Consider the following 288,358-nt stretch of genomic DNA (forward strand, 5'->3'; position numbering starts at 1 on the left):
AATACTAAAGAGTCGTGGGCACAACCCCAAAAAATTCTCGAGGTACAGGGGGTGGAATGAGGTCCCGGGTCACTAAAGACCCGAGGTATGCGTTTAAGGGTTAAACAAATGTGTGTGTTTAAGTTGGTTTCTTTTTGCTTTAAAATATTGCTTGAAACTACAGTATGTGTATTTAAGAAAGTGAGCAGAAGACAAACAGAAAGTCAAGTAAAAACGTCTAGCATCTTTCATACTAAAACAGGAACCTGTCAGACACTGAATCACAAAATCTTCAAAACAAATTCTGGCTAGTGAGCAGGACCCATTCTGCTCCTAAAAGCTGGTCTGTGTACATGCATAAGGTTTTAAACAGATTCCTGAGGCAGCGGAGTACCCCCACCCCCCCCAACACCCTGTCTGCAAATCCCCAGGCAGGAATGGAGATCATCTAACCCTTCATGCTTTTAACCATCAAAGGCTGCAGTGTGTGCAGCAATATACTTAGATTTCACATCATGAGCAATTGCACCAGCCTTTTTTGGGGATGTCTTGGCGGTGTAATTGGATTATGCTCAACACTACTACTCAGATCAAGACTTGGGGCAGCTATAATGAAAGAAAAGGGAAACTCATATCCAGTGTATATTAAACACATGGGTCATACATATACATGACCAGTTACAAAGAGTTCCCCACTCTTGACTACAGCTGCTCTCCGTCATCCTGTTTTAATAATGTTCATAAATCAATATTTTTTAATGTAGACTGCTGGTTTCTGTTTGTGTATGTGTGTCTGTGTCTCTGTGTGTATTTGTAGACCCTGCTGTCAGAAAGTGGGTTTATTTGGATTGGATGTGGGTTGGTTATGATGGGATCTGTGATTAATTACAATAAAAACAAAAACCCCTCTGACAGTACTTTCATTTTCGTTTATGTATTAAGTTAAATGAGCCTAGAACAAACCCTAAAAAAGCAAGACAGTTGAATAGCAAAAGAAACAGTGTGTAATTTAGGGACATTGTGGTTTCATTGACAGCAACACTATTCCACTATTCCAGTCACTTTCACAGTTGAGAGGTTTTAACTGTGGGAAAAAGACCTTTCTTTTCATTCTTTTAAGCTTATGTTATTCATCCAAGATCGCACTGAGCTCTTCCTTCGTCTTTATAAGCATTACATCAGCTCGTAGGAGAGAAAAATCACAAAGGAGACATCTTTAACATCTAAGTTGTTTCTCATAGACAGCAATGAAATGAAATGGAGAGCAAATTTACACTTTTGTGTAAGTCTCCTGCTTCTTCTTCTATGATTTTTCTCTTGAGAAACAGACCCAATAAAGTTACCGGTCTCTCCTAGTTCATCTCAACAATGTCAAAAACTGTGCTCGGATTTGCTAAGATATCAAAGTCTGTGATTAAAAGTCATGTTTCACCCCCAAATCAAAAGAAAGATTTAAGAAATTACATTATGCATAAAAAAAAAGACGCTTGACTCCAAATTCTCAGCAAAAATAAAAATCTCATTCTCAGTACTGTAATGAGAGAGAGAGAGAGAGAGAGAGAAAAGCTATATTATTAAAATTGTAAAGTGTTTTACTTTATCTTCCACAATAATCTCATAAATCTCATTATCACGTGGGGCATTTGCTGAACTATTGGTTGAAAGAATGAGATAACAACTGTGGAGGGTTTACAAAAAGGAAGCACTTGAAATGAAATGTACCTATAAATGTAGCTCCAATGGGGAGAATATCCACAGGTAGAGAGTTTGAATCAGAGCATATTGCTATATTAATGTTGTTAAAGACATCATTTTGGAGACAATTTAGGAAGGGAGCTGCTTTGTCAAACATTATGTCTGTTAGCCTGCAGGTACCTTTTAAAGAGAGAAATCACTTCTAGGACTGATGAAAAGATCATTACATGGCAGCCTGCAGTGAGCAATTAAAGAGCCATGATGATGTCTGATGAAATTAAATGGATTGTAGAGGGAAAACTATCTGAAGTATTCTGTAAATTATTATTTATATAATTATATAATTGTAATTATAAATTATATACTTTGCTTTGTGCTTCTAAAGAAGAAGAGAGAGGGGGAAATGGTCTCACTGTCTAGCTGCATACCATACTCATCCCTGCACATGTAAATGTTGATTTTTCTAAACAAAAATGATAAGGATTGCCCAACCGCACATATTGTGGGTAGGCTAAGAAAGGAAAGGATTGACAGATTGATAGCTCTTTCTCGATTCTGTGGGTGGTGGTGCATGGCCGTTCTTAGTTGGTGGAGCGATTTGTCTGGTTAATTCCGATAACGAACGAGACTCCGGCATGCTAAATAGTTACGTGGCCTCGTGTGGTTGGCGTCCAATTTCTTAGAGGGACAAGCGGCGTTAAGCCACGTGGGATGGAGCAAGAACAGGTCTGTGATGCCCTTAGATGTCCGGGGCTGCACGCACACCACAATGGGTGGATCAGCGTGTGTCTACCCTGCGTTGAGAGGCGTGGGTAACCCGCTGAACCCCACTCGTGATCAGGACTGGGGATTGCAACTATTTCCCATCAGCGAGGAATTCCCAGTCATAATCTCGTGTTGATTAAGTCCCTGCCCTTTGTACACACCGCCCTTCGCTAGTACTGATTGCGTGGTTAATGAGGTCCTCGGATCGGCCCCGCTGAGGCTCCTCACGGGCCTTGGCGGAGTGCTGAGAAGATGATCAAATTTGACTATCTAGAGGCAAGGCTATAACCATGTCTTGAACATTGGGGGACACCAAAACATTTTGAAAAGTGGTGGGTCGAAGGTGTTAAGTCATATAAACAATGGTACTCTTTGGTCCTGACTAAAAACTTTAAATGCAATAAAGGCCCAAAATTTGTATCATTTTTGGTTTTAAAAGATAGGCTATGTTTTTTTAAGTTCACACAGTACAAGACAAACACTGTGTCTGCATTGCTAGCAATTCACCCGTTTCAGTCATCTTTTCTTTCTTTTTTGTGCTGTCTCAAAAAAAAAAAAAAAAGAATATAATTTGAATTTCTTTTCATCACTGATGTATCTGCAGGGTTGGGAGGGTTACTTTTGAAATGTATTCCACTACAGATTACAGAATACATGCTGTAAAATGTAATTTGTAATGTATTCCATTAGATTACTCAAGGTCAGTAATGTAATCTAAATACTTTGGATTACTTCTTCAGCACTGGTAGATTTTTTCACTTGTTTTGACTATAAAAACCTAAATATCTTATGCTGTGTTGTTTCTAAAACAAGATAAATCAAATTGATCTTGTTTTAATGATTTTTAGATATTTTTACAGGAAAACAATAACAAAAAATTATTATCAAGAATATGATTTTTGCTCTAATATCAAAGGTCTTACTAGAAAAAAAGAAATTATGATCTAATGTGAATTTTCTTGATAAAAATATATGATCGTGCCTGGTAACTTGTGCATGTAAAATGGCTAGAAATAGCATTTTAGCTTAGTGTAAAGCTAACAATTTACACAAGGTTTATTTCTATTTCTTCTGCCCCAAATTACTTCAAACTGCTCGTATGAATGTAACACTTGTAATATAGTGTTAGTAAGTAATCTGTTCAGTAATCAAAATACTTTTTGAATGTAACTGTATTCTAATTACCAATTATTTAAATTGTAACTGTAGTGGAATACAGTTACTTATATTTTGTGTTTTAAATACGTATTCCCGTTACATGTATTTCATTACTCCCCAACTCTGTGTATCTGTAAAATAACACGACTGTGTCAGCTGGCTAGCAAAAAGAAAATACACAAAATTATTTACTGCCCTCAAGTTGTCCCTCATTCCCCTCTTAACACAGTCTTCAAGAATCCTAACGCTGCTCTTTTCCATATAAAAACATATTGTATGGAAGTATTTAAAACATTTATATTGAAAAAGTAACAGCATATGGGTTTTGACCAATGAAAGGATGAGTAAATGTAAATTTTCCATTTGTAGATGAACTATACTCATTTAACTGGTGGCTCATTTTCTGAACACAGACCTGACAAGGACATACTTAATATAAAGTATCTTTTAAAAGAAGACTCTTAAGAGATGACGTACAAAATGTAGAATTATTTAAAGACATAAATAAATTATTTAGAAAGTGTATTGTAAATTATTACCTAATAATTTTTGCATTAAAAATATATGACAGTCTCTGCCACAACCTAAAATCTCAATTGAAGCCACAAATCACATGTCTTACCATGTTCTATTTCTAATCTGATGGTAATAATAATGCTCTACTTTGTGTTTTATAGATCATTATCTTAGACAATGTCAAGTGAATTTTCTAAAGAACTACTTTAAAGCCTGCCAGATTACCACATTCATTTAGTTCCTTTACAATATACACACATTCGCTCTTTGTCTTAAGCCTGATATGCTGAAAACTACTCCATTAATGTTTTCACAGTCACATTTATGAATGACATACGAATCACATACTGTAATGACATATTTTCAATTTAAAATGATGAATATAGTTTGCACCCTTTGAAATTACTGTCGGTTGGTACAACATTTCAATCATAAAACAGTGGTCAAATATTGACTTGCATCTCACATGACACTAACACTCTTAACCTGAACTGCTTGCAGATGCGTGGCGCTGGGATAATCCACAAGGTTCCCACTTAGCATCTTAAACTTGAGTGCCGCCTTCATCGATTTGACTGGCTATCTTAAATGACATTGACGGGCGGTGTTAGACCACTGAGCGTGGTAAAAATTAAACTTGTTTTAAACCATTATGTTATTCCTGCAACAACTTAATGACAATTACACAGAGGTGCATAATGGACTGCAGCAGAACAGCAACAAGGATATCAATTATTGGGGGAAACAATCTGGCCATATCTGATTATTGGAGGGGAATTGTCCCCCTCAATGTATATTGTTGTTACGGCCCTGTCTAGAGGAAGTAAAAGTCGTAAACTGGCAAAAGTTATCGCCTGGTAGGTTAATTGGGCATGCAAGTTCAATTAAAATGAGTTTGTTACAAAATATAAGACGGAAACATCAAGTTTTTCATTAAAATTGTAATGTAATAACTACTGCTAAATATGCAAATATGACTTGTGAGCCTGTTTTGTTCCAGCCAGTATAGTATTATTGACAAATCATGTTCAGCCTTTGTCATGCCTGTTTGGTCACTTATTTAATTTCTAGCTTGTCTGTTAACAGTTATTAACCAGTTAATACTGGCGGTTATTCGGTTAAAAGAATTTGCCAATATTTGCATCCCCATTACTTACATGATGAATACTTTACCGAAAAACCTTTTGTATGCAATGTACTAGATGTCTACTCAGTAGCATCTCTACATTAGGGGCAGGTGGGGTTGTGCCCTATCAGATGTGGCCCTATTGTGCAAAATGCGTGGCATAGTCTTTTGTTTTTATTAGTTTTGTATTGCGAGTTAGTGAGATAATATGCACAGCCTTTGATGGATTTGCCTATATCTGGTTTGCTTTCACAGTCTCTTGAGCTTCTTGATTTGGATGTGTATATTTTAGATGTGTTTTGTGCTAAAATGAAATTATTTTGGATGCTTGTGCCTGGCAGCATGTTCAAAGGTTGAGCTAGAAGAGGTGTGGAGTTGTAAATTTCCGCCATGAACTATTTTTATCTATCATACTTATTTTCATTTTACAAGTACTAGGGCAATATTCAGGGTTGTAGAATCCATTTGAACGGTATATATATATATATATGGCGGTGGATATGCCTATATGATAGATTTTGATGTCTGGTGAAACCAAGGAGTTCTAGGGTGAAAGTTCTGCGTCAGTCAACAGCTGCGCTGAAACAAGATTTTTAAAATTCGGTTACGTAAGGCTTTAAAAAGGAAATAACCGTCCGATCAGACAATTTATAAAAGCACATACATACATGCACAAGTTCACAGAACATTTTTAGTGTGCCTAATATCAACATAAAGTGTCACAGATGAGAAACACACATGTCTGAAGCTCAGTTAATACATTTACTCCACTAAAATAACCGAGAATTCTGCTCTAAATGTAATGTTTGCTTTTAGATTAAATGCAAGTATAACTGGCAAAAAAAGATGTGCCACTTTTTTCACTCTTTCTTTTTGTTATAATACTTTTTTGCGCTTTATTATCATGCATTAACACACTGATGTAATGATTGATGTATGCAGTCATGAAATCAGAGACCCTCTACTTGAAATTTGATCACAAATGGTCAAAAGAGATGCGTAATACAAGGTGTAAATGGCACTGGTGCCTGTTAATACACATCTTGACGCATTTTAATACCAGGGAATAAACAGGGCACACAGACAGAGGGAGTGTGTGTGTGAGAGAGACAGAAAGAGAGAGAGAGAGAGAGTAAAGTAAAAACTGATGCAGTAGGTAAAATTATTTTCTTGTTTCTTTCTTATCTGCCAAAATGAAGGACAGTATTTGTAATTATTCATCAATGTTTCAAAAATAGGTAAAATGACAGATACATTTTGATAAACGCAAACCCTGATCATGTTGGGTTATGTGATTGATTGTGCCCCACCAGGAACACTGTCTACTACCTCCTGGTGAAAGTGTCTGTGCTCTTCTGAAAGCAGAAGAATTATCATTTCCAAAATGGCCACCTTCATGCTGTGAAATATTTGCTGATTTAATAAACTTAAAGTAACAATAACACTTAAATATTTACTGATATTTCAAAATGAGTATTTGCTGTATTGAAGCAACTTGTGCTTGGTTAAAATGTTGTACATTATTTTATAGAAAAATCACGTTGAAATGTATGTATAAAATATGATAAAACGGGCTTTTGTTTTTGCTTTTGTGTTTTATTGTTGTCAAACACCAAAATTAAGGCACACAAATGGTTGTAATGTCAGTATCAGCTGCACTTATCACAGTATCATTTTTCCCACACAATCCCCCCATCTGGCAGTGAAAAATTCAAATGAGCTGGTTCTGCTTCAGACTGTGCAAATCAACAACAGGTTTTGTGCAATACATGACCTCTAATTTCCTCTCTGGGAGTATAAGTGTTCACGAGCATCTCAAAGCTTCCTGACTGTCCTGTATTACCACCTAATCATCACCATGGCACCAGCACAGCATGTTCTATCATGATGTTCCAGAGATTTAATCAAATGCAGTGTGATTTCTGGTTGAAACCAGGAGATGCTCACCAAATGGATCTGTTTCTACAGCTGAATCATTACTATAGCAGCAATTAATTCAATGTGTTCCCAGAGACGCTTATTCTTTCAGACCCTATTTAAAAATGTCTAAGTATATCAATCTGAATATTTATAGACCAATTTAATCCAAAAAATTAATAAAAAATAAAAATTAATAAAAAGAGAGAGAGAGAGAAAGAGAGATAAATATGTGCCTATAGCAGTGGCCCAGACTGTGTGTGCATGTGTGTCACTGAGTGGATGATAACAAGGGAGTGTGAGCAGTCTGTTACGCCTCCTCACAGCTCACTTGTGAAGTTTACACGCTGCAGTCTGAAGTACCAGGCCTCCTTAATCAGCACACTATGTGTTGTACTACACCACATCAATGTAAATACTGTCTTATGCACAGGATTACACTACTAAAATGCAAATATTCCATTATGTAGCTAGAAAGTATTCCCACTATGTATACAGAGCAGACCTGACAGTGTTTTCTAGAATGGTGTAGCTTCATCTTTCTTCCAAAAGATGTCACTTTAGCTCTGTAAAGCTCTACATTTAACACTGAGGGTTATTTCACAATGCCGCTTTCTCTCTCTATGTGCCACTTGGTCATCGATCATATCTCGCCTTCCAACCAGCTGTACTCTTTCACAGCTTTGAATGCTGAACCCAAGATAACTAGAATATTTGTAACTATTTCCTTTTGGTTTCTTTTAGTTTATTCATGCCGTTATTCACCTCTGGACAAAAAGGATAAGTGAATTAATTTACTACCCCTAGGTAAGTTTTTTTTTTCAAAAGTCAGAGATTTCAATATGAACTAATACATTTCTCGTTCAAAAAGGTTAAAATTTTATTTTGGTGAAAAAGATATACGCAAATGATATAAATGTGAACAAACAGTAAGAACATAGATAAAAAAAAAAGTTTTATGTCTGTGTTTTGTCTAATTTGTCTATAAAATTTTCCTCTGGGCTCCTCTTGTGAAAACACAAAGCAGTGGTGACAGATTTGATGTCTTTTCATACTACAATATAGCCTACATTGTACATTATAATCTGCCACCATAATGTATTTCATTAGTCACTTTGAGATATAGGTAACTAATTAGCATTATTATAATTACCTTCATTCTAAACGGGCAGTGTTGGGTAAGTTACTCAAAAAAGCAATCCACTACAAAGGACTAATTACTTTTCTCATGTTGTAATCAAATTACTTTACAAATTACTTTAGTAAAAAAGTAATCACATTACTAAATACTTTATAAGTTACTTTCTATTGTTTAATGTATGTGTATCTATTTACACATAGCAGTACTGTATCTATTTAATTTAGATTCTATTTACACCCCATTGCAAATAATGGCAGATACTATATACACTTCTAATGAAATACTAACATACAGTATGGTGGCATCATTGCAGCATGTTTATTGTGTTTATTTAGAGTTCCACAGACTCTCTACACCAACCCCTACCCCTAAACCTAACCCTAACCTTCCCTTACAAAAAATAACCATGGTTTTACTACAGTAACCATAGTATCACCATGGTGTTTTATGGTAAAATCATAGTAACCACAAAATTAAACATGGTTACTATATTAACAACATATTACTTTAGTAATACCATGGCTAATTGCATTAAAACTATGGTTTCCGCCAAAAAACATGGCTACTACAGTATTATTATAGTAAAACCATGGTTAACTGTACTCTTACCAAACCTTTCTCTCAACCACCTGATGTTCACTGTGACCAAATAACTGCGAGGAAATCAACCATTACAGTATATTAAAGGAATAATTCACTCAAAAATGAAAATTTGAAGATAGAATCGTGACAAAAAACACCCAGAACAACACGTGAATTAATCAGCTGGCCGTCGGATAGCACCGCGTGGCACTGCGATAAAGCTCTGCACGATAGTAACTACGTAACAGAAGATAAATCGAAAAATAATTGAAGGCTTTCGAGGAAACCATTACCTAAGTGCAGTCAGACACCAGCCACCGGATAGTACTGTGAAGCACAGGGTACTACCAACACTAACAATCAATATAAAATAATATACACTCACGTATAATGAAAGATGAAAAAATCCATCCAGATAATGGTGTAGAGCGCGCTGTCACAGCTTGAGAGGGCAAATCCTCGCTACTCAGTTAAGCTGCACTGGACAGCATGGAGAAAACAACAACCTATCATATAGCGGGAAAGCGAAAAAGGCTGTGTCACGACGTGAACTTGTTGTTATATTTTCTCGACCTATCTGGCTGGCGCTGCAATTATCCACCAGTGCTTAGTACCGCATCTGGCAATCAGGAGGAATGAAACAGAACCCAGGTTGTCCGCATAGAAAAAGCACATCCACACCATCTTAACACACTACACCATTACAGGGATACTTAGGGGTGTAGTTTACCTGTAATTTCTGTGTTTCCATCAGACTATTGGAGTTTAAATAACCACATTGTGTGGCAGGTGCTATTTACACCTAGTGCAAATAGTCACTCCGATTTAGAAATGTGTAACCTTCGTAATGTACTTAAAGGAGGAATATGTAACATTGACATCAAGCGTTAAAAATGGGTACTGCAGTCCAAATTCAAAATATTGGAGAGAGTTGTCTCCCCTGTCCCCTCCTCCCCAGACTCCCAGGTTGAGAACACGCAACAGGAACGAGCAAAATGTCAATGGCAAACAACGAGCCTTACGCTGTAAGTTGATCAGCTAATGTATACGTTTGCAGTGTTTTTATTGTTTGCAAAATTGTTTGTAAACCAGCTCATGTGGATTTTTTATAACTCTGTCAATGTTAGCTAGATGTATTGCTGGCTTCCGTGGCTGCAGCGTGCTGTGTTTGCCCACTAACTTGTATCAAATCTGGCAACCCGGGGTGTCAAAATACTATTGGGAAATGGGCAATGGGCGGGATCACACAGGCCAAAACACAAACAGAAATTCCGGCCCGGAATGGACATTTCAAAGTAGAATATACTGGCTGAAGCATTGTTTTCGGAGAAGCCAGTATTTCAATTTAGCATGTTTCCCAAATCTCTGATAACATATTATGATAATTTGATGCTTTAGTACAGTAAATATATAACATATTGCTCCTTTAATAGCAATTACCTCAATTGAAAGTCAGTAACTGTAATCTGAGTACAAGAATTTAAAATGTAAGGTATATTCTGCTTTTTGATTTAAGTAATCAGATTTCAGTAACTAATACTTTGCAATCAGATTATGCCCGAAAACATAAACTGGATCCATACACTTATAAACTGGTGGCCAAACACAGTTATGACTATTCTCATACTGCATGTAAACTGAACCATTATCAAATATTTATCTATAACATATCAAGTACACAGTATGTACATGTTATATTTCAACATCTTTGTAATGATACACAGCATACCAAGTGATAGTGATCTTAAGAGCTTCAAGTGCAATCTGATATCCTGAGCAACAGTTTGCCGAAGCCTGTCAAACCATACCATCCAGCTGAGACATGTGGAGTTACCTAAGAACATACAAAACTGGCACGAGAGTTAAAAAATAGCTAGGCAAGTTAGTGCTGCATACAGAAATAAACAAATCTCCAGTATGGACTTGCAGGATGCTTTTTGTGCACTGAGCTAACTCCACTGAGCCCAGAGAGAGCAAGCAGGGACTAACACGCTTCAAACCAGGATTAAGCCTTTCTGACAGCTGACTGATGGACAGAGTGACTGACAGCATACCCTTGGAGCGAAGGGGGCATCAATCTGTTCAGTTATGGGCTGGCTTCCACCAAAAAAAAAAAAAGAAAAAAAACATAAATAATAAACTTGACCCTTGAATTAATGCACTGGATTTCATCAAAATAGGGTGTAGAAAACTAGGGAATCCAAACTGCTGTCAAACTATCTCTAACTGATGATTCACAGTGCATTTACTTGTGTGCATGCATGAATGTACACACATACACCAGCAGACGCTCAGGAGAATTTAAATTCAGCACTCAGACAAATCTATTAAGCAAAGCATTCAAAAAAGAGGTGGCAAGAAATCCTTAGAATGCAAATATAATTGTGAAAACATACAGCCTGACTAAAATAAATTAGAGTTGGTACAAAGGTTAGCTTGCTTGAATTATTAATTCCTGTTGGCTTGCTGAGCCAAACTAAACCTGCCTCTGATCTCTGGTGATAAGAAAATTCATTCTGACTGAAATGTCCTTAGACTTTCCAAATATTGCTTTTTTTATACAGTTGCCTTTGAGCAAATACTTCAGATTTCACTTGGAATCCAGTTTCAGTAATTGTATTTTATTGCTCAGTATGATTTAGATGTTCATATATCTAGGATTATTTTGTTTAGAACAAATATTAAATGGTAAGACACCACCCCCCCCCCCCCAGTTTTTTGTTTTGTTGTTTTGTTGTTGACCTAACTTTTTAAATATGTAATTCTGGTTCTGTTCACTCTATCTCCATTTTTCCTCTATCTGGTTCTGTGATAGAGGGAAAATAATTTTTCCTCTATCACCTTCCATCACAAAATGCAGATCTGTAATGTAGGTGGCATTCTAACACATTTTTGCCCTCACAGATGTGCTCTTCCATAGACATTCAGTCTAACTATAAGTTCATGCACCACCCCCATTGTTTTCATAGAATATTTCAGCCTCTGAGTGGACTAGAAGCTCAATCTAGGTGTCATTCTGAATTTGAGGTTCTCCCCTTTGCAATGATATAAAACATTTTATTACCAATAGTTGATAACATTTTATTTATTTATTTGATGCTTTGTTTAGTATGCTTTTCATGCTGGACTGCATATTTTATTCTGGACATTTTAGATATAAATAACATTAGATTATTCAGCCAAGCAAGCTCACAGACAAGTAACAAATGGCTCATTTTGAAAAAAACTGCCTAAGGTAAAAGCAGATATAAAGTTTTGGGCTACTTGGGGCTTACATCTGCAATGATCACCGCATAAAAAAGACTTTCGTATTTGATGTCTTACAGAAATCATATTTTACTTTGTGATTCTTTTGAAAATCTTTCGAACTGTGGTATTAGAGAAACACAATAAACTATACAGTCACATTACTGAGAATGAGAGCTTTCAGTTGATATATGAGTTATCCATTTAAGTGCTATGTGAAAGAATTTATATTATACCCCATATGCCTGACTTATATATCCAGGGATTTTAACGTCTTAACCCCAAAGTATACTTCGATTTTTATGCAAATGCTCAGCGTCTGCATACAGTCGAACGCGAGTCTGTCAAAGTATACTCCATTTGACGGTGTGCGCATATACAGGCGTTTGAGCACATGCATGCTACGACTGCTATGAGATGCCGGACAATTTCTCTTCAGGAGTTTAGACCCATAAAGATGTCTTTATAGTCCTTTCGACTTGAATTATACAAATGCAGGTATCTCCTGACCTCCTCACACACACGCTCTTGAAGTTCAATGACTTAAATGTGAGTATTACTACCTTGTGGATCCACTAATTCGTGCATATAATTCCAGGTACATATGCAGTCTGCGCGTTCAAAGACGCACGATTAAAATAATCATATTTGTTGTTGTGGGTGGTTGCTATGGCATTGCTAGGCAGTTTCTAGGATGTTCTGGGTGATTGCTAGAGAGTTGTTATGCAGATCGTATGGTGTTCGATCTGGCTTATAGGAGATGGACGAATGGATGGCTCTCCTGTACAGATCTCTTCATATTGATTTACTTTGACCTTTGACTTACACCAACATGTAAATCTTGGACAATAAAAGTGGAGAAAGGCAGTTTTTAGATGTTATGTATTGTGCTGACGTAATAGCCTAATTATTATGCAAGCTTATCTCAAAGACATTTTATTCAGATTTTAATCACATTAAGTAAATTTCAATCAGAGTGGCTAACTTACTGAATGTGATATGCAAAATCAACATTTGTCCTCATGAAGCTGAAGCGTAAAGGTCACCGTTCATTCAAAGGTTCATGGTTAATTATGAGCAGTCTGTGTATACAGCAGAGTAAAGCACAGGGGCTTATTCTACAGAGCCAACACACCCGAGTAAATAAAGCACAACTCACATCTGACATCCCGTCTGACTTTTAAATGGCATGATGGTCAATAGTAGCTGTGTGCTGCGTTTTCTCAAGTGGTCTTCAAGGGCCGTCCTCAAGGGCCCTATCTGATATCGCATTCAACGTGGGAATCCATAACAGAGAAGACGTACCAGTGAGTGATTTACCTCAAATTTATTCATTGGTGTTATTATGATAAAACTGATTTGTGTACTGATCTCACAGTTAAACTGATTATATTGATGTAGGAAGAGCTGGACCACGGAACAAACTTTTACAAAACCAAATATCAAAGCACATTGTCTTAAAAGGTACGAGAAGTGAGGGGCTTTAATTTCTTTTTACATTTTTAATGGAAAACAACTGTCTAGACTGTGTCGTTCACAGAAACATGGTGTATATACAGTATCTTTTGTTTTTCACTTGGCATGTAGAAATAAACACAATAGCTTCCCAGGTGTCCATCCCTACATAGGCAGTTGCCGTCTAAGGCAGTCTCCAAACCCCAAAATAATCTGTAAAGTGAGTGATTTGTAATGACCCACGTAGGCAGCAACGATCATTGGTGTAACCTATAGTCAGGTTGATTTAGTCACATTAAAAAAATGTACACTTCTACATGAAGCACATTTTTTTGTTACCTAAAAAAATTCCCCAGTGTAGAAGTAACATAATGTTGCTGCCTTCACTTTAAGAGCATGTCTATGATGCTTTTAAATGCTGTCTAGGTAGGCAGGTCACTAGGTTTTAGAACAGAGCTATTGTTTCCATGTCAGTCTATCTGTCAGCTAATGAGACCAAAAGAGCACTTCATCTCTCCTGAAGCCTAGCTAGTCTCTGGCCCAGGTTTTCAGGTCTGTTAAAAGGACAAACAAGCTGATTTGTACTGCACTATCATACCGTCTCAAAACAGCAGGAGCATAATGAAGCCATTTGTCATATCCACTCTATGGGAACAACAGTACAATCTGAATCCCACACAACAGGCCAGTTTTTACCAGAACAATGTGAGGCGGGAAATAGAAGTGTTCTTCTGAATGTTATGAAATAAATTATTATTGCCTTCGGCCATTTCTCTCTTAGCTGCGTTATCGAGAACATTCAGACAAATAAATAGCTGGAACAAAGCTATTCTTTCAAGACAATTTTGGAATGCAAAGGCTCGTAAGATTTTTACTTCGTAGACACATTTAGTGAAGTCATGTTGTTCCAAACACTAAAGCAGCCTCAGCCACCATTCACTTTCAGTGTATGGGAAAATATTGCTCTGAAAGTGGTGACTGAGGCTAACATTCTGCTAAATATTTCCTTTGTGTTCCACAGAGAAAAGAAAGTCATATGAGTTTAAAAGAACAGTAAAAGATGACACAACTGTAATTTTTGGGTCAATTATCCCTTTAAGCTGACTAGTTAAAATAACTCTGTCCATACTGCTCTGTAATTTATGCACTACAAGTAAGAAATCCAAAGTTGATAGGGTGTTAATGAAACAGTGGTATTCTCTACAGCCAGTTAACCAGACAGCAGGTGTTTCCAAAGCCACACATCACATTTTGTCAAACACCTAACAGTGCTCTTACATGATAATGTGCAAATGAGTTTTGTTAAGCAGTCATTATAGTGCACTGAATAATGTTGCTCTGGGGAACCACCGATACAAAGGCAGTTAATTATCATAGCCTACAGTGACAATGAGGTTTATCATTCTATATGTAGTCTATTGGACAATATCACCTTGCATTACTGGCAATAGACACAACATAGAGGGCTATGCACGCAGACCTCAACACTTTGTGCACAATACACGATGACAGTAACAGTCAACAGATAATTTTTTTGATTAACTGTTAATTGTGAGTATAAAATTTACTTCACAAAGCAAGAAGATTCCAAATGTTACAACAAAATCAACAATAAAAACTGTGTAAATAAACTTGCAAACAGTGGAACCATGCAAGCACATTAATTATTCAAGCCCAGTGTGTGCTGGGAATACCAGCTGCGAAAAGTTATGCTGTCTTCATGTGCTATTGGAATAATCGTAAATACGAGTTTCCCACTCGGAAGTTGCACATGAATGTCCCCTCAATAATTACGCATGGGGAACTCTGAGATAATTTTGACACCCCTTTTTCCTAGTTGGGATGTGTCATCAGCTTTCAACATGGTGGAGGAGAGTACAATTTCTGTAGTGAATGATAGGTTTTATTCATTTTTCTAAACACAGCTAATTGTTAGCGATTGCCATTTCAGTCATATTCATTAATGTAAATCAGCAACCATTTGATGCATGTTGTACATTTTTACACCAGGTGTTTCTTAAATGCTAAGAACATGTTCTCGTTCTTGCGTTCTTGTGAACTACCTTGAAAGAGCGAACTCGGAAGACATGAGGATGTAAAACGCATCCATGCGAGTTTTGAGATGTGCTGCGACCAATTTTTTATTTTATTTTTTGGAGGTGGGTGATGACGTCAGACAAGCCCACAAGAACGTAAGAACACAAAAAGAAAGGACACTGAGAAACAGCCACCGTGAAAATAGCTTGTATTTGACCAAAATTTCATTATCGTCAGGAAGCTAACTAATATGCATTATGCTGTCAAAAAAAATTTTCCTCAAGAAATATGTCCATGTTTCCTGTTCTTTCCAACAACAAAATACTTGATAGTGACATACTCATAAATACCACTTCAGAAGTGGGAAGTAGGAAAATTCTGATAGCACATGATGACGAAGCATTGTAAAGATTACAAACAATCATAAATAATATTTACTTTTAAGCTGGAGCATTCATTTTTACATGCTTGAATTAAGTACAAAGGTAGAATTTATTTAATAATTTCAAGTTCATGCTTTAACTTATTCAGTGTAGAATGTACTTAATCTTTTCTACATTTCTTTCAGTGTAGAAGTGGATAGTTGCTTTACAGCTTAGAAAAAGCACTCAAAAATGTCATAAAAGTAGTCCACGTGTCTTTTAAAGTCATATAATCACTTTGTAAGATCAAAGTTTAAGTCGTTATTCTCTAACGAATCTTTGTAAACTCATGTAAACAGCGTTTAATCCAATATGACGACAAATCATTAAACTCATATTAAGTTTGGTCTCAAGATGTGCAAGAACCCATGAGGTTTGATGTTATGGGTATCCGTCAAACTCAAGTGCTACCTGACATTGGTTTCTGTGACCCATTCCTGGCCTCTTCTCCCTGAATACGAGTGGGAGTACCATTGTTGGGTTTACCGGTGCACTCTTGAACCGGCACATTTATGGATTCAGCCAATTGTTCCGGAAGTTTTTGCCGAACACCCTCAAATCCGGACGACGCGCCTCTGTAAAGGTGGTGTGAATCTCTTTATCCCTCGCCCGCTGTGTCGTGCATCACAGGCGGTAAGCGACTCAATTTTGATCAAATTGGCATTGGTTAATATGAGATCAGTATCAAATAAGACATTTATTTTGAATTACTTTTTTTACCTCAAGAGACTTTGATATCTTATTTGTGACTGCGACTTGGTTATCGACTGGCGATTTAAGCCCTTTTGCTGATCTTGTTCCCTTGGACTATACATTTTTTAGCTTGCCCCGAGCTACAGGTCGGGGTGGAGGGTTCGCCTCTATTTTTAAAAACACTATCAGTTCTTAAAGACAGATACTGTATTTTCCATAGTTTTGAATTGCAAGGGTTTCAGTTAGATTTGGTGGAGCCTGTGCTGTTTGTGGTAGTCTATCAGCCACCAAAATTTAATAAGGAGTTCATCCAAGACTTCTCTTATTTTTTAAGGGGGAATTTAACCGAATTATTAAGACTTTTAATCATGGGAGACTTTAATATCCATGTTTGTTGTCCATCAGACCCCTGGTTAAAGACTTTTTAAATCTGCTTGACTCTTTTAGTCTAATCTGTGTGTGGCCCTACACATGAACATGGACATACATTAGACTTATTTTATCTTATGGTATTTCAGTTTGTTATGTTGATATCTGCGACACAGTTTTCTCCGATCATAAGCCTGTTATTTTTTGTGCTTCTTTCCCATGTCAGAACGTCAAACCTCACCTTCCTGCTCGTCTGTCTAGCATAATGAATTCTACAACTATTAATTAGTTTTCAACAGCATATACAAGTGCCCCCCATTTTTCAATTCTGGAAAGTCCTCCATCGTATGTGAGCTCTGAGGCTCTGCTTTATTTAATTCAACCTGTTCTACCATCTTAGACTCTGTAGCTCCCCTGAAAGTGAAGCATGCAAAAAGTAAGCCAGATCCTTGGCTTAATGATGCCACACGAGCTCTTAGACAGACTTGCAGCAGAGCTGAGTGCAAATGGAAGAAGGATAAGCTCCAAGTTTCTTATGATATTCGAAGGGATTCCTTGCGTAATTATCAGAAGACATTTAAAGAAATGAAGATAAAGTATTTTTCAGATATTATTGAGAAAAACTTTCTTAGACTTACAGTACTATTTAGTATCATCAATTCTGTTATTAATCCTTCTAATGCAGTCGGCCCTGATGTATCAGTAGCTACATGCAAAAATGTTCAGATTTTTTGTTACAAAGGTTGCTAATATTAGATCTGAAATTCTACCTGTTGCTTATGACCCATCAACCCCTCTTGTATGCCCTGCTATGTTTGGTCACTTTGAACCTGTCTCTTTTCCCAGTCTGGCAAAAATTGTAGATCAATTAAAGCCATCTGATTTTACGCATTACATTTTTCAGTCAAGATTACTCAAACAGGTCTTTGATATTGTAAGGCCTAGTATTGTGTCTTTAATCATAGTTGCCTTGCATCAGGGTCTGTACTAGCTTGCTAAGAGCAGCCCCTTATTAAAAACACAAATCTGGATCCCTCAACTTTGAGTGAATATTCATCTTCCTCAGCCCCTCTTACTTGTGGGATCCCACAAGGTTCTATTTTGGGACCGATTTTGTTTTCATTAAATATGCTTCCAATTGGGTCAGTTTTTATCAAACGTGGAATATCTTTTCATTGTTACACAGATGATACTCAAATTTATTAGAACCTCCTTTAGCTTGCTTAAAGGATTTAAAATCATGGCTGTCTTTGAATTTTTTATATTTAAATGATTGTAAAACAGAAATTGTTGTTTTTGGGGACCCTGATGTTCTGGGGTCATCTACTTTCAATCTAGGTCCTCTAGCTAATTATTGTAAACCGATGGTGAATAACTTTGGGGTACTTTTTGATAGTTTGCTTAAATTTGACAAACAGATTAATTCTGTTGTCAAATCAAGTGTTTTTCACTTAAGAACATTGGCTAAGGGTCTTTTCTTTCATTTCATGATTTTGAGAAGGTGATGCATGCATTTGTTTAATCACCTCTGGACTATTGTAACTCACTGTACATAAGTGTTAGTCAGTCCTCCTTATCACGACTGCAAATTGTCACCAACGCTGCTGCTAGACTCTTGACCGGTACTCGCAAACAAGATCATTTTACCCCAATATTGGCCTCTCTGCACTGACTGCCAGTCCGTTACAGGACAGATTTTAAGATTTTATTGTTTGTTTTTAAATCCTTAAATGGTCTTGCACCTTCTTATCTTTCAGACATTTTGCACTTGCACATGCCATCTAGATCCCTCAGGTCCTCAGATCAGAAAATCTTGACTGTTCCAAGGGCCAGACTTAAGCTGAGGGGTGACCGCTTCTTTGCAGTGGTGGCCCCGAAGTTTGCCTCTGCACATACATTAGAACAGCTCCTACACTGGTATCTTTTAAATTTGGTTAAAACCTCATCTTTTCTCCCAGGCTTTTAGCTAAACCATGATTGGAGATATGTTGGAACCCATGTGTATTATGTTGATTTTAGTAGTGGTTTTTTATGTTTGTTGTTATGTATTTGTTTTAATAATGTACAGCACACTGGTCAACTACCTGTTGTTTTTAATTGTGCTTTATAAATAAATTGCCTTGCCTTGCCTTGCCAGTAGTGGTGAAACTGCAGCACTCTTTTGACAACAATGGACAATTTGCCACTACTCACAAACAGTTCTTTGGAAAACCTTTGGCATACATATAACATTAATTTATATTGTAATAAATATTGTTGCTCTGAAGAAGCATTAATTCAAAGACAGTTAATTATCACAGTAATCTCTGTGACAATGAGGCTGTGTAATACTTATGAGAACAGCCCACACCTTCTCCATTCATCCGTGTTGTTGTTGCACACACCACTGTTTTTTTTTTTTTCTTCTTGAAAATGAAGGATCTCTCTGAGGTGAGTCAGCAATGTTCTCAGAAGCTAATCGATTAGCGTTTCTCTGTTTCTCCAGAGGAAAGCAAGATGTTCCCTGTTTCCTACCGATTATATTTGTACCAGGGTTCAGGGCAACTGAAGCTGAACTAATCTACTGTATATCGGTTGGTCATTTTTCACCTTCAGTGGATTCCACACAAGTTATTTTTCTGGCACTGATACCTTCCCTGGCAATCTCTCTGCCACAATCTACTAAATAATTCCAATATTTCCCTATAAAGAACTCATAAAAATACCTTATTCTGCATAAGAACATGGTTAATAGACAGCTTCTTTGAAACAGTCACCATTAACATCACCCTCTACCATCAACTATTCTAATTTACCAGACACTGTCCTCCAATACAATTTAAAACAGAGACAATTTAGCCCGAGATGGAGCATTTGTATTAAAATGAATTGGAGAAATTGGAACACCCACTAGAGTGGATGTACAAAAAGAAGTCTCGCCTTACAGGTAAAAGAGCCAGTCACCTTTCAGATACAATTGCTACGAGAATGTGCATGGGCATTAGCTGGATCAGACCAGAAAACTAGCATTTATTTGTTTAGTTTTGTGTGATCTGAGCTAAAGAAGCACAATTTATGATACCATTGTTGTCAGATTTACTGTAACTGCTGATTTGAAATATGTTATTTGATTGTAATCTTGTCTAACCATTTCGGAGATTTCGATCATTCCCCATTCAAGCAGACAGGAGCTGTACTTTTATGCTACTTGTATCCATAGAAAACAACTACCCAAAAGCATTTCCAAGATGGCCACTGAGTGGACTGACCTGCCTTGAAAGGGACTTTGCTTAAAATACAACTGCAAGGACAGGACCCTTGGGCCAGCCTAGAGTGTTTTGCTAAAGGACACAGTGGTGGCACAGCAACAGTGTGATCGCAGTTATTCTTCAATGGACTAATGTTACGTTGGACTGGCCCTTTTGGACTTCAGTCAAGTTCCTTATGCATTTAGCTACCAACATATGGTTGCTTAATTAGTTTAATTATTGCACTCTGATTACACTCTAACATGTGGGTAGAGATTTTTACCATATCATTGTTGTATACCTTTGCTTGCCAGTGTTAAAGCTATGCTGTGTGAAAGAGCAGGCAGACAGACTACTTTCTCCTCCACGTGACCAACAGTCTATGCACAATTAATCATTCCCAGCTCCCTGATTAATAATGTCACACTCTCTTTGTGCACTCTTAACATGTGACCCTCACCTCAATGTTACTCATCAGGAATTTATCAGCACATTACAGCTCTGTAGAAGAGTCTGCTGTGTGTTTTAACAGGGCAGTCACATAAGGGAAACGTCACTCTAGTGAATTTTCTCCCGCACCAACAAAACGTTACTCTTTTGTCATTCTCACCTCGGTTCGTGGGTTTTTGTCAAAGCCTCAGCAATCCTCAGATATTATCACATGTTTGAAGTGTTTAACCGCAATATGTTTTACAATATTTATATTATAAATACAGTATATTAAGGCATGGTCACACATACCTTCGCACGGCGAAATCCTGCGGGCTAAATACAGTAATTTCAATGGGATCCATGCGAAGAATTGCCCCTCGCGGATTTCGTATGGAGTTCAAGTTTGGTGAACTTTGTCAGGTGAATTTCGCTGCGTTGAGTTGCTTGGTTTGGCAGTGACCTCTGTGTGGGGCAGTGCTTCGTACACAGCTAAACTGATTATTAACAATGGACAAAGATATCCTTTTCAGAATCAGAATCAGAATCAGAATGAGCTTTATTGCCAAGTATGCTAACAAACACAAGGAATTTGTCATGGTGACAGAAGCTTCCAGTGCAAGAGAATGCAACAAATATACAGTACATTCAAACATATACATTTAAACATATACACATATAGTGACATAAAAAATAAGATATAACAGACAAAAAAAGAGAAATATACAATAGCGCAATAATGCTGTTTTCATATACAGATATACAGTTATGTGCAGGTGATATAATGTATTGAAGAAGAGGTAGGATATGTTAAAGAATATAAATGAAATATGTATATAGGTAGGAATGGATGGTTTGAATATTGCACATGGTTGTACTGACCAAAGGAAAATATTTGGGGGCAATTTTAACTGTACATGAGGTGGATGGCCTGACGGAAAAAACTGTTCCCTATCTGTCACTCACTCGAAGTTGTGTCAATGTAGTGACACTAGGGGTCACTCTTGGGAGCCTGAAACACCTCTGGTCTTTGATAAAAGGCCAATGAAAATTTGAATACCACTCCTCCGGACATACGGGTATAAAAGGAGCTGGTATGCAACCACTCATTCAGATTTTCTCTTCGGAGCCGAACGGTCGATGTTCACTGAGCTGAATTCCACGACTGTTCATTCACCTCTGCTGGATCTGATGGCACATTTCAGTGGCTTCTCCCTCCTCTGCACTGGTGCACTGCAGAGAACGCCCCTGGGCACTTCGGCAGACATAAAAGTGTATATTTCTCTAAAAGAGAGGCACACACGGAACGTCTTTTTAAAGATGCCTTTCCGTTTGTGTGTTATTCCTGGTTGCGTCATTATCTCTCGCCTTCTGATGGTCACAATCGCTGTCTTTCGTGTCTGGGCGTGACCCATGCGGAGACAGCGTTCGTGGATGGATCATGTACTCATTGCGAGAACATGACCATGGCAACATTGCGGTCGCGGCTTGCCTTCGTAAGAAAGCAAGCCTCCCCGCCTCGGTCCTTCTACCTACGGGTATGAGGCCAGTGCAGCTAGCACTGGGGGCTATTTGGGGACCCCAATGGGACCACCTCCGCCGGGTATCCCCCCACGGATCTCCCATTCCCCAGCACGCTCGTCTGCCCCGATCGGGCTTCCGGATGAGTCCGCCAGCTCATGTCACGGCGAGTTCGACCTCTTGTTCGGAGCCCGCGAAGGTGATGAGCTCTCGAGCGCAGCATCGGAGAGCGGGCTCATCCAGTTGGACGCGGAAGCCTCAGCTGGGCCCCCCCCTCGGGTACGGTCGCCCAGTCACAGGCTGACGCAGAGATGACGGACATGCTTTCCCGGGCAGCCGCGAGCGTTGAACTAGAGTGGAACCCTCCTGGCATGGGTGCCCAAAGCTCCCGTCCAAGGCCTGTAGGTTTATGTTGTCCCTGACGGCCAAAGCCTACAGTGCCGCTGGACAAGCTGCCTCCGCCCTGCATGCCATGGCTCTCCTGCAAGTCCACCAAGCCAAGGCGCTAAAGGAACTGCACGAGGGTAGTTACACCCCGGGATTGATGCAGGAGCTGCGCTTGGCGACTGACCTCGCTCTCCGGGTGACAAAGGTCTCGGCGCGGTCTCTCGGGTGGGCGATGTCCACCTTTGTGGTCCAGGAGTGCCACCTTTGGCTCAACCTGGTCGAGATGGGAGAGGCCGACAAGGCACGGTTCCTTGGTGCCCCCATTTCCCAGGTTGGCCTGTTCAGCGCCACATCCTGCCTCGGCACGGCTCAAGATCCCGCACCCTGCCTGCTCATCGCCAAGGGCGTCCCCCTGCGGTGACTGCATCGGTGGAGCCCACCGCAGGAAGCAGACACCACCCGTCTCACAGCCGGCCGCCAAGAGCCTGCGAAAGGCTTCAAAGCGCCCCTGAGACGGGCGACTCAGGAACTCCTAAAGTCCACTATCATCTCCAATGTTTTAAGCATGTTCAGCTCCAGGTTGTTTTGATGGCACCAGACGGCCAGCTGTTCAACCTACCAGTAGAGTTTCTTTTTAACTTAAGTATCACAGAATATAATATGAAGCATTAAAAAGAGGCTGCTTGACAATTATATTTTTGCTGATTTCACACACACTAAACATCTGCCCACATCATCTTCGCCCCCAGAAGTTTGCCGTGCGAAGGTATGTGTGACCGTGCCTTTAAGCTCTGCTACATGTTTTGGTTACTGTCTGCAATTTTTCACACCCATATTTAAAAGCTCACCCTACACACAAGTAGACTAATTGCAACATATTGGTCTCATTTTACTGAACCCCCTCCTCCAAATTTCAAAAACCGATCCCAAGAATTCATAATTAATATCGTATATGTTTAAAATATTTAGATGAAGGTACATTATTTTTTATCCGATCTTTGCAAGCCTGTGATTCAGGCTCTATTTGCTCTGTCCCTGCAAAAAGTGTTCATTTCACTAGATGGCAGCAAGTACTAGGTATAGAAATTTTCCTGTCACACCTTCTATCACAAAATACAAATATGAAATGCAGGTGGTGCTCTAATGCAGCTGAGCATTCGCCATGTGCTTGTTCACAGGCATTCAGTCATATTTCACTCTGTGATTCTTTTGATAATCATTCAAACTGTGGTGTCATGGCAACAAATTAACTGCATAGTTGCATTCTTGAGAAAAATCACTTTCATTTGATATATGCCTTTCTTATTTTGAAAAACCTTTTTATTCATAACATTACCACGGGGTGGCGCTCATGTGCATCATTTTCCAAATCTTTTAAAGTCGTTATTCACTCGCAAATCATTGTAAACTCATGTATACAGAGCACAAATCCAATATGGAGAGCAGACTGTCCACGACTACAGAGGAAACCTTGTAGTGTATAGCAAATGTTCCATGACTCAAATCTGAAGGCATATTGTGAGCAGCCACTGGAAATCAAGCTTCTGGGGCCACGAAGCTCAAGAAATGGAGATGGCAAGCAAGCACTCAAAGCAGAGTTAAACTTTTAATGCAAGACATCAAACCCGCTCCTTCCCACCAAGACCGCACTCAAATGCATTCTCTGTGTCTTTCATGACACAGAACAAGGGCTGGCCAATATTGTAACAAAAATTATATAAAAATGATTTTCATCTTATTGATGATATTTGATATATATTTAGATAATTATGGATTTGCTCTGAAATGGCATTAAAAGGGATTTTATTTATTTATTTCTAAATCAGAGGAACCATCATTTCAACCAAACAGCCACTGTAGCCAAGTTAATTCAAAATGATTAATGCATGAAATAAAAATATAAAAATAATGAAAGCATGTTTTCCACAGATTTTCACTAAATTATCACATGAATGATATTTAATCATTTTCATTTAGATTCACTAATACAACAATACAGTAATAAAAAGCAATATTTAGCTAAATTTGTACTAAGCCATTTTTTGTGAACAAGTTCACTTACTTTTTGGAGCCCAGTGAAATGCTATTGCAATACAATATAACACTGAATTATTATTATATGTATTTATATGAAGATTATATATTTTTAACAACAATAACATGACACAATGATGCTCATTACAAATCTGGTGAAATGCTTTCACCTCCTCCTTTTCTGTGATATCGTGTTCCGTTTTCAAATGTGTACAATAACTTGTAGCGGTTACCGATGTTTGGAATTGCGCTTTTCTGTGAATCTACAGCACTTTGCTTGAACAATGCATGCAATCCACTTTTGAGAACTAAAAACAGCATATCATTACAAAACACGTCATCTGTTTCTTTGAAGCGCACACTCATTGCATTCATTGAATAAAACTGCAGCCTTTTGCAGTTTTATTATCACATATGACAATACCGAGATTTTTATGTTATTTTGATTAATTGTGCAGCCCAGAAGGATCGTAAAATTAGTCTCATGATGCGTTCTTGTGGAAACAGTGGCCAAATAAAAAGCACAATACAATCATCGCAATATTCATGATATTGCTTAATATTATGCTGTCGATTGAGCTTAACTTATATTGAACCTGGAATAGTCCTTTAAGTATAATCTTTTTAAAATATACATTCTGAATGGTATTATTTAATGCTGCAATCAGAAATTATATTAGTTATATATATATATATATATATATATATATATATATATATATATATATATATATATATTTTTTTTTTTTTTTTAAAGAATTTGTTTTTATGCCACATAAGTGAGCCTACTGTTCAGAATATTTGATTTTTATTTAACTGAGTCAAAAACACTGATAAACAGCAGAAATTAACGAACGGTTTAGCTTTAAAAATAAGACATGACTTATTTACACAAACCAATCAAATGAACTAATTTACCCGTTCATTTAAATAATCAGACTTCCTTGCTATTAGCAAGGATCAGTGAATTGTGTATTTGAGCTAGTTCATATACACAAAGCATTCAAACAAACTGATTCAATAAAATAAATGGGACTTCCAAAGCTAAATATAAGTGAATAGGTGAATCGTTTATTTTAACCATCCAAACAAACCTATTCACTTAAATGATTAAGACTTTCTGAGTTTCTTAGTTAGTTAGTGTCCACACACAAACAATCAATCAAAGTTTACTTCTTTTCATCTAATGTTAATACAGCACAAAGGCTTGCAAGAAGTTGACAGTTGAGACATGTTTCTGTGTGATTTCCCAAATGTCACTCTGCTGGAAGTCAGTTCAAATGGATCAGAAATGAGACTGTGCATTTCTCTTGTGCCCTTATATTTTGTCAGACGCCCACTGTGACAACTGCCTCTGATGACTGGACATGCAGGCACACTGTCTGGTAACACTTTACAATGAGGCTGCATTTGTTAACATGAACGTACAACAAATAATACTTTTACTGCATTTATTAATCTTGGTTCACCAGCCACAACATTAAAACCACTTACCTAATATTGTGTAGGTCTCCCTCGTGCCGCCAAAACAGCACCAACCCGCATCTCAGAATATCATTCTGAGATTATATTCTTCTCACCACAATTGTACAGAGTGGTTATCTGAGTTACCGTAGACTTTGTCAGTTCGAACTAGTCTGGCCATTCTCTGTTGACCTCTCTCATCAACAAGTCATTTCCATCCATGTTTTTTGTTTTTGGCACCATTCTGAGTAAACTCTAGAGACTGTTGTGTGTGAAAATCCCAGGAGATCAGCAGTTTCAGAAATACTCATACCAGCCCGTCTGGCACCAACAATGATGCCACGGTCCAAATCGCTGAGATCATTCTGACCTTTTTCCACACTCTGATGGTTGATGTGAGCATTAACTGAAGCTCCTGACCTGTATCTGCATGATTTTATGCACTGCACTGCTGCCACATGATTGGCTGATTAGATAATCGCATGGATGATTGTTGGTGGCAGACGGGCTGGTTTGAGTATTTCTGTAACTGCTGATCTCCTGGGATTTTCACACACAACAGCCTCTAGAATGGTGCCAAAAACAAAAATCATCCAGTGAGCAGCAGTTCTGTGGATGGAAACACCTTGTTGATGAGAGACGTCAACAGAGAATGGCCAGATTTGTTTGAACTGACAAAGTCTACGGTAACTCAGATAACCACTCTGTACAATTGTGGTGAGAAGAATATCATCTCAGAATGCTATAGGCGGCACGAGGGGGAGCTACACAATATTAAGCAGGTGGTTTAATGTTGTGGCTCATCGGTATATATATATATATATATATATATATATATATATATATATATATATATATATATATATATATATATATAATTTTCTGCTAATTCTGCTAATTTTATGGATTGTCATCAGTATCCTCCAAACTCAACTAAATTAATCACAGCATCCACTTTGCACTGTGATTTTTCTCTTATTTCCTTTATCTTTTTACTCCTCTTTTGAAAAATAGTGTCCCGTTTCTTTCAGTATGAGGACTAAGCCGATTCCTCTGCAGAGAGCAGCTTTTGCCTCAGGCCAAAGAAATAACTCTCTCTCCCCACCTCCCCACCCCTCCACCCCCCTCTCAGTGCATACTGCTATGTGTACATGAGCCGTTGTGCAAGTAGGGAAGCCTGCAACAAAATTTGAGCTTTCTCATGCCTGAAAAAAATCATTATGTGTGCTGTTTATGTGAAAGCCAGAGAGTCATGGTCAGATGTAAAAGTGGCCAGAGAGATGAAAGCTGTGGCATTCAAATGACTTCCACTGTAACAGAAATAAAGTCACTAAATGAATGAAAGACATGGTTTGAGGTCAAGTTTTTTAGAATGCTGCATATTGTGCTGTACTGACAATAATTTGGAAATAACTCTAGTAATGTATTTTGGCATATAGGATGACATTTGATTAGATCATCCTGAAAAATCAGTGATATATTTTCAAAAGCAAATTGTCAAGCAAATTTTCAAGTCATGTCAGAATGTTATATGAGATCACTGCACATGTACACCACAACAATGTTGTAATAACCAGTTGGAAACCCCAAAGTTGGGGTCGTCAATTAAAGGGTCATTGCATCATTTTTTCATTATTTTCATTTCTAGTGATAAAAAAGATTCCTGTGATTGTCTGGCAGTGAAAAAGAGAGAAAGAAATATTAAGTTGTGCAACAGATCTATTTACCAAACCACTTCGGTGGTATCACATTGCCATCGTTATTCCAAACTCATAAGTAAGAACTTCCCAGGAGGACTTAAAGGCAGCAAAGCGCAACAGTGCCAACTTTTCAGCAGTCTTGGTTCCGGAAGTATATTTCCCATTAATTTGTTCCATTGGGTTTTCATAAAATACTTCATAAAAAGAGTTTTAAGCCTTGAACCAAACCAACCAGTCATTCACATTGCTTCCTGGAAGTGGGTGGTTGTTGCTGAGCACTTTTTTTGCTCTTTGTTGGCTGCAATTCTCTAATTGGTGGATCTTTCTCTGCAGGATCAAGGTTGATGTAGTTCTTTAGCCGGGATCGAGCTGTTTGTCAGTTGAGTTGAAACAGTTCGGACTAATGTCTTCAACAGAAGCATTTACTTTTGATTAACAGTCTCAGAGCTTACGGTAGGTCTCTCTTTAAATGTTTATAAGTTGTCGTTAAAAATAAATTCCCTTATGGAATAAAATGTCTTGTGTGAGTGTACATAATTTTTAACATATCTGTGAACTGTAGCTGCTATTCATTTCTTTACCTATACATCTTTTTTTAAGTAAAAAAATAATAATAAATTGCACCCATAAGCACTGCAAAAATGATTTAAGTTTACTCTGGAGGGGAATTAGCATCTCCATTACTCAAAATCAACAGCAGAGCATGAACGATCTTTTAAGATCTTCACTCTGGCCACATTCCCAAACAGACAGGGCAAGTTAATTGATTGGCTGCAGACCATTGTTTAAATTGTTTGGCACTTTAATCTGGAAGAAAAATTCTCTTAAGAAAGTAAAAAAAAAAAAAAAAAAAGCAAAAAAAATATGAGACACAAAAATGGAAACATTTTGAGCCGCTCTGCGCCACACTTTCCTTGAAGGCATTAAGCCTGTTCTTATTGCATTTTTTTTTTTTTTTCAGTGATTTAAGGTCGATGGGCCATGATGAAAGGTTTCTGGACTCCTTCTCTCCAGTGGCTTGCCTTTACTTTTTTACTCACCTTTGTGCAGTCACTGTATAATTTCATTTCGCTGTCTCTTTTCTCCAGGAAATAATTAACAGCCAATTAGGCCTTTTCTCTTAAATAGTGAAACATCCCCTGAGTCATTATTAAATCCATCACAACAGAGGAGGCATGCAAATGTTAACACGTGTTTGTGTAATAGGGTATAAAAAAGTGCTACACTTAAAAGAACTTAATGCATGATGAAATCTTGGCCCATCTACATCAATTTGTGTTTAATGAGTGCTGCATCTAGAGGCATTGTTGAATGTCGCATGCTTGATATTCACAGAAGATTGACAGTCCTACGTATTAAGGAATATTTTGGTTTCATACCATGCATACGCATGTATTTGTGTGTATAACGTGTGAATGTTTTCACAGAAAAAAATAATAATACATCAAAAACTTGCTCTTATGTTTTCTATATATAGAGGATACAATTTAGAACCAACCGAAACAACTTGTATGCAAAAATGCTGTATCATCCTTGCGGCCTTAGAAACATGTAATGTGTTAAATAAATATTTCAGGTTTAATACAAGTTAAGCTCAATCGACAGCATTTGTGGCACAATGTTGATTACAACAAAAATGAATTTCAACTCACCCCTATTTTTCTTTAACCCTTAAAGGACCTCCCAAGTAAATAGACTACTTGCATGGTCGCTTCCGCATTTAGCCTCAGTAGCCACCACAACTTCTGGTGCAGTGCAAGAGGCGATCTTTGCCTACCATTTCAATGAGCGCTGTCAACATGACTTTTTACACTCGCTGTTTGCAAGATCTTCCACGGATTACTGTGAATGATGTCAATTGCATTGTGAGGCTGGCATCTGGATTTAAAGCTTCTGGAACTCATCACCAAAATGTTATGTTTTAATATAATATACTAAAATATTATGTATACTATAGTTAGTAATTAGACTATAATATAATATTAGTTGTGATCGATAGTTAATCGAAATATGAAAGAGTTTGTTACTACCACAGCTTGCTATCGGAGAATATTATACCGGAAGTTTGCGTAGCCACTGAGATTTTAGCAGAAATACATAGGCAATACGCCGTGCATAGAGTCCATTTGACCCCTTTTAGATTTGAACACTGATTTACATCAACTGAACTTCAACTTTTCGGCCTGAAACTTCATGACATCCTCCATGGAGGTGATCTGAACCTGATGATGTAAAAATGATTAATTTTATGTTTTTTAAAAGTAAGAAACAAAAAGTTCCTTTGTAGTCCCTCCAGGTCAGTTTGACCCAGTAAATATAAAGTAGGGATGTCATAAAATATCGATATATCGATTATTGATCAGCACTATATTAAACTGATATATTAAAATGAGCCGACATTTAAATTAGAAGCCCAATTGGCATGCTTTCCAATTCACTCAGTTGGCCTCTGTTTAACAGTCTGGCGTTAATGAGAGTTCTTATGAGAGAAAGAATATTAGACTATTGTTTTTGATTGCATAAAAATACAGTATTTGAATTACTATACCAAAAATGACTGAAATATGCACTAGGAAATTAGTAATAAGTAGTTTAATGATTTCTGATCAATTGTTGGGGGAATCCATTTGCTATCCTGAAAGCCAGAGTCAAAGCTTTGAATTTTATGCGGGCAGCTACAGGTAGCCAGTGGAGTGAAATCAAGAGTGGGGTGACATGAGCCCTTTTTGGCTGATTGAAGACCAGATGCCCTGCTGCATTCTGGACCATCTGCAGTGGCTTAATTGTGTTAGCTGGTAGGCCAGCCAACAGAGCATTACAGTAGTACAGTCTTGAAATGACCAGAGCTTGGACCAGGAGCTGTGTAGCATATTCAGACAGGAAAGGTCTGATTTTCCTGATGTTGTAAAGCACAAATCTGCAAGACCGGGCAGTTGATGAGATGTATGCTGGTCATCTACCACCACTCCCAGGTTCCGGGCTGTTCTGGTTGGTGTTGGTGTAGTTGAACCAAGATGAAAAGTGAGGTTGTGGTCAACAGATGGGTTGGCTGGGATCACGAGGTGTTCTGTCTTGGCAAGGTTGAGGTTTAAGGTGTCGTCCCTTCATCCAGGCCAAAATGTCAGAGAGGCAGGCAGAGATACGAGCTGAGACAGTAGGGTCATCAGGCTGGAACGACAGGTAGAGCTTCATATCATCTGCGTAACAGTGGCAGGAAAAGTCATGTGCCTCAATGACCAGTCCCAGTGATGTTGTGTACATCGAGAAGAGGAGGGGGCCAAGCACTGACCTTGAGGAACCCAAGTGGTCAGCTGGTGTGTCTTGGACACCTCTCCAGGAGACCTTTTTAAAAGAAAAGGAGGGACAAGTCGAAATTATTTTTTTGTGGTAATCAACATTATGCCAAAAAAAAAATTGTCAATTGAGCTTAACTTGTATTGAACCTGGAATATTCCTTTAAGCTGAATTATAATTTATAAATTCTAATTTTTTTTTAATATATAATTTAATAATACTACTCAATAGACATCTATGGGTTACATGTTTGATTGTTGGTTAACGGTTTATCGAGTAATAATGATTGGTGATTGGTCAAAAAAATATACATATATCAAAATGTGCTTCCCTAGTGTGTCTACAAATGCTGTGATGTACACAGAAGTACACATTTTCAGAAGTCTTTGAAAATCCTCTACACATGGTGTGCCACTCACACTGTTAAAAATGGCATGCATGTCACTGAATTGACACTTCAGATTGAGCCTAATTCCAAGGCTGTTTCTTTTCTTCCATGTGCTTTGATATCATAGACAGCTCCAGACAGACAGAAAGAGTGGGAGGCCTGCATGAGACCCCCTGTGGGAGCTCTGACTGTCTCCAGAAATACAGACAGTACAGGAGAGCAAGGCCAACGATGCCAATCAAAACCTCGAATTCTACAACACTGCCAGAGGCGTTTCCAAGAAAAAACACAAAAGAAAATAAAAAAGGTGCAAACATCAAGGCTCAATAGTAAGCTTTTTTTTTTTTTTTACTGGCCTGGTTGGTTTTTACTTGCCCTGCCCAGATTTACACTCATTCCACCACAAAAAATTATATGTATTATTTTTAGTAATATATATTTTATATGTGTCATATATACACACTGTTGTAGCCCATCCAACTCAAGGTTTAATGTGTTGTGCATTCAGAGGTGCTATTCTGCTCAATACAATTGTACAGAGTGGTTATCTGAGTTACCGTAGCCTTTCTGACCTCTCTCATCAACAAGGCATTTCTCTCTGCAGAACTGCCGCTCACTGGGTGTTTTTTTTTTTTTTTTTTTTGGCCCCATTCTGAGAAAACTCTTCAGACTGTTGTGCGTGAAAATCCCAGGAGATCAGCAGTTAATGAAATACTCAAACCAGCTCTCTCACACTTGCACCGGGCCAGCGAGCCATCCTTATCGTTGATCCCTTCATGTATACTACATTTTTACAAATATACAATGTAAATTTATATGATTATATACAGTATACAATGATTTCATTGTATCACATTGACTTCCTCTGCACTTCCGACATATATGATAAGCACATCAGATGGACTCGGCATCTGCCACAGCTCTTCTTAAGGGCATCTGAGACTAGCCTTAATATCTGATGCTATTTGGGTCAGTCCAATGTTTTTTCTCAGCAGTGCAAGGTGGCATGACAGATTTTGGAGAGAGATGAGAGGGTAGTTGACATCTTGGAAGAGCTTGCACTTTTTATGGGTGATACTGCCAACTGTGAAAATGTTTGCACAGGTGCTGGCCTTCTTTTTGTTGCTTTGCCCAAGGGCACTGGGCAAACCTAAAAGGCCCCAGCCACATCTGCAGCTCACATTCTTGTGGGACAAAGTTCTAATTTAACTAGATTTCTACATTTTCTAAAGTAAAACATGAGTGATACTTCATGTGCAAAAGTCGCCACCACAATGCCAGGGTGTTGCTATGTGGTTGGTAAGGTGTTTAAGTGTTTTAGCGCATTGTTATGAAGTTGCTAAATTTTTCTGGATGGTTTCTAGGGCATTACTAAGTGATTGCTATGGTGTTATTGGTGGTTGCTTACGGGTTACGTCAAAGGCTCTGTGATATTCTGGTCCTTAGATGTGGCTTGGGTCCCTCCTCCCTCCGTCTAAGGCTGCGTCCCAATTTGCCTACTTATACCATGCCCTTAAAGTGTGCACTAAAAGTGTCTACTTTTTAATGTGTAGCAAAAATGCTTTGTAAGGCCGATGCCAAGGTGTCTGATAGCCCAACACACATCAATTCATGGAATAACAAAGAACTTTCGACTTCAGACAACATCTGAACTCTCTCACAAAAGCTGAAATCTACACCTTAATATCACCAAGTGTGATAAATTGCAAATCGCCTTTGCATTGTTTTACAAAGCTGAAATCTTCACCTGAATATCACCACAGTGTGATAGATTCATTTGGTACACAATGTTTTCTGTCTGGATATTTAAGGAAGGTTGGCAAGGAACTTGGGGAGTCTGTAGCCAGATATCCCACGCTTATCACTGCATGTCATTTTCTATTGCCAGGTATGTTACTTTGACTTGTCTTTTATTTTTAGGAATGTTTGTTTATTCTGATCATGTGTGAAATTGGCCTTGATTGATTTTGTAACTTTTGTAACATTTTAAATCTTACCTGGCAAATAAATAGTTACTTTTTGATTTAATCGGTATTCCTCCGAAATCATTTATCACCGGTAGATTCGAGGGACGCCTTTTGTTACCGCAAACTTATGTCCAGGATAATGATCGTTACTGGAGCTTATGAATAGGAGAAAACCACATAAGACTACCAGTCACTGCTTATCGCCATCTTAGCAAGTTGTATAAAACTATCATCTGGTTATGAGCAAGCAGTAGGCGGCCAAACCAGATGATATAAGTAAACACTGCAACTGCTGACTATGAACGGAACTGCCGTTTTTGTGTCCGTGAGATCTATGTAATTAATCGGCCAGCATATGACTCTGAGCGACAATCGGGACCCAAATGAAAGGATAATGAAAGTTAGGACGATTCAGAGTAATCAATAACTTAAAAAGATAAAATTAAAATAATGATCAGAAATCAATTAGAGCTTAAATCTACATTAGAGGTTCAACTTAAATTGGAGTCAGATTAATATAAAATTGTAGTCAGATAAAATTAATAACTAGTCAATTGATAAAGTGCAAATTAATAATAAGTGTTTTTGTTTCAGCACTCAGAAAAGACAGAACAATGCAGAAACCTTCAGCCATTTTATTGGAATCCGACATCAGATAGTTTAATAGTATAATAGTTTGGCCCTTCTTACAGTGTGCAAGTATCATAAAAGTGTAATAAAATTGCGTCTTGAAACCAAAGACCCTTCAGTTGCATTGTTACGTGTCACCGTACACTGACCTGTGAATCATCCTGTTACAGTTATCATGACCTGCATGTTCCTCATTTAATTTTTACTATCATTCATTCATTAATCTTCATTGCATTTTATTTATGATACCCTACAATGATTCCTACCGTACTGAAGAAGAAACAGCATGCCATTGAAGATCTCTCGTGGGATGTTTCATGTGATGTTTTGATGTAATGATGGGATTGTTTTTGCCTACTTTATCATCCATAGCGAAAACAGTAAATCTGGTCTCTTAAAAAAATAATAGCACACCTCTTCTCAACAAAATGTACGATTTGAAGAACAGTATCAAGTGGTGCTGGACAAGTTATATGCCAAAGTTTGTTCATGGGTTTGTTTATATTCCTAACCTTAAGTATGAGCAATAGTAATAGTGATAGTGATGCTTGCCGTAGCAAACACCAATTTTAAATCTAATGCCTTTTATGATACACTACTGCCATAATTAGAGCAGTAAATAATATCCAAATCAACATACCTTTAATCTGCTCAAGATTTTATTAATCACAGTATACAGTGTTTCCAAAATCTGCAATGAGGAATAATGGCATGTTAGAAACATTTATAAAAAAATAAATAAAATAAAATCACATGCACAGAGGGAGGAAAAAGCTGTGGAATAAACATACAAGAACCATAATTCCGGTAACACTTTACAATAAGGTTCCATTTGTTAACATTAGTTAATGCATTATTTATCATGAACTAACAATGAACAATATATATTTTTTTGGCATTTATTAATATTTGTTAATGCTAGTTAATAAAAATACAATTATTCATTGTTAGTTCATGTTAGTTCATAGTGCATTAACTAATGTTGTTAACATATAAAACTTTTAATTTTAAAAATGTATTACTATATGTTGAAATTAACAATAACCAAGATTAATAAATGCTGTAAAAGTATTGTTCATTGTTAGTTCATGTTAACTAATGTTGTTAACTAATGTTCACGAATTGAACCTTATTTTAAAGTGTTAACATGATTCCTTTAAATATCCTTTGCATACTGTATATGTGTGTTGGTGTGTGAATGAGAGTGTTGTGTGGGAGAATGTGCTGTTGGCTTGCTTGGAAAGTGAGCTGAAACAATAAGCCAAAGCAGAGATTTGCCTTTGGAGGAATCCCAATCATTGTTACAGCTTCTACAGGAAGACCATGTGCTTGGCCTGAGATGCTCATTCTAATTCTGTATGTGTCATACAGACATCGCGCATTTTACTAGTATTGCGGATTAACTAACTAAAAGTAGTGACGCACTATATTTTTCAGTAGTGTGAAAGTAGCTCGATGCTGTTTTCAATAAGCTACTTTTTCAACAGGTTGCGATTTAGCGTGACAAAATGCTACATCACTCTACACGTTCTCCTAAACTGTCCTCTCTCTCGTACTGTTCTGAGCGTTGGAAAGTCATATTTGCTTTATGAAATAAACCAATTATTAATTTGTTCGAATCTCTGCACAAATGAGCTCTGCATGTCCCTGTGTGTCATTATTTTTATTAATTATTATTATTTTTTATTTTTGTATTTTTTTTAATGAAATATGAAATATTGTGATTTCGGCTAAGTTATATATTTCCCTATCTGTCACTCACTCGACGTTGTCACTAGGGGTCACTCTTGGGAGCACCTCTGAAACACCTCTGGTCTTTGAAAAAAGGCCAGTGAGAATTGGCGAGTGGTATTTGCATACCTCCTCTGGAGTCAGCAGCACCTCAAGTCTCTGCGAGCCACTCACATCCCGGGCAACCTCAACACTCATGACAGGTTACCCTCAGGGGAGAGTGGAGACTCCACCCTCAGGTGGTCCAGCTGATTTGGAGTCGATTCGGTTGAGCGCAGGTAGACCTGTTTGTTTCAGGGAATCCTCCCACTGCCCTGACCGAGGCACCCCTCGGTATAGACACGCTGGCACACAGCTGGCCCCCTGGACTACGCAAATATGCGTTTCCCCCAGCGAGCCTACTTGCACAGACCCTGTGCAAGGTCAGGGAGGATGAGGAGCAGGTCATCCTAGTAGCACCCTACTGGCCCACCCAGACGTGGTTCTCGGACCTCACGCTCCTTGTGACAGCCCCCCCCCCCGGTGAATTCCCCGGAAGGACCTTCTTTCTCAGGGACGGGGCACCATCTGGCAACCGCGACCAGACCTCTGGAATCTCCATGTCTGGCCCCTGGACGGGACATGGAAGACTTAAGTGGCCTACCACCCGCGGTGGTAGACACAATCACTCAGGCTAGGGCTCCCTCTATGAGGCGCCTGTATGCTTGAAGTGGCATCTGTTCGCTAAGTGGTGTTCTTCCCGATGCGAAGACCCCCAGGGATGCGCAGTCGGATCTGTACTTTCCTTCCTGCAGGAGAGGTTGGGGGGGGCGGCTGTCCCCCTCCACCTTGAAGGTGTATGTAGCCACTATAGTGGCACACCATGACACAGTGAACAGTAAGTCCTTAGGGAAGCACGACCTGATCATCAGGTTCCTGAGAGGTGCTAGGAGGTTGAATCCCTCCAGACCGTGCCTCATTCCCTCATGTGTCCTCTCTGTAGTTCTTCAGGGTCTACGGGGAGCCCCCTTTGAGCCCCTGGAGTCAGCTGAGCTTAAGGCACTCTCTTTAAAGACTGCCCTCCTGACTGCGCTCACTTCCATCAAGAGGGTAGGAGACCTGCAAGCGTTCTCTGTCAGCGAAACGTGCCTGGAGTTCGGTCCGGGTTACTCTCACGTGATCCTGAGACCCCAACCGGGCTATGTGCCCAAGGTTCCCACGACCCCATTTAGGGATCAGGTGTTGAAACTGCAAGCGCTGCCCCAGGAGGAGGCAGACCCAGCCCTGACATTGCTGTGTCCGGTGCGCACTTTACGCATCTATTTGGATTGCACACAGAGCTTTAGAGTCTCTGAGCAGCTCTTTGTCTGCTTTGGTGGACAGCGGAAAGGAAGCGCTGTCTCCAAGCAGAGGATCGCCCACTGGGTCATTGACGCCATAGCAATGGCATATCACTCTCAGGACGTGCCGCCCCCGGCAGGTCTACAAGCCCAATCTACCAGGAGTGTAGCGGCCTCCTGGGCCTTGACCAGTGGCTCCTCTTTAACAGACATTTGCAGAGCAGTGGGCTGGGCAACACCCAACACCTTTGCGAGGTTCTACAATCTCCGGATTGAGCCGGTTTCGTCCCGTTTAGTAGCAGGCACAAGCAGGTAAGTCCAGGAAAGCTGGCCGGGTGTATCGCTTGTGCATAGCACTTTTCACCTCCCCTGAGCTGAAGACGTGCGCTGTTGACTCCCAGTAGTGTTCATAAAGTGTGTTCCCTAGATGACTTCCTCCGAGCCCTGTGGCAGACGAGTTTGCGGAGAAATTCGCTGCCGGCTCATTACATGTGCTAACTAAGCGCTGTACTGGGGTAGGTGCTCTGCATGTGTTGGTTCCCCATAGGTGACCCCATGCGACGTATATCTTCTGCTAATTCGTTTCCCTGTTGGTAAACTGCATCTTCCTTGAGCAGAGGCCCCTCTGCCCCAGTCACCATGTTTGTAAAAACTCCTCCCCCATTGGGTAGGACCTACCATGGGACTTCTACACATGACATACTTCCGACAAGGCTCGGCAAGACCATGTGACGTATTTCCACTCAAAATACCCCCCCCGGGGTGTGGTCGCCGCAGTGTCTTCCCCTTGGGAGTGACACACCCCCCCCCCCGACGTAGAAACTGGTGACCCCAGTTGGTTAAATTTCACTCTTTTTTGGGGAGAGAAAAAAAAGAGGATAAGAGGCTACGACTGGGCTAGCCTGTCCCTATCTTTTGGGCAGTCGACTTTTCCCCGAAGGGCAGTTCGATGCTCATAACAGCGTTGGGGGAGGTTATGTGTCGGCCTAGTGCGCTGGCTACAAGGCACACAGTGGTCTGCCCATCACACACCGCCAGTTCACGTAACACAGTTCAGCTAGTTGTAGTGTTTCGTATAGGGACCCCAAGTGTCACTACATCAACACAACGTCGAGTGAGTGACAGATAGGGAACGTCCTGGTTACTTTCGTAACCTCTGTTCCCTGATGGAGGGAACGAGATGTTGTGTCCCTCCTGCCACAACGCTGGACTACCCGCTGAAATGGCCGGGACCTTGTCTCGGCTCCTCAGCACAAAACCTGAATGAGTGGTTGCATACCAGCTTCTTTTATACCCGTATGTTCGGGGGAGTGGTATGCAAATACCACTCACCAATTCTCATTGGCCTTTTTTCAAAGACCAGAGGTGTTTCGGGCTCCCAAGAGTGACCCCTAGTGTCACTACATCAACACAACGTCTCGTTCCCTCCATCAGGGAACGGAGGTTACGAAAGTAACCAGGACGGTATATATATATATATATATATATATATATATATATATATATATATATATATATTATTATTATTATTATTATTATTATTATTATTATTATTTTGCTGTTTTAAGTGTCACAATCGGCCAATCATGTGGCAGCAGTGCAATGCATAAATTCATGCAGATATGGGTCAGGAGCTCCAGTTAATGTTCAAATCAAAAATCAAATCACCTTATTGTCACTCAACCATATACACAAGTGCAACAGTGGGTGAAAGTCTTGGGTGCGGAGCAACATAGCAGTCATGACAGTGATGAGACAAATACCAATTTACAATAAACATCAGATTTACACAACACAATTTACATATCTAATATACACATAATTACACACAACACAATATACAAATAATAATATACATACAGTATACAATACATACAATATAGAATAAACACACACACAATATAGAATACACAGTGTACAATAAAAATAGTATATATAAAATATACAGTAGGTTGTATTGTGCTGTATTGACATTCAGGCTGTCGGCTGATAGTCAGCTGCCAGTGTGTTGTTAAGAGAGAATATAATTTGGGACAGTCCAGTGTAAGATTAATAAAGTGCAGTGCTGATGTATATTGATTGTGAGAGATCAAGAGTTCAAAAGTTAATTGCTTGAGGGAAGAAGCTGTCATGAAGTCAGCTGGTGCGTGTCCTGATGCTGCGATACCGCCTCCCTGATGGTAGCAGTGAGAGCAGCCCATGGCTAGGGTGGCTGAAATCTTTGATGATCCTCCGAGCTTTTTTCACACACCGCCTGGTATATATGTCCTGGAGGGAGGGAAGCTCACCTCCGATGATGTGTCTGGCAGTTAGCACCACACTTTGCAGGGCTTTGCGGTTGAGGGCAGTGCTGTTGCTGTACCAGGCAGTGATGCAGCCAGTCAGGATGCTCTTTACAGTTCTGGTGTAGAACCATGTGAAGATGTGGTGGTTCATTCCAAACTTCCTCAGCCGTCTCAGGAATGATGATGGCGCTGATGAGCCTTCTTCACAACGGCATGATGTGGACACCGAGGAACTTGAAGCTGCTTACTCTCTCCACCGGTGCTCCATTGATGGTGATGGGGCTGTGTTCTCTGTCTTTTCTCCTGAAGTCCACCACAAGCTCCTTGGTCTTACTGACGCTGAGGGAGAGGTTGTGCTCCTGACACCAGCATGTCAGAGTGTGCACCTCCTCTCTGTAGGCTGTTTCATCATAGTTGGTGATCAGACCTACCACCGTCGTATCATCAGCAAACTTAATGATGGCATTGGAGCTGTGTGTTGCCACACAGTCATGTGTGTACAGGGAATACAGGAGTGGGCTGAGAACACAGCCCTGTGGGGCTCCAGTGTTGGGGGTCAGTGATGAGGAGATGTTGCTGCCCATTCTAACCACCTGGCATCTCCTTGACAGGAAGTCCAGGATCCAGCTGCACAGCGAGCTGTTTAAGCCCAGAGCCCAGAGTTTCACATCAAGTTTGGAGGTGGATGGTCTACATCAACAAATGACCACTTCGTAAAGTGCTCAGTGAGTGTATGTGTTCAAGTTTAATGGAGTCACCAAAATCAATATTTAATAATTCAAATACTTTAATATTTTTGAGCCAGAGAAATTTTGCTTTGATTAAAGTATAAAGTACACATATATATAATTCAAAATAATGTCTATATTTTCTTCAAGTCATACATTCAGAGCCACATAAATATAATTCTAAATAAATATTATTTTATAAATATGTGTAAAGTACTTAAAATTAACTGAATTTAATGTCAGTAACTAACCTGACTGCAGTAATTGCTAGTACGTGATGCATTACTCAACTTTTTGCACTAAAACGACATTAAATTACTGTAATGAATTACTTTGTAATCAGATTAAAAACCAACACTGTATATATGAAAGTTATAAAAGATATTGCCCACTGTACATAGTTCACTACATTTTGTTAGTAGCTTGTATAGCCAACTGCTTTTTCAAAACAGAGTTTGAATGTAGTTTAGCTGCTTTAAATTCTGAGTAGCTTACTGGATGGCGAGCTACAGTTTTAAGAGCTATGATTCTCCAGCACTGCATATGGTGGGTGTTTTTGTCCACTCACATGTAACGGGACCATTTCTGTACATGTGTGTTGACAGATGAGAAAAGGTTATCAGAGAGAGCAATCCCATGCTGAGACACATCCGCAGACATTGTAACTCCTCCTAGTGCCCTGTCCAATCACAGGCAAGAGAATGATAAGGACTGCAATGCAGGGGCTAATATCATCAGGGAGCAATTGAGCTGATTCACAGTCAGCCCTACCAACATGGAAATGCACAGTGAACTTTCTCTTTCCCTCTCGTTCATTCTCATTCCGCTAATATTACAGAGGCGCATCAGTGAAAAGTACCAATGCCCAAATTACATTTCAGTCATTATGGTTCATTCTTAGGCTGGCAGGAAGTCCAGATGATTGCATAGCTGCCTTGGATTTCGGGAGAATTAAGATTCAATCAAACACACTACAATGCTAAAGCACCAGCTAGGGAGGTTAAATCTGCAGTGCTCCACTCTCCCTTCTATTAGCATGATCATGCTTTCATTTTTATAAAAGCTGACAAATGGTTCTGGACACTTTCCTCAATTTATACTGTACTCCAATTAGCCTTGGACCTAAACTTAGCAATTTAAGATGTACTGTGCTGTGTGTGACGGATATGAAGTATGACACTGAGATTTGTGAGTTGAAGTGTTTTTAAGTATCATGGAATAGTGCACAATAAGTCTGTAATTTCTGTGCCACTATAGAGTAAATTGGAATTGTGTTGGGGAAGCTCTTTTCGAACTGCAGCCAGGGCCGCGTTAACCCAGTGGGCAACATGGGCTGCAGCCCCCAGCCCCCGAGAGTATTCTCATTTGCATTTCAAAATCATGCATTTTGGTCCAGGTAATTGTCTGTAGGCCTATGTCACACAGCGGGGTCGTGATGGTACGTATGGGATAACCAATATTAACAGTTATGTCCTCTCAACAGCATGTCGCATGAGAATGTCAGAAAATATGACAGTGGTGCAAAAGAGAAAACAACAGCAACAGAAAAGACAGAGAAATTAAGAAACTTTCAGTAAAATATCCAAGCTCACAACTTTCTTTTAAAAAAATTCAGAAGAGTTGGAAGACATTGATAGTGTTGATACAAACAACAATGAGACTAATCCAACTGCATCTACAACAGCCGCAGTGCTTTCCAGAGACAGTGAGCCTTCCTCGGCCTCGCCCAATTTAGGTAGGCCTACGTGCCCTCCTTCACCTACTTTTGAATCGAATGCTTCAACTGAAGCTGGCCAACAACAACAAACCCCTATAGAAGAAAATACTTCATCCACTGATGTTGCTTATTGGGGCCATATCACAGAGGAGTTACGTTGTTACTGGGTTAGCAAGGGTATGAAACCATTCTTGTTATGTCAAAATAAAGACGTGCCATTCCAAGCATCAGAGCTAATCTACAAAAACTAGAAAAGATGTTTGTGCAAAACCTTGTTCACACATTCTAAGCGTAATGGAGAAAATGTGCCAAGAGAATGGCTTGTTTATTTACCTTTGACTGGAAATGGTATATTTCTTCTTTTGTCAGTTATTTGGGCAGTCTATGAGTTCTTTCTCTCAATCCGGTTTTTCCAGTTGGAAGCATGCGTGCGCACGTGTGGAGGAGCATGAATTAAGTCAGCCTCATAGAAATGCCATGCTTACCTGGTTTGCACTGACACAGACCCTTGGAATATACTCTGAACTCAAAGAGCAATGCGGAGAAGAGCAGAAATATTGGCAAGAAGTCCTAAAACAGGTGGTTGCAGTGATCCAGTTCCTGTCAGAGCGCGGTCTTGCATTCCGTGGAGACGTTGAGACCATCGGGTCACCCAACAATGCCAACTATTTTGGGATACTGGAACTTCTCAGTAAGTCTGACCCTTTCCTAGCAGAACATATGAGAAAATTTCAAAACAAGGGGAGAGGGACAATCTCTTATTTATCCAGCACCATATGCAAGGAATTTATTGCTCTCATGGGACAGCGAGTTCAAGCTGAAATAATTCTTCAAGTACAGAGCTCTAAATATTTCAACAGCTTAACCCATTGGCTGCTTGTATACCCTGCACTGCTCATTCCCTTAATCTCGTAGGAATTAACAGTGTTGATTGCTGCAGTGAGACAGTTTCATTTTTTTGGATTTATGCAGTCATGTTTTAATTTTTTTTGGCATCCCCTAAGCGATGGAAAGTTGCTATGGATGAACTTGAACCAAACGAAAACAGTCGCTTAGAGACATTAAAAGGACTTCCTGACACTCGATGGTCTGCTCATGCACAGGCCACTAAAGCCCTCTGCCTGCATTTCCAAAAGTTAATGGATGTCTTGCGTAACTTGTCAACACATGATAGCCAGAACGCAGCTACTCATAATGAAGCAGGATCTCTTGCAAAAAAAATGAGTAGACTCGAGACTGCATTTTTATGCATATTTTGGAACAAGATCCTGCAGAGGTTCCAGAAAACAAGCACAGTCCTTCAAAGAGTAGACTTGGATCTAATGACAGCTCCAGAAATGCTTCAACAACTTGCAGCTTTTGTAGAAGATTTACGCGAATAGTTTGGAGAGTTGGAAATGATGGCCAAACAAATCTCTGCTACACAGCAATACAGGACAGCAACCACTCGGCAAATAAAAATAAAAACAAGAGACAATGAATCTAACACCCCCGATCACATCCTCACAGGCAGTGAAAAATGTCATGTAGATGTATTTCTTGTTATTATTGACTGATCAGTATGCTGCGTAAAAGGTGTAATGCATACGCAGAGACATGTCACAACTGGGGTTTCTTAACCCATCTAAAGAACATGTCAACTGAACAGATGCGCAAGGCCTGCCGTAATCTGATACTTAAATACAATGAGGACCTACAGGACGAATTAGAAGATGAACTTGTTCAGTTTGTGACGTATTGCAGCACAGTGACCAGTGACCTCTCGCCCGGAAATCTAATGCTGACGCTCAAAGGAAAGTAGCTCCAGTGTGCTTTCCCTAATGTGGATATTGCATTGAGGATTTATGTCACCCTCCTGGTGTGAAATGCCACGGGAGAGAGGTCATAATCAAAACTGGCACTTATAAAAATAGACTGAGAACATCAGTGCATGAACAAAGACTGAACTGTCTGACAGTGATGTCAAGTGAGTACGACCTTCTGCGTCAACTAGATTTTAAGGATTTAATCGAGGATTTTTCTTTTAAGAAGAGCTGGAAGAGGGACTTTTAGTGGTGAGGGATATTAAAATAATTTTAAATATTTGCTGGACTCTTTCTTTGTTTGTAAAATGTTTACACGGTAAATATAGCCTAATTTATGTGGATTATTTTTGTTTGGATTATTATTATTTATTATTATCTATTACTACTTTATGTTGTTCTTTTTGTTTCTATGTGATCAGCATTCATATGCAAGGCCATGCAAGTGTTCACAGTGCGCTCTTTGGTTGCGCAGTTTGGCATGTTTGGCATTTTGCGAGTATGCTGTGCCTTTGTCTCTGCACAGTAGAGGTTCTTTGATTGCGCTATTGGTTTCGATATGATAGTAAAAAAGGACTGACAGAATGATCTGTTTCTCAACCACACCTATCATATCACTTCTGAAGACATGAATTTAACCACTGTCATGTAGGTTACTTTTATGCTGTATTTATGTGCTTTTTGGAGCTTCAAAGTTCTGGCCACCATTCATTTGCATTGTATGAACCTACAGAGAGGAGATATTCTTCTAAAAATCTTCATTTCTGTTTAGCAGAAGAAAGAAAGGCATACACATCTGGGATGGCATGAGGGTAAGTAAATGATAAGAGAATTTTTATTTTTGGGTAAACTATTCCTTTAATGTGGTCAAGTGCTATCCGATAGCGATCTGATTACTGAAAATGCATGTTACTGCATGTTACTGCAAGAAGCAAATGGGGCCTTAGGGACTAAGGTCTTTAGCCAGTCTTTAGTCTTTAGTTTACTTTTATTGCATTTATTTATTTATTTTTTCTATACAATAAAATTGCATTGTGACTGATGAATATTCTGCCTTTTGTGTTCCACAAAAGAAAGTGATACATATTTGGAACAACATGAGGGTGAGTAAATGATGACATAATTTATGTAAGGTTGAATTATCACTTTAATGTAAAATGCACTTACAGTGCCATATAGAGGTATGTGCAAGCACAATTTTACCTCATCCATCTAAATTATCCACACTTTCAGAAACGACCAATAAAAAAATAATAAAAATAAAAATAAAAAAACAAGTTAAGTAAAATTGTCTTCCTTGAGTAATTTTTGTTGTATTTTTATTTACAAGAAATTAAACCATACATTATTTTAAAGAGTAATCTCTTCTTAAGAAGTTACAAATGTTTTGTGTTGTTTTTAGGACTGGTGTGGTAGCAATATGATGGAAAAATCTGTGTTGTTGCTGTCTGTATGAATTCACCAGCTAGCTAGATCAGTGGAAATATAAAAGAATATACAGAGGACAACTGCTTATTTTAAAGTGTGGATGAGCGGTACATTTTAAATTACTGTTGCATTTTACATCTGTATTTCTGATCCATTTTTTAAAGTATACAGTATATTTGGAGTTTAAAGTTTATTAGAATATGTATTTTACATAACTTTGTCATGCTTGCTGTGTGTTTACATATAGTTAGATATTCATATTAAAGCCAGTCCTTCATAATCTGATGATGTGCTGAAGAGTTTGAGGTTGTGATGTGTATTGACTAATATTATGTATATATAAATTATTATAGAGCTTTTTTATTTGCTACATATTTTTACATACCATTATAAAGCTCATATAGGGTTAGGGTTTTATATAACATTGACCTTAATAAAATATACTTCGTTTAGTTGCATTCGACTAAATTTACAAATTTAATTGCCAAAATGTTATGATTGCTAATATAAAATTCAAAGGTTTGTGCCGAACATTTTGTTAATAAATGAGAAAAAAAAAAAAAAAAGTGTTACAGTTATCCCTGTTCTCCCCTTTGTCCTTTTGTACTCAAATACCAAATGCCAAAAGTTTGTATCTGTTAATTTGTGAGAGATTAATTAGGAGTTGTTTAGACTTGGTGTGAAACGGATAACAGACTTCACTTTTAGCTTGAAAACATGCACATGATAATTTTATAGTAATTTCTGCTGTTTACAAATGTTGCCTCATTGTGCCCAGGACAACGCTTGTGTCTCCAATATTAGGCCAAATAGCTGATGCTCAACTAGATAAAAAGATAAACAAGAGATGCTTGTGAAACAGCAAATGATTTTATTTTATTTTAATTTTCTATTTTTGGAAAAATATGTTAATTTAACTCATTACACAGCCCAGATGCCCACAACAAACAAAAACTTGAACAGAGCAAAACTTTCATTTAGTTATGGCACGTTAATGAGAGTGATACTGGTTTCTAATTTTAATCTGTAGAGAGAATTACTATTCCATAACAAAATTTAAATAATCTAGAACAATTATGCATTTGACAAGCAAAGTGAAGATGTTAAAAAGCTTCTAATTTTTATATAAATATTTAAAATATATATATAACTGTATATGTTTACACTGTATATTTTAAATACTTTTATAAACAACAACTAAGTTGACTGCTCAGTATTGTTTATCGACATGACCAGTCACTTTAATAGTTAAAACATGTTAAAAATCAAGTAGACCTTGTCACTGTCTCATGTTGCTTTATATTCGTACAATTATTCATGTGGTTTAAAACTTGTTGTCATTGATCTTTGACTGGCTATGTTTGTTAAAACTTTGTCCTTCATTCACAAAAAGAGCAATTCACAGTCTGAAGAGTGTTTGCCATAGCAACTCCATCTCTGTGCAAGATAAACTCCACTGATTGGGGAAATGCTGCTGAAAAGTCCTCTGTTGTCAGATTGAGGTGAGGATTTCTGAATTACTGAGGGAAAGTAAGATTAATGTGCCACTCAAGTTAAAATGTCTTACCTCTCTAGAGCACACCTGGGGAGACTGACCACTCAGGCCCAAACTTGTAATATGTTTTTAAATTGGAAGCTGATGATGATAATGAAGCTTGACAAGAATACTTCTATAATGACACAGATTAATGATGAAATAGGTGCTGTGGACACAAGTATAGGAACAGACTTCCTTTACAAATGGCAGTAATTGTCCGTGCCATGACCAAGCAGTTGTTACGTGTGTTCTAACAAGTTGTGGTTATCAACGTTGAAAATAATTTAGTATGAGAATTATGCTGAGGCTGATTTTCATTTAGAGTTATGAATCCGTGCAACTATCAGTTTTCTTTACAAAATACTATCCACTGTAAAAATGTCTCCAACGAGATATAAAACATTCTGAGATTACAATTATTTTGCTATACCATTTGGTGATTATAGTGGCGCAGAAATCACACACTTCCACCGTTTAAACTATTTTAAGTGAGTCTACACTGTTCCACACACATGTTACCCCCTGAAGATGAATGTAGAGATGAAGGACTTTCCCATGACTTACATTTGTGTGATAAATACAGTTGAGTGACTTATTCAGAGTGCTCTAATATTCTGGCTCAGATCTCTGGCTACTGATCATAATCTTACATTGTTGGTTTTAATAACACTCTATATTCACCCTGACTGAGTCTGTCATCTCGAAACCTCACAAATCTCTACAGCTACAGCAGCTTATTCTCTGACAGTGCAGAATAAATGTTAGCCTGAAAGAAAAAACTCTATATTTTTACCCCGTGGTTAATATTAACACACTGTTATTGGTGTAAAGAGAGTGACTGAGAACTCAGATTATCAGACTAACTAATAACCACCATGTCCCTGTGATTTAGTTAACTCGAGGAGTACTATCATAACTTATTCATAACCAAGCTTGACCATGTGAAAAATGCCAGTTAGACCATTTTGCAAGTGCTAGGCTCAGCAAATACATTTTTATTTTTTATGTTTTATTAATTATTTGAAGATTTCTACTTTTGTGCATGAAGTTAGTTTCCAGTCACCTGTCTATTCCCTTGTCAGTTTTACATGAATTTAGGTAGTTTATCTACAGTAAATGGTAATTAATACACTAACCAATCATTCTAATGGGCATGGAGGTGCAATATATACACAACATATCAAAATGATGAATAATTTATAGGCATATACCTAATGCATATTCATGGTTTATATTTATTGTTCGGCATTACAACAGAACGAGAAGGCAATAAATTACACTGTATACTTTACATAAGCAAGAATGGAAATGCAAATGAAGGCACATATATATTTATCAAGAATACTCCTTGAACACTCCAAAAGTATGGAAGTATAATATATATATATATATATTTTGCAGGTGGGAAAAGATAAAAGAGACAGGTACTAAAAGGTCAATACATTTATTCTTGCATGAGGGGAAAATTTGGTTTTAGCAGGCCTTCTGAAGATCTCTTGCATGAAACGATACTTTGGGAAATCTATCAATCTAATGCCAAAATCTAAGTAACCATGGGAACATGTGGTTATTCACTCTTTGAAAAAGGCAGAAAAGCAGGCTGTAAATTTGCAGTCTCAGGTGCGCTTGACTGCTCTGCACAACACCTCACCCTCCTGTAGCACCTGTAACATACCTGCAGAATGGAAAACAAAGAGAGTCTCTCTTCTGTCCCTGTGGCTGTTGATTCCACTGGGAATCATGCCCATTCTCAGCTCAGATTATACCCTCATTCTCTCCATATGCTAACCTGAGCCCTCTTATTCCCCACTGTCATACTGCACTCATTTTGTGCAAGGAACATCTCATTATTTGTTTTACTACTGCTGTATCAGGAGCAAGGCTGCTGTGTGTGTGTGTTTGATTACGGATGTCCACTGATTCATTGCCCCTTTCTCCAAAGAGAGATACCTGAATAATAGATATGGGCAAGGGCAGGAAACTGTCATGTACTCACAGGGGAGGGACAATTGCACTTCATCCTGCTTATTGCATCTGTGTCCCTCTGCAGATTCGAGGAAAAACCAGCATGCATGAATCCTGAAAGCAAAACCCACACACCATTTGAGAAATGCTAGCATACTGGACCTCCCATGAGTTGAGACAATATTAATACTTAATAATATCCACCCAACTTGACCCCCACCCACACACACAAAAATGGAAAAAAAAACTGCACTACCTTGATCACAGAGGCTTTAAAAACTTTTCATTCCTCCCCAGCATTGCATATTTTTTTATTTTTGTTCTCCCTTATTTGACACAGTTCAGGTCATGAAATATGCCACTCATGATGAGTTAATTCAGGTGTGTTAAATAACAGACATCCAAATGTGTGGTGCTGGGGAGGCTCCAGGAATGGTATGTGGTCTGATCTAGTCTTGCACAGCTATTTTCCATACAATGACAGTTGACCACATCTATCAAGCTTCAAAATGTATGTAGAGGTACCCAACTGCCTGTTGAAGCTGCTGCCATTTTGGTTGTTTTTTCACGTCTTCACATATGACAAGTGGGAGATGTTGAAGCTTTCATTAAATTCTAAGTTTCCAATTAGTCTGAGGTGTCATTAAGAGTTCAGCAAAGACATTAATGTGTTTACAAGTCGGAAACTTTACGTGAATGCAGGATTAGCTATTTTAGGCTGAACAACAGCCAGACTGACCATGACACTTCATCCAAATTTTCCAGTAATCATTGGAATAGCTCTGGAAATACTCCAGCAAATGTGGTCAATGATTAAATTGTTTGAACTTAAGCATCATGTTACAACAACTAAACTGTGTGCAATTTTGACACAAATCATGTGAAAGAAACTTTCGCTACTATAATAAGGAAAATTATATTGTAATCGCTGTAACAAAATCTCTTATTATAAACTGTAGTAGTTCTACCATTGAGTGTATAGTTCCTCTGAGTGGCTTTGCACAGAGAGGTTGAATTAACTTAATTGCATTTGTCCTAATGAAAAGAGGAAGGGCTTCTACTTTGATAATCTTTGGATGGGAGAAGGACAAAATCAGAATAGTGATCTGAGCAACTGTTGAAAATATTGAAAAGAGCAGACAGTTGACCTTGTGTGCCGTTGCCGTGTTTACAATGAAATTCGGCATCACAATTTTTCAAAGAATCTTTTTGGAAGGCCTCCTTTGCGGACACATATACACATGAAATAGCATTCTTGATTTTTGGCTGACAAAGGCGTAAAGAGGCACCCTTTTAAAAGCAAATGTGTGGTTTCCTGTACAGTTTGCTTTGCACTGTTAAGTTTTAAACCTTTTAATTTGTATTTTAACTGCATTCAGTTGCAAATGCAAATTTTTTGTGGCTTTTGTGGCAATGTGAGGGTGGCAGAAGCGGGTATGCATGTATATTTAATGGCAAACATCCCTCTGGCCCAGCAGGACTGTAGATGCTAATGAGGACTGGCAAGTTGAGAACAGAAAGTGCTACTCGTCTCCTCCCTTGATACACACTAGAGAGAGAGACAGAGTGAGCGAGCGCTTTCAAGAAAAACATCTATGCAATCAATGCACACAGCTCCATATGGATGATTTCAAACATCGAGAATAAAACCTTTTGACACATGAAAAGCAAAACTGTTTACCGTCATTTAGGGAACTATGGTGTCAAGTCTTACAGCGACAATTAAAATTCTATAATTGTTTATTCACCCTCATGTTTATGACTTGCCTTATTTGGTGGAACACAAAAGAAGAAATTTGAAAAATGTCCAAGATGCTCTTCTCCATACAATGAAAGCTTACAGTAATAATGGACTGCCAAGCTCAATAAAGGACAAAAAAAAAGCAACATAAAAATAGTCCATATGAATCATACACTATAGGTTTTCTGAAGCCATTTGGTAGTTATGTGTGAGGAACAGACTGAAATTTAAGTCTTTATTCACTGATAATTTTCAGAGTTTGCAAAGTCATCGAATACATTTGCATTGACGTCAATGATGAACATGACAGGCCAAGTTTAAATATAAGGAAGTGTTAATGAGATTAGAAAGTTACTCTAGGGCCCTATGATTTCAGTGATGCAGAAAACATGGATGGAACTGTGGGATTGAATTATAAAAATGGGAATTAAGTGTGAAACATGGAATTTCACAGAATTTGGAAAAACTTGGGATAAAATGACAAGTCAACAATTAATCAAATTCAAGTTGTGAAATAACCAAGTGTGATTAAAAGGTTGCTATTTAATTAAGTATATAGTCTGCATGTACTGCGTGCTCTTTAATAAACTGCATGCGTTAAATTGAAGATATTATGACATAAATATATTTCTGTACAGAAAAATTTAATATTTAATGCAGTAGCAATATAATAACTGCTGTGTAGCACTTTATTTGACCAAAAATGACTGCGATGCATTGTTAAAAAATTAACTAATATATTTTGATTTCATTAAAGTTCAGTCATGACAACTCTCTGAAAGATTTAGCATGTTAATGTGGGTATGGTATATTGATAGGACAATGAATGAATTAGTAAATAAAGAATGAATTTTCATGGGTGAACGATCCCTTTAAGCATGTGGACATGCTGCTGCACAATTAGAAGAAGATAAGATATGCTGCATCAAGCATGTATGACATGCACAATTAGACATAAATACAATCCCCCAACCAAGCAGGGAAAATGCACAAATGCAAAACAAAAAACACAACTAAACAAGCAGATCTACTGCCAAGACTTGTGTACTGCTGCTGCTGCTCCAAAGAGCCATGTGCACAAAGTGTATGCTAACTAGGTGTGCCTTGGCCAGCTTGGCCAAATGGCATAACGCTCATGATCTAAACCTCTATGTGTGGCCAGCTTGGCCAAAAGACTTAAACGGCTAGTGAACTGACTCATAATGTGTATCTGAATCAGAAACGCCCAGAGCTTATTTACTAATGAATTAGCCTAGCTACTGTATGTGTAGATTTATTTAAACTAATGACCTAAGATAGCGATGTGTGCCAGTGCCTGATTTGGATATGGCTTTCCTTGATAAAGACATGCTTCTATATGTCATGGCCAAAAGCAGACCTTACTGTGCAAGCTGAAAGAAGAAAAAGCCCAAGCAACCACCGAAGTAAATCTCTTGTTCAGAGAAAACTCACAGCAGTGAAACCAGCTTGCAAACCGAGCAAATTTAAATGTTAGACAAAAAAAGAGAATTGGGAAGTAGATTGGCTTCCCCATTACATGTCAAAGGACCTATCAGCTTACACCATGTGCTGATTGGCTTGACATATATCATGTGAGTGAGCTGACTGGCTAATACATAATCAGCTTGCACCATTCAGAGTTACCTGCCTGAACTTAGACATTTTTATGAAGTAATTTGATTAGACAGCTTTAATGATCAAATTTAATTAAAACATAAAATATTGAATTTAGAAAAATAAAAATGCATTTAGTAAAAATTCTCATAGGACCCTACATCTGCAGATAGGAAAATTTACAGTGAACAATGACTTATATTTTGGTCTGTTCTTTTCACAATGCATTCGTATGGCTGTTTTGAATAAAGTGCAAAAGTCATATGGACTGATTTTATGGGGGGGGGGGGTTATGTCCTTTTCTGGACTTTACAGCCTAATTTGTCTGCCTAACTTCTCCCTTTGCGTTCCACGAATGTACGAAATTCTTACATGTTTTGGATGATGAGTAAATGATGACAGAATTTTCATTTTTGGTTAAACTAACCTTTTAAACATCCCAACAACTACAGTCATGCAGTATGACATTTTTCTTTTTTCTTAGTGTACTCAAAGTAGCTTGTTTGATATGCCTGTAAAATACAGTGTGAAGGAATATTTTAGTGAACTTAGTAACCGTATGCCATTTACCTCAGAAACAAACAATGTCTTGAACTCTAGAGAAGGTTAGTCACAAATCTTCTTAGCATCTGTTCTTTTTACTGGAATAAATTATAAATACTGAGAATATTTACTATACATGTAGATAGAAAACAGTTGATTGTATCTAGATATGTTCCAACATACTGGCATGTCCCAAAAAATGTACAGTGTTATTTCAAAATAATCTTAACCTACAAACCTGAGAGACTAGAAGAAATACAGCAAGAACGTTGCCAAAGCGTTTGCTACATAGTAGCAATTAAAGCCCCAATACAAAACATGTGCTATGGAGCCAGTACAACCTTCAAGTCAAGACAAAACCAAGTATACCTTGCACAAAATAATTCTCATTACAGTGTAGAACCTCAAAATACACAATGCAATATCTGCCAAATGTGGCTGATCAAAATGCACAAGTACAGTAGCAAGGAAAAATGTTTAACATTTATCATATGATGTCAAGGTCAAACAGAGACATCCAGGTGCTTTGTGGTCTCCTCTTCTCAAGTATATTTCACCTCTGCAATACATCCAGAAATTCTTCAGTCTCAAGGGTACCATCATAAGGTGCTACCAGGCAACATACTGGTGATCGTCCATTTCTGGCCAGTGCATTTTTGGAGGGTCAGCTGAAATCCAAACTCATTGTCATTGTTCTCCACGAGTTCAAGGCATCGCTTTGACTTGATGTTCTGGATGGAGCCTGCCTGAAGGAAAGAAAGAGAAAATGGATACATTTCATTAAAGTCTTCTCCAGCTGTGACCTGTTCCTGTATAGATGGAGCTGCCAGTGATTCATCCATTAGAAGATTCATCTTCAGTCTGGAAAAACTTAATCTGGCATAACAAATAATACTCTTCACAGCATTGGATTCAACACCAATGCTGAGTTCAGTATGACATGCTAGCATACTACTCTTAATATTTCTGACTATTTCTTTCTAAAGGGTTATTCTTTTTAGATTCCCATTACTGTAATATCCAGTACAGTATTTATTTATTTATTTTGTTTACACTACTACAGTATTTATTTTTTTAATCAGCATAAATTAAAGCAATTTGAAAATACTATTAACTTTAATATTATACCATAAATTGTTGGCATTACAATAATGTATAAGGCTATTTTTTTGTAAATGGTGATTCTCATTAGACTCCCATTATTGTAATATACAATTTTTTTTGGTAACACTTTACAGTAAGATTTTATTAATTAACATTACTTAATGCATTAGGTAACATGAACTAACAATGTATGATATATATATATATTTTTTTTTTTTTTTTTTTTTACAGAATTTATTAATCTTTGTTGATTCAATTGTTCATTGTTAGTTCATAGTGCATTAACTAATGTTAACATGTTCAACTTTTGATTTTAAAAATGTATTACTATATCTTGAAATTAACATTAACCAAGATGAATAAATCTTGTTAAAGTATTGTTGTTTGTTAGTTCATGTTTACTAATGTTGTTAACTAATGATAACAAATAGAACCTTACTGTAAATTATGTATAAAGAAAATGAAGCCTATTTTCCAAATGGTGATCCTTTTCAGATTCCCATTACTGTAACATACAGTATTTTATTTTACTGTATTTCAGTGATTTTATTATTTAAATCAGTATAAATCAAAGCAGTTCAACAAATAATACAGATTTAAATAATATATAATTATTTTTTGACAACAAGGAAAATTAGTTATGTTTATTTTTACATTACAGTTATGTAGAATTGGAGGGGAAAATGTGCTTAATTGTCATGAAAATAATATCACAATGGAAATAATCACAATAGTCCTAAAAACAAGCTTCATTTTCTTTAAGCAAAATATAATATATTGTTTCTTTCTTTTGATTTTGGGGTGAAATATGACCCAGAAATGTTCTTGACAGGTTTTGTAAGATTCATCCATAAAAAGAACAATGACATGAGGAGTTTGAAAGTTTGGGTCAAAGTATTCAACACTAGAGACATCAGGCACATCTTCTGAAAGGCTTGATAGATTCACAGGTGGTGTATCTGTGAGGAAACACTGTACATTGCTGCAGGCTTAGACATGAGAGAGCAGGCTTAGAGCTACAAGGAAGAGTTGCATTGATCTCAAGCCGGAGAAGAAGGGACTGGAGGACTGAGATAGGATTGCTGATTTACTGCCAGCACTCAGTTGAGCCTCAGTGAGGAGATCGCCTGTGGCTTTAAGACCTGAGTTCATGTGAGCTCAGTACCGTGGACTCTCTCTCAGTCTCTTTTTCTCTTTGAGAGGTGTCATGGAGATCCCACTGCTGAGATCAGGAGGTCACCATTCTCTAACCGTTTCTTCAAAAAGAGTGTTATCTGAAGCATATAATGTGCAGCGTGCTGCCTTGAAGTTTATGAGAATGGAACATACAGCAACAAGCATTACAGTTTATCGGGCCAATGTTCCAGAAGAGCGCAAGGGCATTTTCCTGCGTATGCACCACAGTAGTTCCAAGCAACTGAGGCGTAGTACTAAAGGTTAAGCAAGTATTTTTTCCATTTTAAAGGGTTAATTCGCTCAAAATTTTGTCAACATTCTTACTCAGTCACCATTTCCTTTTTTTTGAATGGAGAAAAAATATTGCAATAAAAATATTGCAAATATTATGTTGCAAAGAAAGTGCAACCCAGTCTCATAATAATAGTGCGAGATGGCGAAATTGTATAAGTTGTCTCGTACAAAGACATACGACTTTTACTACCACAGAGAAAAATAAAATGAACAAATTAATCTTTTTTTTTCTACGTTTAACTGCTAACCCAAACCTAAACCTATGCAAAGTCAGTAACACTTTATAATAACTACACGGTATAAAGTATTTGTAAAGCATTAGTTTATAGTCAATTGATCATTTATAAACTATTGTTCCTACATTAATTAGCTACATACATATAGTTTGTTATTTGTTTATATTCACTGTAGCAAAATATTTATAATTGTTAAATACGTTCATTTGTAGGCAGGTTGATAATGTTTTTTAACATGAACAAGGCATGAATTCATAGTAAATAAAGAAATTATATATGTAATTAATTGGATTTACATTTAGAGAAACAGAATCAGAATGAGCTTTATTGCCAAGTATTCTCACGTACACAAGGAATCTTTTTTGGTGAAAGGAGAAACAAGTGCACACAGAACATTACAGTGAGACACAGAATATATAACAAGGTAAGAGTATAAACAGACATACAAATAATAGGACATATAACAGAATGGCGTATGTACATGTGCAAGAGGTAATGTATGTGCAAGGTAGGGGTATGTACATTTACTGAATTAAATATGTGAATTTACATATGACATGAGATATGTATTTACATTATTGCACTATGGGGGAGCCCTGAAGCAGTTTAATTGTTCATGTGGAAAATGGCCTGAGGGTAAAAACTGTTCTTGAGCCTGGATGTCCTAGAACTGAGTGCTCTGTAGCACCGGCCAGAGGGCAACAGTTCAAAGAGGGAGTGGGCAGGGTGTGTGGGGTCCAGAGTGATTCTACCTGCACGTTTCCTTATTCTGGAGACGTACAGGTCTCGGAGGGTGGGCAGGGGGAAACTAATAATCCTCTCAGCAGTCCTGACTATCCGTTGTAGTTTCCTTCTGTCTGATTTGGTGGCTGAACCAAACCAGATAGTTATAGATGTACACAGGACAGACTCAATGATGGATGAGTAGAACTGTGTCAGCAGTGCAGGGGGATTTCTCCTGAAGTCCACTATCATCTCCACTGTTTTGAGCGTGTTCAGCTCAAGGTTGTTGTGACCGCACCAACAGCCAGCTGATCAACCTCCCGTCTGTTTGCAGACTCGTCACCATCGCGGATGAGGCCGATGACCGTGGTGTTGTCTGCAAACTTCAGGAGTTTGACAGTGGGGTTTTTTGCAGTGCAGTCATTCGTGTACAGGGAGAAGAGCAGTGGTGAGAGAACGCATCCCTGAGGAGCACCAGTGCTAATTGTGAGGGTCCCGGATGTAAGTTTCCCCAGTCTCACTAGCTGCTGCCTATCTGTCAGAAAGCTGGTGATCCTTCGACAGACTGAGGTGGGCACGGAGATCTGGGTCAGTCTATTTGAGAAAAGATCAGGCATGATGGTATTGAAGGCTGAACAGAAGTCCACAAATAGGATCCTTGCATAATTGCGAAGTGTTGCAGGATATAATGCAGTCCCATACTGACAGCATCATCCACAGACCTGTTTGCTTGGTAAGCAAACTGAAGGGGGTCCAGCAGGGGTCCATTGATGTCCTTCAGGTAGGCCAAAACCAGTCTTTCAAACGACTTCATGACCACAGATGTGAGAGCGACAGGTCTGTAGTCATTAGGTCCTGTGATTTATTTTTTTATTTTTTTGTGGAACTGGAATGATGGTGGATTGTTTGAAACAGCAGGGAACTTCACACTGCTCCTGTGCTCACACTGCTCTATTGAAGATCTGTGTGAACAGTTGGTCAGCGCAGACTTACAGACAGGCAGGTGAAACACTGTCTGGGCCTGAAGCTTTCCTAGTCTTTTGTTTCCGAAATACCCAGCACACATCCTCCTCACAGATCATAAGTGCAGACTGAGTAGCAGGATGGGGGAGGAGGGGGGTTCCAGGAGGTGTTGGTGTGTGTGAAGTGAAGATCAGAGTGGGGGAGGGGTGTGAGACTGGGCTTTTAAAACCTGTAGTAAAACACATTCAGTTCATCAGCCATTAGTTGACTCTCTACAGAGCAAGGGGGAGGTGTCTTGTACTTGGTGATGCTTTTTAGGCCTTTCCACACAGATGCAGTATTGTTGCCAGAAAACTGTTTTTTCAGCTTTTCAGAGTAGCTTCTTTTAGCCACTAAGTTGTCTGAGTTTTCCTGTAAACCATGGTTTATTGTTATTGAATGATAAAAATGTTCTAGTAGGGATGCAAATATCCTCACAGAAACTGATATATGATATCACCGTATCTGTGAGCTTGTCCAGGTTGCAGCCTCAAAACACTCCAATCATTGCAATCAAAGCAGGCTTGTAGTTCCAGCTCTGCTTCATTGGCCCATCTCTTTACAGTCCTTACTACAGGCTTAGCTGATTTTAGTTTCTGCTTGCACATCAGGAGAAAATGAACCAGACAGTGATCAGAGAGTCCTAAAGCTGCACGTGGGACAGAGCGATATGCATCCTTTACAGTGGTGAAGCAATGATCCAGTATATTTCTGTCTCTGGTGGGGCATGTGATGTGTTGTTTGTTTTTTGGCAGTTCACGAGTGAGGTTAGCTTTATTAAAATCTCCCAGAATAATGATAAGAGAGTCCGGGAGTTGTTGCTCCGTGTCTGTGATGTGATCAGCCAGCTGTTGCACCACTGCGTTCTTGCATGCTTGTGGCGGGATATAAACACTCACCAGAATAAACGAGGAAAACTCCCGCGGTGAGTAAAAAGGTTTACAGTTGATGAAGAGTGCCTCTAAATTAGGACAGCACATCTTCAGTGCTGTTACATCTGTACAACAACTTTTGTTGATGTAAAAGCATGTTCCACCGCCTCTCATTTTCCGTGATACGATCCACTTTGAACAGCTGAAAGCCTGGCAAATTGACGTGCTGTGTGGGATGGCTTCATTCAGCCAGGTTTCCGTGAAACACAGAGCAGCGGAGTTAGATATGTCCTTATTTGTTTGAGTGATGTAATTAATGTATTTGTTACTGTTTTCGTAACGCTTACTATTAAAGCAATTATTACTTAAAGGGATAGTTTACCCAAAAATGAAAATTTGCTGATAATTTACTCACCCTCAGGCCATCCAAGATATATGGATGTAAGAGTTTCTTTCTTCATCAAAACAGAATTTAAGATTTTTAGGATTTCATTTCAGACCTCCTCCTTTAAACAATGCAAGTGAATGTCCTCCATTTTTTTGATGGTCCAAAATGCATATTTAGGGTGCATCAAAATAATCCACATGACTCCAGTCGACAAATAATTTCTTCTGAACCCAAACGACTGATTATTTTTAGAAACAAAACAATACTTATATACTTTTTAACTACAAATGTTCACTTCCGTACATCTCTGTGACACACGCTCATGAGAGGAATGACGAAAGCTCATTGGTAAGGTCACGCGTCATGTGGAGGAGGCAGGAAGTTTACAAGAGAAGGAGCGCTGTAGAAAAGTTTAATTGTCTTTGCTGTAGATTTGTATTTGTATAAGTGTATTGTTCAAAATGATTGTTTGGCATGTGTATCCTGGATGCTTCAACCTTCAGAAATCCCAAAGAAAATGCACACCGGGAAAAATATTAACTTTTCATCGATTGCCTATACATGATCATGAGCGATTGAAGCTCTGGCTTATCGCGCTGAACCTGGATATCAGTACATCCCCAACATTCTCTCAAATATTAGAGGGTGTGCAGTGAACATTTTACCCCTGAGGATTTCAGACCATCTAAAGAAACAAAGGGTCGATATCTGAATTCATTGGCTGTGCCCGTGCTGTTTTTCCAGCGAACTCAGGTATGTCATCACCCGATTTCTAATTCACCGCACCTGCACTCAATTCATTTGCTCATCACTGCCTGCATAAATAACTCACCATCACGCCACTTCACTGTCAAGTCTTACGCAAAGGACTCACAGTGTTTATTTACCTTTCTCTTTTTGCTCTTGATCTTCATCGATATCTGTTTAGCGCTTACTCTGCTGTTTTGCCTATTACCTCTTCTTCAGTTTGTGAAGCTTCTCTTCTGTGTGGTATCACCTGTACCATTGATCTCACCTTGTAAACACTGTAAATCCTGTGAATCTCAGTAAATGCTCTCGCACTTGGTTTCACTAATTACAACTTGTGTGGCTTGAATTCCTGACAGTCATATAGCCTATATATTTCTGCCAAAGAAAAAGCACAAGTAGATAACGCAACAGCATTGCTCCGAAATAACAGATGGATATTTACTGCAGTAATGTTTTTTTTATTATTATTTGGAAATCATTTTTTTATTTTATATTGTTTTGAAATTGTTTAAAAACAATATAAAATTGTTGGTCTGTGGTCTGTACAAGTTTCTCTTGTAAACAATGACGCGCTTCATGCCTCCTCCACGTGACGCGTGACCTTACCAACGAGCTTACGTCATCCCTCTCATGAGCGTGTGTCACAGAGATGTACGGAAGTGAACATTTGTAGTTAAAAAGTATATAAGTATTGTTTTGTTTCTAAAAATAATCAATCATTTGGGTTCAGAAGAACTTTATTTGTCGACTGGAGTCATGTGGATTATTTTGATGCACCCTAAATATGCATTTTGGACTGTCAAAAAACGGAGTACATTCACTTTCATTGTTTAAAGGAGGAGGCCTGGAATGAAATCCTAAAAATCTTAAATTCTGTTTTGATGAAGAAAGAAATTCATATACATCTTGGATGGCCTGAGGGTGAGTAAATTATCAGCAAATTTTCATTTTTGGGAGAACTATTCCTTTAATATATAGGTCGTAATAAAGCATTGACTAATTGCTAACTAAGCATTGTGCGTGACCTAATCAAAAGTGAGAACTATATATGTGTAATTAAACATTTATTAATGATCCATTACTCTGAAAACTTGGCCCTGAAATAACCATCTCCACAGCATCTCAGTCACAAAGGCTCAAAACAGACACTAAAGCTTAACAAAAACAAAAAACAGACACAACACAAAAGTACAGGAATAATAGTGAGAGAGGAAAATACAGTTTATTAAAATAGATCCTCTAAATGCTCAAATGCAACTTTAGCATGCTCCATCCAATTAAGCTTTATAAGCAGACTTGTTCTCATTATTGGCAATTAAAATTACTGTTTAATTCAGTTTCACCAGTGGACCTACTATAAATATTTCATTAAATTTAATCCGATTCCAGAAGGAAAGTCCACAAATCCCGCTACAGTCTGTGCGCGCGTTCTGGAAACAGGCAGCATGTCATCACGGTCACATGACAGTGATAAAATGGCAAAAAAAAAAAAAAAAAAAAAAAAAGAACTAGGAAAGAGCATGTAACGTTATATTATTGACTTTAAATTATATTTTGCCAATTCAGTGCCTATTAAACTTCATTAGTGAAAATGTCCTTACTATGCTGCTGAAGTGTACAAGCGACGTTGTCACACCGTACATGTTACTTTTCTCAGTGCTGGGCCAATTGGAACAATAACAGTAGTTTGTTGTTACTGAAAAGGGCATTTTAAGTAATAATTTTTCCAGAGATTGCAGGGGCAGATTTGTATCTCAGGTACCAATCCTTGTAGTAAAAAGACACAAGCACAGAATTTAAATGTACAAATTTCTGCAGTATGACAAAAATATCCCAAGACTTGAACGCTGATCAACGAAGAATTCAGCTTTCAGGATTCAGGCCAGGAGGCGGCCAATTCAGTAAGACATATTTGTCTCTCATAGAAAACAAAAATCCTGTTTTCCAATTTATTTTTCCTGAATTCCATGTTTAAAAGATTAATAATTGTTTTTAATAAAAAAATATGACTAATCAAATGAATTCATAAAGAGTTCATCAAATGAAATTATTTTAATCAAATAAAGTGCTTCAATAACATCTTCACAGCTGAATCTAAAACAGTTATTTTTTGTCAAATAATGTGAACACAACAGAGAATCACTGTATAAATTAAAAACTTACAGTACATTCAGTATAACAGCACACTTGACTGTGAAATTTGCTAAAATATAATTATTCCTGATATCATAGTAATAATAATAATATTATTATTAAAATATTAAAATATTAAATTTTTACTATGCAGTAGTACTATATTATTTGTCATAATTTCTTCAATTTCATGCATCCACTTAAAATGAACTTTTATTTTGATGGATCACTGTGTCAGTTTCTGTGTCTGTTTGACAGAAATTTCACACTTCTGAATAAGCAGTTCGCTACGTGGTCGTTTGATTGTTACACTTTAAGAGTCTGCAGTTTCATTAAATAAATAGTCTGGAATGTGCTGCACGCTTCACATTAAATGAGCGTTTCGCTTTCTGTAATCTAATACACAGATTACAGAAGTCATAATGTGATGTTTTTAGCAGGTCAACGCCTTCACACATCACTTTGAAGCGTGCAACACAAGAGAACTGGATATTTCTTAAATGAAATCGCAGGCTGCTGTGGTTTAATAATCAGACTAGGACACATGTACAACACATTTACAAGATCAACGGAAGATTTAGTGACAACGCAGTACTGGCCCGAAAGGGCGAAACTCTCACACTGGCCGTGGGCCAGCTGGCCATACTTACTGTTGAACCATGTTAATAAATGTTTAAAGCTACACTATGCAAGATTTTTTAAACTAAATTTAATTAATGAGCAAGTACACCAACAATCCGTCTTCCAAACCATGTATTTGCCTTACCCCCATTCACTACGTTGAGCCAATAATAGAGCTGTCGGGATGGATTTGGCAGAAAATTGCATACTTCCGTCATTAGTCCATGCGTGTTTACATCATGTCCGTAAAGAAAAGAAGATCCAGCTATTACAGTGCATATATATATGGGCGGTGATATGTGTCGTAGTAGTTTGAATCTGAAAACTTCTAGCCACAACAAATGAGTGACATCGACCATGGATCAATCAAAAAGACAACCCTCTGGTGAATCACACATTTTCAAAATAAAGAAACCTCAAACTGAAAAGACTGAGTCTGCAAGCAAAAAGGGAAAGCGACAGAGCCCGTAATAAAACACGAAACAACATCGTATTGGTTTTTCAGAGGTGGCGACAACTCAGAGATCTTAAAGGATTTAAAACTGACCCAAACATGGAGTTTTTCTTGCTGGACAGGTAAGTCATTTTACTGGACAGATAGTGAGCCAAGTAGCTCTCTTAGCGCGGTAGTATGTTAGATAGCGTTAGCCACTCTAATGGGACATTTTATTATGAATTGTGATACTGCAGGTCTTTCAATTTCATTTTTAAGGAAGGAAAGACAATGGAAAAAATTTAAGTTTTATGCTGGTAACAATGCCAATCTCTAAACAAGTTACTACCTTGGTCTATTTGCCTGGTAGCTAAATTATTCTAGCAGGTGCTCGGCGGGAAATTGCTTAATACAAAAATCAAGAAAGTCCACCACCTGTAGCTTCCTCGGGTAAGTGCCTCCTCCCACCCTTATCGGGATCAGGGAGACGCCTTGCCTAACTCGCTGGAAGGTCATGACGTGGTCGAGCGCTCGCTGCGAGGCACGCAGCAGCCTGCCCGTGTCTGCTCCTCCGTACCTCGCGACACGGTTCAGCACCTGCGGTGTTCTGTATAGGAACCCCTAGTGTCACTATGTCGACCCAACGTCGAGTGAGTGACAGACAGGGAACGTCTTGGTTACTGATGTAACCTCTGTTCCCTGATGGAGGGAATGAGACGTTGTGTCCCTCCTGCCGCGGCGCTGAACCAACCGCTGACATGGATGGGACTCTCTCTCGGCTCCTCAGCAAAACTCTGAATGAGTGGTGCACGCCATTTCCTTTTATACCCATATGTCCGGGGCGGAGTGTGGCATGCAAATTCCACTCGCCAATATTCATTGGCCTGAATAAAGCAAAGGTGATTGGGGCTCTCAAGAGCGAACCCCTAGTGTCACTACATCGACACAACATCTCGTTCCCTCCATCAGGGAACAGAGGTTACATCAGTAACCAAGACGTTATTCTTAAAAGTACTGTGCAAGACCCTTTTCAAGGAAAAAAATTGTTTTTGTGTAAATTTGCTATTGCTAAAGAAAACATCCTTGATAAATCAGTATGTGCAGTATAATTAAAAAGGTTGACATACAGTATATGTATGAACAAGAAAGAATACGATAAATAGTAAATGTCAGAGTACAGGCAAATTAAACTAGATTCAGTTTGAATAAGATTGTTATTTTACTTTTCTCAGTTCTTCTAACTTCTAATTTTAAGTCCTAAATTCTGTGGTAGAATTTCCCCTTAAAGTATTGAAGCAGTTTCCCTTTCACAGTTTGCCCTTTGAAGATGCCTTTGAAAAGTCATAGTCCTGCTTCTTACTTTTGGCCTATGATATTACTATTACCTGTAAGCTAAAAGATAAAACCAGAGAAACTTGGCATACAACCTCAGTATATTCAAACTCTGACTACAGTCTTTAAAGTCCCAGTGACTTTGATTAAAAATTTGCAAGAAAGACTGAGAATAATTCATGAAACTTGGCATGAAGCCTCAGACTATTATAAGTATGGCTGCTCGCTGTCAGTTTATTGATGTCACTGACAGAAAGTTTTCAAAGTTATTAATTTCAAAGTATTATGCTAATCATCAAACTTATCATGGAGAAAAAGTTCCTTTCAACATAGAATTTAAAAACATTAAATTGAGAAATTTTTTCTTGAAATACAAAGAAAACAAAAAAGATATCCATTGAAAATGTAAATAATAATAAAATAGTTTGTTTTGTTTGCCAAAGTTTGTTTCATGCTATGCTACTAATTAAAAAAAGAACAAAATGAGATAAAGCTTGTCTGTTTTAGATGCTGTTATCAAATGTAGTCAAAATTGCTCTTTGAAAATGATCAAAAGCTTGACTTTAACCTAATTTCAACCCTAATTTGTCATATGCATGTGACACTTCTCTGCATGTGGCTACAATTACCGCAAGCACGAGTTTCCACCTGGATTTATAATGGTGCATAAGAACTATGTAAAAGGTTAAAATATTCCAAAGTCATTGAAGCATGAGAATCTAACATGGCGTTGTGCATCCAACTGTGGACAAAGTTTAAACATAAAGGGCATGAATACATGTGTGTGCATAGTTTGGCTTAAAATATTCTGCATCACTGCCTGAAGTCTACCTGAATGGTCTCTCATATTGCCAGAGAATCAGGCATGTTTCCAGACCAGCGAATCAATTTGCTTTAAAGAATTAGTCAGCTGGCTGTTATGATAATGGCCTCTTACTTAAAATGTAAGAGGTGAACCAACTTGGGAATTTCTTTGAACATACTGATTCAATTTGATTGATTCACTGTTGATGCAAGTGTATTTGTGCGCATGCGTGCCTCTGATTATAATTTGACTGAAGCATAGCCTGCAGCTATAGCAAAGGTTCACACATTAACACAAAATGCTGTTAAGGAATGAAACAGAGATAAATAATAATTGGAGGAGTTGCAAATTGTAACCGATAGGACAGAAACTAATTAATAGAAGAAACTGACACACATATCAATTAGTAACATCATTGTCGGCCGTATAGAGAAAATAAAACTAAAATCCAATCAGCTGACACTAATGGAGGTCCACGCCGGACACGCTCTATTATGTATAGGATCAATATATTTGGATGTGAATCTATAAAAAAATTTAACTTATTAATCACACAGTTTTCTGTGATTAATCACAATTAATCTTGGTACAATAAAACAAATGTTAAAATATAATCATAATTATATTTACTTGATACTTTGTCTCAAAAAACATGCTAGAAATCGATTAATCATCATTTATTTTAATTATTTAAATATGTACATGTTAAAATGTATATTTTTCTATACATTTTTACAGGTATAAATCTTTGATATAAGTATATATGTACAGTATACATGCCATAAAATTAGTAGACAAGCAGTTATTAAAAATTGGGAAAAATCTTCTGGCATTTTCCAGTGGACTTTTTAAATAATATAATAAAATGGGTAGATTCAAATTATATCAAGCTTTATTGGCAAGACAACTTAAGTGTACATTGCCAATGCATTATTAGTCTATACATACAGATAAAAAACAAACTGAATGCAGAAATTTAATTTGCTGAAGTTTAAAATCTCAAACCTATTATTTTCTCTGGCAGCCATTCAGTCACTATTGCACATACTGGGTCTCTCTCGCATGGTTTCACTTTTGACAATTGTTCAGATGACAATGACTGAGTGTTTTCGGGCCATGTGAAGAGATATGGCTCAATGCTTGCGGGTAAAGTCTCCATTCTCCTTACAGGTAATCCGCTCCCGTTATTTATTATGCCCGGGACATGCATTGGGTGTAATAAAAAAAACGTGCACTGCTCCACACAATCAGTTTCTGTGCTAGGATGTGCAGACGAGTCGAGTGTGTACCTCCTGGAAATGTATATATGCCAATTTTAGCCACAATAATTTGTAGATAAACATTAGTCAAGTTTCAGAAAGTGAAAAAAAAAAAAAAAAAAAAACTGCATTCATTTTTTTATGCTTTAAACAGTCAACAATTAATCACAGAAATTAACGTGTTAAATTTCCTGTCTCTACTTTAATATTGATTGCAAAATATTTAGATACAAATATTCAAGTAGTTTGAGTGTATGGAAACAGACACAATTGCATTATTTTCAGTGTGTCAAGTGGGAGGTCGCTGCTGGGCTCTTTTGCCATGTTTTGTTTGCTGTGATTCTCTGATTGGTGGATCGTTTCCTTTCAGGATCTTGGGTAGTATAGTTCTTCACCAGGAATTCTGCTATTAAACATGATTTTAAATAAATTACTTTCAACTGTGGAGAAAATGAATAGGATTTTTACTTCTGGAACCAGACTGTTAAGTTTTATTGACCAATCAGCATTCAGGACCAGAACTATCCATTTTATAAAATAGTAAATGATGGTAGCAAAATGAAAATAATATTATTTACACTGGCGTGCAAATAGCATCTGCCATATTAAAACTTAAGTTTGTATTTTCTGTGCCACTAGCGTCATCAAATGTAATTGCAAAAAAAAAAAAAAAAAAAAAAAACACGATTGCAAAACAGTTTTAAATAGACTAAAGAACGCTTCCCTATTCTTCCATTGGTTGTACAAACAAGACAGTCCCGCCCCAAAATTACACATTGTTTGAAGCATTGTTGTTGTGTTGGGCTGGATGAGCCACTCAAACAAACAGAAAAAATATTTTTTATAGCACCACAGAATAACAGTGGTACAACTTTAAGTCTAAGCATATATAAACAGCCGCTATCCTCACCTCTTCCCACAATTCAGCCAGCATTCCCAGAAAGGAAAACCTGTTTACCCTTTCTCTCATGGGTTATTTACATTATATTGAACATGCAGTGATGGGTGGATTACTTGTGAATTGTAATCAGGTACTGATTAAAAATAACATGGCAAAAATTGCAATCAGTAACGTAATCTCATAGATTACATTTTTGGGGTAATCTAATCCGAATACTTTTGGATTACTTTCAACCTAATTCTATTTTATGTCACATGCATTTGAGTAGGATAATCATTTTAACATAAAAGTACAAAGAGGAAGAAACTGTATTCCATTCTTTATTACTAACAAAAAGAGCCTCACAAAAAGAGCTCCTTATTGCATTTTTAAAAAGTGCATTAAACACTACATGAATGAAATAAACAATAAATCTAACAGCAATGACAGTGCATGGCCAAAGTTTATAATTCAAAACACAGAGACATCAAGTTCATTTTAAGTGCATAAAACAATAGCAGCATTATGAACATTAATGACTAACAAATCTACATAAAACGATCATAAAATGAACGAAAATTAATGACCATGAAATCAACAGAACCAACGTTGCCTAGGTCAAAGCTTTCATCTAAACCCACTGAAACAGTTTAAACCCATTCTGCTTACTGATAGTCCATTGCTTATTCCAATGCTGAGGTGCATATCTACTGCGCTTGAACCGATCAATAAATATTTACAATTTAATGTAATCATGTAATCTATAAAAAGTAACTGTAGTCCCATTACGAGTATTTTAAAATGTAATTTAATCAAATTACAAGTACTTGATTTTTGTAATCTGATTACATAATCCAGATTACATGTAACCCATTACTAGCCAGCCCTGTGAACATGTAAACTAAAAAGAGTTTAGTGTAGACAGAAAGAGTCGTTGATGTGTTTGTGCTTCACGTATGACTGGAGCTGAGGAATGTATGAATCCATCTGACCTTTGTGTGCAAGTCTGGAAGAGAACAATTGACCAAATGCCCCTCTCCAAAGGCTCCACATAACTTGGTAAAAATAAATTATTTTACACTGTTCATTTATCCTTCTTTACCAATATCTCTTGAAAATTCTGTCATCTTTTACTCACCCTCATGTTGTTTTAAACCTGTATGAATTCTTTGTTCCATGGCACACTAAAGGAGAAAATTTGTAGTTGCTCTTATCCATGCAATTATAATGAACTGAGACTGGAGCTTTCGTGCATGAGAAAGGGTGTGAAAGCACCATAAAAGTATCAACAAAGTGGTCCTTATGCACTGATGCACTCATGCAAAGGTCATTCTGAGCCGTAGCTAGTGGGGTGAAAGGTGGTACCGATTCTAGGGGCACAAAGTTCCAGGGGGCCCAGTACAAATTTGAAACTGTATTGTTTTAATAGGTAAGGGGCCCAGAGCAATATATAGTCAAGGGGCCCTTGCTACAGCCCTAGGTTTGGAATGACATGAGGGTGAGTAAATTACATTATTTTCATTTTTGGGTGAACTATTCCTTTAAAGTTTGTGGTATGAATTCTCACTGATGAGAATGCATGCTATATGGCGAGTTGTGTCATGTATTTACCTGAGTAAAACGCCAGTGGAACTTCATGCGTTTTGCCACAGCGTAGCTGCATTCAATGAGCCGCGGCCGGCTGTTCACATCCACCAGGCACTTGTTATCATCGTCGTCAATTGTAGGGCTCAAGATGCCCACGAATAACTGTTGAGTGCTGGTGTAGTATACATTCTGCAATGACAGAACAGACTCATGTATAAAACCAGCAGAGGGAAAGAGCTGCTACACAGTAAAATAGAAAATATAGGACTGAACAAACTTCAGTATGTACAGCAGATAATGTGAAGGAAAATTTTAAAAGAGCTGGCATGGAAGCAGATAGTCACTAAGTTAGTAAGCTACTGTGGAAGATGATAAAGGAAAGGAAAACGAACCTTTCAAAGATAAATTTCTATGAATAATTGTAGAACTGTCACCGAGAGCCTTACAAAATCTGTGTGCACAGAATTCCACAGAAAACTGCAGACTGGGACACGCATCATTCACAAGTTTAACACATTTTGCCAGTTTTATTGAACCTCTTCAACTCAGCAGAAAGTCTCCAAATCCATAAGCCAGGCATAAGTGGTATAATTTGAAAGCTTAGAATCTGAACTTTTCAGAGATAAACATCACTTCTGCATTTATGTTACATAAAATAACATTCGCATCGCAAATCAGCGCCACCTAGAGGTCATGTGGTATGAATATAAAAGTCTTTCAAAAGGTCTTTTAGCACGTAAATAGACAAATCATAAATCAAATGAAAGCTCTCATTCTCATTCAGGAATGCAACTGTATAGTTTATTTTGTTGCTCTAATACCACAGTTTGAAAGATTTTCAAAAGAATCACAAAGTGAAATATGTCTTCTCTAAGACATAAAATACAAATGTCTCTTTTATGTGCTGATCATTGCTGCTGTAAACCCCAAATAGCTAAAAATTTTATATCTGCTTTTACCTTAGGCTGTTTTCTAAAAATATTAGCCATTATTTACTTGTGTGAGAGCTTGCATGTGTGAATAATCCAATGTTATATCTTAGATGTCCAGAACAAAATATACGGTCCAGCAGGAAAAGCATGCTAAGCAAATCATTGTAAATATATGTTATTGACTACTGATGATAAAATGTTATATATCATCGCAAAGGGGAGTATCTCAGCTTTCTAATGACACATAGATTGAGCTTCTAGTCCACTAGACAGAGGCTAAGATATTCAATGAAACAATGAGGGTGGTGCATGAACTGAAAATTAGACTGAATGTCTATGGACAAGCAGATCTGTGAGGGCTAAAATGTGTTAGAGTGCCACCTACATTTCAGATCGGCATTTTGTGTTGGAAGGTGATAGAGGAAAAATTATTTTTTCTAGTACTTGCTGCCATCTAGTGGAATAAAATAAGACTTTTTAGAGGGAGGTTGGGTTAACAGAACTAGAATTAAATGCTTACAAAAGTAAGACAAAACATTTTTTTTAATTAGGTTTTTATATATATATGAGGTTCTGAAAAAATTTGACACATTTTTGACAATTAGTCAACAGTATGTGCAAATGATGAGCTTTTACATTTGAGTGTGAAAAATTGCAGGGAGCAGCCCAAAAATGCTCCAGCGTTTAAGAGGTTAATTCCATTGTACAAATTTCAAGCAAAATGCCAAAAAACAAACAAAAAAATTCTGATTCTGTCTGGGCTTATCTAAACACTCTGATTCATCACTGCATTTATGTGCACAATGGCCATGTCTCTAATTTGTTAAAATTCTCAATTTTTAAAAAACACAAAAAACAACAACAAAAAAACACACAAATTATGAAAAATAAATAAATAAAAATAATTGTGCACCCCTACTTTAAGTAAATACATTTTAAAGTATGCAAACAAATATTATGATGACGTCATCACTGTATCTTAAATTTTTACTCATTTTGTCCTCATTTTATTCCTCATTAATGAAAGATTTTTAAATTTTAATCATACATTTCTTTAAAAGGATAGTCTACAAAAACCAGTGAATAATAGCACACCTTAGGTTGAAATTATTTACAAAGCAAAAGTTTGAATGGTGTCTGTATGTTACGTTTTTCGGGATGAATTAATTGCAGAAATGTAATACTTTGGTTTAGGATTTAAAACAAATCTAAACCAGAATGTTTGAGCAATATAAATACAGTGCTGCCTTATAAGCACTGTAATGAGGATTTTTATTCATTTTTTAAGAAAGAAAGAAAGATAGATCAATTTCAGCACTTGCGGCAGGACTTGATTTGACAGGAAATGACTGATGTGTCACAGAGGGTGCACCAGATGAATCAGAGATTCAAAAGGAAACTTGCTAATTGTGTTGTTGATGTAATTTCCTGTGATGTTCGGGGTGTCCATGTGTGAATGAACACACATGAGCCAGAAACACCAGTGGCATCTGTCTGAAGTGAGCACAATCCCCAACAAGCCTTGTTGACTGACATGAGGGATGCAGTTAGTGTGCATGTTTGTGAGTGTGACTGCACGTATGTAGAGGGAAGGTGAGCACAAGGAGCGCAGCCGAGGGACAAAAGAATATCTTGCAAACATGTCAAGCATGTTTCATCAGAGCCAATCCAGCCAGGGCAAATCACTGCTTAAATCACAAATTTAACATTGATTAATGCCTCATGCATAAAAAAAGAGTTCACCCATGGATGAATTCAAATGTGTCATGCCAATGAAAGCTCTGAAGCAAAAACTGAGTAGAAAAGTGTGGACAGCTCCTCGAATTGTTTGCAGAGAAAAGTGAACACTGGGTCAGGACACAGGTGTGGGCAGGGAAATAAATGTTGACCAATAGCCACATATCTATTTAGCCATTGTTTCATGCTATCGTTGTAGGTAATGCAGTCTTTTTTAAAAATCTTGTCAATAGATGATGCACCCCACGTCCAAGTCAAAAAGCATCCTCAAACAGACTGATCTCACAGTGAAACTTTGCCTGTACAGCACAAGGTCCAGTCTACATATTCCTTTGTCTATATGGTACAGCCCCAAGCTAAGGCTGTGCTGACTGACCACTGCTGACTGCAGAACACAAAAATATCAATGCTTGTTACAGAATTCATGTATGGATCAGGGGGCATGATTAATTGCATAATTTTTATTTAATGCTTTATTTTTCATAAAATTATTAGAACAAAAATGTACATGTTAAATCAACAGCCCTAATCACATTACAACAGTAAAATACATTGTGAATTCTAATTAATAAGTGAATGCTTACATTAAATAAGAAGAATGTTCCCTTTTGTATTAACACAGGCACACAACCATGATTCAAGAAGAAAATGACATGTACAACCAGGTAAATGAGCCTACAATTTGACACTCAATGTGAGGAAGTGTTCTGAAAATAAATGGGCAAATTACAGCATATGGTGAAGATTAATGAAGAACATTGTGATCTATGAAAAAGCCTTGTCCTGATCTAAAACATTCACAGTTCAACAAGGACAGCGAGTCATTGCATCGTCATTGCAATTAGTATGCTTGTCGGAACTGCTAACAGAAAAATGAAACCATGCTGACTACCTCACAGCCTAATGATGAGTCATATCCTTAACCTGTGCACATTGATGGTGGGTATTTTATGTGCAAAAGTACATATATTCAAAATCAAGTAGTCAGTGGGTTGCCTGAACGGCTAGCTAACTAATTGGTCTTAAAGTGATAGTTCACCCAAAAAATTATAATTTTCTAATCATTTACTCACCATCATACCTTCTCAAACTTGTATGACTTACTTTTTCTGTGAAATACAATCCAAGATAATTAGAATGATATATGAGATGTTTTTGTCTTTACAATGCAAGTCAATAGGTTCACCTAATACTGTTTAAATTTGTTTTGTTTTTGTGTTTCGCAGAAGCACGTCATGCGAGTTTAAGACGGCATGAGGGTGAGTAAATGATCAGAGAATTATACGTTTTGGGTGAACTATCCCTTTAAGGATGATTTGTATAATTAGGCTGGTTTGGGGTTCACCTGACCCTAATCTGACGTGTTTCTAAAGGGGTGTCCATATAAAACTTGTTCTTGTGTTCAAACACAGCTAGACCGTACTCAATGTAATGAAAAAGTATGTTGGGGCTTAACTTGATACTACACCATAATGTAAATAATGCAAAATTTTTGACAGGATGCTCAAAAAATGGTGCGAGATGCAACGCAGCAGCCAAAGACATCTGTCTGAATGTGTATGGCTGTATCAGCGGTGCTTAAAAGGGGATACATTTAAAGTAGAGCTGTCAGAATTAACACGTTAACATATTTATCATTAATATAGCATAAACACTGGTATGAAGTGCAGAACCTTTGTAATGTGTCCGCCCGGAGTCATTACAAGTTTTAGGATTTTGACAAATTTAAAACAGAAATTAAATCAAGGACAATTAAATCAAGAAATTAAGATTTTGCTCAATTTCTAGGTCACTAATTACAATAAAAGCTCATTTGTATTAACTAAAACACTTGGCAAACAAGATGAATTCTCAAATTTATGCAAATTTTTCAATGCAGCATTTTACTCTTTTTTTTTTTTTTTTAATCTGAAAAGGTCATTTATAATATGTTTTTTTTTTTTTTTGCATAATAATAATAAAAAAATAAACTAGATAAGATAAACTAGTCTGTAGTTGAAAACTATTTCTGTAGTTGCAATAAACTAGTCTGTGACAAGTCGATCACCATCACTCATGCCAAATAGATGAATTTCTGCAGTAATGTCAAGCAAACACTCCATAAAACTACAGCAAATCTCACTCCTGTAGCTGTCATCTAACACTGGCTGTTTCCCAAACCTGTTTTGAGCAGTGTGCTATTCCTGTATAGCTCAGAACGGAGGAAGCGACGATTCTGTGCTAATCTCTTTGGGAACAACTCTGTCTCGTTGTACTCTACACGCTTGGTATGTTCATGTGTGCATAGCTTTGACACTTGTTTGCCAAGAACGTCTCGTTTTTGCATGATTTAGAAAAACAACAACAACAACAACAACAACAAAAAAAAACACATTCTCATCCCTTCTGTTCCGAAGGAAAAAAAATCCTTGTGAAAAAGAAAAAAACCCTTTTCTGTCTGTACTGGATGGGGGTGCCCCTCAAAAGCACCCCCATGAGTAAAATCGACATTAACTCCAGAGAGGAACTTTGATGAGTGTGACAAAGTCTGGATGTAACAGGAGGAGAACAGAGAAAGAAAAAAATATGGGGGAGAGAGTGATTTTGAGTTTTTATGGAAAACTTCATTGCCTACAGCAGATAGCAGCATTTATAATGAACACACAAATTAAAACTTTTTCCCCTTCTCATTACCTCACTATGTTCCATCAACAATGTGTAATATGCTTTATTTCATCCTACACCATGTCCTCTTGACAATTCAGGCTCCTAATTTTATCATTTTTCATAAATTCATAAAAATGCTTATACAAGTCCCTCAAAATCTGTCACTGCATTATTTTCAAACCCTATATCAATTTATACTTTCTACCACAGTTGTTCTACTTTAAATTGTCATTTCTGCCTGTAATAGTTATTCTTTCTAGTATTGTTACAAATGGAACAAAAACAAATGCATAGGTCTCAGTCTTCACAATGAACAAAACAATGAAAACAGGTGTCCAATGTGGAAAAATGTATACTTATCTTGTACATTTGGACTTTACATTAAAACAAAATTACTGACTGACATTGTAGTCAACAGTGTTGGGTAGATTACTTCTGAAATGTGATCTGATACTGATTACAAATTACACAACAAAAATTGTAATCAGTAATGTAATCTTTTAGATTGCACTTTTAGGTAATCTTGTTGCATGTTTTGACGAAGATCTATGTTTTAAGTGTACTAAAGGAACAGTTCACCCAAAAATAAAAATTCTCTCATAATTTACTCACCCTCATGCCATCCCAGATGTGTATGACTTTCTTTCTTCTGCAGAACACAAATTAAGATTTTTAGAAGAATATGTCAGCTCTGTCGGTATATACAATGCAACTGAATGGGTGCCAAAATTTTGATGCGCCAAAAAGAATGTAAATGCAGCATAAAAGTAATCCATAAGACTGCAGTGGTTCAATCCATGTCTTCAGAAGTGATATGATAAGTGTGAGTGAGAAACAGATCAATACTTAAGTAAATTTTTGCTAGAAATTCACCAAAAACACAAGAAGAAGAATGTGAAAGTTTAAATGGAGATTGACTGAGCAGGGAAGAGAATTTATAGTAAAAATTTACTAAAATATTAATCTGTTTCTTACCCACACCTATCAGATTGCTTCTGAAGACATTGCTTTAACCCCTGGAGTCATATGGATTACTTTTAATCTGACCTACGAGATTTTTGGAGCTTAAAAATGTCGGCACCCATTCACTTGCATTGTATGGACCTACATAGCTGAAATATTCTTTTAAAAATCTTCATTTGCGGTCTGCTGAAAAATGAAAGTCATATATCGGGGATGGCATCCGGGATGGCATAAGGGTGAGTTATTGATAAGAGAATATTCATTTTTGGGTGAACTATTCCATTACTGCTGTATTCCATTCAAATCTGAAAGTCGGAATTTCAAACTTCCTACTAGGAAAAGAGCAATGGAATGCCACTTAAAGTTGGACTTCCAACTTGGAAACTTGTGCGGAAATCTTTAACTCCCATTTTGCCAAGATGCAGGTGCGTGACGTCACACAAACATGTCGGCAGCCAGGGAGATGTACAAAATTAGTGATGAACATTCACTTTGATCAAAAATCTAAATAACATTGATCAACGGGGGCCTGGGTAGCTCAGCGAGTAAAGACGCTGACTACCACCCCTGGAGTTGTTAGTTCGAATCCAGGGCGTGCTGAGTGACTTCAGCCAGGTCTCCTAAGCAACCAAATTGGCCCTGTTGCTAGGGAGGGTAGAGTCACATGGGGTAACCTCCTCGTGGTCACTATAATGTGGTTCTCACACTCGGTGGGGCGCGTGGTGAGTTGTGCGTGGATGTGGAGAATAGCGTGGGCCTCCACATGCGCTATGTCTCCGCTGTAACGCGCTCAACAAGCCAAGTGATAAGATGCGTGGACTGATGGTCTCAGACACGGAGGCAACTGAGATTCGTCCTCCGCCACCTGAATTAGGTGAGTCACTACGCCACCACGAGGACCTAGAGCGCATTGGGAATTGGGCATACCAAATTGGGGAGAAAAAGGGAGAAAAAAAATATTGATCAACGAGTCAAAGTTCCTACATTACATGATATTAAAGCTTTTTTAACAAACATTTGCAGAAACAGGTGCACAGAACATAATAAATTATACTCTCTTTTGATAATCATACACCTGTAGCCCAAATGCTAGCGTTGCAGCATTGTTTATCAGTTGGATTGCTAGGAGACATCTCTGGTCACAGTTGAACACCTGCTACGCTAACAGGAGTGTTGCAGTTTTGTTTCCTAACACGGCATTTTTGAGCATCTGGCAATGGAATGCCTTTATGGTCGGAGATCGGAGATATCAAACGGAATTTCCCACAACCGACTTTGAATGGAACACAGCATAAGTACCAATTTACACTCCTTTACACACTTTGATTAAATAGTAGTAAAAGCTTCAAAGTACAAATTTTTCTACCATAACCTGAAAGCTGTTTTACTTTCTTTGAAAGCGAAAAGTACTTTCTTTAGACACCGCAGGAGTTTGCCCCCACCCAAAATGAAAATTCTGCCATCAGTTACTTATGTCATTCCAAATTCATATGACTTATGGGACTTTCTTTCTTCAGTGAATGAATTACATTTCGGTCTATTTCTCACCCAAAGCTATTGTAAGGCTTCAAAAGACAGAGTGTATGGACCACTTTTATGGTGCTCTTGCATTGTTTTTAAAGATTAAAAACTTCAATCCATTTTCACATTCACTGCATGGAAAAGAGCTACCACAAAGAATGTCATACAGGTTTGGAATAACAGGAGGATGAGCAAATGTGACAGAATTGTCATGTTTGGGTGAACTAAAACAACTAACCTTTGCAGAAGGAGCCAAATTACTGCCACATTACTCAACTGACATCATCAGTATATGCAGACAGTTTAACAGGAGGGAAAATATGTGCATACCTGAACCCACTAAACCCTTAATCTTATTGAGCAGCTTTCTAAAGCTATTGAATAGAGCGTGCCTACAGCGAACAACCTTGTCTAAATCCTCTCCTAGTTTTAAAAAAGAGAACTCCAGTAACCATTACCCTTCAACACTTTCAATGTTCTTGTCGAGCAATGACTCCAAGTGGAGAACCAAACACCAGGTGGAGAACACAAAAAAGATGTGATTGATGTTACAAGCATTCAAAGGTTTTTTCTTGGTCCACAGAAATAAAACCAACTTTTGGGCAGGAAAGTAAAGACAATTTCAAAAGATATACATTTTCCACTATACATCTGTTCTATATACAGTATATATGACCTGCCAAATCACCTTCATCTTGTCCAAAGCTTTTGGTACAACTTTATAGTTGGCACAAACCTCCATTAGATCACCTTTATTAGAACTGTTCTTCTGCAGTCCTCTATCCAATTAAATGCTCGACCAGAATGTTCCAGTAAACCTTCACAGGAAGTCTGTTTCCAGGTTTTCAAGGCACTTTTCCATTTGTCATTGCTGTGAATAGCTCTTCTAAAGCAGAGCATTTGTAAAACCATAAAATTACCAACGCCATAAACAAATACTTTTATTTATAATAAATGAAAGGAGTATTGGGTAGATTACTTCTGAAATGTAATCTGGTACTGATTAAAAGTTACAAGTTTATTTTTGTATTACATATTACATTTTTTCATGGAAATCAAATTTTAAGTGTATTAATTACCAATTTGCACTCCATTCATTAAACATTAGTAGGGCTGTCAATGGATTAATTTGTTTATCAAATTAATTACATGGTATGCAGATTAATTAATCAAATCACAATTAATCACATATATAAATATTCGCTGAGAAATCCCCTCAAATAACAATAATGATTACATAATTATATATAGCTACATTTAATTAATTACAAATACAAATATATATATATATATATATAAACCCTAATAATTCAGATAATTAAAATGCATTACATTATTGTTGCAGACGGGCAAAGAATTGATAAGACAATACAAAAATTGGCTTTAGAATCCAATATATTGTTTATTTCATTATTATTGAACATAAGCCAATCATTACAGTTCACAGCAATCCATTTTGCAATTGAATTAGTCAATTAGTCCAAAATATATTATGAGAGCTAGTCCAAGAATGCGTCAGTGTACACCTGCATCAGACGGACTAATACATACTGCTTTTAAGTCGCTTAAACACAGTTTGAAACTTAGAAAAACACGTAAGAGATCCCTGCATTCGGATTTGCTGTACATAAAGCTGTTTGAAAGCAAGAACGTGTTCTCATCTTGTGCTGTCTCCTCTCAATAATGCCCGTTTCACATCGCAAGCTTGAGCAAGATGTGAACAAAATGTCAGCTTAACTACATCGTAACTACAGCTGCAGACTCGCGAGGGCTTTCACACTGGACGTATTTTCACAGCGTCACAGCAGTAACTCTACACAGAAAAATAAAGTGATTTCTATGTAACTTGTCAGTAGTTATACATAGTTAAATTCAGCCATTGAATGGCAATATGTTTTTGTTTAAACACCAGCAAAAATTTTTAAGTGTTAATAACTTTCCTCAAACCACAAAGATCACACTTACAAAATCATAATAATAATAATAATAACTTACCATCTGCAACGGCCGAAGCAACTGCATCCCAGGCTTTTTCCTTTGAGAATGAATCCTCATAAAAATTATTTTGAGGGTCATAAAGCACTTTGTGCTTCTCCACCTCCATAATCAGTCTTGTGTCGTCCACTGCTGTACACGAATGAGATAAGTTTTGAATTGACCCACCTCAGGGTCCGTCACGTGCAAGTGTTTACAAGTGAAAGCAAACTCTGCTGTGATTTGGGTAATGCTGAAGCCTATAGACCCGGTCTATGTTTTATAGTACAGAACAGACTATTAGACAGCTTTTATCTAATTTTTCTCATATTTTTTCATATCTCATATTTTCAGGCTCATAAGTTGTAGTTTACTATAGTTTTAAATTTTAAACCATACTTCTGCTTAAGCTCTATAATTCAAATATTTTAAATTGGTAAATCTTATGGAAATATATATCTTTTCATTTTTTTATAACGTGCTCTAATTCATATAAAAGCACACTAGACTACTAATACATGCTTATTCTGTGCATTATGCACTTTTGGTGTCAAATGACATTCATTTTGTCCATGAACAGTGTGCTGTCACTTTAATTGAACTTGAGCAGCGACGCTCTGACGCGCTGCTGACGCGCTGCTGACGCGCTGCTGACGCTTCTGCTCTAATCTGGTATTATGGACGGCGAAAAAAATATACTCTGTTCATGCCTCGCTCACGCTTGCGATGTGAAACAGGCATACGTTTTTTTTGTTTTTTTGTTTTTTGTTTCCTCTGTATAAGCTGCACGTTGCCTAAACAGCTGAAGTTTTGCTTACTGCTCCCTGGAGAAAACAGGTGGTACTTCAAGCTTAAATTGCTCCAATGGTAGGAATATTCCATATTGCGATCCGGGGACATTATTAATTGCATTAATTTTTTAACACGTTATTTTTTGTATAATTAATCACACTGATTTAGCGTGTTAAATCGACAGCCCTATAAACATTAGTAAACATGAAATCAGTAACTGTAAAAGTAACTCAAATCTGATTGTGCACAATTTTAAAATGTAACGGAATGTAATTGCAAGCACATGATTTTTGTCATTTAAATACTGCCATATTTTCATATTTTGCTGTGATGTTAAGCAGCTCTCCTACTACCTCCACAGATTTTAAGATATTGGCAGTAAAGCTTTAAAAAAGAAAACAAATAAAACAGCCAGCCCAGCACTAAAAACACTTTTGTGACTGAGAATTATCCCACTCTTTCCACCGCACTATTGTATTTAACTGTGTGTAATGTGTTTGTTGAATAATGGCAATGTCTTACAATGATCAAATTGTGCTCTAGCATTCAGTTCAAGGATTAGATTTTAAAATTACTCATTGTAAGGATACGATAGAGCAATAACCACCCAGAGGAAAATACTATTCCTCAGATGTTGCTCATTCATAGCTCAGAAGATTTATTGGAGTTCTGTTATGTTTCATTGAAGTATAAAAAAAAAGCGTTTCTCCTAAAAATTCCTCAGTAGCAATAAAAATAAAAACAAATGAGACAATTGCTGATATACTGTACAGTACAATAAGAGTATAGAGCTATAAAATGAGGATAGTATAACTCAAATACATTGGTCTTAGAAGCATTTGATGAGAAATGTTTGAGTTTATATTGAAATGTCAGACTAATGATTGCAGATTTTGGTATATTGGCAAATCTGAGCACAGTTTGAGATCTTTCTTGTGAAGATTATGGTCTTTTTCTTAGAAGAAGTAGAACACTCCATTAGAACACTCCATTTGCTCTCCATTTAATCTAATTGCTGTCTAGGTGAAACAATTGAGATTTGGAAGAGATCTCACTTGTGATTCGTCTTTCCTACAGGCTCCAGCACAAAATTAGGTCATTATTCTTGTGACTGGTCATTACACGTTTTCTGGAAACGTACTGTAACTATCTGGATTAGATTAGACTATTAGACTATTTTCCCCCATCTGCTTCAACAGAAAATGGCAAATCAATAAACAATGAACAGTAAACAAAACATTTCTCCATTCTTTAGTAAGCTGTAGAAAACATCTCACTTGTTCTAAACTATTCTGCACTGACGGACAGAAAATTCCCTGGTGATCTCAGAGCCAAACAATTCATCAGCATTGAACAACTCATCTTTTAAATGTGATTATTTGATGTAAAACTACTGTATTTCCGTCTATTATTTTTGACAGAAAGACTGGATTTTCTTTTAGTAGCTAGGATTTCAAATACAGTTTCATCTTCCCTGAGAATCTTACCTACTACTTCACCCAACCCTGTTTCTCGAGTTTTCCCTGTCAGGAGTCAATGTCTTCATTCATCATTCTTCTATTGCCTCATCCTACTGTTGTTCTGCTCCTTTTCTGCTGGGATCAGGTATCACAGCACCTTCTTTGTCTATTTTTGCACACATTTCCTGACCACCCTGAGTGACATTATCAGCAGTGACTCTCTCACTCTCACTCTCTCTCTCTCTCTCTCTCTCTCTCTCTCTCTCTCTCTCTCTCTCTCTCTCTCTCTCTCTCTCTCTCTCTCTCTCTCTCTCTCTCTCTCTCTCTCTCTCTCTCTCTCTCTCTCTCTCTCAGGACATCAGTGCACATGCCACAATTGGATCCTTTCAATCTTTCAAGAAATCACAAAATCAAACCCATCTATCCATCTGAATTTGAGAGCAATATTTAGCTAATCCTTCTAGGTCTTTTAAATAATATATTCTTGTCACCTGAAAGAATATACTGGAAACAAGTTGACCATGCTCTGTGTGCTCTAATGAACAGAGGACATTAGAGAACATCACCTTCCTCACCATTTTGACAAGTGGGAACACTGACAGATAACAGTCGTTATTACTGTACACAACTCTCTTGAATACTTGATTCTGATTGGTCAGTTGTGGCATTCTATGGTCAAATATGTGGGAAATTCTACAATCAGCCACTCATTATCGCAAAATAAACCCTGACAGTTATAAACCCTGAAGAATTTTTTACATGGCTACTTACCAAATAAATGGATAGATATGAAATAAGGATTTGAGTTGAAATTATGTTATTATTAGGGCTGTCAATCAATTAGAATTTTATTGAGTTAATTACATGACATGCAGATTAATTAATTGAATTAATTGCAATTAATCGCATATATCAAAATTAACTGAAAAAAGGCTCCCAAATAAAGAGAATAAAAATATATAATACAAAATATTTCAAAGAATTATGCATATAATATTTAATAAATGACGCAAGCTTATAGGTTCTTTGAACTTGTTATCTGTTAGCCAATTAGCTCAGTTTGCAAGTAAGCCAGTTTCCTGAACCCCTCCACCTCCCCAGCTCCACTTGTCTAGATCTGCTACATGGGGATTGTATGTATGTCTAATTGTGCAGTAGCATGTCATACATGGTGATGCAGCACGTCTTGTGTTTTTCTAAATGTGGAGCAGCAGTAGCAGCATGTCCACATGCTTAACTCACTATGTCTGTGTATGTTCTAACAGTAGTAAGTCTCCGTACTTGCTCTGCAGCAGCAGCGTAGCAGATCTAGTCCGCCAAGACCAATATCCTATAAATACATCATACCCACATTAACATTCTATATTTTTAACAAAGTTGTCAAGACTGAATTACAATAATTCAGATATTCAGGTTAAATGTGATGCATTATTGTGGCTGATGAGTAAAGCTTTGATAGAAAATACAAAAAGTGGCAATATATTGTTTGTTTTTTCTCATATCATTGAAGATAAGCCTACGGTCGACACCAATCCATTTTGCAATTGAGTTCATCTACCCTGTTCTCACTGGCCGCAATTTTTCGTCTTCACTATTTTTAAATTGTTGGTCCATGTACAAATGCATCAGATGGGTGCTTTTGGAACATCTCACTGTCTCCCACTCTCTTTTAGCTTCTTAAATGCTACTTTTTTAAGATGCTATGTAAGGTTAAAATTGGCTTAAATCAGTGGTTCTCAAAGTGTGGGGCACACACATTCAGCAAAAATAGTGACAATACACGCAAGAACCAATGTGTGCAATTTCTACACCTCTGCTTTTTCTCCTGCTTTGTTTACATTTAAATGCAAATGAATGAAATGACACGTAATGAATTTGGTTTGCAATGTGAAAATGTTTGTTGTTTCAAAATAAATTTAAACTTAAACTTTGAAAATCGCATCTTGAGATCTCTGCATTCTGTTGTGCTTCGTCCAGCTGTCAACAGCGCGTCTACGCTGCTTGTGAGGTTTACTGAGGCGTACTTACTGCCCCCTACTGACACGGCTCATAAAACACAAAGTTACATGCACTTTAAGCTTTAATTGCTCTGATGGTAGGAAAATACATACTTTTATTACAGAATTTACATAAGGGTCAGGAGGCATGATTAATCGTATTAAATTTTTTATGTAATTAATCACAATAAATTAATGCATTAAATTGACGGCCCGAGTTTTTATGCTATAACAAAAATACGAGTTTCCAGATAAAGCTAAATTCAACCCCTAGTTTGCGTCAAAATTCTGTTGGTGTTTATATTGCAAATATGACCTTCTGACTACTTGTTACTCCGCTTTGGATGTCTATTTGCTAAATAAATAAGTGGACATGAAATGTATATTTGAAATTATTATATTAGCTTACTTGTAGAGATTGCAGAGTGAAACGAGGAGTAGGATAGATGACTCGCAATTACCAAATGACCCGTCTGATATCTCTTTGTACCCGGATGTGCAGTCATTATTCAGAAATATCTCACTGACGGATGGTGTGATTAACCAATCAGAATTAAGCATCCCAGTGAGCCATGTAAAAACTATTGTTATTCGCTCCATGGGATATTTGATTCTGTTTGGTCAATCACGGCATTCTGTTTTAAAATATTTTTGCATAATGACCGCTTAACTGTACTTGACTGTTATCCCAGGCAACCGATTTCCTATATATTGTATAGTTTCATGTCCCTCTATGGTCTCTTTCCTCTCACTTAATAAACTAATTTAAACTCAAATCAATATTTCATGTCCTTTTAACTATTTATTTTTTAAGTAGCTATATATTAAGTGGGATAATGTACAGTCAGCCAGAGCAATGCAAATCCTCTCCGCTTTACACCGGGATCATGATCACCCTGTCGGGGTTTATTTTGCGAATAAAGACTGGCTGACTATACAGTATTTCTTACTTAAAAAGAACTACTTTACAATAGTGTTACATTTCTCAAACTCTTTGTAAAACCATTACAAGAGCTACCTATACAATGTAACTCTTTGAACCACATTCCATTGATGCATGTGTAGAAAAAAAAAAAAAAAAAGAGTGAGAGAGAGAAAGGTAACTCACCTGAGGTGTCATACCGTGACAGAGGTAAAGGATGGGAATGTTGTCAGTTTCTGGCCCTTGATCAAGACACAAGTCACTCTTCAGAGAGTTCCTTAGCTGAGAGAAACATGATGCATATCAGCTTAAGAGAATTAAGTAGACATCTTCAATCATGTGCATGATGACATATTTTTGCTTTTGCATAGATGAGAATTAAAATAATAATATTTTCAAACAGGTTTCCCGAACACCCCCTCCATTTTCCATTGATCACCCAAACAGATAGTCCCACTCCCAATCTCATGCCATTGGTTGAGACAATGTTGCTGTTTCGGACTGGTAAGAAAGCTCAAACAACCAGATGAATGTGTTGAAACTGCCACAGAGCCACAGTGTTCACACTTTTCGGAGAAATCAACCCAAAAATGGCTTATGTATAGTTGTCTCTGCATATTAAGCAGGGATATGAAAAAAATATATTAACATTGAAAACAATCACACAACTTAGCTGAAGCAGAATACACAGCAGGTAAAACCCAAGGCTGTTTCTCAAGTGCACCGTAATGTGGTTCAGCTCTCTTTTTCTAATAACAGCTTCTCATTAAAAACATCATTTTCATAAGTGTATGCACACACATGAATCATCTAAATTATATTTCAGACAAAGTCTGGTTACAAGAGGTTCATTGTCACATAGTATTTTCCACAAATGACTTGAACTCACTGTGGTAAGTTACCTGACTTTACCACTGAAGTGTTTATCGGTAATATCATTTTACGGCAGCCTGATCTCATAAAAATTTGCGTGACAATGGCAATGGCCATTGCCATAAATATTACGATAAATAAGAGGTGAACAAAACAGACATCCTTAACCTAAACCTAAACGATGCACATTTACTGAAGCAACCACATCATATCGTGTCGCATCTGTGACAGTTTCGCTTCGCTTCGCTTTCACTTTCGTTTCGAGCATCCTTGGCTGGGCTTGAGGTTCGGTCTCCGAGTCCAAAGTCCAACAATCTATCAGGTGAACTACCACGTAAGATAATCGCATTGGAATAAGTGTGTAAATGTAGGTGGGTCTGTAACGCAAGCGTTAAAATATATAGTTTTTCAAATGATGCGTTAGAGTAAAAGTGTTTTGGTATCATAACAAAGCAGGGTGTGAGTAATAAAGCGAAAAATAAGTGTTTATAAAGTCTTAAACAGCCATAGTACCCTTGATGTTTGTGAAAGTGAATAAAACACAGTTGTTGTAGTACCTCTAATATTGACTTCACCAAGAAACCGCAGCAATATGTAGAAAGCGGCACGTAAATCTCAGTTTGAAAAAATTTAACACTATAGTAACGTTCATTCTATGAGACTAGGCTGCTTTATGCAGAGCCTCAAAAAAAAAAAAAAAAAAGAGAAGAAAAAAAAAATTCTCAGTAGGTTTAGGGGTTTATTTTAACTGGGGTCGATGGACGCGCCGGCGCGTGCTGCTGGATTTTTTCCGCATAACAGCGGAAACAACTTAAAATACTCCGTCATTTTTGGGCATACAGATAAGTGTAAGACATCATTAGAAACTATAAAGTGTCTACTTTTATTTGTGTACACTCACAATAACAACAAAACCTTGTGCTTTTGTAAAATAAAGAAAATAAACAGGGTGCGCTTTCAGCAGTCTCTGTCTCCGCGAGCATCTTTCTGAAACACGTCACAAAAATGAACTGAAACTCCGTAAATACTTATCACAAAAACATGAAACATATGTCTAAAGAAAGCTTAAAATGTCTACTTTTAAATAAAACAATTCAAATTTAAAACAAATATTATCCTGCAATGTAATCTGTATGAAACTAAGCGATGTACAGTTTCTCCTGGCTCAGCTCATTATTGCTAATGTGATCAGACCCACCAACAGAGCATGCTATTCATACTGTAAAGTGCTGAGGTGGTCTATGCAAATATGCAAATATGCAAATGGATATCATCAGATTCATTCACTTTCCTGCGCGTTTGGAAGATGGCACGCTGCACATGTGAGGAAGCTCCACAGATGGTCCTGGATAGTGTCGAAGAGTTCACATTTTCCTCAGAAGAAGAGTGGGACTCTGACGATGAACGTTTACATTTTGAAGAGCGATTTGATCCAGCCGAGGATACAATTCTGGATGAGTAAGTCATTTAGTTTTACTTACATTAGTTGACATGCTATTATAAACATGTACATATTTTACTTCCCAGTCAGAGTATTCAGAGTATTGAAATTTGAAATATGTCCTAATAGGCAAGTTTTAGTTACATTTAAATGTTGTGTCGGCTAAAGCATGTATTTAAATTGTATGCTGTATGATATAAATATGATATGTAATATGTTAAAAAATAATATGAATGTTTAGATTATATATTAACTAGTGTTTATGCTGCCTCATTATCATCAACGAAGCTTGTGCTTGCAAATATCTGTTCGGGTGTAAATGTGTAAAATATGCTGTAAATATGCCCATATTAGAAAATCAGCATATTAGAATGACTTCTGAAGATCATGTGACACTGAAGACTGCAGTAATGATGCTGAAAATTCAGCTTTGATCACGGGAATAAATTGCATTTGACAATATATTCAAATAGAAAACAGTTATTTTAAAATGTAAAAATATTTCACAATATCACTGTTTTTGCTGTATTTTGGATCAAATAAATGCAGCCTTGGTGAGCAGAAGAGACTTCTTTTAAAAACATTAAAAAATCTTACAGATCTATACACTTTTAAATGGTAGTGTAGGTCTAAAGTTTTTAAGTCTTTATTTAAAGAAAATGTATAGTCAAATTAATTCTTTTAACTTAAACTTGATTTTGTGAATAAGCTACAAACAATACATTCAATAATTAAGTCTACTCACATTCATTCTCTCTCAGGGGAGGGGTCTTTGTCTCCTCAGGTGTGAATCACATCAATATTCATGATCATCCACGCCTCCTCGCATATGGCCTTTCTAACACTAAAAGTGTCTTACAAACGTTAAATGACTATATTGTTTTGTATGAATGAGTGATCAGGATGGTTTCACATCATTTGTATAGCAAAAACTCTAGGCTACAAGATCCAGTCCTCAAAAGTCTTGTGAACAAATGTTTAGTATGTGTTATATGGCCTTATTTCAGTGACTTACAATTTTTGTTTTTTCAAAAACCACGCATAAACGTTATTTTCTCAAATATACAAACATGTACATACATATTGCTCACATATTATTGTAGCCCAGTTTGTGCTGAAAACAGTGTTATCAGACTTTAGACATTAATATGTTTTTAAGCAACTGAAAAAAACAAAACAAATGTCAAGGCATGTCAAAACTTCTCCAGGGCCCAAAACACCCTCAGACCCCAGAGGGTTAAACTGAGCGAAAATAAAGTTTAAACACAAGGCTGTGTGTATCAGTGACAATAGAATTTCTTGCAGAGCACTTCCGTAGATCTAATCTCTGTTGTGGCATTTTCTGCTGGATTCGCCTGAACACTGCTGTGACTTTTATTACCGTGTGCTGAATATCTTGCAAAAGTGATTGAAAGGCTCATCAAATGCAGTCAGTCAGAATAAAGTAATGAGGACGAGAGCTATTTCTGAGCCCTTTACTCCCAGAATTCATTTCAATAAGGCTGACCTATTTTCCACAGTTTCTTCCTTTTTAAATTGTATCTCTGAAAACACATATACACAGGATGAGCACTGCACCTCCAGCAGACAGCTTGTTTCTACATCAATATTGAGTCAAGTGCATTATTATTTTGTCTAGTGGGAAATAAGGGAATGAATTGTTTGGACTTGACATGCATGGCTAATATAAACAGTACGGGTGTGCTACACTTCAAAGACTACCAGTGCAGGCATCACTTTGTCAAGCAATTTGGAAAATCCTTTTCAGATGCTTCAGACGGAACAGTGAGTGGGTTTTACACGTGGCAAGCTGCTGCTCTCAAATCCAGCCTCAATGGTAGAATATCTGGGCACTGACAACAGCCTGTCGCTTATTCAGCACTCACAGGAACAGCGGTTAAAGCATTAGCTGTGTGGAGAGAGAGAGAGACTGTCTTGCTACCACCACTGCTCTGGACTGGATTAGACTTTTCACAACATAATAGAGTTGTTCAGCCATAACGTTAATTTGTAGGCCAAACTGGAAGGCTAATTCACCGTGGGTTTCCTCAGGACTTTCCAATGGGTTTTAGAATAGCAGTTTTTGAAGTATAAGTAAACTAAGATCTGTTGTTAAAGGAATAGTTCACCCAAAATGAAAACTGTCATTCCAAACCAATATGACCGTTTTAATGAACATCACATATCATCCTTTCAAAATAATGGCAGTGGATAGTGCCTCATTTTAAAGCTTAAAAAAGGACTCAAAAAATATCATTAAAGTAGTCCAGTTCCAGAAATGTAAGTAATTTTATAGTGTACATATCGATGTTCATTGCACATTCATAAGTGCGATGAGAGAAGCTTGTTCACATTGGTTCACATGTTCACACGAGACCTTGCTAAAAACAATGCAAATTCTCACATGAACACTCTCTCATAGCACTCAATAACTCGGAATGGATGACAAGATTTTAACTGAAAAGACAAAAAGTTACATTTCAGGTTGTTCAATGGTTGTCCAATTTGCCAAACACTTAAACTCAGCCATTGTGGTAGTTGTATTCCTTATCTAGCAACTTATTAGCAATGCATGTTTTTAAAAAACACAGCTGCATTGCAATATATATATATATATATATTTATATATATATATATTTTTTACAGAGTAATTTTGTCTTATTTTTCAGTAAAAACATCTAAACATTTTTAAATGGGTCATGTCATGAGGAATAAAATTTTCCTTAATATTTTGACATATAAGAGGTCATTCTACTATGAAACAGTGTACATTTCAGAACATATACATATATAAAAAGAGTATGTCATGATCCCTTTAAAACAGGAAAAATTACTTTAGAAGTAGAATGTCAGAGAAATCGAACAAAATTTAGTTAAGTCTATGAATCAAGCTTTTTTTCTTAACCCAATGGCAAATAGTTTTTTCTTGTTATAAGCATAAATGTAGCTAAATTTTGTTCGATTTCTCTAAAATCACGACAAAATATCTTGTCATTTTGCTTCAAGTTAAATTATCTTGTTTTAAGAATGTTTGAATATTTTTACTGGAAACAAGAGAAAAATACTTAGTAAGAAAAGTATTTTCTGCAGTGTGCTTCAAATGTCACCTTTGAGGTACAGTATGACTGTGTGTAGTTTATATTGCACAACAAAACGTGAAGTCTCAAGTACCTTATTTTACTTATCCATCAAAAACAGCTATTCTAAAATTAAAGTGAAAACTCCCAAGGCAACCAATGCCTTGAAAATGCTAATTCTCTTTCCGTGTTTTAAGACTACAAACTGAAATTTTATTCCAGAAAGCACTGCTCTGTGAAATGAATCAATCTGACAAAATATACAGTTATTTGTGCTGTATTTGAGCTCTTTGTTTGTGGTTTAATATGTTGCTCTTGCATGTACAATCGCGTCTACTTCATAACAGTAAGACTTAACATTAATACTCACCACTCCATATGCGATGGTGTCTGTGTACATTCTCATCTCAGGGTAAATGTTAACTAGATACCAACGGAAGGTCTTGCACTGCAGTCTTTTCCTCAGCGCTTTCCTTTCCGTGATGTCACCAATGTCTATCCCTGAGTCCTAATGACACACAAAAACAAACCCGGTTTGTGCCTGGTTAAAACATCCATCTCTGGCGATTCGATCACAAGTGGTCAACAAAGACATACACCTGTTATTAACTTGTGTCTCAAATGCATCTCCTGTGACCACTTGTGTTCAGATTTCATAGGGAGGGTCTTTGAATTTGTGACTACATAGATCACTTGCCAGATTTCATTGTACGGTTTTATTACAGTACAGCAAAGACCTCCGTATACCACTGGAGGTGAAATATGAAAAAAACATCTTAAGTTCATGTTGTTCAAAGCACTAAAACCATGTCGTTTTTCATGCATCCTCAGTCATTTCCCTTTTCCTTTCAACATTCAGCTTAGTCCTGGGAATCACTGCAGTTTCACCACGCCTTCCGCTCTTACTAGGTCTCAATTGCTGTCTCACTGATAAATGCATGAGCAGGGCCAAAACTCTCTAAATAAATGGAGCACTGCAACATATGGTTGGAAGCCAGACTGAGGGCTGGAGAACTATAACTGTGGTAATGGACAATAACAGCTGTATTTCTCAGTATGCATTCTAATCACTTTTCTACAAGCTTTATAATCAGGTCTATTATAACATATTCATGACTTAAAAAATAAGAGCTGGAGAGACAAAACTGATCATAATTTTTATTCCCAACAACGAGTGCTTTTAGCATTTAACTGAATTTGAGATGTATGAATCTTGTTAGAACTTCCAACCTCAGTAAGTGTGTCATGGTATGAGTGGATTCAAGATTCAACACTAATTTTCCTTTCCACAATTTCCTATATTGTCATGTATTTGCACTCTATAACATCAAGAAGATCAGACTTTCCCTGTGTAAGCATGCTATTCAGCTCCTTTTCCAGACATTTGCCATCTCAAGACTGGACTACTGCAGTGCACCACTGGCTGGCCTTCATGAATGTGCAATAAACCCTTAAAGGAATGTTCAGGGTTCAATACAGGCTAAGCTCAGTCGACAGCATTTGTGGCATAATGTAATCTGGAGTGATAAAAATGAGCAATCTTTTAAAAATCTGCATGCCCCCCCACCCACCAGAACTGATGTCACGTTGCTTAAATTAGTTCACATATACTATATAGTCTAGTCAAAAAAGACTTAATAATGTTGACATATTATTAAGATGTATAATTTGTCAAAATTATGAACAATTTTGAACAGCACACTATATGGTAAATGTGAACTAATTTAAGCAAAGTAAAGTCAAACCCATGGGTGGGGTCAATGTAGTGAGCATGGATAGGGGCCATGGTTTTTATAGCCTCCTTGCTAGCACATCTGACTCCATGTGACGGGGATCGCTGGGTCGAGTAGGACAGGTGACACTGGTGCCGTGACCCAGATGGGAGTGAGATTTAGGCAGGGCGAGTGTAACAGTAGCCAGCTGGTACGTGATAGCTGTGCAATGTGTAAACCTCACTCTCCTGGCCTTAAGAGATGCACTAGCAACCGAGGATAGGCACCATGGCTTTTATAACCTCCTTGCTAGCGCGTCCAACTCCCATGCCGGGGATCGGTGGTTCAAATCCCTCTCGGGGTGGGTCGAGCAGGACCGGTGACACATAAACACAAACATAAACCACGTTTCAAAAGTATAGACACAAAACGTAAACACTATACATGTTAACTTGATTTTAGTGTGATCAAATCACTGTTCTACAAGATAATATTATGTATATTATTATGCCACAAATGGTGTTGCTTGATCTTGACTTGTATTAAACCCAGAACATTCCTTTTACATACTCCCTTCCAAATCGTTACTCAAAATAGCAAACTATCAAACTTGTCAATGTTGCTTTGTCAAACCATCTCTGGATTAGCATGTACTTTTCTTGTCAATTTTTGAACTATCTATAGCAGCTTTTCTTATGTTACTCATGTCACCTTAGGATGAATCACTTAAGCATTCCTCATTTGTAAGTTGCTTCAGATAAAAGTGTCCGCTAAATAAATATATGTAAATGTCAACATGATTTTGAGTGGTATGAAGCAGACAGTAGATCTCACCTCCTGTGGAATGTTCCATGCCATGTAGACGTGGCTTTTAAACTCATCCATCCATACTTCAGCCACTCTCAGAGCATTTCTGCGTACGTGGGTGGTTAGATCCTCTGTGTAGGGCTTGTGGGCACGCTCGATATGGGCGATACGAGCACAGGGCAACACCTCCACACTTCCCCCGCACTGCCACACCTATACATATGCACATACAAAGAACCATACAATCAAGAAGCATTTTCATGCTGAGAAATCAAAGAGTCACCATTCTAGGTAAGACACAGATGGATGAGGAGCAGAACTTTTGTATGATGACCTGGTTCACTGTGTCTCTAAGACTAAAACTCTACTCATCTGGAATAGTTAACCCAAAAATGAAACTTCTGGCATAAGTTTTTTCAATAAAATTGCAGTTGATAGTAACTCACTTTAAAGCGAAAAATAAAATAAAAAAGGACCTAAAAGTATTAATAAAGTAGTCTGTGACTCATGCATCATTTATATTTAGTCATTTAGCAGATGCTTTTATCCAAAGCGACTTACAAATGAAGAACATAAGCAATTTGTCATACAAAATTCAACATTCTCTTCAGAATTGCACTGCCAAGTTCTCACAGTGGCTGGAGTGGTAAAGATGCTAGCACATCATATTCCAAGTCTTCTGAAAGCATACAGTAGGTTTTGGTATGAAACAATCTGAAATTCAGTTCATTTTTTTAGTGATAATCTTGGTGTCTGTTATGGGTTGATCAAAACAATACAGATTGATAAATAATAATCAATATTAATGATAATGTTAAATGATATGAAGTACACACATCTTTGGTTTTGTGTCGATGAAGTGGTATTTCAGCCTTACTGATGGTGCTGTGGGGGCAAAAAAGTTTGGGAATCTGATCCATACGACACATGTAGTTTAACCCATGTCTTCTGAAGCATTATGATTGGTTTTGGGTGAGAACAGACAAAAATGTAACTCCTTTTTCACTATAAATCTTGACATCTGCAGTCTCCTAGGCACGGTCATGATTTGAAGCTCGATTACACTTCATCGCTCTAGCATTCTTGATACAGGCGCAAAGTGCTAGGTACGTGCTCTGCATATGCGTCAAGTGCGAGGAAATGTAATCGAGCTTCAAATAGTATATTTTGGTCCGTTCTCTCCCAAAGTGATCGTATTACTTTATAAGACATGGATTAAACCACTTGAGTCTTATGGATTATTTTCATGCAGCTTTTATGTCCTTTTTGGAGCTTGGAAGCATTGGACCTATGTTGTATGGATATAAACACATCATATATAATTCAAAATAGATTTGTTTGTGTTTCACAGAATAAAGAAAGTCGGCATAAGGGTGAGTAAATGATGAGAGTTAGAAAGGAATGTTCCGGGTTTAATACAAGTTCACCAAATTTAACAGTATCTGCGACAGTTTTGATTTTCACAAAATTGGTTTAGACTCATTCCTCCTTTATTAAAATAATAAATAAATTACAACATTACAGTAGGGCACTTTACAATGCAAGTAAATGGGGCTAGTCCATAAATGCTAAAATACACACCATTTCTAAAGTATTCCCACTAGACGCAAACATTATACATGTAAACCTGATTTTAGTAATTGCTTACAAACCTTATGTGTGTAAAACTGTCTTGACAACAAAACTCTGTAATCCTGGTTTTGGAAATAACTTTACACAGATAAGGTTAATAAGTGATTTTATCACACCAAAATCATATTAACATGTCTAACCTTTATGTCTTGTTGCTATACTTTTGAATCTGTATTTTAATGTTTATGGACTGGCCCCATTCACTTCCATTGCAAGTGCCTTACTGTAATATTATTATTATTATTTTTTTTTTATAAACAAGAGGCAAGTAACAATTATTTTTAATCAACACTTTACCACAAATGCTGTTGATTTAGCTTAACTTGTATTGAACCCGGAACATTCCTTTAATTAAATTTTCTCCTTTTGTGTTCTGCATAAGATAGAAAATCATAGAGGGTTGGAATGACATTTTCAATTTTGGGTTAACTATTCTTTTAAAAATGCCCAAACCACCATGAGACCCAAAAGTGTCTGAGAAGGGATTTAATATACTGTATAAAGGATGTTTCAAATATTGATTGGTCTCAAGGGAAAATTATAACATGATATTAAATATCCGCCTATAGGACAAAAAGCTCTTACAGCAACAATACAAAATACATAACTCAGTGTAAATTTATTAGGCCCTCTGGCCTCCAGGCCTTCTGATTAGTCTAAACCATAAACCACCTTACATACATTCACAGTAAAATAAATAAATAAATAAATAAATAAATAAAAAGCATGGTAAAACCATGGTACTTTTTGTTAGCCTCATAAAATGAGAGCTGCAATTTGAAGCCACATTTTTATTGTTTTAAGTTTGTCAGCCAAATTTCATATACCACAGTCTGTTGAACAGTATGACTTCAGCATATGAGATGTCAGGACTTCACTTTGAAGCCAGAGGAAGAGATGAAGAATGTGGTAAGTATATTATGAAGCTGAGCAGGAGTGGAAGTGATGAAAGACACCCGATCTCTGCTTCACTCCAGCAGCTGCACTCTGCTCTCACAATGAGAGCGAGATGAAGCTGTCATGATTCCCTCAACAAGAATCCTTATGAATGTATAGCTCATGACCTGCCATGTGTTCCATTAAAGGGCTCTATGAGGTGCTTGGATGGGCTTAGAGGGTTACAGATCTTCAGTTCAAATCCAAATCACACCAGGCCCCTGTTACATGCAGGAACACAGTTTGCTCGTTTTGAAGATGGGGAGTCAATTATGTGTACCCTCCTTTCAATGATATCAGCGGTTTCGACCAAGAAACAGAATGAGCCACACACACTCCCTTGGTGACGTCTGTAAGCAAAATGTGCAAATTAAAGGGATAGTTCACCCAAAAATCACAATTCTGTCATCATTTACTCACCCTGATGTCGCTCAAAACCCATACAACTCCCTTTCTTACATGGAACACGAAAGGAGATTACAGAATGTTAAACAAAATGTTAGCCCCAGTCACCATTTACTTTCATTGCATCATTTTTTATAGGCAGATACTATTTGCACCTTTAATTAAATACTAACATATAGTATTGGGGCATCACTGCAGCATGTTTTTTGTGTTTATTTAGACTCCCACAGACACCCTACACCATCTCCCACCCCTAAATCTAACCCTATCCTTACCTTACAAAAAATAACAATGGGTTTACCACAGTAACTATAGTATCACCATGGTATATTATAGTGAAATCATAACCACAAAATTAAACATGGTTCCTATATTAATGCCGTATTACTGTAGTAACACCATGGTTAATTGCATTAAAATTATGGCTTCTGCCAAAGAACCTGTTCACTAACAATATTACTACAGCAAAACCGTGGTTAATTTTACCTGGATCAAACCTTTCTCTCAACTCCCCGATCATCACCGTGACCAAATCACTGCGAGGAATTCAACCTTTATATTCATTCTTCTTATTATTATTATTATAAGTAGTATTAAAGAAAAATATTAAGAGTGGAGACAGAAAACAAGATGGGGAAAAGTGGGAATCGAACCCGGTATGTCACACATTTGTTTTTTTATTTCAGTAATAATTTTTGTTTTTGACAAAAATATCCTTTAAATTTTGTCAATATTTTGTCATGTCATATTCATTCTAGTCAGTTCCACTCTGAATAAAATGGCATATATTTTGTCAATAAAAATAACATTTTAGTTGACAATATGTGCAAAATAACAAAAAACTGTCAAATTTTATCAAAACATTTTTATCAGAAAATTTAGAAAAATTTACAGTATAAACATTTCATTTAACAAACATCGCTTCTAGAAAGATAAAAACATTATTAGCGCACTGTAATTATCTTACAGTCAATTTTTTCTCATCATATTTTCATCAACATTATGTTCTAATTCAAATTGGCTGGGTTTCCCGATAACGTTGCAACTTAGGCTTTTACGATCATCTTAACTAATGTCGCTCGTTATTTTACAATGGAGAAATGCCTGTTTCCCAAACCAGAACGTAGATTGCTTGTTATAAAGTCAAACTTAAATCCTTTGTTATGGGAGCTGTCCAGTCCAAAGGTGCAGATCACTTTGGCCGATATGTCGAGGAGTTTGTCTTCTAAACATGAAAATAATGTGGAAATACTAACAAACATGGAAGTTGTTTGTAACCTTGTTGAGGCTCCTAAATGTATTAACTATTACGGAATTTAATAAAAGAAATATTTACGGCTTTGGTAAGACAGGGTTTCAGATGTTTGCTCAGCTTATAGAGATGAATAAAAGTGACGCAAGGAGTGCATGTAACAGGTTAGAGTTAGGTGAATGTAGGCGATGAGCATCGCATTATAATAAGGGGCTCTCACGTAGCCTAAAGTGTTGTTTCTTTGGCTGGAAACTGAACAGATGCACACAGAACAGGATTAAAATGACGGATATCAGTACTGAACTACTTATAGACCTTTCTAAATATTAAGATCATCTACGTACAGTTCTAGGCAGTGTGCACGTGTAGCCAACTGCCATTATGAAAAATGCAATTTGTGACTGCCATATAAACAGACTACATGACTATGTAAACCAGCCATTGGAAGAAGGAAGATGAGGATGAAGAAGAAGAAGAAGAAGAAGAGAGAGAGAGAGAGAGAGAGAGAGGGGGAATCTTTCATGACATAATTATTTATTTAGGCCTATTCATTTAAGTTTTAAACTACAGGGTCACTTTACTCACATATGTCTTAAGAAATCCATTTAATAAGATCATCTTTCTATTGCTATCATGGTTATGATTATCAAATAAGGCGAATAAAACTTTATACTGCATTATGTGTCAAGTAAATTTAGATCTATCTTTAGACCTAATTTAGACCTATCACGTTGCACACGCAGACTGTACAATGGCTTTCCAAAGATCAGAATATATTTATATAATTTATTTAATGTCCACCCGTGACTCTACATAGGACAAGCTGCTATAGAAGATGGATGGATGGTGTTCAATGTCCCTTTGTCTCTGATAAACTGTGAAAGATGCGAGAAAGATACATTTAAGTTGCAATTAATGGACTTAAGAGTGGTTCAAAGCTCTCGTTAATTTACAAGCGCTTCTATGTACTACTTAGATAACGATGCTTTTGGGAAACGCACCGTAGAGATTAAGTACTACTTAAGTGCTACTATCCTTCTACTTAGTGCTTCGGGAAACCCAGCCATTGTTTGATTATCGTCATGGTGCCTCTTTTTCGTCTAGTCTTCGTTATCATTCACAAAATAAATAAATAAAAAAAACCTTCAACAACAATCATTTTCGGCAATAATTTCATGACGAGATTAACACTGGAAGTAAAAAAAAGTCATACTAGTATGTAACAACATGAGAGTGAGTAAATGATGACAGAATTTTCATTTTTGGGTGAATTGTCCCTTTAACATACGTCTGACTTGAATAGTTTCCCGGATCGTTGTAAGAACTGTGCAATTAAAAGCACTCACAGTACTAGCTACATCAAGAGAAAAGAAGAAAACAAAAATTCTCTGTGTGGGTGGAATTGCTGTTTGTCTTGGTATATTGTTGTTGTTGACCAAAGCACGCATTAGCAACCGCACTGCCCTGATATTTACTCCATTCTAATTTACCCTTGTCAGAATCCATGTTGGACAGACTTTGGACTACTGTGAGTAACATGAACAGTGAACTGAATAGGGGGCGTTTTTAAAATGTCTGTTTCTCTAGTACGTGTGTGTGTGTGTGTGGTAATATAAGTGTGAATGTGCGACCGCCTGCTTTTATCCCACCTATCTGCCTGCCAGTCCTCCTACGGACACTCACAGTCCTTATAAATAGAGAGCCGTTCTGCCATTTGTCAGAGTGCTAACTTTTGTCTAGCTCTCTAGTGTGCTAACATTGTGACTCCCAAATGATTATCTCCATGCTAGAATTTGTTCTGCCATGATGACACTGATTGGAGAGTGCACTGGCTCAAATGAATCAAAATGTCATTCATTTTCTGATGCAAACATTTGTTCAAGGGTGCTTCATTCCTGTGGAGTGCATTCATTTCACATCACAGAGAAAGAGAGAGAGCTGTTTGGGATAACAAGAGTGGCCGACTCAACTGCTAGTAAAACAGTGGCTTTTGTTCGAAATGAATATTGGAGCACTGCTTACTGTACACTACACACTGAATACTGCATAATTTTTTATTTTTTTTTTAAATAACCTGTGAAACAGTACACATTGGGTAAGGAATAATTTACAGTACAGTCAGCAAGATATCGCAAAATAAACCCAGACTTACCAAATAATTAAAACATGAACATAAAATAAATGTTTGAGTTAAAATTACTTTATGTGAGAAAAAAAGAGACAGCAGAGTGATGCGAGAGATATGAAACTAGCACAGCTATGTTAGAAATAGGTTGCCAATTAAACCGCTTAGTCATTAAACAGTTAGGTCACTATAAGAATCACTGCAGAATGACTGACTGATCAAAATGAAGTATTCCAAAAAGCCATGTTAAGGCCGATTTATATCATACGCTGTAACCTGACACACTCCTCTCCAAAAATGCCACAATGCATCGCATCTACGCAGACCACACAAAAGCTGTGATTGGTCAGCTTTGTAACCAGAGACCCTCAGTCAGGATGATTAAAAAGACATCTAAGGTACCTTCACATTTTCTTCGAGATCTGTGCATCATATCACACTTTTGGGCTCGTTTTAATCGGGAGCATCTGCTGCTTTTTTTATTCTGTGTTTCATTAAGTTCCAAGCGAAAAAGGGACAGAGAGCCCTATCTGTTTACAACTTTAAACTTGATGCTTTTACACAATATATACTTGGTCTGTGAGTGAAACAATATGTTTTTTGCATTCTACTTGAGACACTTTGCTTTTGTTTATTTATTAGATGTAGCGATGCAAAAACACCAACACAGAACTACAGATGCAAACCACCCCATAGAGGCTACTCCATAGGTTAGACACGGAAGTATAAATCGGCTTTAACATGCAACAATAAACAGTTGAAAAAGTAGTATGCTACACTTTTGTCATATGACCTCATTATGTGCATGCTTAATTCAGTGAGCAGCGCCCAGTTATCATCTCTGAAAATAAAAATGCTTATTAGGCACTTTTAACCACTCTTTCACAATTTGAGCCCAATGAATATTGGCACTGTCGTCCTGGAATATGCCCGTGCTGTCAGGGAAGAAAAAATCCATTGATGGGATAACCTGGTCATTCAGTACATTCAGGTAGTCAGCTGACTTCAGTTTATTGCCTAGACCTGACCAATTGAAGCAACCTCAGATCATAACACTGCCTCCAGAGGCTTTTACAGTGGGCACTATTCATGATGGGTGCATCGTTTCATGCGCTTCCCTTGTTACCCTGACGCGCCCATCTGGAATAGAGTAAATCTGGACTCATCAGACCACATGACCTTTTTCCATTGCTCCACAGTCCAATCTTTATGCTCCCTTGCAAACTGAAGTCGTTTTTCCCGATTAGCCTCACTAACAGGTGGCTTTCTTGTGGTCACACATTGTGCGTGTGGAAATGCTCTTCCTTTAACTACTGAACATAGCCATGAGTTCTACTGTCAATTTTTTACGATGTGACTTCAAGCGTTACAGTGATCTCCGATCACGATCATTCATTTATTCTGTGAAGCTGACGGTTCATCACTATACTTCCAGGTTTAAATAATGCATTGGACAGTTCTTAACCCAATTCCAGTGATTTCAGCAATCTCCTTAGTTATTTTCATTGCTTGATGCAGGCCAATAATTTGCCCCTTCTGAAACACAGTAACATCTTTTCCACAACCACGAGATATGTATTCCGACATGATTGTTTAAGAAATGAGAAGCTACACACTGCATCAGTTAGGGTTAAAGAATTGTTGCCATCTGAAACATATTAATCACTGCAATAATGATCCAATCATTGGCTCTTAAGTATCTGCTTATTTAAATTCAAATGGCGACTTTTTTTTGGCCAGGCAAGTGTATTCACTTCCTGTTCTTTCTGTGGTCACATACAGCACAGGAAAATAATCTATAGCATAAAAGCTAAATATGACAACAACACAATGTGGATTGTAAGTTTTGCAAGAGGTATTTTTATACCTAATTTGCAACACTAATGAAAAAGACTTGCCAGGACGATATCTCTATAAATACTTCATAGAAAATAGTTTCTGTCACCTCACTATGTTGAGTTTTCCACACTGAACTAACTGTGTTGAAAGACAACACTGCACATCTGAGAATCTGAGTCATTGTTCTCTGGGTGAAACCAGCTGGAAATGGCAATGTATGTGAAGTCACATTAATCAACTATGCTTCAGCAGTCCCAGCCCATCTCTGAGGACAGAGCGGTGTGCTTAGGTTACTTTTCATTGTAGCAAACAGTAGTGATGCTCTATTCCTGAGAAAATGCCATCTGTTTCAACACCCCCACCCACCTTCTTCGTCACAGAGGTTCTCAATCAGCAAAACCCTCATTCCCTTTGGATACAGAGAGAAAGAGCCCTCACACAATGCTGCTTGGTGTCCTTCAGACCCTGGTCTACAGCAAAAAGCGATTTGAATGAATAGAGTACAAAATAGGGCCTGAAACTATTAAAAACTATTAACTATTAAAAAAAGCTGTTTTTGTCAATGGTCAATAAAAGAATGTGCCTGAATTTCAGAAAATGTTGACTCAACCTCAGAAGGTAAAACTACATATTATATGAGCTTTTTCAATTTTCTATTACATTTTTTTTTATTTTTTTTTTTTATGGAAGCCCTGAACTGCAAGGTGAAAAAATAAATCAATGTCCAACAATTTATTTTGTTTTTTCCTTGTTTGTTTTTTTCTCTCCGTCTCAGACTTCCCCCCAAAAAATGCTTTTTACTTGCTGAAATTATTTTATTTATTTTTTTTCAGATTTTTTTTCTCTCTCTGAATGTAGGTAGCAGGATTGCAAATTTTGCCAAAATTAAGCTGTCATTCAGAGTTGCATGGGACCAAATGTTGGTTTTTATTTGATAAAATGTATAAATATTTCCCATAAATTAAAATATATGTGTGTATATATATATATACAGGTGCATCTCAATAAATTAGAATGTCGTGGAAAAGTTCATTTATTTCAGTAATTCAACTCAAATTGTGAAACTCATGTATTAAATAAATTCAATGCACACAGACTGAAGTAGTTAAGTCTTTGGTTCTTTTAATTGTGATGATTTTGGCTCACATTTAACAAAAACCCACCAATTCACTATCTCAAAAAATTAGAATATGGTGACATGCCAATCAGCTAATCAACTCAAAACATCTGCAAAGGTTTCCTGAGCCTTCAAAATGGTCTCTCAGTTTGGTTCACTAGGCTACACAGTCATGGGGAAGACTGCTGATCTGACAGTTGTCCAGAAGACAATCATTGACACCCTTCACAAGGAGGGTAAGCCACAAACATTCATTGCCAAAGAAGCTGGCTGTTCACAGAGTGCTGTATCCAAGCATGTTAACAGAAAGTTGAGTGGAAGGAAAAAGTGTGGAAGAAAAAGATGCACAACCAACCGAGAGAACCGCAGCCTTATGATTGTCAAGCAAAATCGATTCAAGAATTTGGGTGAAGTTCACAAGGAATGGACTGAGGCTGGGGTCAAGGCATCAAGAGCCACCACACACAGACGTGTCAAGGAATTTGGCTACAGTTGTCGTATTCCTCTTGTTAAGCCACTCCAGAACCACAGACAACGTCAGAGGCGTCTTACCTGGGCTAAGGAGAAGAAGAACTGGACTGTTGCCCAGTGGTCCAAAGTCCTCTTTTCAGATGAGAGCAAGTTTTGTATTTCATTTGGAAACCAAGTTCCTAGAGTCTGGAGGAAGGGTGGAGAAGCTCATAGCCCAAGTTGCTTGAAGTCCAGTGTTAAGTTTCCACAGTTTGTGATGATTTGGGGTGCAATGTCATCTGCTGGTGTTGGTCCATTGTGTTTTTTGAAAACCAAATTCACTGCACCCGTTTACCAAGAAATTTTGGTAAATTTTCATGCTTCCTTCGGCTGACCAGCTTTTTAAAGATGCTGATTTCATTTTCCAGCAGGATTTGGCACCTGCCCACACTGCCAAAAGCACCAAAAGTTGGTTAAATGACCATGGTGTTGGTGTGCTTGACTGGCCAGCAAACTCACCAGACCTGAACCCCATAGAGAATCTATGGGGTATTGTCAAAAGGAAAATGAGAAACGAGAGACCAAAAAATGCAGATGAGCTGAAGGCCACTGTCAAAGAAACCTGGGCTTCCATACCACCTCAGCAGTGCCACAAACTGATCACCTCCATGCCACGCCGAATTGAGGCAGTAATTAAAGCAAAAGGAGCCCCTACCAAGTATTGAGTACATATACAGTAAATTAACATACTTTCCAGAAGGCCAACAATTCACTAAAAATGTTTTTTTTTATTGGTCTTATGATGTATTCTAATTTTTTGAGATAGTGAATTGGTGGGTTTTTGTTAATGTGAGCCAAAATCATCACAATGAAAAGAACCAAAGACTTAAACTACTTCAGTCTGTGTGCATTGAATTTATTTAATACACGAGTTTCACAATTTGAGTTGTATTACTGAAATAAATGAACTTTTCCACGACATTCTAATTTATTGAGATGCACCTGTATATATTTGTTTGATCATTTTTCAACACTACAATTTGTGTAAACATGGAGAAAATAAAGTGAGATTATTTACTTATATTTTTACCATGCTGTAGAAAGGATCTAAATGATTTTGCTTCTTAAAAGTTGCAATTTTAAGAAATATAAAATTTTCTGTAATAAACATGCAGTAAAAATATTACTTATTATTTCGGTCATTAAAATTAGTTCATAATTAAATATAGTTTTTTACTATGATGAGTAAAAAACTGTTGAATATCAATTCAACATTGTAAAAATTATGACAATTATTTAAATGGTAAAGTTGAAAAGTTCAAGACCTCTGAAGTGGGACAGGTCTAAATGATCATTTAAAGAAAAGGGGAGGGTATACAGATATTTCATGTGTTTTAAACTAGATATTTTTCAAGTTTGGTTAATTTTGCTTAAGTAACATATCTAATAGTTCTCACAACCAAAAAAATAGATTTTTCCTCTAATGTTTAAAAACATTAATAAGACACCAAAGTGTGCCGTATTCGTGGAATGCAACACAAATAGTGGCACCAAGCTCTAATTTTCCTTCATCCTTTACCTCAACTCCCTCCCTAAAAGAATATACCAAAGCACTTGCGACACGTTTACATGGCAAAGAGTGCATAAATGCTGCTGTGAATTGATCAATGAGAGTTTGATTTATTTTAATGAGGAAAGGGGCTGCAAAGTGATTCATGAGCAGAACAGAAGATTACATGTTGGCTAATGTGAAGCAAGCTTTAATTGTGAGAATATATTAGGTTTGGAACAACCATTTTTAACTGAATTACCTTAGGCACAAAATCTCACTGGGTTATTCAAGCAGATGGGACAATCGCATGAAGAAATGTCCAGGTCATATTTCACCATAAAACATCCACATAAAAAAAAAGTAATAATAATAATAATAATAATAATAATAATAATAATAATAATAATAATTAAGCCTATTTTTCAGACCACAATTAAAAAAAATATCTTTCATAAAAATAATAATAATTTAAAAAAAACCTTTATGCCTAAAAAAACATTTTTTTTTTCTTTTGATATTAGGGTAAAATGCTTGAGCCATATTTGCCTAGTTTGTTTGTTTTATATTGAATTGTCAAACCGCATGACCCATTTATTTCTTATCTCTGGCACGCTATAATTCGCTTACATGTTCCACATAATGTCCTTTATATATTTTGTGATTCTGTTTGTGTGGAGATTTTTCATTTGCATATTACAAAAAAGCTTCATGTGTTTTATCACATTAGATGCTAATCTCCGTTTATCACCTCAGAAGGTTTCAGACTCCATGTGATTCATTTCCTTCTCACCCACTTTAAGTTTTCAAAACTGACTGAGGACACGGTGCCTCTACTTCTCCGAATCCAAATTCTGATTGGATGAGCCGTGTTCAAAGCCGTTGTAAAATGCTAAGCTGTGACCGCACATTTTATATTATTGCGGCAGGTTGATATTTTGCTAAGCAAGTCAGGCCACCTTCAAACCCAGTCTCAATGAGAAATCGTACAGATTCATAGAGTTGTCTAAATCGGATGAAATCATACGAGTTGGGTCAAACAAATTCATATGAGCTTTACAACAGCCAATCAGATGACTCTTCTTTGTCTCCTTCTAAAACACGACAATCACTTTCTACCGTCATACAAAACCTACTCTTTCTGCTTCAAATCATGCTTTGGGACTCTACTCTACAGTTTAGGTAAAAGCATAAAATTAAGAAGCATGTAAACAACATCTCACACACTGAACATTTGCTTACTTTTTCAATTACACATTCACGGATTTGCACGTCTACAATATGAACGAATTCATACACTTGTATGACTTCATACTAATTAGCCATCTTGTATAAATTCATACTACTTCTTATGAGATCGGGTTGCCACGTCCACACTAATACCATTTCTGTTGAAAACGCATAGATTTTTCTATGTTCATGCCTCTCATCCATACTGGAATGGCATTTTTCACGATCTCTAGTACCGCAAACTTGGGAAAATGATGATGTTAGGAAATGGACTGTGGACGTGGTGTTGTTCTAATGACTGTTGTACAACAGTTAACAATCCTCTAATCTGATTGGACAATATCACTCTGCTTGTCTGTGTTCTAGTTTATGCATTACAGATATTTTACCACAGCCTCTCATTGCTTATTGCGTTATTTTAGACTTGAAAAGTGTGGTCTTTGCTCTTTGTACTGTAGATTTGAAAATTGTCTTACTGTGTATCTGTATCTGACTTTGTGTGTGCAATCAGCATGATTCGCTTTCCATTTATCCATAAACCAGTGAAGGACAGTGAAAAAGTATGTCTCAGAGAACACTGTACATGCTTTCAGCAAAAAGCAATCAGTGGCCCATTATCAAGCATAACAATCTTAAAAGCATGTCATTCACTCTGGGAAAATTACCAGGGAGGGAAATGTAGTCCTACTCTTTCCTTTAGCTTGAGTGATTACATTTTACTGTGCTCGGAGAGAGTGGTCAAAGCATTAAAAAGTCAGGCTGTTCTAGGTCTGTGCTGACGCACATAGAGGACAGATGCAGGACAGTGAGATGGCCCTCTAGTCTCTGGCTGTTATTTATGGAGTTCTGACACATTTTATACTGTATACAGTGGCCCCAAAAAGTATTTGGCCACTTAAGCCACACTTTGAATAGTTCACCCAAAAACACAAAAAGCGATCTTGGGGAGAATGGCGAGCTGCTCTTTTCTACAAAGAATGTGGATGGTGATTAATTCTGCCATGCTCCAAAATGGACAAAGGCACCATAAATAATAATAAAAGTAGTCCATATGTTTGTATGGCAAGTCTTCGAAGCCATAGTGTATGAAAACTTTGTTTGAAGCACAGACTGAAAACTTCGATTTTCTGCAATTACTTGTTACCAACTGGTTAAGTTTTTTTTTTAAACTTAAGGATGATTCACTATTCACGATCAGATTTTTCAACTTTTAAATGCACTCAACTAAAAATGAACTCCAACATGATTCAAATAACATGCTCTTTATTAGAATGCAAGGCAACCTGGTTAGAGAAAAGTTCTATTTGACAAAGGTGTGAAAGGAAAATGCAACTTGGAATTTGTCAACATAGTGTAAATGTAAAATACATTTAAATCAAACTTATTTCAAATAACCAAGATGTTCAGAAATAATAGTATAAAATAAGAAAACTGCAAATACTTCTTAGCCAATGTTGGTATTAATGTTTATCTAAACCAAGTCTATCTAGTGTAGAATGTTCTCTAGAAGTTTATCTAGAAAGTACTCATTTTATATCAAACAATTTGTATGTATGATCATAAACCACTGCAGATAGAATGCTGACATCAGAAAATGTTCAGTCTACACAAGGTTTTTTTCCCTTCAGTTTAGCTTGTGAAAAAATGGACATGAAAACTCTAAAACGTGAAACCTGCAGACTTTGACCCCTAATACATTGGTATGGTATCCATTAAGGCTGCATGATTGATGAATTAAGACTGAAAATGCAATTTGGCCTTGCGTGATTACTAAACAGAAAAAGGCTGCGTTTTAAAATCTGATCTGTATTCACCGCTTCAGTCAGTGCTGCGTGAGCATGCGGCGCCCTCAAGTGGGTATGTGCATTACACGCTGAGCAGCATAGCAGTATGAAATGATTTATCATTACAATTCAACTTGCAAAATCTGTCAGAATTATCGCTTGCCAAATGTTGGCTATAGATGCAGTAAACTTGAAACATGTCACAGATCAAAGCAATAATTAGACATCTATCTGAATCATCATGGTAAAAGAATGAGCGGTGGATGTTTGATTCACCAATTTATATGATTTGATACGAAGCGCTCGTAACTGTCATGTAAATAATGTTTTATTATGGGTATTTAAAGGAAATAAACAAGACTAACTATAGCGTTTGGTAATATCTTTAAGCTAAACCTCGATTCCACGATAAAAAAAAAAAGAAAAAAAAAAGTGTCAAAACGTAAATTCGAAATAATCGATATATTCGGAAAATCGCCCAGTCCTATAGTTCCAAGGTATTTTTAGTTGATGTATGAAGTCATTGCCCTTCTATTTCACAGGTGTCTTTTCAGAATAACCACAGGTGTAGGTCTTCATATTCACTATAGATCTGTTCACTAGCCTTTAACTTCCAGAGTGTCCACATTTTTTGTCTTCAATTGGAACACTATCATTTCAAACCTAAAAAAAAAAAACTTCTTGCTGTGAAATGTTTAGCCTGAAGGTGTGCTTGTGCTACATTCAAATAAATGCCTCTTGATTTGATATTTTGTTCTCTAATCCAATCACATTCATACTTTTAAGCATCCATATACTTTTGGGGCCACTGTATGTTTATTAGCTTCCTTTATGATTTAATAAGATTTCACATGTGCTGGGATAGGAGCACAAACATATAATGGCTGGCAAAAAATCTGATGGAAAATAAAGCAAACAAGGGCTGGACTGTGACTGACACAGAGGTCATGGAATATTTGAGGTGTATTGAAAGCTATTTGGAAATATTCTCCTCAGTCTGCAGTGGATTTTATGAGAGTTTTACGATTCTTGTGGAAGGTTATGACGTGTGACCTGTTCTCTAAAGACTAATCAACTACATAATTTACTTAATTGCAAATTCTACATTGACATTTTGTTCTCTGCAATATGTTAATCTCTAGCACTGAAGCTCAAAATTAAAATGACATCACTATATTTCTAGCTGTTTCAAGATCCTCACAATTAAAGTGACAATATTAAGGTTACAAAATACTCTTTATGGAAATAAAAACTGAAATATGCAGTTTGCCTAAGCATTCAGTTTCTGTGTTCTGCAGATTAAAGTCCCGATAAAATTGTTTCACGTAATTTTTTTTCTTGCCTGTGTCAATGTATAATTAAAGCAGGTTGGGTGGGAAATAGGGCCTGTTCCTTCTATTAAATTGCCAACAGGTTTACATCAATGGCAAGAACCATGATTTGCTAATAGCTATTTTTAGTCAAAAGTATGTGGTACTTCAAGACAGCATTTTACTGGACAACATGAGTGAGTGCGGTATGAGTCATCAATATTTATTTTCCATTTTCCCTGAAGAGAAAACTGTAAACTTTAAATGCGTGTATCGGCTAAAAGTGAATTTTGTCAACATTTAGGAGTACACTAGCATTTAGATAATATCAAAACAAACTCACAAGGACTAAAATCCACAAAAATGTCTTTAAAACCAATTTTTTTAACATTGGCCTCTAACTGTCAATCAATAAAAACAACAACACATTTTCTGAATAAAACCCCAACCAGACATTTCAATATACAGTTCAACATGAATTGTTATTCAGGTTGTAATTTTGAAGAACAGTCGTGAAATGAATACAAAAGAGCATTTCAATGAAGTTGGTGGATATCCGTTTTTGTATGTCCAAGTGGGCACCGTTTGTTCAATTCTAAAGAAATAGAAGCTACATCAAACCACCCAGACATTACCTAGAAAAGTTTGTCCCTCAAAACTCTCTGCACGAACAGCAGGAGACTTTTGAGAACAGTCACAAACAGGACAATGTTCGTTTTGAAGGAGCTACAGAGTTTAGCCATTGAGAATGGAGTAAAGGTGCACCAGCCAACCATATAGGGAACTCTGAATAACGCTGGCTGGTATGGGAGGCTGACACAAAAGAAGCCATTACTCAAAAAATAAATATGTGAATTAATGTGAGGCGAATGTGTGGTGCAAATCTAACACTACTCAAATCCAACACCTCAAACACCATAACTGGAATGAGAGTGGTACTATGTATGCTGTGGGGATGCTTGTGATCAGCAGAAACGGGGCATCTTTTTAAGAAAATAGAAATACAAATGGATGGTGCTAAATGCAGGGCTATATTGAAAAAGGACTTGTTTCAGTCTGCTAAAAAACTGAAGCTTGAGAAAAATGTAATAGTGAACAAATTTTCAATCTGGGATTTGTAATTCAGTGAAATTTGAAAATTATTTTAGGGTCCAAGTATTTTTCCAAGGCACTATACACAACTACATAATTCACTAAATGCTTGTAAAAATCCATCCATCCATGTGAGATAAAATCTTGATGTTGAAAAAACAAAATTCCTGTACATGTTATCTGTCAACTATCCTCCATCTTACATAAATACATAACATTTACAAATGTATAAAAGAAAGCATTTTGACAAGGGATAATGTGATTGGTGCCAGACTATCCTGCCAAGAATGGAGTCATTACAGCCGTTAATCCTTTAAGAGTGCATTCATTTTCATCATTACCCCGTGCCCTGTACTGAATGATACTGTATCTCACCCTCACACCCAGCTCCACGTTCTCTCCTCCATAAATCTCCATGCCTTCATCCAACAGGCCAATCTCTGCAAAATACTGCCGGTCCACCACAAAACAGCCAATCAGGGCTGGACTCCTAGTGAAGCAAACACATTATAGGTCGACATCAATGGAATGCAAATAGACAAATTCAGGGGTAAATCAAAATTGACTATTTCCTTTCTAAGTACACATTTTTGGTCTTACTGAGCATGCTTCATCAGTTCACAATATTCCAAAGAAAAAAATGTTTTATCTTCGTAATCTCCCCTTCAAAATTGCTCTGATTTTTTAAACAAATTTATTTTGCTCTCACCTATGCTGAACAGGCAATTTTATGTTAAAAATAGCAATATATATATATATATATATATATATATATATATATATATATATATATATATTAGGGCTGTCAATCAATTAACATTTCTAATCCAATTAATTACATGGTATGCAGATTAATTCATTGAATTACAATAATTCAATATACTGTATAATGATTAAATAATTATAAATAGTTATATTTAAATAATTAAAAAATTATATATATTGTAATAAATAATGATACAGACAATTAAAATGCATTACATTATTTTGGCACACAACTAATTGTAATTTGTAAAAAAATACAACACAAAAAATTGGCTTTGGAATGCAATACATTGCTTATTTCCATATTATTGAACATAAGCCTATCATTGGCCTACAGTTCACAGCAATCCATTTTGCTAATGAACTCGTCAATGAGTCTGAGATAGATTTATTATGAGGGCTTTTCTAAGGACACGTCGATGTACACCTGCATCAAACGGACGATTTTAAAGAGTCTCGGTTGCGTTGCGTAATAAACATACAGTTTTTAGTTCGCTGTGTCAAGTTAAACGAAGTTTGAAACTTAGAAAAACACGTCTTGAGATCCCTGCCTTTGGTTTTGTGCTCCATCAAGCTGTGATTGTATGCAAGAACATGTTCTCATCTTGTGTTGTCTGCTCTTGGTAAGTGCGGTTTGTTCTCTGTCTGTATAACGTGCGCGTTGCCTATACAGCAATTTTCGCTTACTGCCCCCTGAAGAAAACAGGTGGTACTCCAAGCTTGGATTGCTCAAATGGTAGGAATATTCCTTATTACGGTTACGGGAACATGATTAATTGGGTTAATTTTTTAACGCATTATTTTGTATATAATTAATCGCACTGAATTAACGCATTAAATCGACAGCCCTAGTATGTATATATATATATATATATATATATATATATATATATATATATATATATATATATATATATATACACTATTATTATACAGTACTATAAATGTATATACTATAAAAAATTGGCCAACACAGTCAACAGTTTTTATTTATTATTAATTATTTTTTAACAAATAACTGATATGTTTATTTGGTATTTTTTTTTTTTTTTTTTTTACTTTTTATAATTTGTTATGACATTATAAATATATACTGTTTTGCCTGTTTTTTCACATGAAAGTTCCAAACTAGAATTGTATGTTTTAAATTAAATCTGGTATCAAACATTAACATGCACAGAAGAAAAACATGGATTGTTTTAGTACATTTGAAAATTGGCATTATCTGCTTCTAATAAGCCAAATTGATAATATTCATAATTAAAAAAGAAAGAAAAAAAAGAGAAGAAAGAAAAGCTTATATTGGCCCATAATCATATGGTTACAGATATTGTGCACCCCTTGTCACGATCCTGTCACCTGGGTTTTGTGTGACTGGATTGTGACATCATTGTTTTATGACTTTTTGTGAGTGCATGGCTTCGGTTTTGGTTTCCCTGCCGTGCGCTCTTCAGTAAGTCTTGTGTTTCATGTCCGGAGCATGGTGACTAGATCCTGACTTCCCTGTCTGGTTCGGTTTCGGTTTTGGTGTTTGGATCCAGACACTCATGCTCCATGTCTTGTCTTTTATTGGCGTGAGTGCATTGCGCTTATTACATCTTGGCAGCATGCACTCACGTCAATCATTTGTGTCTGTCTCTCGCGACTGCGGACGCGCTTCGCATTGTGCTCGCTTTGCGCTCGCTTTGCGTGCCCATGTCACGATCTGTCTTCAAGTTGTGCTGAGGTTCGGTCACTTTGGTCTGAGCTGTCGTGTTTATTTGTGGCCAAACTCTCGCACAGGTGTCTTGTCTCATGTTGTCGCCTATCGCGTGCATCGCGTGGTGTTTGACTCGCAATGTATGCTCAGGCTTTGTCTATTGTGAGAATGCATGGCATTGCTTTGTTGGCATTGCCATGCATTCTCTCGTCTTATCTGTCGGTAGGCATGAGTGCATATTGCCTTATTGTCTTGGCGATGTGTGCTCGTGCCATTAGGGTGTTTGTGTCTTGTGAGAGCACGTGGTTTTGTTTTGTCTCTGTTTTGCCTCGTGTCTCTCAGTCTTGCGTCATACCCCACCTTCTTGACTGCTCATTATTAGTTAAATAGCTTCACCTGCCCCTGGTTAACCTGTTTGATTTCTCTCCCTATTTTAGTCTCCTTGTGTGTGCTGTCCAGTGCCAGTTTATCTTGTTTCGTGTTTCATGTCGGTCTCGTTTCTGGTTCCTGTGCCTAGTCTCTCCTGTTGAATCCGGTCGGTCCTGGATACAGTTCATCTGCCCCCAGCCCAGCTTCAGTGGGCTTCCAGCGTTGGACTGTGTTTTCCCCTTCAGGGTAGTTTGTGTTTTTTCCCTTTGTTTATTTTTTGGATTAATAAAACCCTTTTGTTTGCACTCTGCATTTGGGTCCTGCCTCTACTTCAAACTGTGACACCTCTACTCTTTTTGCATTCCAAGCTGTTTCTAAAGCTGATTTAATGTTCAAAAGGTGGACAATAAGGTGATTATTGAAATAAATTGTGGTGAACAATCAGATCAGATGACATTCCAGGAGCCAGTTTATGGCAGAGCCCCTCCCTAACTGTCAAGGCAAAGAAGAGTGGCTCCATTTTTATTGGATAGTGGCAGGACCAACACAAACAAATGCCAAGCACAGTTATCAGATAAGCTGCTCGGATAACTACCAAATACTTCAGAAAGTAAGGTCCCGGATCTTCCAACACATTGGAAAAGACTTCTCATTGGTCCATGAGTGGTTTCTTAGCAACATCTTAAACCCCCATCCTAAGGTTTGACCTAAGACCAGAGGTAAGCTAAGGGCCATAAAATTCTTCAAGATCTCTCGAAGCAGCATTAACTTACCATGTGGCAAAAGCTGAAACAAAGAAGCCACAAAGACAAATCTTTACACACAAACTTTTACTCCTAACATGGACACCAACTGCAACACATCTGCTGCGTGTTTGTTCAGAGAACTGTTTATCTAAATTGCAGTTGTTCAGTTAGCACAATAGTTCACAAAAACTGAACTATGGTGGTACAAATTAATGCATGCGTAATATTTAATCTTTTAATATCATGTTTGGTCTCTATATCTTCAGAAAAATGCCAAGAGTATTTTTGAAGAGGTCTGGAAAAGGAACAATGCACAAATGAGACTTTAAAGACACTGGTCTAACTATGTACTTTAAAATATGCAAATGTTCCACACATAGAAGGGATGGTGAGCCATACTGTGTGGGCCCCCTCCGATCTCAGCAGCCAATCATAACCCTGAAACAAGAAGTGCCAAACTGAAATCTTCTCCTCATCAGGAAGGTATAAAACTGACCATACCTCTGTCCTGAGTCCCTGTCCAGAGGGTCATTAACAGGATACAATTCTAAAACACCTTTATCCTGAGTCCCCATCCAGAGAGTCGTTAACAGCATACACATCTATAACACTTCTATATTCTGAGTTCCTGGCTGTTCGATTTTGGGAGCAAAAACAGAATAATAATCAACATTCTGAATCTCTGGCCTGAGTGGTAGGAGATGTAACAGAATACAAACTGTCTAACGTGTTAAGTCTCTGCTTCACAGAGTGAGACAGGATAACACATCACCCAATGTTTTTAGTGTCCATCCGAGAGACAGTAGAAGATCGACCAAGTACCAAGTCTCACTACAAGAGACTATTGCAATGCCAGGTTCGGAATCCCTATACCAGGGAGATAACTACAGCGACAAGGTTTAGCTCTGGTGAGCAAACCCTCTCTTCAAGTTTAGTGCATCTGCATGTTCCAGATGATGAAACTTGCACCGACATAAGGGCTGTATATCTGTGCGTTCCTGATTGCAAGAACCCTCCCTGCTTCCAGGAGATCAGCATTCCTCAGCTCCTTCGTGTCCAGGCTGTTGAAACAGAACACAGCTCCTTCCCCACTGTAACGTGGCCCTGAGCCCCAGTGGAAGACACTGCCGTCACCAAACTCATCAACTGATCAAGAAGAATGTAAATATCACTACTAAACCTCTTTCCAGAGACCTTGGCATTAGTGTATACTATCAGATTATGATTATCTAATGTTCCATAGATTGCATAACATGTGTATCAAATGTCTAGCAAATATTCTTTGAGTTATTTGTTTAAATAGAAATAAGGTTTTCACCTTATTAATTAACAGAGAAACAGCAATTTATCTCTCTATAAGATAAGTCATACTTTGCCATTGCTACATCCAAATTTTACCACTTACATCTTTCCATTCTATGCACTTTATTTACCTATTCATTTATTTTATCTTTTAGCATATTAGTGCCATTTTGAAGTTCTTTTTTTGGGGGGGGGGGGGGGGGATTTTCTCCCCTTTTCTCCCCAATCTGGAATGCCCATTCCCAATGCACTCTAGGTCCTCGTGGTGGCATAGTGACTCGCCTCAATCCGGGTGGCGGAGGACAAATCTCAGTTGCCTCCGTGTCTGAGACAGTCAGTCCACGCATTTTATCACATGGCTTGTTGAGCGCGTTACTAAGGAGACCTAGCATGTGTGGAGGCTTCATGCTATTCTCCATGGCATCCACGCACAACTCACCACACGCCCCACCGAGAGCAAGAACCACATTATAGCGACCACGAGGAGGTTAACCCAATGTGACTCTACCCACCCTAGCAACCGGGCCAACTGGTTGCTTAGGAAGCCTGACTGGAGTCACTCAGCATTTTGTAGTTCTTGTTAGTTATTCTGGTTAATCTTTTTGAAAATAAAACTCATTTTATTATAACTGTGCATCCCTTGTGTTGATGATACAGAAAAAGGGTTAGGCTGCTCTCGAATCCTTCAGATTATTCAGATGACCAACTCCCTCCAATTTACATAATTTTAAGTTATTGAATGGTCCATTTGGATCATTCTTTTACTCTTAATTTAATCAACTAATTTAATGAAATACCTGATTGGAGCGGTGCTGTTTTTTAAATTCCACCAGGATTTTGGTGGGTTCAGATACCGACACCACAGTTCCCAGTCAAAGCCCTGAGCGGAGAGCGGGTACTCCTCAATCTCAAATGTGTCGTATTTTATGTTGTCAAAAGATGGAGATATAATCCTGGTTCTGTCTTCTTTGATCCTTTGGAGAATAGGCTCAGCCCTGTAAACATAAAAACAATAAAACCAGTTATCACCTAGAGCATGTTTTATTTAAAACCAAACAAATACATTTTTCACACTATGATATCTTAAATGTGAGACTCAATAGCATAAAGACATAAAGAAACATTGCACATGCAGTGCATTCTCAATACAACAATTAAATAACAAACAAAGCCTGTTTATTAATTAATTATAGTCTAGCTATGAAGTGCTAGAAATAGTTCTCATATCACCCACCAGCCAGTGTTGAACTCGACGTGGGCATCAAAAAGGGCCACCACAGGGGCAGAGGCAGCTCTCCAGCCACTCACTCTTGAACGGATCAGCCCCTCCTGCTTACTGTGCCGCACCATTTTAATGAAACCCGGCTGCTTGGAGTTGGTCTCCTTCACAAAGTCCTGTAATTTCTCCTTTAATTCATCTGGGATGTAGAGAGAGAGAGAGAGAGAAAGACAGAGGCAGAGACAAAGGGAATGTCCTTATTATCCCTGATCACAGAAAACAGGATGTTGTTGTTTCTGTGTGTGTCAATATGGACTCCTAGGTCTACCTATCTAGTCCAACAGGAAGGTATTGAACTGGGATGTAGAGCTGCATGAGGTGCTCAAGTCAGACATTGTGCTGTGAACAATACAACATTCATAAACTCCATTCATCACACCTGAGCTGGTTTTCTTCAGCAGCTAAACAGCATGAAAGATATATCCCCATTAATACTGTACACTACCATTCAATAGTGCTGAATTAGTGCATGATGTTAGAAACCTTTTGATCTCAAGGCTTATGCATTCAAAATTCAAGTAATGAAAAAAAATGCAACACTTCCAAAAATTTAGAATAACATGGTTTGAAAAGTGAGCGTAACCCTGGATTTAATACTTTGTAGAGCTACCTTTTCCTTTAATGACAGCCATCAGTCTGCTTGGATATGTTTCTACTAGCTTTACGCACCCATATTTGGGAATATTTGCCCATTCTTCCTTGCAGAATTGCTTGAGTTCTTTCAAATTGTGGGGTGAGCAGCAATGGACTGCTCTCTTCAATCCATTCACAGGGTTATTAGATTTAGGTCAGGTCTCTGAATTGGCCACTCAAGGACCTTCCGCTATATATTGTTATAGGGCAACGCAGCGGGGATAAGACCACAACAGTGACCGCCCACTTTTTCAACCGTCTGGGTTCCGGAAGTGTTTTCCCCATTCATTTCTTCCATAGACTTTTAATAAAATCCTTCATAAAATAGTTGTGAGCCATGAACCAAGCCAACCAGCTCCAAGGCGAATCACAGCATCACAAACTTTGTTTTGAGGCAAAAAAATTACTTGAAAATCAGACATAAAGACAAAGGTACAAGTCTGTGTACTTACTGTCTTTACTGAGGGCATGGACTACAATCCCATGAAGCATTGCGAATGATGTCACTGAACAAAAAACATTGGGAATATATACATCTATTTATTTTAGGTTGTTGATTATAAGTATAGAAACAATATATATTAAGTTTATTGCAAAATATCCAGACATGTACAAATATATGAGTAGTTTAAGGGTGAAGGGAGATTGACTCTATTACGTCATTCACAGTCGTTATGAGGCACATTTCACAGGTTTCGTTGGCCGCGGTTCTCTGATTGGTGGATCTTTCTCTGCTGTATCATGGGTAATGTAGTTGTTTACCATATATTCTGCTATCAAACACTATTTTTAAACAATGAAGTTGAGATAACGCAGATGGATGGCTTCAACGGAAGAATATCCTATCGATGAACAACCTCGTAGCTCATAGTAGATCTGTCTTAAAAGGTTTATAAGTTATTGTTGTAAATCAATTTGTCTATGGGATAAATGAATGGGATTTTAACTTCCGGAACCAGACTGTTGCGCTCTATTGGCCCGATGGTGCGAACACAGATTGATTTTAGTCAAGTGGCTCGAGGTCAGAGGCTATTGGCCCCGGCTGGCCAGTTGATAGCCCTGGCTCGCTAGTGGAAAAGCATTTGGGTGTACATGGCAGCGTAAATTTTCTCTTTAATCCTGACTAACTGCCAGTCCCTGCTAAAGAGAAACACCCCCTCAACATAATGTTGCCACCACCATACTTCACAGTAGGTATGGTATGTTCTGGGTGGTGTGCCGTGTTTGGTTTTCTCCAAATATAGCACTTGAAGATCAGTCCAATAAGTTAAATTTTTATCTCATCTAACAATAAAACCTTTTGCCACATGGCATCAGAATCCTCCATGGTCAGATGAGACAAACATTTAACTTTTGAGCAGGGACCGGGCAACTGGTCAGGATTGAAGTGAAAATGGATGCTGCCATGTACACCCAGATTCTTGAGGAAAATTTGTGGCCCTCTGCTTGACAACTGAAGATGGGCATTTGGTTCACCTTTGAGCATGACAATGACCCTAAATGCACCGCCAAAAATCAATGCATTGGTTAAGGATAGGAAGGTCTAAGTCCTTGGGTGGCCAAGTCAAAGCCCTGACATAAATCCAATAGGAGAGAGCAGTCCATCCCTGCTCACCCAGTAATTTACTGAACTCCAACAATTCTGCAAGGAAGAATGGGCAAATATCCCCCAATCTAGGTGCGCGAAGCTAGTAGAGAAATATATTCAAACAGACTGATGTCATTAAAGCAATAGGTGTCTTTACAATGTATGAAATCCAGGGGTATGATCACTTTTCAAACCCTGTTATTCTAGTTTTGCATCTTTTATACATTTTATGAACTGTTGCCCTTTTTTCGTTACTTGCATGTTGTAAGGCAAAATTTGTAATTTTTTTTTTTAAAGGGTTTTACTATCAGACTGTAAGACAAAAAAGTGACTATTCTAAAGTGGTATAATGATTTTCTATAGGCACTGTAATGCAAACCGAGAAGAAGAGTCATGAAGTTTTAATTTGGGTCCTCTCATGTGTTACGCTTCACTGTTAAATTGAAATCCTGTGATTTATCATTAATTTTCCCAGAAATTGGTGGGAGAAAGGATAAGATCTTTAAGAGACAGTGGATGCTAATGTGAAAAGCATAAAGAAAGACAGAACACCATTTCACATTCAATATAATGTTTTCATCACAGTATCCTGAATGGCACATTTATTCCTCTAGAACTCTCTTTAGATCTTCCATGAAAACATTTCAAAGACTCTAAATTTGCTATATACAGTAGTATGCAGATACAGTGGTGGCCAAAAATATTGGCACCCTTGCTAAATATGAGCAAAGAAGGCTGTGAAAAAAAAAAAAATCTGCATTGTTTATCCTTTTGATCTTTCATAAAAAAAATAAAAAAATAAAAAAAATCTAACATTTACTTGAAGTAAAACAATTGAAACATATTTCATTATTAAATATTTTTGTTCAAAATGCATTGGCCATAATTATTGGCAACCTTTTATTCAATACTTTTTGCAACCTCCCTTTGCCAAGATAGTCTTGTTTTATAATGCCTAATGGGGTTGAAGAACACCTGGCAAGGGATCTGAGACCATTCCTCCATACAGAATCTCTACAGATCCTTCAAATTCAGAGGTCCATGTTGGTGGACTCTCATCTTCAGTTCACCCCACACATTTTCTATGGGGTTCAGGTCAGGGGACTGGGATGGCCATGGCAGAATCTTGATTTTGTGGTTAGTGAACCATTTTTGTGTTGATTTTGATGTTTGTTTTGGATCATTGTCCTGCTGGAAGATCCAACCAGGGCCCATTGTAAGATTTCTGGCAGTGGCAGCCTGGTTTTGATTTTTTATCGGTTGGTATTTGATTGAGTCCGTGATGCCATGTATCCGAACAAGATGTCCAGGACCTCTGGCAGTAAAACATCCCCACAACATTAAAGATCCAGCACCACATTTAACTGTGAGCATTGGGTAAGTCTTCATCTCTGTGTGCACCAAACCCATCTCTACTATTTGCTGCCAAAAAGCTCATTTTTTGTTTCATCTGACCATAGAACCCGGTCGCATTTGAAGTTTCAATAGTGTCTGGCAAACTGAAGATGCTTGAGTTTGTTGTTGGATGAAAGCAGAGTCTTTTTTTCTTGAAACCCTCCCAAATAACTTGTGGTGATGTAGGTGATGTCTGATTCCCAAGACCCAACTAATTTCTGCAATTCTCCAGCTGTGATCCTTGGAGATTCTTTGGCCACTTGAACCGTCCTCCTCAGCATGCGTGGAGACAATATAGACACACATCCTTTTCCAGGCCGATTCTTAAGATCTCCAGTTGATTGGAACTTGTTAATTATTGCCCTGATGTTGGAAATGGGCATTTTCAATGCTTTGGCTATTTTCTTATAGCAACTTCCCATTTTGTGAATCTCAACAACCTTTTGCTGCACATCAGAACTATATTCTTTAGTCTAACCACTGTGATTGATGATTAAGGGAATTTGGCCTGTGTGTTACCTCATATTTATACCTCTTTGAAACAGGCAATTATGGTTGAACAATTTCATGTTCCTAGTCACCCAGGTGCACAAAAAATTTAAAATATGAATGGGAATATGCTTCAGATATATTTTACTCATAAGAATTTCTAGGGGTGCCAATAATTGTGGCCAACCTATTTTAGAGAATGTTTTGGATATTTCCCCTCTTCAATTGTTTTACTTCAATTAATGGTTAGATTTTTTTTAAAGGTTAGAAGGTTTTGAATGAAAGATCAAAAGGATAAACAATGCAGATTTTTTTTCACAGCCTTCTTTGTTCATATTTACGAAGGGTGCCAATATTTTTGACCACCACTGTACTTAGAGACAACAGTGTAATCACTGCTTACTTTTTATGCCATCATGCATGAGGAAACAAATTCCATTAACTAAAGAGTCCCAAAAATTAACACGGTATTATCATGTTTTTTGGACACGGTATCATAATAATGCCATTGTTTTTTAACATGGTTCTTATGATTCATCAGTACGCTGTGTCACGTGGGAGTACGCTGTGTGCGTTTGGCTGCCACTTCTCACTTCCGTTCTTGTGTTGTTCTGATTATTATACTGTTATCTCTGCCTTCTCCAGCTGATCAGCTTTATTGAACTCTGCTCTCTTTTGGATTCTACGCTGTCGTAGATTTATTTCTGGACAACATTGAACTTTTGATCACTGCTGACTGTATTTGGAACATTGCTCACTGCTCTCTTTTGGAGAGACCACTCTTTATCCCTGCTGGTTTAGCCGGTGAGTTAGTCTCCACTCTCTCATTGGCTGTGTTTGGGTGTCTTCTGTCTGGTCATGGCTACATGGTATGGCCTGGTGTAGGTTGTCTTTGTGTAGTCAGTTCTCGTTCTCCGCTGATCTCCGCCATGCCTTATATGAACTCTAAATGTATAGCGGTGAACTTTATTGGCCTCGCTCTGCTAGTTCTACTAGTAGATATCTCTGTGGATATGGCGCTTGAATGCTCCTCATTGCAGCTACGTGGTATTAACTGCTATTCCTGATTAGACTCTGTGGTTTATGATTATTGTAAACAGCCTGGGATTACTAGACGTCCACACTACTTTCACCGTTCTGTGAAACGTCATTGGAATTTACACTACTAATCTCCTACTTCGATTCTGTCTATCTGGACCTCATGCTCTAACCTCAGATTGTCTTCATCATGCACTTCTTATCGTGGAGTCAATGTTGGCTTGCTACTAACCCCAGTCAGACTTGAATCAGTCAGTTGGCCTGCTATGATCTATGTGTCCCCATGTAATACTGGTGCTGTTTTACATGTTTGCTCATTGACTGGTAAAGGCAATATGCTCAGAGATGTTATTATTGACAATAACTTGGACATACTCTTAACTGAAACTTGGCAAACAGCAAATGATTACATGGAACTCAACCTGATGACATCGGAGGGCTACAGCTTCCTTGCTAAGCTCTGACTCCAAGGCAGGGGTGGTTGCTTAGTGTTTGTCCACCGACATAGTATTAAATCAACTATTGTTTATTTTCATGAAACCTTATCATTTGAATATCTCTGTATTAGACTGTTAGGTAATACCCCATTGCTTGTAATTCTAATCTTTAGACCACCCAGTAGACACCCAAGCTTTGGATGTTTTTTCTGATCATAAGCTCATTAAGTTTAGTTTCAGCTGTTATCTCTTTAAGTCTTGTAGCAAATCAGATATCGTATCGTGATATAAAATCTATCAATCTGTCATCTTTCACTGATTCTATCTGCAATTCTGTACTCTTATCATCTTTAAACATTTCCTGCCCTGATGAAATTCTTTCTTTATACAATGCAACAATTACCTCCATCTTAGATGATTATGCACCTGTCAAGTGTAGACTGGTTCCTTCCTCTTATTCCTCTCCTTGGTATACTCCTGAATTGCAGGCTATGAAAGCAAAGGGTCGAAGTCTGGAACAGCTCCTCAAGAAAACTGGTTTGGCTGTTTATTCTGTGGCTCTCTCTAATCACCTTGTCCAATACAAGGCTTCTCTTATCACTGCATGGGCGAACTATTTTTCTTCCATTATCAATAACTCAAACTGTAAACCTAAAACTCCCTTTTCCACTGTGAAGAAACTTACACAGTCTCCATCACTGTCACCACCTGCATCCGTTGAGCTATGTGAATCATTTCTCCAGTTTTTCAAAAACAAAACTGACCCAGTCTGCGGCCACTTTAACCCTTCTGAGGCTACTGAGTATTTTGATTTTTTTCATATCCATCCTGTCACCTGACTTACTACTTTTTCCCATACCACCCCATCTTATGTTGCGGAGTTGATTAATAAATAACACTCTTCAATGTCCCATCTTGACCCTGCACCTACTTCTCTCCTTAAATGTTCTCTTCTTGCTACCACTACTCCTATCTCTCACCTGATTAATACATCACTTGATTCTGGTATTGTTCCAATAGCTTTAAAAACAGCCGTTGTCTCCCCTATACTCAAGAAACCTGGTGCTGACCCATTTGTATTGGAGAACCTTCCATTTGTGGCAAAGATCCTTGAGAGAGTGGTTGCTTCCCAAATTCAGGAACACCTGAAGTCTAACAATCTCTTTGAGCCCTTTAAGTCAGGTTTTCAGTCAGATTTTGATAATGGGCCCCAAATCATTGGTATCACGCTGTTCAGACCTTTGGATGTTGATGGCACTGCCATTAAGCCCTCTCTCGCTGTTCGTAACCTTGGGATGATTTCTGATACATCACTCACCTTCGAGGCTCATGTTAATAAAATTATAAAGATGTCATTTTTTTCATTTACGCAATATTGCCCGTCTCCGTCCCATACTCAATTCGACCGATGCAGAAACACTAGTCCATGCATTCATTTCCTCTAGATTGTATTATTGTAATACTCTTCTTTGGTTTACCCACTAAGACCCTAAATCACCTACAATACATACAAAATTTTGCAGCTAGAGTTCTTACTTCGAGTAAGAAGTCTGCACTCATGACTCGCATTCTGCGACAACTCCATTGGCTACCAATTGCCTATTGCATTCAATACAAGATATTGTTGATAACTTTCAAGGCTCTTCACACGCTTACTCTTCAGTACATCACTGAGTTGCTTCACCCTTATATTCCCGCTCGCACTCTACGGTCTACTGGTGCAAATTTCCTGTGTATGTGTTATCTGTCCATTTGCTGTATTTCATGTATTTGCTCTCATGTAAAGCAACCTTGGGTTCAAGAAAGGCACTATATAAAATAAACATATTATTATTATGTTGATGATGATGATGAGACCACAATATTCTTTAAAGTACATTGGAATATTATGTACTGTAAATACCATGGTATATGAATATGGTATTCATTTATCACTTTGTAACATAGCACAGTATACTGTATATCAAAGTACCATGGTATTACCATCCCATCACTGTATCATGGTACCGCCCTTTTACTTTTTTGTAAGAGCTTGTAGTTTACCAAATCAAAGCATTATTTTCTTGTTTGCTGGGACTATGTAGATGATTTTGTTGGACCCACTTTACATTAGGTGTCTTTACTACTATGTACTTAAGTATTTGAAACAATGTACTTATTATGTACATATGTGTTGTTGCACTGTACTTACATTTAAAGTACCTGCACTTAATTACATCTGTAGTTACACTGTTAACTTTACATGTAATCCTAAACCTAACCCTGCCCCAACCCTAACCTTAAACCTTATCACTAAACCTACTCATAACCTCAGTTGCAGCGAATGTGAATCTTGCAGAACAACAGGTAGTTACACAATAAGTAATTGTATTGTACGGATTTTAATGTTAGAATATAGTAAAGACACCGGTAACACTTTACAATAAGGTTCCATTCGTTAACATTAGTTAATGCATTAGGTATCATGAACTAGCAATGAACAATACTAATAGCTCATTGCGCAAGCCACCTCAGAGACAGTAAAATCCGGTGGAAACTAGGAAGTAATTGCGTTCACATAATCGATGAGCGTGATTCAGAGGTTGCATTTTACCTCTATGATTAAATGTTTACTCCACTAACATTTAGGTTTAGGGTTGGGGTTTGGGGGTAGAGTTAGTAAAATATGCATTCCTCTTCACTGTATTACATTATTTACAACTAAAAACAACTGGTGCCACTCTGCGGATAAAACACTTCCAGCTTCGGCCACAGGGGCAGTGATTCGAATTTTGGTAAGCACAGACCAATTTCAGCTGAAGAACTTTGGACCTACTGTTGATGAATTCACATTGAGATCAGTCTGTGAAAGAATTACATTTCTGAGAAATGACACTGTGTACTAAGTATACTTTACATACAGTGTCAAGAAAAGTATGTGAACCCTTTGGAATTACCTGCATTTGTCTTTACATTTGTTTTAAAATCTATACAATAATGAACATATACAATCTGTTTTAACTAATAACACACAAATGATTGTTTTGTTCTTGTACATACTGAATACATCACTCAAACATTCACAGTGTAGGTTGGAAAAAGTATGTGAACCTCTAGGCTAATGACATCAACAAAAGCCAATTAGAGTCAGGAGTTTGCAAACCTGGCATCCAATTAATGAAATGAGATTGGAGGTGTGGGTTAGAGCTACCGTGACTTTTAAAAAGCACTCAAATATTTTGAGTTTGCTATTCACAAGAAGCATCTGCTGACGTGGACCATGCCTCGCAAAAAAGAGATCTCAAAAGACCTATGATCAAGAATTGTTGATATACCTAAAGCTGGAAAGGGTTACAAAGCTATCACGAGGAGCTTAGAGATTCATCTGTTCACAGTTAGACAAACTGTCTATAAACTGAGACAATTTAGTACTGTGACTACTCTCCCTAAAAGTGTCCGTCCAGCCAAGATGACTCAAAGGGCACACCTCAGAATGCTCAATGAGGTAAAAAAGAACCCTAGATTGACAACTAAAGAAGGATTCATTGGAACTGGTTAACATCTCTGTTCATGAGTTTACTATACGGAAAACACTAAACAGGCATGGTGTCCATGACAGGGCACCATGAAAGAAGCCGCTGCTTTCCAACAAAAACATTGCTACATGGCTGAAGTTTGCCAAAGACCACCTTGACACTCCACAATGGTACATATGGTGTAAAAAGGGCAAAGCATACCAACATAACAAAATCATCCCAACGGTGATGTATGGTTAAGGGAGCATCATTATTTGGGGCTGCTTCTGGGCCTGGACTATAATTGGTCTATACTTGTGACTTTGATGAAGATGAGATCACTTTTTAAGACCAATTAATGATAAAAAATAAAACAGCCAATTCCAAAAGTTTCACATACTTTTTCTTGCCACTGGATTGTTCTGTCTGTAGATACAGTGTGGGTGGTGACTGGTCAGTATGGCAAGTTCACTCAGTCACAGTGATGGTTACCTAAGTTATTTTTCTCCACTTCTTAAACTCTAATGATCATGATACTGGCCACATACATGGCAGAAGGTACAGGTTCCTTTTTTCCTACCACGATGCAATTGACCTTGCCCTTGAGTGGGATGTTGAGTTAAGCATAGAGTTTATCCTTGAGCGAGCGGCGTCCCTTATCGATCACTGAAATTGTGGAATTACACAAGTAAACGTGAAGTGAATGTCTTTTTTAAAAGCCCTAGAACATTGGATTTGAACAGCTTGTGGCTCTACAATTTGCTCTAATGCTTTTCCCCCTCCTGCAAATATGAGTTTTATGATGTAGCAGATCGACAATGAAAATCTACCTTCTATAAGCCTATTGACCTGTTTCAGTGATGTCACTTTTTCCTCACAGTGGCCATATTTGAGGCCGTGAAAAAATAGAATTTTTAAAAACATAAACAAATTGTAAAAAAAGCTTTTGATCCATGCTAAGTCCAAGGAAAAGTGTATACAGGTCTGAAGTCAGCACAAATAGTGCCAAATTTGACTTTCGCAGACATTTAAATATATTATATCCATGATTCATCTCTGTATGCCGGTGAGTATGATGTGTGACGGGTGAGTAAGCACGCCTACCGGTACATCACCTTAAACATCTCTCATTCAGAAATTACAAGTTTTTTTCTGGTCTGATTTGGTCACAATTTTACAAAACATTTGCTATGATCCCATCTGTGTGAATGTAAGAGCTGATTTTAACTCACAAAGAATAAACAGAAAGCAACCGGGATGAACACACTATGTTTACATTGTAGTCTGGTGGTGTGATTGAATAAAGTCTGCAGTTCATAATCTTAGGATGTGTTTTTTATTGACTAACATTAGGTATATGGAGTTATGGTCACAAAGGTGGCAGCATGGTCATACAGTGTCACATCAAACAGGTCAATATGACAATGGAAATTCTCCACAAGCTCACAAAGTACATTAGAGCAGAACTTTCATCTGTCTAAATAAATAATTAAAATATCAGAACAAATAACAATTGATTGGTGGAAAAAGTTGTGATCTGTATTGTTTTATGATTAATTCTAATTTAAAAGAGAATAACAGGTCCATTATCTCAAAGCTCATGAATAAATGCATCAATCTATAATCACCACTTTAGTGCACTTTTAGTCGATACAAAGCAATAAGCTTGACTGAATATTCCACTGCTAGTTGTAGAGACACAGGATAATATTAGGAAGAAAGACAAGCCTAAGCTTTAAGTTCTACAACAACATAATTTGTCAAGAGGAAGAGCTGCAGAGCTGCACCTTTCATTTTTGGCTGAACTATTCCTTTAAGATCTTTAAAAGTGCTGTCTTTTATTTTTGCCGATCTACGTGCATCCATTATTTTAGCATATCTGAGGTTGGGAAATCATGTCATCTTCATTTAATCCATTTAATCCATATCTAGCTGTCCTTACTGTCAATCTCAGAAAGACTCAATGATACTGAATATTTCCTCAGGTTCTGTGAGGAAAAATAGGAAGCCTCCTGGATGACTTTCCTTTTTTTCCCTGTTCAAAGAAAGAGAATGTTAGGATCTTTATGTATGTCAATACGGACTCCACGAGCTGGGACAGCTAAGCTGTTTTGAACTAGGATGTGAAGCTCTCAACCAAGATAATACAGAATACATGAAATCAATGCATAACTCCTTCTTTTAACAGATTAAAAAACATAAAGCCAGCATACGCTTACAAAAGCACTGTGGCTTTACCATGTGTTACCTGTCAACGTCTAGGGGTCTAAATCATGGGCGGCGCTAGGGGTAGGATACCAGAGCATACGCCCTGAATGTTTTTATAGTCTTGAAGTGAAGTACAAGACGCAATTCAGTACCCAAATTCTGTCTTGTTATCAGCTGCTTTCAAGCGCTCATGCGTACGTGCATGTATGTAAGAAGAGCACTCGTGACTTGCGGTTGTGTGTGAATGGTCAAAATGCCTGTCTTTGTGAGATATTAAAAACTTTGTCGAGTTAGTCCATCCATTTTCAGGTTTTGAAAGGTCTGGTCACCATTCACTTGCATTGTATGAACCTACAGAGCTGAGATATTCTTCTAAAAATATTCATTTTTGTTCTTCAGAAGAAAGAAAGTCATACACATCTGGAATAGCATGAGGGTGAGTAAATGAGAATTGTCATTTTTGGGTGAACTATTACTTTAAAACTAAAATTTCATCATGATAATACTTTTACTATTACAAATTTTATCAAAGCTTAGTGTTTTTGGTTACTAAAGAGATAAAAGTGTCAGTGAAGAGCATGCTTGAGATTTAATAAGAGACATGCGATGTGTGAAGAAAATAAAGAAAAATCTAAGTAAATAACACTTTAATAATTTGAGATGTGGTGAAAATGTTCATGCTGTTTCTTAAAAAATGACAAAAAAAAAAAAAAAGTCCTCTCAGTTGAAAAAAATCAATTTACTGTACCATGGTACTGAGTGATTAACATATTCACATTATACCATGATATTTACATGGTACTCCAAGGCACCAACTGTCCCATAAACAAACATAGTAATCATGTCCAAAAACATGGTAATGCTATAGTATAGTACATGTTACACAGACTATAAACTTATAGTCTTATTTGATTACTATACTCTTAAAAACGTGTATTTAGGTCCTCATCTCTGATGATAAGCTGGTTATTCATCATAGTCCTCTGCTGAGGCAGAACAATTTTGTCAGCTTATTCTCAGGTTTTGAGGAGAGATTTCATTTTCTTTGCTATGACCCTGAAGGCTGACAGATTAGACGCTGGTCCCACAGTTGACATACGCTCTTATTTGACTTGTCACTTCACCACCCTCATCTTTGAATGTTAAAATAGAGCTGTCTGGACAGGGTGATCCACTGTGTGGTAGCTGAAAGAGTGGGCTGTTCTTCTCAAGATTGTGCAATTAGTGAGGAGTCATTTGGGTCAATTTACCCTCTTTCCCCTCATCTTGGTCACGGTGTCTACAACACTATAATAAAGTGCAATCTGAACCCAAGCTGACTTTCACATTAGGGAGCAATGTCTGTAGATAATGCTCACAATTGAAAGGACCTGGCAGGCTCCACAGAGCCATGTGGGTGACAACAGTTAGCGGTATCCTAGCCGTAATGATAAAGGTAAAGCTATGAGTGACAGCTGATTCAAGGCATGCAGTGACATTATCAAAATGTCAAAGATGTATTTTTTATTTTTAATGAAGAAAAATAAATGATAATCAACAGAACCTTTGTGGTGCAGTAATTTACCTGAAGGGAAGACAGGTTATTGAGTTGCTACAGAAATGTTAAAAGCAACAATTAAAAATAAAGGTTATTAAAAGGTTCTTTGCAACATCGTAGATACAACAAAGAACCTTCATAAAGAACCATGTTTGCTGGGGTTCTTGAACTGGCAATTGGCAGTCTTTTTTGTCATTTCTCAGCCAATAAACAATTATCGAGATAAATATAGAATATCATCAACATGCTGAAAAATACTGAGATATAGGGTCTGTTCCAAAACCTATTGAGCTTCCTTTGGAAGCAGCACTTTAAGTCATTACAGGCATGCTCCCGACATGAAGGCTGTTCCAAAAGGTAGATATCTTAAAATTATACTGCCTGCTAAGATATCTTGTTTTATATCTAGGTGATCCCAGAGTGCACAGTGATGAGCTCGGTGGAAAAATAAATCCAACATGGTGGAAAAAAATAGCAAATTTTGGTTAGAAATATACTTATAGTTCATTGAATACTGAAAAGTATCTATAAAAATTTGTTTAATATGATATAAAACTGACTATCATACGCAAATGTGTGTGTACTATGCGTATTTATGCTCATTAGAGTATTGCATCATTCTTCTCGCATCACCTGTACTGAAATCAGCAACGAGTCAAGTCTTTCGTGCATTGCGCGTGAGGAACACTATTTGAATTATGCATGGAGCGTCTATGTAGAGCATTCCAAATCGCTCTCTTATGAGGGTCCATTTCAGTAAGGATGCTGCCACAGAAGACAGCTGCCTATGTAGACAGCGAGGCAGCTCACAAAGTTTTGGAACAAACCCAACATTTTTGGAGCCATATTGCCCTGCCCTAGTTGGACGGCAAAACGCTCAAAAGGGAGTCTACAATATGTTTTCTATTTATGACCTGCAGACAAAACCACTAAATGCAAAGATAATTTAGAACCTGAGGCACACAGTGTCAGGGAAACAGAATAATTCATTACTCTTTTCTTAGGTTTACTCTTTATAGAGAAAATATTTCTTCCTTTTAAAGCTGATTAGTATTCTTTCACCAATCACTTTAATCCAATGATTGCAGCCGCTAATTAAGCACATAGAAGGGTGAGATTAAAGAAAGAATGTTGAGAAGTCATACAGGGGTAATTATGAACACTATGAGCCCCACACTGAGAGGAAGCTACAGTCCAATGAGAGAGAAGAAAAAAACCGAAATGCATGTTTTGTTCCATTTTCATAAGCAGTTACAGCATTAGAACGCTGTAAACAGTAAGGTTTCGGGACTAAAAATGTCTCAATAGATAAATTGATTTTTAATTTATGTTATGTTTATGTTATAACCTTGCAATGAGTTCTGAGGTTGTTAACCCTTTAAGCTCTGAAGGTGTTTTTTTTTTTTTTTCAGTTTGGAATGCCCAATTCCCAATATGCTCTAAGTCCTCGTGGTGGCATAGTGACTCGCCTCAATCCGGGTGGCGGAGGACAAATCTCAGTTGCCTCCGCTTCTGAGACCGTCAACCCGCGCATCTCATCATGTGGCTTGTGTGGAGCGTGACATAGCTTCACGCCATCCACCGCGGCATCCACACACAACTCACCACGTGCCCCACTGAGAGCGAACCACATTATAGCGACCACGAGGAGGTTACCCCGTGTGACTCTACCCTCCCTAGCAACCGGGACAATTTGGTTGCTTAGGAGACCTGGCTGGAGTCACTCATCATGCCCTGGGATTCAAACTCGTGACTCCTGGGGTGGTAGCCAGCGTCTTTACCACTGAGCTACCCAGGAACCTGAAGGTGTTTTTAAAGATTTCCTGTTTCAGTGGCATACCCAAAATTAGTGTTTGGTATCATTGTAAAGAAAACTTTTGACATTTTTTAATGATATAGATCAGGGGTCAGCAACCTTTTAGACATGGAGTGCCATTTTTTATTTTCCTGGTCAATGGCTTGTAATGGCAATAGCATTACAAAAATAATTTATCATAGTGTCCAAAAATGTCTCCGTGCATCCAAATCTACAGAAGACAGGTCCTGCCACGTAATAAAAAAAATAAAAGAGCTAATTCTGACTTTTCATTTCCCAATTGCGACTTTATATCTCGCAATTACGTGATATACACCGATCAGCCACAACATTAAAACCACTTGCCTAATATCGTGTAGGTTCCCCTCGTGCCGCCAAAACAGCTCTGACCTGTCAAGGCATGGACTCCACAAGATCTCTGAAGGTGTCCTGTGGTATCTGGCACAAAGACATTAGCAGCAGATCCTTTTGGTTCACTTTTGGTAGGTACTAACCACTGCATACCGGAAACACCCCACAAGACCTGCCGTTTTGGAGATGCTCTGACCCAGTCGTCTAGCCATCACAATTTGTCCCTTGTCAAAGTCGCGCAGATCCTTACGCTTGCCCATTTTTCCAGCTTCCAACACATGAAATTCAAGAACTGACTGTTCACTTGTTAACTAATATATCCCACCCCTTGAAAGGTGCCATTGAAATGATATAATCAATGTTATTCACTTTAATGTTGTGGCTGATCAGTGTAAACTCGCAATTCCGTGATAAAAATCACAACTGCAACATTATTTCTCATAATTGCGAGTTATAAAGTCAAAATTGTAAGAAATAAACTCAATTTTATTGATAAAAACTTGTGTAAGTGTATAAAAAAGTAAGTTCCAAGAGGATAGACTGACTTACTACAGGTCATATTATTACAATAAGATCAATTGTATGAATACAGTATTAAATTATTTTTGAAAAACATTCACCAAAATGTTATTTTCACAATCCAAGTGTTGTAGTAAGTTCCCAGTGGATAGACTGACTTACTACAGGTGAGATTATTTAAGTATTTCTAATTATATGAATACAGTATACAACTATTTTATAAAAAAAAAAAAAAAAACATTTTCACATTCCAAAAATTGTAGTAGACTCCTAGTGGAATGCTTGACTCACTACAGGTCTTATTTTTCCAATATAACTAAATATACGTATACAGTATTCAATTATTTTAAATAAAAATTCACTAAAAATCACCAAAATTATATTTCACATTCCAAAGGTTGTAGTAGGCTCCTAGTGGGGTGCATGACTTACTACAGGTTTTATTTGTCCAATATGTCTAAATATACTTATACAGTATTCAATTATTTAAGAAATCACTAAAATTCATCAAAATCATATTTTCACATTCCAAAGTTTGTTGTAGGTTCCCAGTGGATAGACTGACTTACTAGAGATGTTTGTCCAATATGTCTAAACTTATACACTATTCAGTTATTTAAAGGTGCTATATGTAAGATTGACAACAAGAGTTTGAAATGGGTACTGCAGTCCAAATTCAAAATATTGGAGAGTTGTCTGCCCCGCCCCAGACTCGAAGCTCATGCGGGTTGCCAGAATGTTGACACGCAAATTAGCCAAGTCAGCATCCATTTTAAAGGATTTCTGGGCTCTAAGCTGTCTCCATCTTCCAAAGGCATCTCCAGTATTTATCCTTGTTTTACTACGCCTCTGGTCATGGTGGTTTTTAGACGGATGGCGAGGCTTTTTAGGTCAGGTGGAATCCGTTATCTCTGATCCAGTTCATTTGCTGGCTTCCATGGCTGCAGCACGCAGTGTTGTTTGCCTGCAAACTTGTTCAAATCTGGCCACCCGGCGGTGTCAAAATACTATTGTTGAGTGGGCAGTGGGCGGGATCACACAGGCCTAAACATAATCAGAAATTCCGGCCCGGAATGGAAACTTCAAAGTTTCCTATATACTGGCTATAGCATTGTTATCGGAGAAGCCAGTATTTCAACTTAGCATGTTTCCTAATTCTCTAATGACATATTATGGTCATTTTATGATTTAGTACAGTAAAAATATTACATATAGCACCTTTATGAAAAAAAAAAAAAAAAATCACTAAGATTCACCAAAATCATACTTTCACATTCAATGGTTGTAGTAGGCTCTTGGGGTGGATGCATGACAGGTCATATTTGACATGTATGTATAATTATACAGATACAATCTTTACTTATTTTAGGAAAAAAATCACTAAAATTCACCAAAATTATATTTTCCCATTCTAAGCCACTCAAGTTGGAGTTAAGGTTGTTGTAGGCTCCCAGTGGGTAGAACTTACTACAGGTCAAATTTTGCCAGCATGTGCTATTTTACAGATGCAGTATTCAATTATTAAAAACAAAACTATCAAAATTCACCTAAATGACATTGACGCATTCTGAAGGCTGTAGGCTTCAAGTGCCCAGCTGTGTTATACATACTTTTTGAGTTGGGGTTAGGGTTGCCTTTGGGTTGATATAGGGAATCTAAATACACAATTTTTGTGAATTTTTGTAAATTATGATTTTAAAACTGTATATTTGGTATATATCCGTATGGACATACTGGCAAGTGATCCTACTGGGAACCTACTAAAATATTCAGAAATTGATAATAACATTTTGGTGAATTTTAGTGATTTATTTTCTAAAATAACTGAACACTGTATTAATTTAATTGGACTTATTGTAATAATTTTACCTGCAGTGAGTTAGTCTATCCACTAGGAACTTACTACAACCTTTGGAATGTGAAAATATGATTTAAGTGAATTTAAGTTATTTTTATTTTTTAGTAAATACTGTATACTTATAATCAGACATATTGGAAAAATAAGACCTGTAGTTGGTCATATAGCACACTGGAAACAACCTCTGGAATGTGAAAATAACATACTGGAGAATTTTAGTGATATTTTTCCTAAAATAATTGAAAACTTTATATATAATTGCACATATTGGGAAAATATGGCATGTAGTAAGTCAGTCTCCACTGGCAGCCTACTACAACCTTCAGAAACTTAAATTGTATTTTCACAATTTTATATATATATAACTTCTATATAATAGGCATAAGTCAGTTGATTGAATGCTTGGACACCGTCAATGTTTTAGCGCAGTGGGTAGAATTTTCAGACAGTCCCTTACGTACGCCAGATAATGAAAGCGCATCAGAGCATATGCAGGCTTTTATTCTGTAGCTACAACAAACGTTGACTGTTTTAAGACAAATGATTTATGCCCGTATAGTATGGTTATGTACTCTTTAACTTAATTGGGATAATGATATATTTGTTTCAAGAGAACCCAGATAGGAGAAGCCGAATATCCAACGAATAAATGCTCAGACACGCTGAGTGCATTCCATTCAGAAGTGATTATCCCTATGCCCTATTCCCTTTAAAGACTCTACCATGCACTGTGCGAGCTCTGGAGGGCTAGAAGGTGTGGGGCTTAACAATAAGGGTAATTCTGAACAAATTTTTTATTGGAAACTCTGTTTGAAGCAATCTTACAGCATGACTATCATGACTGTTCTCCCTTCAAAGTGCCCTTTGGAGGGTGATTTGTCCCGTTTGGAACGCAGGGAAAGATGAGAAATGTCACTTATAAAGTCACAAATGCAAAAATAAAGTTGCAGTTACACGATATAAACCCACAATTGCGAGTTATAAAGTCGTAATTGCGAGAAATAAAGTCACAATTCCGAGTTTTTATCACGCAATTGCGAGTTTATTCCACGCAATTGTGAGTTTATATCTCACATTTGTGGGTTTATATCGCATAACTGCAACTTTATGTCTTTGCCTAAAAAAAAGTCAGAATTAGCTCTTATATTTTTTTTATTGTGTGGCGGAATCCGTCTTCCATAAAAAGCCTCTCCAAACAAATAAATCTAAATAATTGTACATAAGAACTAATTACACATGCAAACACAACAATGACAAAAAGTAAGCAAAGCATGGAGACATGATTTTAGTAATGAGATTTCACAGATTTCAAGTGTCTTTTGACTCAATGAGTCTGCATCACTGAGTCATTTATTTAGCGGCATCTCCTGGTGGCCATATGTAACATTGTGCTTTGTGTGGATTATCTAATGATCTATGCAACAGATTACCTTGTGTGTGGGCTCGTTTGAAAGATAAACACCTCCTCTAAATAATGGTATGTGACATTTTATGTTACATCTATCTTTCATGAAGTTATAAGCAAACATAATTGTCCAAGACATATAATTAGCTATTACTCACTATAGTTTGTGAGTACAACAAGTAGGCTGGTTGTATTCTACTCTTTGAGAGCTTTCCAACAACATATGACACATGGCTATTTGATGAGTTTGATGTTTTCATTGATTGCAATAAAATGTACAGTGCATTTATTTATTTATTTTTTTAAATTTTTTTTTTATTTTTATAAATGATCAAAACAGAACACTTCTGATTTGTCTGCAAAGTTCAAAGCACTTGTTTAGTGTTGGTCATAATGCCTGCATGCATTGGAAAGTAGAGCTTATAAGCTTTCAAAAGGCCCATCCGAGCTTAAAGGGTTAAATAATGATATATGCTCCTGACAGCATTATTTTAACTTAATTAAAAAAAGCAGAATTCTCTGTGCAGACCTACAATTCCACAGATATTTGGTAGAATGTTAGGGATCGACATTCTAACATTCTGCATTACATCTCCTTTTGTGTTCCACAGAAGTAAGCCATACTGGTTTTAAACAACAATGATAATGAGTAAAAGACGACAGAATTTTCATTTTTGGGTGAACTATCCCTTTAAGTAGTTGCATTGTGTATCAACCTACCATTATTGCTGTTGTCGTCTACCAGTACGATCTCTTTGAGCAGGTGACGAGGGGTTCGGTTCATGGCTGAATGGATGGAGCGCAGAATTACCGAGAGGGCCTCGTTCACAAAGATGAACACTATACTGACCTGCGGCAGGTTGGACGGGTAAGAAATGTTTTTGCACCTGCAGGAACAGATGGGGAAAAATAATCACAAATGTTAATGTTCGGAAATATAGGGTCGAGATTGAGGACCCTTTTGCAAATGTGAGGGCCTTTCTCGATGACAAGGCAATGTTTTGATGTTCTCGGTAGACTGGAGTTTATGACAAGTGGGTTTATCAAGGCTTTCACAGACAGGTACTCATTCTGATTTCACTCCAATGAGAGAGAAAAGAACAGATGTGATCTAATGTGAAGAAGTTCTTTATGTTGCTGCCAGCAAGAATGTACCTACAGATTATGGAGTAATTATGTTTTTCACAAACACCTCTTTCCTAGCTTGTCAAAATAGAGTTGTTTGGTGTAAACTGTATGTTGTCGTGAGTTCAATCCATAAAAGATTGGGGAAATTCAGCAACATCTGAAGCTTTGCAGTATAGTGTACGCACATTATAATGAACAGGATCCACTCACAAAAATGTACCATGGTATTTTGGACATGGTACCATGGTTACATCACATTACATTACATTACAGACCTTATAAAATAAGGCTTGACTACTAGAAAATGAACACTCACCCCTCAGGTCTGTAGTCTGGGATGGGTCTGTCCATGGAGAGGCGGTCGCTGAGGTAACCGTTGTAGCCGTAATACTGAAACATCTTGAGGGCCACTCTGCGGCTCTCGGGCCCCAGGTCCTGGCCCCAGTGGTTGAACAAGGATGAGTCAGAAAAAGATCGATCTACCTGATTGTCATCTCCTTTCAGTGGGGACTCTGTGAGGGTCAGACAGAGAGACAGTTGTCATTCCCCTGATAATGGAACATGTCAGAGAACAGAGGATACTTAAAGTAAAGAGACAGTGATTGATAGCATGGCTGCTTGAACTATCCATTTATTATTCAGCCGGGATGATCAAATTTAAACATAACTACTATATATTTATAGATACTTGACATGAGAAGTAATATTTATTAAGTGTGTTAATCTAATGAAAAACAAACCATCCCAAGAGAAAAGACGACGACAGAGGACAAAACTAATATTTGAAGTCAAAAAATGATGTTATAGAACACTGATCTAAATTTGAGAGACATTTAAAGGGATAACAAGTAATCTATATGACTCAAGTGGTTTAATGTCTTCTGAAGAAATATGATCACTGTGGGTGAGAAACAGACCAAAATGTAAGTAATTCTTCACTAGAAATCTTAACATCCGCAGTCTTCTTGACGCGTTCGTGAGAGAAGCTCATTCACATTTAGTGAATAAGGATTAATAAGGACCCATAGTGATCGTTTTGCTTCAGAAGACTTGTATTAAACCACTTGAGTCATTTAGATTACCTTTATGTCCTTTTTGGAGCTTGAACCTCATAACTCTTTTAAAATATCTTTGTTTGTGTTACGCTAAGCAAGAAAGTCATACAAGTTTGAGACGGCATTAGAATTATCATTATTGGGTGAGCTATACCTTTTAAAGGGATAGTTCACCCAAAAATGAAAATTCTCTCATCATTTACTCACCCTCATGCTATCCCAGATGTATATGACTTTCTTTCTTCTGCTGAACACAAATGAATATGTATGGAAGAATATCTCAGCTCTGTAGGTCCATACAATGCAAGTGAATGGTGACCAAAATTTTAGCACAAAGGCAGCATGAAAGTAATCCATAAGACTATAGTGGTTAAATCTATATCTTCAAAAGCGATACGATGTGTGTATGTGAGAAACCGATCAATATTTAAGTAATTTTTTACTATAGATTCTCCTCCCTGTCCAGTAGGTGTCAATGTGCATGAAGAATGTGAATCACCAAAAACTAAAGAAGAAAAATGTGGAAGTGAAAGTGGAGACTTATAGTAAAAAAGACTTAAATATTGATCTGTTTCTCACCCACACCTATCATATCACTTCTGACGATATGGATTTAACATCGGAGCCTTATGGATTACTTTCATGCTGCCTTTATTTTCTTTTTTGAGCTTCAAAATTTTGGAACCCATTAAATTGCACTGTTTAGACCTACAGAGCAGAAATATTCTGTGTTCAGCAAAAGAAAGAGAGTCAAACATCTGGGATGGCATAAGGGTTAGTAAATGATGAGAGAACTTTCATTTTTGGGTGAACTATCCCTTTAAGTATTAAAAAAACAAAAATATTTTGCACAAGAGTATTTACCAAAGGAGACAATATTACATAATTCAACTATTGTGTATCAAGCTCTGATTTGCTGTTTACTCTGACAATGTCGCTTTTATAGATCTCCCTGTTTGACTGTCTGTTGTGACCTTTCCATGTCCAACAGCACTAACAGGCAGTTTGTAGATATAATATAGAAATCAGAGCTGCACTTATGTAATTTAACTAATTCCATGTACTTCCTTAATAGTAACTATATCAAAGATTAATGAACTATTTAATTAAACATTAAAGAATCCCCCCCAAAAAAAAGAAAAATATGCAAAGCATCATTATGGCTTTAGTCAGTCAGTCTCTTTACAGTGCTGATAAATTGCTTTCGACGTAAAACACAAGCATATATTTTCAAGCAGTGAAATACTTCTAAAGCAGAGCCAGTGTGTTGAAAGCTTTGGTCACACTTTACATTTGGTGTCTTTAACTACTATGTACTAACATTAAAATACACACAATACAATGTGCTTACTGCATTGTTCTGCAAAATTCTCACAAGATTCACATTTGCTGCTACTGAGGTTGAGGTTTAGGTTTAGATTAGTGTTAGGGTTGTTGTAGGGTTAGGATTAGGATTAAGGGTAAGGTTAACAGTGTAACTACAGATGTAAATAAATGCAGGTACTTTAAATGTAAGTACAATACAACAACACTTGTGTACATAAGAAGTACATTGTATCAAATGCTTAAGTACATAGTAGTTAAAGACACCTAATGTAAAGTGAGTCCGTGCTAGCCTATTAAAAATTGCAAACCACTATGACTGCAACAAAAAACAACAATATTTTATGTGACACTGACCCCATTTGAGTGCCATCAAAAAGTATTTGCATATCTCCATATCTCTGGACCTAGTCCTATTTAAAGTGAAATATAACTGAATAAAGTATGTAGCAAAAATACTACATTCGTTATTTTCAGCATCCCAAAATTCACACAGGCCTCTTATAACAATGTCCATATCTCAATTAATGGCAACAAAGCAACTAATCTCTCTCTTAAAAGACAGCCCTTATTCAAGATGTGTACTTGAGATCTAGAATATTGCAGGTTATGGGAACCAATACACCTGAAGATACACTGAATGAGGAAGCGCCATTGTTGCGAGCCACAGCACCGCAACCTGGACCTGTGTGAAAACATGCCTGCAGATTCCCCAGTCAGAAAACTGATACGGAGGGGGTCAGCCTGGGTCAGTGACTGAATCAAATACGGCTCTGTTGGATGCTGGCTAACGAGGGGGCGCACACCTAAACAGTAGTCCTGAATTAAACATTGGAGCCATGATGCTAACACACCAAGCTTTCAGGTCTAGACTGCCGCATGCTTTAGCATCGGTGCAGGAATGTGATTTATTGAGCCATCGGCACAAACAGGCAACATATAGACTGCTGAGATTAAATATCGATATATAAAGGTTTATGTCCTCTTGCTGGTAGAAAATGAATTCTGTGAGGCTCTGTGTGACTTCTTTATCTCGCTTTTTATGGTTTTAAATATGACTGCCTTTTAATAAGATTCTTTTCAAGTAGCCTGAAATTAAAGGGCTGGATACTGGCAGTCAAGACCTATTTACACCTAGTCATGCGTCTTGATTAATCGAATTGCTATCCGATTGGGCAGGCACATTGAATTTATACTAGGCAGCATAAATGTGTCTCTGCAAAATGGATATAAATCCAATCTAACACATCTTTAATGCATCTTGGATGGCATTTACACTTTGTTTTTTCATTAACGGCTATCCGATCAGTACAAACACATGAAGTAACCAAGAGTAAATACCCCCCTAAATACCAGTTCCAGAACATGACATCCAATCTGCTCAATAATCTGTGATGTATGTGTTAAGAGAACACATTGGAAGTCCATTTAAACATATGAAGGATATAATAGTATTATGGCTCACATTTACTGTAGGTGCCATACACACTAGCAGTTAAACATTTGGACACTCAGACAGAATTGGAGTTCCCGTGTATGCTGGTTGATTAAAGACTCATTGAAATCAAAATTAAAGTTTTGCTGCTTTTAGTCCATATCTATTAGCTTTAAGGTAATCTATATTCTAATGTGCTTCTTAATAATGACACAATTCATTTTCAGAAGACACAAGCATTTAAAATCTGCAGTCTCTCTCTTCCGGCTAAACTGACCCAGGCAAAGTCACGTCACATAGAGGTTGAGAAACTTAGTCCAATCAAACGCTTTTTAGAACGAGAATACACCCTCCCTGTGCAACTGATCAGCACACATGGCTGTGTTTTAACCCTTGCTGATGATGCCTTCGCAGGACACTTCAAAGGGAGCACAATCCATGCTGTAGGGACATTCCAAACAGAATTGGCAAGTGAGTTGTAAATGACCGTTATCAACTTTCAGCCCTCTAAAGCTCTAATAGTGGATGGTAATTGTCTTTGAAGGGTATAGGGATGATCACTTCTGAATGGAGTGCACATATTGGAGCTACATGCGAGGAAAGTTGCTGGAGTTTATTTATGTCTAATGCAAGCGTTTTTCAGGTTTTTTGGGATGTACAATACGAGTACGTTTTCTTTATTTGTACTGTATTGTAGGGGTGGGTGATTTGACCAAAATTCTATATCACGGAATAAGTAATTTTATATCACAATAACAGTTTTTTATCCTTTTTTTTTTTATCAATTTTTTTTTACATTAATATTCCATGTGATAGAGGTGGGCGGTAAGCAAAAAATTATACATCGATATTCTTTTTTTTTATTAATTTTTTATTTATTTCATATCCCCTTTTCTCCCCAATTTGGAATGCCCAATTGCCACTACTTAGTAGGTCCTCGTGGTGGCGTGGTTACTCATCTCAATCTGGGTGGTGGAGGACAAGTCTCAGTTGCCTCCACTTCTGAGACCATCAATCCATGCATCTTATCACGTGGCTCGTAGTGCATGACATTGCAGAGACTCCCAGCATGTGGAGACTCATGCTACTCTCCGCGATCCACGCACAACTTACCACGCGCCCCACTGAGAGCGAGAACCACTAATCATGACCATGACGAGGTTACCCCATGTGACTCTACCCTCCCTAGCAACCGGGCCAATTTGGTTGCTTAGGAGACCTGACTGGAGTCACTCAGCACACCCTGGATTTGAACTCGCGACTCCAGGGGTGGTAGTCAGCATCAATACTCGCTGAGCTACCCAGGCCCCCCATATATCGCTATTCTTAAAAGTTTTGGTTGATAAAGATCAACATGAAGTTTTAAGCCTATAGCTTTCTCATAGGGCTATAAAAACCTCTCTCAATCAATAAATAATTATTAAAATAATATTTGATCCATTTTACATTGTATGCATCATTTTTCAATCCAAGCAAAAAGAAGAAGAAGAAAAAATGAGGCTTCTCTATAATTGAACACCAGCATTTTTTTTTATTTTTTTTATTCTGGAGCAAACCCCTCCAATAGGTATTTGTTTTGAATTTAGCCTTCCACTGGACACTGCAAATATTTTTGGCAACTATATAGCCTACTAGATATAAATGCACGGTTGCCTGAGGTGTCATTTATTTGATAGTTTCTAAGGGAATTTACTCAAGCTTGACGGCGTCAGCAACACTTTAAAGAGCACCGGGGCTTTTAGCGGAGGGTCCATTTCACACCACGGAGAATGCGTATTATCAACAAGCTCTTCCTCATTTTCTCTCAGAATGTAAAGGGATAAGAACCTGAGGCACGCTCTCTCTCTCCCCCCGCGCACACATGAAAGACCGCTTTCATCCATGCATGTGAGAAAACGGCACCTTTAAATGCAAAAAATAAATTCCTTCTCCTGAGTTAGACTTGATTTGTCGTCCCGCATTCTGTGTTCATCTTTCTCTGTGTTTGTCTCTCACTGTCAATCTCACGTGCAGCCAGGAGAAGAGTCGCGCACACAGATATTTACATAACGCGATATAGACGGTATAGAAAAACCTTTACTGGTAGACGTTTTATTCCGTCTCCACGATATATCGCCATACCGCCCAGCCCCTATTGTGATTCAAAATATTTATTTGCTTGTTTCTCATACATCTGCATTTGACTTGCACAAGGCTCCAGACTCATCTTAAACAAAGACCGCAATGCACTTTGTTTGTTTGTGGTTTGGTTATAAAGTAACATGATCAGTTAGATCATCGTTTGGTTTCTCAAGTCAGTGGAAAAGCGGTCGGGCTCTTTATTGAGATCGCTTCTCAGACTCCCCGGATGAACATGCTCTGGCATGAGAAGCAGCTGGGGTATGTGTATGTGGCTTTGCTGAGCGCTGCGATATAAACAAAAGCCTATTGGCTGTTTAAAAAAAAGGCATGAGCCATTTAACAAGTCCCGACCCAACATCCTGTTACAGTAGGAAATACGTCAACAGGCCAAAGAAAACTACACTCGTCAAGACACTTTAGAAGGACTTTAAAAGAAAACTGTAGTTTTGTAAAGAAATGCACATTTAGGCACAATTTTTATTTTTATATCTAAAACTAATTTCAAGCTTAAGTATTCAGTTCAATTTTTTTTATTTTTTTTATTTTTTTTTTATTTTTTTTTTCCATCAAATTCAGTTACATGTGTCCCAACTTTTGACTGGTAATGTAGTCTTTATCAGTCTGAACTCTCAAATTGCAAGGTAACTACTGCAGTCAATGTCAATGGCAGTCAAATAAAACAAATAACAGTCAGATAGTGTCATTTGGTAAATGCACAATTTAATGGCTATTCATAAATTTTCTCAGAGCAGAGAACTTGCTTTGACAACCAAAATAATAGATGATTAGCCTTGTTCTGAGAAAAATGCTACGTGCCATGAAATCAGAAGTAGCATTAAGACGATGCCTTATTAAGATGCGTTTCACCTGCATTATATACTCAGTCTGGCAGTGTTTACTATGATAACACATTCAGAAAATATAAGGTTTGAGGGCATTATAAAAGACATAAAGGACATTCTTGTGGACTTATTTGATGTCATCATCCACTGCCGAAAAAAAGAAACAGATATGAGGTTGCTGAATCAACATACTATATATATATCAAAGCTCGTATGGATGCGTTCTACATCCTCTTGTCCTTTTGAGCTCATTCCTTCAAGGTAGCTCGGCAAGACTGGTCCTCACATAAATGCAAGTCCAATCTTTGCGTTCTTGACATTGAGAAACACCAATTGAGTTTCTTATTTATGGAAATAAATACATTATTGGACAAAATTTACTTTAAAGGAATATTCCGGGTTCAATACAAGTTAAGCTCAATCGACAGCATTCGTAGCATAATGTTGATTACCACAGAAAATATTTTTGACTCGTTCCTTGTTCATTTAAAAATAGTGGTTGCAGCACTTACAGTGGAAGCGAATGGGGCCAGTCTGTTAACATTAAAATACACACTGTTTCAAAAGTATAGCCAAAAGATTTAAACCCAGATTTTTGCTTCTTTTAAAGGAGGGGCAAATCAAAATTATTTTTTGTGATAATCAACCTTATGCCACAAATGCTGTCGATTGAGCTTAACTTGTATTGCACCCAGAATATTGCTTTAAGGCATGTTCACACAAACAGTGCAAAGGTGGCCGATATTTATGATAAACAAGAAGGGGGCATTCTCATTTAAGAGATGATTTTATTGGACAAAAACCTGTATATGCCCCTGTAACAGTGAAATCATGCTAGCCAGAGTCATTTCTAAAGTACAAAGAGAAGCAAGTGACCATATTTCAGTGAGAACATTTTAATTATTTAATTAATTATTTATACATAAGTATAAAAGTACTAAAATTGCCATCATCTAGTATACTAAAGTAGCAGTATGTCGCGCTACTAATTAAACCCTTCCCTGAGAGGCGAAAGGAAATCACACTGCTTCAGTCAGAGGTGGCTTTTGTGGACTTTGTAACCTAGGCAACATGTGGTGGCTCAGTCTGCTCAGCATGTTGTCCCAAAGGCTCTTTGTTAAAAGGAATTCAGTCCACAAGCATGTACAGTAGGTCAGCTATCAGAGACATACAGCTTCTAGTAATGTAAAGTCCTTTCACAGACATTTAACACATCTTTGAAAAACAAAAACATTTCAAATTTCAGATATCAGTGTGTGCCGAGTACCTCACAGCAAGTATACATGAAAAGGTCAAGAGCTCTTCCAACATCAATTCTGTATTAAACAGCTAGGAATTCTTGAGGTTAAAGCACTTCACTCAAACAGAAATGATGAAATCAGAGATAATAAACAACCTTAAATCATGTTTCACAGCAGCAAATCTCAGACATCACAGAGCTAAGACATAAATGAATAATGCTCCCATGACAACATAAGCAAAATATCAGTACATGAACACAATCATGCCAGCCAGTTGTTTAATCTTTGAAATGAGGACACAGATACAAAGAGCATCAACAAGTGATTTAGAACACTGTAAATGCTACAGTAGCAGAGGTAAATATCTTCTGGGGTGGCTATTTATTACATCAGTATTTGTGGATTAAGATTGCTTTCTGTTTTTGAATATTACTTGGTGTCTATGCAAATCCCTGGGATTACTGCTTCTTTTTTTTCTTCAAAGGACTAGTTCATCCATAAAGGAAATTCTATCATAATTTACTCACCCTTCTGTCATTCCAAACCTGTATGCTGTTATAACGACAAAAGTAGAACCTTTTGATTAATCCATCCTTGTGCCATAAAAATAACATTCTTAGTTAACAGAGACTGTTAAGCACTGCAAAAACACCATAAAATAACCACAAAAGTATCATAAAAATAGTCCATACAACTCTATATTAACATTTGGCACTATATTCCAAGCCATATAACAGCTTTTTGTGAGGAACAGACAGAATCGCAAATTGTTTTTTACTGATAATCTTTACCAAAGCTTACATCTATATTTAAAAAATGCAGCATCAAGGAGGTGTACAAACTACAGTTATGATATTTTTATGGTGCTTTTGGGCCCTATTTTAAAAGCGCTAGTGCCAAGCGCAGCATTATGCAATAAGTCATACAGGCAAAGTTAATTTCAGTATTTTCATGCAAGTATGCTCCAAATCTAGGCGCAAGTGGATTTGGTGAAATTGCGTCCTATTATATAGTCCATTCCCTGTCAAGCACCAGTGACATAAACAAAGATAGCACATTCATGAGAGAATAAAAATTGAATGAATTAGAAGAATAAAAAATAAGGATTTATGTTCTTTTGTGCATTAATTGCATCCCTGTTGAATGTCAGGCATTTTTCTATGACGGTGGCATGCTCCTTTTCACACATGGAAAACGTGGTTCTCATCAGGATTTTGAATTATGCTCTGTTAAATTATAGAGAATGTAAGTATTATTAATAATTTCCATCTACCGACACACAAATCATAGTATTAGTCAAACAGATTGTATCGGAATGTACTTCACTTGTACTTTGTATTTTGAAATATTAAATTCATTTATTGAAACACAAAAAAATAAACTAAAAATATTTATTGATTCAAATTACACTTTTAAATAAATGAAAATATAATCAAAATAATGAAGTGGTAAAAAAAAAAAAAATCATACCAAATCCAAACATTTTACTCTCTCCAACTTCTTCCACCGGCCCATATGCAGACTTAAAAATCACTCTACGACAACGGGTGGAAAAATACCAATACAAATTAGATAATAAATACAACTGTAAATATAAACATAATAATAATTATAACTGAAAAATAAACCATGACCTAAAGATAGTTTAACACAAATATCACAAATATTTGTTTCATAAAACGGCTACAACAGTGATCGTCATGAACAAAATTTGATGTTCCACTATATTTTAAGAGTTTGGACATAAACTTTATTACCATCTGCTGGTGAAATCTCCAAACTGCCAATGCAGGAAATTAGTTTTGACTTTGCACAGAGATTAGAAGTGTTTCTCAAACGTCTTAGCGCAATGACCTATTTCTCAGGAAAAAAGCAAATTGTGCTTTGCGCCACTACATTTACATAAATACACCCCCTGTTTGCACACATATACCCACAGATAGCGCAAACACTCAGGATTTGGTACAGATCCTCAAGATGGTGTCGAGTATGGCTGCTGCGTTGCGAGCTCCGACACAACATAGTAATGTTTTGTTTGTTTTGTTCACAATTCGTATGTTTTTTGTATTGGATGTTGTCTGCCGTATTCTCTACGTCAGACAAACACTTTTGGACATTGGTTCAGCAATTTCACACCGTCAACAGGACTTCAAATTCCTCAATGCCAACCCGCTGTTTACAAACATGCAAGCGGAGCCCTTTGTCTGGGCAGCATGGCCACGGAAACGCAGGAGATAAAGGGGAAACAGAGCCGGCGTTCTCATCAGAGTAAGACACCACGCAAATCGACCCCCGCTACCCACTATTCTACTGGCAAATGTTCAGTCTCTGGATAACAAGCTCTGCGAGCTGAAAGCACGGATCTCTTTCCAATGAGAGACGAGGGACTGCTGCATTATCTGCCTTACAGAAACTTGGATGTCTGCGGAGATTCCAGACTCAGCCATTGAACCCGCGGGGTTCTCTGTGCACCAAGCGGACAGAGCGAAAGACCTCTCAGGTAAAAGTAGAGGTGGTGGAGTATGTTTTATGATCAACAAATCCTGGTGTGATCAGAGGAATGTACATTCTATCAAGTCTTTCTGCTCTCCTGATCTGGAATTTCTCATGCTTCTGTGTCGACCATTCTGGCTACCGAGGGAATTCACAGCGGTCATTATCACTGCTGTGTACATCCCGCCACAAGCCGACACAGACCGGGCACTCAAGGAACTGTATGGGAGAATAAGTGAGCAGGAAACCGCACACCCTGAGGCTGCGTTCATTGTGACTGGGGACTTTAATAAAGCCAGTTTAAAATCAGTCGCACCAAAATACCAACAGCACATTAGTTTCAACACATGAGGGGACTGGGTTTTGGACCATTGCTACTCTCCCTTCCGGGATGGCTACAAATCCCTCCCCCGCCCACCATTTGGCAAATCGGACCACTCTTCCATTCTGCTTCTGCCCGCTTACAGGCAGAAACTGAAACAGGAAGCACCCACCCTCAGAACGATCCAGTGCTGGTCGGACCAATCAGACTCTATGCTACAACGGACTGGGAGATGTTCCAGTCCGCCTCTGATGACGACATCGAGCTTTACGCTGATAGCGTAATGTGTTTCATCAGAACGTGCGTAGAGGACGTGGTTCCGACCAGAACAATACGGATTTATCCGAATCAGAAACCATGGATAAATAGCGATGTTCGTGCGGCACTTAATGTGTGGACCTCCGCTTTTTATTCCGGGAAAGCGGAGGAGCATAAACACGGCAGTTGTGCCCTCCGCAAAACAGAACCGCAAAACGCCAGTAAAATCAGTCGCACCAAAATATCACCAGCACATTAGTTTCAACACACGAGGTGACCGGGTTTTGGACCATTGCTACTCTCCGTTCCGGGATGGCTACAAATCCCTCCCCCACTCACCATCAGAACCGTAAAACGCCAGTACAGGAGCAAGACTGAAGGACAGTTTAACACCACCAACTCTAGAAGCATGTGGCAGGGAATTAACATCATCACGGACTTTAAAGGGAATAAAAACTCCACCATGAACACCGCTGCCTCTCTCCCGGATGAACTAAATACTTTTTATGCTCGTTTTGAGGAAAATAACACCGCCCTCGCGGAGAGAGCTCTCGCGGCCGAAGCTACAGAGGTTACTCTCCGTCTCTGTAGCGGATGTAACCCGATCCTTCTGACGGGTGAATATCCGCAAAGCCGCGGGCCCAGACGGCATTCCGGGCCGCATCATCAGAGCGTGCGCGAACCAGCTGGCTGGTGTTTTTACGGACATTTTCAACCTTTCCCTCTCTTTGTCTGTAGTCCCCACATGCTTTAAAACATCTACCATTGTGCCTGTTCCAAAGCAATCAAAAATAATTTGCTTAAATGACTGGCATCCTGTTGCTCTGACCCCCATCATCAGCAAATGCTTTGAGAGACTAATCAGAGATTACATCTGCTCTGTGCTGCCTCTCTCTCTTGACCCATTGCAGTTTGCTTACCGCAACAACTGCTCCACTGATGATGCCATTGCATCTACAATACTGCTCTCTCCCACCTGGAAAAAAAGAACACTTATGTGAGAATGCTGTTTGTAGACTACAGCTCAGCATTCAACACCATAGTGCCCTCCAAGCTAGATGAGAAACTCCGGGCTCTGGGCTTAAACAGCTCGCTGCGCAGTTGGATCCTGGACTTCCTGTCAAGCAGACGCCAGGTGGTTAGAATAGGCAGCAACATCTCCTCATCACTGACCCTCAACACTGGAGCCCCACAGGGCTGTGTTCTCAGCCCACTCTTGTATTCCTTGTACACACATGACTGTGTGGCAACACACAGCTCCAATGCCATCATTAAGTTTGCTGATGACACGACGGTGGTAGGTCTGATCACTGACAATGATGAAACAGCCTACAGAGAGGAGGTGCACACTCTGACACACTGGTGTCAGGAGCACAACCTCTCCCTCAACATCAGTAAGATAAAGGAGCTTGTGGTGGACTTCAGAAGAAAAGACAGAGAACACAGTTCCATCACCATCAATGGAGCACCAGTGGAGAGAGTCAGCAGCTTCAAGTTCCTGGGTGTCCACATCACTGAGGAACTCACATGGTCCATCCACACTGAAGTCGTTGTGAAGAAGGCTCATCAGCGCCTCTTCTTCCTGAGACGGCTGAGGAAGTTTGGAATGAACCACCACATCCTCACACGGTTCTACACCTGCACTGTAGAGAGCATCCTGACTGGCTGCATCTCCGCCTGGTACGGCAATAGCACCACCCACAACCGCAAAGCACTGCAAAGGGTGGTGCGAACTGCCAGACACATCATCGGAGGTGAGCTTCCCTCCCTCCAGGAAATATATACAAGGCAGTGTGTGAAAAAAGCTCGGAGGATCATCAGGACCCGCACCAGCCAACTCCATGACAGCTTCTTCCCCCAAGCAATCAGACTTCTGAACTCTTGATCTCCCACAATAAAAATACATCAGCACTGCACTTTATTACTCTTACTCTTATATCTCACACCGGACTGTCATAAATTATATTATTATTATATTATATTCTCTCTTAACAACTGACTATCAACCGACAGCCTGAATGTCAATACAGTACAATACTGTACATTCTATATATATATACTTTTTTATATATTTTAATTTTTAATTTTTATTGAATAATGTGTATCTATATAGTGCGCATTGTATACTGTACAGTGTATGTTATTATTTGTATATTGTTGAGTGTAATTATGTGTATATCAGATGTTTAAATTGTGCTGTGTTAATTTGATGTTATCGTAAATTGGTATATGTCTCATCACTGTCATGACTGCTATGTTGATCGAAACTGCACCCAAGAATTTCACACACCATTGCACTTGTGTATATCTTTGTGCTGGCAAGAAAATTGCGCTTAGAATAAGTGCTCTCTGGATAAGATGTTTGCATGGTTGTAGCACTTTGCGCTGCACTTTGCACACTCACGAACATACAGCCTTTAGTGTTTTTGTCTGTTTTGTAGTTTGACAGTTGTGGACTGTGAACTACCACTGAATAGCAAGAACTGCTTTAAGATTCTTTCAAAATGGTCTCCTTTTGCTTCACAGAAAAATAATAATAAAAGCATACAGGTTTGAAAAAAACATGAGGGTGAGTAAACGATAACTTTTTTGGATGAACTATTCCTTTAAATCAGGGGTTGGCAACCTATTGCACGTGTGCCGGCATTGGCACGTGGAGGGGTAATCACTGGCACGCCAGCAACGGCGAGAGAGGAGTAGACTATTTCATTTATATAAATTCCACACCTGCATTCTTATCTACATCTTAATGTAATCCTTCCCCATGATCACATAGCGTGTTTTCATGAGCTGACTGGAAGGCTAAACAAAAAGTTAAAATGTGACGAGACTGCAGTAAACCCAACAGACTCGTGCAGCATGTGCACGCCATTCATGCATCACGAGCCAGCAGCGCTTCACGTTTGGTTAATCGCGAGTACACAAGCCCACTTTAATTCGGTCAGGCTGCGCAGATGACAGACTACGTTCCATGTTTCATTTGTTTCTTTTTGCTTTCAGAACAACACGTGATGTAATAAAGAAAACACCACTATTAATCCTTGAGATTTCCAATCTAGCATACAGGTACACCCTCCTTAAACCATGGTCACACTCAAAATTACATTAAACGATTAAAAGAGAGTCTATTCAAAATATACTAAACCTGGAAATAAAGTTTTAGGATTTTGCAGGTGCGATTCACCGAAAAGGGCTAAATAGTTGATCGGCTTGTGATGCACGAATGGCTTGCACACGCACCGCGAGTCTTGTCACACTTTAATGTGTTTATTCTCCCATTCAGCTGATGAAAACACACTCCGTGATCATGAGGATGGATTACATCAAGATATAGATTGTAATGCAGGTGTGAAAAACGTCATATAAAATAAATAATATAGCCTGCTCCTCTCTCGCTGTTGCTTGCATGCTAGTAATTACATGATTATGACATAATATAAGAAATATTTAAGAATGCACACAATTTCGTGATCAGTAATCAAATAAGCAAATTTGTGACATTAACTGTGTTAACTCATTTTGTACAAAAGGACAGGTTTTCTTTCGTTAAAGCACTTAAGATGCTCTGTGAAAATTCACATGCAGGATCATGATTATATCATAATCATCGGGTTTTGCACAAAATTTTCACTCAAACTGTTATGCTGATAATATCATTTGAAATGAAAAATAATCTTGCAAAATAGAAACATTTTCACAAGTGGACTCATACTTTTGTTTGCTTGTTTGTTTGTTTTGGGGGGGGCACAACCATTGACCAGGGAAATAAAAAAATGGCACTTCATGTCAAAAAGGTTGCCGACCTCTGCTTTAAAAACTAACGCACACACAAATACTGCCAGTCATATGATCAGAACCCAGCCCTTCCTGAAGATCAATCAATCAATGTTTAAATTTGGGTGTCGTCAGCACAGAGATGAAAGGACACTCCGTATCTGTTAAAAATGGAGCCCTAAGGAAGCATATACAGAGAAGACAATACAGGGCCAAGAACTGAGTCCTGTGGAACACCACAACATGATGAAAATTAGAGGAAGAATGATGTCCAAGACGAACAGCAAAACTCCTATTAGTTAGGTATGAACAAAATAACATCCTGAGGGCACATAGTAGGCTTTAAAAGTTCAACAATTTCATTAAGAGGATGCAGATTAATGAAGATGGTGTGCTAGGCAGTCACAAACATTGAAAGAGGCCCAGAGGAAGCTAATGAACGTGACTTCCTAAATTAGTGTAAACAAGAAGAACATTGCCATTTTCACCGGAGGAATAATGTGTGAGGCACATAATCAGAAAAAAAGGGAAAAGAGAAAATGAATAAGTAAACAGGGCTTATAGATAAATGTACATTTTGTATAACTGAATTTGCCACAGGATTAAATTGTTATGTAGGCTAATCGTACTATTTCTAGAGTATGTACGTAGTATGTATTCTGTTCTCATTATGCAAACGTATCCATGAAATACCCAGATGACCTACTTGCTTTGCCAAAATGCACAGCGTACAACATAGAATACCACAAGAACAATACTGTATTCCACAGCTAAATGTGCTCGACCTGACCTTCCATATCCAGTGTGGAAGTACAAAATGGAAGTAATATCCGCCGTGATTTTTAACATCTTTATATTGACTAATTATATGTTTGGACTGCCAAAAGTTTAGACAGTTAGTTACACAAATCTGAATTAAAAATGCAACATAACCGAAACAATTTCCAAAATAATACATAACTGGATGCCACTCACACGCAATGTTATGAAGTCATGTGACAACAATGTAGCATACTACTGTTTGAATCACTGTATTCACCTTATTCAGCCCTGCCCCTGTCATCTAACTTCCTGTTTGTATTGAAGCTACTAAGAAGAGTCGATCAAAATGGATTACGTGTGGGAGCACAGAAAGTATTTTTCACCAAGAGTTGATGGTGTAAGTCTACAGCACCCCTTAACTACGTGAAAATGTTCGTGAGGTTTTTTTTTCTTAAACTCTTAAATATTCATGTTTTCCCACACCCGTGGAGGTAAATTGGACCTGGCAGATCACATTCAGACAGCTATGACACACTGCACTTTTTCATAATACAAGCGTTTAATTGTTATACGTGTAATTATGCTTAATTTTTAGGTTTCAACTTGTTATTAATTTGTGTTAAAATGTGTAGTTGATATGAAATTTCAAACAGTGACAGCTCATATTACACATGCAACATTAAAGAAAATTACAATTGTACTTTATAAAATTTATTTTTAGAGGCTTAAATGTAATTAAAATTGTTGTAAAGGGGATATAAAATAAAACATACACTTTCACGTGTGTGTGTGTGTGTGTGTGTGTGTGTGTGTGTGTGTGTGTGTAAATATAGTAGCAACCCTTCCCCCGTCCAGGGTTAACACTCAAAAAATCTGCTTACCTTAAATATAACGCGATGGGTGGATGACATGAGAAGATGGCCAGAGGTGTCTTACAAAGATATTTTTTTGATTTTTTTGTTGTCTCTTGGAGTTTCATGAGCACAGAGACATATCAGTAGTCCACAGCTTGAAGGTAGGATCTTGTGTTTTATAAATGAAGTATTCTTGTTTTAAAATTTCCCCGCTCTGCTTCCAGTTGTTATGAAATCCCATGAACAATTTAAAATACTCATGATAGCTTTTGACAACTACAACCTGTAAATCCACTTCGCTAGCTAATTACACTTTGATATCAACACCATAGACATCTACATAGAATCGCTAGAATGGAAGTTCAGAGACAAAATTTTCAAGATGGCTGCACGCTAGTTTCTATGGTGCATAAGGTGAATAATGCCCACTGTTTCACTTACTATGTCTTATAAATTGTAGACAATATACTAAACAGTATACTGCCTTGCAAAGGCAAAATGCTGTAACTACATATTTTGTCAAAATTGGGCTACGATCAAAAACGCAATTAAAATCGAAATCGTAATATCCATAAAAAAAAAATCGGGATATTATTATTTTGGTCCATATTGCACAGCCCTTCTTTGTAGAGCAGTTATTGTAGTAAGTAGTAAGTAGTATTCCTTGTTAGAGCAGCTCATATTTAATCCTGTGATGCCTCTGTGGTGTAAATCAGATTTCCAACCTGATGACTTCTCTTGTCCTAGCAGGTTGTTAAGCCCCAGCATCTCTAATCAGATGCTCTCTAAGAGGCACATTATCAAACACAGTCAGGTGGGCTGAGACAGGATGGACTTCTACAAAGGGCCACCTGCATAAACAGACATGTTTGATGAATAGTGTGCCAGTATTGATTTGGCTACACATGACTAATGTACTGACATTAAAAAAAAAAAAAAAGAAAGAAAATTTTATATATATACTGTATATTAAGGTAACTACTTGTTAACCAATTAAAGTTTTTTTACTGTATTTTTTACATTGCACAATAACGCCTTCCAAAAAGGTCAGAAATCTAGGGGTTACCATCGATATCAAACTCAATTTCACAGACCACATCTCAAAGACAGCACGATCATGTAGAATTACACTCTACAATATCAGGAAAATAAGATCCTTCCTCTCTGAACATGCCACACAACTTCTTGTTTAGTCACTTGTCATAACTAGGCTGGACTACTGTAACGCTCTCATTGCAGGCCTCCCTGCGTGCGCAATTAGGCCCCTGCAAATGATCCAGAATACAACAGCATGTCTGGTTTTTAATGAACCAAAGAGAGCGCATGTTACACCACTCCTTGTCTCTCTTCACTGGCTGCCGGTTGATGCACGTATCAAATTCAAGGCTCTGATGCTGGCATCCAGAACAGTCACTGGGTCTGCTCCAGCGTACCTTGATATTGACTTTATTGTCAGACAAGGTCTAAAATCTTTCTAGCGTGACAGTATGTTCATTCACAATTATTACTACATAAATCAGTAGACTTTTACAAGCACATAAAAAAAAAAAGGTTCTTATTTTTTGTGTGCCTTATTCAGTTCAAGGACGGCTTGATGCACAAAAGACTTCTTTAGTCTCACTCGATTAAATCTCGGCACCTTGTACTGATGGTTAGATGTTAAAAGTACAAATTCGTTGTGCAGCACATGATTCGGGTCAGAAACAATATTATTGGCCAACCTTAAGAGGTTCTTATGATAGGACAGTTCATATACTTTTTCAAGAGGCTGACATACAATCTTTGAACAAATTTTATTTGGTTCAACAGCTTTGTTTTTAAACTAATAGACAAGCTGATGTACCATATGGAATTACAATACTGTAAAACACTCATGATCACAGACATAAAGAATAATAACAGAATCTGTTTTCTTGCTCCAAAGGACTTAAGACGTCGCAGGAAATAAATTCTCTGCCTACAGATACTGTCCGTATGATTTTTCCATGATAGCATATTATCTATCATTACTCCTAGGTATTTATATGTCCCTACCTGTCTGATAGTTTCATTATGACCTAAAATCGTTTCTGAGCAGTGCCTTGTTGTACCAATACAAAGAGGCACCAAAACACTTTCACTACAGTTTCACTGTATCACGTTGGTGGAATGACCTTCCCAACTCAATCCGTGAAGCAGACTCACTCTTTGTCTTCAAAAAATGGTTAAAAACACATCTTTTCCACTTAACCATGCACTCATTAAAAAAAAAAAAAGATATAAAAAAGATAAAATATATATATATATATATGCAAATTTTACGCCATTAAGTGATGTTGTAAAAAGAACTGTTGAATCTTCACTGAACCGAATCATTGGAAAGAAACGGTTTGCGGAAATGAGTCAGATTTTCTGTCACTAATAAAATAGGCACTTTTATGGGAGTATGTATTTGTAGTAAATAGTATGAGTAAATAGGGGAAGAAATCATACAAGTCTATCCTTTCTTGATCCTGTCAGTTTAAAAAAAAAAAAAAAAAAAAACAAAAGCTCAGTAAAATGTAAAAAATTAAATAGTTCCAGTAAACAGTCCAGGTTTGATTATATTAGATAAAATTAGTTCACTGAAATCAGTACTGCTTATTTCAACCATAACAATAGAGTTAACTTGTCTTAATACAAGACTTTTATGGCTTTTTTTGTTCTGCTCTGTACTGTAGCCTTAGGACTTAGCATTTATATAGCATATATACCTAAAATCATTCCTGCTACATTCCCACCAGAAACCTGTGGTCGGCTAATGAGTATCGCCTTGTTGTACCATCACAAAGAGGCACCAAATCACTTTCCCAGACTTTTATTTTCACTGTACCTCGTTGGTGGAATGACCTTCCCAACTCCATCCGTGAAGCAGACTCATTCTCTGTCTTCAAAAAACGGCTTTTCATACCGCTGTCTCCTTAAGATGAATCACTTATGATGTATTATTCCTCTTTTGTAAGTTGCTTTGGATGAAACCATCTACCAAATGAATACATTTAAATGTATTGCAAATGCATAATGTTGATTTCCACAAACATTTATTTCTAAAAAAATAAAACAAATCGCAGTTTACAGTTGCACTTACAATGGAAGTGAATGCAACCAGTCCACAAACACTAAAATACACATTAAATAAAAAAGAAATAGCAACAAGATGTTATCATTACAAATGTTTACATGATTTTAGTGTGATAAAATGGCTTACTAACCTTATCTGTGTGAAGTTATTGAATATAACAACTTTGTTGCCATGACGACAAAACCCTGTAATTCTGTTATTGGATATAACTTTACAAAGATAAGGTTAGTAAGCGATGTTATCACACTAAAATAATGTTAACATGTATAATGTTTAAGTCTTTTGGCTATACTTTTAAAGCTACTGTATGTGCATTTTAGCATTTATGGACTGGCCCCATTCACTTCCATTGTAAGTGCCTTGCTGTAACCGCGATTTTTTAATAAACGATAAAGCGTGTCCATTTTTTTTTTATTTTTTTTTTTGTGGTAAAGAACATTATGCCACAAATGCTGTTGATTAAGCTTAGCTTGTATTGAACCCGGAACATTTCTTTAACAATGTTGCTTAATTTTATATTGTCGGCAAAGTCATTGTGAATATATATGACAAGCTGCATGTACAGTAACCAAAAGTGATCACATAAAAAGCTTTGTTGCCAGATCACTGCCCACACACGCGTAATAATAACATCTGCTGTGCAAAGATTATGATGTACTGCAGCACAAAAATCTCAAAGGCAAACTCAACAAAGCATGTGTTAGTGTTACAACATGTTTATCATACCTGCTTACATGTGCATGAGAAGAATGCAAGCCCACGGCCAACACTTTCTCTCACTCTATCCCCCTTTCCATTTCTTTCTCTCGCTCTTTTGTTCTCTCACTTTCTTTCATCTTCTCCAACAGATGTTTGACTTCAAGCTACAATGCATGTGACGGCAAAAGCCGCAGTTTAGCTAGAATAAATCTGTCAGCATTGTGTTTCCAACAACAAACAGGCAAACTGGCGAAAGAAATCCCTTTCAAACATCAATTTTACCATTAATGGGTTAATTTGTCTCATTAAATGACAACTTAACGACTCAGTGAACTTCATAAAATCTTTAACAAGGCTGTGGTGAGCAGCGAGTATTAGAAAAACTAAGAACCTCAGTAAATTTGTCAGTCGCAGCATGTAAACAGGTTTTTAGAATAACAAGAGCAGTACTGGACAATACTCATCAGTAAGTCACTAGACCAATACTGCAAGACTTCACTCAGCATCATTACTTTTCATTCCTAAATAAGGGTTTGCTGTGTGCCTTCACACATATGCATGACAGCACAGGCCATGTAACAGTTAAGGGGCAAATAGCCTGTTTCGAGGATCTGAGGGTGTGCATTCGTCCACAGTGTACTGGCACGTTTTTTTAAAGGCACAGGAGCCCGATTCACAAAAAATCTTCTTAAAAAAAACAAAAACTCTTGGGATTAATAAAAAAGTAATAAATAAAAAGTAAAAAAATCGTAACTTTTTTCTTAAGTTAGGAAATAAGAAGAAAATAGTAGTTTAAAAGAATTTCACTCTTAAGAATGTTTTGTGAATTCAACCCCAGATCACCCAAAAATGCATATTCTGTCATTTACTATCATACCCTCACATCATTTCACACCCATGTTGTTATTTTTTTGTGAAACACAAAAGGAGAAATTTGAGTCTCCATGCATACTCTTTTCAGTCTTCTGAAGCCATACTATAGTTTTGTGTGAGGATCAGAAAGAAAGATAAATTGTTATTCACAATTTTGAAATGTGAAATCTCATTAGAGGTCATATAAAAAAATGGCATGTCAATGCATCGTGCCAGGTTCAACGTCAATGAGCACGTTTAAATGCATGATCTTACACCGAATATGCTTAATAAGCAAACGTACAGTCATGTAAGTAAACATCTTAAATGGTTTTCGTTTATCAGGGTAAGGTCGTAAACAGATAAAGCAAAAACTAACCGACACAACTTTTTGCCCATTTACCCAATTTTGCGTTGCATGTAATACACCTTTATCAGTGTTTACATGCAGAGAACAAGCCGATGATTTCAAATCTCTATTAAACATAGGTTACTTGCACTGTTGGATTTTTTGGACAGTCAGAATTTTGGTTGTTCCCTATCTGTCACTCACTCGACGTTGTGTCAATGTAGTGACACTAGGGGTCACTCTTGGGAGCCCCAGACACCTCTGCTTTTTGAAAAAAATGCCAATGGGAATTGGCGAGTGGAATTTGCATGCCACTCCCCCGGACATACGGGTATAAAAGGAGCTGATATGCAACCACTCATTCAGATTTTCTCTTCAGAACCGAGCGGTTGTGTTCAGCGAGCTGAATTACTCTGCCGATCCATTCACCTCGAAAAGCTGTTGGATTTATGGCACATTACAGCGGCTTCTCCCCCTCTTGCACTGGTGAAGTGCAGAGAATGCCCCTGGGCTTTATATTCGTCCTACTAAAAGAGTATATTTTCCCTTCTTAAAAGAGTGGCATTAACGGAGAGTGTCTTTTTATAGATGCCTCTCCGTTTGTGTGTATTTCCTGGTTGCGGTCGTTACCTCTTCGCTTCCGATGGCCACGATCGTGGTCTTACGTGCTAGGGCACTGCCCACGTGGAGACAGCGTTCGTGGACGGGTCATGTTCTCACTGCGAGAGCGTGACCATGGCAACACTGCGGTTGCGTTTTTTCTTTCGTTAGAGGGAAAGACCACCCCAGCGGCTCCCCGCCTCGGTCCTTCTACCTACGGGTTTGAGGCCATGTCGGTTAGCACTGGGGGTGATTTGGGGACCCCAATGGGAGCCACTCTGCCGGGTAGCTCCCCACGGACCTCCCATTCCCCAGTACGCTTGTTTGCCCCACTGGGATGAGACCGCCTGCTCGTCTCAGGGCGAGTTCGCAAACTCGTTTCGGCGCTCGCGAAGTGGATGAGCTCTCGATTGCAGCACCGGAGAGCGGGCTGTCAAGTCTGACACTGAGGACTCGACTGGGCTCCCACCTTCGGGTGTGGTCGCCCAGTCGCAGCCTGATGCGCAGCTGGCAGCCATGCTTGCCCGGGCGGCTGCATATGTCGGGCTGGAGTAGAACCCTCCACCCCCCCGAACCTTCACAGCCTGACGACTGGTTCCACGGAGGTGCATGAGGAGCTCACGAGGTCATGGTGGGCACCTTTCACTGCCTGGACCCGGTCTCTGAGCTCCTCCGCTCTCACTACCCTCGATGGTGGGGCTGCCAGGGGGTACTCGGCGATTCCCCAGGTGGATAAGGCGGTTGCGATGCACCTGTGCCCGCAAAGAGCCGCCACCTGGTGGGGCCGCCTGGAACCCCCGTCCAGCGCCTGTAGGGTTATGCCGTCTCTGGTGACCGAGGCCTGCAGTGCTGCTGGACAGGCTGCTTCCACCCTGCATTCCATTGCTCTCCTGCAAGTGCACAAAGCCAAGGCGCTAAGAGAACTGCACAAGGGTAGTTCTGACCCGGTATTGATGCAGGAGTGCGCCCCGCTCCCCATCTGCACGTCGCCAAGGGCGTCCTCCTGTAGCAACAGCACCGGCTCCGCCGCAGCCTGACCCCCGCAGCCGACCCCGGCGTGGAGCCCACCGCAGGAAGCAGTCACCACCCCTCTCACGGCCGGCCACCAAGAACCCAAGCAAGGCTTCAAAGTGCCCCTGAGACGGGCAACCCAGGGACGAGGAGACCCGCTTCTATGGAGCTGGTGGACAGACCATTCCATCCCCCGGTTGAGGGCCGGGAGGAGAATCTTTTGTTTCATTTTTCGCCACATGCCCAAGAGGCTGCGGTACCCAAAACTTCAACAAAAGAGTGGTTTTCTTGTTCCCTGGGTCACATGTCAGGTGCGCACGGCCTTCATCACGACCACCGTCCAATTTTGGTTTGGTGCTCCAGTGGTGGATCCCCCGCCCCTGCGCGCCCAGCTATGGCACAAACATGCCCACACCGGGTTGGTTCCGACGGACTGCAGGGACGATATTCCTCCTCCCCTCTCCTCGACCAATCTTATGGTGGCCGTCAGGAGCCAGGTAAGTGCTTCTTTGTCTCTGGACTCAGCACGGCCACGGGGTTCGAGGCCCAACCCGCTGGTACGTCCGACGTGATTGTCCACTTGGTCCCCCTCGCCCGGAGTTTGGACGCGTGGCTCGCGCTTTACAGCCCGTCGCAATGGCTGACCAGGACCGTCCGACTCGGCTACGCGATTCAGTTCGCCAGGCACCTGACCAGGTTCGGTGGCATCCGCTTCACCTTGGTGAAGGGCAAGAATGTCGCTACCTTGCGGTGGCCACACCGCTCGGGTTGATTTCCTTCCTGCAGGAGAGGCTGGAGGTGCGGCTGTCCCCCTCCACCTTGAAGGTGTATGTGGCCGCCATTTCGGCACATCACGATGCAATGGATGGTAAGTATTTGGGGAAGCATGACTTGATCATCCTGTCCTGAGGGGCGCTAGGAGGTTGAATCCCTCCAGACCGCACCTCATCCCCTCGTGGGACCTCTCTGTAGTCCTTCGGGGTCTACGGGGAACTCCCTTTGAGCCCCTGGAGTCAGTTGAGCTTAAGGCACTCTCTTTGAAGACTGCCCTCCTGACTGCACTCACTTCCATAAAGAGGGCAGGCATGCAGGCGTTCTTTGTCAGCGAATCGTGCCTGGAGTTCAGTCCGGGTTACTCTCACGTGATCCAGAGACCCCTACCAGGCTATGTGCCGAAGGTTCCCACGACCCCTTTTAGGGATCAGGTGGTGAACCTGCAAGCGCTGCCCCAGGAGGAGGCAGACCCAGCCTTGGCGCTGCTGTGTCCGGTGCGTGCTTTACGCATCTATTTGGATCACACGCAGAGCTTTAGAAGCTCCGAGCAGCTCTTTGTCTGCTTTAGTGGACAGCGGAAAGGAAGCGCCGTCTCCAAACAGAGGATCGCCCACTGGGTTGTTGATGCCATCGTGATGGCATATCACACTCAGGACGTTCCACCCCCTGTGCGGTTACGAGCCCACTCTACTAGGAGTGTAGTGGCCTCCTGTGCCCTGACCAGTGGTGCCTCTTTGGCAGACATCTGCAGAGCAGCGAGCTGGGCAACACCTTTGCGAGGTTCTACAATCTCTGGGTTGAGCCGGTTTCGTCCCGTGTATTGTCAGGTACGAGCAGGTAAGTTCCGGGACAGCTGGCCGGGTGTACCGCTTGCGCATAGCGCCTTTCCCCTCCCTTGAGGTGAAGACGTGCGCTTTTAACTCCCAGTCATGTTCACAAGCTGTGATCCCTGGATGACTTTCCTCCTTAGCCCTGTGGCAGACAAGTTTGCGGAGAAACTCCCTGCTGGCCCAGTACGTGTGCTAATTAGGCCCTGTACTGGGGTAGGTGCTCCACATATTCTGGTTCCCCATAGGTGACCCCATGTGATATCTTCCGCTAAATCGTTTCCCTGTTGGTAAACTGCGTCTTCCTTGGGCAGAGGCCCCTCTGCCCTGGTCACCATGTTTGTAGAAACTCCTCCCCCCTCGGGTAGGACCTACCATGCGACTTCTCCACATGACATACTTCCGACAAGACTCAGTAAGACCCTGTGAGGTATTTCCACTCAAACCCCCCCTTCTCTGGGCGGGGTGTGGTCTCCGCAGTGTTTTCCCCATGGGAGTGACACCCCCCCGACGTTGTCATTTATGGCCCCCAGTCGGTTAACAAATTCCACTCTTTTTGGGGAGAAAAAAAGAGGAAGAGAGACCACGGCTGGGCTAGCCTGTCCCTATTAGTACACTGAAGTGGACTTTTGAAAGTGCCATTTTTGAAGTCCAGTGTAAATTCGCATTTAGTTCCATTTGACATTTACATAGTTTTCAGGAGAAACCCATACAGAAATCTGAAATATCACAATATATGTAACTCAAATGAATTTATGTTCATGTATGGTTTTCTCTGATATAAAAAGTCACATACTTGTGCATGTGTGCATGTATGCAACAACATTTATTTCAAAATACAAAAACAATTTATTTTCATATATGTAATGTATATTTTCCCAAAACAAAGTGGAATTTTAATATGTATAACCAAATATATGAAATATAGTTTAAATTTGTATGGCCATATATCAGATTTCTGTATGGTAAGGTATATAGAATACCTTTTAACTTAATACATTAAAACATTAATAACAAGCATTCAGTACTATAATGTTTTGTATGCTCATATTAACACTTTTCATTAAACCAAGTGAAATAAAAAAAGTATGCTTATGCATTCTATTTTTCTCAGTTGTTTCAAAAATAATACTTATACATATCTTAGACTTATACGTACCTGTTACTATCAATTGTTGTCCGGCTATTATTTTTAAATGTCAACTTATTTTTGGATACACGGAGGGGCGCCTTAAAATGAACAGAAGCGCTCACAAAAACAGGCCCATTCACAGACCATTTCATGTTCTATTTCAAGTCATTTCAAGTTAATTTGAATTCTAACACAACCAAAAGTGGATTTGTCTGTGTCAGTAAGTTGTTTACTCCGTAATCGTCCGCCCGCTTGCTGGTGTCGTAATTTTTGAAATATGACCACCACTGGTGGTCACCACTGACTGTAGTTATATAAAAAATAACTATTTGGAGATTCTTCAGAAATTCTCCTTATTTGTTCTACTGAAAAATTAACATCATGCAGGTTTGGAACGACATGAAGGTAAGTAAATAATGACATAATTTTAATTTTAAGTAACTATTCCTTTAAGGAAGACATTCTCTTGAAGGAAGGAAGCATGTGTCCTTGAAGCAGGAAGTCTGGGAAATAATGGAAGGAGGATGGAAACCCTCTGGACAGAGAGTGTACTGTATGAATGTGCATCCCTTAAAGAGGAAATCAGAAGTGGAGGAATTCGGGTGTGTAACGCTCAAGTCCACCCTCCATTTTTCCTCATTAAAAGAATACAGTCAGTCCTGACAGAAGTAGAATCTCATAACCTAATACCTTTGCTTTCTAAAAATACTTCTGGCAGTTTGGGTCAGTTAACTCTCTATAGCTTTGCTTTGAACAGAGGGGAAAAGTATGGGCTGATGTGGGTGGCCTTCAATGTATTTTTCCTAAGTCCGGAGGCAAACCACCTACTTCAAATCAGGTTTTGTTCTGGTACTCACTGTTACAGGTTTTTCCTTCACCATGGACAATTGTTTTTCAAAGAACTTTCAAAGCTGACTTCTCTTTGAATGCTGTAATCGCCCACAGCTCTTGTAAGGGGCAAACTCTCAGGGAGAATCTTAAAAGGTTGCAGTTCTGTATTTTTATTTTTTTCTGTCTTCCCAGTGCATGAATTTTCCTTGAGGGTTTCTGAATTGTTTGTAAGGAAGGCCAAAGATAGGGCCAGTTTGCGAGGGAAAGACTGTGAGAAACAAATCAAAACTTTACAAAAGTGCCCTGGAGGGACACATTTTCTTTCGTCATATTTTCACTACCATTGGCTTACAAAATATCACACTTAAATCAGATCAACTCATTAGCTAAAAGAGAAACTTACTCTCGACTCATCAACATGGTGAAAAGCTAACAAATATGATAATCAAACTATTAAAACCTGTTACTAAACAGATAAAATTATTGTGAATTTGTGATGAGTGAGAGCAAAATACTTATCTAAAAGAATCTATTGTAAAATGATGTGTACATGCATGGTGTAAATTACAGGGGGTTAAGGGGGACTCAGACCCCCTGAATACAACAGGAGACCCCCTAGAAAGCTAATTTACGTATTGGGTGGGGGGGGGAGGGGTATCATTTAAAATCATGCAAATATTTAAATATATTTAATGAATATATTACATTTGACATCAACATTTTTAATTCTGTTCAGTGTGATTTTCTAAAACTTGCTCAGAATCGGAGCTGATCAAGATCGGAGCAGTAGCGCTGCTCCCTTCTTCTCTCTCTCAGTCTCTATCTCTTTTTCGCTCACACACGTGTGTGCGTGCATTTGCACTCTTGTGGTGGAATTCAATAATCATCAAAAAGTATCACCCACAAGTGCTACAAGGGCATGAAACGCGAACACCAGCAAAGTGGTAGGCTCACTGCAGTCAGCAGCATCTAAACATTTAAAAGTTTTTAGAAACATGTAGTCAGAAACATGTGGATGCAGTGCAAGATAAACAGTGTGTCCCGAAAATGAACAAGTTGCGCCTAAAGGGAAATTTTATATTATAATAATATATTAAATAAGTTATAATGATTGTAATATACACTCACTGAGCACTTTATTAGGAACACTATGGTCCTAATAAAGTGCCCAACGTTGTCTTCTGCTGTTGTAGCCCATCCGCCTCAAGGTTTGATGTGTTGTGCATTCTGAGATGCTATCCTGCTCACTACAATTGTACTGAGTTACTGTAGCCTTTCTGTCAGCTCGAACCAGTCTGGCCATTCTCCATTGACCTCTCTCATCAACAAGGTGTTTCCGTCCACAGAACTGCTGCTCACTGTATGTTTTTTGTTTTTGGCACCATTCTGAGTAAATTCTAGAGACTGTTGTGTGTGAAAATCCCAGGAGATCAGCAGTTATAGAAATACTCAAACCAGCCCATCTGACACCAACAATCATGCCATGGTCTAAATCACTGAGATTAAATCTTTTCCTCATTCTGATGTTTGATGTGAACATTAACTGAAGCTGCTGACCCGTATCTGTATGATTTTATGCACTGCACTGCTGCCACACGGTTGGCTGATTAGATAATCACATGAATAAGTAGTTGTACAGGTGTTCCTAATAAAGTGTTCAGTGAGTGTAGTTATCATAATATGTATTTATAAATATATTTTGTTGCCGGTCCACGTCCACCATCCTCCCTCCCCCAGCATATGCTGCCTTTATATGCTTTTTGGAGCTTCTAAGTTTTGGACCCCATTCACTTGCATTGTATGGACCTACTGAGATATTCTTCTAAAAATCTCTGTTTGTGTTCTGCAGAAGAAAGTAAGTCATACACATCTGAGATGGGATGAGGTTGAGTTGAACTATCCCTTTAATATACACTACCGGTCAAAAGTTGTTATAATTTATTATAATTTTTTTTTTTTTTTTTTTCACATTTTAGAATAATAGTAAAGTCATCAAAACTATGGAATAACATAAATGGAACTATGGGAATTATGTTGTGACTAAACAAAATCCAAAATAAATCAAAACTGTGTTATATTTTAGCATCTTCAAAGTAGTCACCCTTTGCCTAGAATTTGCCGACATGTACTCTTGACATTTTCTCAACAACTTCTTGAGGTATCACCCTGGGATGATTTTTAAACAGTATTGAAGGAGTTCCCATCTATATGCTGGGCACTTATTGGCTGCTTTTCTTTATTATTTAGTCCTCAATTTCAAAAAAAAATATTTTTTTTAATTACATTTTTGTTTTATAATGAAATTAATTAATATGGTGGCACAATTATATTTTTGTCTACTAAACTCATTTCAAATATTTAAGCATATGCCTTCCGATCAAAAGATTTTTAAGATCATGAGAAACATTTCAGTCAAGTGTTTCAAATCTTTTGACCGGTAGTGTACATCCCAGTATTCATTCAGTCATATTAATTGGTGCATGTTATTCCAAAAAAAAAAAATAGTAAATACAGAACATAAATGTTTGTCTTCATAATCTTTTTAATCAGACTAGTTTCAACAGTAATCTTTTAGGCATGTTTTGCCTCTTAGACATTCATTTAAAATTTAATTGGGTAGAAGTTCACACGTTAAAATGATCAACTAATGAATCTTGCATTTTATTGAAATGCAGTGCAAATTGGATGCACAAATTCCCATTTTGTTAAAAAATGCCGCTTTTATTAAAAAGAGTTGAATGCTAAATCAAAAAGTACGGGAAGTACGTAGACACTCGGTGGCCTTTATGACAGCAAATCTTAATGGATGTGGAAAGCAGGGCCAAGTATGGCAACTCTCATTACTGAGCGGTTATTTCAGCTGGTACTGCTTCCATAAATAATGCAAGAGTGGAGATCGTTTCGACCTTTATGAGAAGAGCTGGTGGAATTCAGGTGCAGGTCACTTGGAGCTCAAGATTCAAGTGTCTACTCTATGAAATATTGTAAGCCTCCTACTGTGCACTGAGCCCTTGGATATGAATCACCTCAAACGCATTAGATTAGGCAGAGGAGATGGCGAGTCCTTCCTGCTGGAAAAAAACAGCTTAAATCAGCCTAAGCTGGTTTGTTGGTCTATCAGCCTGTTCATGCTGGTCTGTTTGCAGTATTAGAGGGGTTTTGGGGACTTGCCAGCTGGTCAGACTGGAAAACCAGTTGGCTGACTAGCAAAATCAGCAGTGCCAGCTTGGCGAGGCTGAGAAACTAGCTGTTTTTTTCAGTATGGTTATTCTTGAATCTGCTGGGGGGGGTCTTAAACCAGCCTAAGTTGGTGTGCTGGTTTTATTCAGTCTCCCAGTTTGGTCAGGCTGATATGTTTGCTGGTATTTGGTTTTTGGTCCTTGTCAGCTGGTCAGGCTCGGAAACCAGCTGGTCTACCAACCAAACCAGGTTAAACCAGATAAGACCAGCAAACCAGTATAGACTGGTTTAAGTTTTTTCAGCAAGGTTACTCTAGAACCTGCTGCTGTCCTGCTGGAATAAAAAAACAGCTTAAACAAGACTAGGTTGGTTAGCTAGTCTTTCAGCTTAGCCAAGCTAGTTAGGCTGGTCTGTTGTGATGGTTTTAGAGGGATTTTCAGCTGACCAGGTTGGGAGACCAGCTGGCTGACCAGCAAAACACCAGCTTGGCCAGCTATGAGACCAACTTAACCCAGCTAAGTTCAGCAAACCACCTTAGGCTAGTTTAAACAAACTTTATCCAGCAGATATACTGTAGAATGCTGAGGCAAAAATAAATAAATAAATAAACCTTTATCTACAGAGGGGTTTAGCCTAATTTTTTTCCTTGGAATCGAGCACATATCAGCACCAATGCCGCTTTAAAATAGACATTTTGAATGGTTTAAGTGAGCTGATTAACCTTATTTACAACAAGAATGAAACATCCACTCAAATTTAATCTCTCTTCTTTGAGCGGCCTTCTCCCATCTCTCACACAAAGCATGCCCACAAAGAGGCCCTCTAAAATAACATTGAATAGGTATGAAGTTTGTAACCATATAAATCTAATTCCTTGGCTTGAGCCCTAAATGGTTGTCTAAGTCTACCGAATGGATCTTGAAGAGAGTAGGAAACCTCAGCCCTCTAAATGAGCTTTCAACCCACCCAATGTCACATTGAGCATTAAGGCAATGCTCGGGTGGCTGTGGACATTCCCCTGGGAGGGCCCATGAGCACTTCAATTTTCCCCGATAAAGCCTGCTGCCTTCCAAAATGAGTCAGGTATCTCCACTTTGAGAGGCCATTAACTCGGTGGGTTGAGGTGTAAGGATGGCCATTACTGAAGTTTAATGCACGTCTTACTGCTCATGTTCAATGCTGCTGAACTTCAGTCCTTCTTTCTTGCTTGAGCATTGTGGATATGTCCGCATACACACCAAATCGCCATTTGTCGGGATAGTTTACCCAAAAATTATCACCTTGTTGATGATGTTGCTCCAAACAATATTCAGTGGAACACAAAAGAGATGTTAGGCCACTGTTTCCCAAACACTGTGCCACGGCACACTAGTGTTCTGTGAAAGATTGTCAGGTGTGCCGTGGAAAATTATCAGATTCCACAAAATAAATAAATGCATGAATAAAAAATAAAAATAAATAATCAGGGGTCGGACTCCAGCTTGATTGATTACAGCAGTAGTCAATCGCGTACTTGGCAACCGCAGTCCTACCGAAGCAAATCGCTTGATTGGTTACAGCTACGGCCAATCACACGCTTGGCTACAGCAGTGCGTACATAGTGAATCTGTGTCTGACAGGTATGGAGCTTGAACTTTAAAGAAGAGGCACTCGTTAAACTTCTCATTTGTAAACAAGCTGAATGACCTGGTACATGTACTGACGTCTGAATGAGAGGGACATGTTGTTCATTCACTTCAGCATCTTTTGTCTTCCTTGTTCATCAAGGAGAGAAAAGGGCAGAAGAGCTATGATTAATGTGTAAAAGTGAGTGATGTTAATATGTTAAGGGGCTTTCACATACATTAATGAATACATTGAAGTCTATAAAGTGGTGCTACTTAACACCAATGTGTTTTTCACACACATGTTTTTGCTTCACAAATAATGTCTTTGAGAGTACAAAGCAACAAGAAATATTAAAAAAATGTCCACATTTGTGAAGAGATATTGAATATTCTTTTAAATATAACTTTTATCATTTCCGAGTCTCAGAGAGAGACCCCAGTTATTGAACTAATTTAAATTCACCAAGAAAACGATAAGACCTAAACATAAACGAGACCTTTCATTACTTTCTGCTATCAAAGCATCTGCCACTTTTTCCAAATTCTTGTTTTCAATGTTTATTGTGCACATCTCCCGCTTTCTTGCGTGGCAAACTCGTAAAATTGCCCCTCAGTGACGCTTTCTACAATGCTTGTCATGTGGAGGGCAATGCGGCGCTTGACGCTGGCATTGACACCTCAACTCAACTCACGTAAAATGCATTTTACAATAACAAAAGAACATTATTGAAACTCAAAATTATTATTCTTAGGCTATTATTGTCATCTTTTCTGATAAAAGTCTTGCTCAGCAGTTTAAATCTGTAGGAAAATGATACTGTAGATCTGCTTTGTGTTTATAATTACATTCTACTAAAGTCAGTTGGGCAGTGGGCAAGTCATAGAGACTTGCACGGGACAATAGACACTCCCGCCCCCACGAGTCTTCCAGCTATGGGTAAACAGTGTGATGGTAACATGGCATCACTGGGCGGAAGAATTTCCGAGACAAAGTCAATGGCCAGAGTGGAAGGATTGCAAAACAGCTCAATGGCTACGTGTTCATGACCAAGGCGAGCCACCGAGTTGGAGGAATTTGGCTGTGGTCAGGCCTGGAGAGGGTTGAGCTCAACCAGGCATCAGATGCCCTAGACACGCCACATGATATGAAAACCAGTACAAAATCAATACCGGATCGGTCGTCGCCCGGGTCACCAAGGACCGCACCTTCCGTCATGCTTCAGGGCGGAGGTGGAAAGTATGCTACTGTTGCAGAGGGCAGAAAGATTCGTGCTAGGAACAACATCACCATTGGCACCTGGAATGTTAGAACACTAAGAGCAGCAGGCAAACTAGAGGAACTCACACATGAAATGAACAAATACCACTGGAACATCCTAGGACTCTGTGAGGTAAGATGGAAGAACATTGGAGAAACAACTACTTTGGAAGGTCACAAACTGTACTTCAGTGGCAGAGAGGACAAACATGAACATGGAGTTGGGTTCTTTGTTCACAAGGACAGTGTAAGTACTGTTATGGGGTGTCAGCCAGTCTCCAGCCGGCTCATCACCATCCGACCCCGGGCAACCCCTTTTAACATCACCATCATACAGGCAAACGCCCCAACATCAGATTATGATGATGCAGATGTGGAACACTTCTATGACCAACTACAAGTAGTTATGGATAAAACACAGAGGAAAGACATTCTGGTTGTGAAAGGTGATTGGAATGCCACGATAGGAAAGGATGCTTGTAAGAACTGGTAAGGAATATGTTGGCGATACTGCAATGCACAAACAAATGAGAGAGGCCTGAGGCTCCTGGAATTTGCTAGCTACAACGACCTTATGCTTGCAAACACCTTCGGCCAACACAAAGTATCCAGAAGATGGACATGGCACAGCCCATGCGGCTACCAGCACAATCAGATTGACTACATCATGGTGAAGAGGTGCCTACAGTCGAGCGTTAACATCGCCAAGACTCAAAGTTTTCCAGGAGCAGACATTGGAAGCGACCATGATCTGGTGATGATGACCTTCAGGCTACATCTAAAGAAGGTCATGAAAGAGAGCCACACAAGAATAAGGTTTGACCTCGAGAAACTGAAGGATCCAGAAATTGTAGAGGCCTTCCAAGCAATGATTGGTGGGAAATTTGCACCGCTCACCATCCTTGACGCTGACGATACAGACATGGACACGTTGATCACCACCTTCAACACAGCAGTGACCGAAACAGCCAGCGAGATCCTTGGCAGACATCACCCAGTCAAGAAGCCCTGGGTCACAGCTGATGTCCTGGACATGTGTGACAAGAAGAGGGAGCTGAAGAAGAAGAAGAATGATACAGAAGGGGCAAAGCAGTATAAGGCAGTCAACCAGAAAGTCAAGAAAAGTATGAAAAAGCAAAGGAGAACTGAATAGAAGAACAGTGCAAAGACACTGAGGGAAACTTGAAAAGAAACAACAGCAAGAAAGCATACCAACTGGTCAAAGATCTAACAAGCACAAAACAAGTGCGAGTAACCTCCATACAGGACAAATCCGGAAACTGCCTCACAGAACAACAAGACATTCTGAAAAGATGGACAGAGTACTGAGCAGAGCTCTACAACCACTGAGCCAAAATAGATCCAGAGGTATTAAACATCCCTCCAGCAACTAACAACGACAACCACCCTATCCTACATGAAGAAGTAGAAGGAGCAGTGAGATCGCTGAAGAATGGTAGGTCAGCAGGAGTGGACAACACCCCAGCAGAACTGATCCAAGCAGGGGGAGAAGTCACGATTAGCGCCCTCACTAACATCTGTAACAAGATCTGGTAAAAAGGAGAATGGCCAACACCGTGGACCCAATCACTGATCATCACCCTCCCTAAGAAAGGCAACTTACAACAGTGTCAAAACTACTGTACAATCAGCCTTATAAACCATCCAAGCAAAGTCATGTTGAGGATACTGCTGAACAGACTAAAGCCTCAGGCTGAAAAGATCATTGCTGAAGAGCAGGCAGGTTTCAGAGCAGGGCGCAGCACAACAGAGCAGATCTTCAACCTCAGGATATTATGCGAGAAGTACCTCCAACACCAGCAAGATCTCTACCAAGTCTTTGTGGACTTCAAGAAGGCATTTGACAGGGTATTGTCCGCTACACCTAAAGCACTGAACAGGTAAGCATAAGGTTGTTGGTTCAATCCCCACAGCCACCACCATTGTGTCCTTGAGCAAGGCACTTAACTCCAGGTTGCTCCAGGGGGATTGTCCCTGTAATAGGGCACTGTAAGTCACTTTGGATAAAAGCGTCTGCCAAATGCATAAATGTAAATGGTATGGCATGCAGTCTTGTGGGCAACCATGAGACTGTACAACATCAATGCTAACCTCACCACAGCGATAGAGCACCTCTATGACAAGGCCACCAGTGCAGTATACTTAAATGGCAGGATTGGGGACTGGTTCAGAACAACAATTGGAGTCAGACAAGGCTGTCTGCTCTCTCCCACACTCTTCAACATCTTTCTGGAAAGAATCATGGCTGATGCACTGGAAAAGCATGAAGGGACAGTCAGCATCGGAGGCAGAACAATCACCAACTTACATTTTGCCAACGACATTGATGGACTAGCATGAAAAGAACAAGAGCTTGCAAGCTTAGTAGAGAGCCTCGACAAAACCTCTACAGCCTACGACATGGAGATCAGTGCAGAGAAGACCAAGTTGATGACCAACAACACCAAGGGATTCAGTTCTGACATCAGGGTCAATGGTACGAAGCTGGAAATAGTCCACAGCTTTAAGTATTTGGGGGCAATTGTAACAGATAAAGGATCTAAGCCTGAAGTACTCTCCAGGATAGCGAAGACAACAGCAGCGCTGACAAAACTGAAGCCCATCTGGAGTGACAAGAATATTGCACTCAGCTCAAAGATCAGACTGATGCACTTACTAGTGATCTCCATATTCCTCTATGCCTGTGAATCATGAACCATAACAGCTGACTTAGAGAAAAGGATTAAGGCCACAGAGATGAGATGCTTCCGAAAGATCCTTGGCGTCTCATACAAAGATCATGTCACAAATGAAGAGATATGGCAAAGGATCAGACAAGCCATTGGGTCTCATGAAGACCTCCTGACCACTGTGAAAAAACACAAACTGCAGTGGTACGGGCATGTCTCTAGATCATCAGGACTTTCCAAGACAATGCTGCAAGGCACCGTACAAGGGAAAAGAAAGAGAGGCAGGCAGAGAAAGAGGTGGGAAGACAACATCCGAGAGTGGACAGGCTTGACATTGAGCGACTCCCTGAGAAAGACAGAGAATCGAGAGGAATGGAGGAAGCTGGTTGTTCGGTTTTGTGTGGTGCCCCAACGGTCTACCAGACTAAGGGACTGAACTGAACTGAAAGTCAGTAGATTTGTAGTCATGCAAGTTTTAATGAAGGAGAAGGAAGTTATTGAAACTCACTATTATTAGACTATTATTGTTGTCTTTTTGGATGAAATATATTTCTCAAACAGAAGGAAAACTATAGATCTGCTTTGTTCTTTTAATGCTTAATCACTAAAGTCTCTTGGCAGATTTCGGTCGTGAATGATTCAAAATGATTCAAAGACTCACACATAGCACATAAGACGCTCATTTGTCGCCACTTAGTGGCATCTCCAGAAGGGATCACTGAACTAATCAGTTAATAAAATTGATCAAATTTGTGACACAGAAGAAACCCACACCAAAATACCCTTTATTTTTGCAGCTAATTTTGCACAATTGTGCAGTTAATTTGCTCTACTTGAATCATTAAAATCACTTGAACTGGTGCTTTTAGCTAATTCTTTAAAAAAAAAAAAAAATAAATCCCTGGAAAAAATGTTCATGGACCAGTCATTCTCTCACCTTTTTCACCCTTCATGAGTTTGCATTCCTGTAATTTGCTGTGGCATTGCAAGAATTAATTTGCAAGAACAAATTAACAAATTAGAAAAGAAGCAAATTTGTTGTTTTTTCAAGACACAATAAGTGCTCTTGCCACCTGTGGCCTCATTACACAGCATACCTACGTGACTTCATAGTGGTGTGCCGTGGTATTTTTTATTTGTAAAAAGTGTGCCATGGCAGAAAAAAGGTTGGGAAACACTGTGTTAGGCAGTATAGTGTCAGTCACCATTCACTTTCATTGCATGTTTTTTTTTTTCCCCATGCAATGAAGACTAACAATCTTCTTAACAAAGTTATTATGTTTATGTTTAATAGTGTTTGTTGGCGTTTGTTGAGGCACTAGCTACAGATGTAGCATTATTGAAATGCAGGATGAACCTTAGCTGCAAAAAAAAATAAAAAGTTCAATTTGCTCCAGAATGGTTAATTTCTAAAATATTTAAGGCAAGATTAAAGTTTCAGAATGTATGATAAATAGGCCTCCTACTAATCTGCCAAGCACTTTTTGTCCTGAAAAAGATTTTTGACAGTTTCACAGACATATGCATATGTACTTTTATCCACCACACCACAAATGCTGATGGTGCTGATGGTTTATCAGACGAATTGTCTATCAGCGTATAATGCTCTAGATTAAGCGTGGAGATTAATAAAAACATTGGATTATGAATGACTGACATATTCTGCTAATATCAGGTCTTTCCTACTGTTTAAAAGGAAATCTTGGCACAGAAAGAGAAGAGTCATTTTGTAAGGATTGATTTGAAGTAAAAAAAAAAAAATAAAACTGCTGGATTCTGTGGAAAAAGTGACGTAGATTTGACAAATTGCAATCGACATATAGAGAGTGGATTGTGGTACGTCAGTGTGCCATTGGACAACTGGGTGGTTGAATAAATAAATGTAATATACTTTGTGGTACCACTTCAGGGTGCAGGCACATATGACAGAGTACAGTGCAATTGTAATGGCAAATATGTTGGCAGAGCCGACAGTAAAAAAAAAAAAAAAAAAAACATTCAGTGACAGACATTATTTTCCATTGTGTTTTTTTAAGTTTTTGTCTGATGTACCCCTACAGCCCCATCACTACGGTTAAAGTACCCCATCATCAACATCAAACCAGAAATGTGTTCCTTTTAACTCGGGTGGATATTATATAATTTAAACATTTTACCTAAAAAGTAACAAAAAACAAAACAAAATGGGACTTTTCACAATCAGTGGTTATTTTAACCTAATGTGACCCTGCGTCCACATGCATGGACGTTGTATTTTGGCTTTGCTATACGCAATGCGTATAATGCTCCCTCTTAAGTGTATATAGAAACATTGGATAATATTTCACAAAGGTGTAATCAGAAGACAAATATGACAAGAAACTTTTGTGGGGATTAAACTTAAAATAAACTTAAGTTGGATCCTTCCAACTTGCAAGAAAATGCTGAGCCAGAAACTAAAGACACTGAAGTCTCTAAAGTCACAGTCACTACATCTGTGGATGGGTGCTGGACATTAAACATTTACTGGTGGGAAAGAACAATCATGAAGATCGCATTATTGCCACCGCAAAGATATGTTACCAACAATAACACATTGTAGCACTTGCTAAATACTACAACAAAATTTTCTTAAGATGTGGGTAAACTTTCTATATGCAAATGCTACTCTGTACAAATAAATACATAAAAGATGTTAATTGGTCTGGCCAATGTGTTTGTAAACCAGAAATCACTGGAGATCAAAATAACGGTAGAATATTTATCTGAAATATTGCTTTTATCTGTTTCTCAGGTTTAACGCCTGCTGTGGGATTTCCCTCCATTGTAAATGAGCTGTAATATGTTTTATTATAGATTCAGTTCTGCAGTTACACAGGATCGTCGGCACAGTGATTAACAAGGAAAATAAAAAAATAGCACTTCATGTCAAAAAGGTTGCCAACACCTGCTCTGCAGGCACTGCCTGGCAGACAAAAACCTTACTATGTGGCTGTGTATTTAGAAAGTTATTACACACCACTGCTTTCCAGACTCTTTACATTATGTTTTAATGGAAGAAATCCTGAGAATCCTTTCAACACTTTGAAAAGTAATGTGCCGTATCCACTAGGGCTATTCAGTTAAGCAAGTCCTTCCATTAACAGTACTTCATGGCTTCGCTTCGTGAACGAAGATTTTGGAAGAGGGTTGTCCATGTCTGCTGCAGGCTTGCTGGTGGCTAACAAGGCCAATGCGGGACATGCAGATCTGGCCACAGCGAAAGTCTGTTCTAGATTTGGTGCTGCAGTGTCATGATTCTTCCTCCATCTCCTTTTGTCCTCAAGACCAGCCCTGCATGCGTTCTCAAAAGAGGAGACAGCCTGGTGAATGGTGTGTCTCCAGGCCTCACGATCAGAGGCTAAAGCAGACCACTGGCGGTGGTCAATGTGACAGGCACAGAGAGATTTCTTCAGAGAGTCACTGTACCTCTTCTTTGGTGCTCCTCTGTTGTGGTGTCCAGTGGTGAGTTCGCCATACAGCACGATCTCGTGTAGGCGATGATCCTCCATCCTGGAGATGTACCCTGCCCAGCGCAGCTGCATCTTCAACAGCATGGCCTCGATGCCGGTGACCTCTGCCTGTTTGAGGACTTCAGTGTTGGTAGTGAAGTCATTCCAGTGGATGTGGAGGATGGTGCAGAGGCAACGCTGGTGGAAGCGCTCAAGGAGTCACAGGTGGTGACGGTAGGTGACCCACGACTCAGAGCCATACAGGAGGGTGGTCAGTACAACGGCCCACAAATTTTCAAATGTTTGTTGTTCCAGACTCTTTTGTACAGTCTGCCAAATGCACTATTTGCCTTTGCCAGTCTGTTCTCAATCTCTTTGTCGACCTTGGCATCCGAGGAGATGATGCACCCCAGGTCGCTGAACTGGTGGACCGTCTTCAGCTCTGACACACCAATGATGATGCAGGGAGGGTGGTAATCTTCCTGAGGTGCAGGCTGGTGGAGAACTTCTGTCTTCTTCAAGCTGACTTCTAGTCCAAAGACCTCAGCAGCCTCTGTGAAACAGGATGTTATGCGCTGCACAGCTGTCACGTATGGGAAACAAGGGCAGCATCATCAGCGAAGAGTAACTCTCGGATGAGTTGCTCCACTGCCTTGGTGTGGGCCTTTAGTTGCCTCAGGTTGAACAGGCTGCCATTGGTGCGGTATCGGATATAGACACCATCCTCGTCATCAAGGTCTACTGTGGCTCTTTGGAGCATCATGCTGAAGAAGATACTGAAGAGAGTCGGCACGAGGACACAGCCTTGCTGTATACCATTGCCTATTGGGAAGGGCTCTGAGAGGTCGTTGTTGTATCTGGCTTGGCCACGCTGGTGTTTGTGTAGCTGGATGATCATGCTGAGGATCTTTGGGGGACATCCTAGTCATTCCATGATTTGCCATAACCTTTGGAATGCTGAGTATTGGACCATGCGGTTGGCGCTGAAGAGAGTCTGGAAATGTTCAGACCACTGGTACAGGATGGACGCCTCGTCTGTGAAGAGCATTTGGTGTGCACTACGCAAGGGACTCTGGACCTGGTGCGAAGGGCCGTACACTGCCTTCAGGGCTTCATATAACCCTCTGTAGTCACCGATGTCTGCGCAAAGCCGAGTTCTCTCTGTGAGGTTGATCCACCACACATTCTGAATTTCTCAAAACTTGCATTGGATGTTGCTGCATACAAGGCTGAAGGCAGCTTTCTTATCACGACAGGACGGCTGAGCAAGGTGCGCTTGGTGGGCAGATCTCTTCTTCGCCAGCAATTCTTGGATCTTCTAATTGTTTTCATTGAACCAGTCTTTGTTCTTCTTTCTGGAAAACCCTAGGATGTCTTCAGAGGTCTGCAGGATGGTGGTTTTCAGGTATTCCCAAAGCTCTTCTGAAGGGGGGCCTGTAAGGCAACTGGGATCCTCAAACCTCAACTGAAGACTCGCCTGGAAGTCAGCTTTCACTTCAGCTGACTGGAGGTTGCCAACCAAAAAACCACTTCTAAACAGCTTTTAACTTCACTTTCCCAAAGTGAATTTTCTCTCAATGAAAAGTGTATCAATTAATATGAGCTCATGAAAACTACACAATAATTATAATACAATATCTCGCAGGCCTGCGAGAACAAAAACAATTGTATGCAGGCATTGTGACCAGAAATTTGCAGACAAATCAGAACTGTTCCATTTTGATAATATATATATATATAAAAGCACTACATATTATTGCAATCAGTAAAAAACATCAAACTCATGTGTCAAATGTTGTAGGGAAGCTCTCAAAGAGTAGAATACAACCAGCATATTTGTTTTACTCACAGACAAAAATTTAGCGAGTAATAGCTAAGTATAATTCTTTGACAATTATGTTGGTGTTGCTTATACTGTATATCTTCGCTTATAACTTCACGAAAAAATAAACAGAACATAAAATATCACATATCATTACTTAGATGAGGTGATTATATTTTAAACGAGCCCACACACAAGGTAAACAGATGCACAGATCATTAGATAATCCACACGAAGCACAATGTTACATATGGCCACCAGGAGATGGCGCCATGTAAATGACACAGACTCGATGCAGACTCATCGAATCATAAGACACTCATTCTGTGAAATGTCATTACTAAAATCATGTCTGCATGCTATGCAAACCTTTGGTCATTGTTGTGTTTGCATGTGTAATTAGTTCTTATGTATAATTATGATTTATTTTTTTGGAGGATTTTGGACACATGGAGATGTTTTTGTACACTATGCTAAATTATTTTTGTAATGCTATAACTTTTGATTGCTTCATCTTATCAACACAACATTTTTCTCAGATACAGTTGACATGATTGGGCAAAACAAAAGCAGTTTTTCGGAGCCACCTTATTTACACCCAGAGATATGTAATGTCAAATAAGAAAAATAAGTAAATTTTTGGCTAAATATATACATTGTGTGTGTGTTTGTGTGTGTGTGTGATTTTTCAGCAGTTTCTTAGGCTGAGAGTCTCAGAATGTATCATAATCTATATTATTAAAAAATATATAAAGTTTTCTTTACAATGATATCAAACACTTGACCCTCCTTGTTAATTATTATTATTTTTATTTTTTTTGTCAAGTTATAAGCCTATAATTTTGGGTATGCCACTGAAATAGGAAATCTTTAAAAACACCAGTGGCGGCTGGCCCATACGGGGCACTGGGGCAACGCCCTACCTGGTGGAAAGTGTTATTTTGGGTTTTTTTATGAACATTTTTAAAGTAATTTTTTGTTTACTTATTTTACGTATGTGTGTGTTTAAAATGCATAATAACATGTAATATATAAAATATAAATCATTATGTGGAGGAAAATTTGCTTCCTTTTCATCCCTTCTCTCGTCAAGACTCCCGACCACCACCGACTGCGCATGCTTGGGGCGCTTTTTCCAGCACCCTTCGGTGGAGCAGTGCCAACCAATGCTGACACAAGATAAATCACATGTGCAAAAGTAATTTAGCCAATCAGCGGCCTTGATATTATGGCCTGAGGGGCGCTGAGAGAAGTGTCCCAAGCATGCGCAGTCGGGACTCTTGAGATAGTCACGTTCCCTCTCACCATCGTCTCATTGGACGACTGACAGTCTCTGCTAATAGACTGTAATACTATAGCAATGATGAACGCGGACACATGAGCAGGATCTCAGCTGCCCAGTCTGCCCCCAAATTCAATAAGATCTCTTCAGCAAAATCCATTTGAGAGGAGAACTTTGGTGGAGAAACTATGGGTAAAAGAGCTTTTTGGGAAATGCTGTTCCTCGACCAACAAGGTTGCTGATCCAGACACATGTCCTACTTTGCTAAATCATGTTAAGCATGTCAGATCTAATACTACTGCATTTTATGTTGTAGTTCTTCAGTAATGTTGCAATTAGATTCATGAAAATCCAAAGGAATAAATTAAACAAACATGCCACCACAGCATGCAGCAGAATGTTGCATAAGTGCGCTAGAGATTTACTGCTTTGTTGAGGAATAGAGAAGGTGGCTTGTGAGTTCAGATGTAATTAAGCATGAAAGATACATCACAGATGTCCCCACTCTCTTTATAGATGTCAGCTGTTTCTTCAAATATGCTTGTTCAAAAAATGGGGCCAATTTTCTGAGCAGAAACTCATGCACTGATAGTATCCCCAGTGCTAGAGCTGTTTATTTTTGATGTCTCTAGGTTGCAGCGGAGGTGCTTCGGTGTGAAAACAAACAGCATTTAGGCATCTTATTGGTGAATACCTAATGAGCTCCATCTCCCTGCATCAGTAACATAAGATATGTCTATTCTTTATGTTTAGATTTGCATTTTTAGGGCAGAGAGGACTGCTGGAGGCGTCAATTCCACAAGGACCAGCTGCCAGCCTTGACTTCCACTTTGAGTCAAACAGACTTCATCTCATATACCTTTGGCATACAACAAATGCACTTCAAAATCAATATATAAGTGGCATATGAGTCAGTTCCAGGAATCAAGTGTACAACAGAGCTATCGGCAATGTAAAAAGCAAAGTGAAGATGAAAAAGAAAGAAAAGAAAGAACATTGAAACTAAAGTTTCAGAGGCTGTGATGTCTTGCTTGCCAAGAGGAATATCATGTATGTACTAAAAGACATAAACTTGGGCTCTTTTCTAAACCTAGGTAGCAGCCTTGCTTTCTACTGTCTACACTGGCAGCTTCCTTCTAATGGGCTATTCATGCAGAATCATGGCTGGGCGATATGGCAAAAAAAATTATCACTATATTTTTTTTTCATATCGTTCAATATCGATATTTATCACAATATACATACCATTAATGGGGCGGAACTGCATTCCACATGTTTGTTTAAACTCAAAAATTAATTAAACATAACATTTTTGTTTACTCCAGAGGGTAAATTACCTTTAAAGTATACTCCGTTTAAGATGTAATCCTACATAAGGTGTGTGACCTCTTTTTTATGAAATTTTATAATCATCATCTGCCGCTTGACTCCACTGACAGATTTTGTGACGCTTCAAACTCCAGCTCAGTAGGTGGCAGTAATGCATCTTGAGCTGGATTGCCAACAGGACTGCAACTAACAATTATTTTGATAATCGACTAATCTAACGATTATTTGAACGATTATTTGACTATTCGGCGATTATTGCAACGATTAGTCATTAGCTCTTAACCGACTATTCCAACCGACTTAAAAGTTTGTATTAAATGTGCTTGCGAACAATAAAGAGGACAAAATCATCTCTTAAAAGTACCTCTAAATGATATTCACTGAATTAAAGGAAAAAATACTTTTTATTAAGTTTAATTCAGTAAAAAAAAAAAGAAATTACTGCAAAAAATCCTATTGTTATCAAGTGTTTTTGTCCTGTTTTCCATTTAAAATTGTCTAAAAATCCTTAAAACAAGATACATTTACTTGAGAAGCAACATATGAGATATTTAGACTTGCTTTAAAAGAATGTATCTTAAATATAAGTATTTTATATACAAGTGTATTTTTTCACTTGGTTATACTTCTGCGAGTGCAGTAAAGACAAAATATACTTATTTTCATGATCTATTCTCTAAAAGCAAGTCTAAATATCTTATATGCTGCTCCTCATGTGAATGCATCTTTTTCTTAAAGGTTTTTAAATATTTTTAAATATTTGTATTTTTAGTATTATATTCAACTTTCTCAGATAACAATTTTTTCTTCTGCTGTATAGCTTCTAAAGTAAATGTACATTATTTTAAAGGAGTTTTAGATATGTAAATTGGAAAACAAGCCAAAGAAAAAAACAAAAACGTATTTTGTGTAGTGTATAATGGGGCGAAGACTACCCTCTCTCACCTTTCTGTTCACTTCAATCCATCTTTAACTCACAAAAAAACAAACTCTCTCTTATTAATAAAGCTGCGTATTGCCAATTTTCTTCACGATAATAAACACACAGTGACGCATATATTATGATTCAATAAGTCGCGAGCCATCACTTTATAATCTAGCTGCATTAAGCGTGCGCGCTCGAGGGACGAGCGTCCCCGTGACAGAGTGTGCATCAGCTGGGTGCAGTTTCAATCTCTCCCCCTTAGATCGGGACACTTTGCTAAACTCATAGAAGAGGCACCGACCACACAGAGAAATGCCAGTTCGGAGTTTGTGGTTATTTGCATGACCTGCTTCCTTATTATTTGAACTTCAATAAAGCCATAACACTTTAAATATAACTGCATTAAAGATATAACGCCGTGGTGTTTCCTTTAAAGACGCTCGACACACAAGTTTTGCTTCAGCGGAGGGGCGGCTCTGGCTCCGCTTATTCCACAACAAGAATGCTTCTGTATTTACTTTTGTATTTTTGTATTATTCCCTCATATTTTGCGTTCTACATCGCCTGAAGCTGTTTGGAAAGTTTAGAGTGCATCTGGACTGTGAGCTGTGTAATTCTTCCTCTCCTCAGTCAGGTGCGAGCTGCAGCGCTGCTCTTGTGCGGCATCATTAGAGTTTAATGTGATCTCATGTTACGTTAAATGAGATCAAACGGAAATTTTTGTCTACATTTTTTTTTATTGTCGACGTTGTTGGTAACGTTGACTATTTGTTTCAGCCCTAATTGCCAACCACCAAAAAACATCACAAGAAGAAGAAATACTTTCTTGCCTGTGACAGCGCTATGGATCATGAAAAACTTTTAACTAAATAGTACATAAATAAACAGCAATGGTGTTGTCAGAGTTGTTTTCAGTCGATAGCTGTATTGCATTGTCAGTGTTGGCTTGTTCAGTACACAATGATATTAAATTAGCCAATTAGCTAACTGATATCTATCAGCTACTGAGCCTCATTGCTGGTTTCCATGACAGCAGGGCTGCCTGCTAATACTTCCTCACTGGAAGTGATTCATTTAGCTAGTTGTGTGTTTAACTTTGCCGAACTGCTTGAGATTTTGGCGACATGTACCTGACATAACCTGATATAACATCATGCTTCCTACTTTTCTCGCACAGAATAAATTGGTCTTTTTCCTCGTGCGACCCTGCGTACACACATGTGGACATTATATTTTGGTTTAACTATACCCAATGCATAATTTAATTTAATTTAAACCGACTGATCTCAGTTCAGGAGACTCTGGGCTGTCAGTAAAGGGTTAAAAATTGGACCTACACAGTAATGTGACAAAACAACATGGTACCGATCACAGCAGAGTTTGTATTTGGGAGAAACGCCAACGAAACTACATCTGATAAGAAACCTAACTAGTTTAATCTGATATGCCATTTTTTAAAATTTGAATGATTTATCGCAAAACACCACGGTGCTAAACACAGTGTACACTAATGTGTACAACAGCACAAGATTTTCATTATAAATCCTATATTTACTCTGCTTTTTCACAATGAGACAAAAAAAAAAAAAGAAAAAAAAATGCTTTCAGAGGCTTTATATGTAGTTAAGATGAAAATATGGTGCAATTCGACGCAAACAGTGCAAACAGACAGCACACTGGAGGTTAAGTCATTCACTAAATAGGAAGCAAAGGGAGCATCCTATAGTTTTCCTATGAAGCCAAGTGCATTCAATCCAAACTTCCTATCAAAATTTCAGGCTGTAAATGATGTTTGAACCACTCAAAATGGTTGGCAGACATGGGGTAATGGTAATCAGTACTTAGATTCAGAATTTATAATGTATAATTTTATTTAAATATGGTTGGCAGAGATTGGACGATGCTGGCAATTACTTGTATCAGAATTAATTATGCTATTTTGTTGCCAAAATAAAAACCATTGAAACGTAAAAGTCAAATCAAGTCCATTTCTTTTTATTTGTACAGGTTTTTATTTGTGCTTTTCCCAACACACATTTTTCCAAAGCAGCTTTACACAAAATCAGCTGTAATGTCTGTAACGTCTCAAAAACATGAATAACCAACACTCCTGGAAACATAACAATTTGATTAAAACAATCTGACCTTTTATAGCTGCCTGCTTGGGCAACATTTTTAGACATCATATGGAAAGATTTTCAAAGTCTGTCACAATGCATTCAGCTATTTCTTTATGTCTGACATGCTATGATGCCTCAAGCATGTGCTTCTATGAGCAATTGTGGTACTTTGTACTGAAGGCTTGCAGCATCTTTAATGTTCTTGCCTCCTTAGGAATAATCTTTTAGGATAAAAGTGTCCGCTAAATGAATACATATAAATAGCCAAAATAAGGTATCTCATAATGCAGGACAATTTTGCTGCCTACTGCTTGAAATGTCTGTAGCTTTCCATATGATGTCTAAAAATGTCGTCTAAGTAGGCAGCTAACCAAGGTTTGGAATAGAGCCTCACTTACATAATGACTATTTTCAGCAAACTGTGCCACTGTCCCATTTGCTGCCCTCAGCTTTCTGAGTACATTGTAGAAAATAGCTTGTTATGACCTCAACACCTATTTAACATACAGTATATCTATAACATATGTCAGACAAGAGACTTAATGGACTTGGCAGGTCACTTGGATACCTGCCCAAAGAAATGTTGTTATGTTTGCAGACAAATCAGAGCATCTCTAGGGATGGCCCTTTAGGTGAAGCCCACGGCTATGATGCACTGACAGCCTTCACCAGAACTGAGGTGTTGGACAGTCTGCCAGAAGAAGACTGGCAGCCAAAACACTCCAGTGAATAAATTCTGTCTTTCACTCTCAGAGAGCTACAGTAGTGCAAAATGTATCCTGACCTACCACTCCTACGTAGGTACTTAATAGTAAACAATTTCTAAAGCACATAGGAATAATACAAAATGGTTCACAAAACATGATTGTGACTAAATTAAAAACTAAGTTTTAGCTTCTCTAAGCAAAGCATACCAGACAGACTCACAATCATGCAATAAATCACACTTCACATAAATGTGATTAGGCAAACATGCTCACAATCCGAGTGGAACTGATGCAACTAAAGGGAAACCTTGTGACTTCAAAAGGCTGTTTATCAGTTCCTCACTGAGCCAGTTGGCACTCATAAACATATTAAATAATTGCCTTTTTTGATAACACATTTTCACCTTTTCCACATCAAGCCCAATCTCATACAGCAAGTATCTCCCATTAACATCATGAGGCATCTGTCACTTAATTCTCGACATGTATAGGACAAAATATGACAGACATATGCACTACACTTCTGAATATCAGGGCTTTTTGTCTTTTTGTTACACGAAAGTCACGTCAAATCTGATTAATAAACTTTTTACAAGGCCTTCATTATTTTTATTTTTTTTACTTTTCAAATGCCTTTTATGTATAGATTTTACTGTTTTCGCCTCATCCCAGACCTTCAGTTTTAAACTAAGAAAATCCATTATTAAAATACAAATTATTACAAGTTTTAAACAATGATAATCTAAACCAAGAGTGAAATAAAAATAAACCATTTCAACATGCACTCACCCACCACTTAAGAACACCTGTATGCTTAATCATGTGATTATCTAATCAGCTAATCGTGTGGCAGTATTACAATACATAAAATCATGCAGATACAGGTCAGGAGCTTCAGTCAGTGTTCACGTCAACCATCAGAATGGGGAAAAAAATTAATCTCAGTAATTTTGACCGTGGAATGATTGTTGGTGCCAGACGGGCTGGTTTGAGTATTTCTGTAACAGCTGATCTCCTTGATTTTCACGCACAAGAGTCTCTAGGCCTTACTCAGAATGGTGCCAAAAACAAAACAAAAACACACATTAAGCGGCAATTCTGCGGACGGAAACGCCTAATTGATGAGAGACGTCAACGGAGAATGGCCAGACTGGTTCGAGCTGACAGAAAGACTACGGTAACTCAGATAACCCCTCTGTACAATTATATTGAGCAGAACAGCATCTCAGAATGCACAGCATGTCAAACCTTGAGGCGAATGGGCTACAACAGTAGAAGACCACATTGGGTTCCACTTCTGTCAGCCAAGAACAGAAAGATGAGGCTGCAGTGGGCACAGGCTCACCAAAACTGGACATTTAAAGACTGGAAAAACATAGCCTGGTCTGATGAATCTCGATTTCTGCTGAGGTACACAGATGGTAGGCCCACCAGCCGGTCTGGCACCAACAATCATGCCACGGTCAAAATCACTGAGTTCAAATATTTTCCCTTTTCTGATGGTTGATGTGAACATTATCTGAAGCTCTTGACCCATATCTGCATGATTGTATGCATTACACTGCTGCCACATGACTGGCTGATTAGATAATCACATGAATAAATAGGTGTTCAGGTGTTCCTAATAAAGTGGTCGTGAGTGTATAATGTGCGAATATCATTTCAATCTTTTTTCTTAAAAATGTAAGGCTGCCCTACAGTTCTGACATCATTTCTACCACACCAGACAATTTTGCCCCTAATAAAGTTTTAAAAGGTAGTGTACTTGTTTACAAAATTGACAAAAGTGTCAATGAAGAGCATGCTTGAAATGAAATATACAACAAGTGATGTTTGAAGAAAACTCAAGGTAATTATCACTTGTGAGCAGAATATTTTCATTGGGAGTACTTTCCAATCAAGCTGTAATTTTGCCAAATTATGCAAAAAGTGTGAAAACATTTAATTGTGTGTATTAAGGATACATACAATATTAGATATGAAATTAGCCTTAATAAAACAAAAGAGGCCTTTTTATTTTATTAAAAATGTAATTTCCAACCTGTCATTTCCACCATGGAATTCTATTAAACAAAATACAGAAGATGGAAATTATACTGCTGGGATTTTTCATGACTTTCAGAAAATAAAATACAAAAGTTTCATAAATCTTCTTACAATTCTGCATCCTGTTTGCTACCTCAATTCAAATTTAATTCAGATTCAGGAAATTCACACAACCCTGCTGAATAAGGAGTGTTCTCATGTGAAAATCCCTTCAAAACCAAAGAATATCAAAAATTAAATGGATTCATCTTCATCATACATTATCAGTATTAAACAGAAAGGCTTTGAGTTTTTTTATTTAAAACTCACACATGCAATTCTAGCCAAAATCACTGAAGCACCTTTTTTCCCAAAGCCCCAACAGCCTCCTGTGTTATCTAATCACAAACAGCAGTAATGAGATTGGAAAATGTTCAATGTTCAATTCCCACTTGGACTCAAAAAAGAGACACTCTGAGCGATTGACATCATTCTGTTTGGTGAATACACCTTGTGGAAAGCCTGATAAGGGATCTCAAGTGATTAGGTTGTATTCTTTGTACCAGGTGAACATTGTCTATTTGTCTGTTTAGGTGCTTTCCTGAAAATAAATGGCCAGATTTAACAAGACATTAGTGTTGCAGATGTTTGTCCTCACTCTCAGAAGAACCGTAATTATCCAAAAAGATCATTTAACGGATTTAACGCTAAAGCTTAAGGCAACACACAGCGTGCTATTGAAATGTCACTACTCTTGCCTGAAAAACGAGGAACGCTTCTGTGTAGTAAATAACCATTAGTGTTCCATTTGGGACGTTACTACACTTCGAAAATACATAAATTAAATGGGCGATTGCATAGTGTATAGTGTGTCATTTGAGACACGTTTACATCAAAATTACAGTATATTTGCATTTTTCAGGGTAACACGCTACTTACACTACAAACTGGTGTAAAATAGTGCAGAAGTGTGTAAATGGGAAGAAGGTAAACTTGTCTGGCCTTTGCATACTCTATATCATTATAATATTGTTTTTTTTTTTAATTGGATTTATTGTGTATGCCTCCATTGTTTCATGAACTAAACCAAACAGGACATAAAAAATAAACATTAAATCCTATACTGTGGACTTTTAAAAATGAATACTTGAGTATATTTCACGCTCCACCATGTTCAACGTCCTCGCCATAATTAAAAACAACCAGTTCAATTGTCATCAAACAGTATAAACATGTGGGTGATCATCATCATGCCTATTTACTGTACAGCTTTCATAGTTTTTTCTGTCAAGTCACAGCGCACAAGCAGTGTCTAATGAGACAGCAGTGTTCATAATTTAAAGGAATTATTATCCAAACAGCCATAAAGTGATAAGCCTCTGAGTGGCATGTGTGATAGAGCATAACAACTGTTTTGTCCGCACTTGTAAATGAAAAACTGCATTAACACTGCCCTGTGGACAAGGCAACCCTTGTCTCTGTGTAAAATCTATGCATGGTTATCCTGAAAACATACTGTCGCAGGGCGGAGGGTGGGGCCAGGTCGTGATTCCGCACACCCGGCCCCTAATTAGGCTGATTAAGCCCGAGAGGGATAAAGGTGTCCGGAGACGGCAGTGCGACAGAGTGAGAGAGTTAAGGGCAACTGTCTGATACCTGTTTATGTTTGTGTCTTTTTGGTTAAGTTTATTATTAAACTATTATTTATATTATCAAGCCAGTTGTCGCCTCCTCCTTTCCACTGAATGTGTTAAACTGGTGCCGAAATCCAGGAAGGAAGAGGGATGCGCCATAGTAGAGTCCTCGCCATTACCATCCACACCAACGGAGCAGCCTAATTATGCCATCTGCCAGGGAAGGGGAAGCCCGGCCGCCTGAGAGCGGAGGAACGGCAGCCAACCACGAGGGGAGGAGAGGCTCCTAACCGACCACCTGGAGTGGTCAGGGCCGCTGCCAGGGGCGGAGGAGACCCCTACCAGCCGCTGAAACACGGCGGGGTCTGAGACCGCCGACCGCAAGCAGGGAGGGGCTCCTGGCCGACCGCCTGGAGTGGGAGAACCGCTGCCAGTGGCGGGGGAGACCCCCTTCCATCCACCGGAACGTGGCAGGGCGTTCCGTCTGCCAGGGGTCAGAGGACTGCCTCCGATCCGCCCAGTGAGGCGCAGCTGTCGTCCACTAGAGGGTGGAGGAGTGGCGAGGACCAGGCTACGGCGTATCAGAGAACCGGTGAGTAAATTTTTTTTTCTCTCTCTCTCTCCTCTCCCGCTGCCACTCCGCGTTTGCCTTTCCCTCTGTTTTAAATATTATTATTGTGGTTTTTTTTTGGTACGATCACTGTTACAGTGCGTAGGTACCAGGGAAAGGGGGGGGGGGTGTACGTCATGCCGGGGACTCCCCGGCCTGAGAGAACGAGGGAGGAATGTGGCAGGGCGGAGGGCGGAATTAGGCTGATTAAGCCCAAGAGGGATAAAGGCGACCGGAGACGGCAGTGCGATAGAGTGAGAGAGTTACGGGCAGCTGTCCGATACCTGTTTATGTTTGTGTCTTTTTGGTTAAGTTTATTATTAAACTATTATTTATATTATCAAGCCAGTTCTCGCCTCCTTTCCATTGAATGTGTTACACATACTTATTGCATGGATGGATGTGGAAAAATGCAGTTGGGTGGCATACAGATCAGTGTTAGTCCATTATTATCTATAAATCACTGGCTAAAAATAAAAAGAGGAGACAAGCTGATAATCAAGCATATGTGTATCAAGTGCATTTCTTCACTCGCAGCTGCACAGCAGTGAATAGCACTGCATGAGTCAGTAAAAAAAAGACATTGAGCTTGTTCCGTATGTCTTTTTAAGTTCACAGAAACAACTACTTACTTTTCCTGTGCATACTCAGAGATGCAGCACTCTGCATGGCTCTGTCTTAATTAATGACTAATTACATCCCATTGCTTCTAATTAGAATCACAAATTCAAGAGTGGTAAGGAAAGAAAGTGAATCTGAATCACAGGCATCATCTGCCTCTTCCTTTTTCTCTCTCATACTAAAATAAGACAAAGCCAAGAAAACGTGTTCCATCCTAATCCCTTTCAATTTGTTTTAAAAATGTGACATTTGAAAATCTGATTCATTCAAAATGTATATAGATATAATGGAATTAAAAATACATTTCTGTACAATAAAATCACATAGGTAGGTAATTACAGTATAAAGAAACAAGTCACTCAAAGCCAGTAGTGCCCAGAGTAGTGTTCCTTGCCACAGTCACCTTCGGCTTGCTCATTGGGTTTCTAAATACAATTATTATTTAATTACTTATTTTTAAACACAATTCACAATCGTATTTTATCAAACTACACAATGATGACTCTAAGACATTATAGATATTACAGTTTCATTTTCTGTTAATGCATGATTTTCTGTAAAGCTGTTTCGAAATGCAAATAAAGCAAATAATACAAATAAAATAAAATTGACTTGACTTGACCAGTTATCAGAGTATTCACACGTACTCTCTGTAATATATGCATTTCAATCATTTCAATACCATGACAAATAACTGTATTATTAGCCTACTCTAGACAGTGATCCATTTTGAAATTGAGTTCATCAGTCTCTCACAGGACGTGCTCCTTCTGCACCATTTGAAATGTTTGTCCATGCACACTTGCGTCAGACTGACGTTCTTAAAGCATCTCACTTTGGGTTGCATTGCGTTTCAGCATCTCACACAATTAACGTTGTGTTTAAAGACACTGTGTTAAATTAAAAGAAGTGTGAAACTTTGAGCAAAAAGGTCAACGTGTTGCTAGTACAGCCACAAGTCGAGGCAGCGCTCACTGCCCCTGATTCGGCCAAAATATCAAGGCGGTACCTCAAACTCAGATTAATCTAATGGTAAGAGAATTCCTTATTATGAAATGTATGCGGTCAAGGGGCATGATTAATTGAATTATTTTTCATTAAATCAGGAAATGTAGATGTTTTCAGATGTTATCGAATGCAGTACTTTTTAGGTTATCTGACAAAACAATGCATCAATTTTATCATCATTATTTTGGCATAATATAATAATGCATAAATATAATATTTATATAATAAATGTAAATATATAAATAGATATATTTATATATACAATATTTCAAAACTAAATTTGCATGGGAGCTAAGAAAGCTAAAAAACAGGCTACACAACATGACTCAGAAACAATTTACTTTAGCTCTTTGTATCAGTGCTATCAAGCAACACATTTACAGTAGTGCTGTCAGTCGATTAAAATGTTTAATCGCGATTAATCGCATAATTTTTTGTACATAATCATGATTAAATGCAGAATTTAAAAGTTCTGAAATTTGACAATATATATTCTTCTTTTCTTGTCAAAATTAATTTATTTCCATCTTAAGAAAGAAAACAAAACAATATGTAGGAATATAATGATTTATTAACATTTTCCAAACAAAGCCTTCAACAATATAAAGACAATGCACTAAAATATCACCAATTCAAGTCTAAGTGGGAGTTTGAAAAAACTAGTCCACATATAGGTTGCATATTCATTGCAATGCGTATTAAATCCCTTAAACTTTCATCCTCCGCAATATTAATTTGCCGGTAGACTGTGGCTATATTACAGTAATTGTGAAGCTGGGTTCATGATTTGCGTCAGGGCATCAGCGTCGTGTGCCGCTTTGAACTCACCATGAAAACCGCTTGCAGACAAAAACGTCTCATTCTGTGTTTTGGTGATAGTTACGATTTTATGTGTTTCTGTGGTAATTAAAATGTGCCTTACATAGGCTGAAAAATACTTGATTTCTATCACAAGTCCCATCTGGGCTTGTTTTGTACATCAAATAGTGTTAAGAGGTCCTGACTCCGGGCAGACACAGTACAGTTCTGCCCTTCACACCAGTGTTTATGCTGTATTAACAGTAAATGCGTTAATCGCGATTAAGAAAAATTAACGAGTTAAACTTTCTCAATTAACCGCATGAGATTGATGAGTTCAATAAAAGTTAAGCTCAACTGACAACATTTGTGGCATGATGTTGATTAACAAAAATTCATTTAAACTTGTCCCTCCTTTTCCTTAAAAAAAAAAAAAAAAAAAGCAAAAATCTGGGTTACAATGAGGCACTTGCAATGGAAGTGAATGGGGGCCAATCTGTAAACGTTAAAATACTCACCGTTTAAAAAATATAGCCACAAGATGTAAACAATATGTTTGTTAACATGATTTTAGTGTGATAAAATCATTTACTAACATGTTATGTGTAAAGTTACAGTAGCAAGGAAAAGTATGTGAACCCTTTGGAATTACCTGCAATTATGTTTAAATTTGTCTTAAAATCTGGTTTGATCTTTATGTAAGTTACAATAATGATAAAAACACAATCTGTTTTAACTAATAACACACTAATTATTGTATTGTTCTTGTAAATATTGGATACATCATTCAAACATTCACAGTGTAGGTTTGAAAAAGTATGTGAACCCCTAGGCTAATGATGTCAAAAAAAGCTAATTAGAGTCAAGAGTTGTCAAAACTGGCATCCAATTAATGAAACGAGATTGAAGGTGTGGATAAGAGCTAATTTGATTTATAAAAGCTACTCAAATATTTTGAGTTTGCTATTCAAAAGAAGCATCTGCTGAAAAAATGAGATATCAGAAGACCTACAATCAAGAATTGTTGCTTTGCACAAAGCTGGAAAGGGTTACAAAGTTATCTCGAAGAGCTTAGATATTCATCTGTCCACAGTTAGACAAACTGTCTATAAATGAAGACAATTTAGTACTGTGGCTAATCTCCCTAGAAGTGGCCGTCCAGCCAAGATGACTCAAAGGTCACCGTAGAATGCTCAAATAGGGAAAAAAAAAAAAGCCAAGAATGACTGCTAAAGATCTAAAGGAATCATTGGAACTGGATAACATCTCTGTTCATGAGTCTACTATACAGAAAACATTAAACAGGCATGGTGTCCATGGCAGGACACCACGTAGTAAGCCACTGCTTTCCAACAAAAACATTGCTGCATGCCTTAAGTTTGCTAAAGACCACCTTGACACTCCACAACGCTACTAGGAAAATGTTTGTTGGACTGATGAACTAAGGCTGAATTGTTTGGGGAGAACATGCAGCACTACATATGGCGTAAAAAAGGCACCGCACACCAACATGAAACATCATCCCAACAGAGAAGTACGGTGGAGGAAGCATCATGATTTGGGGCTGCTTTGCTACTTCGGGGCCTGGATCAGAGGGAAAAATGAATTCCCATATTTATCAAGATATCCTACAGGATAATGTCAGGGTGACTGTGTGCCGTATAAATTGGGTGATGCAGGAGGACAATGACCCTAAACATCAAAGTAAATCCACTACAGAATGGCTTTAAAAAAAGAAAATCCGCCTTTTGGAGTGGCCCAATTAGAGCCCAGACCTTAACCCAATAGAGATGCTGTGGAATGTCCTCAAGAGAGCCATTCACACCAGACATCCTAAGAATATGGCTGAGCTGAAGCAGTTCTGTAAGGAAGAATGGTCCAAAATTCATTCTGAACGTTGTGCAGGTCTAATCCGCAGCTACCAGAAACACTTGGTTGAGGTTACTGCTGCCAAAGGAGGATCAACCAGTTATTAAAGGGTTCAACAAAGACATGAAAGATTATAATTGTTTGTGTGTTGTTAGCTTAAGCACATTGTGTTTGTCTATACTTGTGACTTTGATGAAGATGAGATCACATTTTATGACCAATTCATGCAGAAAGCCAGCTAATTCCAAAGGGTTCACATATTTTCTTGCCATTGTAAGTGCTTTTATAAAATTATAAGCTTCACATTTCAGCCTTTAAACTAGGGATGGGCATTTTGGTCATTTTGTCTACTCGAGTACTAATTACACGAATACTCAATTACATGTTCATAACTGTATATTTAATAACATGTCTGACAAACCTCTATGGCTGCTGCATTGTGTCTTGTTGTTCCAGTGTATCGTCTATTCATTATTATAGGCTGTTATAAAATAATGTTACAAAATGTACAAAAGATTGCACAATCAAAATATAATGCATCGTATTTTGTCATTATGTGAAGATTCGCTGCCCAAATCTATGAAAGAATGTGCACAACACGCGCCTGTCTGTTCTTCCTTCAGGTTACTGTAGTAATCTTAGTAAGTGCGCACCAGTTGTTGCTGTGATTCATGAAGTGTTCCATTCAACTCAGAGAGTCTGAATTTCCACCTTTCAACTGGGGAAAGTGCAACGGAATGACACTTTATATCGGACATCTAATTTGGGAAACTCGTGTGGAAATCTTCATTCATTTCATCGAAATGCAAGTGTGTGTTACATCACGCAGGGCAGGGAGGTTTACAGTCAGTGACAAACATTCACTTTTATTAAATAATATCCATTAACGAGTCAAAGTTCTAATATTAAATGATAATAAAACGTATTTAGCAAATGTTTTGCAGAAACAGGTATTCAAAACACGGTTAATTACACTCTATGTTTTGATTATCGTAACGATAGCATTGCAGCATCATATCAGTTTGGCTGCTTTGAGTCTTCTCTGACAATCAGTGTACCCCTCAAAATCACAACGTAATCAATCTCAAAATTAAAAATAAGCTCCCTCTTTGACACATTTGTGTTAGTTGTCAGGTAATTGTCATTGGATTTCGAATTAAGTGAAGTCACATCATGCTTGATCACGATCGATCATCGTTTTCATGACCGAGTACCCGAGTACTTGTGCCCATCCCTACTTTAAACCCTTCAAAAATTGGCCCTATTCACCTCCATTGTAAGTGCCTCACTCTAATCTTGATTTTTGCATTTTTTAAAGAAAAGGAAGGATGAGTTGAAATAATTGTTTGTGGTAATCAACATAATGCAACAAATGCTGTTGACTGAGATTACCTTTTATTGGACACGGAGTATTCTTTAAAGGCAGGCAGTGACTGTGCTATAGTGAAACATGACCTCAGTTTGCACCAGCGTTCCTTTGGGAGTTCAGATACAAATTCCTAAACACAAAAAAAAAAAAAAAAAAAAAAAAATGCACTTGTGCATTTTTTGCAATGCGGCTTACCCTGATATCAGCAGGTTAATTTCTCTATTAGTGATTCAGCCAACACTGCAAACTAAGGTTGACTAGGTGATGCCATGTTTTAATTTCCCTTTCTAAGCATAACCTTAATGAAGGTTTTGTGATAAATATTTAATTAAATGGATTTCTCAGTTCACACGACTGCTCTATCTGGGTTATACAGACATGCAAATTCACTTGCTTTGTAAAACCATAGTAATTCATGCAAATTCTGATTTTGTTTATCAAGGTATGTTTATGCTGTTCTAGTTTCTGTAGTTATTTCAAGTAAAATGAGATACACTGCAATGTCAGGTAAACATCTATTATACAGAAAGCACAGAACAAGTAGGCGTTCTCATTTTGCTGCTTTAATTCCAAACTTTTCAAAACATCTCAGCATAAAAGAGATACTGGAATGCAACTTTCCATTGTACATGAGCGTGCTCTCAGCATTAAAAGGAGGTACATATGATTGACTGTAGCTTCTTTATAAAAGTAGCACTATATTGTTACAATTATGAAGAGCAAAGAAGACTCTTTGCCTACTAAATGGTTAAAAACCTAAACACCCATTTAAACACCAAGTTTACGTTCCGATTGTATTAGATTTTATTCCGATTATCTATTATGTACCGCAACAGTTTTCAGTTATGTTTCATTAAAGCATACATTTTGTCTCAGATGTTTCTACCAAAATTGCCTTTCAGAAACAGAAAAGCAACAAATGAGACAATTGTTGACATGGAGTAAGGGTATAGAGTTATAAATTCAATGTGGATAGCAAAGCTCATTTCAAACTGAAATCTCTGGAAACTACAGTACCCCAAAACATAATAACCACACTTTAAAATCTGGCTAATGCCAGCATTACTAGAAGTTTACACTAAAATATGTGAGTTAAAGCACTATACATGCAACCAACTTGTAGTGTGTGAGCTGTGCTGATTAATAGTCTGTCTTCCTGGATAAGAGGCTTCGCAGAGTCTTTGTTTAATGGAGCTCATTGTGATTATCAGAGGATAAACCCTCCAGCATGGCCATAAATCAACCCTGGAGAGTTTGCTCACTCACACACAGCCACCTGTCCTTCAAAAGGGCAGTTAAGGGCAACTTAAAAAGTTAGTCTCTTCCAAAAGAAGTCAAGTACAATTTTCTGAGGTGTTGCCATGCCATTCTGCTGAGGAAATGAAACCCAGCCCGCTGCTTATTAGAGAAGACTCATAAGGAGCAATGGATGAGAGGAAATGAGAAATCACAGTTTCCCAAAGTAGCAAATGCACTTCTTGGAGACTGTGACATCCGTATGACTCTATACTGTAGATCGCATTCCATCAAACCAAATATTCCATAAGAAATATTCTCTCTCTGACTATACATGGCAGATAACATTCCATAATATGTCATCTCAATAACCATTTTTATAACTTTCAAAGAAAAACATTACAACTGCGACTATCACTGTATCATGCATCTATATTTTTTGATAGGGCACCGTTGGTGGTCCTGGCTTACTGGGTGCCCTAGATGAGCAAGGACATGATTAAGAAAAAAACAAAAGGTTTATATAAGAGTTCAAATGTATTATCATTTGTTAACTCAGTGGAATAGTTTTTGTTCAGAGCGCGGAGTGGACCCCAGTTCAAACTGCAACCCGAAAACTAGATGTTTTTTTTTTAACCAAGCACTACCATAGCTTGCAAAGACAATCAAAATGTATTGCAATGTTTCGGTCACACAGCCTTCATTAGGCATTACCTTCATGATGTCTAACGCACCTACAAATATTTCATTTATTTTTTAATCAAGCGAAATTGCAACTGAACTTGAAAGCCAGCGATTGTCATGCACTTTCTGTGCACAGCAAAGCAGTGCAGTACTTCGCACTGAATCCAGATGGTACATATGAGAGTAGATATAAAGTCACCCACTCCACTCTTCCACTGTTACTAAACAATTAAATTATGGACTAAGTGTTAAGAGTGATTCTGTTGTTCTTTCTGTTTGGCTTTCAGTGGAAAATCCACAACAGCACTAAAGAGCTGCTGTGCTGAAGTCCGCTGCATTTTCATCAACTCGCAGACGACAGGGAGATCAGGCAGGCCATCCTCCAGGCTGTTTGTACCAGGTGGTAAAGCCACAGCTGGCATGTACCTGTTCTACATAAATCATTCATTCTGGAAAACACTTGTAGATAGTAGAGAGAGAGAGCCTGTGTAGGATATTTATAGTCGTGTACGATGAAGTTTAGAGTAACCTTGTTGACAGCACTCCTTTGTTTACTGCATCATACAGAGTGCTTATCAGTGTGCTTAGTATACAAAATGGGCAGATCTGTTACCTTAAAGGGATAGTTCACCCAAAATTTAAAATTTGATTATTATTTACCATACTCACCCTCATGTGTTTTCTCCAACCTGGTCTTACAGAACCCTGTTACTATACCTACATTTCTTCAAAATTATTTTTGCATGGCTCTTTATATGTATTGCAGCAGTTTCCTAGTGAAATGAACACTACAGGCGCTACAACAATAATGACCTTTCTCAGGGTTCCCGCGGATCCTTAAAAAGCCTTAATGTCTTAAATTCAGTTTTCCAAAATTTAAGGTCATAAAAAGTCTTAAATATCTTAAATGATACAACAAAAGTCTTAATTATCATTTAAAGAGGTCTTAAATTTGGGGATGGAAAGACAGGAATCGTGATATGACCTAACATAAAAATTCGAAAGAATATGATTTAATTAAATAAATGCATGCGCTGCATCTTTCAGAGTGAAAACGTGGCACTTTCTCCAGGCACGCAGGGGCTTGTGAGTGTTTCCAGCTGTTGCAGAGCAGTTCACAATCATTAAGCCATATTGGAAATGTATGACAAGCGATCAATAATGATCAGCTGTTGATGATGATGATATAATGTTGATGAAATATGACAATGTTTACTTTTAATTGTTTATATTGTAATACGTTATAGATTATAGTAGGAGTGCACATTTTATTACCCTCATCTGTTTTAATGAGCAGCTGGAAGCAGTGAAGCACAAACATTTCAAAATAAGAGTCCCTGGTGTATTTCGGCCTTTAAACTTAAAAGTTCCGCACTATTAATCAAATCTTTTTTTGTGTGTTTGCTGGGATTCAAGGAAATCTGCTTGCCAATTTACAGTATTAGTCTTACATATTATATTGAGCAGGGGTGTGCAATTATTTTGGTACAGAGGACACATCAGCCGTTAAGTAGAACATGGAAGAGAGAAGATAAAAAATTCTGCATAGTTGTATCTTTTAATCCCAGAAGCAGTAGTGCACTCATGCACTCAATGAATGATGCACAATTTTCTGAAGTGTATACTGATGGGAACATTCTGCGATTGCTTGAAGTTTTGCTGCTACTTTTCTATCATGTGCAAGTAAAACTGAACAAAGGCTGAGTATAATCATTAATTGTTTATTTTACCATGCTTCAATGCAGTGGTAATTTAGTATTCAATTTATCACTCTACATCAGGAGTCTGGTTTAATATTAAAATAAAACATTCGGAAATTATAAATTCTAAAAGCTTATTTTAAAGTTTGCAGCAAAGTGGATAAAGTTGTTTTATTCTGAAAACATTATCAAGCTGTTTACACACTCATGGGTCATGTTGTGAGTCTCATCAATAGTTTGTTTGGCATCCCATTCAGCACACAGCTGAATAAAACAGGCTGCATGACATTGATAAATGATTACTGCCAAAGTAACATTCGCATACAGGTGTGAGGGACTTCAGCATTTTACAAATAACACAAAGAACAAACATTTTCCTCTCTCGCTTGGTTTTGCTCATGTGTCCCCTCCGTGTGCAAATGACGTGAAGATCTATTGGAATTTTCCTAAAGTTTAACACTGAAAAGGTTTGCTCGCAGAACTGGCACTAAACAGCACATGCAGCTTCACGAATGGACACAGAACGGATGCATCACACTTTTCTTTAAGCATAAATATTGCACTATTGAGCACTGACGGGTTTTCTTCCGAAGAAGAGAAAGCGTGCGCACTCGCATGCGTGGTTGCCAGATTGCATAAATTAAGTATGACATAAGGCAAAATATTTCCAATTTGTGCAAGTATAAATCTCTGATTGGGGTGTTGCATATTATCTGGCAACCCTGAGCATATTTAAAGTTTGTGGATGGGCGATAGGCCCCAAAGCCAGATAAATGAAAGATCTAATAAAAAATGTTCATGATAAATCGACCCGCGGGCAATAGTTTGCCCTGGTCTGCAATTGAGGGTGCTCTAAGGTTTGTTTGAGGGAGCTTAGCACCCTCAAGCACCCCGTAGAACCGGGCCTGCTTTCAACTCATCATATCAGCAAAATCCAATATTGGTCAACCTCTAATATGTATTTATTTATATAATGGTACATAAACAAATTTTAATGTGATATACTGTATACAGTTGTGCTCAAAAGTTTGCATACCCTGGCAGAAATTGTGACATTTTGGCATTGATTTAGAAAACGTGACTGATCATTTAAATGGCAATTAAAGGCTAATTTCACACATCTGTGGCTTTTTAAATTGCAATTAGTGTCTGTGTATAAATAGTCAATGAGTTTGTTAGCTCTCACGTGGATGCACTGAGCAGGCTAGATACTGAGCCATGGGGAGCAGAAAAGACCTGCGTAACAAGGTAATGGAACTTTATAAAGATGGAAAAGGACATAAAAAGATATCCAAAGCCTTGAAAATGCCAGTCAGTACTGTTCAATCACTTATTAAGAAGTGGAATATTTGGGGATCTCTTGATGCCAAGCCAAGGTCAGGTAGCCCAAGAAAGATTTCAGCCACAACTGCCAGAAGAATTGTTCGGGATACAAAGGTAACCCCCACAGGTAACCTCAGGAGAAATACAGGCTGCTCTGGAAAAAGACAGTGTGGTTGTTTCAAGGAGCACAATATGATGATACTTGAACAAAAATGAGCTGCATGGTCGAGTTGCCAGAAAGAAGCCTTTACTGCGCCAACGCCACAAAAAAGCCCGGATACAATATGCCCGACAACACCTTGACATGCCTCACAGCTTCTGGCACACTGTAATTTGGAGTGACGAGACCAAAATAGAGCTTTATGGTCACAACCATAAGCGCTATGTTTGGAGAGGGGTCAACAAGGCCTATAGTGAAAAGAATACCATCCCCACTCTGAAGCAGGTTGGTGGCTCACTGATGTTTTAGGGGTGTGTGAGCTCTAAAGTCATGGGGAATCTTGTAAAAATTGATGGCAAGATGAATGCATCATGTTATCAGAAAATACTGGCAGACAATTTGCATTCTTCTGCACGAACGTTGCGCAAGGGACGCTCTTGGACTTTCCAGCACAACAATGACCCTAAGAACAAGGCCAAGTTGACCCTCCAGTGGTTACAGCAGAAAAAGGTGAAGGTTCTGGAGTGGCCATCACAGTCTCCTGACCTTAATATCATTAAGCCACTCTGGGGAGATCTCAAACGTGCGGTTCATGCAAGACGACCAAAGACTTTGCATGACCTGGAGGCATTTTGCCAAGACGAATGGGCAGCTATACCACCTGCAAGAATTTGGGGCCTCATAGACAACTATTGCAAAAGACTGCACACTGTCATTGATGCTAAAGGGGGCAATACACAGTATTAAGAACTAAGGGTATGCAGACTTTTGAACAGGGGTCATTTCATTTTTTTCTTTGTTGCCATGTTTTGTTTTATGATTGTGCCATTCAGTTATAACCTACAGTTGAATATGAATCCCATAAGAAATAAAAGAAATGTGTTTTGCCTGCTCACTCATGTTTTCTTTAAAAATGGTACATATATTACCAATCCTCCAAGGGTATGCAAACTTTTGAGCACAACTGTATGTGGAAAACATGTCTTAAGTATTTTAAACTTGAATATATCCTACCCTGTTTTACTGATAAGCAATGTTAAGGCCATGCTGAATGTGTGCCCCTGCCTGTTTAAATAAGAGTCTGTGATACATGATTTATTTTGAGATTGTGGGGGTTTGTTTTGGTATGGGAATATGGTATTCACTTTATTTGTTCAGGACTTGAAAAAGGTCTTAAAAAGTCTTAAATTTGATTTTAAAAACTCTACAGCAAACCTGTTTCTTCACAAATCACAGGAAAAACTGATTATCAGTTCATAAACATTTTTCACCCTGTTCCTCTCAAAATGCTGTCTTAGGATAATGATAACTCTAATAACATCAAAACACTTTTACTAGAGTGATACCATTACTAAGGCATTATAATGTTTGCATTACATAACCAAAACATGTACATGCTTATTCATGCACAATCACGTTGCGAGTTACAGTGCATTCAGAAAGTATTCAGACCCCTTAATTGTTTTCACACTATGTTGTTGCAACCTTATGCTAAAATGCTTAAAAAAAAAAAGAAAAAAAAAAAAGAATAATCACATCAGTCTACACTCCATACCCCATAATTACAAAGCAAAAAACAGATTTTTTTATAACTTTGCAAATTTATTAAAAATAAAAACTGAAATATCACATTGACATAAGTATTCAGACCCTTAACTCAGTACTTAGTTGAAGCACCTTTGGCAGCGATTACATCCTCAAGTCTTTTTGGGTATGATGCGACAAAGCTTTGCACACCTGGATTTGGGGATTTTCTGCCATTCTTCTCTGCAGATCCTCTAAAGCTTTGTCAGGTTGGATGGGGACCATCAGTGGACAGCCATTTTCAGGTCTCTCCAGAGATTTTCGATTGGGTTCAAGTCCGGGCTATGGCTTGGCCACTCAAGGACATTCACAGAGTTGTCCCTAAGCCTCCTGTTTGTCTTGGCTGAGTGCTTATGGTCATTGTCCTGCTGTAAGGTGTACCTTTGGCCCAGTCTGAGGTCCTGAGCACTCTGAACCAGGTTTTCATTAAGGATAGCTCTGTATTTGGCTGCATTCAGCTTTCCTTCAACCCTGACCAGTCCCCCAGCCCCTGCTGCTGAAAAACACTGTTGGGATGGTATTGCGCAGGTGATGAGCAGTGATGGGTGTAACGCGTTACTTTGCTGTATCTGATTACATTTTGCGGTAACGCAGTAATATAATGTGATACTTAACAAAATTAAGCAATCTGATTACACGAAGTTGAGTTTCACGGGTTGCGCATAATGTCATGATCTAAGGGGGAGAGACTGAAACTGCACCCAGCTGATGCACACTCTGTCACAGGGATGCTCGTCCCTCGAGCGCGCACACTTAATGCAGCTAGATTATAACGCGATGGCTTGCAACTTATTGAATCATAACATATGTGCCCCTGTGCATTTCTTATTGCGAAGAAAATTGGCAATACACAGCCTTATTAATAAGAGAGAGTTTGTTTTTTTGTGAGTTAAAGATGGACTGAAGTGAACAGAAAGGTGAGAGGGTAGTCTTCGCCCCATTATACACTGCAACAAAATACATTTTTGATTGGTTTTTGTTTTAGTTTGTTTTCCAATATAAATATATAAAACTGCTTTAAAACAACGTGCATTTACTTTAGCAGCTATACTGCAGAATAAAAAAAATGCATTCACCTGAGCAGCAGCATTTAAGACATCTAGACTTGCTTTTAGAGAATAGTTCATGAATATAAGTATATTTTGTCTTTACTGCACTCACAGAAGTATAACCAAGTGAAAAAATACACTTATATTTAAGATACATTCTCTTAAAGCAAGTCTAAATATCTTATATGTTGCTTCTCAAGTAAATGTATCTTGTTTTAAGGGTTTTTAGACCATTTTAAATGGAAAACAAGACAAAAACACTTGATAACACTTGATTTTTTTGGTTACGTTTTTACTGAATTAAACTTAAAAAGTATTTTTTCCCCCCTTAATTCAGTGAATGTCATTTAGAGGTATTTTTAAAAGATGATTTTGTATTCTTTATTGTTAGCAAGCATGTTTAATACAACCTTTTAATTCGGGGCACAAGCTGAATAGTCATTTAAGAGCTAATGATTAATCATTGCAATAATCGCCCAAATAATCGAATAATCATTCTAATAATCGTTAGATTAATCGATTATCAAAATAATGGTTAATTGCAGCCCTAACTCACATACCAGATATATAGAGTAAAAGATCCAAGAAAAATGCCCATAGTTTATAAGTTGTAAACAGCAGAAGTATGAATCGGCCTTAAGGTTCAGGGTAGGGAGGTCGGTTTTGTTGATTTAAAACTTGATAGAGCATTAATCTTAAAAATGTAATCTGTTTGGGAGAAAATGTAACTCATTTAGCACCACTCTGTGGACATTTTGCTAGAACTGTCATGATAGGTGTGATGAACCACATAATATAATTTTGCAAAAATGTTGCAACAGTCACCTAATTTTCATTAGATCAGGGCTGCATTTCTCAAAAGCTTAAGTTGATCGTAGTGACCATTGGCACCAATGGTCTCTACGGTGTACTTAGGCTTGTGATGCTTTTGGGGAATGCTTTTTTTTTTTTTTTTTTTTTTTTTAAACTTGTAGGCCTACAACCTGTAGGAGGTGTTAGCAGAAGGAAAGCCTTAGTCACCCTTCACTTTTATTGTATGGAAATAAGATGCAATGAAAGTGAAAGGCTGAGGCTGTCAGTCCCTAACATTCTGTTTAAAATCTTGTTTTGTGTTGCACAGAAGACAGTCAGTCATGCAAGTGTAGAATAACATGAGGGTGAGTAAATGATGACAGAATTGTCATTTTTGGTTGAATTATCCCTTTAGGGAGTTATTTCTACTTGATCCAAGTTATCTGACAAAACATTTTTATAGTGTAAAATCATCCTGTCCTTTGGGAGACACATTTGAAAATTGTTGCCAAACTACAAAGATCACAGTATCGGAAACCACAGATAAACACCAAAAATCTACTCCATGCAAAAAAAGTTAAAGAGAGAATGCACCCTAATGCTCTCCGTTCTCCAAGCCAATTCCTGAAGCTAGCACACTCACTGCCAAACAGCCAAACGTGTCTGCAGCAGCAGCTCGGGAATGTTTGCTCAAGTAATCATCTATAGCTGCCTCTCAGCTTTGTGAGATTTGTTTGCACTCTTGATTCAGTGTTGAGCGCCACAGTGTCTGTCTGCAACCAAATATCACTATATCCAGTTGGGAATCATGTTATAATTGACTCTGTTGCAAAAATGTGGCTGTTATAAGAAGATACAAAGAAATAAGAGGAAAGGAATACATACAGTACATTAAAGCTATATTTCAGACAGCTTTAACTACATGAAATATGCATTCCCAAAAGATATTCAGGGAGACAAATAAATAATTCTGTACTTGCTGTTGTAAGCTAATAAACAAGGAACTGCAGAACAAATTGTCCTTTTCAGTTCTGATACAAATTAGTGCTTTCTGAAGTAGCTGCAGATAAATCCAAGAATAAAGATTGTGTAACAGCGAGGAAATACCAATGCTTTATTTTTGCATGCCATATTGGCAGACATGTTTTTTGGAAAGAGAATTTGAGCGTACTAATTGTAGGGCAAGAAGCCACCACCCACTTTCGCATAAATATTATGAAGATCAATAAATATATTCATGAGTGACCAATTTTTTTGGCCTTGAACATGGCATTGAAATGCATTCAATCCAAATAAAGTAGCCATTGATAATAAACTGTATTATAAAAAATGGGAAATTTATTGCATGCTGAGAAGTGCAATTCAATGCTGACAGATCTCAACTAGAGACTGAAGCAATCAGTCACTTTTCATAATTAATGTTCAGCCGGTGCCAAGTTCATTAAACAAGAGTCCCTGAAGAGAGAGGGAGAGGAGTTCGCAATCATCAGTGGTCTTTGTGAAGCTGCCAGTACTCAAAGTAGAGGTCACACCTGCATAAAAGTGTCATTACCAAGGAGGTAAAGTGCAATCATCCTGAGCTGCACAGAATATGAGAAATGTTCAATTGGTTTTCAGGTCATCATGATGAATATCTATAGATCATCACTGTTTTTCACCTGACTGGCAGAGTAAGTTAAGTAACCTTACTTGATGTCCATAACTTTAAAGCCATAAAAACTTGGAAACTCTCTATTGTAAAAATATTACAACAGAGATGGCTAACCTGATGTGTCATCGTCTGCTAGAAGAGTTGACAGCCTTCCGTGATGTAACCCTCAACAAAATTTTAAAACGACACAGTGCACAGTGTAAAAGGCGGCTTTGTTCGCCTATGCTGCTCTAGTTTGTCCAGGAGAAAAAAGTTTGGCTTCTTCCATAGTATACATTAGGATAAAGGCTGAACTGCCTGTTCAATGGTCTTACGAGGTGCATTGCATATTTTTTTTTTTTTATTTAAATCTAATTATATAAATCTACTTATCAAAGCAATTATATAGGCCTATTTGGATTATCTAATGTGCAGCTGAAGTCAGAAGTTTACATACACCTTAGCCAAATACATTTAAACACAGTTTTTCACAACTCCTGACATTTAATAAAACATTCCTTGTCTTAGGTCAGCTAGGATCACTACTTTCAAGAATGTGAAATGTCAGAATAGTAGTAGAGAGAATTATTTATTACAGCTTTTATGTCTTTCATCACATTCCCAGTGGGTCAGAAGTTTACATACACTTTGTTAGTATTTGGTAGCATTGCCTTTAATTTGTTTAACTTGAGTCAAATGTTTTGGGTAGCCTTCCACAAGCTTCTCACACTAAGTTTCTAGAATTTTGGCCCATTCCTCCAGACAGAACTGGTGTAACTGAGTCAGGTTTGTAGGCCTCCTTGCTCGCACACACTTTTTCAATTCTGCCCACAAATTTTCTATCGGATTGAGGTCAGGGCTTCGTGATGTCCACTCCAATACCTTGACTTTGTTGTCCTTAAGCCATTTTGCCACAACTTTGGAGGTATGCTTGGGGTCACTATCCATTTGGAAGACCCATTTGCGACCAAGCTTGAACTTCCTGACTGATGTCTTGAGATGTTGCTTCAATATATCCACATAATTTTCCTTCCTCATGATGCCATCTATTTTATGAAGTGCACCAGTCCCTCCTGTAGCAAAGCACCCTCACAACATGATGCTGCCACCCCCATGCTTCACGGTGTTCTTCGGCTTGCAAGCCTCACCTTTTTTCCTCCAAACATAAAGATGGTCATTATGGCCAAACAGTTAAATTTTTGTTTCATTAGACCAGAGGACATTTCTCCAAAAAGTAAGATCATTGTCCCCATGTGCATTTGCAAACTGTAGTCTGGCTTTTTTATGGCAGTTTTGGAGCAGTGGCTTCTTCCTTGCTGAGCAGCCTTCCAGGTTATATCGATATAGGACTCATTTTACTGTGGATATAGATACTTGTCTACCTGTTTCCTCCAGCATCTTCACAAGGTCCTTTGCTGTTCTGGGATTTATTTACACTTTTCATACCAAACTACGTTCATCTCTAGGAGACAGAATGCGTCTCCTTCCTGAGCGGTAAGATGGCTGCGTGTCCCATGGTGTTTATTCTTGCGTACTGTTGTTTGTACAGATGAACATGGTACCTTCAGTCATTTGGAAATTGCTCCCAAGGATGAACCAGATTTGTGGAGGTCCACAATTTTTTTTCTGAGGTCTTGGCTGACTTCTTTTGCTTTTCCCATATTGTCAAGCAAAGAGGCACAGAATTTGAAGGTAGGCCATAAATGCATCCACAGGTACACCTCCAATTCGGTACACCTCCAATTCAGTACACCTCCTATCAGAAGCTAATTTGCTAACAGTCTAAAGGCTTGACATCATTTTCTGGAATTTTCTAAGCTGCTTAAAGGCACAGTTAACTTAGTGTATGTAAACTTCTGACCCACTGGAATTGTGATATAGTCAATTAAAAGTGAAACAATCTGTCTGTAAACAATTGTTGGAAAAATTACTCATGTCATGCACAAAGTAGATGTACTAAACAACTTCAAAACTATAGTTGCTAATATTAAATCTTTGGAGTGGTTAAACAATGAGTTTTAATGACTTCAACCTAAGTGTATGTAAACTTCTGACTTCAACTGTATACTCTGACTTCAACTATACATATATAATAATAAAATACTAATATATAATTGAAAATAAAAGTATTTGCTTTTTTATTATTTAAATATGATGTAATTATATAAGTCTATATATCATAGCAATTATAGAGGTCTATTTGGATTATCTAATGTATACTCATACATAATAATAAAATACTAAAATAGAATTTAAAATAGAAGTATATAATAGATAAATTAAACTAAATAATAAAATACAAATAATAAATAAAAGAAACAAATTATTAGGCTTAAATCAGTAAATTGCCTACACAGATTTATGTGCACGACCACATAGTTGACAGCATGATTTTACAAATTAAATTCAGCGAGAATGGAGATATTACATTAAAAGGGAAAATTGTCTATCTTGGCTCATCTTCCCACCATCCTCCTCTTCTACAACTTGATCATCTTCCTGTCTAAAACCCAAGGGCACTGTCGCCCACAACGCAGTGTTGTTGTGCAGGATTGATGTCATCATTTTAGGAGCAAAGAGCAAACCAGTGAATGTATGTACATGTACCCTACATATACCTTGGACCATTTACAGGGCCTCAGTGGATATCTGCTCCCACACTAACCATGTACGCTTGCATCTCGACCCCCAAATTAATTTGTGAAAAAGAAACATTGCAAAGGCGCCTATGAACAAAGCAGTGATTGTGTAAAAAATGATCAATTGTTCTGCACAAAATGATTGCAAAACTACATATCTAACTATGTTAATCAGTTTAAGTATTTAAGAGAATAACTTCAAACATTTCCCCACGAGGTAAATTACAAGTATTTATAAACTTACATGCAAAGCTATAATTAAATAATGATGAGTGACACCATATGGTCATATTTTAGCACTTCACTTATGGACAGCTACTCTTAAGTAGCACTATGCTGTTACAGTAAGTGCAGTTTTGGGAACCACACGTGAAAAAGGAAAGAACGTTTGTAACTTTGCACGCAGACAACGCTCGTAAGAGCTAAGATTTATCATTATCAGGAAGGAACAAATGGAGCTGACTACCCCCTACTGTATGAGCATGAATTGCTCCAAAAGTAGGATCATTCCTTATTAAAGAATTTACATACAGGTTACAGATTAATTATTTTTTAGAAATAAATTACTTTTCATATAATTAATCACACTAAATTAACGAATTAAATTGACAGCACTAATATAAACAGCATACAGTATATATACACCAATCAGCCAGAACATTAAAACCACCTGCCTTATATTGTGTAGGTCCCCCTCGTGCTGCCAAAACAGCACCAACCTGCATCTCAGAATAGCATTCTGAGATTATATTCTTCTCAACACAATTATACAGAGTGGTTATCTGAGTTACCGTAGACTTTGTCAGTTCGAACCAGTCTGGCCATTCTCTGTTGACCTCACTCATCAACAAGGCATTTCCATCTGCAGAACTGCCCCTCACTGGATGGTTTTTGTTTTTGTCACCATTCAGAATAAATTCTAGAGACTGTTGTGCTTGTGCATGAAAATCCCAGTGGTTTAATCAATGTCTTGAAGCAATCCAGTTGGTTTTGCATGAGAAGTTGAACAGACCAAAATATAACTCCTTTTCCACTGTACATCTTGACATCAGTCTCCTTGGCGATCATGATCTCAAGCTCAATTACACTTCCTATAGCACCATCTAGCGATTCTGCACATGCATCAAGCACTAGGAAGTGTAATCAAGCTTGAAACCATGATCATGCCTAGAGACTGCAATGACATGATGTAAAGTGAAAAAGGAGTTATATTTTGGTCTGTTCTCAACCAAAACCAAATGGATCGCTCCAGAAGACATTTATTAAACCACTGGAATCTAATGGATTTCTTTTATGCTGACTTTATCTCCTTTTTGGAGCTCCAAAGTTTTGGTCACCACTCATTTGCATTGTATGGAACTACAGAGCTGAAATATTCTTCTAAATATCTTCGTCTGTGTTCAGCAGAAGAAAGAAAGTCACACATCTCACGAGGGTGAGTAAATTATGAAATAATTTTCATTTTTGGGTGAACTATCTATTTAAGTGTTTTAAAAAAAATAAAATAAAAATAAGTCAAACACCATTCAAAGGTTTGCTGCGTTTTCACGAGTCCAAAAATAAATTTAACACCAAAGGAAAAATGCGCAAGACAGTAGGCTATGTGGAAGACAAAGCAACGTTGCAATTATTAAGATATGTTAAGCATATAATGCCAAATGCATCTGTTCAAAGTGCGCTCATCTTACCTTGTATATGCTGATTAACTACATTTTCCAGCCGATCCAGTCGCTCTATAATCCGCAGAGTTTCGCCTTTCCTGTCGCCCTCCAACTTTTTGGCTGGGACAGGCATCGGCACTTTGATGTACACATTAGCGATGTAATTAGTCACCCATCCGACATACAAAAGACACACAATGTTGATCATGCCACTTAGTATTACACATGTAGACACCAAAGTTTTGGTTCTCCTGGTGCAAGCCATTCCGACATCCCTCCATATAGAGTCCGAGACACAGCGGACAAGTGCGCCTGTCCTCAACTCTGTGTACACGCTCGGAGAATTACGCGTTAGTTAAATGCGCGCAAATGCGCCACTACACCTTACGCACAGTTTATGCCTGCTTAGTAACGTCTGTGCTTTAACATTCTGGGTGTTCTCGAACAGATTCCAGCGGCTTGAAATGTTTAACTAGCGTCTTGTTCCAACACGGAGCGCCGCGTTCTGCACTGGCAGCAGTGAGCAGCATTAGAAGCGAGTGAAGGTGTGTGCGAGTGTGAGTGTGCGTGTGGTTTGATCCTCAGTCAGTTGACCAATGAGATGCGACAGAACTGTAATCTATGGAACCAATTGCACAATAGAGGTGTGCTCTGCTACTAAATCGAGAGACATCCCAGTGGATGTCAAAAATATTTCATAAAAATAAACTGTACTACCCCCTCTGTTCCATACAAATAAAGCTGACACAGAAAACGAACAAGCAAAATAAAGGAGATAATAAAGGACGATGCAAAATATGGGAGGACAATGCTGTAGGCCTATTACTGTCCATCTCTGAGTCCTTTGTTGGAATTTAAAATAACAGCTACAAAATTGTATCTACATTCCACAATTTTTGTGTAACTCATGTAAAATCATAACCCAAACAACAAAGGAAACATACTCTTATAACAAAGAGGATTCTGGCTCTCAGGAAGTGCTGGGGTGGAAGAAATCATTATTTGTACAAGAAGCCAAGTTCAAGTATCAAATGTACACTTGTAATCAGCATTTTAGTACGCAATTGTCTGTATAGAAGACAACTGCATTCGTTTTTCCTTTAGACTGTGTCCATATTTATTAACACATTTTATAAGTTACTTAGATCTGAGATTAAATACAATAAATACCATCGTAAGCAACATGATGTAAATCTGTGCAAACTTGTTTTGGTGGGATTGCTACATAAGAATATATGAATAAGAATTACTATGTCGCTGAATTTCTGAAGCGGATTGTAAAGATTTATGAAGTCAAACAGCCAGTCAGTGTTTGGTAACGACTTTAATTGACCAACAAATTATTGACCGTTAACATAAAAAAATGGCAAATGAGACTGTTGGAAAAAGCAACAAATCAATCAGAAAAAAAATATCAAAAGCAACAACTTGTAACACTTGGGACATTATCCCTAGCGGCCACTAGATATCACTATAAGGATAAAGACTTTTAGTTTGAGGATTGGGTTTGGTTTTTGTTGTGTCTCTGTTCTCTGTGTTCTCCTTGATTGATCCCAGCTGTGTCTTGTTAACCTTGTTAGTTCTTGTGTATGTATTGCCCTTCTGTTCTCTGTCTTTGTCAGTTGTTAACCTTTCATGGATGTAATGGTTTGTTCTGTTGTCATGTTTTGAGTAATTTTATGTTTCTCTGAGTTTTAATTAAAAAGCCTGCACAAAGATCCTCCTTCTCTCGCCTCTTGCCTGCAAACATTACAGAACAACTTACCAGACTATGGATCTAGCATCTTGGCAATTGTTGTCTCTCAGACAAGGAGGTGATACCATCTAGCAATATACAGAGCAGTTCTGCAGTCTTGCCCAAGATTTCAGTTGGGGAGATATTTGTCTCAAAGACTGCTATCGGTTTGGACTTAATGAGCATGTGAAATCCTGTCTGCCAGGTGGCAGATGTGAACTTTCCTTGGTCGAATTAATTGACTATGTATTGAGGCTCACATTCTCCTCTTACACTCTGGGGTATGGCAGTAATCCTGTGCTGCTGTCAGAGCCCACACCTGCCATGGTCAATGAGCCAGCGCCTGAAGCCTCGTCCGTCCCAGAGCCAGAGCCAGCGTCTGAAGCCTCGACCATCCCAGAGCCAGCATCTGAAGCCTCGACCATCCCAGAGCCAGCGCCTGAGGCCTCGTCCATCCCAGAGCCAGCACCTGAGGCCTCGTCCATCCCAGAGCCAGCGCCTGAGGCCTTGTCCATCCCAGAGCCAGCGCCTGAGGCCTCGTCCATCCCAGAGCCATCGCCTGAGGCCTCGTCCATCCCAGAGCCATCACCTGAAGCCTCGGCTGTCGTCCGTCCCAGAGCCAGCACCTGAAGCCTCGGCTGTCCCAGTGCCAGCAGCCTCGGCCACGGAGGCCGTTCCAACAGCAGTGCTCCTGGCCATCCAGGAGTGGAAGAGGAGGAGGAGGAGGAGGAGGAGGAGAAGGGCCCCTGCTCTCCAACAGTTACATCCATTAAAGGTTGCCATTTAAGTTCAACATTCATTTAAAATAGCCACTGTTACACAAATTGGTCTGTTGAATAAGCTTTGTCAGAGAGGCCCCATTTCCTTATAATGAAAAATTGATGTAAAAAAAATGTTTCTTATGTAAGCTGGACATATGCAAGGATCCTTTTTGTGGACTTCAGTTCGGCTTTCAACAACATCATCCCAGATATACTCCAGACTAAACTACACCAACTCTCTGTTCCCACGTCTATCTGTCAGTGGATTACCAGCTTTCTGACAGACAGGCAGCAGCTTGTGAGACAGGGGAAATCCACTTCCAGCACCTGTACAATCAGCACTGGTGCCCCCCAGGGATGTGTGCTCTCCCCACTACTCTTCTCCCTGTACATAAATTACTGCATCACCAAGGACCCCTCTGTCAAGCTCCTTAAGTTTGCAGATGACACCACTGTCATCGGCCTCATCCAAGATGACGATGAGTCTGCATATAGAAGGGAGGTTGAACAGCTGGCTGTCTGGTGCTGTCAAAACAACCTGGAGCTGAACACGCTCAAAACGGTGGAGATGATTGTGGACTTTAGGAGGAACACCCAAACACTGACACCCCTCACCATTCTAAACAGCACTGTGGCATCAGTGGAGTCATTCAGCATCCTGGGCACTACCATCTAACAGCACCTGAAGTGGGAGACCCACATTGACTCCATTGTGAAAAAGGCCCAGCAGAGGTTGTACTTCCTTCGCCAGTTAAGGAAGTTCAACCTGCCATAGGCGCTGCTGCTACAGTTCTACTCAGCAGTCACTGAGTCTGTCCTCTGCACTTCAATAACTGTCTGGTTTGGTTCAGCTACAAAATCGGATATCAGAAGACTACAAAGGACAGTTCGGACTGCTGAGAGGATTATTGGTTGCCCCCTGCCCTCCCTTCAAGAACTGTACACTTCCAGAGTGAGGAAAAAGGCTGGGAAAATCACTCTGGACCCCACTCACCCTGCCCACTACCTTTTTGAACTGTTGCCTTCTGCCCAACGCTTCAGAGCTCTGAGCACCAGAACCGTCAGGCACAGGAACAGTTTTTTCCCTCAGGCTATCCATCTCATGAACAGTTAAAACTGCCCCATTGAGCAATAATTATGTGTAATTCACAGTTTAGTCTTTTTTTATGTATTCAACACATCCTACCTCTTCTGCCATTACATTCCCTTGCACTGTATATAACAGATTTGTATTTAAATTAGCACTACGTATGTGTGTGTTTGTATATATATATATATATATATATATATGTATATGTGTATGTATGTGTATATATGTGTGTGTATATATATATATATATATATATATATTTGTCTTATTGTGTATTCTATATATACTTTATTTTCTATTTTTATTTCATTCTATTTTTATTTTTATTATTTTTTATTATTATCTCTGTCCTGTTGCTGTATTGTATTGTATTGTTGTGCACTGGAAGCTCCTGTCACCAAGACAAATTCCTTGTACGTGTAAGCATACTTGGCAATAAAGCTGATTGTGATTCTGATTCTGATTAACAGTGTATAAAAAAAAAAAAAAGGGCTTGTTACAGTTTTTCCAACCCAAATGTGTCACAGAAAGCAGAGGCAGGACCCAAAAGCAGAGTTAAAAAGAGGATTTATTTATAAAAAAAACAAAAACCAACATAAAGCTCCCACAAGGGGGAAAACCTACATAAACAACCCCGTAGGGTGAAAACGAACAGTCCAGGGCTGGGGCAGAGGGAAACAGGGAACCAGGACCAACCGGACCAGACAGGGATGGGATGAAGACCAAACTAGACCGATCGACTGTATCACACTAGACACACTAGTGCAACCCAAGCGCGACACGAGGCGCACCAGTGTTCGCGAGAGATGGACAAACTACTGACGCGAGTGCATGCTGCCAAGATGACATAAGCGCGATGCGCCCACGCCAATAACAGACAGACATGGAGCACGAGTGCTCCCGACATGAAACAAGACGCACGGCAGGGAATACAACCGAAACCGTGCGCTCACACAAAAACAGACAATGAAACACAAGACAGACATGGGACGATAATGCCAGGGTCCTGTCAGACAAAAACCCAGACTGACAGAGTGACAGGACCGTGACAAAATGAGCCATATCAGGCAAACGTTTTTGTGTGGATAGGTCCCCTAAACAACAAAACAACAACTAAATACTATTTATGGAAAACTGAAGTTACATATCCATAAGCCATCATTTTCTGGGTGCTGCAAATTCACTACTTCCATGCTACACAAGCTACACAGTACTGATCAAAACTACATTGCTTTTATGACAAATGTTATAATCAGCAGTCATCAGATGGAGCCTTTCATACAGCGCCTGCTGCAATCCAGTATCTCTTCTCTAAAAATCAATCAGTCAAACTGTATTTCTCCAGTAGAGTAAACACAAAAAAATTAATTGGGTGTAGCCAAGCTGAAATTTGGCTATAGTTTTTGTTTACAACTGCAATATATATATATATATATAAGTATATTTGATGTTCACAAAAATGTCTTATAAATCTTAAGAAACAGGACACTGTCTTATATAAAAAAAGACATCTTAAATGAGTTATCCTAACACTGCAATCTTGAAAAATATTATTGTGTATCATGCAATACTTAAACACCATAGTTGGGTCATTCCTGTTGCAGTAGGCCTAACTTTTGAACTCTTTAACCTTAAAAAAAGAAAAAGAAAAGAAAAATGTTAGTATTATAACTTCATCATTTCGATACCAGACCTTCAGAAAGATGCTCTGGTCAAGCTCAGGTGCTTTATTAATTTACTTTACTAAATAACTTATCATAAATTAACTAACATTTAATTAACTTGACTAAATCACTCATAAATAACCTATTATAAATAACTGTATTCTTTATACAATGGAAAGAAAGTTAATATGATGCCTAATGGGACGAAACCCAACAGGATGCAAATAAAGAGTAAGTAGACTTCACATTAATTTTAACTTTCTTTTAATCTTCTTTTAATGGTTAAAAATGGCAACATCTGCTCAAAGTAGTGAAATTATTTCAAATGTACCTCTACATTCACTTATTTGTAATATTGTGATAAAAAGAAAACTACCTAAGAGGATTTCCATCTTTAAAAATCCTTTAATATTTTGTCTAAAATATTAAAGGTATAGTTCACCCAAAATGAAAACTCAGTAACTCTGGACTTTCTTTTTTGGTACACAAAGGGAGAAATTTTGAAATAATGTTCTACTTACTGATGTCATACAAATGGCAGTGGATGATGACCACCTCTTCAAGCTTCAAAAGGACACAAAAGTATAATTCAGAAGCAGTGTTGGGTGTAATTGGATTACAAAGTAATTAGTTACTGTAATCTGCGCATTACATTTATAATCATCAGTAATCATATTACTTTCAATGAAAGTAATTACTTTAAAGAACATTACTTGGGTTACAAACATATAAAAATAAAAAAAAATTATTTATGTGTAATACAATTAAAATGTGAATTCATATGTTCATTTGTACGTCTGTTTGCGTTTCTGTGACAGCTGAAGGTGCGACAATGAACAAGGAGAAAATAGACATTATTTTGAATCTGTTGAGCGGAAAAACAAAAAATTAGAAAGTAACTTAAAAGTAAAGTATTTAGTAATGTACTAAAGTAAGTACTTTTTCAATCGAGTAATCAGTAAAGTAATCTGATTATAATTTTAGAGAAGTAGTTAGTAATTTGTAGTGTATTACTTTTTTTAGTAACTTACCCAACACTGTTCATAAGTCTAATAAATGATTAAATGTGACTCATGCCTTGTTCTGAATGCATATGATAAGGTTTGGTGAGAAACAAACTGAAATCTAAATGATTATTTAGTGAAAATCTTCACCGGATGTTGCTCTTATGAGAGTGCACGATAGGATCAGTTCACACAGCCCCTGCTCGAAATATGGAGCGTTCAAGCGAGAACTCACTTTGTTACTTTGTAATTAATTACAGAGAACACAACACAGGTGTACACAAACCAGAGAACTGAACTCACAAAACATGTCTAAAGACTCTGAAGTAAAAAAGGAGATGCATTATTTAGAACAACCCGAGGGTGAGTAAATAGTGTCTGGAGTTTCATTTTTGGGTGAACTATTCCTTTAAGACATATTTGATGGAGACTTGCAAATGTACTGTATAGTATGACCTATTTCCTCCATTAATATTGCTTGTGATTGTGATGCCACTTGTAATACTACCCTGAACCACAAGATAGTGACAACAGAACTGATCTTAATTTCTTCAGTCTATAGTAATGTTTGTCAAAAGAGCCCACCCCAAGTCTCTATGATATTCTGGTTCCTAGAAATGGCTCAAGTCACTCCTTCAATGAAAACTTAATTAATTGGTTTTATTCAAGTCACAAATTGTATTTAATATAACTGAATCAAGCCTGATTTCACTAGGTGAAACCAGCAAAAGTCATTTTTGAAGGTTAGATCAAGTAACTAACCTCCTGAATGTAGCAGTATACAGTATATAAACAACATTAATAGTGATCCTTGCCTTAAAAGCACAGAAAATGCTTGTGAAAAGTACTTTGCAAAATTTGTATCGATAAAGCAACATTTAAAGATGACGTGTGTAAAATCATTGAGAACAGTGCTATTGTAAAAGCTCTGCATCACTCTGATTACAGCAGATATGCTGTAGATGGATTCAAAATGACATTGATCTCCCCTTTCTTTGTATTGGAGCTGATATGTGACACTGTAGCAGCATACTGTAAGTGTGTTTGGTGTTTTTCCCCCACCACAGAACACGCAGCAGACCTTGACTATAGCCTTCAAGTGGGTGTCACAAAAGATTGATGCCAGTAAATGTGCTGTGAGGCAGAGAATCCTCCTGAAATATAAGTACTAATATAATAAACCCTAAAGGGGGTGGGATACTCACCAGTGCATCACCATTTATAATCTTTAGTTTTGCCTCCACTTACATGCTTGGTAAACCAACGTGTCAGTTTTGTGCTTTTCTGTATGTAGGATAGAGAAAAATTCAAGCGTGGAAATTGGGCTAGACAGTACATTTATTTTGGTCATGTTCAGTTACACAGTTAGCAAAATTTAAAGGTGAAGTGTGATATTTTTTTCGTTGTTAAATTACTTTCTCTGATTCCACCTTAATGTGAATAGACAACTATAAATATGCCATATGTTGGGGCCTGGGTAGCTCAGTGGTAAAAGACGCTGGCTACCACCCTTGGAGTTTGCTAATTCGCTAGTTCGAATCCCAGGGCGTGCTGAGTGACTCTAGCCAGGTCTCCTAAGCAACCAAATTGGCCCGGTTGCGAGGGAGGGTAGAGTCACATGGGGTAACCGCCTCGTGGTCACTATAATGTGGTTCGTTCTCGGTGGGGCGCATGGTGAGTTGAGCGCGGATGCTGTGGTGGATGGCATGAAACCTCCACACACGCTATGTCTCCGTGGCAACGCGCTCAACAAGCCACATAATAAGATGCGTGGGTTGCGGTCTCAGATGCAGAGGCAACTGGGATTCATCCTCCGCCACCCAGATTGAGGTGAATCACTATGCGACCATGAGGACTTAAAAGCATACTGGGAACTGGGCATTCCAAATTGGGTGAAAAAGGAGAAAAAAATACAAAATACAAATACAAATTTGCCATATGTTGAAGTGTAAACAATGGCGCTATCACAACTTGAGCATCCCGACATGACAATATCGGCTCAACCAATGATGTGAGTTTGGGGTGTAGCTATCTGTTTGTTCAGCCAATGGAAAACAGAGGAGTGTTCAGAAAACTGCTTGTTATATTTGCAAAAGAGCACAACAGTCCGGTTACAAAAGTAAAAATCCGATTCATTTTGTTTTTCTGCTGAGGTTGTTAATCAATGGTATATGCTTCTGTTAAAGCCATCACTTCCCATCGTGTTTACACACTCAAACTACTTGAAAATTTGTATATATCTGAAAATTTTGCATTAAACTTAAAATATATTGTTTCTATACTTTTAATCAACAACTTAAATCTCATGAAAAGTCGTACATAATTTACAAGTTGGCTATTTCGTATGGTCTCGCGCGATGTTGTTCGCATAAACTCGTATTACTTCATCACGTGCAAATTCCCGGATGTCTAATGCAGATGTAAGCGCGAGTTCTGCACACGAGGTGTTAAGGACATACTTATTAATATTATGCCCTTACTCAAACCCCTTTTCTAAACTTAACCAATCAGTAGAGTGTGTAAACATGATAGGAAGCTGTTGTGTGTGACAGAAGCAAGTAATTGTCGTGTATTAGATGGAAACGATGTCCAGCGACATCATTGGCTGTAGTGAAAGTCGTAGGAATTCAAACGAGTGCAGTCGCACAATATCATACGAATTAGCCAAATTTAGAAAAGTCGTACGAATTCTGATGATTTCGCCGTGAGAGTGTGTGGCAAGTTTTATATTTTTCCATTGTTTTTAATTAGTTTGTTTTATTTGCAATTTTTAATTGTAGTTTATTCTCTCATTAAATAATTTTGTTATTTGATTTTCAAAAACTTTTTAGCTTCAAATCAAAGTTGGATATGTTGTAATTCACCACGGAGCTGACTGGTTTGGTTCATGACTTAGAACTCTTTTATTAAGGATTTTATGAAGTCCTTATTGAAAAAGTGAATGGGAAAAATACTTCCAGAACCAAGATGGCTGAAAAAGTGAGCACTGTTGCACTCTATTCCATTTGCTGATGCTAGTGGAGCAGATATACAGTAGTACACTTCACCTTTAACTGCCAGCTAGTTATGATGAGCCAAAAAAAAAAGGATTAAAAATTCACTTCAGACTGAATTTGCAAAACGCTCTAGTAAACATTTCTAAGACAGGATGTGCATACTGAATTATTGAGCTGAGATCATGCCATTAAAGACCTTTTGTTGTGCCCTTGGCTGGTTTCTGTATTATTCATTCTCTTCAAAACAGTCTGTTGCATTTCAAATCATATTTAAATGGCCAAACAGGATTCAATGTCTATCACTGCTGGAGGAATTCATCAGAACATGCTAGTGTAGATGATGTGCAACATACATTGCAAGATAATGACTGTTAACACCATTAGTAAACAATCATTAGGTATCGTTCAAATAGGAGATGTCACCAAAATGAATGTACTTAATGTATAAAGCTTGTGTGTGTGCCTGGTGTGTTTTGATATTTTTTTTAATGATATAGACAGTGGATGACAAACAGAATTTATAGCTGACAGTATTTGTAAATTTAAAGGGATAGATCACTCAAAATATGAAAATTGTTTCACCATTTATGCCTTTTAAAAACCATATGGCTTTCTTTCTTTCTATCTTATGAGGACAAAAAAGCACTAAAAAGCTTTAAAAAGTAGTCAGTAGTCAACAGAGCATGTGAGCGGAGTGGAGCGATTTGTCGCTCCGCTCAAATATTCGCTCATGTGCAATCGCTCAACTGCAACTCTCAAGTTCAAAAGTCATCACTGCATGAAATGAGAAAGAAATTAAGCATAATTTCTTTGTCAACATTCTTGTTTATTTTTTTGCATCATGCACAAAAAAAATCCCTCTTCATATTGGCATACGACCTAATATTTAATGGCGCAAATAACAACTGCACCAACAATGCCTTGATTTAGGCTACTTTAAAAAATAAAAACAGCCTTGTTCTCTGCCCTATTTGGATGGGGTTATTTTATATGTGGGACGTGGGGTAATGAAAAAGCCTAATAAAAGCCAGTAATTTTTCCAGACTTTTTGTGGGCTACACATTCCCGCACCGGTAAAGATAATAGCATCTTCTACCTATCAAACGCTCTGTAAAGATAACCCGTTATTCTTATCCCATGCGAATTGACATGTTGGTAAAAAGCCAGTGAATCTGCTCTGTCCAAACTGTGAACCCTTTAACTCGTTTCTAAAGTTCACCAAGTGTCTGAAGTGAATGTTAGTTATTGAGAAGACACCAGAAAATGTAAAATGCACTTCAAAACTTCATCTAACGCCGGCTGTTGCATTTTGATTGATGCATGAGAAACAAATGAACATGATTTCTTTTGATTAGGAAAATTAGAAAAGGACACAAGTGCTAATTTTGTGATTTGAGCAGAGTAAATGATAAAAATTGTGTTGAGCCCAGCATTTTGCAACATATTTTCTGGAGGGACAAATAAATGGCGATGCAGCGCATGGAAACAAATACAGAGGGGAGTGGATACTCACCCAGGACGGAGAGGTGCGGCTGTGAGTGGGGTGGCCAATGTGGTGGCCAGGCTTCTGTCGGAGAGGGGGCTCTAGCTCCGCCCTTGCCTCACTGTAGTCTGTTGTTGGAAACGGCACCTGTCACCATCAACTTGTGAATCACACCGAGTTTAAATGCTGCCTCATCTCTGATAATTCACTCTGTTTAAAACAGGGTTCCCGTGGATCCTTAAAAAGTCTTAAAATGTCTTAAATTCAGTTTTCCAAAATTTAAGGTCAGAAAAAGTCTAAATATCTTAAATGATACAACAAAAGTCTTAATTATAATTTAAACAGGTCTTAAATTTGGGGGCGGGCAGACAGGAATCATGAAATGACCTAATGTGATTATCAAACTTCAAAAGAATACAATTTAATTAAATAAATGCATGCGCTGTGTCCTTCAAAGTGAAAAGGCGGCACTGTTGTATTTTCTCCAAGCACGCAGGGGCTTGTGAGTGTTTCCAGCTGTTGCGGAGTGATTCGCAATCATTAGGCAATATCGGAAATTTATAACAAGCGATCACTAATGATCAACTCTTGATGATGATGATGATGATATAGTGTTGATGAAATATGACCATGTTTACTTTTATTTGTTTACATTGTAATGCATTGTAGATTATTGTAGGTGTGCACATTTTATTTCCCTTATCTGTTTTAATGAGCAGCTGAAAGCAGTGAAGCGCATACATTTCAAAATAAGAGTACCCGGTGTATTTCAGCCTTTAAACTTAAAAGTTCCGTGCTATGAAAAAAATATTTATTCCCCTGGTTATTGGTATTTTGGTTGCACCATAAATGGCATCTGGAATTTAATTCAATTTGGACTCTTGTAGCCTCTGTCTGGCCCTCCCCATCACAGGAAGGAAAGACTAAGAACATTTAATATAGGCTACCAATTTTAAAACAATAGGCAGATTAATTGCCTTTCTTTCAGGAGAGCATTCTGTTTGGAGCGGAAAGTGAGCGCCTTGTGAGCGGCTGGAGCGGAGCTGAGCGCAGTCTTGTGAAACGCGCTCCTCGCTCCAGTGAAATTTTGATCGCTCCGCTCACATTCTCTGGTAGTTAACATAACTTGCTTGCTATATTCCAAGTCTTCTGAAGCCATAAAATAGCTTTGGGTGGCGAACAGACCAAAGCCATATTCTCAAATCTCATGCACACCTACATTTACATTTAATCATTTAGCAGACACTTTTATCCAAAGCGACTTACAAATGAGGAACATAGCAAGCAAATTGTCATACAAAGTTCAACAACATCTACAGTGTTGTACTACCAAGCTCTTAAGGTGGCTGGAGTAGTATTGGTACTAGCACCTTAGACTTACAGTAAGTGCAAGTTAAGTTCAATAGTAAGTGTGTTGAATAGTAAGTGCAATTTAGTTCAATTCAAAACATTTAAATGTGTTGTGTCAAAATCGAACACACAAGAACCAAAATCTTTATGTACAGTATATTAAATATATTTACATAAATTATGTTATTGAACGGCTAGTCTCGCGTTGTAAGACCTATGACCGCGGCATAGGTCTGGAGTCTATAGCCCTTCAATTGGCTATTATATATATATATATATATATATATATATATATATATATATATATATATATATATATATATATATATATTTTTTTATTTTTTTTTATTTTTTTTTTACATAATTTAAGTATGCAGTAGGGGGTTCCTGTCCACTCTGATCTTACTAAGTGCTTTTCATTTCTGAAATTGTGCATCCTCATTTCCTTTCCTTGCATTCTTTCCTCAAAATCTGTAAAGGAAGCAAGGAAAGGAAACAAGGATGGATGAATCGAAGCAAGACGGATTTATAAAATAGAATGTTCTGCTCACTCACGTGTCACTTCAAAGTGCTGTCTCTGCACAGCTGCATTACACTGGAGCGCTCTCAATTATGTTGTTAAAACTTGATTTATTGATATTTTCATTATATAACCTAATAATTCAAGATGCACTGTTGAAGTATGTGACAATTGTGGTTTATTTCAAATGTAAAGGTGAAACGTGGATGTGGCGGTGGTGGCGTGGTCGAGCGTTCGTGACATGAATGTAGTGCCTTAATCAGTGAGGATTTCTTTCTGAATCCCCACTCGGGAGATTATTCTGAAGAGTGCCTTTGCAACACTACGTGCTTAGATGTTGCGCAGAGGCACTGCTTCCGGATATCGTGTTGCGTAGTCCACCAGAACCAATACAAAGCGATGTCTGCGTGCTGTCCGCTCTAATGGCCCGACGAGGTCCATGCCAATTCTTTCAAAGGTGACCTCGATTAACGGAAGGGGGCGTAATGGCGATCTTGGGGTAGCCAGCAGATTCACCAGCTGACATTCAAGGCATGCTGCACACTACCTGCGAACATCCCCGTGAATGCCCGGCCAATAGAAACGGGCCATTAGTCGGTTCAGTGTCTTTTCCTGCCCTAAGTGACCCACCATCTGATTATAATGAGCCATCTGGAATAACATTTCCCGACGGCTCTGCGGTATTAACAATTGGGTTGTATCTTCTTTTGTCTGAGCGTCCTGCATCACTCGATGCAACCGCTCTTTTATAATAGTGAAATATGTATATGAAAGTGACCGGTCCCGGAGACCATCCTGACGCACCAATGCTCCCTCTCTAGAAATGGGGGGGAGTATGTCACAGGCCGGAGAATTCTCCAACCTGAGTTTGGGGATGGGGGTATGTGGTGAGCAGGGCGGGATCGAGCAGCATCTGGGCAGAGCAAGGCTGGGAAGATAAGTGGTGAATGAGGTCCACCTGTTTGCCACACCAATCTCATGTTCCAGTTAGGGGTGGAGGGAGTATTTAAGGAGAGGAGACAGCGGCAGATAAAAGAGAGAGAGATGCAAAAAGCCTCCACAGGGTTTTCCCCATTCGAGCTGCTGTATGGGAGGCGGCCGCACGGTGTGCTTGATGTCATATGGGAAACTTGGGAGGAGGGACCTTCAAAATAGCTTTTTAGCATCACAATCATTAGGTCATGGTTTAGTACAGTCTCTTTCTGACTGGTAGCTCTCTCTCCCTCGTCTCTGGCATGGTCCCTTTTTATTGCTCTCCCCAGTGCTTACTGAAATCAGAAACAAGTTTTAGACATTATAGCACTCAGGTGTGTGCACTCTTACCGCTTTCTCTCTCTCCGGACGAATGCTCGACCACGCCCTTGCCACCACAATGGATTAAAACTATTGTGTCAGATTTGAAGGGGGAGGAGAATTTATACGTGCGTCAGGGCTTCATCAAAAAATCTTCCGCATAGGATGCTCCTTGGCTTCCTAGCTAAAGCGACCTCAGTAAGCTTCACTGTGAGCATTGAGATGTGCTGCAATCCTTCCTGTTGCGCAATTAACTGTCACTGTGATACAAAGCCATTGAGAGAACTACTGGCATTATGACACCAGTGACAGCATTAATATCATCACACCAGTGAGGTTTTGCAGGACTAGTGACACATTAAAAGAATAAAGTCTGTAAACATGCATCTCCTTCATGTGTTTATTACTATATTAAAATGATGCCCAACAAAACAACAAATATTGAAGGAGTATAACAACTCTCATGAGCCATCAGACTTTCGTGAGCTAACAGTGGGAAACTCTTGAGGTAAAACCACTGATATATCATATCATAATGATAAATGTCCTTTGTCTGCCACCGTGGTACCAGGTTCCAGCCCGCAAGTCACCATCTGATGCATTCTCGATATTCGGCCTAATCAAGTACACATTCAGGTAATTTTATGCATTCTTGGTACTTGTGTTCTTGAGAATTGGAATTGAACTTCGGCAGTGTATAATGAAGTCGAATGAGTCCACGAGAATGTAAGAACACAAAAGAATGCACACTGAGACACAGCCATGGTCACGCATTATCTTCAGTTTCTGGGTGAAATGTCCACAGAGTGGCCCCAAAAGCGAGTTGAAAAGCACATTGTTTTTAATAGTAAATGATGTAATAGTCAACAAGAAGGCATATTTTATTAACCATATGCCCAAACCTAAACCTAACCATTAGTGGAGTAAAAATGTAATCTTAGAGGGAAAATGCGACCTCCGAATTGCACTCATCATTGATTAGGTGAACAACACAATTACTTCCTGGTTTCCACAGGTTCATAACCTGTCTCTGAGGCTGTTGACGCAACACACTATCAGTTGTGCCATAGGAAAAGATTAACACATTTGAACTGATGCAAAAATATCTGATGGGAGATGACAAGTATCAGTAACTCAGCTGAATGGAGTCGATGTCGGGGTAACGAAACATTCGGTAGCAACATGTTGAGTTCCCATGTGTTGCTATCATTATGCCCTGTCTTAGTAACTAATCCGAATGCTTGATGTTGGTCATTCTTTATGTCTCAGCACTTGAAACATGAGCCATCCATGAGAAGATTGTTCAAGCAAGCATTACATTACACCCTCATAAACATTTGATTGTGGACTGGATCACTTGTCATCCCTAATATCTGTTGTATTCCCTTATGTCTAATTGAACTGCAAGCGTCATATCTGTTTTCCGTGTGCCAGCTTCCTTTCAGCAGATGCTCCAGCAGGGCACAAATTGAAACTCAAGCCCAATGCACAGCGAAGGGTTGCCCCTGTGAGGCAAGCCATTCTAATCTCATTTGTGAGACACTGGGAGGTTTATGGGCCCCTTCATCATAACCCTCACACAAAGGTAACAGCAGTGAAGCCAGAAATATGATGAATGCCAGAATAATATGAAAAACGTGGAGCTACAAGGCGAAAAAAGAAGAGACGGAGTAAGAAAGAGATGCTCCAGCAGGCTGGTTGCGTTCTCTTGGTGAAATTAAATATGCCTAATTATGACAAATCTCTCCTTCTCAGAGATGCGCCACTGTGCTTAAGAATTATGACCATATGTATTTATATCACAGCACGACTGGTCTCCCACCATCTTTTTTTACATGGTTTCCACAATCCCTCATCCAACCAGACTTAATTAATTAAAATTCCTGTAAGACGACAAATTTCTATCCTAGCCATAACACATGGAGTGGATCAGTAAAATATCAAGGCACAACAATTAGCAACAGATAAAGAGAAAGCAAAAGGGAGTATTTATGTGCTAACTCTTTGATGTGGCCCAAATCAACTTTGTGCAATTAAGAAACAATGGACAATTAATGAATGCCTGGATCAGAAAGAAATGGTATCATTGCAAAATAAATGGGTAGATGACATCAATGTGAAATTGGCAAGTCCTGTGATGTGACATGCTATACTCCATCTAAAACTATTTTAAAGACCGTATGAAATCATCAGACTGATCACACAGTGAATTCAGTGACAGCTGTTTGAAAATTATTCTGCTGAAATCAATCTGTGCTTACCGATATTCGAACCACTGCCCCCAGTGGCCGAACCTGGAAGTGTTGACCAGTTTCCACGTGAAATATCCACAGGGTGGCGCCAAAAGCGAGTTGTCATTTTATTTATAAATGATGTAATATTGTCATCATGAATTCATATTTTATTAACCCTACTTTCTAACACAAACCTCAACCCTAAACCAAAAAATTTAATTTTAGATTGAAAATGCAACCTGCAAATCACACTCACCATTGTTTTTGTGAACGCAATTAATTCCTGGTTTCTGTGAGATCAGAATCCGGGTCTCAGAGATTGTTCACTCAACACGCTATCAGCAGCACCACAGGAAAAGGTAAACACATTTGAATTGATGCAAAAATGTGTGATGGGGGATGGCTCTTGTAATTTGTCAGAAAGGGGTCAATTTCAGGGTACATTCAGAAGAAGAATGTCGATTTCCCGAGTGAAAATGTTGAAATTAAAATGCATGTCTTTTAGCTTTGAGGCCATCCATATGCTATCAAAATCCTGAACGTCAACTGAATAAACTTAAACACATTTCGAATTTACAGTCTTTTGCTTCTGGGAAAATAGACAAAAATACTGATGACTCATCTTGAACTCACGGGTGTATTTACATTTTTGTCCAATAAAATGCTTTCGACTGAGAATATCCCTCCCCCTAATACCACCTACCTTCAACTAGCAATAACAAGCAGCAAATTATGGTTCGCAGACGTGATGTAAATTAAGGCTTTTGACTATTTAAATAAAAGGCCAAGAGCCCTTTAATATGTTCCACCCCAACTTCCTGTTTTGATAGGAAATGTCAACACAGCAAAAAAAAAAAAAAAGAAAAAAAGAAAAAAAAAGAAAAACTCAGCTCTTCATTTCATAGTGTTTGATGCTATTTGCACCCCAGTGCAAATAGTGCCAGATACTTTTTACACCCCTAATTAAATACGAACATACAATATAGGGGCATTATGGCAGCATGTTTATTGTGTTTATTTAGAGTCCCACAGAAACTCTACACCAACCGCTACTCCCAAACCTAACCCTAACCTTACCTTACAACAATTATCCATGGTTTTTCTACAGTAACCATAGTATCACCATGGTATTTTGTGGTAAAATCATAGTAACCACAAAATTAAACATGGTTACTATATTAACACCATATTCATGTAGTAACACCATGGTTAATTGTATTAAAACTATGGCTTCTGCCAAAAAACATGGTTACTATGATATTACTATAGTAAAACCATGGTTAATTTTACCTGGATCAGACCTTTCTCTCAACTTCCTGACCTTCACCGTGACCAAATCACTGTGAGGAAATCAACCTTTATATTTGTTTTGATTTATTATTATTATAAGTAGTAGTGCATTAGTATGACTTTTCCTTTACATTTATATCAAATTTATACCTTAAATCTTTATTTTGATAAAACAAAAAAGCTCATGGACATGTTATGTCTACTCAAAAACCAAAATGAAAAACAAACTGATAAGAAATGAAACTTTGATATGAACTAACTTCAGTCCTTGGAGTGATGAGAAAATCTATGGTCATGGTTGTCCAAGAAGAGAAGAGAAATAAAGTGTCCATCCTGCTCTACAACTTGCCTCTCCACACGATATCCACTTTCTGGAAGATAAATGTCCATCGGCCTTATCAGTCAGTCCATCTCCATTTCTCTGTCAGCAGTGTGTGGGAGAATGACTCAGACTTCCATGATCGATGCAAGCCGGGTCAGTCCATTCCTCGAGGCAAGATGGCTTGCCCGCTGCACCGGCTCACTGATTTAAACTCTGGGGGTGGCGACCGGGGGCACACTTGACTTATGAAGCCAAACAGCAATTTTTTTTTAAGTAAAAGGATGGATCATTATATAATGATAAATGTCTAACAGTTTTTTAATTTGGGTAAATTTGGGTGCTAGCTGTTTTTATTGAATTAAGGTATTTATTTAATAAATATTGAAGCTCTCCTGGCTGATTTTGTACAACCTTCAAGTTTATATCCCTGGAGGTTTATTTTTCCTGATTACAGAATTTAATCATTTGAAGATTACAGTACAAGTGGGTGCAGAATGATTCATGTCCAGAGATTGATTTAAAAATAATCAGGTTTTTGCTCAAGTGCACTTCAGTGAATATGTGAATGTCAAATTTTACACCACAGGGGAAATCATTCTGAAAAAGCTTAAGCATTTGGGGTATCTGTTGGCTTATGATTTTCCATGGGGAATTAAGACATATAGTTTAAACCCATCTCTTTGGAACAACTGTATTTTGAAACTTTGCTAAATCTATTCTGCTGCTTTTCTTGATCCTGGTTCCTGAGTGACCTTTATAATTCAATTTAAAGGAATAGTCCACCATAGATTATAATTATTTCATCATTTACTCATCATTACCTCATGCCATCTCAAACTCGTCTGACTTTCTTCTACGGAACACTAACGAAGAAGCTCGTTCATGTGGAAGTGAAGCTTTTTGGAAAATAAGGACTGAATTTTTGATTTGTTTCTCACCCAAAGCAATTGTATTTCTTCAAAAGAAATGGATTTATCCACTCTTTATGCTGACCTCTATGTCCTTTTTGGAGCTTAAAAGTTTTGGATCCCACTGACTTACATTGTACGGAAAAAAACACCTCATACATCTTTCATAAATAACGTTGTACATGTTATACAGAAGACAGAAAGTCATATTCATTTAAGGGCTGCCAAAAAATAATGCATTAAAAAAATAATGCATTTAGTCATTCCCCCTGAACTGTATGTAAATTCTGTAGTAAGAAATGTGCTTACCATCACAGGAATTCAAGCTGAAAAGTACCACCTAAATGTGTTCAAAAACAGCTGAACAATGCACAATAGAATGGAACAGAATTCAGGGTTGTTGAACTACTTTTAACTTGACACAGCATCTTAAAAACACGGCATTTATGGTATGAGACACAGAACATAAAGTGAGACTCAACATGTAAATAGACCAAGAATTAAAAAATAATGCAGATGGAACACAACAACATGCCATGTGTGAACGGCCCCTTAGTCTACCTTGGACAGATTGACAAACTCTATTGCAGAATGGATTGCTGAGGAATGTAAGCTAGTGATAGGCTTATGTTCAATGACATGGAAATAAAACACAATATATTGACTTCTAAAGCTACTTTTGTAATGTCAATGCTTTCCAAGTCTGCCACAATAATGTAAGGTTATCTGTATTTGGGTGCGTTTCTCAGCAGATATAAAATATGTGATTATTTGCAATATATTTGAATTCATCGGCATATCATGTATCTTAACCTCCTGAGAATCAAGCGTGACTGTTGTGTACATTTTCCATTTCCCTTTTTGGTCTGTAACTAGTAGCACCTAACAAACATGCAAAAAAACAACAAAAAAAAAACAAAACAAATCTAGAGCAAACATTTTTCCTAAAAATGGATGTCCAACAACAGGACTGAGTTGTGAAATTTTAAATAATACCAAGTCAGATTTTTTAAAACAAATTGTTTATTATGATTCCAGGAGTGTTGTTCCTTTTTTTTTTTTTTTTTTTTTTTTTGAGACATTACAGACATTACATCATAAATTAGCATAATTAATTCTGATTCAAAGTAATGGCCAGCATCACTGCCGACCATGTTAAAATAAAATTATACATTATAAATTCTGAATCTATGTACTGATTTTCATTGTCCCATGTCTGCCAAACATGTTGAGTGGTCCAAACATCATTTGCAGCCTGAAACTGAACTTTTGGTTGGATTTTAATGCACGTAGCTGCATAGAGAGATATAGGATGCTCCCTTGCTCCCTATTTAGTGAATGACTTAACCTCCAGTGTGCTGTCTGTCTGCACTGGTCTCAGAATAGATCCAAATAAACCTTATTTTCATCCTAGCTCCATAAAAAGCCTCTGAAAGCAACATTGTTCAGATTTTGGATGAACCCATTTATTCTCAATGTAACAATGCACAGTAAATATAGGATTTCTAAGGAAAAAATGCGCTTTAGTACACGTAAGTGTACATTGTATAAATCCCTCAAGTTTTAAAAATGGCAAATCAAATGTAACTACAGACTCTAATATTTAGACTCAAACAGGTTTCAATATAAAAACTTAATTAGGTTTCTTAACAGACAAACTCACCATGTTGTTTTGCCACATGACGGAAATTTAACCCTTTTGCAGCGCAGAGTCTTCTGAACTGAGATCAGTCATTTTAAATTAATTTAAATGATGTGTTGCGTATAGCAAAGCCAAAATTAAGCAAAGCCACAAGGTTAATCTATTACATTTATATACAGCTCTATTACATTTATTCAAGTTAGCTAATTCTGTCGCATGAAGTCAAAGACACAAGTTTTTTCTTTCTTTTAATTCACTGCTTTTTCAGCTAGATATAACAGTGGCTCAAAGAAGAAAACAAAAACAGATGGCAAAGTCAGACTTCATAAGACAAGCCTAGATCCCTGCGGTGCCCTTTGTGTGCAGACAATGAAATTGTGCCCAGTATTTTTCTATTTCTTTCTGTCTCTACCTCACTCTTTTCTTAGAACACTAAGCCAGATGGCCATTCCCTTCGAAAGCCTCATGTGTGTATGCAGAAAGGAGTCAGACCTCCCTGTGAGCCAAATGAGCATTGTCATTTGATAGGTCTGACCCTAATACAATATTCCACAGGAGTGTTGTTTGTGTATTTTCAACACTGATTTCAGTCTCCTTTCCATTGTACTTTGCAGTTTCATAAAGGGACCCTGTATGTCAAATATGATGGCTGTTTGACTTTAGTCTGCATCAACATATACTTTGTTAATAGCAACAACAAAAGGCTTGTATCCCACATGCACATACAACTCATCAATCAGTCTGTAAGGAGTATTAAAGATGCTTATATTTTTATATTTTATAGTTCCATGTAAATGTCATGGTGCATGAATATGGTAATGTTTCAATACCATGGCACAGTATATGTAAGGAAAAAGACAGAACACCATACATTGATATTACCATAGTTTTATGCATCATACTCTCATTTTAAATAGTCTGTTTCACTCTAATACACATTTAGTCAGTAAGCAGACCTTCATAAGGTCTAAAATATTTTTAGGCTGAATATTAGAAAATCTGTGCACCACTCTACTGATAGACAACTTGTATATGCAAATTAATTTATGATTTACTGGAAAAACTGAGCTCATTTTCAAATTCATGAGTTGATAAACATTACACAGAAGGCATGTCCTCCCTTGTTTGGTAAGAATAAATGCAAATGGATTTTTAAGCTGGTCGCTGTCTTCCTTTCAGATGGGATTTACAACACAAGTGTTTTCTGTAACACTGATATTTTCATGGCTGTACTCCAGGTTTTTTAGGTCCTATCAGCATAAACAATGTGATGGGACAGGCCACACCACAGTGATTGGTGTCTTACAGGAAACAGGTTGCTCCCCATAACCATGCAATATATCTCACAACCATAATGACTATTTTTGGTAATGACAAAGGAATCATTTTTTTTTTTTTTTTTTTTTTTTTTTTTTTTTTTTTTTTGGAACTTAGTCACAAAACATTAATAACTCTGCCATCAATGCAAAAACATCTGCTTTACAGTATTTAGCACTTAAGTTAAAAATAACTTACTCAAATACAATAATATATTATAGTGATCGAACTGGCAACCTTTTGCATACCAGTTCTGTGCTTTTTTGTTTAATTTTTTTCTGAAATCCATAGCAACAGTTTATTTCAATTTTATCATCGAAATTGTGTCCAAATAAATGAATATAATTAAAACTTTAATCAAATGAAAATAGAACAATTAATTTTAAACATAATATTGTATTCTTTTTTATCAAATGAGGTGCGTTTTATTCAAAACCTCACAGCACAATCCAAAATACAACATTGGAGTTATTTTTGTCAAATAAAGTGCTGCAGAACAGAGCATCACAGTTGTGAGATATTGCTTGAATACTATACAATTACTATTGATTTATTACATTGTGTAACAATTTTTTTTTTCCTGGGTAGTAAGTGTTATTTCCTAATTGCTTATGCCTCAAAAGTAAAGAAAATGGCTATTATTCCCCACAAACTTTGCTTTTGTGACCAGGACAGTAGCAGTTTTGAACAACATTAACATGGTAGCCACTGGTGGACCCAAGGAAGGTGCTGATGCCACCACTGCACATCAAATTGGGCCTTATGAAACAATTTGTCAGAGCTCTAGATAAGAAGTCAGCAACCTTCAAGTACCTTCAAGACTTCTTCCCTAAGCTGTCTGAGGCAAAGGTCAAAGCTGGTGTCTTCGTCGGACCACAGATAAAGAAGGATTTTGGATTCATATGTTGTTTTTTCTGACTTTATGTGAACGAAAAGACACAAATTCGCCCGTTTTCTCATTGGAAATAGGTACATTTCAAAATATCAACTGTTCTGGTCACAAAAGCAAAGTTTGTGGGGAATAATAGCCATTTTCTATACTTTTGAGGCATAAGCAATTAGGAAATAACACTTACTACTCAGGAACAAAAATTTTGTTACATAGTGTTATTATTACTAGTAGTAGTAGTCGTATTACAGTGACTATTACTTAAATATGCAGTAGTGATATAGTTCTGTGGTCATTTTTTCCATTTAAATCAAGCTTTTATTTTAAAGCCCTTTCCATTTTTGTCTGTTTTAATGGAAGTTTTCACCTCCGGAAAAGCCGGTCGCTACATGACTCAAAGTGATTATTAAACTGCAAACGGCTGCTATTTAATTAGTCTGTATGAAGTGAATAAGCGCTCTGCTCGCGGTCATCTGCTACAAACAAAGTGTGAGCACGGAGCTCGTAAGAGCAGCTGGCATCAGCACAACACCGGCTCCACACATACAAGTACATGAGCGCAGTATCCCGACTGCCAACTGAGATTTTCAATAAGCAGCAGGACTAGCTAATGAGAGCTGTTCCATGTAAAGACCTGCAACCTTACTGACTGAAGACCTACAGAACTCCTTTGATGACAAAACTGGAACGTTACATTTTTTTACAAGCAGACACAAACTGACAAAAAAGCGCCCGCCAGAATAGGCCTACAACACCGCGAAATTCACCAGCCAAATAGAAAATGTACCCACATTTGACATTTGGCGGGTGTTAATTTCGGACCCTGTCAAAGAGTAAACATTAGTAATTCAACCACCACTTGAATATCTGAAATCTGCCTGTAAAGCCTTACAACGCAAACTTCCTATGCATTTAATTGTTTATTTAGAGTCAGGACATTTTCCTGCTTCTTAACATATAGCCATCATAAAAGTAATCTATACGACTCCAGTGGTTTAATTAATGTCTTCTAAAGCTAAACGCTAGGAGTTTGTAAGAAATAGATCAATATTTATCTACTTATTCATATGTAGATACCTTATTAGCAGTTGTTCCTATGGACTGTGATACTGTTTTCACACAAAAGCAGTTTATGCAGAGGTCTAAGCAAGGAGCTCTGTCTGAGGCATCTCCTCCATTTACTTGCATTCAAACCGATTCAAACAGCTCTCCTTGTTGACCATTCAAAGATGGCGCCACAGTTGACATATCCAAACCAGCCAAATGAGGTATCTATGTATGAATATCTATGCACCTCTGTTGTAAACAACACTGCACTTCCGTATTTTTTTGTATTTCACACCGCAGTTCTCGTGTGAAATTCCCAACGTGCCTACGTCAGCGTGACCTCAACCCTCGAGAATTTTTAGTAAAAAAAGTTTTTAACTTTTTGCTTCAGAAGACAAATTAATCCACTGGAGCCGTATGGATTACTTTTATGATGGCTATATTTGCTTTTTGGAGCTTAAAAAATTTGGCACCCATTCACTTGTGTTTTATGGACCTACAGAGCTGACATATTCTTCCAAAAATATTTGTTTGAAAGAAAGAAAGAAAGTAATATACATCTGAAATGGCATGAGGGTGAGTAAATGATGAGAGAATTTTCATTTTTGGGTGAACTATTCCTTTAAAAGCCTGAGCGAGTATATCTATCAGAAAGTAGCTCTAACTAACTACAGTGGTGAACAGATCAAGCTGAATATAAACAAGTTCACTGAAACTGAGGCAAGATACAGCCATTTTCAGAAATATGTATTGCGAAAATCGAAGCGTTCATTCCGAGTTACTTCTGAGTTAATTTTGTATAAATTGTTCCAATTAAAATTGCCTTTTTCTCACTGTGACTTAAGACTGCACATTCTCGGGAGCCTGGTTAGCTCAGTGGTAAAATACGCTGGCTACCACCCCTGGAGTTCACTAACTCACTATTCGAATCCCAGGGCGTGCTGAGTGACTCCAGCCAGGTCTCCTAAGCAACCAAATTGGCCCAGTTGCTAGGGAGGGTAGAGTCACATGGGGTAAACTCCTCGTGGTCGCTATAATGTGGTTCGTTCTTGGTGGGGCGCGTGGTGAGTTGAGCGTGGTTGCCGCGGTGGATGGCGTGAAGCCTCCACACACGATATGTCTCCGTGACAACGCACTCAACAAGCCACGTGATAAGATGCACGGGTTGGCGGTCTCAGACGCGGAGGCAACTGGGATTCGTCCCCCCCCCCCCACAATAAAAAAGACCACACATTCTCGCTCGCTCTCTCTCTTTCTGTTTACACACATGCAGCGGGCCCGCAGACAGAGGGGGAGACAAGCCATGCAAAGATGTATAAAATTAAACTGATACGTTAGGTTTAAATGTTTTTTAATTGTCAAACATGCACACAGAATGTATGACATGCATCTATGACTATAGAGAGCAATTCAAAATGAAAACAGGCATTTTAGGCAATTTAGAAATCCCAGTCTGACTTTTTAAAAGGTCTGAAATAGAGGCTGTTAAGAGAAAAGGGCAATATGTGTCTTTTCCTACTTAAATTACAACTTGTTGCCCATTTTTCCACATGCCTTGGTGAATGTTGTGCTGCACTGATAAGCTGCACACTGGGGCAGGTGGATGCTCTGGCATCACGATCAGGGTATTTCTTCTCCTTTTGCAGTGAAAATTACCCATAATGAACATCCGCTCACTGGATGTTTTTTTGTTTTTGGCACCATTTGGAGTAAACTCTAAAGACTGTTGTTCGTGAAAATCACAGGGGATCAGGCACCAACAATCACGCCATTTTTTCCCCACTCTGATGGCTGATGTGTGAAACACCAGCGTTGTGTGCCATTTGTTGCACAGAGTCTAGCTTTTTAATGTCATTGACCTTTGCACCTCGTCTCACTGTTTTTTCAGTTTTTCGTGCAGGAGTGCCACGTTTTTTAAGATGCCATGGCACTTCACATTTTAAAAACGTGTCTTGAGATGCTGAAAAAAAAAAAAAAAAACAGCACAGCACAGCAACGGTGCAACGCATCCATCCAGCACAGCGCTACTCAACACACGGCCTTCGAGTGATTTTTTTGCAGCCCGCATTATGATATCATCAGCGTTTAGACGCCTTCAAGCAAATGCTTTTTAGTGATCTACAAAATGCTAAGGGGGGTGAACAAATCTTTATGACTTGTCACTGGAGGACTTTTGGTGCTAATTTTGGATATATCGCTCTTCTTTTTAAAAATCTACTGTTTGTTAGTTGACAGTCACAGTGACAACAGAACTAATCTATATCAGAAAATAGAACTGTAACATCCCTTATGTTTAAAATAATTACTAAAAGGCGTAGTTCAACCAAAAATGAAAATTAATTCATTATTTCCTCACCCTCATGCAATCCCAGATGTGTATGACTTTCTTTCTTCTGCAGAACACAAATGAAGATTTTTGAATGAAGTTCCAAAAAGCACATAAATGCAGCATAAAATTAATCTATATGACTCCAGTGGTTAAATCTATATCTTCAGAAGTTATATGATAGGTGTGGGTGAAAAACAGGTCAATATTTAAGACTATTTTTATTTGTTTTTTTTTACAATAAATCATCACTTTCACATCTGTAAGTCACATGTGGCTCCTGTTTAGTTTCACTTTCACATCTGAAAGTGAAAGTGGAGATTTACAGTAAAAAAGCCAAGGATCTGTCTCCAATCAACAGAGCTTAAATATTTATTTCTAAATAATAATCATAATCAGGTCTTCAGTAGAAGAAAGAAAGTTATACACATCTGGGACACCATGGAGGTGAGTAAATAATGAGAGAATTTTCATTTTTATTTTCATTCTATCCTGTTAACTAACATTCCAACATTCTTACTATAAAATTTTTTTACTTATACTTTTTATACTTTTTTTCATGAGAAACATTTCAGTCAAGTGTTTCAAAACTTTTGACTGGTAGTGTATATATATGTCTACACTCTTAATTTTTATGATTATATATATAATCATAAAAATTAAGAATGTGGCTGTCAAGGGTACAGGGATCGAACTTTTCAGCCCCTGACCTTTCCGAAGTTGAGTAGCTCTGATTTAGCAGGTTTACATAGAAAAACAATTATTAAACAGCACAGACGAATGAAAAAATGCATTCGGTGTAAACAATCCCTAATGTAGCAAGTTGCCACATTGCTTGGCATCCATAAACAACCAACAGTTACACTTTGTCTACACCGCACACAAGCAGCACATCGCATCAGAACTTGTTCCCATAATAATCAACAAAACTGTCTACACTGGAAGCGCTCTTCTGTGATGGTATATTGATTAGACTATAGTATTGGTGTCAGATTTTTTCATTGTGCCACAGATATACTACAATATAAATGGTATAGCATAATCTCACATCAAGGTCAAGGATATCTTTATTGTTCCCGAGGGGCAATTTGTTGTACAGTCAGCAGTAAACACACAACCATCAGACAAACATTAAAGAGCCCATATTATGTTCATTTACAGGTTCATAATTTAATTTTGGGTCTACTAGAATAGGTTTACATGCTTTAATATTCAAAAAACACATTATTTGTCTCATACTGTACATTGCTGCAGCACCTCTTTTCACCCTCTGTCTGAAATGCTCTGTTGTATCTCCTGTCTCTTTAAAGCCCCCCTTTCCGAAAAGCCCAGTCTGTTCTGATTGGTCAGCTGGCCCAGTATGTTGTGATTGGCTTAGAGTGTGTGTCAGAAATGCAGCGCCCCTTACCTTAACCGAGTTTCAGCTCCTGAGGCTTCCTGAGCAGCGCATTCCTGGGGCGGGTATTATGCAAATGTATTACATAGTGATGTAACACTGTCACGGAAGTAATGGTTGGACTGCAAACCAGGTGTTTCAGGCAGTTCAGGAGCAGTGTTTTCTGTGGGAGAGAGTAACACCCTTTGATATGGACTTTGTAACTTTGCAGACCTTTTACATGCACAAAAACACTGAAGGAAAGATAAAATCCCCAAAAGTATAATAGGGCCTCTTTAATAAATGGATAATAGATACAACATAAACCTAAACCAAAAAAAAAAAAAAAAATCACATTGAATTATTTAAAAAGCCAATGTCAGCTGGAACAAATGAGTTCTTAAGTCTATTTGTCCTACTTGTTGGCAGATTATATCTGCGGCCAGATGGAAGCAACTTAAACTCAGAGAAAGAAGCCTGTTGAATTAAGGTGAGTCATTGTTGCTTCTGTTTATCCGCAGAGTAGATGAATAAATTCACTGGTGACGATAAAACAAAACAAAACAAGACAGGTTAAAACTAGCACACTACACAACTGCTGCTGCATGTCACCATTACCAGAGCACATTACTACTGTTACATGGTATATTCTGTCATACCATTCAGTGTGCATTATAGGAAACCCTCAAAGGAGCCATCAACGGTTGTGCAGAATATTTCATGCTAATGGCTTCATGGATGATCACTGTCTGGAGGATCAGAGCAGAGCAGAGTGTCTGCTCTGAATGTCTGATTTGGGATTACAGAACAGGCATGAGGCAGACGTTACTAATTCATTTCAAATCCCCCTAACACCTTTAAAGAGATTTAGAGGAAGCCGTAAGGGCTAAGAAGCTTCATGAGTATTTAGTGTTGGTCTATGGAGGAAACAGAGATACACTGAGGTACTAAAAATGTTGTGCAGATGATACCTTAAGGAGTTATTTCTACCTGATCTCTGGCCCGACTCCTGATGGGTGGGCCTGAGAATCAATCACAACACAAGGGCTGCTTACCTCACTCCCACAGCCGGCATACTATTACTAAATATTACATTACTTTCATAAATTAAGTAGTCCAGAGGAGATTTAAGTTCGAGTCGATTTAATCACAGAGAGTGAGCCAAAACTGTTTACCTTCTTCTCACTTAAGGATTAATTTCATGACTGTGATCTTGTGAAGTGCATAATAAAACATAATATAAACATTATCGTAGATTAGCCTTTAAGAGGAAAATATTTATGAATTGATATTCTGCTGTCCAAAAATGATTAGTTCAAGTCTTAACTGAAATTTACAAAAAAATGTTACTAAGGTTAAATCTGTCCGACTATAATAAATTAATTAAAGTTCCACTTACAATGGGCTATATCCTTACAGTCCTTCACATACAAATGCCCTCAGTTTTAAAGGTGCCTGTAAGTGATTTTTTTTTATACCATTCATAAAATTTTCCAAAAATCTGACAAATATTACTGAAATAGGTGTCCTGAGATATCACACCTGTCTCTGTGACAGCCCTAGGCTTTAATTTAAGGCAGATGCTATTTGCATCCTGGTGCAAATAAAGGTACTGTAGATGCTATTTACACCACAGTGCAAATAGTGGCAAATATTATTTGTACCCCTAATTAAAGGTAAATTAAAGAGATTTTTTTCATGGAAAAGTATGCAAAAAAAATGTCCAACTCCCTGAAAGATATGAATTAAATAAGTGCTGTGAGATATCTCACCGGTCTCTGTGACAGCTCTAGACTCTAGCAAACAAAAATGTGTCCGCAGGCTGCGGTCTCTGACGCTTTCTGCATGTCAGTCATTTTGCGTGTTCTCATAGTATTGTAGTTGCAGCGAATTATTGAGGCTTAATGCAATTTTTATGCCATGTTGCTTATAACAGTTGTCAGTTGAGGGTGCTATTTTGCTACTATTGTTTTTAACAAATGCTTCTGCTCTATGTCGGTCTCAATAAAGCCCATTTGGTATCTTTGGAATGCAGGTTTTGGAAAGAGGGGGCGTGGCTAATCCAACATCTCAGTTTATGGAAATTCTAGAATGGCCAAAATTGCTTACAGCACCTTTAAATACTAACAGTATTCACCTTTTGTGCCAGAGAAACTAGCACACAGCCATCTTGAACATTTTATCTCAGAACTATATACAGTAGATATCAAAGTGTAATTAGCTAGCGAAGTGGATTTACAGGTTATAGAGTTGTCAAAAGTTATCATGAGTATTTTAAAGTGTTCATGGGATGTCATAACAACTGGAAGCAGAGCGAGGATATTTTAAAACAAGACTACTTTATTCATAAATCCACAAGATTCTACCTTCAAGCTGTGGACATACTGATGTGCCTTTGTGCTCATGAAACTCCCAGAGACAACATAAATTCATAAATAAATATCTCTGTACGACACCTCTAGCTGACCATCTTTTCGTGTCATTCACCCATCATTTTATTGTTAAGGTGAGTAGATTTTTTGAGCATTAAACCGAGATGGGGGAAGGGTGCAATTATATTTAAACATACACACATATACATGTGAAATGGTATGTTTTATTTTATATTAAGTTTACAACTATTTATTCACATTTAAGTCTCTAAAAAATTTAGGGTGAAAATGTTATTTTAAAAAGTACTAATTGTAATTTTCTTTAATGTTGAGCTCAGTTGCATGTGTAATAATACAAGCTGTCACTTTTGGAAATTTCATGTATACTACACATTTTAACACAAATTATTAAGTTGAAACCTAAAAATTAAGCAGAATTAAACATATAACAATTAAACGCTTGTATCATGAAAAAGTGCAGTGTGTCATAGCTGTCTGAATGTGATCTACCAGGTCCAATTTACCTCTATGTGTGAGGGAAAAAACAAACATTTAGAATGACAGAAGAAAACACCACACGAGCATTTTCATGTAGTAAAGGGGTGGAGTAGATACACCATCAACTATGGTTTTATTACAGTAACCATAGTATCACGATGGTATTTTGTACTAAAATCATAGTAACCACAATATTAAACATGGTTACTATATTAATATCATATTACTGTAGTAACAACATGGTTAATTGCATCAAATGTATGGATTTCACCAAAGAACATGGTTGCTACAATATTTATTTATTAAAACTACCTTTATTTTCATTTTTATGTATTAATATAAGTAGTATTAAAGAAAATATTAAGAGAGGAGACTGGAAAAAGAATGGGGAAAAGAGTACGACAAACGCGGAAACGAACCCAGGTTGAAAAGACACAATCTCGCCAGTGTTACGGCCCACACCACTGAAGTGAAACTCATAATGCAGTTTGTCGTAAATTTCTATGTTTCCAATAGACTATTGGGGTGCAGATAGCCGCGCTGTGTGGCAAATAGTCACTCCGTTAACTTAAACAGCAAAAATGAATAATATAATTTTGTATTTATTTTTTTAAAGCTGGGAGAGTAGCTGACTTTTTTTGCCAATCAGAGAATACACTCTGCTTGTGTACATTTTATGCGTTCGGATTTGCTGGCAATTGGTTTGCCGAGATGTCCTTGTTGGGTGATGTTTTTGAGAAAGTGCATGTGGTTGAAGGCAGTAGGCTGTGTGAGTCGTCTGGACATGCTCCTGGTGCTGAATGTACAAAAAGGTCAAAAGGAGTCTACTTTGAAAGTCTAGAGCGCTCGACCTTGCGCAGAGGAAGTTAGCAAAATAGCTAAAATTCTTTAAGCATATATCTTTGTGTTTGCTGTAACCATTTACATATTATGGTGGATACAATTTTTTTCAAGAGCCCCCTCAATAATCAGCCCACCTGACTCCCACCTTCGATATTGCTCTATATACTGTTTGTGTGGGAACCCCCATATTATCTTAATGGGGAAACAAGTTACACATTAGCATATTATTACAATTGGAAAATCACAAACAAACAGATCCTGTGATTACAAGGGTTTAAAATATATTATGCTAAAAAGCAGTTCTGTGAGAAATAACTTCAAGGGTTTCAAGTCTTGAGATTAATATTTGAGCGGAATGATCTGTGATTTCACAGGAAATTTGGTATGTAACAAGATTAATGAGATTCTGGTGGTTGTTTGAAGCTGCTGTCTGTGGCAATATAGGAGCCTAAGTCAGATAAGTATAATGTGCTCAAGGGAGAGCAACTGTATGTTCTGATTTCTTTTTTTAGAATTTTTTGCTTAGTCTTCATAGTTGCCACTTATTCATATGACTAAAAGCAATCGTTACTGATTGCTAGAGGAAAACAGAGAGATGTTACTATGCAAATTCTCCATCTATAGCATGCAGAGTTGCCATGGAAAAGAAGAGTTTAAAGAAAGGATTTTGTTCAGCAAAATTCATTAATTTATTAACACCATAATGTAAGAATTGCAAAACTGATGGCACTGTTAATACAGACACATAAAGAGTACACATAATCATGTACATTTAATCACTTGGCAGATGCTTTTATCCAAAATGACTTAGAGCAATTTACGGTATACATTTGATCAGTTTGTGTCTTCAAACCTACTCCAGTCAGTTGAGCTACAGGAACATGAAAACAAAAATAAAACAAAATACACCCATTGAAGGTTTATTCAAATGTATTTAGTTGGAATTTCAGTATCTTCTTATTAAAATGTTATATATTTCTAAGAACACTTCCATATTCAGTGCTGCTTCAGACTCTACAGAATATTTCTCCATAAATTCTCTGCAAAGACTAGAATGTGAATGAAAGAAAATGTAATCACTGTGTATTTCACTCGACATGAAATGAAACGTCTGAAAAATACTAAGTGGATGAAAGTTAATAGCATTTGACTATGTAACAGAAGATTTCAAAGAATAGTTAGAGGTGAAGGCTTATCTTTCACTAGGCTTCTTGAAAGAGAGAGAGACAGTCAAAGAGAAGTGACTTTTGAAGTTAAATGAAAGCCCACCACAAACCCTTAGATATGAAAGGCTTAGTCAACAGCCTTCGCTATTCCTCAGGATGAGTTAATAAACTTCTGTGCTGAGTCATTGAAGACAAGCTTAAAATTAGCTTTGTACTCAGTTCGCCTTTTAAAGATTCAACGACCAAAACCAATATACAGCACAGGTGTTCCAGTACTTTATCAAGTAGTTTGGCTTAAGAAAGTCAACAGGTACTGTTATTGTTCAAACTTGGATTAGAGTTTTTTTTTTTTAAATACCAAACGCAAGACCAGAATTTCAAACTCTAAAGGCGGCATCACATTTACCATTGCATGGCGAAATTCTACAGGTGAAGAAGGCATGGACGGATGTGAAGCATGTGTAAAACCAGCAAAAAATGAATTGCCAAGCAGACTGTTTTTAATGCTGCACCTTATACTCTGGGAAAGTGAAGTTATAAAGAAACCGCTAAAATGATATCCTTGTCCATTGTCCATGAAGAGTAGCTGTGAACGAACAACCGCCCACACAGAGTTTACTGCCAAACCAAACAACTTCAGGTTGGTCAACGCGGTGAATTTGCGTGTCAAAGTACACCAAACTTGAACTCTAGGAAAAATCCACGAGGGGATATTCTTCACCTCTGGAAGTCCATTGCACGAAATTACAGATTGCACAGATTACCAGAATTTTCCTGTGTAAAATTGTGACCGCGCCTTAACTTCTTCTGAAGCTTTTGAGCTTCATCCATCAAACTTGGTACAGTCCTCCAGCCTGTTCTGATTTGGTGTGCTCTAATTTTTCTAACCAATCAGGCTTTCCCATAGTGGACAATCAAATCTCTCAAATTTCAATTACAAATTCAGATAGTAACGCCTTGAAATTTCAAGCTATAAAGCAGGCCCGGCAATTAGTAGTAAGGTGGGCCATGTGAAATTCCTGGTGGGGGTGGGGAGGGGGGGATTGGCTTTACACCCCACACACTCCAACTGCTCCAACTTCTATCTATTGTGGCTGAATGATCCGCCCCTCTGGCTTCGTCATCATCGCCCCGCCCCTTAGGGCCGCCCTTCAGCCAGGCTTGGAGTTGGGCGGGAGAGCGAGAAGAGGTGCATAATTAATAAGCCTCATTTGGTCAGCGGTGAATGAAGCACACCTGGTGGGGATAATGCTTCATCACCGCTGTCTTTAAAACGCAGTGCGCACCTCTTCCCGGGGATCCGGCTTCAAATCTCCATGTGTGCACACACTGGCATCCTCGCACACCCAGGACCAAAGCTGGGAGGGATCGGATGAGTGGACGCGCTGCCGGACCCATTCTTCGGACCCCCGGACATTGAATGAGTCGCCGGGGGTGAACTGCTCACGTTGCCGCCGACGGGCTAGATGCCGGGCCGCCTTCCCCTCATGTTTGTCGTGGGCCTGGGAAGACAGGCCACCAGTGATGCCGCTGCCCCACGCGCCGTGGACTTTGGAGGGGAGCGTGAGCGGCCGACTGACCCAGCCCGTGCACGGAGCCCCGTTCACCGCGAGGATGCCATATTCCCCCTTTATTATGAACACTATTCCCCCTTGGACACTTTATTACCCCTTTTGGACATTTTTACGTTTATTATTGTTTCCAATAAATGCCTCTCCGAGGCTTGACACCACACCCACTGTGTCTGTCTCTTGCTCACCCTGCCTCTATCTACATACATGCATCCTTAAACTTAACTTTCAAACTTTAAGCTTTTAAAAATATTGGTCAGGCTTTCTCAAACCAACATTATGTTTGTCTTGAACTTTTTTTATCTAGTTTTTTTTTTTTTCTTTTTTTTCTGTTTTTAATATTATTGTATTGTCCTCTATAACAGATTTTGTAACAATTTAGTAACTGTAGATTTTATCACAACAGGTACAGGTCCGAGACTGTGCATCAAACTATTGATATCACTACTATAATATTTACAACATCAGCTTTCTGCTTGTTTTAGAACATTTGGTCACAAACTCATCCACGTCCAGTTCATGTGCTATTAATTTTTCATGAGCTAAAAGTACAAGAATTTATTTCCTCTCGTGAAGCATTGTGCGGCGAAACGGTGTAAAAATTCTTGCCAGAGTGGAGAATGAGCTCTCACATGAAGCAGTAGAAACAGCCGAACAGTCAGCATCAGTTGGAAGCTTTTTGGTCAGCATTGGTCTGGCAACAAGCATTTCACTATGCAGCTCACTTTTTGCAATGCCTGCAAGACTACAGAAAGGCTCAAGCAGCTGAATGTCAAGAAATTTGTTGGATTTTGGATCAAACCTAAGAGGGCTTGCATCAGTTCTAAATTCTTTGTGGAAAACCTGTTTTCCATCTCTGATACAGCTGTATCAACAATGTTTAACATCTGTCGCCTTAGAGCTTCAGTGGAATATTCAGAGCCTGACTGCCCTTCTTGCCCTATAGGTGATAAAATGACAGAGTCAGCATAGAAGGGATTAATAGGTGAGGGCTCATCAGTAGACATGCCAGTGCAGTACTGCTGCAATTGACTGTCATTTTCTCTGAGATTTCTCAGTGCACTAAGAGATACCTACAGTACTTCAGCTGCATTGCACAAATCAACATGGTGAGACTGTAGGATGGCACTGGCTGGTTTCAAAATGGCAAGAAGATGAATCAAAAATTTGCCAACTTCAAAACAATGCCGTCGCTTCAGCTGAGAGAGAAGCCCAGAAGCTTCTTTTGCAAGGTCAACCGAGGCATTGTCATCATCGGAAACCTTGGAAAGAATGTCAAGAATGACTTCCTCGTTCTCCACAACACATTTGGTAACTTCAAAATGACTTGTCCAGCGGATTTCTAACAACCTCTTGAGACATGGACAACTGTACCTCTGACAGACAAAATGATACCTGAAAAAAAGAGTACAGGGAGCATTACAAGTCAAAGAATCTTTTGGCACAAGGTTCACTTTGAATTGCATGTATGATGGAGAGGTGAAGCTGGTGGTTATAGCAGTGGATGTAGGGGATATGCCTGCCCAACCTTTTTTGCAATAAAGCCTGATCACCGCCTTGCACCCCACTCATCACTGATGCTGCATCATAACACTGGCTCAGTATATTGTCAGAACTGAATCCTGTATGAGACAAGTGTCTTAATATTTCGGTGGTGATGTAATCTGCATCAAGCTGCTATAGTTCTAACAAGCCAATTAGATGTTCCTCTGGCACACCATTGCACACAAAGCGGATTACAACAGACAAATTTTCAATGTTGCACCGATCCCTTGTGCCATCTCTTTTTAAACAGAATGCAGCTGAATCAGCAGTGTCATATTTCTGTTTTATTTTTTCAGAACCATGGATGCCAAAATTTCAATCACTTCATTCTGGATGGTTTTGGAAGTGTACTTTGCATTTCTGGGATACTTGACGAAATGTCAGCAAGGTATTTATCTTTTTCCAACATGTATTTAAACAGTTTGGCAAAAAGCCCCGCAGCTATGCAGTCCTCCTCATTGTCAAATGTGTCCCGATCTCCACGTAGTGGAAGCTCATTGACTGCTAAAAATTTCACAACACCTGCCACGCTTTTTATGTAATATCGATTCTTTTCTATCTATTGGGGGCTGAGTAAACATGCTACGGTCTCCCTGACACCTGTCGGTGGCAAAATTCTGCCCACGCGGTTGAGGCTTGTAAATGAGCCTGGCTACAAGCATGTTTTTGAAGACCGCGGTCGCGTTCTAATGCTGCTTTCCAGTTTCTAAAACCCGTCGAAACGAAAGTATCCTTCTCGGAGAAAGCAACGCCAAATACTCGACATGGAAAACAAAAGCATGCATCGCGCTCTACAGAATATTCAAGGCACGGTCGTGACTGATATCAAGCGGCCAAAAAACATCTCTTCCTCCCTCCGAGAAGGTGGGAGGATGGTATGATTTCGGGGGTATGATTTCAGAGCCGGCTGATGAGGATTTGCCTTGTTTAAATCATTTGGGACAGAATTGCTGCATTTTTGTGTAGGTGTAATTGTGTTTTTGACACCATCCGAAGATGCCATTGAACTTGACCCAACTATTTCTCCGAGCTTGTTGCCGCAAATGGAAAAGGTGGTAGCTGCGTCCTGGTGAGCAAAAGTGCTTTTCTTTTGTCCTTTCGGAATAAGAAATCTGTGCATGTTGTGCTTTGTTTAATGTACAAGTGTTTAGTAATATGTTCACTGACTGTTAAAACAACAGTATCATTATTAATATTTCTTTGTCATTCAGCACGTTTGTTAACGACAAAGGTAGCGAGGTGAATGAGGCTAAGGCTATTGTTTCGACAGCCTACACTTAAAAAAAAAAAAAAAAGAAAAAAGAAAAGAAAAGAAAAAGAAAATCTGGAGCTGAATTGAACATCGCACCAATTTTGTGATTGGTTCTTATGGGGGGTGGGGCCAGGGTGGGCCAAGCTTCCAACCCCCCACCCCGTGGAGCCAGGCCTGCTATAAAGCTTGTCTATGAAGCTTTGTGTAGCATAGTGTGGAGGTGGGGGCGTGGTTGAGCATTCGTACGGAGAGAGAGAGAGAGAGAGAGAGAGAGAGAGAGCGGTAAGGGTTCACACCTGAGTGCACTCTTGATGATTAACAGCTGTGTCTTGTTGCAGAAATGCTGGGGAGAGCTATAAAGATGGAGAGAACACCAGAGGAAGGGAGTCTGACCTGAGTGTGTGTGTGTGCTGAAAAGCCAAACTTGTGTGTTTAGACTGAAAAGTGTGTGAAATAAAAGATTTAAGTAGATTGTTCACCTGGTCCCAGCTTCCTCCTTTCCCTTAAGAAAGAGACCTTTTCTGTTACACATATAAACCTGCTTTATTCATGCAAAAGTAACTAAAACTATATCCACTTTCAAGATGTTTATTTCTAGCCTGTTTATTCAACATGATCACACAGGAATTCTACATGTTGCTTATGAAAATGAATGTACCTTGAAATCAGTCCCATTTAGCCCTAAATACTTAATACAAAATCGAAGAACAAATGGGTGTAACGTTATTTAGAAAAAAAATGTGGCCAAAAATAATGTGTTTTTGCATTTGTTTCAGTGGTTCATAACAGCTTGCCTGGGTGAACTTTTAGCAAAACTTCTTACCAACTGCTAAATACCTTCTTACTGCCATTGGTCCATGTTAACGGTAGGCAGAGGCACAAAAACATATATGCAAGGTATGCAACACATAGGGGTATCATGTAAAGGGGGGTGCCTGTGACTCACTAAAAGGGGCGCAATTGCCCCCCCCCCCCCCCCCATCATAAACTGATACTAGAGGTGTGTTCTGAGATATTTTGTCCATATCCACTATATTATCATCCATTAACTACAGTTTTACTCTGTTTTAACATATCCATTGTGGTGTGGAATAAGAGAACTTTTGTCCACAGTCCTATGTGTTCAAAGGATTTTATCTATCCCCATCGCTTAAAAGCAAGATTCCAAATTATAAACTGGAAAAACACAATGATGCTTTAAGATAACTTAATAGGATTAGAGTAGTTCTCAGGAAGAGCTATAGTAGGTAACAGAAATGAAAATCAAGAACTGGCAGGTACTAGAGTTCTGACTCTATACTTTAATAATGCAGTCCTGCCACTCATGTGCTCCTGGACTCTCTGAATTATTAACACCTGAAGAATGACCTTCCAAAGGTTTCAATATTGTGTTAACTTTCAGACCTAGGTGACCAAAAATATTTAATCATTAGTTATGGTTCGGATTTAATTTCCACACATGCACCAGAAATATTTCCAGAAAATTCCAGCCGTTTTATTATCTGCCAGGCGAACATTGTAAGTCTGAGCAGTATGAGCAATTTTTTAGTGTTGCCTTATGTTGAATGTTCCCTAAGAAAGCTCCTTAATAAGCAGTTTGTGATTGTTTCATTGCTAAACCCTACAGAGATATATCCATCACTTCATGGATGAATAAGCAGATTGCCAAGTTGAAGCCACCACCAGTGAAGAAAGGGTAAATGACAGCATATGTGATACAAGTAGTGCAAACTGAGGTCACCAAACATTATAGCTCACCAGAAAGTCATGGCCCTCCTGGGGGAGAGGAAATGGGCTGATAATGAAGAAGTCTTTATGGCACTGATGGTGTTACACAGAGATGTCAAATAGGCAGTTGGTATGAGACTATCTAATGCACTAATTCAAAATTCAATATCCTGTCATGTTGCCAGGTATGACCTACAAAGGAGAACAATGGTAAACTTTTGCAAGTCACTTAACAACCTATACTTGCTGTGGCACAAACTTTGAAGCTTCAATAAATCACTGATCATCGCTGTTGCCATATCTCTTCAGAAAAACAAGCAAGCTAGACAGCTAAAACAAGACCAAAAGAAGTGATTTATCTCACCAAAGATAAGCTTAAATAAGCAACCCCATTTTTTTTTTTTTTTTTTTTTAGCCGACTGATCTCAGTTCACGAGACTCTGGTTTGTCTGTAAAGGGTTAAACTTTCAACGAACAGAGAAATGTGACAAAAAATTATGCCGCCGATCACAGCGGAGTTTGTCTTTGGTAGAAACGCCAACAAAACTACATCTGTTAAGAAACCTAATTAAGTCTTTACATTGAAACCTGTTTGAGTCAAAAGAGTCTCTATTTTCATCTGAAAATAATTTGTTAAAATTTGAGCGATTTATTGCGAAACTCTATGCTGCTAAACACAATGTACACTAATGTGTACAATAGCACAACGTTTTCATTAGAAATCCTATATTTACTGTGCATTTTCACATTGAGGAAAAAAAATTGCTTTCAGAAGCTTTATATGTAGTTAGGATGAAAATATGGTGCGTTTTGAATTGTTCTGAGATCAGTGCAGACAGACAGCACACTTGAGGTTAAGTCATTCACTAAATAGGGAGCAAGGGAGCATCCTGTAGCTTTCCTGTGGAGCCAAGTGCATTCAATCCAAACTACCTATCAAAAGTTCAGTTTCAGACTGCAGATGACTCAACATGGATGGCAGACATGGGACAATGGTAATCAGTACTTTTTATTTTAACATGATTGAAAGTGATTGGACATTGCTGGCCATTGTTTTTATCAGAATTATTTTTGCTAATTTCTGATTGGTAAAATGCTTCAGCACTGGCTATCACTTGTTTGTTTGACATTAAGATTGTGTTGCCAAAGTAGAAATCATGATAAATAATTTTATTTGTATAGTTTTTTATTCATGCTTTTCCCAATACACATTGTTCCAAAGCAGCTTTACAGAAAATCAGCTGTGATGTCTGTAAGTCTCAAAAACATGAACAGCCAACCCTCTTGGAAACAATAAACAATTTGATATAGCTTGGTATTATTTAAAATTTCCCAACTTAGTCCCACAGTCTACATATGTGTACATAATTTATTTGGCAAACTATTTCCTGTAGAATTGTATTTATTTATTTATTTTATTATTATTATTTTTAGTATGTTTATTAGGTGCTACTAGATACAAATCAAATAGGGAAATGGAAAATGCACACAGCAGTCTCGCTTGATTCTCAGGAGGTTAAAGCTTAAAAAAGGACCCAAATGATCACAAAAGTAGTCCATGTGTCTCCTCAGGGCTCTACAGTGCAAGTGAAAATGACTGTATGCGTAACCTCACAGCATGTATGACCATGTAATGTTATTTTGCAAAAATGTCAGCACAACAACGTGTGTTGTTCAGAGCTAAAAACGCAAGCACGTGCCACTGTAAAGTGAAAAGACATTAGGGTGATCATCTCCTTTTGTGTTCCACATAAGAAAGAAAGCCATATTGGTTTGCAAAGTCATCAGGGTGAGAAAATGATGACAGAATTTTCATTTGTGGGTGAACTATTCCTTAAAATAATCGCTTGATTTCATTTAACTGAATTATTGTAGCATAAACTTGCATATTTGTTTTTTTTACCAAGGATATAATTATATCCTTTCAGAAAAAACTATTGAAATATTTCCCTTATACAAGTGTCCAACTAAACAAATGAAGAAATCTTTCTCTCTCTCTCTCTTGCAAATATTCAATAGGTGGGGTTATGAAGCAATAAGCCCAAAGTCGCTTATAATAATCAGACATGGCAACACTGTCAGTGATGGCAAGCAGCAGGTGTGTGGTTTATTGGAAATGGCTGTGAAATGTTAAGTGGTACTGACATCCTAAAAAAGTTATTAGAATCATCTCTCCCACTTGATATTTGACTGATTCATGGATAGCTTCATGTCTTTGCATTCAATCAAATAGTGAGATCTGCCAGTCAACGCGTGAGTGCATCTGACTTAAGAAAAGTGTAACCTTCAATTATTAATGTGTTTCAGTATACCCAAGATGCTGAATATGGGAAGTGCAGTCATCTTCAAATGCATCTTTAAATGCTTGTAGTGTGTGATCTGCTTTGTCACCGTCCATTAGGCAACACAAATGTGATTTCATTGAATGCACTCTTTCACAGATGATCTACTAGGAATGTATTCAGATGCAAAGCAGTCTCATCATAAACTAGACACTCTCTTGGCTGCCTCTTTACATTTAAAAACACTAGATTAAAATGTATCCACAAGGCTAAAATTGAATTTGTTTTAGAGCCTAGGATAGGCCAGAAATATAACTAACAGATTCAAGCTTTTTAAGGGCCTGCTGGGAATAGGATTAAATAATTAATTTATCTTAATTCACTCGGTTAACTGGTAAACTCCCTTGCACAATCAAATGTTACATACCGTAATGGTCCATTGTGTTATGCCTCCTTCTCATAGCTATACCGGTATCACTACGAGACTAATAATAAAACATATTACACATTGTAAAATGGGTAGTTCCAGTCCTGTAAGCTGATTAGTCAATGCAATCTTACAGCTATGTAAAAACTCACAATAGGCCCTTTTCACAAACTTTGATGACACACTAATGTCTTATTTATTGGCATAAATCTAGCAAATATATATATATATATATATATATATATATATATATATATATATATATATATATATTTTTTTTTTTAAATTTTGTTTTATTATTTAATGTAAATTATTAACATTATTCTTTGTGTTATATTAACCTGGCATTAATATATCCTGGAAATGCAAAAAAAAAAAAAAAAAAAAAAAAACATTTTAACATAATTAAAGGTGTTTTCATTCCGTTTTGAATGTAATTACAATTTAATTTTAATTGAACATAATGTGAAACCTGTTCACTATATTGCAGCACCCATAGCTGGTTGTTATGTTTTTTTCCAAAGCAACGTCCTTATATGTCAGGTCCTATGGGCCCTATTTTAAGAGTGCTCGTCCTAAGCGCAGCGCTTTGCCATAAGTCATAGGTATAAATTCAATGGGCATGGCCAAGAAGTTTTGGCATTTTTGGCAAGCATGCGCTTAGTCTAGGTGCAAGTGGGTTTGGCAAAATTACACATGCAAAGCGCTAATGGGCTGGGTCGAGTGCAATTTAATTCTGAGGTTCTTCTAAGGCACCATCTGCATCCTATTATAGTCCATTCCTTGTCAAGCACCAGCGATATAAACAAAGACCGCACATTCATAAGAAGTTGGTAGTGTCAATCGACTGTATGCAATTAATCAGAAGAATAGAAATATGGATTTACCTCTTTTATGCATGAACTGCGTCCTTGTCGAATGTCAAGCATTTTTCTTTGATAGTGACACATTCCTTTTATACTCATGGAAAATGTGATTCTCGCCAGGATTTGGATTTAAACTCCATTAAATTATAGAGAATGTATCAAAAGATCATTTTCATCTACTGACATGCAAATCATGGCTAGTATTAACATTTAGATTTTGCATTGAAAACAGACGTGGTATTGAAACATCTTAGCGCAATGAACTATTTCTCAGGAAAATACCAAATTATGCTTTGCGCCACTTCAATAATATACAATACACCCACAGTTTGCACGCATACACCCACAGATAGTGCAAACACGCCCACTTGCGCTTTGCCCTGGCACGAAAATTGCACTTAGAATTAGCGCATTTACAAAAATAGAGCCCCAAATCTTCTACTGGATGGATGGAACTGAAACGTATTTGTTTCATTTATAAAACGGTTACCACATAATTAAAATATTAAAGCAATAATTCAGTCAATGTCATGCTATATTGCATGGTCATGCTTTTACACTGCATGTTAAAGTATATTATGTATAGTGTGTATACACACAATATATTATGGCCTCTCGTACCTTAATTAAAGCTTTCATACAAAATCTAACATGCTTACTGTAAAATGTTCAATCAAAACCACATAACCTCAACCAAGTCAAGTAGCTAAAATATGCTGTAAGTTTTCTCTAGCCTTAATTTAGTCCTTCAGAACACTGAGTAAAATAAAGAATCATCTGACATCTCCAACCTTGTGAGTGCCCTTTGCGCTTTAGAGGTCTCGTGAGGAAGATCTGAGAGAGAGTCTCTTATACTTCACTAAGATCTGATTTGCACTTCAAAGCACCAGAGGAAAGAAAATGAGAGAAGGAGATGGAGAACCTCCCAGACTGGGAACTTATTTAATTAAATCTGAAGAAAAGGGGTAATCAATTGAAAGAAAAGGCCTCTTCCCCTGCAACCAAAGACTCACTTGGTGCAGAAGCACATGAGGTTTGGAGACTTGTACTTCATTGATATCATTAAAGATTGAGGTTGTATTTTGATGAACTTGTGCACCTCCACTCTTGAGTATCTATCTGGGCCGCAAACATAAAACAGTTTGATGCAGCAATCTGTACTTGAGACCACTGTTCTTCCCCAAGGATGATACAAACACAAGATTTTTCATATAGATGTGATCACTGTTGAATAATCTGTTTCTATTGTTGTCTATTGTTGCTGCTGTTTTTGTTTTTGATAACGTAGAGATTTATCACTATATTTTGTGTGAGTGCTCTGACACTTTGGAAATTCTGTACACTGTGTTTGTATATAGTATACTGTATTGTCCAATGCATAGCAATCTTTATTTGAACAATCCCGATAATGATTCTTAAATCCCAAGATAAATCCAAGCAGCAAGGTAAATCATTTGCATATGCAGCTCATTTTTGCGCTATGCGACAACAAATATGTGTAATTAGCCACTGGCTGCTACACTAGGGATGCCACTTTTGAAGTTATAAAATACAGTATACTCTCTCTAGTGTTATAGTCTAGATTTAGCACTATGTGAGGACTTTTCAGACAGTCCCTTGCCGCATTAGGCACAATTTCCAATGAATATCAAGGTTAAATTAACGATCTTGAATGATTTCGCTGACGCCATCAGATCGGCTTAAATCAAATCATTCAAATCAAATCACTTTTATTGTCACACAACCATATACACAAGTGCAATAGTGGGTGAAAGTCTTAGGTGCAGTTCCGAGCAACATAGCAGTCAGGACAGTGATGAGATTTATACCAATTTACAATAAACAGTGATGCAGCCAGTCAGGATGCTCTCTACAGTGCTGGTGTAGAACCATGCGAGGATGTGGCGGTTCATTCCAAACTTCCTCAGCTGTCTCAGGAAGAAGAGGCGCTGATGAGCCTTCTTCACAATGGCCTCAATGTGGACGGACCATGTGAGTTCCTCAGTGATGTGGACACCGAGGAACTTGAAGCTGCTGACTCTCTCCACCGGTGCTCCATTGATGGTGATGGGACTGTGTTTTCTGTCTTTTCTCCTGAAGTCCACCACAAGCCCTTTGTCTTGCTAACATTGAGGGAGAGGTTGTGCTCCTGACACCAGCTTGTCAGAGTGTGCACCTCCTCTCTGTAGGCTGTTTCATCATTGTCAGTGATCAGACCTACCACCGTCATATCATCAGCAAACTTAATGATGGCATTGGAGCTATGTGTTGCCACACAGTCATGTGTGTACAGGGAATACAGGAGTGGGCTGAGAACACAGCCCTGTGGGGCTCCAGTGTTGAGGGTCAGTGATGAGGGGTTACTGCCCATTCTAACCACTTGGCATCTGCTTGACAGGAAGTCCAGTATCCAGCTGCACAGCGAGCTGTTTAAGCCTAGAGCCTGGAGTTTCACATCAGCTTGGAGGGCACTATGGTGTTGAATGCTGAGCTGTAGTCTACAAACAGCATTCTCACATAAGTGTTCCTTTTTTCCAGGTGGGAGAGAGCAGTGTGTAGTGTAGATGCAATGGCATAATCAGTGGAGCGGTTGTTGCGGTAAGCAAACTGCAATGGGTCCAGTGAGGGAGGCAGCACAGAGCAGATGTAATCTCTGATTAGTCTCTCAAAGCATTTGCTGATGATGGGGGTCAGAGCAACAGGACGCCAGTCATTTAAGCAAGTGACTTTGGATTGCTTTGGTACAGGCACAATGGTGGATGTTTTAAAGCATGTGGGGACTACAGATAAGGAGAGGGAAAGGTTGAAAATGTCCGTAAAAACACCAGCCAGTTGGTTCGTGCACGCTCTGATGACATGGCCCGGAATGCCGTCTGGACCCGCGGCTTTACGGATATTCACCTGTCGGAAGGATCGTGTTACAACCGCTACAGAGACGGAGAGTGAACTAACCTCTGTAGCTTTGGCCGCAAGAGCTCTCTCAGTGAGGGCAGTGTTATTTCCCTCGAAATGAGCATAAAAAGTATTACACTAATCCGGGAGAAAGACAGCGGTGTTCACGGCGGAGTTTTTATTCCCTTTAAAGTCCGTGATGATATTAATTCCCTGCCACATGCTTCTAGAGGTGGTGGTGTTAAACTGTCCTTCAATCTTGTCCCTGTATTGGCGTTTGGCTGCTCTGATAGTTTTGCGGAGGGCATAACTGGCTTGTTTATGCTCTTGCCGGCCATCCGCGGCTCCTCCATCCCCTGGCGGACAGCAGCGGTTCCTCTTCCTCCTGGTGGACGGCAGCAGGTCTTCCATCCCCTGGCGGACGTACGGCAACGGCTCCTCCGCCTCCTGGCGCCCACTGAGCACTTTATTAGGAACACCTGTATACCTATTTATTCATGCAATATCTAATAAGCCAGTCATGTGGTTAGTGGTTAGAATAGGCAGCAACATCTCCTCATCACTAACCCTCAACACTGGAGCCCCGCAGGGCTGTGTTCTCAGCCCACTCCTGTATTCCTTGTACACACATGACTGTGTGGCAACACATAGCTCCAATGCCATCATTAAGTTTGCTGATGACACGACGGTGGTAGGTCTGATCACTGACAATGATGAAACAGCCTACAGAGAGGAGGTGCACACTCTGACACACTGGTGTCAGGAGCACAACCTCTCCCTCAACGTCAGTAAGACAAAGGAGCTTGTGGTGGACTTCAGAAGAAAAGACAGAGAACACAGTCCCATCACCATCAATGGAGCACCAGTGGAGAGAGTCAGCAGCTTCAAGTTCCTGGGTGTCCACATCACTGAGGAACTCACATGGTCCGTCCACACTGAAGTCGTTGTGAAGAAGGCTCATCAGCGCCTCTTCTTCCTGAGACGGCTGAGGAAGTTTGGAATGAACCGCCACATCCTCACACGGTTCTACACCTGCACTGTGGAGAGCATCCTACTGGCTGTATCTCCGCCTGGTACGGCAATAGCACCGCCCACAACCGCAAAGCACTGCAAAGGGTGGTGCGAACTGCCAGACACATCATCGGAGGTGAGCTTCTTTCCCTCCAGGAAATATATACAAGGTGGTGTGTGAAAAAAGCTCGGAGGATCATCAGAGACTCCAGCCACCCGAGCCATGGGCTGTTCTCACTGCTACCATCAGGTAGGCGGTATCGCAGCATCAGGACCCGCACCAGCCGACTCCATGATAGCTTCTTCCCCCAAGCAATCAGACTTCTGAACTCTTGATCTCCCACGATCAAAATACATCAGCACTGCTCTTTATTACCCTTACTCTTATATCTCACACCGGACTGTCATAAATTATATTATTATTATTATATTATGTTTTCTCTTAACAACTGACTATCAACCGACAGCCTGAATGTCAATACAGTACAATACTGTACATTCTATATATATATATATATATATATATATATATATATATATATATATATATATATATATATATATATATATACTTTTTTATATATATATTTTTATTTTTAATTTTATTGAATAATGTATATCTATATAGTAAAAAAAACAACAAAAAAAAACAGCGTATGGTATACTGTACAGTGTATGTTATTATTTGTATATTGTTGAGTGTAATTATGTGTATAACAGATGTTTAAATTGTGCTGTGTTAATTTGATGTTTTTGTAAATTGGTATATGTCTCATCACTGTCATGACTGCTATGTTGATCGGAACTGCACCCAAGAATTTCACACACCATTGCACTTGTGTATATGGCTGTGTGACAATAAAGTGATTTGATTTGATTTGATTTGATGTGGCAGCAGTGCAGTGCATAAATCATTCAGATACAGGTCAGAAGCTTCAGTTAATGTTCACATCAACCATCAGAATGGGGGAAAAATGTGATCTCAGTTATTTTGACCGTGGCATGATTGTTGGTGCCAGACAGGCTGGTTTGAGTATTTCTGTAACAGCTGATCTCCTGGGATTTTCACACACAACAGAGTTTACTCAGAATGGTGACAAAAAAAGACAAAACATCGAGTGAGTGGCAGTTCTGCAGATGGAAACCCCTTGTTGATGAGAGAGGTCAATGGAGAATGGCCAGACTGGTTCGAGCTGAAAGAAAGTCTACTGTAACTCAGATAACCACTCTGTACAATTGTATTGAGCAGAATAGCATCTCAGAATGCACAACACATCGAACCTTGAGGTGGATGGGCTACAACAGCAACAGTTTTTTATATGCCGTCAATACATTGATATAGTTAGTGCAGTATCAGTGTCTCTCCAAATGTGCCAAAATGTACAATGCTAGAACCACACTTCTTATAAAAACACCTCTGAATAGAAATAACGCTAAAGGTGCTGTAAACGATGTTAGCCATTCTAGAGCTTCCGTTAGACTTATAGTTTCAGGACACCCATTTCAGTGATATTTGTCACTGATAGGGATATTTTATGTGTTTCTTTCCCAAAAAAATTAAAAACACAGCATTTTTAATATATTTGATCTCACAGAACTACCCATTTATGCTAGCTGTACCATACTGTTGTGTCCTGAGGGATAAGAATCCAAAGCCACCCCCCTTTTGTTTGCCCTTTTGTCTTCATTCATCAAAATAATATCAAGGCTGCTGAGCCATTAAAGGTCTGGATAAATGTTGTGCACATTGTTCGGGGACTGTCACAGAATGAATGGTGTTCAAACGGGTTAATAACTCTCTTTCAGGAAGCCATGCTTGATCAAGGAACATAGTGTTAACACAGAATACCAAATTAAGTCACTGCTTTTCAGCATTACGGGCCATGTTCGTCACTCATTCTTCTTGGCCGGACCCAAAGAAAGCACCATTAACCAATGAATCAGCAAGCAGTCTGTCTCATCTGTTACGCACAGCTTAAACCCTCAAGCCAGGAGCTGGATCTGTCTTTTCCAGTTTCCTGTGACATTTGCAGTCTCGCTAAAACAACTTAGACACCTAATTTGAAACCCCACGCTCTCGAGACCAAGACGAGCCAAGCAACCAAATAGAGAAATAGCACCCAAGGGGGATTATTACACGTACAACCATGTCAACACGTTCATCGAGGTCCACGGGGGGCAAAGAACTTATGTGATTTGAATATCAAGACTCAGGACGGATATCCCTGAAATAATTCACTGCTGCTGCAGTAGTTTCTGATTACAAAAGAGAGATAGCATTTTCTAAAGTATTTATATTTCGGTAGAGGAAAACCCTGCTGTAGTATGGATGAAGGGCATAAAAGTAGCGAAATCAATGTGTTTCCATACTTCAGCTGATTACTATAGCTGTTGGTTAAATTGAGCACAAAATAAAACCACACTGGCATACATTCATGCAAGATTAAACTATATAATGAAGGTAGATTTTAACCGAAAGGTACAAAAGAATATTCCGTGTTAATTGAGTCTGTCCTCTGCACTTCAATAACTGTCTGGTTTGGTTCAGCTATGTAATCAGACATCAGAAGACTACAAAGGACAGTTCTGAGAGGATTATTGGTTGCCCCCTGCCCCCCCTTCAAGAACTATACACTTCCAGAGTGAGGAGAAAGGCTGGAAAAATCACTCCGGACCCCACTCACCCTGCCCACTACATTTTTGAACTGTTGCCTTCTGGCCGACGCTTCAGAGCTCTGATCACCAGAACCGTCAGGCACAGGAACAGTTTTTACACAGCTTAGTCTTTTTATATTATCCAACATATCCTACCTCTTCTGCCATTACATTCCCTTGCACTGTACATAACCGATTTGTATTTAGATTTGCACTATGTATGTGTATGTGTGTATGTATGTATGTATATGTATGTATATATATTAATTTATGTGCATATGTGTATATGTATTTATATGTATATGTATGTGTGTATGTGTGTGTATGTGTGTGTGTATGTATGTATATGTATGTATGTGTGTATGTATGTATATTTATGTATATATATATATATGTGTGTGTGTGTGTGTGTGTGTGTGTGTGTGTGTGTGTATATGTATGTGTATATGTATGTATATGTGTATGTGTATGTATGTGTGTGTGTGTATATATATGTATGTATACATATATATATATATATATATATATATATATATATATATATATATATATATATATATATATATATATATATATATATATATATATACTGTATATATATATTGTCTATTGTGTATTCTATATATACTTTTTTCTTTTCAATATTTATCTATTTTTTATTCAATTTAAATTATTTTTTAAAAGTCTTGTTGCTGTTTTTGTATTGTTGTGTACTGGAAGCTCCTGTTACCAAATTCCTTGTATGTGTAAGCATACTTGGCAATAAAGCTCATTCTGATTCTGATTCTGAAACGTTTGCATACCCTGGTAGAAACTGTGAAATTTTGGCATTGATTTTGAAAATATGACTGACCATGCAATTTTATTTAAGGATAGTGATCATATGAAGCCATTTATTATCACAAAGTTGTTTGGCCTTGTTACAGACACACAAGGTGACACACACAGGTTTAAATGGCAATTAATTTCCCACACCTGTGGCTTTTTAAATTGCAATTAGTGTCTGTGTATATATAGTCAAAGCGTTTGTTAGTTCTCATGTGGATGCATTGAGCAGGCTAGATACTGAGCCATGGGGAGCAGAAAAGAACTATCAAAAGACCTGCGTAACAAGGTAATGGAACTTTATAAAGATGGAAAAGGATATAAAAACATATCCAAAGCCTTGAAAATGCCAGTAGGTACTATTCAATCACTTATTAAGAAATGAAAAATTCGGGGATCTCTTGATACCAAGTCAAGGTCAGGTAGACCAAGAAAGATTTCAGCCACAACTGCCAGAAGAATTGTTCGGGATACAAAGAAAAACCCACAGGTAACCTCAGGAGAAATATAGGCTGCTCTGGAAAAAGACGGTGTGGTTGTTTCAAGGAGCACAATATGACAATACTTAAACAAAAATGAGCTGCATGGTCGAGTTGCCAGAAAGAAGCCTTTACTGTGCCAATGCCACAAATGACAACACCTTGACACACCTCACAGCTTCTGGCACACTGTAATTTGGAGTGACGAGACCAAAATAGAGCTTTATGGTCACAACCATGAGCGCTATGTTTGGAGAGGGATCAACAAGGCCTATAGTGAAAAGAATACCATCCCCACTGTGAAGCATGGTGGTGGCTCACTGATGTTTTAGGGGTGTGTGAGCTCTAAAGGCATGGAGAATCTTTGGAAAATTGATGGCAAGATGAATGCAGCATGTTATCAGAAAATACTGGCAGACAATTTGCATTCTTCTGCACAAAAGCTGCGCAAGGGACGCTCTTGGACTTTCCAGCACGACAATGACCCTAAGCATAAGTCCAAGTTGACCCTCCAGTGGTTACAGCAGAAAAAGGTGAAGGTTCTGGAGTGGCCATCACAGTCTCCTGACCTTAATATCATCGAGCCACTCTGGGGAGATCTCAAACATGCGGTTCATGCAAGATGACCAAAGAATTTGCATGACCTGGAGGCATTTTGCCAAGACGAATGGGCAGCTATACTACCTGCAAGAATTTGGGGCCTCATAGACAACTATTACAAAAGACTGCATGCTGTTATTGATGCTAAAGGGGGCAATACACAGTATTAAGAACAAAGGGTGTGAAGACTTTTGAACAGGGGTCATTTCATTTTTTTCTTTGTTGCCATGTTTTGTTTTATGATTGTGCCATTCTGTTATAACCTACAGTTGAATATGAATCCCATAAGAAATAAAAGGAATGTGTTTTGCCTGCTCACTCATGTTTTCTTTAAACATGGTACATATATTACCAATTCTCCAAGGGTATGCAAACTTTTGAGCACAACTGTATTTTATATATATATATGTATATATATATATATATATATATATATAAATGTCAGGTTGTGGCAAGTTGTAATCTGTTTTAAATAGGTATAGACTGAAGCATTTTTGTTGGCCAAAACAATGTATCTGCTATTTTTGTACTTTGCCTTTTATAGTTTTTTTTTTTTTTTTTTTTTTTTTTTATTGTTTAGCCATTTCAGTTTTGCTTCAATAGGCTGTTTAATGGCAGGTTCCATATTCCGCTAATTAATTTTTTTTTCTGTGCAAAAAGTGGACAAATGTTCAATTGTTTTTTATTTTATTACATGCCTTTATAAAAACGTACTTTCAAAAGATAAAGCTACCCTGTCAATTATTCTACATCTTGTCCCTTATACCATTCCTTACTTAAGAATTATAATGCCTTCTTGTCATATGTACATTTTGTTCAAGTCAAGCATTGAAATAATGACTCGCTTGTCATAATTAAAAAAAGGATATTGATTATTCAGTTCTGAATGACTGTGGAGGCCGAGCATCCTTTCATTGAAGTGAGTCGTCCTTTTTGGATGCTGCTCAGTGACTCACTGAAAGCCAATATCTTTCACTCTGAGTTTAAGTATTTCATTAGTTCAGAATGCAACGGGCAAGAATGCTTCTAAAGCCTTTTCATCTGTAATGGAGGGAGACCTGACTTTTATATTTTTGGCTCCTTCCCAGCCAGTTCAGTAATCATCCAATGGCCCATTCTTCTCTATTATGAAAAGGTTTAAAAAGTGCAGCAGGTCTGTTCATCATCTTGCACTATTCCTCTGCTCACGTAATGGACCAATTAAAACCCTCCAGCCTCTGTGCAATTTGGTCTTTTTACAGCTAAAATTGGGGTCAGGCTTTTACCGTGTGTCTATTTCATGGTCATTGGATCTTACTACCTGGCTGGGCTGCAAACATCCCTGTGAATCAGATGGTCAGCAGTATATTTAATTCCCTTCTGGAATCTGATAGCAATGGGGTTTTACATGACTAATTTGTCCATTTGAAATCACAAAGTGGAGATAATAATGCAATCCAGACATGTAAACACGGTTCAAAGATGTGTGATAACAATTTGACTGTTCCTGTAAGAAGTGTACTGAAAGTCTTATTGGATAAAATCACATTTGAAATGACAAATATGAGAAAAACTGAAGAAATGGAATATATGAAACCGTTTTTAAAAAAGTTTTTAAAAAAGTTTGTAAACATGTCATGTGGAAAGCAAAAGCATGCCCTTGGATGCCATTTGAGATTCAAAGCCTTAACCTCTATTAACCCTTGCTTAAAACTAGCTGTACACAGAATCTGTTGATGAAAAATGTTGCAGGAAGTTCTGCAGATTTCCAGAGTTTGAATGGCCCTCTCAGAAAAAAATTCTAGACATCCCCCACCTCTTTTGTGTTGGTTTGTTTTTCCTTACTTTACTTTAGTTGATTTTTTTGTTACTCTTGCTCACTCTCACAAGCTTTGTAGAACATCCTATAGGAATCAATGAGAGACTGCCATGAATGGCGCAGTTTTTGGCAAAATATTCTCATAAACGGAATGGATATTTTTCTTACATAGGCTGTAATGAAGAGTGACATTGCAAAGCATATTTATCTGACTTTTTTTGTCAAAGAAATTGGTAAATTACACAGTAATTTTATTGAAAACTGTGTAGGCCGCAAATGAGAATCGAGGCAAACAATGATCACAGTCACCTGAAAAGAGAAAAGCGTCATTTGATAGTGATCACACACCTGATAACTTTGGTGTGCATGACCAGAACTGCTCATAACGTACCATAACACACTCACTATGATGATGTAAACTCTTATTTACTTTCGCCCTTTACTATGACCTGAATCCATACATGATTGAATGAATAAATGATTATTTAGGGGATTAACTCCTGCATTTAAATGCAGTTGCCACTCCCAAAATAGAGAAGCTAGCTGGGCTTCATACACTGACTCGGCTTGTCACAAAGCAGGTCTGCAGAAGACATGAGCCCAATGCAGCCATCTAAACAGACCTGCCAAGGATCTATTGAGCGGTGTGACATGCCTCATGTTGCTGTCAGAGTCACACCTGCTGAGAAACACTGTGCTTCAGGCTAATCTGCACTCTGGAAGAGTTTTACAGAGCAGATCTCTCACTGAGCTAACAAAACCCATCAGCTTCAGTGTCCTGTGAGCTTCAGAGTTGATGTCAGTCCAAGGCCAGGACACTGTCAGAGCAAAAGCTGAATGATCTGCAAAGGACCTTAAGTAACGTGCCTTTTTTATTCCGTTACATTTACTTGAGTTACTTAAAAAATATATATATATTTTTTAAACTTTTATGAGTATGTTTAATAGTTGCTACTTTTTACTCAAGAAAATTTCTAATGAAAAAAAAAAAACTTTTACTTTGTTATAGTGGGCAACGTTTCTGTCACTACATTACTGTTTTGATTTCAGTAAGTGTTAATAAATGCGTAATTTATTGAGAGATTTTTGAATGGGACTTAACAGCGGCGCTCTGTCACTAGAGTCGAGTCCATCACTTACTTAGGGACATGGTTACGATTTCCAAGGCCCCAAGCAACTGTCCAACCGGAGGCACCCGGTGCAGGGCGATATGGCTCAAAAAAATTATATCTAGATGTTTTCAGGCTGTTGACGATATTCAAAACATATCTTGATAATGATTCATTTGCTCAGAAATGACATAAAAGTGGTTTTAAATCATATTTTGTTACTCTTTTTAACAGCCATTGCTACATTGTAGCAATGTAACAAGTAGGTTCAAAATGTTTATAATAAATAAAAATAAAAATGTTCACTAAATGAACATAAGGAGGATATTTAATTTATAATATAATAAATATCATTTGTATGCACCAATACAACAATTCAGTAATAAAAAGGCAATGTTTACCTACATATATATATTTTTTTTATCATTTTTGTGAATGAACAGCCAGGGTTTGCAAAAACTACAAATTCACTCACTTATATTTTGGAACCTAGCTGAAAATTATGTATTATTTTCCAGTCAAGTTTATTATTATAATATGATGCTTAATTAGTATTATTATTTTGAGGGCTTGTTTAAACAGTAGTAATATACAGTATTTCTGTTGTATTGACTTCACCTTTACCTGGGGCTTTTATTTTGACGGAACAATGATAGTGCACTGCAGTGTCAGTATATATTTCACAGTTTCCAATGTTCCTCATTACAAAACTGGTGAAACGCTGTCACCTCCTCCATTTCTGTGATACTGTTTTGCATTTTTAGATTTGAATAATAACTTTAAGTGCCTTGAAATGTTTTGAATTGCACGAATGGGTGAACCTACAACACTTTGCCTTCACAATACACATGATCCGCTCTGCATCTGCTGAAAACAGTGTATCCGTGCCTAAACACAGACCAGCGTGTCACCCCTTGAGTGTTTTGCCATTCAAACGGGGCCCCCAGATGTCCAGGACCCCACACAAAGAAAGATTTCCAAACATCTCTTCTAATTGGCAGATTCGTCCAAATCTGACAAGTGTCCTTAAAGTGACAGTTCAGCCATAAATTTATATTCTGTCATCATTTCCCCGCCCTTATGTTTTTCCAAACCCGTGTGACATTCTGTGGAACCCAAAAGATGTTAGACAGAATGTTAGGGACTGACAGTCCCTGTCACCATCCCCTTTCAAAATATGGAGAAGAAAAAAAACATACAGTGAAAGTAAACGGTGACTAAGGCTAACATTCTGTCTAACTTCTCCTTTATTGTGTTGCATGGAAGAAAGAAAGTCATACGGGTTTGAAAGAATATGAGGGTAAATGATGACAGAATTTTCATTAATTATAATAATAATAGTAATAAAAATAATAACTCTTAAATAAGTTAAATATGTATTATGTAATGCAATATAGGGGAGTAAAAGTCCATTATGTCATATGTGGAAGTAACTAGTTACTTGTTACTTTAGTATTCTTTTAATAGTATACTTTATTACTCTTACTCAAGTAATTATTAACATTATTACTTTTACTTCTACTTGAGTAATTATTATTTTTAAGTAATTATACTTTTACTTTAGTAAAGTTTTTGGCTACTCTACCTCTGACCTTAGGGCAGATGACAAATGTAATATGACATGAATAAAAACAAGGCTGCAAGGAATGGATGTATAGTCCATTTAATGGGTTGTACTGTTGTACAGTACCCTCCAAAACCATTTCCAATTTCCATTTACAAAAAACTCTGGGTTCAGTACAGGTTAAGCTTGACGGCATTTGTGGCACAATGTTGATTACCAGAGAAAATAATTTAGATTCATCCCTGTATTATTTAAAAAGCAAAAAACAACATCAAAAACAAAAAAGCTAAAATCACTGTTACAGTGCTGTTATTTTTTGTGGTAATCAACATTATGCCACAAATGCTGTCGATTGAGCTTACCTTGTATTAAACCCGGAAAATTCTTTTAAAAGAGATATTACTGTTATTACTCACCATTGTGAAAGAAAGAATTTTTTTAATTTTAACAAACCTTTTTATTACAAACATATCTCAATTACACAGATTTTCCATTATATATATATATATATATAAAAAAATAAAAAAAACATTTACCTCAACACCTCTGAAATAACATTTAAATTAACACTGTTAACTACTGAACACAGCGCATTATCACAGCAACACTCAATTACAAAAGTATTCATTGCACTTTAACAATTCATGATTTCACAATATTATTAAAAACTGGTACAAGATCTTGGCCTGGTTTCTGTTCCATTTTATTTCTCTTAGTTACGTAGATAGCTAATTTTGCATTACCAACAATGAAATTTATTAACTGACATTTAAACTTTCTTTTCAAATTATAAATATAACCAAGGATAAAATCCTGTATTGTAAAAGAAACTCCAAAATAATCAAATAAAAATTCTAAAAGATCAAACAGAGGAGAGAGTCTACTACAATGCATGAAACAATGGAACACTCTTTCTCTTTCATCACAGAACGGGCATTTGTCAGTTGCATTAGGGTTCAGCCTAGACACAAAATAATTTATGGCTACAGCCCCATGCAGTATTCTCCACTGGAGATCACCAACTCTCTTTGTTAATGGAGGTTTATAAAATATCCTCCACTCTGGTTTTCTTGTTTCAAGAATCCCTAACTTGTCATTCCGTACTGTATCTGTTCTATTCTTTAAAAAAATTACATTTGTTGCCTTGACTATGCTCCTGTACAGACCCTTTTTCTGAAAAGAAATTGATTTGTTAATCTGTCTCTATTTTCAACAGAGGACTGGTGTAGTTAGGAAAAAATCAAAGCAGGTATAAAACTTATATCTGGGAAAGGATCTCTGCAATCAGGAGTTATCAACTTCTTATTGCACTCCTCAAGTAAAGCTCTTTCTTCTACTTACAAAGCCCCATGCTTATCCAAGAAATATTTAGTGAATCGTATAGACCTCACTCCAAGAAAAGTTGAAACAGCCTCTGCATCTCTAAAATCAGGACCCACTTTGCTTACAATTTGCCTCAATTGCAAAAATCTGCTTCTGTAGAGTAAGTCCATGAGACCTGGGGTGTCTTCACCAGACACATCAAGACGTGCATCACACACAATGGGCTCCTCAAGTAGCCAATGAAGAGACATAGCTGGCTCCATCCACTGATGTTTAAACGGGCTCCATACTTAAAATGACTTTGGTAAAATAAGGTACTTCTCTAAAATCCAGTTTGTTACAATCCATTAAAAACAAAGCAGTGTCCAGGACCAGTCTACTCACACTCCGCAGAATGCATTGAGCTAATGATCTCCACACCAGTTTTTCAGATCCCAGCAGGAATTTCTGTAAAAACTGAAGGTGATAAGTGGCACCTCTACTTGCCAGATGAACTAAACCTTGTCCTCCTTCTTCTTTAGGCAGATGTAAAACACTTTGAGGAATCCAGTGCAAATTTTCCCAAAAGAAGTCCACAATTTCTGCCTGAATTTTTTATAAAAAACCAATAGGAGGGTCAATACAAGAGTCTGTACCACAGGGAGGAAGCCACTAGATTATTAATTATAAGTGTGCATCCTCTAAAAGACATTTGAGGAAGCAACCATTTCCACTTTTTCAAATGTCCTATTACCTTGTCTGCCATTCCTTCCCAATTCTTCTGAAAAACAAAAAAAGCTCATTGCCTAAAAAAACTCCAAGGTATTTTATCCTTTCTCTTTGCCAAAATAACCCCCTTGGTAAATTGGGAATCCTTCCATTCCAATCCCCAACCAATAAAGCTTCACTTTTTTCCAATTCACAATTGCTGATGAATTGTCTTTAAAATCATAAACAATAAGTTCTAATTTCTGAACATCATCACTCCCATTTATAAAAACAATAACATTGTCACCATATGCAGAAAGATAAAAAAGCATCATTACACTGTGGTGTAAACCACAAACCATTTAACTCACTTTGTAATCTAAAAAACAGAGGTTCTATGGCCAGTACATAGAACATTCCAGACATCGCACAACCATGCCTAACCCCCCTCTGTACTTTAAATGGGGCACACAAACCACCATTGATTTTGAGTACACTTTCAATTTCACAATATATAACTCTGATCATGGCTATGAAACCAGGGCTGAAACCGAAAGCTTCTAAAGTATGCCACAAATACAGGTGTTCAACCCAGTCAAAAGCCTTTTCTTGGTCTAAAGAAATAAGACCAGTATTAATACCCAATAGTTTCCAAAGGAACCCTAATTAGAGTTATATTATCAAAAATTGACCTGTTGGGTATGCAATATGTCTGATCATGATGTATCACCTGTCCTATTACTTTACTTAGTCTTATAGCTAGAGCTTTGGACAGGACTTTGTACTCAGAGCACAAAAGGGAAACAGGCCTCCAATTGGCAATATTCTGAAGATCACCCTTTTTAGGCAATAGGGTGATGACTGCTCTTCTGCAACGTAGTGGCAGAAAAGGCTATCATTAAACACTACTAGGATATCTTTTCCTATAATGGGCCAGAAAACTTTGTAAAATTCAATGGGTAAACCATCAATCCCGGGGGATTTCCCATTATCCATACTCATCAAAGCTTCATGTAGTTCCTGTAATGACAGAGAGAGTTGCAGTTTAGCATTGGTCTCTTCATCTACTTCTGGCAGACCATCTTAAAAACTATTAGCAGACATCTTCACTTCATCCACCAGATCAGTTGTATATAACTTTGAATAAAACTGTGCAGCATGCTGCCTCATCTCAGCAGGATTAGTGAACTCCTGCCCAGCGTCCGAACACAAGGAATGAATAATTCTGCTCTGACCATTTTTTTTTCTCCAAGCTAAAAAAAAAACAAGATGACACAAGATGGTTCACTAATGGAGATTTGTATCCAAGCTGAATTTTTTAATGGGGGAGACTAACTTTTCATAGTGCAACAATTCCCGAACAAGAATTTCATCTTTCACAAATGGAGGAACATTGGAAAGTACTATTTTCTTGGAGGGAGTGCTCAAAGGAAACACTGGCATGAGTGAACCATTTAATACAACACCTGTTTGCACAACTTAATTCGCCTTCACTACAGTGCAAAAAAAAGCACAATTGCATTGGCCATTCGAGATGCCAACACAATGTTATCATGACTCACAACGTCACCTACAGCCAAACCAACATGATCGCACGTGAAGTCGGCATGATGTTTCTGATAGTTTCGGTACCCTAGGATCAGCGACTGTATGCCGATGCACTGATATGCAGCATTCTTATCAGACATGTTTGCAGTGGTTTCCACCTGGCATGATTGGCAGTGCGTTGCATTAGCAGTGCTTTGCATCAGCAGTGCGTTGCATGATTATTCATATGCATTGCATTTGAATAATCAATGACGAGCGTGATTTGGAGGTTTCACTTTTCCCTCTAACATTACTTTTTAACTCCACTAATGGTTAAGGTAAGGTTTGGGTTGGGGGATAGAATCTATGAAAATAAATATATGCTTTTCTCTCCATTGTATAACGTCCTTGTAACACTCAATGAGGGGAAAGGAGGAAGTTGGGACCTGGTTGACAGAACATATAGACATTTATTGTCTTTTCATTGTCTATTGTCTTCATAGACTTTTCAGTGTTCCACAATAAGACTTTTCAGCCGTACATTTAACATATGCGCTGCTTTTCAGCACTCGAACTTCTGACATGCAGACCCACACAAACAGCTTCCTGTGTCTCTCTCTCTCCCGTCTGCCACTGTCTCTTCTCCTTAAGTACTCCCGCCGCCCCTCACTGGAACGCAAGACTGGTGTGGAGACTCACCACATATCCCCATCGCCTGAGACCTACCCCCGACGCCACCCCCCATTTCTAGGGATGGAGCATCGACAGGTCACACCGGTCTCTGGATCTGACCTGTGCGTGCCTTGGAGGGGGAACAGGGCAAAAGAGAGGAGAAAGGGAAGGGGGAGGGAATAACAAAAGGGAGAGATTAAGCAGAGAGTGGAGAGAGAGGAGAGAGAGAGGAGCTCGCCGGCCCCAGATACGCCACTGAGTGGTCCTCGGCCCGCTGTCCTGCTTCCGTCTGTGAACCCCGGGTGATGGCACTGGACGCCTTAGTCGTTCCTTCTGGTTGCCCGTTGACGCGGGGCTCCAGCGCCACCGGATCGAACACTCCCTCTGCGTCGTGACCCCCAGTCAGCGGCAAGGACTCCTTGGATGGCGCATCCTTCCTCCTTCCCGGGTTTCAGCACCAGTGCAACACTCAATGAGGGGAAAGGAGGAAGCTGGGACCAGGTTTACAGAGCACATAGACATTTATTGTCAAAGACTTTTCAGTGTTCCACAATAAGATTTTTCAGCCGTACATTTAACATATGCGCTGCTTTTCAGCACCCACACTTCTGACACGCAGACCCAAACAAACAGCTTCCTGTGTCTCTCTCTCCCGTCTGCCACTCTCTCTTCTCCTTAAGTACTCCCGCCGCCCCTCACTGGAACACGAGACCGGTGTGGCATGCAGGTGAAAGTCATTAGCCACTTATCTGCCCGGCCTCGCTCTGCCCAGATGCCGCTCGGCTCCGCCCTGCTCACCACAGTCCTGTAAAGCTGAAAAAAACTTGCTTCACTACTAGCTTTTTGCGACCTCTCCTGGACATAAATGGAGCTCACACATGCCCATATGCCCTACAAAACTTACCACTTTGACCACTGGAGGCAGTGTTTAAAAATTTCGGTCAACGTATACTGATTCTGATGAAAGAAAAGTCGGTCTACTCTTTCCAATTTCACTGTGAGATTAGGCTGGCCAAACACACCTCCTCTACACTAACATTGGATTCTATTTTCACTACATGAAGCCAATTTAAGTTTTCAAAAACCATTGTGTTTAGACTCATCATGCTTCCCAGCATAACGCTGGCAGCAGACTTTCCCCACAATGGCAAAAACGAACGAAGTAACTAGATAATTCCAATAATAAACAGAAGAAAACACATACACAGAGACAAGAAACAAAAGTAGAATAAAAGTTTGACAAATTAGAGCACTCTTACCAGCCACAAACAGCTACTCTCTCTCTTTCATTTGCTGCATCTCAATTCCAAAAGTTATGGAAAAGTACACACTTTTGAGAGTATGCAAGTACTGAAACACACTATTACATCCTAAAATTGCATCTTGAAAACTCAGAACCCTTGGTTGTATAGTTATGTGCATCCTGTCACTGTACACTGATGTGTCAGTACTGTTACATTTATCAATTAGAGCTGTCAGAATGAACGTGTTAATGCATAAGATTAATTTTAAAAGTTTAACACGTTAATTTTTCTTTATCACGATTAACACATTTACCTTTAATACAGCATAAATCAGCATAAACACAGGTTGGAAGGGCGGAAACTTTGTGATGAGTCTGCCTGGAGTCATTGCACTGACGCACACACCACAAACACACAACACAACAGCACTTCCATGTCAGTGATAAAATGATGGAGAAAGGACCTCTTAGCACTATTTGACAAGCCCAGATAGGACTTGTGATAGAAATCAAGTATTTTTCAGCCTATTTAAGGCACATTTTAATTACCACAGAAGCACGCAAATTCCTAACGATCACCAAAATGCAGAATGAGATGTTTTTGTCTGCAAGCGCTTTTCATCTGGAGTTCAACATGGCACTCGCCACTGATGTTGATGCTGATGTTCTAACGTGAATCAGGAACGCAGCTCCATGACTGCAGTAGGAAAGCGAATAGCCACAGTCTATCGGCAGATTAATATTTTGGAAGATAAGAGAGATTTAATGCCCATTGCAATGAATATGCAACCTATGGGGAGACAAGTTCTTTCAATTAGTCAAACTCCCATTTAGACTTTGGGAAACATTTAATGTTACTTGAATTGGTGCTATTTTAGTGTATTTTTATCTTTATACTGTGGAAGGCTTTGTTTGGAAAAAGTTAATAAAGCATTATATTATTTCATATTGTTTGGTTTTCTATCCTAAGATGGAAATAAATTCATTTTGACAGGAAAATAATTATATTTGGTGTGAAATTTCAGCATTTTCAAAATCTGCGATTAATCGCGATAAAAACATTTACATTACATTTTACATTTACATTTATTCATTTGGCAGACGCTTTTATCCAAAGCATCTTACAAAAGAGGAAAACATAAGCGAATCATCTTAAGGAGACAGTGGTATGAAAAGTGCTGTATTACAAAGTTTCACTAGCATCATAATAGTATTCAAAACAGAATAAAGTGCAACAGGAATTTTTTTTTTTTTTTAATGACTGGTTAAGTGCTCATGGAAAAGATGTGTTTTTAGTCATTTTCTGAAGACAGAGAGTGAGTCAGCTTCACGGATGGAGTTGGGAAGGTCATTCCACCAATGTGGTACGATGAAGCTGAAAGTCCGGGAAAGTGTTTTGGTGCCTCTTTGTGTTGGTACAACAAGGCGATGTTCCTTAGCCGACCGCAGGCTTCTAGTAGGCGTGTAGCTGAAATGATTTTAGGTATGCTGGAGCAGACCCAGTGACTGTTCTGTATGCCAGCATCAGAGCCTTGAATTTGATACGTGCATCAACCGGCAGCCAGTGGAGAGAGACAAAGAGTGGTGTAACATGCGCTCTCTTTGGTTCGTTAAAGACCAGACGTGCTGCTGCATTCTGGATCATTTGCAGGGGTCTAATTGCACGTGCAGTGAGGCCTGCAATGAGAGCGTTACAGTAGTCCAGTCTAGTTATGACAAGTGACTGGACAAGCAGTTGTGTGGCATGTTCAGAGAGGAAGGGTCTTATCTTCCTGATATTGTAGAGTGTAAATCTACATGATCTTGCAGTCTTTGAGATGTGGTCTGTGAAATTTAGTCTGTTGTCGATGATTACCCCTAGATTTCTGACCGATTTGGAAGGTGTTACTGTAGTTGCACCCAGCTGTACAGTGATGTTGTATTCAATAGCAGGGTTGGCTGGAAAGACAAGGAGTTCAGTCTTTGCTGGGTTGAGTTGCAGGTGGTGCTTCTTCATCCAGGCCGAGATGTCTGCCAGGCAGGCAGAAATTCGAGCAGTCACTGTGGTGTCGTTGGGCTGGAAAGACAAGTAGAGTTGCGTGTCATCAGCGAAGCAGTGGTAAGAGAAACCATGTGCCTGAATGATGGGTCCTAGTGATGTTGTGTATATAGAGAAGAGAAGTGGCCCAAGCACTGATCCCTGAGGTACCCCAGTAAGTAGCTGATGTGGCTTGGATACCTCACCTCTCCAGGCTACCTTGAAGGACCTACCTGAGAGATAGGAATTAAACCAGTCAAGCACAGTTTCTGTGATGCCCAGCGAGGAGAGGGTAGAGAGTAAGATCTGATGGTTGACTGTGTCAAAGGCTGCAGAAAGATCCAGCAGAATCAGGATGGATGATCTGGATTCAGCTTTCGCCCGTCTCAGCAATTCAGTGACAGACAGCAGGGCAGTCTCGGTGGTGTCCACTTTTGAAGCCTGACTGATTGTCATCCAGCAGCTTGTTCTGTGAGAGATAGGCAGAGATTTGATTGAAAACTGCCCTTTCAAGTGTTTTTGCCATGAATGGGATGAGAGAGACTGGTCTGTAGTGTTCTATTTGTGTGGGATTAAGTGCGGGTTTCTTCAGCAGCGGGGTTACTCTAGCCTGCTTAAATGTAGTGGGAAAAGTGCCTGTAAGTAGAGATGTGTTAATTATGTGTGTGAGTGCAGGTAGGATGGACGGAGAAATGGCCTGGAGAAGGTGAGAAGGAATGGGGGTCAAGGGAACAGGTGGTGGGGTGGTTGGAGAGGAGGAGATTAGAGACCTCAGTGTCAGTCAGAGGAGAGAACATAGAGACAGAAGAGTTGCATACAGGAGACAGGTGTTTGACAGGGTGTGGTGCTGAGAATGTATTGCTGATGGTTGTAACCTTATTAGTAAAAAATGTGGCGAAGACATCTGCTGTCAGTGATGTGTCTGGTGGTGGAGGGGGAGGGCAGAGAAGTGTGTTGAATGTTCTAAACAAGCTGCGAGTGTCTGTGGTGCTGTTGATCTTGTTCTGGTAATAGGAGGTTTTTGCAAATTTAACATTATCTGAAAAAGCTGCAAGCAGAGACTGATATTTACCTAGATCTGCTGGATCTTTAGATTTCCACCATCTCCTCTCAGGTCAGTCCGATGTTCACGAAGAACGTCAGACATCCAGGGGCTGGGTGGTGTAGAGGAGATAGGACAGATGTTGTCTAGACAGGTTGATAAAGTAATCGACTGACAGCACTATTATCAATGCATTCACATTCCTCATTTAATTTTAACAATCATTCATTCATTATTCCTTGTTCCGTTTAATTTATGCTATCCTACAATGCTTCCTACTGTATTGGAGAGAAGAAGCAGGGCATGGTTGAAGATCTGTCAAGTCTTCCGTGTGGAGATCTGCTGATGTTTTACATATGAAGCATGCAGTGTCGTTTCTAGCTATAAGCAGTATAAGACGCCGCTTAGGGCCCCCGAGCCACAAAAAAAGGTCACTTTTTTTATTTTATTTTTATTTATTTACATTTTTTTGTATATAGTTAGTTATTGTTAATCATAGTCATTTATTGTTCATTTTTATAGTTATTTATTGGTAATTTATTATTTGTTTTTGGGTTTTGTTTTGTTTTTTGTTAATTTATTGTTAATTTTTTGCATTTTGAGTAATTCATATATTCCAATTTTAAGTTAATATTTTAAAATGTGTTGAAGACTGTATTGTGGTGTCATCCTTGGGCGGGCCTGGATCTGGTTGGGGGGCTCCAAGTAGAATTCACTTAGGGCCCCCATATGTTCAGAAATGGCCCTGGATGCATGTAGTAATGTGTATTTAGTGCAAGCCAAGCTGATATAGTTTGCTATTGTTATCTTCATTGAACGTGTGAAGTTCACAATGTGTTGCAGATTAAATATAACTCATAACAGTAAATAAATATTTTTGATCAAGTTAAAAAGTTTTATCTTATAATCCATCAAGTAAAAATCTACCATTATCTACCACATCTTGAATGTTATTCCAGATCAGAAAAACATTAGCATGACACCATGCTGGATCACTTTTTATTTTTTTTATTTTATTTTTGTCTTAGCATCACATTACGATTACATAATTACAACAGTCCTTTGAAAAATAATTTGACCTCTGCTATATTTCATTGATGCATTAAATGGCAAAAATGAAATGAGAACAGACAATTGTGTAAATTTGATTTATGTTTCTGTTTAGGATTTTTCCCTTTTATTCCAAATGGTGCTGACACTTTTCCATAAAGATTATTTTCAGGAAAGAAAGCTCTTAAAAACACACAAGAGTTTTTAAGAGTTGCTGCATTGGCCCTCAATGACTTCCGCCTTGTTCTTACTCCCATAATTGGCAAATTTTTTGAGACCTTGACCGCGCACCGCCTAGTTTTTCTTGACTCGCGCACGTGGTCCTCATCTGTGCACGTTCACTGCACATGTGCTGGCCAATGACTGTACTAAAAGAGTGTCACAAAGCAGTTGTAGTGCACATGCATCAAAGGCGTTCCTATCCGTTCACGGTCAGAAAATTTTACTAACTGTATGTTTCCTCTGGTGTGAAAAACTCAGCTCAAAGCCGCTCTTAACGCCAGAGAACTGCCGTTACAGCGAATGTGATCTGTCTTTGCAATTGCATACTTCTCATACTATTTTTACTGCTTCTGCCACGTCAGTCTATGGCAGAAATAATAAGAGCAGTATGTAGTATGCCATTTTGAACTCAACCCATGACTGTTTTCCAATATAATCCTCATAAAATGCTTGATTACAGTCAGAAGGATGCAAACTTTATTTCCAAATGCCCAACTTATAAAAACTGCGTTGATTTATTGTGCTTTTTCATCCAGCCATAGTATTGTAACAATGAATGCAAGCACTCTACATTTCTTAAATCTGTCTGAAGTCTCAATTTTGCTCACCCAGTCACAGTTTTGTTACAATGAATGGGTGCAATCATCATTTGAAGTCCGTTTGTGATTAAAGCACTGAATTCAGCAAAAACTGTAGCATTTTCTTCATATGTTGAAGCACTTATGACAGACGTTACTGCTTTCAGCTCACAGTGATTGGCTCCCGCCCAGCGTTTTTCATTCCTCATTTGCATAAAGCAGAAGAATTTCAACATATTTGATGCTCTCGACTGCCCTCAATCCACGCCACTGTCAATCTCACAATCCACCTCGAGAGTATGGTGCTCAACTTCCATAGGAATGAATTCAGAATGCTTGCTCAGCTTCGCCAGTGGAAACGTATGGTCAGACGATCCGGAACGCAAAAAAATGAAGTATACCCAGGCCATGATTGTGGATCACCGGCAGACAAGGAGACGCCACACACCTGGGCCCTCAATACATCCACCCTCATCAAAAAGGCACAGTAGCATCTTTACTTCATTAGGAGACTAAGGAAAGCTCACCTGTCTACTCAGATCCTGTCAAACTTACCGCTGCACCATTGAAAGCATCTTAACAAACTGCTTTACAGTGTGGTATGGCAACTGCACTGTTTCAGATCAGAAGGCCATCCAGCAGGTGGTTAAAACTGACCAATACATCACTGGGGTCCAGCTACCCTGCATTAGGGAAATTCATCAAAAAAGCTGCTTATGTAGGGTAAGAAGAATCATCAAGGACACATTTCACCCTAACCATGAAACTGTTTACTCTTCTTCCATCTGGGAAACACTGCAGGAGTCTCTGCTGTCAAACCAGCAGACTCAGAAACAGCTTTTTCCCTTCAGCTGTCAGCCTGCTGAACACAACTCAAGCAGTAAAAAAACCTTACCAGTTGCACATTTACTGACTTATTACACTGTATTTCATTGCTGTATTTTTTCTGTTATACTTGACTCTTAAACATGTTATTAGCATTGTTATAATTACCTGCCATTTCTACCACATTTATTGTCAAGCACCTTCTGGAGAAAAATATTCTCGAAAAATATTTAATATGTATTTATATATTTAATTGGCTCTATACCTTTACTTGGCACAATGACAGTAAAGATGAATCTGATCTAATCTATTGATGTGCTGTTTAATTAATCTAATTAATCGCATATCAATATTTACTATAAAAGGTCCCCAAATAAAAGGTAATTTAGAATACAGTAATTAAAATAATTATAAATATAATATATCATCCCATTTTTATAATTCAGACAGTTCAAATCCATTACATCATATTGTGGCAACAGACAAGTAAAAGAATTTAGACGATACAAAAGTGTCTTTAAAAGTCAAAATATTGTTTTATTTCCATTTCATTGAACATTACCAGATTATTGGCCTACATCCCTCTGCTCTATTTTTAATTTGTTAGTCTATGTACTCGTGCATCAGATGGCCACTTTTGGAGCATCTCACTTTGGTTGCATTGCATCTCACTAGTTTTCAGTGCCTCTAGTGCTAAGCACTGTGTTTTTAGGACGGTGTGCTAAGTTAAACGTAGTTAGAAACTGAAAAATGCATCTCGAGATCCCAGCTCGGTCCAGATTTCTTTGAGCACAAAAGCACGTATTTGAAAACGCCGTCTTCACATTTTAGTGTGGACAGGGAAAACGGAGATATCTGAAAAATTTCATATTTGTTGTAATGTTACGCAGTCACGTGATCCATTCATCCCAAAACAATCAATGTGCCGGCCCATGTTGTAGAGGTGTTGTGCTTGTTATTCACTTTGAGAGCATTGTTAATGATAAATGTTACTTTGTACTACTTTTACAAAGCATTCCTACAAAGGCGACGGGAAGTTTACTCAGAATTGCTGCCTGGTGATGGAACCACGAGGACAGTTGTGCTTCAGATCTTACATGGAACGGTGATTTTTCACATGTATAAGGGGATTTAAGAGTTTTCATACATTTCAGTGTGGACGAGTAACTTCTGGAAAATGCTTGAAAATGGCAGTTTGGATGGAGAGCATTTAGAAAACGAAAACGGTGTTTTCAAATGTATCCGGATTTATGTGGACATAGCCTGAGTTCATGCTTAACCCTAAAGTGTGTGAACGTGAATGAGTGATGTTTACCACTAACAGCCAATGCGTGAAGCTCAATTGGCACAATGACAGTAAGCTCGGAGATAGAAATTCTTGTGAGAAATTCACCATCATTTACGTCTCCACTGAAGATCAAGAGATCATTACATTATGAGGTTTCGAAATATAATCTGTAGGCCAAAGCAGGAGTCCAGATAAAAGTTAACAACATTTCAGAGACATGGCCTCACGGGTAGTGCAAGAATAGGCCCTTGTATGGGCAACCCAAGTTTGAATCACCTCATGTCATTTCTTGTCTCTTTATTTCGATAAACAAATTATCAAAACTTTTACGTTTCCTGCATTACAACAGGTAAAGTTGTATTTTCTGTTTGTTCTGTATCCTTGCTGGGACATTCATGCCAGTCTGTTGACCTCTCTGAAAAGTGTCATTGCAGTCCTGGTGGATAAAGCCTGAATGCAGCATAATGAATAAATAACAGAGGATTAAGGACAGAGAAGTGCTCATAAAAAAACAGCTAGACTGAAGTTTCTGTGTGGACCAATATGGATCTTTGTTCATCAAAATAGTAATACCAATGCAGTGCATGCTGCTACTGTGACATGGGAGCATATGACCACTTATAAAGATATGAGAGGTTGATTATACAGACTCAACGCCTTTGGTGACATGATATGTGGATTTCATACTGAGGATGTCATTGGGTTTTTTACATTCGCTTGTGTAGCCAACTTTGATGATAGGTCTTCTAGTGATATAACAAGAGCTGGGGCTAGAGAGAACATTGCTCTGTGATAAAAAAAATTAAAAAAAAAAAAAAAAAAAAACTGAAAAAACTCCAGTTCTTTTGTTTAATAGTACAACTTACCTGAAATTACTCAAAAAAAGTTAAAGACCCCAAATAAAAGGTACTAATCCGTGTGGCAAGGAGGAGGGCAGGGTCGGGCCGTGATGACGCATGCTCGGCCCCTAATCAGGCTAATCAAGCCGACGAGAGGGATAAAGGTTCGAGAGAGAGAGAGCTACAGACAGCTGCCCTGTATGTGTTTTGTCTTTATGTTTTAAGTTAATCATTAAATTATTATTTATATTGTCAAGCCGGTTCTCGCCTCCTCCTTTTACTCCATTACATTGGTGCCGAAACCCAGGAAGAGGAATGCGCTGTAGTAGAGTCCTCGCCACTACCATCCACCCCAAAGGAGCAGCTGCGGCCATCCGCCGGGGGACGGAGGAGCCCAGTCCCCTGAAAGTGGAGGAACGACCGCTGTCCGCAAGGGGAGGAGACCCTGCTAAAATGCGGCAGGGTCAAAGAGAAGACCGCCATCCGCAAATGGGGAGGGGCTCACTGCCAACTGCCTGGAGCTGGAGAACCACTGCCAGGGGCGGAGGAGACACCTACCATCCACTAAAACGCGGCGGGGCGTTCCATCTGCCAGGGGCCGGAGGAATGCCTACGATCCACCCGGGGAGGAGCAGCTGTCATCCACCAGAGGGTGGAGGGGTGACCGAGGACCAGGCTATGGCATATCAGAGAACCGGCGAGTATGTTTTTTAGTTTTTTTCTCTCTCCTCTCTCTCTCCCGCTGTCACTCCATGTTGGCCTTTCCCTCTCTTTTTTCCCCTCCCCTTGTCTCCCTCCCAGGCCCGAGAAGGTGGGGAAGACCTGCCGGCAGGCGGGACCAGAAGGGCACGTCATGCCTGGGGCTCCCCGGCCTGAAGAAAAGGAGGGAGGAGTGTGGCAAGGAGGAGGGTGGGGCTGGGCTGTGATGATGAATGCCCAGCCCCTAATCAGGCTAATCAAGCTGATGAGAGGGATAAAGACCGCCGGAGGCGGCAGTTCGAGAAAGAGAGAGCTACAGGCAGCTGCCCTGTATGTGTTTTGTCTTTCTCAGACTGCTGCCTCCAGCGGCCTTTATCCCTCTCGTCAGCTTGATTAGCCTGATTAGGGGCCGGGTGTGCGTCATCACAGCCCGGCCCCGCCCTCCTCCTTGCCACAATTTGCATTTGCAATCTATCAAATAGCATATGCGCTTTAGGGGAATATTCGTTTCTCCAGCGTTTTTTGCAGGTAAACAGCATGATTTTGCTGGTCCACCATGTAGACCAGCGCAAAAACAGCAAAAATCAGCCTGAACAAGCATGGGAATTCATGTTGGTCTAAGCAGGTCTTTTTCAGCAGGGAAATCAGCACCAAAATGTCAGTTTTCAAAATTCAGTTTCTCTGCTTTCTACAGTCGAGCTTGTTTTTTATATGGTAGGATGCCTGCTGGCTTGTTATAATGAGTGAGTCTTAAAACTGTACTTTTATCTATTCAGTTGCCTTGTTGTCATTAAAAGAGTGTACTGTGTTGATGACTTAAACATGACCCAAAGATAAAACTCTCTCTTCCAGATCAAAAGCCTATCTTACATTTTCAAAAGACCGCAAGTGGCAAACAGGGCATGGACGAGCGATAAGGATGGACAGCTTGGGGAGAATTATCGCAATCATCCGGGAGAGAGATAAAGAGGAGCCAGAGCCGTAGTTCATGAGAGAGACGCACAAAGCTGTGTGTGTGTGCGCACGCGCTGAAAAGCAAAGCTTTGTTATACACTAAAATGTGTCTTACGTTGGATTGTCCACCTGGCTCCCATTTCCTCCTCCAAAATCCCGGGTTTCGGCACCAATGTGGCAGACCTCTGCCTTTCTTCCGAAGGAGGAAGTGGGAGCCAGGAGGACAATCCAACATAAGACTCTCTTAATGACACTTTTCAGTGTATAACAAAACTTTGCTTTTCAGCAGTCACGTTAAATATAGACACATACACACAGCTTCATGCGTCTCTCTCTCTCTCTCTTGAACTGCGGCTATGGCTCCTCTTTATCTCTCTCCCAGCTGATTGCGATAATTCTCCCCCAGCTGTCCATCCTTATCGCTCAGCAATGCCCTGCTCGCCACACTGCATTCCTTTTTGAAATGGCTCACTAGATTTCGTCTTTTGCTGAAGTCTAATAAGTAGGGCCGTCCTTACGGCAGTGCAGTCGCACCAGGCCCCGTGGCGATCGCTACCGAGGGGGACACCCCCCCACAGACGGCGACCTCACCATGGGCCCGCCCTTTGCTTGGGATGGCCACCGATTTCATCCTTTGAAAAATGTTCCCATTTGTCCAAGGGCATGAGGTTTTTAGCTAATTCCAAGAACACTGCCGTTATATTATATCAACTTCTTTTTACCATTTATCTTATTTATTATTGTTTTTCCATTGTCACATTTCATTGTTACCTTCATTTGGTCATCAAGTTTTTAGGACCAGTGAGAATGTGATAGGGCAATGACAAAGCAAATATTAAAGGAACAGTTCCTAATTTCAGCATTTAAACGTGCTTTTTCAACAAATAAGAAAACTGTAATCATTTTGCCAGTCTTAAGAGACTTAAGAGACTATAGACTGATAAAGACATTTCTGTACCCTTTAAAAGACTGTTTTGTAGCCTTGAATGAAATATAATGAAGCACAGCCTCTGCCTGTACTGTAAAAGGTTTCTTTTTTCAATTTGCTTTATGCTCTTTACTGGTTTCCATGGTGATGCTTTCACCTTGCTTTTGCTTACTGGCAGACAATTAGAATGGCAGACACTTCTAGAAGGGAACTGACATATCGAAGAGTAAAGCAACATATATATATTGTTTTTTTACTTGCACTTTCTTTGAACTTGGCTCCTTTTATTGAAGTTTTCAAAATTAAAGAATTGCCACAGGTCTTTACACAGGTCTTTACATACGGTTTCATAATTTCACAATAATTGCTCTGAGCCATTTGAGCCATTGTCTTATGACTAATCAATTTTGACTGCTCATCAATATACCAATTTATTTTTCATAACATAGTCTTAGGGGATGTCTCAAATGTTTTCACACACAGACACTCACTGTGAAGGCCATCTTAAGATTCAAAATCGGGATTGAATAGTCTAGTATAAAAGGCTGTGCAACCAAATGCAGCAACAGTGAATATGTAAAAGATGAAAAGATCAGCAAAACTATCAGCAAATTGAAAGGAAGAAAGTGTATTTCAAATGGTGTTGTCTTCTATTGGTCATAAAATATTGTTAGTTGTGTCACTGAGTTTTGGGGGCGAGACTAATGCAGTGTTCCATTCAAAGTCGGATATGGGATATTTCTACTTGATATTTCCGATCTCCAACCATAAAAGCATTCCGTTGCCAGATGCTGGGAAGATGATGTATAAGAAAACAATTGTAACCAAACTGCAGAGGATAAACAATGCTTTGCCACGCTAGCATTTGTTCTACAGGTGTGCGATTATCAAAAGAGAGTATATTTTTAAGTAATTTACACACCTGTTTTTGAAGTTTGCTAAAGTTTTATGGACCCTTTTCACACTTCCACGTTCGTGAAGCGGAAGTCGTCATAACTGGGTAAACGCAACTATGGCCGCTGCCAAAATTTTTGCCTGCATTTACATTTGGAGATGTTGACCGCTTTGTCCATCAACGGTTAAATCTAAACTCAATAAAAGTTACAAGTTTTTTTCGAGGGTTATCTGCACGAATACGAAGGTAAGTTTATAAAAATAAATTATCATTAAGAAGTTGCGGGTTAAATCAGCAGGCACATATTTATGTATTAAAGAACCAATCTACAAATCTGTCACCATAAATTGCACAAATGCAAAAAAGAGGGCACAGTTAACAAATCTGTGAGTTGTACTTTGTGGAACTAATACCTGATGGGGGGTGACGCAGGATGTGAAGGAGTGGAGAGACCCATGTCTCGTTCCATCTGACTTCTAGCCCTGTCAAACACACACTCTCGTATCGGTTGTGATGTGTAATCATTCCAATGAAACCGTGATGGTACAGCTTAGATTTTAAAGTGTTTCACAGTTCTAGATCTTGAAAATACTGTCCACAGACAAAAGTGCTTCCTCATTTAATAATGAAGTTATCTTCTTTATGTTAAATTGCTTGAACCCTCCGAGCTTGTACAAAGTTCAGCATCTTTTGGAAATTCATGGAAACACATTTTTTTTTTAGAATTCGTGGAAGGAATGATGAATCCGCACTCATAAATGGGTGAAAAAAGTGCCAAGTGCAGCAGCCAAACATTTTCTTTTTTACCCCATCATCAGTGCTAAATACCTATGAGCACACACCTGCGGTCATTTATAGTACAAGCCTTTACCGTAAACTCTAAATTCTAATATTAAGCATGTAACTGGTTCAAACGTCAACAGTTAAGACACATAGTTATATAAATTCCAAGAAACATTGCTTGTATCTATAAATAAAAACACATTACATTTTAGGATCAAACATACTTTCAATTGATATAAAAAAATATATTTTTGTACATTGATATAGAAAGAAAATTTTATAAAGCCCCATTGTTTCTATTTTTCATCCATTAATTGTTGGTCTAGACTGCGGTATATACACATACACACGTACACAACATTCAACCTTGTACAGTTCTGTTTATCAAAAAATGAATAAAAAAATTCATTTAATAACTTAATAACATTTCAATTTACAAAAAACATTTAAATCTACAAAAAAATGTATTCATCATTCCTACCATTTGCATATTTTTGGATCTACGCACCTGGATAATTGGATCATATCTGTGTATATTTGGACTGGTGTTTGGTGCAACGCTGTTTGCCACATTGCTGATTTCCATATTCTGTGTTTGCGGTCTCAACTATTTATTTTAGCTGAAGCATCATGTCCTCTTTTGCTCTTTTACAGATGAGGATATAGATAAGATTCTTTTCCGGACTCTGGTCTGACATCATTGCCTGCCCCTACAAATAAGGATTTTACAAAGAAACTGAAGTATCAATACTCAAAGGAAGTTTGACTACAATTACACGGTACGACTCTGAGTGAATATGTGAGATCAAAAAGAATTCCCAGGGGATTACACATTCAGTAGATACCTACCTTGGGCCAGAGCGAATAAGGATTCTGTACGAAGTGGTGTGAAATTCTTAACAAGGCTTCTTTGGACCTAATGGTGCTCATCATTGAATATACCCAACGGGAACTATGAAAGACTCAGAAAGAAATCACAGAGCTTAAGGAGAACATGTTAACATCTGTGGAACCAACCATATTTCAATCAATTGAAAAGGAATTAAAGGAGACCATGCAGAATGTTCAAGAATCTGAACAAAAGAAGAAACTGAGCAAATTACGAAGAGACACTATTGACTATCATGATGGAAAGGTCTATCCATGGCGTCTGCAATCTTTGGAGTCACGTAGATTTAAGAAACAAGTTTGCTTTAGAGAGAGATCTTTCTACACTTCAGGCTCTAGCTCTGAGTACTAGATCTACTCTGATCCTGATTTTTTATGTGGAAAAAACGACGAACCGAGCACTTATCCTCCACAATGACACTATAACACTCGAGGAAGGACACACGTCGAGGCAGACGGGGGAGGGGGAAGCACTTAGCACTTGGTTAGAAAAGCGTCGTGCAAAACCAGAATTTAATATTCAACTTATCTGCAACCAACTTATTCACAACAGAGGAGCAACTCCTAAATAAAGGTCTGTCTTATGTTCCTCCTGCACCAATTGATCCTTTTCAACTTAAAATCGAAATGTTCCAAGTTTTATAGATCAATTAAATTAAAATATTTCTATCATAAGGACAATACAGAGACAGTACCTGTTGAAAGCAAACAATCTCTTAGGCCTAAGAGCCAGTTTTGTCCTGTGATTAACAATTCAGCAATTGAAACCTTTTGCAATGTGGTGGATAGATACATTGATAACATTCTGAAGTGTCCTAAATATGATCATTATGGGATCAAAGAATGTCAGACTTTTACTATGTAAAAAACCTGATGTAATTTGGAAACCAGCCAATTAAGCTGGGGGTTTGGTTTTGATGGATAAGACTGATTATGTTTCAGAAGTGAAATCACAGTTATCTGATGTAACTTGTTATATGAATTTAGAGGGTAATCTTACCTCTTCATTCAAAGCAGAGTTTGATGTTTGTTTTTTTTTTTGCATGAGTCGTATGAGAAGAGTTTTATCAACCAATCTGAGTTAAAGTATCTCATAAAGGATTTTCTTGTGACTCCAGTGATGTACGCTTTACTAAAAGTGCATAACTATTTAATTCATCCTCCTGGACGTCCCATTGTAGCCTCTAATGACTGTCTATTGGACCCTGTGTCCCTGTGACACTCTCAGGTCAGTTCAGGGGAAATGAGGAAGCAGGAACCAGCTTACACAATTTCAGGTTATTTATTTCGTGCCGCTTTTCAGCGCACACACAACAAAAACTCAGCAGCTCAAACACAAATGAAAAGAAGCACTCTCTGTCACTGCAGTCTATGCCGTTTTAGGACTCAGGTCCCTCTCTCTCCCAGCTGCGGCTCTGGCTGCTCTTTATCTTTCTTCAACACTCACTGTAACACAAAACAGCTGTTAGAGATAAATACCCCAGGTGTCAATCCTTACCGCTCTTCTTCTCCCAGCCTCGCTCTCCACAGACATCGCTCGGCCACAATCACATCACTACAGTCCCATTATGTTGATCAGATATTAAGACCTCTGGTTGAACAGCTTCCCTCGTATTTGAAAGATACAGGTGATTTTTTTAGTTATCAGAGATTAATATAGGTGGGGACATATCTAATATCTTTCTGGTAACAATGGATGTTGTTTCATTATATACTAACATTCCCCACAATAAAGGACTACAAACTATTAAATATTTCAACAATGAGTTGAAAAATCTCCCCCTTCTGAGTTTGTTATTAACATGATTTCGCTGCTATTAGAAAAAAACAACTTCCTTTTTGAGGACGAATATTTTTTTCAAAAGCAAAGGGCAGCAAATGGTTCCAAATTTTCACCTGATTATGCATGTTTATTCAATGGATACCTAGAGGATAGATATATTTGGAATAATAACCTGTTCTCACATAATTTCATTGTAACATCTCAGTCCATGGATCATGCATCCAGTAGCCAGAGGGCGCCATCACCTGAATATTAACCTGGTTTCGAACGACATCTCCCAGCATCCTTTGCTTCTGCCATCTTCCCCACACCAGTTTCCTTGTGTATTTATACTCTGTTCATTCTCTATCTCAGTGTGAAGTATTGCCAGTTTATCTGCCTTATTGAGCAGTTTCCATGTCATTTGTTTGCTTCATGTGTTTTGACCATTTTGCCTGTTTTTGGATTTATGATTTTGGATTACTGTTTGGAACCTGTTGCATGTTGTTGGACCGATCTGTTTACTTGACCCGTGCCTGGATATTGACCATGATCTTTGCCTATTGTTTGGACTGTTTGTTTATGTCATCTTGCTATTTTAATAAACTAATGCAAATGGATTCAACTACGCCTCTCGCCTCTGCCGCGTTACCGAATACTTCGCCTGGCCTGAATCCAGTAGAAGTTTCTCGGCTCCAAGCGACTGTCGCTTATCAGAGAGAATTACTAACAGGATTCCAAACTCAACTGATGACTCTATGAGCTGCCAACGACCATCTTACTCAGTATATTTGTTCAGTGCCTCAAAGATCTGCACCGGTAAGATTAGTCCTTCCTGATAAATTTGATGGATCTACTGAGAAATGCAAGGGATTTTTGCGTTTCAAAATGTTTCATTTATTTTTCACAACCAGAAGCATTCGCACAAGATAAAACTAAATCAGCCTTTGAAAAGCATTAGACTGGGCCACGGCCATCTGGGACAGTGACGAGCAAATTCAAAACTCATTCTCATATTTTGCACAGCAGATCAAGGACGTTTTTGAATATCCTTCAGGGGGAAGGGATATTTCTGTTCAACTGCTGCACTTATGCTGGGGCAATCAATCGGCAGATTAGAGGAGTGGGGACACTGGTTGGAGGGAGCTCAACACCCGTTTCATGTGATAACCTATCACAAGAATCTAGAGTACATCAAATGTGCAAAACGACTCAATCCACGACAGGCCCGGAGGGCGTTTTTCTTCACACCCTTTAATTTCACGGTGACCTATCGCCTAGGTAGTAAAAACAGCAAAGCAGACACATTATCAAGAATGTTTGACTCAACACTAAAACCAGAACCTATTCTACCTCCATCAGTGATAATTGCCCCATCTGTTGGGACATCATGGAGGAAATTCAGCGTGCCCAGCAGGAAGAACCTACTCCACCAGAATGTCCACCAAGCAATGTCCCTCAGCACCTCCACCAAATAATCATGCAATGGGTCCACACTTCCTTAGGCTCAGATCATCCAGGCATACAAAGAACAATTAGGCTGATAAGGCACTCCTTTTGGTGGCCAACTATTAATGCTGATGTCACAACTCATGTCAATGCATGTCATGTCTGTGCCCAGTCTAGAACCCCAAGGCAACTTCCTGCAGGTTTACTTGAACCTTTACCCATCCCACAACGACCATGGTCCCATATTGCAATCGACTTCACTGATCTTCCTAAATCTTCCTAATAGTTTCACTGCCATCATGGTCGCAATTAACAGATTCTCTAAATCATGTCGCATGATTCCTCTAAAGGGTCTGCTCACATCAGGTTATCATCCACAGGCCAACAGTCAAGTTGAAAGGTTGAATCAAGAAATTGGACATTTTCTCTGCTCTTATTGCAGTCGAGAACACAATTAGCACAATTTAATACAGCAGTGGTTGAACAATGTGCTGTACAACATCAAGTATAAAAGAAAGAGGAAAAAGAACATACAAAACATAAATAAAAGTAATCTATATGACTCCAGTCGTTAAATCCATATCTTCAAAAGCGATATAAGTGTAGGTGAGAAACAGCAAAATTAAGTCCCTTTTTTTATTATAAATTCTCCTCCCAGCCATTAGGTGGTGATATGCACAAAGAATGCCAAAAACAAAGGACATTTATAGTAAAAAAATGACTTGATCTGTTTCTCACTAACACCTATCAAATCACTTCTGAAGTTATGGATTTAACCACTGGAGTAGTATGTATTACTTTGATACTGCCTTTATGTGCTTTTATGAGCTTCATAATGTTGGTCACCATTCACTTGCATTGTATGGACCTACAGAGCTGAGATATTCTTCTAAAAATCTTTGTGTTCAGCAGAAGAAGAAGGTCATACACATTTGCGATGTCATGAGGGTGAGTAAATGATGAGAGAATTTTCAATTAAATTGATAGGTACTTAATTACTAGTTATGTTTATATGCTTATAATACAGCGGCCTAATATCTATAGCCCAATATTTGTAGCCCAAGTAATTTCATAAATACACAAACATTTTCAAACATCAAACACACTATGCACACTATGCCAATGCACTCGATTAGAATAAATGGAGAGCAAATGGAGGCTTTACCTTAAGTCTGCTGTTCCTCAAGAGAAGTAAAAGACCCTAGTGATCTCACAAAGGTCTCCTCTAGAGTTTCAGAAGAAATTGGTTTCTCAAACTTTGCTCAGATTTTCAAAGATCTACATTAAGTCTGCAAAAGTCAGAGATTTCAAAATGAACTATACAATAAGGACATTTCTCTTCAAACTCCTTTAAGAACAAAATATCTGAGCTATGCCATCCACATTAATTTTCTATCTCTACTGTGTCAACAATTAATATTAATTTACCTACATTTATATTTCCCTGAACGGGTTTTAAAAGAAATATTGGGGCAAGTTGCTCAGCATTTGACACTTAAATGAAAAACAACTAACTCCATTAGGTCTCCTGAGGAATTAAACCACTTCTGAGCAATCCTCGTGTGGTCTGTATTGCTTTAGAGAGCTGTCTCCCAATGTTGGGGAATATTGCTGCTTCAGACTTTCAGATGTCCAAGAAGATTTTATGATCTCTGCACACATTATAGGACAAATAGATCTGGCTAAAGTAAAAATGCTCAGAGACGGGTGTCAGAAACCCATGCATAAACTTTATTACTTTTCACGTAATCTGTCAAATCCTATTACTGTCCACTGCAGCATGTGATAAAAAGAGATACCCCAGGCTAGCTAATATTTCACAGAGATGAAACAGAGTAAAAAAAAAATTAAAAAAAAAAAAATACTGTCAAGTCAGCTCCCCAGGCTTGTTATGCAAGGGCAAAATCTGTTTTGTGTATTCGTTCCACTCAAATGACAATAGCAATTCTTCAAGCCAAGTCTGAATGTCAAAGGAAAGGCATTCTTTTTCATATCTTCTGAACAAAGAGGAACAAAATAACATTTAAATGCCAGGCAGCACCATCGCTGATAAGAACTTGCCATCTGTAGCAATCTCTGATTTTTGTCATTACATGGTATTCTATGTTACAAAGAGAGTAGACTGGATATAATTTTAAAGCAGAAAAGCATTAAAGGATAATGCATTTTCCACATCCTAAATGTTACATTATCCTCCCTCTGTGAATTTGAGATTTAGTAGTGAACAGAATACAGCTCAATCAACCATCTGTCTTGATTGATGTGTCTCCGGAAAGGCTGGTTTATGGTGTGTCATAATTTCAAAGTTAATGAGACTCAGTAAAAGGAGAGAACTTACTCAAAAAAGGAAACAAGCAAGACTGACAACACTGTGGGCAGCTTTAGAAAGAGATAAACTCTAACAGGCAAGTACAATCAGAAGCATGTAGTGAGAGGTCCTTCTTCAATACCTACATACTCATTTTCAACCGCAACTGAGTCAGTCAGCCTAAAGGAAAGCAATCTTGACATAAGGCTTTAGGGGATGCAGGATTAGAGGTGTGATAATAACCAGAAGTCCAGGGAGATGCTACTCTCAAGATGTTGCAAGATATTGATTAGAGCATCTCTGCTGAAAAATACAGCTTAAACCAAACTGTGCTGGTCTAAGCTGTTTAAACTGGTCTCCCAGCCAGGCCAGTGTGGTGTTCAGCTGGTTTAGCTGGTCTCCCAGCTTGGCTAAGCTGGTGTTTATTTGTTTTAGCTGGTGTCCCATCCTGACCAGCTGACAAGTGCCCAAAACTCCTCAAAACCATCAAAACAGACCGGATGACCACTTTAGGCTGGTTTAATACAGGGTTTTTTTCTCAGCAAGGCTCCCAGCAACATGATTCAAAAGTGCTCAAAATATATTTAACATAATAATAGCTGTATTACTGATAATTTAGCTGTATACTGTATGTGTACAACACTTCAAATTCAGTCCTTCTGTCCAAATACTGTTATCGGAATAGAGTCCGAAACCACACTCATTGTACTCGTAAAAATGCTCCAGTACCAAAAGCTATACCATCCGATGTACAAATGCCATTCTGTTAATATTCAGCGCACACATTCTAATCACATGTCCTAGTGTGATTATTAAACTGCAAAGGCTGCTATATAAATATATAATTAGTTTGCATGTGCTGCATGCTTCAAATGTGACTGCTTGTGAATGTGTGGAGCCGGTGTTGAGCAGACATAGACACAAAGTGCTCATACTTTTTAGAGCTCCTTTGCTCATACACGGAAAACGCAATCATGAGCATTGCACACTCTGTTTGTAGCAGATGACAGCAGGCAGAGCGCTAATTCACTTAGAAGCATGAGGCACATACAGACTACATATTTATTTAATTAAATAGCAGCACTTGCGGTTTAATAATCACATTGGTTCATGTAGAGACTGGCTTTTCTGGAAGAAGCTACCATCAAAACACACAGAAACGTAAAGGGCTTCAAAATAAAAGCTTCCATCAAAATAAAAGCTCATTTTAATTGGAATAAATGTCAGAAATATATCACTACTGTATAGTTAAACATACACTGTAATTCTACTAATACTACTACGGATAATAATAAATCGATAGGAATTGTTATATTCAAGCAATATCTCACATCTATGATGCTCTGTTACGCAGCACTTCATTTGACCAAAATAACTATTTTGATTGCTGTGAGGTTCTGTATAAAAGCACATAATTTAATAAAAATAACACAATATTATGTTGAAAATCAATTCTTCTATTTTCATTTGATTAACATTTTAATGGATTCATTTATATAAAGGGGTCATGTCATGAGGAATCAAATTTGCTTGATATTCTGACAAATAAGAGGTCTTTCTACTATAAAAACATACTGTAAATTTCAGAACTCAAAACTTAATCCCCAATGCAATAAAAGCATTTATTGAAACAAAGCTTCAAAAACACTTACTTCCACGACTACCCTTTGTCACTAGGGGTAAATTCATGACCGCCTCTACAGCTCAGAAACATCAATGCCTACTTTTACATCAACGTACCCTTGGCCCCGCCCACTGGTGCTTCAGTTCGTATACTGAGCGAGAAGGACAAACAAGGCCTAACTATTCCTGAACACCAAAGGGGACCTATCTGGACTATTTTGAATTATTGTTTTTAAACATGCCCAGACAGATGTCTTTGACCGCTCGGGACACTTTTAAAAAACACAACGTCGAGTTACAACTCTGAAGAGGAAAATCTCTGTCATTCAGCTGCTGCCTCTTGCTGTTTTGAGCACAAATGCACCATTGACATGTTCTTTCGCCCATCTCGACCATTTAGATGCGTTTCTGGCCATGTGAATTGCAGTGCAGGATGAAATTGGAAACTGGATGTGGATATGTCTTCATCATATTTCAGTGTGGATTGCATGTTTTTTCGGCTATCAGCATGGATTGCTTGTGAACCAGTTATAAAACGATTCAAGCTTTCTAAAGGAACTGTTATTGAAGTATGGGGCAATTAAAAACACTTGGACCCAATGCAAAACTGTAAGTAAACAGTTCCATTCATAAATATTTCAAATGTCATGACTGTTTGATAGTTTATGGTGTTGACACCTTGTTTACACTTGGTGCATCCGTTGACGCGACGTAACGCAATGGCTTGAGGGTGTTTACACTGGGCCCATCAACACAAACTTTTGAAACCGTTTATTTGTGTTGTAAGAAGTAGCACCAGCGTGTGCAGTGCAAAATGGAATGGGACAATTGTTTACTGTCGGCACAACATGACGCGTCGCAACGGACGCTTCCATGGTAGACAGCATTATTGATTTATAATGGGTTCTATTACTTTTGACGCGACTCTCGCATCCAGAGTTGACAGGGTGTGAGTGTTAACAGTTGTGCTTGAGATGAACAGTTAAAGGTGCAATATGTAACATTTTTCATGTAATATTCGCCTTTTCTTTGCCAATGTGTGAACGACTTGTAACGCAACTAAAAAAATGATCCCTTCCCGGACTTCCTAGGTTGCCTATTAAAGCCTGTAGACTGATTTTCATACAAAGGGAGCGGGTCGGTTTTGCCGGGAAAATCCAAAGGATGTAACGTTTATGCGCGCTCCCGAGAGCCTTGCCTCAGACAGTAGTGTCTCTTCCGCTATTCAACAGCGACAACAAACTGCAACACTAGGTAACGTTATCTTAGAGATGGAATCCAGCAAACGTCCGGCTCCCAGCACAACACCGACAGCACTACACAAAATCCAAGTAAGCCAAAAAAAAAAAACCTTTATCTACTGAATACCGTCTGGCTAAGAGGGAACGTGATCGTGGTCAAGCGAAAACTAGAGTGAACATCGGCAGGGTATTTGATTCATGGAGGGACCTTCGTTTGGTTTTGGGGATCAAAACCGACCCTGAATTGGCATTCTTCTTATTGGACAGGTAAGCTTACATAACTGCAAAGCATGTGAAATATAGTGCCATAAGGATTGATCTGTGTAATTTTAGCTAACTTGATCATGCCTGCTAACACTGAGGAATTGCAAGCTACCTTGATTTGTAACTTTCAAATCATTTCAACGATCTTCTCTTTATACTAAAAGTCAGGTATGCTGATTCACAGTAACTGACATAATGTTAATCTGTAATTATTCAGCAAGGTAAACTGCAATAACACATGAAATGAATGCTAGACAATGTTCAAGATAATGCAAAAAGCTCCATTCATTAGTGTAATGTAACTTGGTTATACAGAAAATATATACATTCTATTATTATAAAACAATAGCACATTGATATATCAAAATGACAGTTGTGATGGAATCACATCAATACTGAATTGTATCAACATATTTATAATGTACAGTCTATTTTATAAACAGCTACTGTCATCATCCACCAAATTTAGCTAACAGCTATTGATAAAGCTGGCTAGCTAGCTAACGCCGACATAGGCTATCCTATAAATGCAGTCAATGTATCATGCAAAGAAAAGTGATTACTTCAAACTACAGTCTCGCATAGTCAGACCTATATCCACACTTTGTTTTAGCCCTGTTCCAGCACTGGAGAGTCAAATATAATATGCATTCACAAAGTTTGTAGTAAAACAATCATAACTGTGTAATTTTAATTATGCTACCTCATCTGTCAGCATGATGCGGTGAATCACGTCTCTTTGTACATTACGTCATTGTTTTGGTCGATGCGCGCGTCCCTATGGAGTGTGTGCGCGAGCATGAGCAACGGGTAGCTGGCTGCAGTTCACTTAATGGCCACAGGTGTCATTAATAACAAGGGTTTCTGAATCTTACATACTGCACCTTTAAATATATTCGGATACAATGTGTTGGATGTGCATTATGTGTAACCCCTGACATTTTGTTTTATAATGTTGTGGAGCTTTTTCATTCTCTTCAGACTGAGGTTCAAATATGGCGTATTTCAGGGGCTGCACGCTGTTAGCCAATCTGAACAGTGGACATTTATGTTGAAGTTTTAAGGAGGTGCTTATGCCAAAACTGCGTGCTTCAGAAAGAGGGCCAAAAATAGGGTGGAAAATGATCATATATTACTAAATTATGACCATTTTAATGCAAAAATACATTACTAACAGATAATAAAACTATATAAAAAAAAAGAGCATTGTGGCAGCGGGGGCGTGGTCAAGCGTCCGTCTGGAGAGAGAGAAAGCGTTAAGGGCGCTTGCACCTTAGCTAGATTATGTGTAACACCTGTCTCTAATT

General features: G+C 38.3%; 1 protein-coding gene across 1 annotated transcript; it reads right to left on the minus strand.

Moving 5' to 3' along the window:
• Nucleotides 1-52,503: 52,503 nt before the first annotated feature.
• LOC127412715 (polypeptide N-acetylgalactosaminyltransferase 18-like) lies at nucleotides 52,504-205,749 on the minus strand. The gene is made up of 11 exons (XM_051649316.1): nucleotides 205,243-205,749; nucleotides 134,095-134,290; nucleotides 133,371-133,537; nucleotides 113,838-114,021; nucleotides 113,401-113,598; nucleotides 108,098-108,212; nucleotides 91,029-91,214; nucleotides 88,853-88,990; nucleotides 83,278-83,373; nucleotides 68,172-68,336; nucleotides 52,504-53,298 (listed from the first exon to the last, which is right to left on the minus strand). The coding sequence occupies exons 1-11, from the start codon at nucleotides 205,478-205,480 to the stop codon at nucleotides 53,152-53,154; spliced, it is 1,830 nt and encodes a 609-aa protein (XP_051505276.1). The 5' UTR covers nucleotides 205,481-205,749; the 3' UTR covers nucleotides 52,504-53,151.
• Between the last annotated feature and the right edge of the window lie 82,609 nt (nucleotides 205,750-288,358).

The sequence above is a fragment of the Myxocyprinus asiaticus genome, chromosome 2 (genome assembly GCF_019703515.2).
Source record: "Myxocyprinus asiaticus isolate MX2 ecotype Aquarium Trade chromosome 2, UBuf_Myxa_2, whole genome shotgun sequence".
NCBI classification, from domain to species: domain Eukaryota; kingdom Metazoa; phylum Chordata; class Actinopteri; order Cypriniformes; family Catostomidae; genus Myxocyprinus; species Myxocyprinus asiaticus.

What these genes read in the sequence shown, in the direction of transcription:
- LOC127412715 (XM_051649316.1), bottom strand. Translation starts at nt 205,480, where the DNA reads ATGGCTTGCACCAGGAGAACCAAAACTTTGGTGTCTACATGTGTAATA. An exon ending in CCAGACTACAGACCTGAGGG is followed by an intron (nt 133,538 to 134,094) that starts GTGAGTGTTCAT and finishes CTGTTCCTGCAG; the next exon opens with GTGCAAAAACATTTCTTACC. An exon ending in ACGTGGAGCTGGGTGTGAGG is followed by an intron (nt 91,215 to 108,097) that starts GTGAGATACAGT and finishes GCATATGTATAG; the next exon opens with GTGTGGCAGTGCGGGGGAAG.